Source organism: Spermophilus citellus (assembly GCF_964194105.1).
Source record: "Spermophilus citellus genome assembly, chromosome: 13".
Lineage (NCBI taxonomy): Eukaryota > Metazoa > Chordata > Mammalia > Rodentia > Sciuridae > Spermophilus > Spermophilus citellus.
Genome location: NC_138193.1, coordinates 71511042 through 71799399, shown reverse-complemented (window position 1 = coordinate 71799399; position 288358 = coordinate 71511042). Strand labels below are relative to the sequence as shown.

The 288358-nt window shown below is 37.8% G+C and overlaps 2 protein-coding genes, 1 long non-coding RNA gene and 3 pseudogenes across 8 annotated transcripts; 4 read left to right on the top strand and 2 right to left on the bottom strand.

Annotated features, from left to right (window-relative positions):
• Positions 1 to 3660: 3660 nt before the first annotated feature.
• On the top strand, positions 3661 to 5178 carry LOC308632799 (sperm motility kinase 2B-like; the record flags this gene model as incomplete). Its single annotated transcript, XM_081265155.1, has 1 exon — positions 3661 to 5178. One exon carries the CDS (start codon positions 3661 to 3663, stop codon positions 5176 to 5178), a length of 1518 nt encoding a protein of 505 aa, XP_081121281.1.
• A 52645-nt stretch (positions 5179 to 57823) lies between these two features.
• Positions 57824 to 59167, top strand: LOC308632798 (small ribosomal subunit protein eS6-like; annotated as a pseudogene). The gene is made up of 3 exons: positions 57824 to 57828; positions 58227 to 58671; positions 58939 to 59167. The product of its transcript is annotated as a small ribosomal subunit protein eS6-like (transcript).
• Positions 59168 to 67580: 8413 nt separating this feature from the next.
• Positions 67581 to 98605, bottom strand: LOC308633005. 3 transcript variants are annotated; one of them, XR_014018677.1, is made up of 5 exons: positions 98474 to 98605; positions 97713 to 97787; positions 72938 to 73096; positions 69354 to 69554; positions 67581 to 68988 (listed from the first exon to the last, which is right to left on the bottom strand). It is a non-coding gene; the product is annotated as an uncharacterized lncRNA (long non-coding RNA). The 3 variants fall into 3 exon arrangements; XR_014018676.1 differs by having other exon boundaries at positions 67581 to 69554; XR_014018678.1 differs by lacking the exons at positions 97713 to 97787; positions 98474 to 98605 and adding an exon at positions 73311 to 73932 and having other exon boundaries at positions 67581 to 69554.
• LOC308632415 (cell division cycle 7-related protein kinase-like) lies at positions 84715 to 89093 on the bottom strand (annotated as a pseudogene). The gene is made up of 2 exons: positions 89044 to 89093; positions 84715 to 85574 (listed from the first exon to the last, which is right to left on the bottom strand). The product of its transcript is annotated as a cell division cycle 7-related protein kinase-like (transcript).
• A 38-nt stretch (positions 98606 to 98643) lies between the features above and the next one.
• Positions 98644 to 261053, top strand: ACYP2 (acylphosphatase 2). Its single transcript, XM_081265426.1, has 4 exons — positions 98644 to 98933; positions 114096 to 114112; positions 115850 to 115959; positions 260419 to 261053. The coding sequence occupies exons 1-4, from the start codon at positions 98792 to 98794 to the stop codon at positions 260531 to 260533; spliced, it is 384 nt and encodes a 127-aa protein (XP_081121552.1). The 5' UTR covers positions 98644 to 98791; the 3' UTR covers positions 260534 to 261053.
• LOC308632562 (cAMP-regulated phosphoprotein 19-like) lies at positions 101336 to 101720 on the top strand (annotated as a pseudogene). Its single transcript has one exon. The product of its transcript is annotated as a cAMP-regulated phosphoprotein 19-like (transcript).
• Positions 261054 to 288358: the final 27305 nt, after the last annotated feature.

The window sequence follows — 288358 nt, the reverse complement described above, 5'->3', positions numbered from 1 at the left end:
GGCAAGGGCAGGCTGGGGAGGGCAGACCTTTGGGTTTTGTGGTCGTCCTCTCTCTTCACCTCTATGGTGAAGATGAGGGTAGAGGCGGGATCATGGTTATCTCCCCTTCTTAAGCTAAGCTAAATTGAGTCTGCTGAAGTCACGTTTTTTTTTTTTCTGATGACCTCAAAGTACTTAATACTATTCAGCTGACTCCTCCATCTTCCAGCCTGCCCCAAATTTTTGACAGGAAATCTTGTGTGGCTTTTAGAGAAGTGGAAAATTTTGTCTTCTCTTTTTCTCTTGTGCTTTTATTCTTTCTAGATTCATAAATCCTTTTCTAAAGGGCTACTCCATTGGAGCTTCTAGAGAGCTTTCTTTTGGGTCCTAAATCCCAAATGAAGCACAGTTTCATTGTGAGAAAAACACAGAAGTTGAAAAACTAACAAATCATAAACTAGGTGCAGTGGCACACACCTTTAATTACAGTGATTCAAGAGTCTGAAGCAGGACTATTACAAGTTCCAGACCACTTCAACAACTTAGCAAGGCCCTAAGCAATGTAGAGAGATCCTTTCTATGAAAAAACATAAAAAGGGCTGTGGGTGTAGCTCAGTGGTAAAGTAGACCTGAGTTCAACCTCGAGTACCATAAAAAATAAAATAAGGTAAGATAAAATGAAATCAAATAAGAAGAGCTAGAGATGAGCTCAATGGTAGAACTCCCCTGGGATCAATGCCTAGTACTGAAAAAAAAATCCAATCCAATAACAATGACAACAACAACAACAATAACAATAACAGGGCTGGGGATGTGGCTCAAGCGGTAGCGCGCTCGCCTGGCATGCGTGCGGCCCGGGTTCGATCCTCAGCACCACATACAAACAACCATGTTGTGTCCGCCGAGAACTAAAAAAATAAATAAATATTAAAAATTCTCTCTCTCTCTCTCTCTACTCTCTCTTTAAAAAAAAATACAGGAAGGGCCTGGAGTCTCAATGTCTCCTTTAGGCACATATCTGCAATAATTAAACTCTCTTCCAAGTAGATCCCACCCCCTAAAGGTTCCACTACCTCCCATAGCTCCATGGACTGAAAACCAAACTTTTACACACAAACCTTTGAGTAATATTCCAGATCCAAATCATAGCCTGTAGTTATTTGCAGTCTATATATGTTATTAACCTAATATAATAAAGAATAACCTAGCTCTTGTAGATAAAGGGTTTGCTCTAACTCCTTCAATGGTCAAGGCAAACATTCATGGTTTAGAAGAAAATAACTAGTGATGTGAGTAGGGAGAGTGGCTATGCCGAGGAATTTAAAAATTTTTTTTTTAGTACCAGGGCTTGAACTCAGGGGTGCTCGACTACTGAGCCACATCCACACCCCTATTTTGTATTTTATTTAGAGACAGGGTCTCACTGAGTTGCTCAGCATCTCACCATTGCTGAGGTTGGCTTTGAACTCACGATCCTCCTGCCTCAGACTCTTGAGTTGCTGGGATTACAGGCATATTCCATCAAGCCTGGTTGGTGAAGAACTTTTTAGCCAACCTGAAAACAAGTGCTTTATCATCTCCACACCTCCCCTCCATGCTTTTCCGTTCTCCTGTTTGGGTGGATTTTATTTAAAATTCAGGTGCAGGAAATTTAGGTCTTTGAAGAAATAGTTTCCACATCCTTCGAGTAAGTTTAGACAGTTTCCACTTTTTTGATTTTAAAGTGAAAGAAAAGTAAGTGCCTCATTAAGTTGCCAAGGATGGATCTGAATTGGCAATCCTCCTGCCTCAGCGTCCTGAGCCTCTGGGATTATAGGCGTGTGCCACAGTGTCCAAGTGTATGGCAGTGTTTTAATGAGCTTTTCCATCACTGTGGCCTTGATACCTGATAAGAACAACTTAGAGGAGGAAATATTTACCTGGGGATCACAGGTTCAGAAGACTCAGACCACAGATGGCCAACTCAATTGCTCTGGGCCTAAAGTGAGGCAGCCAATCATGGGGGAAGGGCCCAGCAGAGGAAAACTGCTCACCTAAGGGCAGCAAAGAGGTAGAGGCAGAGGCAGAGGCAGAGACAGAAACAGGGTGGAGCAAGGGTCAAAAAACGGTCAGGTGGGGCATGACCCCAGTGACCCACCTCCTCCAGCCAGGCACCCCCTACTACAGTAATCCAACGGTCCATCCATTGGATGTAGGATGGGCTGATAAGGTTACAGTTTTCCCAATCCCACCATTTCTCTTCTGAATAACCCTACATTAGTACGGGAGCCTGTGAGAAGGACACCTCACATAGGAACCACAATAGGCTGCTGTAATCTCACCTTGGACACCAGGGCAGGAGGATCACACATTGAAGCCCAACCTGAGCAACTTAACAAGGCACTCTCTTACAAACACACGGACACACACACACACACACACACACACACACACACACACCCCAAAAATCAACAACAACAAAAGAGAAATTTGGGGGGGCTATGGAAATACTTAAGTTGTAAAGCACTTTCCTGACATACCCAAGGCCCTGGATTCAATGGTCAGAATGTCCAAAGAACACAAAACACAAACCAAAACAAAAAGCAGGGTTTGAGAGAATGTGGTCAACACTTCTGCCCCTCCCATCATGGAAGGATATAGCAACAAGACACTTTGACCTTGGACTTGCCAGTCTCCCGAACAGTGGGAAGTGGATTTCTATTGTTAATAAATTACCCAGTCTAAGGGGTTTTAATTAACAGTAGCAGATAGGGACCCAGGTGTGTTGGAACCCCTCCATTTCTTCCCCTAGTGGGAAGGACACTTTTGCTGGTTCTAGGATTGTTTACTTCCGTATTTGACCCCTCATCACTTTGAACATATCAACCCACTGCCTTTTGCATTCCCTAAGGTTTCTAGCAGGAAATCTGATGAGAACCTTGTTGGGAAATGATGATGAACTCTCCCTCCCTCTTAACCCCTTGGGTATTAATGCCCAGCTCTAGAGCATCTTAGGGAGCAGAGCGTTGTTATAGCCTCCCGATGTGAGTGAAGTGCTACCATCCCTTGGGCTCAATCACTGTGGGTTGGAAGAAAGGGGAATGGAATACTTTTGAGTGTACATACGATGAGGTCTTTAAAAGTTGAAAGTTAGTATGGATTTTCAGACTCCAAATGAAAAGACCATTGAAGTATCCTACCAGTTTTCATCTCTAAATAACAATAAATATCAGTCTGCATGACCCACAGAAACAAAAAGCCTCTGGGATCCTTTCTTCTTCTTTTCAAAGTCAAAAAGGTCCTGGAGGCCCCAAATTGAGATGACTCCTAGGGGCTATGCCCAAGCATGGCTGGGTCATTTCTTGCTCTGACATCACAAGGAGCCCCTGTGAGGTAATCTCAAACTCCTGCTATATAAGAGAGTGGCTGTGGGTGGGTTTTTGTCCATAAGTACAGGAAGCTCTTGGTGGTGACCTGTCGGACTCCCAGATAGCTAGTGCGTTTGGTGGTTGGTGGTTGGTATTTGGTATTTGTGGTGGTTTGCTGTTGGTTTTTTTATTTGGGATTTTTGTTTGTTTGGTATTTTGCTGTTTGGTTGTTGGTTTTGGTATTTTTCTTTTTCTTTTCTTTTTTTTTTTTTTTTTTTTTTTTTTTTTTTTTTTTTTTTTTAGCTAGCATCCCTAGTTGGTGTTCCGGTTTAGGATGCATAGAGAGAGTAGTGAGAATAGTGTAGTGGCTCAGGAGCCCAGCTCCTGCTACGAGAGGGCCTTCACGGACCATTATTGTGTCCTGAAGGATATTGGGGAGGGCAGCTTCGGGCAGGTGGTACTAGCCCGCCATCGCCTGACTGGGTTAGAAGTGGCAGTGAAAGTCTTGCCCAAGACAGAGGAGAATGAACCAGTGCTATATGAGCGGAATTGGTTGATGGCCCTGGAACACCCACATGTAATCCAGCTCTTCCAGGTCATCGAGACCGTCCAAAATATGTACCTCATCATGGAGCACGCAAGTGGGGGACAGCTGCGACGTTACATCCCGCATGCCGGTGGCATACCAGAGGACAAGGTTCGCAGAGTGTTCAGGGAGATGGTGCATGTCGTGCATTACTGCCATGAGAAAGGGGTTGCACACCTGGACCTGAAGCCTGAGAACTTCGTAGTGGATGACAAGGGTCACATGAAGCTTATCGACTTTGGTCTGAGCATGAGCTTCACACCTGGGCAGAAGCTGACTGGGTTCAGGGGCACTCTCCTGTACAGTGCTCCTGAAATGGTTCAGGGTAAGGGATTCGAGGGACCCCCTGCTGACGTCTGGAGCTTGGGTGTGGCGTTGTATTTTATGCTTTCAGGGACAAGGCCATTTAAGAGGAGCACTACTGAGGGGCTGAAGAAGCGAATCTTGGAGGTAAGCTACAGCATTCCCCCGCACTTTTCCGAGGAAGCCAGCGACCTCATCCAGCAAATCCTAACGCTGGACCCCAAACAAAGGCCCACTCTAGAGCAGATTATGAGGCACCCATGGCTGACCCAGGATGAGCACTCCTCACCCAGTCGTCCCAGCCAGCCACTCCCCAAGCGGCCTGACCCAGACATTCTGACCATCATGCTTGACATGGGTTACAACCCTTATAAAGTCTGGTTGTCCCTGGCAAATCGCCAATTCGATGAGGCCATGGGTACTTACCTTATCCTCCAGCATCAGAAAAGTCAGAAGCCAGACTGCGTGCTTGAGGCGAAGCCTGTGCGTCCTCGTGGTCGCCATCAGACGGCTGGGTCTTCCCCAGGCCCCCCTGCGGATCCTCCCCTGGTCCGCCCCAACAAATGCAATAGTGAGCCCGCTCTGGCCTTGCCCTGTGAGCAGCAGCCTGAGGAGGCCAAGCTATCAAGGCAGAAGCCTGCATGTGCCAGCGCACCTGTCCTTCCTCTCCACATGAAGACACCCCTTTCCAGCCGACCCCCCCAGGAGAAACCTGCGACCCAATGGCGTGTGTACCTTCGGCCCAAACCTCCTAGGGTAGCAGAAGGTGACAGCTCAGCCTTCGCAGGGCAAGCCCATCAGAGAAACAGGGGCTGGAGGGGCGTCACTAGGAGGATTGTCAACTCCCTTCAAAAATTGTGCTGCTGCATGCCGTGCTTCCGCCAAAGCGAGGCTCCAGTGAACTCAGGCCACAGACGCCCTAGGTTCCGCAACAGAGTGGCTCAAGCAGATATGCCCGGGTGAGACAGACCAATGGACAGCCAGAGGCCCAGAGCTCTGAGCATCCCAACGTCATGCCACCGGCCTTGGTCAGGAAACGGACTTCGACAGCTTCAGAAGTGAGGTGTGCCCACTGGCTCAGGCTTCTCCATGCGGATTCCAGCCAGGAGCTCATCCAGATCTCCTCTACCCCCACCTGCCAGTGACATCAGAGACTTTCTCCTCAGACATGGCCCCCTGCCCTGCCCTTCTCAGACAGCAGAGATGGTTCTTAATAAATTTCTGTTTCTCAAATTGTATATTGATGTTCCGATGATTTATTTAAAAGGAAAAACAGGTTTAAAAATAGCAGGAGGGAGAAAAAAAGTGGGGAGGACTCAGGGGAAGGACAGGAGCTCAGCAGCCATCCTTTCCAAGGCCTGGACTTGAGGTGCCTTCCTTTCTTGTTCAGTAGAGACTCGAATAGACTCCTGCCTAGTGCACAATGGGGGGACTCTTTGCAGGAGGGTGATTGCAGGAGGGTGGGTGGCAGCTGTTGGAGAATGACCCAAGACTCCAGAGTGGCCTGTGGTAGGTCTGTGGTAGGTCTGTACATTTCTGTTTGCAGTGAGAGATGTGTCAATGGGCAGGGGTGGGACTGCCAGCAGCAGAGGCTGGGAACTTTTGCCATGCAGTCTCTATAGCCCAAATGAGGGCATGGAGTGTGAGCACATGGTTTAACATCTTCAGTCCCCAAATCCCGTCTCAGGGTTACTAATCCAAGTGCACCCATGTGGAATTGCGGGTTACTAATCCAAGTGCACCCATGTGGAATTGCTCTTCTTTTTGGGTTCTAGGGACCCTGACTTGTGGGACCCTCAGGTCAGTCGGTCAGTCAGTATGGGAGGATGCTTGCACCTTTAAGCCCTGGCATCTCTGTAGGGCTGGGACTGGCAATTTTTTCCTGCCCTTCCTCTTAGTGGGCATAAATGGATAACTTGCCAAAAAAGAAAAAGAAAAAAAAATGTATGTCTCATTTGTCATTTTCTAGGAGGGCCTCTACAGTTAGTACTTACATAAGAGCACAGTAAATACCCCTAAGGGCAATCCCCTTCCCAGTTTGAGGCAGGGGCACACTGTGTGCAGCCAGGAAAGGAAAGATTTATAATCCAACTTTGCCCATAGGACTACCTTGTCTAATAGATTCTGGGGGGAAGAAGATTCTGGGGGGAAGAAGATTCTGGGGGGCAGAAGATTCTGGGGGGCAGCAGAGGTGTAATGAGGAGAATGGAGGAGCGTGCCCAAGGAGCAAGCACAAGGCCATCTGGACAACTCCAGGTTCACAGAGTGACAGCCATAGCAGATGTGCAGGAAGTCTGAAGGAGCTAAGGGAGGCAGTGTAGAGGAGGGATACCTTTGGTGTACCTTGTGTGCCTTTGTCTAGGGATTCCTGGGCTCTCTTCCTGGGCAGGGCTGGGACTTGTCTGATAGGTAGTCTCCATGTTTCTCCTATAAGCAGAAACTGGCCTCCTCACTGTGTACATGGTAACACTCCTTGACTGAGAGGTGTGAGAAAGAAGGGCTGTTTTACTTACTACATGAGTTACATGAAGGCTGAGCCCCTTCATGCTGAGCCCCTTATGTCAAGTAGCCCAAAACCATGGGGCTCTATTCCCCAAATGCCTGTTCCCCCTGAGTTCTCCTTTAATTCACCACTTCCTAATGCCTGTGCCAGCTGGTCACAAGTGCAGCCAAGAGAGGATGGGTGTTTGGGTCACTGCATGTCCACAAGTCAGAGGATGCGTAGGGGTGCAGAAACCCAGAAGTGACAACTGGGTTTCTGCATCCTGAATAAAAGTAATAGAAGTAATGTGCTCAGTGAGAGCAAGACCGTGGCCCTGGGAGCCACTGTGCATAGGTCACCCAGGAGGCCCATTGTAAGTGAACCTGAAGACTTATCAACAGAGTTTGCTCAAAGCCAAAAATGGAGAGAAGAAAGTTTTGTTTGTTTTGTTATGTGACCTATGAGATGGTCTAGCATTAATGTCATCAGAGATCCAAAATGGGAGGGTGGAGTATGTATGGCACAGAAAATAAGTATGGCTCAATTTTCCAAATGTGGTGAAAGACATAATCTACAAACTAAAACAGCTTAGCAAACCTCAGCAGGAGAAACTCAGTGAAACCCATACCCAGGCTCATGGAGACCCCTTACAAACTATGGATGAAGGAAAACACTTGGAGTCAACCAGAAGAAAGCGATAGCTTATTAAATGACTGTGGAATTTTTATCAGAAATTATGCAAGACAGAAGGCAGTAAAAAGAATATTTTTGAAGTGCCTAAAGGAAAAACATAGTAGCAATCAAGATTTGACATTTAGAAAAGATTCTTCAGGAAAATAAAATATAATTCATAGAAAAGCTAGATGACTAGGAAAAGGTGATGTGACAGACATATGATTGTATGAGTTGATGGAGAATAAATACAGGACCAAATTCAACACCTAATGATAAAATATCTCAGGTAAATAGGACCAGGGAGTGTTATGGATTAAATTATATCCCTGGAAGACAGGTGTAGGTTCAAAAAAAAAAAAAAGGTTTGATTCCCCCCCTCCACAAATGGCATTATGATGGAGTGATTACCTAAGATGAGGTCCTTGGAGGCTATATTGAGCTCATGGTTTGGTCTGGCTTGCTTCCTTATGAGAGCAGGGCAAGTGTTGATTCGGTGTGATTTATGTTGTTCTATGACTATCTTCTCTCTCTCCAGTTGATGTTTGTGGTGAAACATTTTAATTCTTCTACCTCTCACTTTGGGTATGTTCCCATGGTGGGGCTGGAGGGGGGGCCATTTAACAGGAGAAAAGGCAACTTCACTAGGGTAGAGAATTCTGCCGCTGTGCCTCTCCTCACCCCCTCAGCTGCTGATGTCACAATGTTGCGTGTGTAGGCATTGAGTGTTTAGAATACAGGTTTTCTGTTACATGTATATCTTACATCTTGTAGAAAAGAGAAGTGGTTTTATAACTGCCATGAATTTGCTTTACCAGAGGTCTCTCAGCCTTCTTGGAGATCTGAGTTCCTAACTTGGTATCCTTCAGGTCAATCTGAAGGACTTCCCTCACACAGGGCACATCTAGTGGAGACCAACTCTCTGGGCTCTTGCCTATTAGGTGCTGTGGTTGGATTGCATATGTCTCTCCAAAGTTCCTGTTGGTGCTTCAGCCTCAACATAAGGTCATTGAGAGGTGAGCCTTGAGGATGTGGTTAGGCCATGAGTCTCCTACCCCAGGGATGGGATGTGTACCTTAAGAGTGCTTCTCCTGTGCGCACAAGGACCTGGTTCTCTTCCCAGTACCACCCCTCCCCACCCGCCCCACAGACACATATTTTGCAAAGTTGGTTGCGGTGGCATATGGCAGTCTTTTTGTTTGGTTTGATTTGGTCCTGGGGATTGAACCCAGGGGAGCTTAACCACTGAACCACATCTAGAAACAGGTCCATGGGCTAAGTCAGTATTTTGCTTAGCTGAAACCATAATGAAATATAAAAATTTATAAAGATAAAAGTAAAATTTACCCATCAGCTAAGAACCTTTGTATGGAACTGGCAGAGACTATAACCTAAAGCATGTCACAGGTAACTTGAGTAGAGGCAATGCTGCCATGATTTCAGAAGATAGGGAGGGGGCTCTTTTTTTCTGGAAGTCTGGAAGTTACTTATGCTGGTGCAGTAAGCATTTCCATAGATGCGATGCTTTTCCAGAGTGGAGTCCTTTGTATCTCCCCCCACTCACATGTGCTCTTTGTGCATAAAAAGAAGTGACAGTATATATATATGAAAAAAAATAGTGAATGGAAGATCACAGAAATGGAAAAGATAGACCCAGAAATCCATCTTCTTTCCTGACTGTGCTGTAAAGACTGGAATTAATGTTATCTTGCCTTTCTAACTTGTCCTTTCACTGAGTCATTCTCTCTGGTAGTCACTTTGGGTTTTAGGAACTTCAGGTCTGATGGATAAACATTTTGTGACAAGAGTAGAAATTACCCCCCAGGCAGGAACCAGTTTTTTATGCCCAACAAGGCCCTGCCTGACCATCCTGAGGTAATGACCAATCAGACCACAATTTTTTAAATTGGCAAATGTATATTTATATTCTACTACATGTCTATACCTAGGCTAGGCATTGTATTTATCTGTATCTACATACAGATTCTAAAGTTTTATATTACTGTATGCTATAACAGGGAATAAGGTAAAACAGAAACTGATAAAACTATCGTGGACTTCTCACTTTGATACCACAGGTGAATTAATTGACTGATCTGCAAGTAAAAATTAAAAATTAAGATATTTCCAAAATTTGCAAGGACACCAAATCAATGGAGATCAAGCCATAGAAGACACAAATGTTCTTTTAATACTGGTGTAAAGGGGCTGGGATTGGGGCTCGGCGGTAGAGCGCTCACCTAGCATGCGTAGGGCCCTGGGTTCGATCCTCAGCACCACATAAAAATAAATGAATGGAATAAAGGTATTGTGTCCAACTACAACTAAAAAAAATAAATATTTTTAAAAAATACTGGTGTAATTTTTTGAGTTCTTTGTATATTCTGGATATTAGGGCTCTATCTGAAGTGTGAGGAGTAAAAATTTGTTCCCAGGATGTAGGTTCCTTGTTTACCTCTCTTATTGTTTCTCTTGCTGAGAAAAAACTTTTTAGTTTAAGTAAGTCCCATTTGTTTATTCTTGTATATAACTCTTGGGCTATGGGCGTCCTATTAAGGAATTTGGAGCCCGACCCCACAATATGTAGATCGGAGCCAACTTTTTCTTCTATCAGGCGCAGAGTCTCTAATTCAATATCTAGCTCCTTGATCCATTTTGAATTAACTTTTGTGCATGGCGAGAGAAAGGGGTTCAGCTTCATCTTGTTGCATATGGATTTCCAGTTTTCCCAGCACCATTTGTTGAAGATGCTATCCTTTCTCCATTGCATGCTTTTAGCGCCTTTATCAAATATAAGAAAGTTGTAATTTTGTAGATTGGTCTCTGTGTCCTCTATTCTGTACCATTGGTCCACCTGCCTGTTTTGGTACCAGTACCATGCTGTTTTTGTTACTATTGCTCTATAATATAGTTTGAAATCTGGTATCACTATACTGCCTGATTCACACTTCCTGCTTAGAATTGCTTTTGCTATTCTGGGTCTTTTGTTTTTCCATATGAATTTCATGATAGCTTTGTCTGTTTCTACAAGAAATGCCGTTGGGATTTTGATTGGCATTGCATTGAACCTGTAGAGAACTTTGGGTAATATTGCCATTTTGATGATGTTGGTTCTGCCTATCCATGAACAGGGTACATTTTTCCATCTTCTAAGATCTTCTTCTATCTCTCTCTTTAGGGTTCTGTAGTTTTCATTGTATAAATCTTTCACCTCTTTTGTTAGGTTGATTCCCAAGTATTTTATTTTATTTTTTTGAGGATATTGTGAATGGGGTGGTTTTCCTCATTTCCATTTCAGAAGTTTTGTTGCTGATATACAGGAATGCCTTTGATTTATGCGTGTTGATTTTATATCCTGCCACTTTGCTGAATTCATTTATTAGTTCTAGTAGTTTCTTTGTAGACCCTTTTGGGTTTTCTAGGTATAGGATCATGTCGTCCGCAAATAGTGATATTTTAAGTTCTTCTTTTCCTATTTTTATGCCTTTAATTTCTTTTGTCTAATTGCTCTGGCTAGTATTTCAAGGACTAAATTAAATAGAAGTGGTGAGAGAGGGCATCCCTGTCTTGTTCCAGATTTTAGTGGGAATGCCTTCAGTTTTTCTCCATTTAGAATGATGCTAGCCTGAGGCTTAGCATATATAGCTTTTACAATGTTGAGGTAAGTTCCTGTTATCCCAAGTTTTTCTAGTGTTTTGAACATAAAAGGATGCTGTACTTTGTCGAATGCTTTTTCTGCATCTATCGAGACAATCATATGGTTCTTATCTTTAAGTCTATTGATGTGGTGAATAATATTTATTGATTTCCGTATATTGAACCAACCTTGCATCCCAGGGATGAATCCTACTTGATCATGGTGCACTATTTTTTTGATATGCTTTTGTATTCGATTCGCCAGGATTTTATTGAGGATTTTTGCATCTATGTTCATTAGAGATATTGGTCTGTAGTTTTCTTTCTTTGAAGTGTCTTTGTCTGGTTTTGGGATCAAGGTGATGTTGGCCTCATAAAATGAATTTGGAAGAGCTCCTTCTTTTTCTATTTCTTGAAATAGCTTGAAAAGTATTGGTATTAATTCTTCTTTGAAGGTTTTGTAAAACTCTGCTGTATACCCATCCGGTCCAGGGCTTTTCTTGGTTGGTAGTCTTTTAAAGGACCTGAACAGACACTTCTCAGAGGAGGACATACAATCAATCAATAAGTATATGAAAAAATGCTCACCATCTCTAGCAGTCAGAGAAATGCAAATCAAAACCACCCTAAGATACCATCTCACTCCAGTAAGATTGGCAGCCATTATGAAGTCAAGTAACAATAAGTGCTGACGAGGATGTGGGGAAAAAGGTACACTTGTACATTGCTGGTGGGACTGCAAATTGGTGCGGCCAATATGGAAAGCAGTATGGAGATTCCTAGGAAAGCTGGGAATGGAACCACCATTTGACCCAGCTATCGCCCTTCTCGGTCTATTCCCGAGGACCTTAAAAGAGCATACTATAGGGATACTGCCACATCAATGATCATAGCAGCACAATTCACAATAGCTAGACTTTGGAATCAACCTAGATGCCCTTCAATAGATGAATGGATTAAAAAACTGTGGCATTTATACACAATGGAGTATTACGCAGCACTAAAAATGACAAAATCATGGATTTTGCAGGGAAATGGATGGCATTAGAGCAGATAATGCTAAGTGAAGCTAGCCAATCCTTAAAAAACAAATGCCAAATGTCTTCTTTGATATAAAGAGAGCAACTAAGATCAGAACACAGAAGAAGAGCATGAGGAAAAGACTAACATTAAACAGAGATGAGTGGGGTGGGAGAAAGGGAGAGAGAAGGGAAACTGTATGGAAATGGAAGGAGACCCTCATTGTTACACAAAATTACATATAAGAGTTTGTGAGGGGAAAAGGGGAAAAAAAACAAGGGAGAGAATTAAACAACAGCAGATGCGGTAAAGAGGGAAAATGAGAGGGAAGGGGAGGGGGGATAGTAGGGGATAGGAAAGGTAGCAAAATACAACAGTCATTAATATGGTATTATGTAAAAATGTGGATGTGTAACCGATGTGATTCTGCAACTTGTATTTGGGGTAAAAAATGGGAGTTCATAACCCACTTGAATCAAATGTATGGAAGATGATATGTCATGAGCTTTGGAATGTTTTGAACAACCAATTTAAAAAAATACTGGTGTAAATTATTAATAATGGCAGAAGGATATATAATGAAAACTTTGATAACAAATTAAATTAACCCTCAAGAGAACTTAGTATAATGGATTATAGCATTGGATTATATTTCCTCTCTGAGAAGTAGCAATGTGCACATTTTTAGCACATTCAGCTTTTCAGCTGAATGTGCTAAAAATGTAAGTGGGCAGTTTCTGTGGAGATGACAATAAAACAATCTGAGAGTAAATCCCCATCAATGCAACCTAAGAGCATTGGTAAAAGGAAACAGTTTAATGGATTCTGAAAACTAACCTAAAAACTATAAGAAGCACTGTAGAGAAAAGTTACTGAGTCCTAACACTGATGGGCTGTCATAACAAAGTACCAGCAGACAGATGGCTCAAGCAACTGAAACACTTCTGGAGGTAAGAAGTCCAAGATCCAGTGATCACAGGGGTGGCTCCTTCTGAGACTTGTGAGGGAAGATCTGTCCCATTGTCCTCTCTCCTAGCTTCTGGTTTTCCTGGCAATCTCTGGCATCCCTTGGCTTTTACACCTATCACCTAATCTCACATGACAGTCTCCTTCTTTACCCAAATTTCCCATTTCCTAAGAACACTTAACACAAAGGCAGAGGGACTCACCCCATACTTCTTAATTAAGGCTTCAATGCTCCTTCAACAATCCAAACTAACTTGGATTCTGAGGTACTGGAGGTGAGGACCTGAACACATGAATTTCTGAGAGATACAGTTCAACCCATAACAGGGAGATGGGAGACTAGATCCAGAGAACCAGACAGCATGGATAGGTGAACAGACTAGGAGAGACTCATGTGATCTTGGCCCATCTTCACATCACTCTAAGAAAATCACAGGCCTCCTCCATCCAGCAGTCTGATAAAGAATCTGTAGCTATAGCGGTTTCAGAGGTTCAGTCTAAGGTGGGCCGACAACACAGCTCTGGGGCTGAAACGAGGCAAAACATCATGGCAGAAGGATATAGCTGAGGAAAGCAACTCAGGACATGGCAACCATGAAGCAGAGAGCTCAGACCACAACTTGACCAAGGCTACTTAATTATGTATACTCTAGCTCTCTGCTTTTGTTCTTTCCTCTATTTAAGCTAGAAGCTCATATCAATATCCTTGAAGTCATTAGTTCCTTGGTATTATTAGTAGGAATATATTGAATATTAAATTCCTTTCTTACTTTATCAGTACTTTTGCCATTGGGTTTTCTTGCAGGGAAAGTGGTCAGACCTGGTTTGTTGGGATTCCCCGGAGTTGTGCCCCCTGATCTAAAACTCTGGCAAACCCCCTACCTCCACATCAGTGTAAAAATGTAGCTTATTCCTAACATCATCTCTCTCTTCTTCTTCTTTCTTCCTTCTCTTCTTTACTCTGTTCTGCCATCTCTGACTAATGTAGCCTCAAACTTTCATGTTTAGACTTTTCAAAGTGAGATGCCCTCTCTGTGTTCTCCCAAATTCCAGGGACCACAAATCTAGCTCTCTAAGTGATTCTCTTGAAAAGCCCCTCCTTTGGGGGTGGGGGTGAAGAAGTCCTTTCTGCAGTCTCATGACATGTGAAAAGGGAGACAGAACACAGCCATGCTGCTTTCAGACCTCACCACCCGCTTTTTCAACCTCAGTGAATTTGTTGCCAACTCACACTGTCCAGTTGTGGTGGATAGCTTAAGGCCAAAAGAATTGATTTCTATGTTTTCATGTGCTCAGAAAATCACCTGTCTTGAGGGCATGGCAAGTACTTGACATATATTCTACAAATAATGGCAGCCTCAGCAGAACCTGAGGGTCTCTCCCACCAGTCATCCTAGCAGCAGATCTGTTGGCCAGTTTGACTTCCAGGCCCAACTTTCTCTCCCTTTATTTCACTCACAATCCCTGAAAAACTATATATAAGATTCTCTGTCCAAGTAAAACATGACTAAAGCAGAGATGGACTTTTGACTGTAGTGACCAACCCCCAAACTGGTCCAATCTGATTCTCTGCTAAGAATCTGAACTGAGACTCAGGTGATAATAAGGTGGTGGTGGGTGATTGAACTGAAAGTCATTCAGAGTCAGAACTCAGAGTCCTTTTGAGTGAACTGATGAGTCAGCAAGAGAAGGAAGCAGAAAGACACAAAAGCATGTAGCAAGAGAAAGATGAATATGGCAGTACTGGTGAATTTCCAACATACGTTACTCTAACATACATTTTGCATTTGTTGCTGTAAGATTTGCCTGTGTCTGTTTTTATAAGCTTTTTAAATTTTATTCAGCTAATTTTTATATCCTTTTAAAATTTTATTCAGCTATTTATTTATTTAATTTATTAAACTAATTGAATGAGAAATGTCTGTTCCTTGTTATCGAATAAACAAACTAGAATAAGAGATTTGGAGAAAAAAAATTTTTTTCTATGATGCTCTTCCTCTTCCTATTTCAGCTTTATACCTTAGTGGATATCTTGAAGTTAGATGATACTCTAATCTCTGACTATTCAAAGTGTGGCCTGGGGAGGAGCAGTATGGACATCATTTGGATCTTGTTAGAAATGCAGAATATCTCTCATTTTGGGGGGGTGGAAGTGGTACAGGGGATTGAAATCAGGGGCACTCAACCACTCACCCACATCCCCGGCCCTATTTTGTATTTTATTTAGAGACAGGGTCTTACTGAGTTGCTTGGTGCCTCGCCATTGCTGAGGCTGACTTTGAACTCACAATCTTCTGCCTTAGCCTCTTAAGGCGCGGGGAGACCCACAGAATCAGAATCTTCATTTTAATAAGATCCCCAGGTGAATTCACATGCATATGACAGATTGAGAAGCCTGACTATAATTTACTCTACACATTTAGTCAAATCAGTCTTCCTAAAACACTGCTTTCATCATGACACTAGAGTTTTGAATGATTCTTCATAGCTCTCAGAATGTCAAACTCTTTCGCCTGGGGTTTATGACTGCAGTAAGATGGACCTCCTCTATCTGGGCTCTGTGGCACCTATGATTCCAGTGACTCCGGAGGCTGAGGCAGGAGGATCACAAGTTCAAGTTCAGCCTTAGAAACTTAATATGACCCTCCACAACTTAGGGAGACCCTGCCTCAAAATAAAAAAAAAAAAATAAAAGGGGCTAGGGATGTAGTTCAATGGTAAAGCACCCCTGGATTCAATCCCTAGTATTGAGAAAAAAAACAAAAAAACAGTTGGACCTATTTTAATTTTCCAATATTTTCTATGTGAATGTTCTATTGCATGTAAATTGGTGTGATTAATTATTCTTTAAATATGCTTAGCATTTCCTGGACCATTCCTCATGATGTTTGACCCCCTGGAATTTTCATTCCTCCCTAAATGTCCATACTTCAAAGACCAACTCAGTTTCCACATCTGTTTGGAGGCTTCTGCTCCCCATCTTAGCTCATAATGCTGTTTCATTCTCTGAACAGCATAGCTGACCCGATGTCAGTAAAATGAAAAAAAAAAGAAAATGTCATTGCTCTTCACTAATGAATGCCTATTACAATAAAGTGAACATACTACTTTTAAAAAATGCATTGGTGGAGTCCTTATTTTTTTATTTTTATTTTCTTTATTATAAAGAGTCTTGTTAATTTATAAGGCTCTGACCCAGCAGAAGTTAGAGCCAAACAGGAAGAAACTAGAAGTAATGTTTGTTCCTATTTAGATTTTTTTTATCACCTCTGTGGGTGTAGTCATTTCAGTGAGATTTTATTACTCATCGTTATCCAAGGACATATTCTAAGTGAATCTTCTTTAGACACGAAGTTTCTAATCTCTGTCCTAGTCCATTTGTGCTGTTACAACAAAACACTACAGACTGGGTAATTTAAAAATAATAGAAATTTATTTCTTATAGTTCCTGAGACTGAGGAATCCAAGATCAAGACATTGGCACTGAGTTTCTGGTGAGGCCCTTGCTACACCCTTACAAGATAACAAGGGCAAAAAGAAAAACACCAAAAGGAATAAGCATTGTGTGCTCATGTAGAGAAGAGCAGAAGAAAATGAACCCACTTCTTCAAGCTTTTCTTCAAGATCGTGAATCCCCTTGTCACTTAATCACTTCCTCTCAATACCATCATATTAGTTATTTATTATTGCATTTTGACATATGATTTTTTTTTTTTGATACTGGGGATTAAACCCAGGGACACTCTACCGCTGAGCTCTTTTCATTTTCCTTTTTGTTTTTGGAGACAGTCTTGGTAAATTGCCCAGAGTGGGCTCAAACTTGCAATCCTCCTGCTTCAGTCTCCTGAGAAACTGGGATTACAGGCAATTTTTTGTTTTGTTTTATTTATTTATTTATTTATTTATTTATTTTTGTGGCACTGGGGATTGAACCCAGGGTCCTGTGTATGCTAAGCTAGGAGATACATCCTCCTGCCTCTGTTTCTCCCAAATAGTTGGAATTACAGATGCACTACTTCAAAATATGACTTTGGTGGGGAAGTATTAAGAACACAGCAATCTCTTAGAACATATTTCTAAGATATTGCATGAATGGATACATAGATATAATTTAGGCATCTGTATTTCTTCTTATGAAAACAGTAACTGTCCCTGTTCCCAACCTCCATTATCAGTGCTTGAGTTTTTGCTGAGGGAGGGAGAATAGGTACCTTAAATGCTATGCTAAGTCTATGCATGGATGTGATAGCTGGGGGTCACAGGAGGAACAGTAGTTATGAGTGAATATGTGATTCCATTTGTAAACCCACCTTCACTCTCCTTTCATTTAGATCTGAGCTGGTGGAACTTGGGAAGGTGATAGGCCTTTGGGACCCAAATTTCCAAGTATGATTCTTTCTCTACTGCAATAGGTCTTGCCTATTCCAGAAGTTTGCATATCTGTGTGAGCATCCGTGTCACCTGGAAGGCTGTCCACCTCCCTCACCTCCACAGAGTTTCTGAGTCAGGAGGTCTGGGATGGAGCCCAGGAATTTATATTTCCATCAGGTTTCCAGGTGCTGCTGGTTCAGGGGCCACATTGGAGAGCCACTGGTACAGTGGGGAGGAAAACATCAAAAGAAGAAAGGAAAAACAAAAACCAAAAAACCCCAAACCAACCCATAAGTACAAAATGTTAGTCCAGGTCCCTTTTTAATCTCTTTTCAGGATGCGAAAATTGTAATCACTAATTCAAATGTATATTACAAAATGTACAGAGAAAAGTTACAGTTTCTAAAAAGTGTCATTTGTTTGGTTGTTATTCTTTATATTATTAAACCAAAACTCTACACTGATGATTCTCAGGAGGTTTATGGAGCCTTTATAGATGAGAGCCAGGAAGACGTCCACATTCTGGGACAAGTTCCTCAACCACCACCAGCAGAGATACATAGCAGTTGGAAATGTGTCTGTTGGACCTGACACCCAAGAATTTTATAATGAAAATTTGAGGAAGGAAAACATAAATCATTTCATTGACCCTATGTTGGCTATGGATAAGAGTAAATGAGGTGGGAAAAGTTTGGGGACAGGAGGATAGTCCAAAAAGAAAAATCCTTATTGTTTTTGGATTGGTTGGAGTTAATAGTCTGGAAAGTTTATTCGGAATCCTATGCAGGGGAACCTGGTGGTCTACAGCCTGGAGTTGTGAGTCAAGGTTTCAACATACATTGAAGAACATGGTACTGTCTTTTGTTGGTTTTGGCTCCTATCTGTTCCCTTATCTCTCCTCACTCCATCCTCCAGACTTTGCAATTAAATTTAAGACATCTCAGAATTTTTCTTTGATCAATATCAAGCTTTTTAAAAACCAAAATCTATTATCTTTTTCTTGTAAAACATCTGTTAATGGTGGGAGGAGGGAAAAATCTGTTAATGTCAGGAGCTTGGGGTGTATCTCAGTGGTAGAGCACTTGGTCTAGTATGTGGAAGGCCCTGGGTTTGGTCCACCTCACCATAAAACAAGCAAGCAAGCAAGCAAACACACAAACAAAATCTGGTAATACCAAGGAAATATGCTTTATTTCATTTGACAATTAAATTAATAAACAATAATAGAGGTACTATACAGATTGTTTTTATCTTGTGTTCTCTTTGATGTTTTGGATAAATTAAATTTTTTACTTACAAATTTTGGTCCCATTATCATTTGAGATTGAATTTATTATGCATGCTGTTTCATGTTTGTGGGTGTTCCCCTTCTTTATTGCAAAGATTATCTATAACACTACCAACTGAGCTGACCTCAGATTACTTTCTAAAGAATACAGTCTAGGACAGTACTTTAGGAGCAGTGGGAGAATGCTCTCTGCTATATAATTTTTTTTTAAAAAGAGAGAGAGAGAGAGAGAGAGAGAGAGAGAGAGAGAGAGAGAGAGAGAATATCTTAATATTTTATTTATTTTTTTTAGTTTTTGGCAGACACAACATCTTTGTTTGTATGTGGTGCTGAGGATCGAACCCGGGCCGCACGCATGCCAGGCGAGCGCGCTACTGCTTGAGCTACATCCCCAGCCCTGCTATATAAATTTTTAATGTTTTTGTGGTGCTGAGCACAGAACTCAGGGCTTCAGGAATGCTCCACAAGCACTCTCCCACTGAGCCATACCCCCAAACCCTGTGCTTTTAATTTTAATGATGCATCTTAAAAATCAGAATACAGTTGGCTGCTGACTGAATGATAAGACAATAATTGTGTTGTAATTGCTTCCCTTCTGGGAGAAGAAGTATCAGTACAACACTTTCTTTAAAAAACAAAACAAAACAAAAACAAAAACCTGCTGTTCTCAATACCACCCCACTCCACTTTTTTGGGCAGAGCTGGGAATGGAACCCAGGACCTTGTGTGTGTGTACTAGGCAAGTACAAAAACAATGCCCCTCCCCCTATTGATGAAGTTTGAACCCAAGGGTACTTACAATAACGCTATATCCACAGCCCTTTATTTATTTAGTACCAGGGATTGAACCCAGGGGGACTTAACCACTGAGCAACACCCCCCAGCCTTTTAAAAAATATTTTATTAGAGACAGGGTCTAGCTAAATTGCTGAGGCTGGGTGTGAACTTGTTATCCTCCTACCTCAGGCTACCAAATTGCTGGGATTATAAGCATGAGCATGCGCCATGGCGCCTGGCTCAGCCCTGTATTTTTATTTTGAGATAGGGTCTCACTCAATTGCCCAGACTGGGCTCAAAGTCTTCATCTTACTGCCTCAGCTTTCTGAAACACTACAGGCATGCACCACCAGCACCACGTGCAGCTTAAATCTGCTTTAAAAGTAGTATTATTTTAAAATTTTTAATGGACCATTATTTTATTCATTTATTTAAATACAGTGCTGAGAATTGAACTTAGTGCCTCACACATGCTAGGCTCTACCCCTGAGCCACAACCCCAGCCCAAAAAGCATTATTTTTGCTGGTGGTGGTGGTACACATGTGCAATCTCAGTGTCTTAGGAGGCTGAAGCAGGAGTATCTTAAATTTGAGGCTAGCCCAGGCAACTTTAGTAAGACCCTGTTTCAAAACAAAAAATAAAAAGAGCTGCTGATACAACTCAATGCTTGCCTAGCATGTGCATGATGCTTCGTTCAGTCTCCAGCACTGAAAAGAAAAAATAAATTTCTTGCTTAAAAAAAAAAAGCCAAGAATTATGTAACCCAATAGTTGTTTATTTAAATTATTCTGTCATTACCTAAATCAGGGGTCAGCAAGTGTGTTCCACAGACTGCTTTTATAAATAAAATTATTTGCAATATAGCTAAGAGCATTCATTTGATTATTTTCTCTGGCTGTTTTCATGCTACAACAGCAGAGCTGATTAGTTGTGACAGAATAAATATGACCCACAAATCCTGAAAATATTTACCATCTGAACCTTTACAAGAAGTTTGCCAACTCCTGACCTAAAATAGTTTTGGAATATTATTTTGAAATAGTTTTTTTTTTTAAGTTTTAGAAACATGGATTTTTTTAAAATAACATTTTATGTTGGCAAATTTTAATTTGTGAAGGTAGATTTGATTTTTTCAAGAAGGTCAACAGCCATTTGAGTTAAAGAATGGTAAATAAATTGGGTAGTAATAAGTTCTGATTTCATTTTGCCCCAAATAAAATATGGATGTATTTGAACACAGCCACACTGATTTTATTAGGGGGTTTGTAAACAGGCTCTGAAGCCCCAAAGTGGTATTCCCAGAAATGTCTGAGCAATGGTAGCACTGTTGGAATAAACATAATTAACTGCCTACTCTGCATTCTTTTAAAATTGGTCCTGAATAAAAATGTCTACATGATTCCAAAACAACTGGACAAATAAGATGAGCACTGGAGTCACAGAGTATAAAAAAAGTTGTTTGACGGAGCCTTTTCTTTTACAACTGGGTTGTACTGGTGTCAAACACATAATCCTAAATTTAGTTGAACCACCTGAGTGACTTTTAATAAACAGTGAGAACAGACTGTTCCATGAAGACAGTCACATTTTCAGGGCTCAGGCAACATAAATACTTTTGCCAGCCTTACACCACTCAGCAAAGTAAATAAAATTAAAAAAATGACCTCTAGAGAAATTCCTATCATCTTAACCATGGTATTACTGAGCTTGCTTTCTCCCATAATTTTTCTGGGTCTGACAATGTTGAAACTTACAGGGCAGTTTCAAGAATAACAGAAGAACTTACACTGTTCATCCTGACTCACCACTTTTGAACATCTTGTCACATTTACTCCTCCTTCCTCCCTTTTTTCTTTTGCTGAATCATTCCAGAATATGTTTGCATACATCATGACATCTTACCCTTGACAGTGTTCAGGACATGCTAACCCAAAATATGGTGCCTTATCAGCTTCATATTTCAAACTGAAGGAATTGAAGAAATGGAAGGTGCAGGAAGGACTCTCCCCTGAGGCAAGTCATAAGGCCCTCCAGTGAGAGATGCTCTCCCTATACCTAGAGGAAAGGGGCATCCTTACCTTTGAAGATGGAGGGAGACCCTCAAAGAGCAGCCTTGCTAAATTTTCCCCAGTTTACTACTCTCAGTTTATATGCCTTTCATCCTGTTGCATTTTCTCACAACTTTTTGCTTTTTTTTTTTTTTTTTTGGTACCGAGGACTAAACCCAGGGGTACTTAACCACTGAGACACATACTCAGTCTTTTTTAATTTTACCTTTATTTTATTTATTTATTTTTACATGGTGCTGAGGATCAAACTCAGTGCCTTATGTGTGTGAGGCAACCACTCTACCACTGACCTAAAACCTCAACCCTTATTTTTTATTTTGTGACAGGTTCTCACTGAATTGCTGAGGCTGGCTTTGAATATGTGATTCTCCTGCCTCAGCCTCCAGAGTTGCTGGGATTATTGGTGTGCACCACCACACCCGGCAACTTTTCTGCTCTTCATCAGACTTAAGACAGTATAAAAACACTCAGGTGTATCTGTTCTCCAGCTCTCTTTTCCTTACAAAATCTCCTGTGTCATGTAAAACTTTAAGTAAATTTGTATGTGGGACTGGGATTGTGGCTCAGTGGTAGAGTGCTCATCTACCAGGTATGAGGCACTGGGTTTGATCCTTAGCACCACATAAATGTAAAATAAAGATATTGTGTCAACCTAAAACTAAAAAAATAAATATTTTAAAAATAAATAAATAACTTTGTATACTTTTCTCTTATTACTCTGTCTTTTGGTACATTGATGCAGCTTGAACCAAAAAAATGTAGAAGAAAAATACATTTTTTCATCCTCTTGTAATAGTGGTCCACTTTATACTTTGAATATAGCCCTTGATGTCCTGCCACTGAAACTTTTTTAGATGGACACAATATCTTTATTTTTATGTGGTGCTGAGGATCAAACCCAGTGCCTCATGCATGCCAAGTGAGTACCATACCACTGAGCCACAACCTCAGCCCTTAAAACTTACTTTTAAAACAGAGATGTTTCTTTCTCTTCCTCTCTCCCTAATTCTCCCTAATCTCTCCCCTTCCCTAATCTCAGGGGAAACAAGATTACCTTTCTTGAGAAGGATCACAAATTTGAAGTCAGCCTCAGCAACTTAGCAAGACCCTGTCTCAAAAGATTACCTTTCTTCCCCATTTTAGGCAAGTTATCTGTCCTTGAGCACTCACCCACTATAAGAAAGAAGTAATTGAGACTTAGGGATGGCACCAGAAGATCTCAGAAATGACTATCTTCAAAATTAACAAGTGAATTACAACTCTAACAGAGAAACTTGTGATTGAGTAGAATCACAGCCTCTGGGACAGGAGTCCCCTGTGTTCATTTTCTGCTAGCAAAGCAATAAAACTTTTTTCCCTTTTTCTCAAAAACCATGTCTTCATTACTGGATTGGCACTGGGGACAAGGACCAAGCTTTCAGCAGAACTCTGTACTCCTCAATATTTCAGCATGTATAACCTAAGTTTCATTGATTTCCAAGTGATTGTATTTTGTTGTTATTTTTGTTGTTGATGATTTTATTTTACATTTTATGAACATATGTATATGAACATATATATGTGTGTGTGTGTATATATGTATATATATATATATATATATATATATATATATATATATTTAAATTTTTTTAGTTGTAGATGGACACAATACCTTTATTTTATTTTATTTTTATTATTTTTAAATACCTTGCTAGATTATGGGGAAAGTGTATGTTTAACTTTATAAAAGTTGCCACACTATTTTTAGAGCAACTGTATCATTTTGCATTTCCATAATCAGTGTTTGAGAACTCTATGTCCATACTTTATTTTGCATTTTAACCATTCTGATTGTCTGTAGTTGTATTGTATTGTGATTTGATTTGCATTTGTCTTATGACTAAAGATTTTGTGTCAAAAGATGTTGCATATACTTTCATGGGTTTAATGCGTTTATACATTGTATTTATACATCATTTTTTTTTTTTTTTTGGTGCAATATGTGTTCAAATGTTTTGCCCATTTTTTTTTTTTAGGTACTGAGGATACAACCCAGGAATGCTCTACTACCAGGGCACATCCCAGTCCCCATTTTTAAATTTTTTTTTAAATTTTGAAACTGGTTCTTATCAAATTGCCCAGGGATCCTCTTGCCTCAGCCTCCAGAGTCACTGGGATTACAGATATGTGTAGTCCATCTACCCCATTTTTGAGAATGGTTTGGGGCTGGGGATATGACTCAGTGGTAGAGTGCTTGTCTAGCATGTGTAAGGCCCTGGGTTTGATCTCCAGTACTGGAACACACACACACACACACACACACACACACACACACACACAGAACAGTTTTACAGAAACATTGAACATGGTACAGAGAGTTCCCATGTGTACTTCACCTAGTTTCCATTATTAACATTCAAGTTGATGGGACTTAAGACATGATGCTCAAATTATGGCATGTTGGAAATTGAGAAAACAGTGAAGCAGGACGATCACTCTGACCTTTCTCCCTTGAAGTAGGCCATGGAAACTAGAACTGCTTCACCATTTTTCTCCCCTGAAGTAGGCCATAAAAAAAAAATAAATAAAAATAAAAACAAACAAAAATAGTAAGTTCACTCTGACCTTTTTGCTTACTTCTTCCCTGAAAGCTCTCATGTGACAGGTGTCCTTCCTTGTGCCTGGCTGAAGTGAAGAAATGTCTCAAGGGCATACCAAGAAGAAACTGAACAAACAGGCCTTGCTAAATTCCAGCCAGTTTGTTGCCATTAGCTCACATCCTTTGTCTTCCAATCAGACTTCCCCATGACTCTACATAAAAACAGACCTTTTTCCTTGGTCTTTGGATCTTCATTTCTGGAGCCTCCCATGTCTTCTAAAACTTTCACTTAATACATTTGTTTTGCTTTTCTTTTGTTAATCTTTTGTTACAGGGGTCTCAGCCCTGAACCTTTGACTTCCCTTGACTATGACCGTTTCTCAACTTTCTTTGTTTTTGATGACCTTGACAGTCTTTTGAAAAGTATTCATAGGGTATTCAGAGGAATGTCCCTCAATTGGGATTTGTCTCCAGGTAGTGTTAGAATTGAATTGAACTGGGGCTGGGGCTTTGGGTCAGTGGTATAGTGCTTGCCTCACAAGTGTGAGGCACTGGTTTTGATCCTCAGCACCATGTAAAAATAAATAAAGATATTGTGTCTATCTAAAATTTAAAAAATTGGGCTGGGGATGTAGCTCAAGAGGTAGCGCGCTCCTCTGGCATGCGTGCGGCCCGGTTCGATCCTCAGCACCACATACCAACAAAGATGTGTCTGCCGATAACTAAAAAAATAAATAAATATAAAAAAAAAAGAAATTTAAAAAATGAAAAAAAGAAGGATTGAATTTAATTGAAATAGACACTCAACTGGAATCTACTGCAGGATTGATTGGTTGTGGGTGGGGAGAAATGCCCTCGTACTTCTTGGTGATGGAGGTCACAGAAGTCTACTGTGTTGAGTGAGAATATAGGAAAATGTGTTTTTGGTTTTTTTTTTCCCCTACAACCATTAAATTCTCTATGAACTTCCTTTTAGGATATTAAGGTAGGGAGATGAAAATTATTTCGTACATAAAAGTTTTGCCTAACGGATGGAGAACTGTTACTGCAGATTGAGAGTTGACTGTGGAATCTTTAGGAGTTGTTTCTTGGTCCTTGGGTGCAATCGTCCATGATAAGACAGTAATCTCAGTGCAGACACAGAATATACAGTAAACCAGAGACAGTGTTTAGGGCAGGTTTACAACAAAACTGAAGGGAAAAGGAGAAAGTGAGATTCACCCCAGAGTCGGGTAGGCAGCTGGGCTAGGGGTCAAAATGAACTAAAATGATGAAGCCTTTTCCTTTTGTTAGGAAAGGGGGTGGAGCTTGCAGTGGCAGGAAAACCTGGAGTAGCAGGTAGCCATACCTCTTTGGGCCTGATGTTTTGCGTAGTTGTTCTTGTCTGTTTGGGGGAAGTCATATGCCCGCACGGTTTCAAATTGAGGGCATGCACCTACCTACGTAATCGGGTAATTATGCCTTTCCTGGCCTATTGCCACCAGCAGAAGGTCATATAATGGTTAGTTGATCCTTAAAGAAGCTTGTAGGTGTATGCATGACCTTGGGAACATGATGTAGGTCCATAAATCTAAGGGAGAGAGTCCTGGATTTCTTTCTGGAATGTGGAAAAAGGCTGGTACCTCTGGATCAATTTCCATCCAGGGTCTCTTTTCTAGTGGCTCCTCTCTCTCTCTTCTTTTTCTTCTCCCATTCCTGTTCATCTCTAGCTAAATAAATAGTTCATCTCTGCTAAAAAAAAAAAAAACCCACTGGTATAGACCATGCTGAAGGTAATGGGGAATCCCTGAAAGGATATATTTATTTTAATTTTTATTGGAACTGGGAATTGAACCCAGGGTGCTTTACCACTGAGCTACATATCTAGCCCTTTTTATTTTTTGAGACAGACCCTTCCTTTGTTGCTGATGCTGACCTTGAACTTGCCATCCTCCTGCTTCTGCCTCCCCAGTCACTGGGATCATCGGCATGGCCCCTGCACCCAGCTCACAGTTATCTTTCAAGTGGTGGTATTGGATTCATACTCAGCCATCTACATGACCACTTTTTTTTTTTTCAGTGTTAGGTATTGAACATGCTTGCACATGTTAGGCAAGTACCCTACCACTTACCCCCCCAGCCCTACATATCACATGTGATCCCATTTGTGATGAATTTCAGACAATTCTAAGATTGGAATGGCTGTCATAATCTGTCACTACTCAAGAGAATGAAATTTTTCTGTTGGCAATAGTCTCAGCTCAATGACAGATGTTTCCCCTTCATAATTGGTTATCATCTATTTTATATCATGAAGAAATACTTTCTAAGGACTTAGGAATAAGGAAATAGATTGCCTTCTGAGGATAAACTGGAGGATCAGAACAGAAAAACAAAATTTCCTGGAAATTTTTTTCTTGACTCTTAGGTCAGTTAAATTATAAATAATTTTTGTGTGTGGGGGTGGAGTTATTGGGGGTTGACCCCAGGGGTACTTTACCACTGAGCTATAATCCCAGATCTTTTTTTATTATTATTTTTTTGAGATAGGGTGTCATTAAATTGCTGAGGTTGACCTTGGAATTTGCAATCTTCCTGCCTCAGCCTCCCAAATTACTGGGATTATAGGCATGCACCACCATGCCTGGCTAAATTATCAATAACTTGATTGAAAATATATTAATTTTATATATATATATAACTGGTCAGTCTTTAATTCCTGGATAAAGAAACATATGGAGGCAGGGGCTATAGCTCAGTGGCAGAGCACTTGCCTAGCATGTGTGAGGCACTGGGTTTGATCCTCAACACCACATAATAAAATAAAGGCATTCTGTCCAGCTACAACTACAAAAAAATTAAAAAAGAAAAGAAAAGAAAAGAAAAGAAAAGAAACATATGGGCAAAACTAGCAGTACCTATTTAAACTGTGTGCCAAGTTCTGGTCTATGGATGTGAGAAAACAAGGTGTGTTCACTTCTAATAAGTGTCCTTATAAGGAAAGGGCATGTTTTCCTTCACCTCTTTCTTCTTCCTGATGGTTAGAAATGTACTTTTTTGGTTTTGTTTTGTTTTTGCACCAGGGATTGAAAGCAGAGCAGCTCAGCTTAACCACTGAGCTATATTCCCAACCCCTTTTAGTTTTGATTTTGAGACAGAGTCTCAACAGGTTGTTTAGGACGTCTCTGTTGCTAAGGTTAGCCTTGAATTTGCGATCCTCCTGCCTCAGCCTCTAAAGCCACTGGGATTACAGGCATGTATCACTATGCTCGGCCCTAGAAATGTACATTCTGCCTGAAGATTAAGCAACTATCTTGAACTATGAGGTTAAAACCATGTGTTGAGAATGAGAAAGCAACAAGGTGGAGGGGCCTGGGCACCTGGGAAGGACTGGAACTGCCACATCAGTCTTGAATTTTCTAATTTTATTTTTTGGTGCTACTGAGGATTGAACCCAGGACTTTGCACTTGTTAGGCAAGTGCTCTATCTCTGAGCTATATCTCCAGCCCAATCCTGGACTGTTTAATCTGGAAATTATTTTTATAAGAGATTATAATTTGTTCAAACAAGATCTTACCATCTTTAAGCTACTGATATTTAGGAATTTCCATTACTTACAGTTTAATATACTCCTAACAGATGTTTCAGGCTCTATTAATTAACTCTTGTTTCTGTAACGGATTACCATAAATTTAGTGATTTAAAATAACACGAGTTTATTTTCTTATTGTTCTGGGGGTCAGGAGACCTAAATGGATCCCACCCGGCTAAAATCAAGGTGTTGGCAATGCTGTTTTCTTCTGGAAGTTTCAGAGGAGGTTAGATTCCTTGCCTTTTTTAGCTTCTAGAGGCTGCACCAACTATCTGGGCTCACAGAGCCTCAGGGCATCACTCTGATCTCTTCTGTCTTCAAATCTCCCTCTACTGCCTTTGTTTGACTTTCTTGCCTCTCTCTTATAAGGACTTCAGAGGCTGAAGCACAAAGATCATGAGTTTAAACCCAGCCTCAGCAATTTAGCAAGGCCCTAAGCAATTCAGTGAGACCCTGTCTCTAATAAAATATAAGAAAAGGCTGGGGATGTGGCTCAGTGGCTAAGCACCCCTGGATTCAATCCCTGGTTCCCCTCTCCCCCCAAAAGAAAACAAAAACCAAAAAACAAAATACAGATGATTGTAATTCTTTAGGCCTAACTTGATGACCTAGGATAATCTTCCCATCTCAAGATTCCTAATAAAATCACATTTGAGAAATCCCTTTTGTCCCATAAAGCAACAAATTTACAGGATCTGGGGATGGGGACACGGACATCATTGAGGGCCTTATTCTGCTTACCATAGAGTCTTTTAGTCCATTTCTATATATTTGATTACTTACCTTCTCTTTTATTACTGAGCAACATTCTGATTCTGATTTGACAGCATATTTGGGTTATCTATACAGAGAAAATGCCCAGTGCATTCAGACTTTGAAGTTTCTATCCCCACAGCAGAGATTTCTCATAGCAAATTAGTGAAATGCCTTTCTAATTATGAATTGGTCTCCCTTTGCCTTGACTTCAAGGAGAAAATGCACTCACTATGCAAATGAGAGCATTCTGGTCTATGTGAGAATTTAATTTCTCATTGTAAATGAATGAAGTTGTATCTGGACATCTACCTATGTCTCCCATATCAGCCTCCTGAATAGGGGGGACTACAGACATGTGTCACTATGCCCAGCTCAGAAAGCTTTATTATTTACTTTGGTACTGGGTTTAAACCCAGAGGGACTCAACCACAGAGCTATATACCCTTTCCTTCTTATTTTTCACTTTGAGACAAAGTCTTGCTAAGTCACTTAGGTCTCCAATAAATTGCTGAAGCTGACCTTGAACTTGTGATCCTCCTGCCTCAGCCTCCAAATTTCTGGGATTACAGGTGTGTGCCGCTGCACTTGGCTCAGAAAGCTTTTTAAACAAATATACTTTTAAGCTAAATGGTTATCAATGATCATGCCAGAAGATTAGAAATATCAAAAAGTTTAAGAAACTTGAAAAGTCTTTCAAGAATATTAAGGTGACTTTGAGCTATGTGTTTTTTTCACCATATGCTTCAAGCGAATTGGGATAAACTTTCCCCAGGGTGTAAAAATCCCCAAAACTTTTTCTCCTACACAGTGAAATGATTATAATTTAATATTCAGTGTTACCAACACCTTTCCTTACACAATAAAGAAATTAAAGAATAAAATAGGAAAAACAAGCTGGATTTCTTGGCACAACTCCAGATCATCACTTCCTGGAAGGTGGGAGGACAGATTTATTCTTACCTCTGAGCCTCCTGATTCAAACATTTATTCCTGTCCTCAGCCTGGAATGCCCTTCTTCTTGGCCTACTAACCACTTTGACAGTCTTCAAGATTCACATTAAATATCAGCTACTTTGAGGAGTCTTATTTTACCCTAAAGGGAAATTGACCCTTCCCATCTTTGCTACCACTGTACACTCAGTACTTTTTTTTGCAGATAATGTCTTGCTTTCTATTCTATGTGAGCTTCTTGAGGTCAAGGATTAAAAAAAAAGATCATAAATCTATATAATTTAAATATGTATACATCTATAGGGCTTTTTAAAAAAACTTAATATAGCACTTCCTAAGCACCAGGTGTTATCCTAAGCACTACATAAATATTCAGTCATTTAATCCTCAGAATAGTTCTGTGATATATATTATTACTCTCATTTTATAGATGAGGAAGCTAAAGTACAGAATGTTAAGTAACTTGGTTCGCCTCTATTTCACCGACACTGAAACTGATGCTTCACCTGAAATAGGCATTCTTTTATTCAAATAATATTTATGGAATGCTTTATATATGTAGATACTCTTCCAGGTGCTGGGGTGAACAACAAAAACAGCTGACAATAGCCGGGACTGTTCCACACATGTGTAATCCCAGTGACATGGGAGGCTGGGGCAGGATGATTGCAAGTTCAAGGCTAGCCTCAACAAATTTAGTAAGAACCTAAGCAATGTCTGTCTCAGAATGAATGAACGAATGCATGAATGAATAAACAAACAAACAAACAAATAAATAAATAAATGGACTAGGAATGTAGTTCTGTGATAAAACACCCCTCTATTCTATCTCTAGTATCAAAAACAAAAAGGAAAAAAAAAGCAAACACTCCTACTCTTGTTGAGCTCATATTCTGGGGGAATGAGAGAAGAGAGGTAAGTAGAATAAATATATGTTTTAATAAGTGGAAATACATTTTACAAGAAAAAATAAAGCAAGAAAGGGGGAAGGAAGTTCTCAGGAGTTGCATTTTAAATGAGTAACAGAAGGTAATAGTTGGGGGAAGAATTGAATGAGTCCTGGCTGGGGAAAGAATATCCTAGGAACAGCTAGCACAAAGGTCCTGAGGAGCCTGGAATGGTCAAGGAACAGCCAAGTGTGGGAGAGTGGTGTTGGAATGGAAGCTGTAAGGCGAAAGAGGGAATGTGGTTGGGAGGGAGTGGGCGGTGAGCAGAGCATCCAGAGTTGACCTGTTACTAAAGATGTCATTGGGGGTGGGGGTGGGGGGATGGGCTTTTGAACAGAAGAGTAACCCTGTCTGATTTTTCTTACCAGTATCATTGCGTTAAGTAGAATCTGAACAAAGATGGAAGCTGGGAAACCATCTTTGAAGAAAGCTCCTGCAACAAAGTAGGTGAGAAACAGCAGCAGTAGTTGTAGTGGACATGATGAGAGGTGGTCAGATTCTGGGCGTACATTAAAGGCTGAGCTGACAGATTTGCTGACATAGCAGATGTGGATGAGAGGAAGACACACATGGAGAGTGACTTCAAGGTTTTTATCTTTGTAAATGGAGAAGAGTAGAAAAGGTCCAGGATTTGGTGGTAGGGCAGTGGTAAGAGGAGTTCAGGAGTTCAGTTTGGGGCTTGGAAGCTTTGAGATGTCTATTAGTCATCCAAGTGGAAATAGGAAGGAGGGAGTTGCAACTCGAGTTCAGGGAAGAAATACAGGCTGGACACAGTTAGCACATACTAAATATCAGTAAAGGCCATGAGACTCGGTCGGATCACCAAATGAGTCAGTGAAGACAGAAAAGAGAAGAGGTCCGAGGACTGAATCTTGGGACATTCCAACTTTGGGAGGTCAGAGAAATAATGAGGACCCAATAAAGAGGACCAAGGACCTACGAAAAGAAACCTAAGAGGGGTTAGATCAGGCAAGTGGACTTCTAACAGCTAAATGGAAAAGAGGTTAAGTGATTCAGGAAAGAGTGATCATACTCTGCTAACTGATCTAGTAAGATGAAGACTGAGACTTGGATATGGTAACGGTGAAGGCAAGGTGGCCTTGATAAGAGCACTTTAATGGAAGTGGATTAGGTATGTACAACACCTGACTTTATTAGGTTTAGGAGAGAATGAGAAGAGAGATAATGGAGACAGTAAAAGTAGATCCATCATAAACTGATCCAGTGGAAAGGGATGAATGGAATTTGCCAGCCATAGTAAGGGCCTACCTGAGGTTTATGCTCATAAATTTATAGTGGAATCTTGGAGTACAATTTGGCTCTTCACTGGTATAGGCCTGGGCTATAGGGAATGTTGCCTTCTTCTCTCTCTTTTTTAAACTGGTGATTGAACCCAGGAGCATTTACCACTGAGCTACATCCATAGTCTTTTTTATTTTATTTTGAGACAGTGTCTTGCTTTGCTAAGTTGTTCAGGGCCTTTAAGAATGTTGTCTTTGTGAACTCTAGATACGGCAAAGGGGTGGGAGGGAAAGAGAGGGGACATGGGGGTAAAAAAGGTGGTGGAACAAGATGGACATCATTACTCTAAGTACATGTATGAAGACACGAATGGGGTGACTGTACTTTGTATACAACCAGAGATATGAAAAATTGTTCTCTATATGTGTAATATGAATTGTAATGTATCCTGCTGTCATATATAACAAATAAAACAAATAAAATAAAAAATTAAAAAAGAATGTTGTCTTTGGAGACTAGGGATATAGCTCAGTTGATAGAGTGCTTGCCTCACAAGGCCCTGGGTTCGATGCCCAGCACAAAAAAAAGAAAAAGAAAAAGAAAAGGAATGTTGTCTTTAAGGGGCATTGTTTAATCAGGGAATATCTCAAATTGTCAGAGAGACAAGGTAGCTGAAGGCACATGCAAAATAATATAAATGAATTTAAACTGGTTATAGAGTCAAATGAATGCATACAAGAATGTATGAATGCTTTCTTTCCTCACATAGAATGCATTTTTCTCTTCCATCCATTAATCCAAACCCACATCATTGTCATCGTCATTGTTTTTATTATTATTATTATTATTATTATTATTATTATTATTTTACAGTGCTAGGGATTGAATCCAGGCCCCAATGCATGTTAAGCAAGCACTCTACTGCTTGAACTATATCCCTAGCTCCCAATTTATTCTTAATGGCCAACATAAGAACCTGTGCTTGGTGTTAAGCTAGTAAACAGTGTTGGATGAGAATAATTTCAGAGGGTCAAATGTTAGGTTGCAAATCATAACATAATAGAGGGATTTTGCTGTTTAAGTTTTCCCTTGGATTTTTCAGAATTCTTCCATTTAAATGTCAACACATCTGGCAGTGAAACAGACTGACCTCTGATCAATGCTGGCCGGTGACCCACCAAAGTTTCCATGAACATACAACCTTTTACTCTTCCTTTTCTATTTGGCCATGCTCAGTATCTTTTTTAGTGTCTGGTAAAAGATATTTGATAGATCCTTACTAGGAGTGTGTGTCAAGAGGTATGATGGTAAAGGGACTCTTTTCCCTTTGCATCTCTGTTTGGCTTTCGCAGGCAGAAACAAAGGCAGATATGACTACCTGTCTTTGGCCAGGGGAAAAATATTTACAATACAACGTCTAAGTTAGCTGGTCTAAGTTGGCGGCAAGAGAAAACCAAGAGACAATGTGGAAGGCCAGTCCTTCTTAGGAACCTACCCACATTGGCACACCCATCATTTCCACCTCCCTAAAATTTAAATATAGCACAAAATAAATGCTTTTGTCTACCTCACTCTACATAACCATCAGTCCATGCATAGCATGGCCACTCCCTGAACAAAGCCTCGCCATTTCATGTGGTCAGGGACCTCAGTGAATATGGGGTGCATGTATATGCGTGTGCTTTTTTAAAAATAGTGGCCTAAAAACAGATGTACACAAATAGAAAATACATATTTGTTGAGTTCAGGCTTGCCAAGACCTGAAGCTGTTACCCTGGGAGGATAGCAAATATATCTTGTTTTATTACCTGGAAATTGTTTTTTTGGTGGGGGGTAATGGGGAATTAAACCCAGGAGTACTTAACCACTGAGCCACACTCCCAGGCCTTTTAATATTTTATTTGGAGACAGGCTCTCACTAAGTCACTTACATCCTTGCTAAGTTGTTGAGGCTGGCTTTAAAATTGCCATCCTCCTGCTGCAGCCTCTTGAGTTGCTGGGATTAGAGGTATGTGCCACCACGCCCAATTACCTGGAAATCTTGAACAAGGGAGAACCAAAGGGAATCCAACAGGACAGTCACTCTTTTTCAGACTAGTACTTTACAACAGTTTCCACTTTCTAGATGTTGTTTGGTAATCGTGGGTACATTTTTGGTTATCACATGATTGAGGGTATGCTGACTGGCAATTGTTGGCTGGAGCTAGGATTGACAGATGTGAACAGTTCAATAGAACAATAACAAAAAAATCTGTCTTGCCTGACTTTCAAATGCCCTGCAGGGCATTGATGTGGGTGAAAAATCTATTTATAATTATTTCAACACAGACCCTCACTCTAATTTTCTTTTTTTTCCTCACAGTTTTTATTGGTACATTTTAATGGTACGTACTGATGGGATTTGGTGTTACATATTCATACATGTACATAAATACAATATAACAACATAATTTAGCCAATATCACCTAATTTTCTATCTCCTTCATATTATGCTTAGGCGTTATGTTAATTAAAAACTTTCCTATGTGTAAGTAGACTATATTACATATAAATTTCATTTCAGGATGGTGAAGGGGATAATGGGTCTGATACAATTGAGAACTCCCGTTCTAGATACTTAGATGCATCTAGACATCTTTTCCATGGCAGATTCATAGTTTGTCTATAATTTCATCCAACTTTATCCATAAGAGGTAGGGAGGCATCAATTCTATCAGTCTACATTTAAATCCTGAAGTGTGAAGAGTCTCAGTTTGGGGCTGGCTGTAATTCTTCCTCCTTATCCCATAGTAGGAGGGAACTAAAAATAGGGACCACCAAAATTTTTTTTTCTTCTTTTTTATGGGAAAGGGAATCACAGTAAAAATCTGTGTGACAATGGGAAATAGGAAGCTCCAACTGGGGAAAAGAGAAAGGGAAAGGAGAGTCCAGTCTGGGCATCGATTTAGCTGGAAAGTCCCTCCTAGGACAGAGATCTGTTTTCTAGACTTCTACCTCCAAATTCCCCCAACCACAGATGTACACACAGAGCCAATTACTTTCTCTAGAAATGTAAACTGTTTGTCACAGTTACTCTATACACACCACAAACAGACTCCTTTTGTTCTCAGGCTATGTGTTGGATAGTAAAATGTTTGTCCTAGAACGTGCCATCCACTAAGGTTTGGACTTTCCACAAATGAAAGTGCCAAGTGAAAGGTTTGGAAAGATCTTCAAAAGAAGATCCAGAGAAGCAAAGGGTTCATTGATCAGGACCCCACAATTACAAGAATCTGAGCCCTCTGCCATCATTATGGTGAAGCAGCTGCAAATAGTCACAGCAAGAAAGAAGATGGTATAACATGCTATGTTATATACTCAAAGCTATAGTGAAAAAAGGCTGAACTTTATGTTTTGTTGTTGTTTGGTTTACTTGGTATTGTTTTTAAGAAGGAGAGGACTAATTAAAAGGGAAGTCTTGATTTTCAAAACTCACATAAAATTGTGGGATACATTTTACTGTTGAATATAACATTAAGTTATAATGTTTAATATGGCAAGTCGAAAGATTGGCTGAAAGAGATGTGTGTCTCTAGGCAGGACCTCTGTCTCTCATGGATCTACACAGGATCTCTTACGGTGGAGTTGTGGCTTGGACAAAATATTTGCTGAATTGGATTGAAGCATGGGATGAGGACAGGATGAAGGGAAGCAATCTGTTTAAGAGCAAGGCCAACTTCGTGCTTCTACCACCTGTGCAATAGCATGGTGCTTAGGAAGGCCTTCCATCCCTGTTTTAATGCCTCACTGTTGCTGTCTTTGAATTATTAAATTTTTTCTTTTTTGCAGTTCTGGGGATTAAACTCTGAATCTCTTGCATACTAGGTAAGTACTGTACCACTGAGCTATATCCTGGGTCCCAAAATTGTTAGTAACTTTGAACAAAGGGCCCTACATCTTAATCTTGCCCTTTAAATTATCTAACTACTCCTGGTCAAGAGAGTGAATATTGAGTCTGAGAAGACCATGTTCCAATCTAAGCTTCACCATTAGCTAGGATCTTGGGCAATTTATTTAACCTCTCTCTATCTATAAAATATGAACCATAATAGGACTATTGTCAAGACTAAAAGAAACTATACAGTTTTTCACTCGATATTATTAGTGTTATTATTAATGACAAAAATTTAGATGACATTGCAAAGGCATCAAGCAGTACTAAAGTAGAACTATTTTCTAAATTCATTTTTGTGAGCACATTTCTGATCTGGATGTGTAGATTGACGTCACCATCCTTTGGCCTCAGGATAATTTTCCTAATTGCAGGCTTCACTGACACATTTTGTGCCAGAATCGAAGGAGAGTAGGTGTTATTTCAAATCTGTGAATCATCACCACACACTCATGCCACAGCATATTTCTTATAGATTTAAAAAAGTTGAACTGTAACCAGGATAATGGAGTCATTATTTTAGAATGTAAAAATATGCCCATATAAAGGCAACTTGCTATTAAAAATACTTAGTTCTGCTGTGTGGGCTGATCAAGTCATTTAATTCTCCATACAGTTATTGAGTACAATATTCCCAACCAAAGAAGGTACAAATCAAAAAAATAATCAGACCCATTTTGCTAGAACTACATACTAATTATCACCTTGCCATGAATAAATTGAATGTATTGCATTAGAATATGGTTGGGCTAAGTTAGGAATGAATGTGGAGGTAAGGCCAAGTAGAATCATTTTCTTCCATTTTAACTGAACACTCCTTATTAGCTCCTTGCTTATTACTATAATTAAAAGTAGTCTTTGGCAGTACTTGTCCTTTTAAAAATTATTTTTGAAGTTGAGAGCAAATTTTTAAAAGTAAAATGGATTTTTAAAAAAAGATTTTAACACAGTATATTAAATATGTCATGACCATTCTCCTTAGTGGAAATGCCTTGGCTAACACACTGTGATAAGAAACTAACTTAAAGAGTTGAGTCATAGTTCTGGAAGAAAGCTTTTTAGTGCTTAAGAAGACACAACTGCCCCTATGATGTGGAATGTGAGGTCAAGGCTGGTTCCATGATTGCATGAGATCAAGTTGATTTTTTGTCTTTTGAAACATTTTAACTGATGAGCTGGGGATGTAGCTTAGTGGTAAGAGTACCTATCTATAATGCATGAAACCCCGGGTTTGATCTCAAGCACTATAAACAAACAAAAATGACAATAACAAAAATAAAAACCACTTTAATTTTGAGTTTCACTCTATCACTTAAGTTGTTAGAAATAATGATCAAGGAAGTGTTATGATTTTTTTCTAGTTCTGTATCATGCTTAAACTTTTTTATTATGGTAAAAACCTACATAACACAAAATTTACACTTCCAACTTTCTTTCTTTGATACTGGGGATGGATCCTAGGGCCTCGTGTGTGCTAGTCAAGCACGCTATCACTGAACTGTATCCCCAGCTCTTATTATTATTTTTAAGTTTTGAGGCAATGTCTCACTAAGTTGCCCAAGCTAGCCACAAAATTTGCAATCCTCCTGCCTCAGCCTTTAGAGTAACTGGGATTATAGGTGTGCACTGTTACATCAGCTCCCCCAACCATTTTTTAAGTGTCTAGTTGAGTGGCATTAAACACATTCACGTATCTTACAATTTTAAAAGAGGCTTTCAGTACCTACATCTGCAGAGTTGTTGCCAAATGTTTGTAAATAATTGTTTACAAATTATTTACAAATTTCTAAAGAAAGACAAAATAACTAATCTGAGAAGTTTTCAGAGGATTTGACCTCTCATTGTATTTTTGTATTTGTCCTCCTAATAATCAAGTGAAATATATAGACTGATGTAGAGTTAAGAAAACTGAGCTAAATAAATTAGGGAGATTTATCCAAGAAATTACCAGTCATAACATGCAAACTAAATGGACACAACACTTTAATTAATATTAATTAATTAATTAATTAAATTATATGTGATGCTAAGGATTGAACCCAGTGCTTTACACATGCTAGGCAAGCACTCTACCACTGAGCTACAACCTCATCCCTAGAAGTTATATTTTAATTATCATTGCTTCAGAATAAGAAAGAACTCGCCATGTAATAACTAGTTTTTTTAAAGAGAAAATTTCTTTCTTTCTTTCCTAAACCATGTGTCAAAAATAACAAAATTAAGTCTTGTTTATACAAATTCCATTATCTACAATAATAATACTATAATAATAAAACAACTTACCTTTCTATAGCATTCTGTTACTGACAAAGCATTTTGACATATATTGTCCAATTTCATCCCATAAAAATCGTGGTGAGGTAGACAGGAAAAGTGTTATGTTTCTATTTTTCCAATGAAAAACTAGCTGGTGGGTGCTATTGAGACCCTGTTTCCAAATAAAAATAAAAAGGATTTGGGGCGTAGCTCAGTAGTAGAACTCCCCTGGTTCCAATCTTCAGCAGTGAAAATCGAAACAAAACAAAACAAATGGAAAAATAGAGGCTGAGAGAAATTAACTGACTTTCCTAAGGTCATGTAGTTAGGATGTGGGGGGCAGTTAAGTTTGAACCCAATTCTGTCTGGCTCCGACAAGAGATCTAATTTGGCAGAGAGAACTCCTAAGTGCCCACTTATGAGTCCAATTCTGAAGTCAGGCAGTGAGTGTGGGCACAAACCAAAATTAAGCATTTATTCTATAATATGTGTTGTGATAAATACACTCCTTATAGTGGAGACATAGTAGTGCCTCATAGACATAATGTAGATATTATTTCTCTTATTCTATAGACATAAAAAGTGAAGTTCAGAGATGTTAGGAAAATTATCTAAATTCAGATTCCTCTCATTCCAAATGCATGCTTTGTCTGGATTAATGTAATTGACATCAACAGAGATAACCATCTAGGAAAGTTCTTCATGGAGCAGGAAAAAAGAACTGGCCTTCTTCTAACAGCTTGAATGTAAAGCCCTGCCTTGAAAAAGATTAATGATTAGAACCTGGCAAGCCACTGGTGGAGCTAATCAGGCTGCCACCCAGGCTAGGCACCCTAAGCTTATCTGTTGATCTGATAGGCAACAAAGAAGCTTTACCATTCATGGCCTAGTGACATAAGTAATGCTTCTGACATCTTTGCCTATTGTCAAGGACACAGTTCAAATAAAATCATATGTTCTTTCCACACATCTGTCAATATCAACAGACCAATTTAGATTTTTCCTATCCTTTGGCAAGGGCACATTCTCATTGAATTTTTAAAAAATTACTCTTTCCAAATTTTTTAAATTGGTGCATTATAGTTGTACATAATGGTGGGATTTGTTGTATATGTTTGTACATGCACACAATATAACAATATTATTTGGCCAATATCATCCCCAGTATTTCCCCTTTCCCTCCCCACCTGCCTCCCACTGGTTGCTCATTGAATTTAAAAGAAGTATAGGGGAAGGAGGTGTAGCTCAACGGTAGAGCATTTTCCTAGCATGTGCAAGGTCCTGGGTTCAATCCCTAGCAGCACGAAAAAATAAAACTTATCTAAATAAATAAGCACAACTGCCTGCATTACTTCTATTTCTTTTTAAAAAAAATTTTTGCTGAGAAAGTACTCTTGGAATTTAGACAGTCAAGTGAGTGTTAAATGGAACTTCATTGTACTCTTCAAATTATGTCCTTCTTGTGTTTATGGTGATATTTATTTTCAATGATGACACAGTCTGAATTTTCTAGGATAGATGTGATTTTAAGTTAATTCTTATTTTCCCTGTAAAAAATGTTTCTGTTTATCTTTGTACAGAAAATTGTAAACATTTTTGAAAATATTTTTTAGTTATAGATAGATGCAATAGCTTTATTTTGTTTATTTATTTTTATGTGGTGAGAATCAAACCCAGTGCCTCACATGTATGAGGCAAGTGCTCTGCCACTGAGCCACAACCCCAGCCCAATTGTAAACATCTTGTATTGTGCCTGAAGGCATATTAGTCGCCAGCTGTTATTTGTCCTTTAATAGCTTTCTAATATGTTAGCTATTGATTCCTGTCTGAAAAATGCAAAGGAGCAGTATATAATAAATAATTGCCTTCCTTGAACTGAAAAATTAATTTCACTTGTAAAATTAAAAGAAAATTATAGATATCATTTAAATTATAAAGTTAGTCTGTTTCCCCTTACCCCAAGTATTTGGGTTGGCAGGAAAGGGACATGAATTTTGACTTGAACCATAAATTAAACTGGCTAGATAGATTGATTTCATGAGCCAATTTTGAAACCCGATCCTTCAGAGTGCCTGGTGATGAATTTTTATTCATATAATAAGTGAATATTGAGCCTATACTCATTAATTTATTTCTAAGTTAATGTTTACTGTCACAAAGTTACTAACAGACTGTTCTGTTTACCAAAAAATAATTTTTCTTTTTTTTGGGTACCTTAGATTGAACCCAGGGTACTTTACCACTGAGTCACATCCCCAGTCCTTTTTATTTTTAATTTTGAGACAGTCTTGTTGAGTTGCTTTAGAGCCTTGCTGAGTTGCTGAGGCTGGCTTTGAACTTGAGATCCTTTTGCCTCAAACTCCGGAGTGGCTGGGATTATAGGCATGCAAAAAATACATTTTATTAGATACATTATAAATGTGTTTACTCCAGATTAATAAGATTTGAATTTATAAGATTTATTGTAATACATATTTGTTAATGATTTATACAATATTGTTTTGTTGCTTATAGAATATTGTGTATCTGGTAATTTATCGAGTGAAATGTGGATATTACTCAAATGGGGAATCAAAGCAAGGAAGTCTCTAGATGACGTAATGAGGTCATGATGTTATTGGGGATTGAGTGAACCAGGCTAAGAAGAGCAGAGTGAGGGGGGCTTTTGATTTAGTTGTCAAATGCCAAACAGATATAGTATAGTAAATGTGGGGAATAAATGAACATTTAAAAAACAAATATTTTAAAATCCTATTTCATCTTTGGGATATACACTTATACACACAGGAAATAGGAGAGAATATTTATATTTATGTCTAGATTTATTCTCACAGTTTTTTTTTTTGACGTTGTAATTTTTTTGGGGGGCGGTACTGGGGATTGAACTCAGGAGCACTCTCCCTCTGAGCTACATTCCATTCTCTCTCTCTCTCTCTCTCTCTCTCTCTCTCTCTCTCTCTCTCTCTCTGTTTTTGAGGCTGGTCTTATTAAGTTGTTAAGGCTGGCCTCAAACTTGTGATCCTCCTGTCTCAGCCTCCTGAGTATTAACAGGCATGTGCCATCATGCTTTGCTACTTTTTTAAAAAATCCAAATTGTACAAAGTTATATACAATATTAAATAGCACTACAAAGCTAATTGTGTATGTGTATGTGTGTATATCCCATATATATATATATATATATATATATATATATATATATATATATATAATTTTTTAAAGCAGTAGATCCTCTCACTTCTGGACTCTTCTTTCCTCAGGCTTTTAAATCCTTGGCAGTTTTTCCTATAGAAAATGCCTATCAATGAACTGCTATTCCTTCATTTACAAAGTTTAGACATTATTCGTTAATTTCTTATACATGGGCTAGAGATGTGGCTCAAGTGGTAGCACGCTCGTCTGGCATGCGTGCGGCCCGGGTTCGATCCTCAGCACCACATACAAAGATGTTGTGTCTGCTGAAAACTAAAAAATAAATATTAAAAAAAAATTTCTTATACATGCATACTCTGTCCCCCATTATCTTAATATAACTTTAATCTAATTTCTAGTTAATTCAATATTTAATATTTACATTATTATGTAAGTCTTGGTCATTGATAAGTCAACTAGTAGACTTTGACTACTGATCCATTGTAAAGCCTTTTGTTTTCTTTAGAAATAAGAATTGCCTAGTTTTCTATCTTAATAAGTTTTATATCAATTTAATTGAATGTTTCATTAGATTTAATGAATTACCAAAACTACATTTAACATTTCAGATAATCCGTTTATGGCCTCTGTCCTCCTGCTCCTTTCTGGACTCATTGCTCCCTAGATTGTCATTCCAGGACTAATGTCTAAAGCCACTTTTATGTGTGACATTTCCAGTTTCCATGTTTTCTTCTTTTTGGTTAGACCACTCATTGTGCCGAGATTCATTTTTCAAAAGTGTATCAGTCAGCTTTTCATCACTATAGCAAAATACCTGAGGCAACTAACTTATAAAGAGAAAGGTTTGGGGCTGGGAATGTGGCTCAGGCGGTAGCGCGCTCGTCTGGCATGCATGTGGCCTGGGTTCGATCCTCAGCACCACATACAAACAAAGATGTTGTGTCCACCGATAACTAAAAAATAAATATTATTAAAAAAAAAAGAGAAAGGTTTATTTACCTCATAGTTTTGGAGGTTCAAGGACATGGCTTCTGCATTGACTTGGTTGGTTCTCTGGTACATTTCATCATGATAGATAATGCTTCTAAATCCTCAGCCTTTCTGGATGCCTGCAGGGTAAATTGGCCACTTTTTCTTGATATCCAGCTCTACAGTTGCTTAGATTTTAGTTCCTTTTGCTTAGCAATGTCATTTGCCTTTCCTTGATTTGTTTCCTGGCTTGAAATTTGGTTTTTCTATTTATTTATTTATTTTTTTAGAGAGAGAGTGAGAGAGGAGAGAGAGAGAGAGAATTTTTAATATTTATTTTTTAGTTCTCAGTGGACACAACATCTTTGTTGGTATGTGGTGCTGAGGATCGAACTCAGGCCGCACGCATGCCAGGCGAGAGCGCTACCGCTTGAGCCACATCCCCAGCCCTTATTTTTTTATTATTATTTTTTTGTTTGTTTCTCATGTGCCCTTATGGTTTATGTCATTTTTTTTGGTGGAATTTCAGAAAAAAAAAAAGAGGAGACAAATTCATTTAATTAATCAGCCATATTAAAATGAAAGTTCCTTATTGGTCTCTCTTTCTGTGTGTGTGTGTGTGTGTGTGTGTGTGTGTGTGTGTGTGTGTTAGTTACTGGGAATTTAATCCCAGAGGCACTTTACTGCCAAACTTTATCCCCAGCTCATTTTCAAAAAAATTTATTTTGAGACATAGTCTGGCTAAGTTGCCAGACTGGTTTCTAACTTGGGATCCTACTGTCTCTTGGTGTCCAGAGTCACTGGGATTACAGATGTGCCACCAACGCACTGGGTCCATTCCCCTTTTTGTTTTAGGTTTTGGCAACCCGACTCACAGATATGGAGATGTCTTTTGTGTCTCAGAAATATAAATTCATAAAAACATGTTGTTTTTTGACTGACCAGTATTGTTTTTCTCCTTCCCCTGATAAAAACACTTACCTCATTACTTTGGGCAAACTGCCCTCTCCCCAGTCTGTGTGGTTTTGGTAGGGCTGCCAATTACAGGGCCTGAGCCCTCTTACGAAGAAACCAGCTGGTGGTCTAAGCTGAAGATAGGTTTGCTGTCATGGGGGTGACAAGAGAGGCAAATGGAGACCAAGGTGCTGATGGTGCTGAGTGTTCTTATCAGTGAACCCCAGAGGGACAACCTATGATCATGCCAGCCTGGGTTCTTTGTTGGATAATAGAAATCAACTCTGATTCGTTTCACTGGGAAAGGAACTTATTGGAAGTCTATTGGGTAGTTCATAAAAATAGTGAGAAGATTTTAGAATTAGGCTCAGAAAATAGCCTGTTACCAAGTATTAACATCCTGCCTTTGTAGTAACAAATGACCACAAATGGGGCTTAAAACAATACAATATTTTCTCATAGCTCCTGGCTCTGCCAGAAGTGTAAAATTAAAATCTCTTAAAGTTTCTTCCTTCTGAAGGCTTTAAGGGAGAATCAATTTCCTTGTTTTTTTTTTTTTAAACTTCTAGAAGTTCCTGTTTTGTTTGTATCTGGAATGTCCCCAGATATGTTGAAGATTTGGTCCCCAGCATATCGAGAGGTGTGGAAGCTTCAGGAGGTGGGGCCCAGTGCAAGGAAGCTAGGTACTGGGGGCATGTCCTTGAAGAGGATATTGGGATTCCAGCCTCCACACACTCCTCAAGAGGATGTCCTGCCTCATCACAGGCTCAAATGCAACAGACCCAAGCAATCATGGGTTGAAACTCTGAAACCAGGAGCCAAAATAAATATTTCCTCCGTTAAGTTGATTCTCTAGGGTATTTTGTCCCAGTGATAGAAAACTAACACACTGCCCTTGTATCCCTCCGACCTCTTGCTTCCATGGTCATCTCTCTCTCTGATCTCTGTCTCCCTTTCAAAAAGACTCTTATACTTTAGGCCCATCCCGATAATCACAGACAATCTCCCCATCTCAAGAGCATTAATTTAATCACATTTTCAAAGTCCATTTTACCAGTTAAGGTAGTACATTCACAGGTTTCAGGGATTAGGACGAAACAGTTTGGGGAGCCATTATTCAGCCTACCACACTGAGAAAGGCTGAGCAGTCACGAATGTTGCTGGACTGCAGCATGACAGTCATAACCCCCTTGCGCTAACCAGATTGAATTTGCACAGAGGATGCTGTCTTTTAAGACCTACAGCTATTCGGATTCCTTCCTCTTTAAAGGGGCATTGATTATTAGTTTGTCATCCAATACCTATTTTCTTTTCTTTTTTTCGTAATAGAATTTTCAACTGGTCCCTCAGTCAAACAGCATAAACACTGCACTCTTCAGCCTTCCTGCAGGTAGGCATGGCCATGTGAGTAAGTTTGGGCCAACGAGATATAAATGGAATGTCTTGTGACAGATTCTGAGAAATTTCCTTAGAATAGATAGCACTGTTGGCTTTTCCTATCTGTGGGCTCCATATCTGAATTCAACCAACTATGGATAAAAAATGTTAGGGGGCACTGGGGATATAGCTCAATAGGTAGAGTGCTTGCCTCGAATGCACAAGGCCTTAGGTTCAATCCCCAGCACCACACACACAAAAAAAGTTAGGGGGCTGGGCGCTTGCCTAGCACATGTGAGGCACTGGGTTTGATCCTCAGCATCACATTAAAAGATAATGATAATAAAAAAATAAAGATATTTAATTTTTTTTTAATGTTAGGGAAAAATTGTTTCTGTACTGAACATGCAGACTTTTTACTTGTCTTTCTCCCTAACTATTACAATATTTGTGTGTGTGTGTGGTTTTATAAAACACCTATTTAAACAGCATTTACATTGAATTAGGTACTATAAGTAATCTGGTTTTTTTTTTTTTTTTTTTCAGTGTTGGAGTTTGAACCCAGGGCCTTACATGTGCTAGGCAAGTGCTCAACAATTGAGCTACACCTTCAGCCACACTATAAGTGATTTAAAATATACAGGAGAATGCGAATAGTTTACACACAAATATTACAGTATTTTATGTAAGGGACTTCAGCATCTACAGATTTTGGATTCTGAGGTCCTGGAACCCACGTTCTACAGGTAGCAAATGTGCACCCTTTTTCTTGTCCTTCATCCATTCTTGTATCCTGCTGCCATCCTGGACCCTGACGACTAGAGTCACACTGTAAGGATGGTGGTTCTGTGAGCAAAATGAGCCTCAGTTTCTGAGGACTTCCTGGAGGAGCACTGCTATGCCAACACTGAACTTCTTATCCCCAGGCTCAGTGTGTGTGAGAGAGAATTAAAATTCTATCTTGTTTAAGCCACTGTTATTTTAGGTTTCCTATTATGTTTACTGGAACTTAATCCTAAGTCATACACTAGGCTTGCTTGTTCAGCTGTTCCTTCAGCGGGGTGAGCTGCTCCAGTATCCTTCCATAAACTTTTTTTTTCTTTTTTTTTTTTTTTTTTAAGTTAGAAGGATTTTGTTTCTGGGGCTGCTGCAAAGAATTGTACCAAACAAAAGAAGGTTTAGAGTGTCAATATCACAGTGATACTATCATAGTCAGAAAACTGATTACTGAATCCTCCAGCCCAGGCACTCTCAGCAGAGGAGACATTATATTCCCTTGTGACATTTTGGAAACTTGAAGATCCATTTTGGTTTGTTAAAATGATTGAGGGATACTTCTGGCATTTAGTGAAAAGAGGTCAGAGATGCTTGCTATTCCACAATGTGTAAGACAAACCTACATAGCAAAAAATTGTTTTGTTAATTGAATACAACTTTATTCTTTTTCTTTCTTTTCTATCATTTTTTCCCCCTGCCCACCTCTGTTACTGGAGATTGAATCCAAGGCCTTGTACATGTTAGGCAAGCACTTTACCACTGAGATACATCCCCAACCCTGCTTTTAAAAAGTTTTTTTGAGACAGGATGTTGCTAAGTTTTCACTGCTGGCCTCAAACTTGAGATTCTGCTGTCCCAGACTCCCAAGTAGCTGGAATTATAGGCATTCACCATTGTGACCAGCCAAATTAGACTTTTTAATGTCTTATAGGACTTTCGTGTAGGTATAATACTTATTTATTTTTACCAGAGCCTAAAAACAACTCTTTTTTTTTTTTTTAAATAAGGCTTTGGGGTATTTTTACATATGTTTAAGATCACTATTGTGGGGCTGGTGTTGTGGCTCAGCAGTAGAGCACTCACCTGGTGTATGTAAGGCCCTGGGTTCGATTCTCAGCACCACATAAAAATAAATAAATAAAAATAAAGGCACTGTGTACAACTAAAAAAAACATGTGTGTGTGTATGTATGTATGTATGTATGTATATATATATATATTTAAGATCACTATTGTGTAGGTCAAAGGAGACATTACAAATATATTATAAAATGGTGGTATTTACTGGCCTGACAGAGTCCTAGCCAGTAAATTTAAGTCTAATCTACAAGGCTAACAAGAGTAACATTTGAGGATGCTGAGTCTTTCCCATAGATTTCATAAGTTTTTTGGACCTGGGTTAGAGATTATCCTTGAAGGACTCCCTTGATAGAGCTTAGAGCCTTCTCTAAATGTCTCTTATTAGCCTTGTCACTACCTTGTCTCTGATATCCCAAAGAATGGATTAGACCTGTCTTCAGCCTGTGAATTATTTTGTAACTGACTTCACACATCAGTCATCTATGTTCAGCTTCCATTTTTTTCCCACGGTGACATTGGAAATCAGTATTTTTAAATGCTGATACCAGATAAACCTATCTAGAAAAAAAAATAAGTCTGGTTCCACTTTTACTTCCTGTACAGGATATCATTAGCATATTTTCCATATGAACAGGGACTGTCATGTACCATATGTTATTCACCATATGGCATTGTGCCTGTTTCAAGGCATATCTTAATATAGCACAAAAGCAAAAAACTTTAAATTGAAATGTTTATTGTGCACTGTGGCTTAGACTTTCTGGTCATCATAAAGCCCAAGTTAACTTTCTACATTTTCTACAGAATGAGCTCTAAACAGAGCAACTAAAAAAGTTAACTGAGAGGAGCATGGGCACATGCCTGCAATCCCAGAGACTCAGGATGCTGAGGCAGAGGGATTGTGAGTTCAAAGCTAATCTCAGTAAATCAGTGAGACCCTGTCTCTAAATAAAATATTAAAAAGGGCTGGGGATGTGGCTCAGTGGTAAAGCACCCCTGGATTCAATCCCTGGTACAAAACAAAACAAAACCTGAGGATGTTACTCAGTGATGGAGCAAGAAAAAAATGGGGCAAAATAAAAGTAAAATTTTTGGAATTTTAGCTCAATATAGTCAGGGTCTAAGAAATTTCTAATTGAAAGTCCCTTCATAGGATGGATAAAGAAGAAAGATCTGGCTCACAAGGAAGCAGGAGAATATTTTCCCCTATTCTAGTTACTAAAAGTCCAAGAATTAAATTCTATTTTTTAACTTACCAAACATGGCAGCCATTATTATAACTTATTTCTTTATTTTAACAGACAGATCTTACTGTATTGCCCAGTCTGTCCTCAAACTCAACAATTCTTCCTGCCTCAGTCTCCCTTAGGTAGTCCTACAGATATGTATATAAGAATTAGCCTGTTTAAAGCCCCATACTGGGGCTGGGGACGTGGCTCAAGCTGTAGCGCGCTCGCCTGGCATGCGTGCGGTCCGGGTTCAATCCTCAGCACCACATACCAACAAAGATGTTGTGTCCGCCGAGAACTAAAAAATAAATATTAAAAAAATAAATAAATAAAGCCCCATACTGCTGATAGCTTCATTAGCTCAATAAATATTGATGGAGACCCTTCTATGTATCAGTTATTATGCTGGTTCCTGAAGAAACAGTGATAATGTCACCATAAGGGGTTTAAGAAGGGCACTGTGGGCCTTCCACGCTCTTGACACATTGCAGAAAAGAACTTAAGGACACATCGGGTATTAGCAAAGAGAAAGAGCTTTATTAAAAAGTGAAAAGTAAAGGTACACATTGTCAGCTGAATTCATGCTACCTCAAGAGTGGCAAAATTCTTTTGGAGACTCTGGTTCTTCTTTTTAAAGTAAAATTTGTGAAAGATTGGCACAGAAAAGTATGTGGGAATGATGTCAGCCTGGTGAATTCTTTGATCATGATCACAAGACATTCATGGTGGTCTGACCATCTTCCAGGACCTTCAGGTTGACATTGCCTCTTCTATTTAGATAATATTTGGGATGTGCCCATATGATAGGTTTCTTAAAATACATCTCCCTTTGCTTTATCTAGTAACTTTAAGATTTGTAGATTTCAGCTGGGTGTGGTGGCTCAGGCCTGTAATCCCAGCTACTCAGGAGCTGAGGCAGGAAGATTTCAAGTTCAAGGCCAGCCTGGGCAATTTAGCCAGACCTCATCTCAAAAAGGGATGACGGTTCAATGGAACATTACTCAGCATTAAAAGAGAATAAAATCATGGCATTTGCAGGTAAATGGATGAAATTGGAGAATATAATGCTAAGTGAAGCAAGCCAATCCCCCCAAACCAAAGGCCAAATGTTTTCTTTGATATGAGAATGCTGACTCATAATGGTGATGGGGGGGCATGGGAGGAATTGAGGAACTTTAGATAGGGCAAAGGGGAGAGAGCGGAAAGGATGGGACAAGGGGGTAGGAATGATGGTGGAATGAGACATCATTATCCTAAGTACAGAATGAGACATCATTATCCTAAGTACATGTATGAAGACACAAATGGTGTGGAAATACTTTATACACAATCAGTGACTTGAAAAATTGTGCTCTATATGTGTAATATGAAATGAACTTCACTCTGCCATCATGTAAACAAATTAGAATAAATAATTTACTGAAAAAAAATGGGGATGAGGGTTAGGGTTTGGTTATGGTTAGGCATTTGCAGGTGAATATATGGAGCTGGAGAATATCATGCTAAGCAAAATAAGCCAAACCCCAAAAACCAGTGCCAAATGTTTTCTCTGAAAAGTGGATGTTGATTCATAATGGGAGTGGGGGTAGGAAAGAATGAAGGAATTTTGGATTGTGCAGAGAGAAGTGAGAGGAGGGGAGAGGCTTTGGGGATGGGGAGGATGGTGGAATGAGATGGACATTATTACCCTATATACATGTTGATTACACTGCCAGTGTGACTCTGCACCATGTACAGCCAGAGCAATGAGAAGTCCATTTCTGTACAATGTGTCAAAATGCATTCTACTGTCATGTATAACTAATTAGAATAAATTTAAAAAAATTAAAAAGGGATGAGTATCTAGTTCAGTGGTACTAGGTTCAATCTCTGATACTACTAAAAAAAGAAAATTGGAACTGGATGTGGTGGTGCAGGCCTATAATCTCTGCAGCTCAGGCGGCTGAGGCAGGAGAATTGCAAATTGAAAGCCAGCCTTAGCAACTTAGTGAGGCCCTAAGCAACTTAGCAAGACCCTGTGTCCAAATAAAACACAAAAAAAGGGCTGTGGATGTGGGTCAGTGGTTAAGAGCCCCTGGTTTCAATCCCTGGTAGAAAGAAAGAAAGAGAGAGAGAGGAGGGGGGGGGAAGGAAGGAAGGAAGGAAGGAAGGAAGGAAGGAAGGAAGGAAGGAAGGAAGGAAGGAAGGAAGGGGGGAGGGAGGAAGGAAAAAAAAAGAAATTTTGGAGTGACAGGCCTGAAAGGAAAAAAGCAAGTTTGGGAGTAAGTCTGATCAGAGATTTATAGCTGGAGTCTCTTTTTACTTCCACCTGTCTCCTTTCTTCCTATCTTTATTCCTCCTATCCTAACTCAGTAAGAAAAGACAGATGCCATCCCTTACCTCAGGGAATTGACAATCTAGTAGGGAAGATAGACAATAATACTTTTTATAGCACTTATGATCATAAAGTTACAAGTAGAATAAAATCTTTTTAAGGAAATGAACCTAAAACAAAGGACACCAACCACATTGGATGTTTTCCATTAGCCCTTCCAGATCCACCCTCCATCTTTCTCAATCCTGATCTATCCCTCTGGCCTCAGGCTGGGTTTGACCAATAAGAGGCACCAACAGGAGATGGAAGGCTACTCTCCTCCTCCCTGCCAGGCTTAGCTTGACTTCTTTGCTAAAGACAACAGTTGTTCTTTCTGGGTTCCAGGAACCACCATCTCCTTACTCCTTTAGGTGAGAGGTTGATAAAGACTTCCTGCTGCGGTTTGTTCATGATGCTTTAACACAGTTGGCTGGCTTTCTTTAACGATGTCCAGGCCTTAGTAAATGGCTACTTAATTGAGCCCATCCATGGATATGACATCTTTTCCAGACAGTACCTGACAATGACCTAGACCATAGAAAGGTATGGCTGCTGGTGATGAAAGGAGCATTCTAGGCAGAGAAAAGTGTTGCTGGGGTGTAGAGAGGAAGGAGCTGATGCTGGAAGGGAAAACAGGGTCAAATCATAATTCATTGCATGTAATGGATGATTATTTTTTCTTCCTCTCTCTCTCTCTCTCTGTGTGTGTGTGTGTGTGTGTGTGTGTGTGTGTGTGTGTGTGTGCTCAGTACTTAAAACACCTTCTTGTGTTTGGGGAACTCCCCATTCTGTGAGTTTTGGTGGGAGGCCAGCTAGCCTCTTATTATAGCAGCTCAGCACCCAGGTGGTGAGCCATGGCCACATGACCTAGCCACAGCCAATCAGGTGCACACACATGCAGCCTTTGGATCAGGAGCCAGAAGCACAACAGTAAGAAATTCTCTTTTGGTCTTGGCAGGTGTGGCAGTGGCTCTATCAGTGTTTTCCAGGGTGTTGGCAGCACAGGCTGTGGTATCCATTTCCCCAGCTTGGCCATAGTCTCCCTGATGGCGATATCCTTTTATAACTTCCTTTCTTATCTGAATGGGTCAGAGACCATTTCTTTCTTGTGGCAGTATCTTTTAAATACATTTCTTTGTTTTTTAAAATAGCTAAAGTCAATTTCTGTTGTTGGTAACTAAGAACCCTGAAAACTAGGTACACTGTGGTGACTATGAACACCATGATTCATAGTCAATGCTATGTGTTTTGACTTTAGTCATAAGAATGAAAGGAAACCATTGAAGGCTTTTAAGCAGCAGGAATGGAGTGGTGACAAGACCATGTCTGCATTCTGAAAGATCTCTCAGACTGTATGGAGGAGGGTCTAGATTAAATGTAGGGTAGATGATATTAGCTTTTACAAGGAGTTGTAGTGGAGTCAGAGAGAGAAGTGCCTGGATTTAAGGGTTATTTAGTAAGCAAAATAGCTATTATTGGACGTGGAGGAAGTTAAATAGAGGTACCAAAGTTAGTCCATGATGTTCTGCTTACTGAACGGGTGTTGACTACTTAAAGCTCAACTACTCTGTTTAAATTCTCAATTGCTGCCAAGGACTTCATGACTGATCAAAATGATTTATCCACTTGTCTATGCTTTTTTATACATGCATAAACCTGCTACAGTTGTGTACCAAGTTACATATAAATTTTTTTTTGGATCCAGACTTTGAATTCAGACCATTTTTCAGTGCTTGGCTATCACTGATGAGGAGAGAAGAAACTGAGTCACACTGTGAAATAGTATTCAGTGCTCAGGATTCATCAGCAGTGCTGGATTCAACACATCTTGGGCTGGTGTGAGTAGGAGGAAAACCAGTTTAGAGAAGCCAGAATTGGGCTGCCATCTGTCATGCATGGGATTTGCTCCTTACACATAACTGGGGAATAAAACATTTAATAGGCTGCAGCTGAAAATGCAGCATCTCCATTCATGAGAAAACTCTAAATTTTGTTTTCTGTTTAAGGAAGTTATTTAAATGTCCTCTGACCTGTGTTTATGCATCCTCAGTTGAATGAATAATTGTCTAAAGTCCATGATCATCAACACTTACACCAGAACCTAAGACCAGAAAATTGTAAAACTAGTATTAGCTGCTTACTGGACTCACAGCCTCTTCAATGTGAGGTAAGCCATATTTAATATCTCTTCTAAACCTGACTTATTTACAACTCTCCCCAACCAAAGTCGTAAAATTGCCCTTTATTCTGCACTTATTTTGTACCAATTACTCTGATAACCTCTAATATATATCTATGTACATAGCATACATCACTCACACATCATATATTTAGTTAACTATCACTGTAATTATATGAAAATTGTATTGCTGAGCCCATTGTACACATAAGGGAATTGATGTCCACATTTAGAAATCTGAATTTGAACCCAGATATGTTTTACAAGGCCTATGTCAAACTAATGTTTCACAAAGTCATCTGATCTATCATTTGTTCTTCTCCTTTATTCTGTGTTCTCTCAACTGGTATTAACCCAGGATGTGTTATATATTATAATATGTTTAAATTGAAGACATACCTGTCTAATAGAGATAAAAACAGAGACAGGGCTGGGATTGTGGCTCAGCAGTAGAGCGCTCACCTAGCACAGGTGGGACCTGGGTTCGATCCTCAGCACCACATAAAAATAAAGGCATTGTGTTGTGTCCATCTACACCTAAAAAAAAAATAAATATTTTTTAAAAACTTAAAAAAGAGAGAGACAAATAAATGAATAAATGGAGTATCAGTTAAAGAAAGAAGTTAAATAACTTAAAATTTAAGTGACTAAAATAAGTCATCAGGGTCTCTAATCAATCCAGAAAAATTAACCAAACTCTCTTCAATGGATTCCTCCATTTGACTCTTATATTAAGAATTTGTGCCAGGTCTGGTGACACACGCCTATAATCCCAGCAGCTCAGGAGGCTGAGGCAGGAGTATTACAAGTTCAATGCCAGCCTCAGCAATTTAGCAAGGTCCTAAGTAACTTAGTGAGACCCTGTTTCAAAATAAAAAATAAAAAGGGATGGGGATGTGGCTCAGTAGTTAAGCACCCCTGGATTCAATCCCTGGTACCAAAAAAATAAATAAATAAATAAATAAAAAATAAAAAGAAAAGAAAAAGAAAAAAAAAAGGAATTAGGGTAGAAACTTCTTGAAATATCAGATTAGCTCCATCATAATATCACAATACAGGGAAATGCTGGACCTGGAATAAAAGATAGGATTTCTTTTTTTTAAATTTTTTTAATATTTATTTTTCAGTTTTTGGTGGACACAACATCGTTGATTTTGTATGTGGTGCTGAGGATCGAACCCGGGCCGCACGCATGCCAGGCGAGCGCGCTACCGCTTGAGCCACATCCCCAGCCCCTAAAAGATAGGATTTCAATCTGAGCTTTAAATTCTAGTTTTTCTACCAGTTGTGTGAACTTGAGCAAATCATTTAACATCTCAGAAGTTCTGTCTCCACAAATGGTAACATCACATAACATTTATATGGATTAAATGAATAACATTTACAGAAATTATTTAAAACCCATGAAGCATTATGCAAATGCAGATATTGCTAACTTACTGGAGATCCTAAAGGTGAGATTTCTGGAACTCAAGTGTAGGGTAAATAATATATCTATGCTCCTGTTTTGGTTTGGATCTGGAATGTTACCCAAAAGCTCATGTGTTGAAGTCTTGATCCCCAATGCAGCAATGTGGTGAGGTGCACACTTGTAATCCCAGCAAATCGGGAGGCTGAGACAGGAGGATCACAAGTTCAATGCCAGCCTTAGCAATTTAGCAAGGCCCTCAAGCAACTTAGCAAGACCCTATCTCAAAATAAAAAGTAAAAAGGGCTGGGGAAACAGCTCAGTGGGAGAACACCCGTGTGTACAATCCCCAGTTAAAAAAAAAGTTCTCTAATGTTAGAGAATCAGAAATAAAATCAGGATTTATTCCTACCGTGCACTGTGTACTTCCCACTTTAGAATGCCTTTGCTGAACACCATTTATGGAAAAAAAATGTAACCTAAGCATCTGTGGCTAAATTTAGCAGATAATGTTGAATGATGAGACTAGAAGAATATATTTAGAGAAAAAAACCTACTTAATATGAGTTGTTATCTGCTAGGGGAAAAAATTGGGTTTCAGGTATTCCTAGAACTCCATCTAACATATTACTCATCACAAAGGGAAAAGTCTGCAGTAACTGTACCTAAAATTCTTTTGTAAACATCTCAACTTTGGATTTATATCTGAAAGCGATTCATTTTTTTTTTAAATGCAAGATGTCCAGTACTACTGATATGTCCATACAACAGAGTTACAAAAGCTCAACAGATAGTTATCAGTTCAGACACTCCTTCAAGTTAACATTTAAATTGTTTGCCTTTTCTGTCTAAAGGCTCTAAGCAAAAATTGATTTATTATGTTTTTGATTATCTTAAACATAAAATTGGTTTAACTCAATTTGTGTAACCCATAGAATTTAAGCAAAACATTGAAGGAAGGAGAGTGGGCACACATTGTTTAGGGTGACATTTTATCTACATGTGGTAGAGAAGTCCAGTTAAATATGTCACTGATAAGCCATCTTAGTTTATTCTTACACTAAAACTGATATTTCTGTTTTTATTCCTTTTTCTTTTCTTTTTTGGAGAAGGGGAGGACTGGGGACTGAACCCAGGTTTGTTCTGTCACTGAACAACATTCTAGCCTTTTTTCTATCTTTTATTTTGAGATAGGGTGCTAAGGCTGGCCTCAAACTTGCAACCCTCCTTTCTCAGCCTCCTGAGTTACTAAGATTACAGATGTGTGCCACTACACCTAGCTCTTTATATCTTTACTAAGCATTTTCACTTTCATGCTACTCTACTACTGAGCTACACCCTTCAGTCCCAAGAAGGGTGGGCTGAGCCTGATTTTTTTTTTTAATTTAGAGATGGGATCTTGCTTTAATACCTAGTTTGTCCTTGAACTCCTGGGCCCAAGAAATCCTCCTACCTAGCTTTTCAAGTAGCTGGGATTATAGGCACCCACCACTGCATCTGGCTTTATAATGTCAATTCTTATTGAGTCAGTAATATTATTTATTTTATGTTATATATAAATAGGTGAACTTTTGTCTGTTTGTTCATTATTGTGATTGTATCCATCTGGGAAATGTAGGGGTTACTAAGATACAGTCCCTACTCCAGAGTCACATGAAGTTTCAGAAATCAGAAATTAGCTAAATTCTGATTTGGGATTCTACTGAGCTACATTTGCCATTGTCTGTCTTTAGAATCCCTGATACTAAATGGTTAGCATCAAAACATGCCCAATGACAGAAATCAGAGAGGTGAAGTTTTCATATAACTAAACCAGGAGATAATGTGATTCAGTTTTGTCCTTTGTGGGGATAGTTTACCTGTCTTTCCTACTCCTACCTAACCTTCCCAGGTACTTAAATAAACATCTCTCATTGTCCAACCAAAGTGAAATATGAGATGAATGGAAATAGTCACATATTGCTGCCATATTTACAATATGATGGGAGTGACCAGCTGATAAAAATGCTACTGGGTGAGTTTTTTGAATCTAGCTAGTCAACTAGCATAATTGTAATTAGCAAGTTATGTGTTTGAACACATTAGTTCCTAACATACTGTGCTGGGAACAATTAGTCTAGAATACTTCTATGAGATAAGTTAAGACTTAAAATGTTATAATTCTGAAGAAAAAAATACATTTGGAATCTGCAACAGTCTAGGCATAATTGACAATTTTTTTATACCTTTATTTTACTTATTTTTTTATGTGGTGCCGAGGATGAAACCCAGGGCCTCTCACGTGCTAGGTAAGCACTCTACTGCTGAGCCACAACCCCAGTCCTTGACAAAATGTTTTAAAATGATGATTCTGAAATCCTAATTGGGGTTAAACCATTGCAGTGATTTAAATTGAAGCTGAACATTGGTTAAGTTGTTTCATAAGAATGGATTTTACTCTGAACCAGAGTGCAATATCTGCTGTTCCTCCATATTTTATACTGGAAACAGTATAAAATATGGAGGAACAGCAGATATTGAGACTCTTTACCCACTTACTTAACTCTTTGAGTATCCTTACTCCAACATGATTTAACATATACTGTTTTAAAACTGATGAATTCTCCAAGTTCCAGAGAAACACTTTTTAGTAAGCCTAGAGATATATGGAAAGAGATATAAATAAATAAATATAGTTATTTTATAAACTGCACTTTAAGAGATATCTAAATTAAAATAAAATATAATTCAGATTAATTTAAAAAGTTATTCTTGGGCTGGGGTTGTGGCTCAGGGACAGAGCACTTGTCTAGGACAGTTGAGGCCCTGGTTTGATCCTCAGAACCACATAAAAACAAATAAATAAAGGTAAAAAAAAAGAACGATTAAAAATAATTATTCTTGTTGGGTGCAGTGTGGCACACCTGTAATCCCAGAGACTTGGGAGGCTGAGGTGGGAAGATTGCAAGTTCAAAGCCAGCCTCATCAACCTAGCAAGGCCCTAAGCAACTTAGCTAGATCCTGTTTCAAGATAAAAAATAGAAGGGCTGGGGATGTGACTCAATGGTTATGTGTCCCTAAGTTCAATCCCCAGCAACCCCCCACCTCCAAGTTATTCTTTATTTGACAAATTCAACACCCTTTCATGATAATAATATGCCCAACCTAATGAAAGGCATCTATAAAAAGCCCACAGATAACATCAAATTTAATGGTGAAAGACTGAAAGTTCTCCCCCTAAGATTAGGAACAAGACAGGGATGTCTGCTTTCATCCCTTTAGCTCAACATTGTACTAGTGGTTCAAGTTCTAGGCAGAAAAAGAAATGAGGCATCTAGTTGGAAAGAAAGAAGTAAAATGATCTCTTTTAAAAGTGGCATAATCTTGTATGTAGAAAATTCAAAAGAATCTACAAAAACTCTTAGAGCTAATAAACAAGTTCATCTAGTGACTATGGGGGAAGACGGAAATGAAAGTTGTCATAGAAATACATGACAGGATAAAAAAATAAAATACACCAAGAATTGAGAACAAAAATCAAAATAAACAAAAAAACAAAAACTAACCCCCCCAAGAATAAAAAATAAACAAGTTTAGCAAGGTTGCAGCATACTAAATCAATATTCAAAAATATATTGTATTTCTGAACACTGGCAGTCCAAAATTGATGTTAAAAAAACAATTCCATACTCAATAGAATCAAAAGGAATAAAATACTTAGGAATGAACTTGACAAAGAAAGTGCAACCTTATGCTCCAAAAACATTGTTGAAAGCGATAAAAAAAAAAAGCATAAACAAATGGAAGAACATCTATGTTCATGGATCGGAAGAAATATTGCTAAAATGGCAAATTTATTTGCAGACTCTGTGTAATCCCTATAAAAATCCCAGCTGTCCTTATAAAAAAATTGGAAATTAAAGCTGATCCTAAAATTCATATGAATATAAAAGGGACTCAAACAATCCCTTCTTTTTGTTTTTATTCTGTTTTTATTTTATGTGGTGCTGGGGATTGAACTCAAGACCTCACACATGCCCAATCTTGAGAAAGAACCAAACTTAAAGACTTTAAAGACTCATACTTCCTGACTTTAAGATTCATTATAGAGCCACACTGATCAACACAGCAAGGTACTGGCAAAAGTCCATACATATAAATCAATACAATAGAATGAAAACACAAAAGTAATTTCTTAATTTATGGTTATTTGATTTTTTTGGGGTGGTTAGGGACCAGAGATTGAACTCAGGGGCACTCGACGACTGAGTCACATCCCCCGCCTGCTTAGTTGATTTTTTTTTACAAGGTTTCCAAGATGTGGAAACAGTTGTTCAAACAAATAGTGTTGGGACAAGTAGATATCTATTCACAAGAGAATGAAATTGAACTTTTACCTCATACCATATTAAAAATTAATTTATAATGAATCAGAGACCTAGCAGAGTGAAAAGGTCAAAACTTTTAGGAAAAAACAGATGTATGTTAATTGTGACCTTGGAATAGGCAATAGTTTCTTAGGCATGACACCAACAGCACAAGCAACCAAAGAAAAAGAAAACAAATTAGATGTCATCAAAATTAAGAACTTTTGGCTTCTTTTCAGTTCACCTTGTGGGCAGTCATCTGCATCAAGATGACGTGAAGGCCAGTCACAGAGACCCCCCCAGGTATGATGGTTGCCATGCTCCTCTCTATGGTCTCTGGAATAAAAAGTCCTCTTTGTGGAACAGAAAGAAATATGATTCCTCTAAACAGTGTATTGAAAATTAATTTTATTTATAAATGAGAAGACTGAGAATGAGGATACTGATTCAGAAATCCCACAGCTTGTAATAAAAGAGGAAATGGCTCAACACCACTGTCTCCTGTGATGTGAAATCCACTGTGAAGGGAAACAGTGCAGTGAAAGGAAGTTCTTCATGTCAGGACAGATCTCATTGCATCATGTTTATTTATTTTTCTGGATATTTTTATAGCCCTTAATAGAAATATTAAAATAGAAAAAAAAATGATGAAGGTAAATATCACCTTCCCAGCCAGAAACTCAAAGTGGATGATGAAAGCAAACTTGCTACTTTCTATGAGAAGTATATGATCACAGAAGTTGCTGCTGATGCTCTGGGTGAGAATGGAAGGGCTATGTGGTCCTATTCAGTGCAGGAACAATAAACAAGGTTTCCCGAGGCAGGGTGTCTTCACCCACAGTTATGTTGGCCTGCTACTGAAGAAAGGGCATTCCTGTTATAGACCAAGGAGAACTGGAGAGAGAAGGCTCAGATCCGTTTGGGTTTGCATGTGGATGCCAATTTGAGTGTTCTCAACTTGTTTATTTGTTTAAAAAAGGAGAATATTCCTGGGCTTAAGGAATATTCTGCCTTATTGTCTGGGATCCATTACAGCTAGCAGAATCCACAAATTTTCACTCTCCAAAGATGATGTCTGTCAATATGTTGTTAGAAAACCTTTAAACAGTCAGTCATGGTGGTATATGCACACCTATAATCCCAGCAACTCAGGAGGCTGCGGCAGGAGGATCACAAGTTTGAGGCCAGCCTCAGCAACTTAGCAAGGCTACAAGCAACTTAGTGAGACCCTGTTTCAAAATAAAAAAGGGCTGGGGATGTTGCTCAGTGGTTAAGCACTCCTGAGTTCAAGCCCAGTACCAACCCCCTCCAAAACCAACCAACCAACCAAACAAACAAACAAAAAAGCCCAGTACAGAAACAAAAATAAAAAACCTTAAATAAGAAAGAAACCCCAAACCAAAGCACTGAAGATCCCATGTCTTGTTATTCCATGTCCTGCAGCACAAACGCTGGCATGTTGCTCTGAAGAAACAGCTACTAAGAAAAATAAGGAAGAGGTTGCACAATATGCTAAACTTTTGGCCAAGAAAATGAAAAAAGCCAAAGAAAAATGCCAGGGATGGATTGTCAAGAGATGCAGGCTGTCCTCTTTTAGAACTGCTACTTCTTAGGCCAGTCAAAAATAGGAATTTTTAAGAGGAGCAAATAAATAAGAGCAGACCTCCTCCCCAAAAATAAATATACGAAAACTTCTGTCTTTCAAAGGCCATCATCAAGAAAATGAAGAAAACCCATAGAATGGAAGGACATTTTGGCAAAACATATCTGATAAAGACAGTGTATCTAGAATATGACAACTCAGTAATAAAGACAATCCAATTAAAAAATAGCAAAAGGCCTTAATAGATGTGTTTTCCAAAGAAGATTTACAAATGACCAGTAAGCACATGAAAAGATGTTTGCCGGGCAGGTGGCACACACCTGTAATTCCAGTGGCTAGGTACACTGGGGCAGGAGGATTGCGAGTTCAAAGCCAGCCTCAGCAAAAGGAATGCGCTAAGCAAGTCAGTGACCCTGTTCCTAAATAAAATACAAAATAGGGCTGGGAATGTGCACCAGTGGTGAAGTGCCTCTGGGTTCACTCCCTAGTATCGAAAAAACAAAAAAAGATGTTTGATGTCATTAGTCATCAGAAGAATGATAATTAAAACTACAAAGAGGTAACATTTCACACTCACTGAAATGATTATGATAACAATGATGTACAATAAGTTTTGGTGGGGATGTGGAGAAAATGGAACCCTCATATACTTTTGGTGGAAATATAAAATGATGTTGCTCTCCTGGAAATGGCATTTCCTCAAGAGGTTAAACAGGGAGGTGCTGTATGACTCAGCAATTTCATTCTTGGGCATATACCCTGAAGAAATGAAGACATATGTCCCCACAAAATTCATATATGAATGTTCACAGCAGCATAATAAAAAGTTATTGTATACTAAGACATCAGTAACATGGTTGTTTATCATCAAGTATTTGTGTATATAAAGTAAAAACCATACTTTTGTATGAACTGCAACATGGGAAGTTTGTTTATACAGCATCATCACAAACACAGGAGTAATGCATTATGCTGCAAAGTTATGATGGCTACAATGTCATTAGGAAATAGGAATTTTTCAGTTCCATTCAGGGCCAGCAGGCTGAATACCCAGGGATGGGTTAATACCATAGATGAAGTCTGAAGGTGGTCTGCTATTGAATTCACTCTTGCTCAGGAGAGTTTAGACTTATGGTTGTATCCAGTCCTTAGCTGGTTAGATGACGTCCACCCACGTTATGAAGGGCAATCTACTTTACTTAAAACCCACTGATTTAAATCTTAATATTATCCAAAATACAGAAATATCCAGAATAATGTTTGTTCATATATATGAACTCTGTGGCCTAGCCAAACTGACACAGAGTTAGTCATGACAGTAGCCTATTCTTTTTAATCTCTCATTTTTCCAAGTGATTGGACGACTTTAAGAAGTAGCATTGTTAATTTGCCTAAAAAGCAGTCTTAAGTACAGCTTGCTATTCACAGTGAAACTTCAATGGACACTGTGTGCCTGACAAGCTAATCTGGCTATTAATAGAGTTAGTAATGGGCGTGATAAAAATAATTCCCAATAATTAAGTGACATAATACCTACCTCTAAAAGTTTTCCTTTTCATAAACTTTTTATATAACTAAAGATTTAAAAATGTTACTCATGTTGACATTTCTCCTTTTATTAACATTTATATGTTGTGAGTTCTTTGTAGCAGACATGGTGAATTTTGCATTTTAAAAAGTGTTATGTTCCCATCTGGAAAAACAGACATTTAAACACAAGTTAAATTCTTTCTCTTTGCACAAAGATTGCTTAGTTATTTATGTGTAAAATTGTTAATCTGGTGGGGATTTACATGGATGTAAGGCAAGCACTCTGGACGAAGGCATACCAGGATGGCAACAGTGGGGACATGGTCCTAGAATGGGGAAAATGGTGGAGGAAGTCCTAAAGGGACTCTGTTTCCTCATTATTTAAAAAATTTTTTACAGAGAATATATGCATGTATTACTTGTGTAATTAGCAGTTATACATAATATATCTGGTCTGATTTCCTTATTTTGCAGATTGCAGAGTGGTGGCTTAGAGAAGTTAAAAGGCTCATATTTTATATTTTAGTTAGTGGTAGAGAGGATGAGAAGCCAGGTGTCCTGTTGCTCAGTCTCATACCATTAGTACCCAGGCAGTAATGTATCAAAAAGATCAAAAAATGCTTCAAATATATATATATATATTGGTCAGTCATGGTGGTGCATACCTGTAATCCCAGTGGCCTGGGAGGGAGGCTAAGGCAGGAGGATGGAGAGTTTAAAGCAAGCTTCAGAAAAAACAAGGCCCTAAGCAACTCAGTGACACCCTGTCTCTAAATAAAATATGAAATAAGGCTAGGGATGTGGCTCAGTGATTGAGTGCATATATATATAGAGAGAGGGTTGTAGGGGGGGGGGAGGGAGGATAGAAAATATTAACCAGCATGAAAGTTTTGTTTATTTTTATATATAGGAACTCATTTGGAAGATTTCAGTTGAATTTTCCAGACCAGCTGGGTCAGGGGATGGGGAAGACTGTGATGTCTTAGAGAAGGGACTTTGCACTGTGGGCCTGGAGATGGATCATGAAGGGAGAAAGAAGGCACAGCAGCCCATTGCCTAGGCCTGGAATAGAGGTAGTGGACAGATCAGGATCCCTCTGGAGTCGTCCAGTACAGTTCCTTGCAATGTGAGGGCGATAACACCTACAAGTTGTGTATACTGAGTCCCAAAAGTTGTCTTAGTAATTCACCTCTGTGAGCATGAAGATTAAACTATTTCTATAAACTATTTCTACTTAACTCTAAACCAGAACCTGAGTTTTCAGGGTCTTCTGCACGGTATTATTTGAAAATAAACATCTAGAAGTACTCAGTTTTATCAAACCTACACATACACATGTATAAACTAGATTTTCAACAATGTATTTTTCTTTGTGCACAAAGTAAATACAACCTATGTTCAATTTGAATTACTTTCTTTTTTTTTTCAGGATATCATAATTGTTCCCAAATTTAAAACAACAATATTTTGATTGTTTTACTATCTGCCTGACACATCTCCCTGGTACTTTTTTTCCTGCTTGCTGGGATACAGTTTCTTTGATGTCTTCTTCATAAAACAATAATTTTATATTAGCACTACAGAGATTTTGTAATCTTAGTACCAATGTTTTCTCTTCCATGTGGTCCAAATTTGTTTTTTGTTTTTGGTACTGGGGATTGAACCCAGGGGCGCTTTACCTCTGAGCTATATCCTCAGTCCTTTTTTTTTTTTTTTTTTTTTTTAAATTCTGAAGCAAGATCTTGCTGAACTGCTGAGCCTGGCCTTGAACTTGTGGTCCTCCTGCCTTGAGCCTTTTGCGCTGGTAGGATTATAGGCCTGTGCCACCATGCCTGAACAAATTTGTTTTGATTTGATAAAAGCTTAAAAGTGTCTTTCAGTTTTACAGCATTTTACTATATTGCCATGCAAATTGTATAGGTTTGTCAAATTTGAGAAAACCTCTAATGCATTTCATATGTAGCTCATAAAATTTTAGAACATTTCAGATTTTCTTGAAATGATAATCTTAAATACACTTTGAGTTAATCACATATAGTTACAAGTTGTCCTCAATGCCCTCTGTGAATTTCATGTTTTCCTTATTGGTATTATATTGGGGGACTACATACATGTGACTTCTCAGTTGTTTTGTAGGACTACTATAATTTATGCTCTGTAAATACTGGAATTTTGATAAATTCTATTTCAAATTATCCCTATCAAAAAAGAAAAAGAGTATGATGTATTTATAATTGTCAATATTGCATTTTCAAGCATATCACTGGCAGGAGAAAATTTCCATTTTTGACTAAGTATCTGCTTATGATTTTATAGATCTGTTGATGTTAACAGATGGGTGGGTCCCTGTTCTAAGTCAGCTCACTTGATTCCACGCACCCATTTGTGGTTAAATGGTGGGTTGACTGGTCACTGGATGATCTGGGATGGCCTACCCCACTGTCATGACTCTTGGTTGTTTGGCTATCAGCTGAGGCAACAGGGATGCTTAGGCCAAATGTCCTTCATCTTCCAGGAAGCTCTCTTGGGCTTCCTCATGGGGCAGTCACCAGTCCCGAGGCCTAATTCCCAAGCACTTTTCAAGTTTCTGCTTATTCATCTATAGCTTCATTTAAGGCTTCACAAGAGCCCTAAAAATAAACTCTGCTCTGCCCCTGCCTGAAGCTGCTTTCCCTGAATCCTTCCCTGATCCAACAGGTACATTATAGTAATTAGGTGCAAGGTTATGACATTAAAGGATCTCTAATGATGGAGCTGGATTTTAAAACATAAGTCAATTTTCATTATTCCTTTTAAAGGTAAGAATACATAATTTGTACACATTTTTTAATAGTAAAAGTCCTTTTTAATTAAAATAGGATGACTTTCTCCCAGTGATCAAGTTTTAAGCTTAATGTTCTGTATTCTTGTGGCTTTCATGTCTTTAAACTTGTTTTCCATAGTTTGCAACCTAAATCTCCACCAAATTTTCTGGTACTGACAAACTTGTAGTGATTGAGTTATGGGTTGATGTTCATGGTCTTGTAGGCAAAACCCAAGTTCATAGGTAGGACTGAGAAGTAATCATTATCTTCTCAGAGAAAACACAGAGAGAACCTAAAGACTTACATGTTGTGTTGTCATGGTAACAGCTACCCATGTCTTCCCAGTAAGAGGATCTATTCCTGAGGTCAACACAAATGCTAGCCTGCAACCACGAGCCAGGGGTCAGCTTGTGAATGATATCTTTCTTGGGGGCTAATTAATAAATCTGAGACAGAGACCATGGCAATGGCATCGTCTCTGTGAAGTTGACACATTATCTTCATTTCCCATTCTAGTTGGAGTTCTAGGAGCAGCACACCTCTTTAAAGCTTTGTTCAATTACATTTTATCTGTGAGCAGCAAAGATTTAATTCCCACAGCTGGCTCAGAATGTTTGACTGGAACAAGTCCCAGTAGGTTGTTATTTTCAAAAGAAATCCATCTTGAGTTTACAGAGAACAGCCATTATTGGAGTGGTCAGCAAGTAAACAGTGACAGGAAAGAACAGTGAATCCAGGAGGATTAAAAAAGTCAAACAGATCATGGAGAACAACTCTCTACACAAACATGTTAGGAGGCTGGCCAGCCATCCAAAAACTCACATAATGTTCTAAGAGTCCTGTTGATAAATGTAGTTTCCACACCCCTCCACCTCTATCCACACAGGCACAATCTAGACAGAATGTTCTCTCATACTCTCCCAGATCCCAGAGCATAAACACCTTTAAAACCAAAACCAACTTCTATATTCTAGGTGAAAGGTGAGCCGATGAGTAAGGTTCCCTTATTCCCCAAAATACAAGAATAATTTATATAATAATTTATATGCCAGCATCTTTCAGTGCCTGGAAAATATATATATATATATCTTATAAGGTCCATATTTCCAAGGAATAAATGCAAATCTTGGTATTTGGTTTATCTCTTACTATTAATAATGCAGATTTGATTTTTCTCTTGTGGGATTGTTGAAAGTACAAGTAACAATCATACCATTTAGGCAAGAAGTCTTATTACTCTCAACCATTTAACTGTATTACTTATTAGGAAAGGAATATTATAAGAGTTAGCAAAAACTGGTCCCCGTTTATGGTGGGCTTTGTCATACACTCAGTAACTTGTCTTGCACTGCCCTCTTCCTGCCATCCAGGTCCAGCCAGAGCAAGAAAGGACTATGGAGGCTGGTGCTTAGGGATTCCATCATTGAGAAAATTAAACATAGACTATAGTAGATAATCCTATTTATGTCAGTTTTCTTAACTGTAATAATGAATTCAGAAGTTTCTCGAGAAAACTAGAAATGACCTGGAATAATGCAAAATATAGTTAAGAAAGTTCATGATATCATTGGACTAACCCCTTGCAGCATAGAACTAGTTCATATTAATCTTTACTTCCCAGTATTTAGCTCAATTACTAGAATGCAGAGCTCATAAACTACTCTATAAATAAACCTTGAGTAACAATTAACTAGTTAAATCAGTAGACCGATTTAACAATTTACATTTAATGTTGATGTTTTTGTTATTGAGTTTATTACTATTTTCCCAGAAACTCTACTAATGTTCTCAAAAAGCAACTCCTTTTCTGAGTGTTGGTGGTGCATGTCTGTAATTCCACCTACTGGGGAGGCTGAGGCAGGAGGATCTAAGTTCAATGCCAGCTTGGGCAGTTTAATGAAATCCTGCCTCAAAATAAAATAAAAAGGGTTGGGAATCCAGTTCAGTCGTAGAACACCCTGGGTTTAATCCCCAGTACCACAGAGTGGTGGGGTAATGGCAATACCCACAAGGGTCTAAGGAGTGTTATTATGTGTACTCTGGAAAATTTCAAAGAACTCAAAGAAATATTTATTGAATAAAAAAAGAAGGCTCTGAATATTACCTTGGTACATTTGTAATAGGACTATGCAGGAGGATGGGGGAAAGAATGTGTTATTTTGGTGTGGGAAACACGGGAAGAATGGTAAATCCTCATTTTCCATAGTAGTAGAAAGTCAATATTTAATTTCTAAAGTGGAAAAAATAAAATTGACAAATAAGGTTAGGGACGTAGCTCAGTGGTAGAGTGCTTGTCCAGAGTGCATGAAACCCTGGGTTCAATTACCAGCCCCCGCCCCCCATGTACACAAAGCACGTTTCTTTTTTCTAATATTTATTTTTTAGTTGTAGTTGACACAATATCTTCATTTTATTTTATTTTATGTGGTGCTAAGGATTGAACCCAGGGCCTTGCATGTGCTAGGCGAGCATTCTACCACTGAGCCACAATCCCAGGCCCAAAGCACGTTTCTTAAAATTGCAGAATAACCATAATATATTTAGACCCATGGAGGTAAATAACAGAAGAGTTAAGAAAAGAGGAAAAAGGATTTTGTTTTATTTTTTAAAGGCCTCTGAGAGTCCTTATCTCTTTTCTCTTTCAGTTTAGTAGCAAATGTCACACATTTCATCCTATTATTTATTAATTTATTTTGGTGGTACTGGGGATTGAAACAAGGGTCTTGCACATACTAGGCAATGGCTCTGCCACTGAGCTTCATCCCTAACTTTCTCTCTTGATTTTAAGTGACCCTAATTAATACACTTCCAAGGCTAGATCTCATACCCTCTACTTCTAAGTCTCAGAGCCATTAGTGGGGGGAGTGTGGGTAAGACTAGGAAAGGGGAGAATTTTTACTAGTCCACGTTAGAAAGAATAGTCCTGGACAAGGATACCACCTGTGGGACAGGAGAATGAGGGTGACTTTAAACGTTATCTAGATGTCAGAACTGACAGAACCTTCAGTTCTCTCTAGTGAGGGAGTTGAGGGACCCAAATATAAAGCAGGGTTCCCAGAAGAGTTGCTGGATGGATGAAGGACAAAGAGCAGGTTTATGGATGAAGACATAGTCAGTTTAGTTTTGAAGATGTTGAACTTGCAGTGTCAAGTGACAATGGAACAGAGCTGTCCTACAGGTACTTGCAAGTGTGTGGAAGGCAAAAGAGGGAAGACCAGAAAAGGAGCCACATCCTACCATGAATAATAGACCCCATACCAGGAGAAGAAAAGGTTACTGTTTCACATGGGGCCAAGAAGGACCTGGTTTGGTACCCAGCTGATGCATAGGGGCATCTCTTTCTTCCCTGCCCCATTTTGATAGTAAGTGAACAATGTAACTAACCTACTATGAGAAGGCCTTGATGATCAGGGGCTGCAATTCCTCAGAGGTGAATATCAGCACCCCCTCCGCACCCCCTACACCAATTAAAGCACTTCTACTAGCAGAGGAACTAGATAAGGTGAGGGGAATCCAAAATTGGTGGTAGTAGAGGTGAGAAATGGTGAGTCTCAGGGGTATATTTGAGAACAGCTGCAGAGGCAAGGTCTGTAATTTAGTCACCCGGCATTCTTTCAAGGTCCTCCAAAGTGCCAAAAAGAAACCCACATCCCAGAGATGTGGGAGTGGACTATGGTAGATGCTATAATGTTTTGCTCGGATCCCTACTTCAGGGTTATATTAGTTAGCTTTTTTTGTTGCTGTAACCAAAAGACGGAACAAGAACAATTAGAGGAGGAAAAGTTTATTTGGGGGCTCACAGTTCAGAGGTCTCAGTTCATATGTGGCTGACTCCATTCCTCGGGGTTTGAGATGAGGCAAAACATCATGGCAGAACATGGAAGCAGAGAGAGCTAAACTCAACTCACAAAATATAAACCCCAAACGCATGCCCCCAGAGACCTACCTCCTCCAGTCACATCCTACCTGCCTACAGTTACTGCCAAGTTAATCTCTCTTTTTTTTTTTTAGAGAGAGTGAGAGAGGAGAGAGGGAGAGAGAGAGAGAGAGAGAGAGAGAGAGAGAGAGAGAGAGAGAGAGAGAGAGAGAGAGAGAATTTTTAATATTTATTTTTTAGCTCTCAGCGGACACAACATCTTTGTTGGTATGTGGTGCTGAGGATCGAACCCGGGCCGCATGCATGCCAGGCGAGCGCGCTACCGCTTGAGCCACATCCCCAGCCCCCCAAGTTAATCTTTATTAGGGGATTAATGTACTAATTAGGCTCAGGTCTCATAACCCAATCATCTCACCTCTAAACTTTCTTCATTGTCTCACACACAAGCTTTTTGGAGGACACCTCATATTGAAACCATAACAAGGGCCAAGACACTTATTTTTCAGTTGCCAGAAATACTGGCTACTGACAATTTACCTCTGAGATCTTCTAGAATTGTTCTCAAAGAGAGGTGCCTTGCTGAAGTTTATGTCCCCCAACTGCATCTAACGACTGGTCAAATGTGGGGTGCAAGAGCTTGGCCTACGCATCCCGATTCAGGACTGCTCTGAAGGGCCCTCTCCACTCTGAAGCTCCCATGAAGATTCTATTTCAACTGCACAGCAGGTCAGCTCCTCCTGCAGCCCAGTCCTGCCACCATCACTGCTCCAGAGTTGTCCCCGGAAACCTCCAGCACACAAATCTCTGCCTCAGACTTAATGAGGAGCCTACCCTAGGGCTTTCAGGCAATGCAAATGAATTCAGTCCTTCCCTTCACAGTCTGTAGATGAAATCTGTAGGTGATAAGATCAGAATATAAAGGTGTAAGTATATTATCTAGAGCTACACAGACAACCATTGGAACTAAAAATGATGATGGATACATACTGTCCCTGTGAAATGTGTTTGGACATTGTTTAGGTGGGAGACTTTCTTTTCCTCCTCAGATTTTCTGAACTACCTGATTAACTAGGTGTAGCTTTTTTAGTGCTTTGACTAAATCTAATTTTTACATTGAAAAAGACTCTTGGAAACAATTAACTATGGAAAGGTAGTAGAGTTAGAAAAGCAGTAATGTTTTTTCATTTCTTAATTAATTTTTTAAAAAATTTAATAGATTTTTCCACAAGAATTTGAATTATGGTAACTATTGGCAGGTGATCAGTAGGTAATTGGGGTTGTGCTCTTGGGGACTGTATATTGTCTCTTGCTTCTCCTCTCTCTGCTTTTTGGCTGGCATGAGCAGAGACACTTTCCTCCACCACACTCTTCCGCCATGTTGTTCTGCCTCACCCCAGGCCCAAAGCAATGGAGGTGGCCAACCAAGGACAGAAATCTGAAGCCATGAGCCAAAATAAACCTTTCTTCCTCTAAGTTGTTGTTGTCAGGTAGTCTGGTCACAGTGATGGAAAGCTGACTAACACAGGAGTCAACAATAAAAGTAATAATGTGGAGTAATAATAGTAATATAGTACTAGTAATATTACTCTCTGCTTCCATGCTGGACATGGTGGCACATGCCTGTAATAAAAGTAATAAAGTAATAATCAGAGGATGTGATTTCAAATTCAGATGCTGTCTCTGGGTCTGGGTGTAGGTCATTTACTTTTTCAGAGTTTTAGTTTTCTGTCAAGTGGGAATAATAATGATTTTAAATAAAAATGACTTGGATTATGTAGGGTATAAATTAAAAAAAAAAAGAAAGTGAAAATGCTTGATAAAGGTATAAAGAGCTTTATTAAGCTGGGTGCCATGGCTGTGACTAATGCCTGTAATTTCAGTTACTTGAAAAATTTGAGGATAGCCGGGGCAACTAAGCAGGACCCTGTCTGAAAATAAAAAGTTAAAAGAACTGGGATATAACTAACATATTATATTATACTTACTATGTCAGTGGCTGGTTGTCTCTTTCCCCTAACTGGAATGTGAACCCCAGGAGAATAGTGGTTTTGATCTGTCTGTTCTTGTTCCAAGAGTCTTAACAGTGCCTCACACATTGCAGGGAGTCAAGAAATATTTACTGAAGGAAATAAAATAATCTTGCTGGTACCACTGTTCCCAAATCCCATTCCACTCCTCAGAGGCCCCTGCTTTGAAAAACAAAAACAATAAAACACAAGTGTTTTATTTTGGAAAAATTTAAACTCTGTATAAAAGCAGAGAGAATGGCATTGTGTACCCCATGAAACCCACCATCCAGCTTCCACAGTTAACATGTTACCACAATTAACATGTTTTCTCTGCTTCCCTCTATTTCAGGGGGAGGATGAGTTAGTGCTATACTATTTTACAACAAGTCCCAGCATATTATTTTATCTAGAAATATTTTATGACATGTCTAACTACAAAAGATATTATAAAATCTAACCACTGTGTCATTATTAGATCCCAGAAAATTAACAGTTTAACATCATCTTATATCCAGTTCATAATAAAATTTTTCTGATTGTCAAAAATTTGTTCAAATAAAGGATCCCGAGTGATGTATCCATGTTGAATTTGATTGTTTTGTCTCCTAAATGTCATTTGTTCTCTCATTTTCTCCCATGCCATTGATTTGTTAGAGAAATGAGGTCAATTGTCCTACGAAATGTCCTATACTATGGATTTGACGGATTACTTTCTCATTGTGTTCTTTAATTTGTTCTCCAGAGGCAATTTCTTTTAACAGTGTCTACTTTTAGTTCTTTTTGTGATTACCTTGACATCTCCAAATGTGTTTCATTTTGATTTAGATGTCAGATAGATGCAAATTTAGCTTGCATGTCCCGCCTCCCTCCTCCCAGTGAGATTTTGCCATAATTTTGCTCCTCCACTGGTCAGAGTATCTCTTTTTTCTTTTCTTTCCCTTTCATTCCTTCCTTCTTTCTTTTCTTTTTGGCAGTGCTAAGGATGGAACCCATGGCGTTATACATGCTAGGCAAGAGCTGTACTGCTGAGGTATAGCTACAGCACAAGAGCATCTCTTGTTGAGGATATTTATTCTTGGGTGGTCTCCTCCATTGCCACCTCCTCTTCTTCCTTCTTATTTATTTATTTTTGGTACTAGGGATTGAACCCAGGGATGCTTAACCACTGAGCCACATTCCCAGCCCTTTTAATATTTTATTTAGAGGCAGAGTCTTGCTAGATTGCTTAGGACCTTGCTAAGTTGTTGAGGCTGACTTTAAACTTGCGATCCTCCTACTTTACCCTTCCAAGCTTCTGGAATAGGTATATGACACTGTGCCTGGCTACCTTCTTATTTTTAAAAATTGACAAAAATTATTTATGTTTATGGTGTACGAAATGATGTTTTGAAAAATGTATGCATTGTAGAAAGTCTAAAACAAGTTAATGAACATATATATTACTACACAATTATCTTTCTTTCTTTTTTCTTTTCTCTCTCTTCCCTCCCTCCCTCCCTTATTCCCTTCCTTTTTTTCTTCCTGTAGAGTACATACTTAGAATCTACTCTCTTAGTAATTTCCCCAGTATATGGTACATTTTTATTAACTATAATCACCATATTGTACAATTTTTTTGGTGTGTGGAGGGGTACTGGGAGTTGAACCCAGGGCTTCTTGCATGCTCAAATACTCTGCCACTGAGCTGCATCTCTCATTTTAAAATGTTTATTTTGAAACAGGGTCTTACTAAATTGCCAGGCTGGTCTTGAATTTACAAACCTCCTTCCTCAGCCTCCCAAGAAACTGATATTACAGGCATGTGCCACCATGCTCAGCATGTACAATATATTTCTTGAATTTATTCCTGTGTCTAACTGAAATTTTGTATTCTTTAATCAACATTCTTCCAATACCCACCTCCAGCCCCTGGTAATCACTATTGTAGCCTCTGCTTTTACAGGTTCAATTTTTTTTAGATTCTACTTATGGGAGAACATGCACTCTTGTCTCAACAAGAGATGCTCTTGTGCTATGTCTGGCTTATTTCACTTAACATAATGTTTTCCAGGTTTACCCGTGTTGTCAAAATGATAAAATTTCATCCTTTTTAAAGGCCGAATAACATTTAATTGAGTATATGTACCATCTTTTTTTTAACTCATTTCTCCATAGATGGACACTTAAGTTAATTCCATATTCTAGCTATAATGAATAAAGCAGCAGTAAAAATGAGAATATAGATAGTTCTTTGACCTACTGATTTCATTTCCTTAGGACATTTGCCTGGTAGTGGGATTGCTAGATCATATAGTAGTTTGCAATGACAATTATTTTATTTTATGTTTTTTTGGGGGTAGGGGGTACTGGAGATTAAACCCAGAGGCACACTTACCACTGAGCCACATTCCCAGTCCTTTTTATTTTTTACTTTGAGATAGGGTCTTGCTAAGTTGCTTAGGCCCTCCCTAAGTTGCTGATCTCCAACTTGTGATCTTCCTGTCTCAGCCTCTCAAGTCACACCTGGTGGCAATTATTTTATTTACATCTTTGCATTCTTGCTCATTTATTTTTCTTTTAGAAGAGACTTATAACTTAAGAATTGTAGGTAAAACATGTGAAGTCTCTCTTTCAACTTTATTTCTTAGAACAGTTTTAGCTTAATAGAAAAATTGAGTAGAAAGTACAGAGTTCTTGTATACACCCTTCTTCCAGCTAATAGTTTCCCCTATTATTAACATCTTGCATTAGCATGATATGTTTGTGGTTACAACAGATGATTGATACACTACTAACTAGTGTTTATGTTAAGGGTTATTCTTAATTTTTTTTTATTGTTGGTCGTTCAAAACATTACATAGTTCTTAATATATCATATTTCACAGTTTGATTCAAGTGGGTTATGAACTCCCATTTTTACCCCGTATACAGATTGCTGTATCACATCAGTTACACTTCCATTAATTTACATATTGCCATTCTAGTGACTGATGTATTCTGCTGTCTATCCTATTCTCTACTATCCCCCTTCCCCTCCCCTCCCCTCCCCTCCCCTTTTCTCTCTCTACCCCCTCTACTGTAAATCATTTCTTCCACTTGTATTATTTTTCTCTTAAGGGGTTATTCTTTGTATTATACAATTCTTTGAGTTTTGACTAATGTTAAGTGTCATGTATTCACCATAAGTATCATGCAGAATACTTCCAATGTCCTAAAAATTCCCTGTGCTCCATCTATTCAACTCCCATAACATGTGTAATTTTTAAGGCTTTTGAGGCCTATAGCCAAATTAATTTACAAAATGTTCCAAATACCAGCAGGGTGTGGGAGTCTATATTTTAGCATATCATCAACACAGGGATTATCATTTTTATTTTTAATTTGAGGGAAATTGACATCTCATATGTATTAGAATAATATCAATAGGATATCAAATGTCCAGACTTTACACAACAAGTAAATGACATTGATTACAATGACTGAGACTTTTTAGCAACTGGCATAAGCCAAAAAAAAAAAAAAAAAAAAAAAGCCAGGGGGCGGGTGGTGGGATTTATTGCCTCATGCATCTGGATGCTGACCTCAGGGTGATTTGATTCAAGAACTCAACTGACATCAGAGAATGTGCTGTATGTCCCTTATTTTTTTCTATTGCAGACAGGCTGTTTTATTTTTACCCCCTAAGGAGGGAGATACGGTTGTAGATAACTCTAGGCCTGTATCATTTCAGCCAAGGAGGTCTAGAAAAAAGAGAAATCTTTGCTGTTGATTTAATCCTACATTCATCAGAGCTCATTTTAATACCACTCTAGAAACACAAATTAAGTTTGTTTAAGAAAAAAAAAAGTGAGTATATTGGCTCTTGCAATCACACAACTAACAAGTTTATGGGGGGCAGTCCTTCTTTCAGGAATAGCTAGGTCTAGGGGCACAAACAGTGCCATAAGTACTTGCTTTTATCTTTTGTGCTGCCCTCCTCTTGATTGGCTTCGCTCTCAGGCAAGCTTTCTCTGCCTGTTGGCAGATGGTTCCTGGCAGCTCCAGGCTTAAATGACTCAGCAGCAGTCAGTCTCATGAGTCTCAAAGGGAGTGTCTCAATTCTGACAGCTTCAGCAAAAGTTCTGAGGAAAACTTTGGTTGGCCTGTCTTCCTGTTTATCCCTGAAATACCCCTTGCACCAGAGGGATGAAATAATCTGATTAGTTTAGACTGGATTGTGTGTTACCCAGGCACAGAGGTGGGAATTAGCCCTACCAAAATCACAAGGACTAACAGGGAGAAAGACAGTAAAAAACGAAAAAGGAGAGTGGATATTGTGGCAACAGAAAGAATAGATAACTATTACAAATATCTATTCTTGTAATGCCAGTATCAGCCCTCCCACAACCACATGTTTGGAGTGTGGGAGAAAGATCTTTCCTAGCAAATTAAGAGAAGGAATAATGCATAGATAAAAAAACAAAACAAAAACAAAAAACAACAAATGTCTACTAAATCATTGTTTTAATTTGCATTCACTTATAAAAATTAATTCATATATTTCTTGTCCAATGTATTTGTTCTTTGATAAGTTACCTATCTATTTGGCATTAGGGCAGTTTTTTTTGTTTTGTTTTAGTTTTTGTTTTTGAGAGAGAGAGAGAGAGAGAGAGAGAGAGAGAGAATTTTAATATTTATTTTTTAGCTTTCGGCGGACACAACATCTTTGTTTGTATGTGGTGCTGAGGATCGAACCAGGGCCGCACCCACTCCAGGCGAGTGCGCTACCGCTTGAGCCACATCCCCAGCCCAGGGCAGTTCTTTTATTTAAATTATTCACAAAGTTCCTATGATCTTTATCATTTTCAATGATACATACAGGGAATATTTTTTCCAGTGTGTAAAGTCTTTTTTTGTCTTTTGTTTTTGGTACTAGGGATTTAACCCAGGGGAGCTTTACAGTTGAGCTACATCCCCAGGCTTTTTAATTTTTTAAATTTTGAGACAGGGTTGCTGAGATTGGCCTCAAACTTGCAAACTCAAACTCAAACTCAGCCTGTGAGTTTCTGGGCATACAGGTGAGCACCATCAAGCCCAGTCATCAATTGTTTCTTAACTTTTTAATGTATCTTTTTACACAATAATACCGTTTAAAATTGCACACAGATCCATGCAATCTTTATGCTTTTATCATCCCATTATAACAAGAAATAGTTTTATGTCTTGTTTACTCTGATTTAAATTCTGAGATCCAAATTCCTCATCTGTAAAATGGGCCATAACTTTTTCCCTATTTTTATTACATGTTTATGACTATCAAACAAGATCAATTTATTTCTAAGTATAGGAGTCAAGTTAGTGGGTAGGAAATATTAGAGTACTGCTCTGAGCACATGCTGTCAGAAAATATTTAATGGTGTTTCATAGAGAATACCATGAATGATCCACTTGCAGCTTGAAGTTACTCTTAATGCCAAATAGAGCAGAATAAACCCCTTCTCTCTTGCCCTAGCCAAGCAGGCTATGCAGCTGGCAAAGGAGATTCCTGAGGCTAACAGAACACAGAGGCCAGTCAGAGTCTGCCAGAGAGGACAAACCAAAGCCTGCCCCAGGTTGAACAAGAAAGCAGAAAGTCAGTATTTTTTTTTTTGAGTGTAATATTGGTGCTAAAAACTTAACACTATAACTTTGAAAAAAAATGAAAATAAACAAATGAACTTGGAGCAGTTCCAGAGTTACAGATTAAGAACTTCCTGTGTGTGGAATTAGAATTCTGACACAAGATGTATCCTCACACAATCTGGGTATGATACATGGATGAAGATCATTATCCTTGGAGAACAGAATCAAGATAGAATGAGAAAAGAAACAATTTCTTTGTTTAAATGGCCAAGGGATTCATAAATTCCTTCATGAAGAAAAACTGGAAATTGGCATAAGACCTCTCCACCCCCACTATGTACCATTGGTATTTTGTCACATATCTTTCGTGTGTGTGTGTGTGTGTGTGTGTGTGTGTGTGTGTGGTCCTGGGGATTGTGCATACTAGACAAGCACTCTACCACTGAACTACACCCTCAGCCCTGCATACATCTATTTTTAAACACACACACACCCCACAAAAGAATGAGCTTGGCCATGTCCACAAGTCTTTTTGTCACCTTCACAAAGAACTTTTATAGGTTTTGTACAATTCAACTATCACCTTGCATCATTTTTTTGACAAATTATCTAGTTTATTTATGGAAAAAAATTGGGATGGGTATTCAGATATTTTTTGAATACTGTTTTGTTGAAAACTATTCAGAGTTTTTTTTTAACTACTTAGTTATTTTGCAGGTATGGAAGTGATTTAACTTAGCCATGAAAGTGGAGAGAGGGACATTTTATAAATGGGATATAGTAGTGTGGGAGCTGGAATCTCCATTTTATACATTTTATCCTTTTTTCTTCTTTCCCAATAGTTTGGCATAGTTAAATTTATAATAATGCTTCTCCCACTCCTGGTTATATTTAATTGGCAAACTTGACACATTTCTCCTTGCCCAAACCTGTATAACTTTGTATCTAAGTGTTGATTTCCCTCAAAAAACAGACTTTGCAGGCAACCCTATGGGGTTCCCTCTGGCCCTGTGGGAGCTCTGTCTCTTTTTTCCTCATTTGACTAAATCCTGTTCTTCTGGGGATTGAACTCAGGGGCACTCAACACTGATCCACATCCCCAGACCTATTTTGTATTTTATTTAGAGACAGGGTCTCACTGAGTTGCTTAGTGCCTCACCCAGGCTGAGGCTGGCTTTGGACTTGAGATCCTCCCATCTCAGCCTCCCGTGCTGCTGGGATTACAGGCGTGCACCACCACACCCAGTTTATGCTCCACCACACCCAGTTTATGCTCACCCTTTGGAAAAAAAAAAAAGCAGACTTTGCATAAAAATAGTTCATTTAAGAGATACAGCTTACACTGCTAGGGAAATAGGGAAGTAATAAAGAGAAAAAAATTCATCCCCTAGAGAATGTACTTCTAAGCCAGCTACCACACGCAGTTTCCATGGGACAACTCTGGGAAACAGTGCCAAACATACATCTCAAAATTGTCTTACCTTTGGGGCTAGGATGGGGCTAGGATGTAGCTTGGTGGCAGAGCACTTGCATACATGTACAGGCCCTAGGTTCAAACCCTAGCATCACAAAATAATAATAATAATAATAATAATAATAATTGTCCTATCTTGGTCTTTATATATCATCTTTTGGGAATCATTATTTGAAACACTGTTGGTCTTTGTGAGCTGAGGGAGTCTGGTTTTTCACAGTTCTGGGATAAAGAGCTTTAAAGCATAGAACTTGAGGTTCAGATTTTGAGAAGTAGTCTAAGCTTGGAAGAAATAGAAGAGCATTACTAGAAAAAAAACCCCACAACTGAACAGATTGATTTTGATACCAATGCATAATTTTCAGTCCCAAATGAATAGTTGGTAATCTCACAATGCTTTTCTCATAAACTCGTACCTACCCTTTAAAAACTCCATGTCTGATGACTACAATGTCTATATTACACGTATGTCTATTTCTATTGTCTGTTTTTCTCTTGATTTTTTTTTGTGTTTTGATCCCATGCACACACAAAAAAATGATCACATCTAGCATGACTCATCTTACTTTTAATTCCAGAATAAAACATTTAAAGGATATATATCCTCTATAAGGATTTAATTTTCTTGTCAACACAGTAGCATCATTCATCTTAATGCTATTAGGAACTGAGATCATTCTAGGCTTTTTTAGGCTTTGTGAGAGTTGATTTATCTCTAGTTTGCCCTCATTTCTAGATTGTTTTCAGGAATATCAATAGGAAGTGTAGGAGCATATCAATGTCTCTCTTCCTTGGTAGGTCATGAACTATAATTTTTTCCTACCCAATACCATGAAACTACCCAAAGTTTATCTTTTTAGTTTCTTAGAAGATGATACAGCTTGGTTTCTTGCTTTTTTACCATTGCACTGTTTAAGATTTTTAAAAATAAAAGCCTAACTTTATTAAACATACAAATTCAAGAAAGACTACTGAATAAAACAGCAGATCAAAAGCAATGGCATATATATAATGGTACACACATACAGACACACACATACTACATTTACTAAATAGATCAATAGATATACCAACTCATTAAAGTTTAAAATAACAAAGCAAATATTTGTCCCTAAGCTGTTTCTATAATTTGTGACTATGAAATGGAAACTTCTCATCATATCTATCCATCAAAACTTATTTCTGATAGGAAATTTGACACACTGTCATTGATATATATAATTTTGGAATGTAAAACATATATAAACCTATATTTTAGGTCCTTTTCTGTGTGGGGAGCCATTCTGACACGTGATTGGGTGACTCCCGTTAAGGGCCTGAGGCACTTTGGCTCTGTTGAAGCTTTCCTGACCCTTTCCTGATGAGAGAGCCCATCCGTGTGGGGGTGTGCCTGACCACTGACCCCAGGGACCCAATCACTGACCCTGACCTTGGAGTGCAGCCCCCCCTCAACCTTCATTGGATGGAATTCTCCCCTGAATCTCTTGTTCCCCAAATAAAAGGCTACTCCCTGGCGTGTTCGCTCTCTCTCTCTCTCCTGCTAGCCCAGAGTAATCCTCGCTGCCCTGCTGGGCGGCTAGAGGTGGGAACCAGAGAGGTGAGCCATCTCGGACCTAGCAATATAAATAAGGTAACTGGTCTGTGTGTTTTATTTTGATCTCTTCTAACTAACTTTATGCCTAGAACCTCATTAATGAAACCACTGCGCAGGTCGCGTGGTAGAATTGACGCCCAACGTGGGGCATTCTAGATTAGTTAGATTGAGTGGGAGCGCGCTATAAAGATAAGGAAAAAAATAAAGATAAAGGAAGATAAGGAATAAAAATAAAGATAAAGGAAGAGGTGACAGTTGGGTCACAAAAGTACCTGGAGATATTGAAGGAAAGAGACGTTAAATTACTTAAAATGGGAAATTCTACTTCTACGGATAAGGAAATGTATCTGACTATTTTAGACAGTATAATTAATCAGAAAGGAAAACAGATAAAGAAAACTCAGTTATTACAATTCTTAAAGATTGTAGGTGAATATTGTCCTTGGTTTTGTGACCAAGAGTCTCCAAATTTACTTACTTGGGAGAAATTAGGAAGAAAGTTACAGAGAGTCTGTCTTTCTACTGAAATACCTGGAGTATAGAAAATATACAGAAAACTTGGACAGCCCTAGAATTTTGTCTTTTTGAATATATGGGCCAAAGTTCATGGCCCCCTGAAGACCTTTTAAAAGGCATTCAAAGAGCTGTTAAGTCTATTCAAATGGAAAATCAGCCTGAGGCTAAGTTAATTCCCTTTCCCTTGAGCCGTTTAAAGACAAAGGCACTAAGAGCCAAGACAAAGGTTAAAATTGTGCAGGCTAGCCCGCAGGCAGATTGTACAGTTTGCATCATTAACGTCACTTATTTTTCCAAAGATTGTACGTTCTCATCCAATAGAGGAAGCTTTATCGGTGTTCACGGATGGTTCCAACTCTGGTAAGGCAGGTTTCTTCAGCCGTGTTCACACAGAGGTAATACAAACTTCTTATACTTCTGCCCAAAGGGCAGAGCTTCAAGCTCTGATTTGTGCCTTAGATTATTTTTCAAATGAGCCTATTAATATCTATTCTGACAGCTTATATGCAGTCGGAGTTACCAAAAATATTGAAACCTCAGTTATTGGGTATACTTCATCACAGGAGTTATTTGAATTATTTCATAATTTACAAAAGACAGTGCTAATGCGAAAGTACCCATGTTTCATAGGACATATCCGTGCCCATACTAACCTTCCTGGACCTCTAGTTTCAGGTAATGACAAAATTGATAAATTAGTAGCCTTTTGTCAACAGATGTCTTCATATGACTGTGCCCTAGCTTACCATTCCTTACATCATCAAAATGCTTCTAGCTTACGTAAAAAATTTAACATTACCAGAGAACAAGCTCGTCAGATTGTAAGCCAATGCCCTAAGTGTGTTATTCACACTCCATCTCTGCCATCAGGGGTAAATCCCCGTGGATTAAAACCAAATCAAATATGGCAAATGGATGTAACTCATATTCCTCAATTTGGTAAGCAATGTTATGTGCATGTCATAGTGGACACTTATTCTAGATTTATTTTTGCCACAGCACGTACTAAGGAAAATACTCAACATGTAATTTCTCATTGCTTAGGAGCTTTTTCCGTTTTAGGGTGTCCTATGCAGATTAAAACAGATAATGCTCCAGCTTATGTAAGCTCTTCTTTTCAACAGTTTTGCCGAGAGTTTAAAATTAATCATAAAACAGGAATTCCTTATAACCCCCAAGGTCAAGCCATTGTGGAACGAGCTCATTTATCTATTAAACTTCAATTACAAAAATTAAAAAGGGGGAATAAGATTGTGACTCCCCAAAATAGCCTTAATCATGCCTTATTTGTTTTAAATTTTTTAAACTGTGACACAGAAGGTCACACTGCTGCTGAGAGGCAAATGTCTCCCTCAGTAACAGGCCCCTTAGGCAGAGTTCTGTGGATAGATTTACAGACTGGTCAGTGGAAGGGTCCAGACCCGGTAATAATGTGGGGAAAGGGTCATGCTTGTATCTTTCCAGAAGGCTCTTTCCGTCCTATTTGGGTGCCTGAACGTGCTATCAGACATGAAGGAGATAGAACCCAGATTCAAGCGACTGAGGATCGACCTGGAGGAGCCACTACCCAGAAGGAGGAGATATCGGAAAAAGATGAAGAAAAACCAGATTGAACCAGCCGAAAACCTGATTTCGTGGAAAGATATGAAGAAGCTAACAACCCAGGCTTCCCAAATACTTCGACGCCTAGGAAAGAACAGCACCCCAGTCTTGATGGTAGCGACAGTAATTGCCCTACTGGGCTGTCAGGTAAAAGGGAATCAAGTAGACACTTATTGGACATATTTCCCAGATCCACCCCTGGTACACCCAGCTGTGTGGACTGGAGAATCTATTCCAGTATTTACTAATGACTCATTCATGATGGGAGGATTTACAGATACTCATATTACTCCCAATCATGTGACTAGATTTAATTATTCTGGCTACAGTGCCCAATTACCTTTGTGTTGGTCACATGATAAACATGCTGGCTGTCTAAAAGTATCATTCGAAGAAAAGACAGCGGTTGGTAGACATAGACTGACAAATAATTCTATTTATGGGGACTTAAAACCTAATACTAGATCAGTAATTAAGATGGGACTTTCCCATAACAAGCCAGTCATTTCTGCAAAACCTCCACCGATACCCCACTGTCCAAATAGTTCTACAATTGAAATTGGCACCTTTCCTAAATGGATGGATTGTGTAAATACCTTTCCTGTACAACATAAGGTGTCTAAAGCTAGTGGGTATATTTTAGACTGGTCTCCAAAAATTGATAAGAGACAATTACGAAGAAATTCTGCTATGACACCTGCAGGATTTGTTAGTAATATTTTGACTTATAGTGAAGGAGGTATTCAAAAAGATATTTGGCATTTAATTGCTGCCTCAGAATATTTACATTTTACAGATAAACCTTTACCAAAATTTGTCGGCAAGAACTGTAAAGAGGGATCTTGCTATGGCTTAAGAGCCTGTGTCCAATCTCCTTATGTTTTAATTATTGGAAATGTAAAAGTTAAATGGATAGATGACAGATATATTGTTACTTGTAATAAGTGCAACCTAACTAATTGTATTTCTAGGTATAATAGAGGAAAAGGAGTGCTGATACTTCATCAGCCCTCTTTTGTTTTATTACCTGCTAATATTTCAGAGCCATGGTATGCTGATGCTGGTTTACAAGTCTTGCAGCAAATTCATGCCCAGCTAACAAGACCTAAACGTGCTATTGGAGTCATAATTGTTGGTGTCTTAGCACTGGTCTCTTTTATTGCCTCAACTGTCTCTGCATCTCTGACATTGTCTCAGAATATTCAGCATGCAAAATTTCTTAATAATTTAGCTCAAAATACTTCCAAGGCTCTACGTAATCAAGTAAATATTGATGAAAGGATTGAGACTAAATTAAACGCCTTAGAGGCGACTGTTATAAACATAGGTAATGAACTTTCAGCCTTAAAATTTAAGGAAAGGCTTAAATGCCATGCTAATTATAAGTATGTATGTGTTACAGCTGCCAAGTACAATGCTTCTCTCTGGGATTGGGAGAAGGTTAAAAACCATTTATTAGGTATTTGGCAAAATAGTAATAATAGCTTGGATATTCTGGAACTTCATCACCATATCCAAGACATTCAAAATAATAGAGCTGATTTTTCAGATCCTTCTTCTTTGGCTAACCAAATATTGAAGGAGTTAAATGGATTCAACCCTGGAAATATTCTTAAACACTCGGCTTGGTACATTATTGGATTATTCTCTTTGCTGTTAATTCTCTTTTGTATTGTAACCATAGGATGGCGATTCTTCCAATCAAGAATCCAGGAACTCCAGACAGTGAACCGCTGCCTCATTGTTAAGAAAAGAAAGGGGGAATATGTGGGGAGCCATTCTGACACGTGATTGGGTGACTCCCGTTAAGGGCCTGAGGCGCTTTGGCTCTGTCGAAGCTTTTCCGACCCTTTCCTGATGAGAGAGCCCATCCGTGTGGGGGTGTGCCTGACCACTGACCCCGGGGACCCAATCACTGACCCTGACCTTGGAGTGCAGCCCCCCCTCAACCTTCATTGGATGGAATTCTCCCCTGAATCTCTTGTTCCCCAAATAAAAGGCTACTCCCTGGCGTGTTCGCTCTCTCTCTCTCTCCTGCTAGCCCTGAGTAATCCTCGCTGCCCTGCTGGGCGGCTAGAGGTGGGAACCAGAGAGGTGAGCCGTCTCGGACCTAGCAATATAAATAAGGTAACTGGTCTGTGTGTTTTATTTCGATCTCTTCTAACTAACTTTATGCCTAGAACCTCATTAATGAAACCACTGCGCAGGTCGCGTGGTAGATTTCTGTTTTTCCTACTTTATTATCTCTTTTCCCAACCCACCTAAGACTCTAGTAGTCAGTCAAATCTGGACAACTCTAGGTAGAGAAAAAAATCTCCAGTTAATAGTCTCAATTCTGTATTTACTCTTCCTTTTGACAACTACCTAATAATACCTAAGGTGTTATAAAACAAAACAAAACAAAACATACACACTCAAAAGAGACAAGGAAAAGCATTTTGGCTGTCAATATTCATGTTAGTCCTAAAAGTTTCCCTTTCCCAACCAGTGTGTGCATTATAACTTTTAAGTTTCTGACTATAAATACATAAACATTTACTAAAGCACCCAGAAACCTTATGGTAATCACCATATAATTTCCAAAGTGAATATGTTAGGTGGAGGCAGAGAAGGAAGAAAAATCAAGAAAATATGACAACTTACACAAAAATGTGTCCATGAAATACTTTTAAAAAATGCATAATTAAATTAAATCTTAAATGATATTTTGCTCCATGACCAACATTTCCTCATTGTTTTAGTGTTCATAAAAGGCATAATGTATACCTATAGGAAAGGAAATTATCTTCTTTATGTATAAATTTTTAACAGCACCAGTGTCAGGTTGAAATTTCCAAAAGGATACATAGTTCATGCTTTCAGGAATCAGGGAACTAAGTCTTTTGACTCATTTAATTCCTATCACATCCATTAATTTTAAGATTTTGACCTTGAACCCATGTGCTTTGCTAAAACTGCTTCTTTTTCTTTATGTGGCAGTGAAAAGTAATTAGAGAAACTAAAGCTTTGATACAACTTGGGTGGGTTTAAATGCAAAGATCATGTTGTTAGTCCAAACAACTCTTCCAGGCATTTTAGGTAATCTTAATCTATATTTTAAAATCAACCACTAGATCAGATAATATTTAAAAAAAATTTTCATCCTGCTCTGGTCTGTAAACAAGAACTCATGACTATTAGAAAAACTATTTTTCCCACTTCGAAGTACACAATACTAACATTAATGAAGAACTACCATTGCAAGCTCATATCTTTAAAAAATGGATGCAACAAGCTTCTTGTTTGTTATTCTTTTTTTTCCACATTTTTATTAGTGTCTTTTTTTTTTTTAAAGAGAGCGAGAGGAGAGAGAGAATTTTAATATTTATTTTTCAGTTTTTGGCAGACACAACATCGTTGATTTTGTATGTGGTGCTGAGGATTGAACCCGGGCCGCACGCATGCTAGGCGAGTGTGCTACCGCTTGAGCCACATCCCCAGCCCCAGTTTATTAGTGTCTTATAGTTGTACATAATGATGGAATTTGTTGTTACATGTTACATATTTATACTTCCACACAATATAAGAATATAATGTGGCCAATATCTTCTCTCTTATTCTGTTTTTTTGTTTTTTTTTTTTGTACCTGGGATTGAACTCAAGGGCACTTAAACACTGAGCCACATCCCTAGCCCTTTTTTATATTTTATTTAGAGACAGGGTATCACTGAGTTGCTTAGGGCCTCGCTAAGTTGTTGAGGCTGATTTGAACCCAGGATTCTCCTGCCTCAGTCTCTGGGATTATAGATTGTGCCACTGTGCCCTGCTTCTCTTATTTTTGAAGATGGATTTAAATCTAGAAATTTATTAAGCAGGTTGTAAGCTCATTAGCTATCTAATCCCAGTCTTCTAAATCAGTATACTTATCAAAATGACTTCATTACTGTCCCCTTTATATAATGAATTCCCTGGGTGATGTGCCTGAGCATTTGTATGATAGAAGAAGCTTTCTGGTCAGTCTTCTCTAAAAAGTCTGAGTCATAAGTACATCCTTGTATATGACTTGTTATTTTGGGAGTGTTATAATCTAGACCCCTGAGTCTTTCATAGTTTCCTCAAGTCTTGTGCTGAGACTTCTTTGCTACATAATATTGATTTGTCAAAAGTTTTGGTAGCCTGGGTGATTTCACTGGATCCCCAAATTGTCATAATTTGAGCCAAAGCAGTTAAATCATCACTTACTTTAAAAAATGGATATAAATCTGTATATGGGGTAAAAATGGGAGTTCATAACCCACTTGAATCAAATGTATGAAATATGATATGTCAAGAGCTATGTAATGGGGCTCAGTGGTAGAGCCATCGCCTCGCATTTGTGAGACCCTGGGTTAGATCCTCGGCACCACATAAACATAAATAAGTGAAATAAAGGTATTGTGTCCCTCTACAACTAAAAAAAAAAAAAAAGAAGAAGAAGAGCTGTGTAATGTTTTGAACAACTAATAATAATTTAAAAAATGGGTATCATCCACTAACCAAAGAAAGTAATGTGACATCTATAGACCACAATCAATTACAGTATTCTGGATGCTTTATCGTACCTCTGGTGCTCTGAATCCTGGTATACCTGTCCTAGGCCAACCTGCTGACCCCTTGAAAGGCAAATACTGCAAACTTTATCCATTGGATAGCAATCACAGGTTAGGTTATCTGGGCAAGAACTGGTAGTTTTGTTTATCACACCACTATTCATAACTTTTTTGGGTAGTAATAGCCTTCTTTTTGTTGTTAACTTTCTCAATATTACATTCACAGTCTTTGCTTTATAAATTTTACTGCAGGGCTCTCATGTGAAGTAGAGTTATATATATTGAAATTTCTTTTTCCAAAAACAGAGTTCTGGACAGAAAGACTTTACAGATCCTTCCTTTCCATCCTTTCCTTGTTTAATCTGAATTTGTACATCTGTGGTTTTTTTGACAGATTTTTTTTTTTTTTGCGGGGGGGACTACTGATTCAATTTTCTTAGGTGCTGGGCCATTCTTTGAAATCCTATTTGCTGTGATTACATAAGATCTGTTTTGTGAACCATTCTCCCGCTGAGTTTTAGACTGGACAAATTTGAGAAGCTCTTTTTGTATCATGAATTCTTAGGGCTAAATCAAAGTCTATTAAAGCGTATTATTTCAAGCACTTATTATATAAAAAATTGCTGGACTTAACATCATGGTGAATAATACTAAACTGATGGATATATTTCAAAGCTTTGAACAGATTAAACATATATTCCCATCCTTCTTAAAAGAACGAGATTTCAAAATGTTCAAAAAGAACTCATGCTCCAGATATGGCACAGCAACAACCACATGATCATTTTTTCTAAAGCACTATTTAACTCCCATGAAATTGTCTTCCCCCAGCCACAGTTAGACACTGCAGTTCAGCTTCAATTCTTTTTTTAAATACTAATTTGTTATATATGATAGCAGAATGTATAACAGTTCATATTACACACACAAAGCACAATTTTTCATATTTCTGGTTGTATACAAAGTATGTTCATGCCTTTTGTGTCTTCATATATGTACTTAGGGTAATGATGCCCATCTCTTAGCTTCAAATCTTATAGGATGACTTGTTGGAATTAAGTTTGTTTTAGAGCAATTTTCTCTTCAGATCCTACTTGTAACCGTGCTTTGGCCAAATAAGCAGAGCTGATAGTGTCTTCTCCAATTTTGTTCTTAATTTAAAACACATTTGCAGGCTGTGGTACAGCTTTATACAGCTTCTCAACATCTTTTTGAACAGTTTCAAATGAAACTGTTGGCCAGCTCCCATGCTTTGGGCCTGAGGTGAGGCAGAACATCCTGGTGGAAGTGCATGGCAGGGGTAATCTGCTTAGCTCATGGTAGTTTGAAGAAGAGAGAGCACAGTTGAAGATTTTGTAAACGTCCTAAAGGCAAAAGCCACATCAACTGTAGGGCTCACTTCTCAAGTCCTGGCTGTGTGTGTTTTCTAGTATTCCAAGTTTTTTTCCCCCTTAACTGTAGGGGATACTTGGGGGCTCTCTATCATCATGTATGCTAGAAATTAGCAGGTTTTTTGGATTTTATTTTTTTCCTTGAAGGATCAGGCAAGATCCTTAGCTGAGACTAAAGGACAATTCAGGAGGCAAGAGAGTTGAGGTGACATAAGTAGTGAAATACAGAGGAAGCAAGAGAAGACTTCTGCTTCAGGTTAGCTAGTATCAAACCAACCACCAGTTGAGAACAACTAGCAAAATTGGGTAAGAAAAAAAATAAAATTCCAGATGTTTGAAGTCATTGGAAATGGATCAAAGTAGCCAGAACTTTGTGTGCTGAGACCTGAGAGAAGGGAAATGTCCAGCTCAGCTGCTGGACAGTTTATGTTAACTTTTTCCCCCTGGCTCAGGAAATGTTCTGACTTGAAGCATAGAACAGTAGAGCCTGATCAGTCTTCACTGAGTGCCCACTGTATTCAGGACAGAAACCAGACTCTTTATAGTGGCCTACAAAGCTTGGCATGTAAAGGTTTCTCCTTGCCTGGATTTATAGCACATTTATGCCATCTACCCTCATTTTGTGTGTGTGTGTGGGGGGTACTCAGGATTGAATTCAAGGGATTGAAGTCAGGGACATTTGACCACTGAGCCACATTCCCAGCGCTATTTAGAGACAGGGTCTTGCTGAGTTGCTTAGCACCTTGCCATTGTTGAGGCTGGCTTTGAACTTGTGATCCTCCTGTGTCAACCTCCAGAGCCACAAGGATTACAGGCGTGCACCACCACGCCTTGCACCTTCCCTCATTTTTATAATGCTTCAGTCACAGTGGCCTTCTTTCAACTCCTTCTACTTGAAAAACTCAGGCGTTCTCTATGTTATTCCCTCTGCCTGGGTCGAGTTTCCCACCTTTTCTCTTGTCTTATTTCTATCCATCTTTCAGAGACCACCTTCCCAGAGACTTTCTTGACAATATCTTCATGCCCTAATGCAGCCCTAGTTTTAAAACTGGACACCACCTTCTCCCTAGCAGCTACATACACATGTAGGTCACTCTGCAAATATTTATTGAGTGAATGAAAGAATACTCTCAGTTGGTGTGGCAGACTGGAAAGGACTTTTGGCCAGGTGTGGTAGCACATGCCTGTAATTCCAGCCTCTTTGTAGGCTGAGGCAGGAGGTTTGGGAGTTCAAAGCCAGCCTCAGCAAGTTAGCGAGGCTCAAGCAACTCAGGGAGACCCTGTTTCTAAATAAAATACAAAAAGAGCTGGGGATGTGGCTCAGTGGTTAAGTGCCCCTCAGTTCAATCCTTGATACCAAAAAAAAAAAAAAAAAAAAAAAACAGAACAACAACAACAAAAACAGCCAAACAAACAAAAAACTTAGAATTTTATCACAAAAAAGAAAGAAAGAAAGAAATCAGGTTCTAGATAAGGTTCTGTGCCTGGGTGTCCAAGATCTTGGACAATCCTTCAAATGTCCTCAGACTATTTCTTTGTGTCTAAAATAGAGATAGTACCTACTGTACAGTCTACAGTGTTTCTGTAAAAATCAAATGGTAGATGGTCTATTATAAGTGTCTTAACAATTATAAAATGCTTCTACAAGCCTAAGTTTGTGCACTATTCACTGACTGAAAAGGAAATTGTGTATAATCCAACAGCAAAATATGTTTTTAAATGCTGCATTATCAACACTGTGCTACATTCATCTTAATTACCAATGTTTTTTTTTTTTTTCCAGAAAAGTAAGGGAAAGGTAAGTAATTCTATATGACATCTTTCCATATTGCAAAAACTATTGTTCTGGTCAGGTCTTTAAGCCACAGCAGAAAAAAAAAAACTGACTAAAACAGTAGATAAGTGTACTTGGAGCATAATGCCTAGCATATGATCAGAGTTCAAATACCACTTACTGAATGAATTTCCCTAAGTTTGCTTTTCCTATAACATCCATATCTAATAGTCAGTCATGGTCAAAATTCTCTCATGTTTAAGTCTTCTATTGAGTAAGGAGCCCTCACAGCAATTAAACTTGGGGTTGGCGTGCATGAAGGTATTTTGAAGATGTGGCACTGAAATGAGAGACAATTTAGGAGGCACTAACATTCCTGAAAGAATTAACTATTCACACGACCTGCTTTGCCTTGGATAGTTGGTAGGTGGCAGCAACAGACCAGAAATTATGGTTCGTTTAAATCATCAGAGCACTGGAATTATTTCATTAATTTTTAACAAAATAAAACAGCATAACTGCAAGTAGATAATAAAAATAAATAAGCAAGATATAACTAATGTGCAGAATATAGATTACTTAAGCTTTTGTCTTATAGACTTTCAACAACAACTTATTTTTCAAAAGCTCCAGGCTAAATTTCATTACCATTTTTAGTATTTCTCCTGTTTATAAGTATTGAAAATTTTAATGCTCCTTTATTGACAGGGGGTGTGTGTGGGTGGCATATTTGAACTTTTGTTCTGCCTTATTTTGATCTACTCCAATTGTGAACATTTTGCCCCTATGCATTGCATTGGTCAAGGTTTAGTTATTGTATATTCATTTAGATAGTTTAAACGGAAAGGGATTTAACATTGGATATAAATGGCTTATGGAATTGTTGGCAGGACTAAGGAGAGAGATTCTGAGATCATTTACTCTCAACCTTAGCTTCATATCACAAGAATCTGGGCTGCTTTTTTTTGGGGGGGGAGGGTCCCGGGGTTTAAACTCAGGGGCACTCGACCACTGAGCCACATCCCCAGCCCTATTTTGTATTTTATTTAGAGACAAGGTCTCTCTAAGTTGCTTTGCACCTTGCTATTGCTGAGGCTGACTTTGAACTAGCAATCCTCCTGTCTCAGCTTCCTGAGTCGCTGGGATTACAGGTGTGCACCACCATACCTGGCTGGGCTGCTTTTTAAGACACCAATTCTAGAGTCCAGTGAAGGCATACTGAATCAAAACCTTTGGACACATGTATGAATATTATTGATAAGCTCCCCTCATGATTAGAATGTGCAGCCAGGGCTGAGAACCCTTTGAGCCTGAGGTTTCAGGATTGACTCTCAATGTAAATTGGGCCATCAAGGAAGATTCTGATATCTCTGTAATCAGAAAACATGTGCTTGATTTGGAAGCTGCTGCACCAGCTGCTGCTGCATTCAAAACTGCCTTGTGGCTGAGGATGTAGTTTAGTGGTAGAGTTCTTGCTTAGCATGTGCAAGGCCTAGAGTTTGATCCCAAGCAAAACACACACACACACACACACACACACACACACACACACACACTCACACACACACACAGAGAGAGAGAGAGAGAGAGAGAGAGAGAGAGAGAGAGAGAGAGAATAAATAAATAATAAAAGACTGCATTCCCTGAAATCATTGAAAACTGCAACCTTCTGGAAACTGTCATATCCAGAAAGTTGCCACTCCATAACTTGCTACTTGCTGTAATATCAGCTAGTAAAATAGAAGTCCTGCATCATGCCTCTTGGTGCTCTGGAAGCCACAGAAAAACTAGATTCTTCCACTACTACACTTATCAGAACCACCATGCCCTCCCTCACTCATGCCCTCCCTCAACATCTATCATGTTAATTTTGCTGGTGGAAACTATCACGTGGGATCTTAATTGTAAGAATAGAGGTTGTAGCTTTAAACTTTTCAGCCCTAGGGAAATGAATGGCAAACTAGAAAGAGATTGGAATGGATGCGTGCACCAATCCACTGCTATACCGAGGACTTCAAGAAGTAGGTGAGTTATCCTAGAAGATTTTTTCTTCTCTTTTCACATTTTTTTTTAAAAAATTGGTGCACTATAGTTGTACATAATGATGGGATTTTGTTACATATTTATATATGCCATAACATAATCATATAATTTGGCCATTATCACTCCCAATACTTCTTCACTCCTCCCACCCCCTGGCCCTTTTCTCTAATAATCTTCCTTTGATTTTCATGAGATCCTTGTCCCCTGACCTTTCTTTTCCTTTTTCCTCTTTAGCTTCCACATGGATAAAACATTCAACCCTTGGCCTTCTGAATTTGGCTTATTTCATTTAACATAATGGTCTCAAGTTCCAACCATTTCCTGAAAATGACACAATTTCATTTTTCTTTATGGCTGAATAAAATTCCATTGTGTATGTATACATTTCCTTTATCCTTCATCTGTTGATGGACACCTAGGCTGGTTCCTTAGTTTGGCTATTGTGAATTGCACTGCTATTAGCATGAATATACATGTATCACTATAGTATGATAACTTTAATTCTTTAGGATAAATACCAATGAGTGGTATAGATGGATCATATGGTGTTTTCATGCCTACTCTTTTGAGGAACCTACACTCTGATTTCCATAATAGTTGTGTGATTATGATCCCAACAGTGTAAAAAGCATTTATTATTTTTTGTATTCTTGACTGCTATTCTGACTGGTATAAGATGAAATCTCACTGTAGTTTTGATTTCCATTTCCTTAATTGCTAATGGTTTTGAATATTTTACCATATATTTGTTGGCCATTTGTATTTCTTCTTTTGAGAAGTGTCTGCTTAATTCATTTGCCCGTTTACTAATTGGGTTATTTGAGTTTTGGTGTAAAGTTTTTTGAGTTCTTTATATATTCTGAATATTAATCCTCTGTCAGATGAGTAGCTAGAAAAGATTTTCTCCCATTCTGTGGGTTCTCTTTTCACATTCTTAATTGTTTCCTTTGCTGTGCAAACACTTTTTTAAATTTGATGTCATCCTATTTATTAACTCTTAGACATTATTTCCTAAGCTTTAGGGGTCCTACTGAGAAAGTTGTTGCATGTGCCTATATGTTACGAGTATTGGCCCTATGTTTTCTTCTAGGAGCTGCATAGTTTCTGGTCTAATTCCTAGATCTTTGATCCAATTTGAGTTGATGTTATGCAAGGGTAAGGGAAAAAGGTCTAGTTTCATTCTTCTATATATGCATAATCAGTTTTTCCAGTACCATTTGTTAAAGGGGCTGTCTTTTCTCCTGTGTATGTTTTTGGCACCTTTGTCAAGGATCAGATGACTGTAAATGAGTGGGTTTGTCTCTGTTTATTCAAATCTGTACCATTGGTCTATGTCTGTTTTTATGCCAGTACCATGTAGTTTTTGTTATGATGGCCTTGTAGTAATTTTTTTTTCTCTGCAGTAATTTGAAGTCATGTATTATGATGCCTTCAACATTGTTCTTTTGGCTTAGGATATTGCTTTGGCTATTCTGGGTCTCTATTCTTCCAAATGAATTTTAGGATTTTTGTTTTTTTTCTAGTTATGTGAAGAATGTCATTGGTATTTTGATGGAGATTACATTTGAATCTGTATATTGCTTTTGGTAGTATGGCCACTTTAACAATATTAGTTCTGCCTATCCATGAACATGGGAGGTCTTCTTTAATGTTCTATAGTTTTCACTAGATTGGAGGACCCTCAATGTTACATTAGCCCAGACCTGAAGGTAAAGCTGATTTACATCTTGTAGGGAGTGTGTGTGTGTGTTTAATGTGAGAAAGTATGTCCTTCTCCAGACAAAAGCTCCTTTCATAGGAACAGCAAATCTGAGACTGGCTGAAGTCCATGAATGGGGGTTATTAGAAAAAGAAGTGTTACCTACTTGTTTGAGTTGTCATTTAAAGGTGTGGCCCTTCCCTGTCTTTGTGCTATAGCTCAGAGTCTGGCTTTCCTGTTTGTTGCTACCTTGATATGTCCAAGCATTGTTATCTGTAGTTAGTCTTAACTTTACCCTTCCCATAATACCTACAGATGCATATTTCATGTTTTCTAAACCACCCAGTGCTAATCATAATCATATTTTCCACAGTTTCCTCACTTCCAGATATGTGCTTAAGTGTTTTATATTATTTCTTCTTCTGGAAATGTTTCTGTAACACATTCTCTTCATTAATGGAAATATTAGCAAATTTGATTATCTGCTTGTGTTTCTTTGTCAGTTAAGATTTGCTTTTCTGCTTTGAAAGTCAACTATTTGATCTGTCCTTGCCTGAGCATGACTTAGCAGTTGATTAAAAATTTAAATTATGTGTCCATAATTCTGAAACAGTGATTCTGATAATGAATTACAGTGAGAAATTATTTTGAAATGCTAATATAAAAATAAATAACTGGATATTAAAAAGTACTTTTTAAAAGCAAACTTTTAATTTTAGAAATTTTAGATTTATAAAATTGTGAAGATAGCACAGAGCTTCCATGTACCCCTCAGTCTTCCCAACTATTCACATATTATTATAATAAATGGTACATTTGTGCCACTATTACTAATACATAGTACATTTTTCACTATTAATGAACCAATATTGATATCTTTTAAAACTAATTAATTTTATTAGTGCATGGTAAGTATAGTGGGATTCATTATATTGGATATGCAATATATGCTATATTTGGATATGCACAAAACTTGATGTCTAATTATTAACTAAAGTCCATACTTTATGTTCAGATTTCCTCAGTTTTTACCTTAAGTTCTTTTTCTATTCCCAAACATCATTTTCCTAGGCACCTTTTAGACGTTTCTCAGGATTTGTTTTGATGACTTTTACAGTTTTGAGGATTACCAGTCAGGTCTATTTTGTAGAATGAAAATGAATTTTTTTATAATTTTAAAATTTATTTTCAAATTTTACAAAAATTTCAAATATATGCAAAATTACAGAATACTAAAATGAACCTATATACATGACCCAGCCTCAATAATCACCAATTTGCTAAGTTTATTCTAATAAATTATCCTAATTCCTATTCTTGAGAATTTAAAAGCAAGTCCCAAATATTATATCATAGCACCTTCATGTATTTCAGTACACCTTTAAGAGACAAGGGCTTAAAAAATATGCACACAATGCCATTGTCACATGTAAAAAGTTAATGAGGATTCTATTAATATTTAATAGCATGGGTTTTAAAAAAAGTCCTTTTCTGTTAATATACTCAGATCAGGATCCAAACAAGGTTTATTTATTAAAGTCTGTTGATTTGAATAGGGGCTTTTTGTCTCACTTTTAGCCTAGAACAGACACTGAAAAAATGCCCTGTGTTATGCAAAAGGGGCATTTCAATGGGTTTTAATCTCTTAGACTAACACTCATCTTAGGTTGTAGAGGATTGCTTTGGGAAAAGTCACTGATAAGCTGTGGCATTTTCCTTTTACAGTTAAAGAGAAGTAGGGTATTTTCTTTTCACCCCCAGCTCAGTGAGAAGGGACTTTAAGTGAACCTCTGAGAGCTTGGCATTTATTCCTTGGAGCTAGAAGGGACTGGTAGTTGAGCCTTACCTAAGTAAAGTCAAGAAGAAAGGCTGGCACCTACCAAGCAGAGCAAAGAGAGGCAGTGGAATTCAGAGCACTCTATGACTTCTATTAATGGTACAGCAGAGATAGGAGTTCCAGCAATTAGATGTGTTTGGAGGGAGAGATCTGTTCTTATGGTCAGTTTAAAGTGGATCCCGCCCAGATGGCCTTCTTGTTGGGGGTTAGTCTCAGCAGAAAGAATCTGGAGGTGTCATTTAATACAAAGCTGGGATGGAACAAGTACAGAGTAAAGGGATTCTCTATCAAGGGAACAGCAACCAGGAATTTCTAGTGGGGTAAAGACATACTTTCCTTCAAAAAAGGATTCTGCAAAAGAATTAATCAACCTTCAATATTTGCCAATCCCAGAGAGCCCATATGATATACCCATTTCTTCTAATTCTCAGCTACCTAGGGGAAAACTGAGGCAAGGGAAGGATCAACCATGCCTTCTCCCTCACTTAGCCTAAGCAGTACTGGGCTGGGAGAGGGAAGAAGCTTTAATATTTCATGTCCTCTTGAGTTGTAAAAATTAAAGTGGATTGTGATAAAGAAAAATTGGTCCAAACTTGAGATACTTGGGAAGGAAACATGCCTTCCTGATAAAATGATTAAGCAATTTTCTGATAAATTGTAATAAGATGTAAGCTATTTCTGAGAAATAGCTACTAAGTCAGCTAAACACATTAAGAGTTTGGTGGCTAATGATTTTGAATCCAGTTTAGTAATAATTATTTAACCACATCTTTAGCTTATGAAGTATTCCTTCTATAAGGGAATCATTGAATTAGCTTATTTAGGTCTTTTCCCTTGTGGAAGTTAACAATTTGTATCCTTTTGAGAACTGCTCTTTCCACATGATCACAAAAATATATCAGGAATAGAAATGTTGATGGATGAAGTAATTTTGGTTGTCTTTGAAATCAATTATATCCCAATTTCAACTTTCTGAGAAATCACTGCAGGAATCACTCTCAACTGACCCTTTGTGGTGATAAATTAGAAATTTACAGGTTGCACCTCCTCAATTTAAATGTCACTTGGACCCAGAGACTGTTGCCTGTCCTTCCTTACTTCACAGGTTCTAGTGCCTTGTCATTTTTTCTATCTACATTGTATAGGTAGGATTTTCCTTTTATATGCATTCCTTAAATATTATCCTACAACATAAACAATTTGTCTTAAAATGTTCAAGGAAGAGACTTACATGATGTAAGGGTTTAATTTTGACCAATAGTAATAACAGAGCCGAGTTATTCCAAAATTGTTGCTATAGATAACTAGGATGAAATTTGGTAAGAACTTGCAGAGGTAACTGAGCAGGAGAGAGAAAGATCTGGGAATAGCAGGAGTATTCCATATAAAGTGGATCCAAGAGCAAAGGCTTTTTAAAATAAATCTCTCTTTTTGGATTGTAGAATAATTCAGTGTTTTGACTATGTTATATATAATCTAATATATATATTTGACAATGTTATATATATTATATATAATATATATTTGACAATGTTATATATAATCTAATCATGTATTATATCTGAAGAGCCTGTGTATATATGCATAGAAAACCAACTAAGTGAGGGTTCCTGTACTTGGGAACTTGTGCTTGCTCTTGCGGATATATCACTTTCTGGTTAAAGCTTATGGTGGTGACTGTGGCCTCTGGGCTAGGATGAATGGTGCTCCTGGTGAAAGCAGGGGAGCTGAGACTGAGACATGGCCAGTACAGTGGTAGCAGTTGGACTGACCATTGCTGCTGCAGGATTTGCAGAGTGTTATTTTACAAGCCATGAAACATATGGAGCCTCAAGTAAAATACAAATTACAGAGTCTACCAAAATCTGCCGTTAGTGGTAGCTATTATGGAGGGGGGTTTGAAATCAAAATGACAAAACAGGAAGCAACATTAATACTGTTTAAGCCATATAGTCAATAAAGGAAAATAAGAGATGCTTGACAAATTATGTTTTTAAATTGCCCAAAGGAGGATCTCCTTCTATAGTAGCCCAAAACAGTGAAGCTAAAGATTACTAGAAAGAAAGTCAAGCCAAAAAAAATGAAGTAAATGTATGATGAATTTTAAGCTCATATTAAAATTACCAGACCTTTTTTTTTTTTTTTTTATAAAATGCCTCTGAGCTCAAAAAAAAAAAAAAAAAAAAAAAAGGCAGAGCCTGGGGATGTAGCTTAGTGATTGAGACTTTGTCTATTGTTCATTCCCAGCACCATACAAATAAATAAATAAATGGCAAATAATCATACATGGTGTTGACAGTAGTATATCTAAATTGGTACAGCCCTTTGAAAAGTGATTTGGCAATACATGTCAAGAACAATACATGCCTATATTCTGATATATTTTAAGTTAAAAGTATTTTAACTTCTAATATTAAAATATGGGAAGGAAGCTGTTGAGGACCATAGCCGAATCGGGATGGCGTATGGCATTTTGCCAAAAGGAGTGGTTAAGAGATGATGCCATCGAGCCATTAAGATGATGATAATTAAGTTATAATTGCTGTGACTGGATGATGCTGGATTGAAACAGGTTGTATATTGAGTTGTATATGGACCCTGCAATAGGGTGGCTCCGGGAATAGGGCCGCTCCTGCTGCCTCCAATCGCCTGCTACTTTGGAGTTCCTGTTGAGTTCTCATGGGGGGGGGGTTCCCATTGAGAGGTGGAGGGTGAGAGAGTTCCCCGAAAGCGTGTGTGGAATGCGGGTGAGAGTTCAGGCAATAAAGTAGTTGCTGTTTGAATCTACAAGTGCCTCGTGGCGGCTCGGTTATTTTGTGCCCAGCCAGACTGCGGCATTAGCTACATGCAAGAATAGTTCCTTCACATATTTTTTATAGTAGTGAAAAATGAAAAGTAGCCTGAATGTGTAATCACAGGACTAGTAGGTAAATTTATGATCATAACTCACTTAACATCCATTGGAAAGACTACAATATAGAAAAGAATAAAAATTGAATTCATGCTGTAACTACTAAAAAAACACACAAACACACACGTATATAGAGAGAATATACAAAAATGATAACAGTTGTGCTAGGATGATTATGGAAGATTTTTTCCCTTTTATTTAAAAAATTTTTCTGTTGTTTAAAAATTAGTTTAAATATTAGAAACATTTACTTAAAATTTCTAAAGTCTTACCATTTTATTGGCAATCTATGCTGAAATGGTACATAAAATTTCCATTTGCTAATGTTCTGCTGTTGGCAGACACAGTAAATTTTTTAGCTAAGCAAATGTCAATTGTTGCTATAGCACTTCTTAAGTTAAAAATAAAGCTACATAATAATTGGCAGGGGCAATCTTAGGTAAATGTGGAAAAAAAGTCAAGGACTGATTAAGGAAACCATCAACTTCCCCAGTCAGTGACTTGGAACACTTAGCATTAGTGGAGGGAAGAAACACTGAATAATTAGGATGAAATCTGGTAAGAACTTGCAAAGGCAACTGAACACAATAGGTTAGTGGGGGGAAGAAACACTGAATAATTAGGATGAAATCTGGTAAGAACTTGCAAAGGCAACTGAACAAGATAGGGTAAGAGTCTAGAGTAGCAGGTGTATTCCAGATAAAGTAGATCCAAGAGAAAAGGTCATTTTTTTTTTTTGTTTTGTTTAACCTCTCTGTTCAGATTGCAGAATAACTGTCTTGATTACATCACATATAGGATTTTGGTAAGCACTTAATAAGGGCTTAGTTGAGGTGGAAGACCTTAGTTTTTATTCTGACAGCAGTGAAGGGTGAGAAGAATTACTTAATACTTATATTGACTCCATACTCTGTATGAAATGAACAAAGAGATGAGAGGAAGAGATAATTGTGAGGTATCCTGCAAGGAAGACCTTCATTATATAAAATCAATCAGAAAGCACTCCAGAATAAATTTTAAAACATGATCTAACCACATTCTAACAAAGTTTTAGATAATTTTTGGTATTCTCTGACAGAATTGGCACATGACATTGAATCAGGTTGCAGTGAATTTTTTAATTATGAGGCCAGATGCAAAAAAAAAATTATATATATATATATATATATATATATATATATATGCGCAAGGGTGTTGAAGCCAACAAATAAATTGAATATGCAAATTCTTACATGTAATAGGATTTGGAATCTAGAAGGCATATTATCAAAAACTGTATCTAGTTTCTTTGGAGTTGATGGGTTGTTACAAATTAGAGTTTATGGACTGGGAGTGGTGGCCCATACCTGTAGTTCCAGCACTCAGGAGGCTAAGGCAGGAGGATCACTTGAGCCCAGGAATCCAGAAGTTCAAGGCCAAGTCTGGGCAAGGGATGTACCATATCCAAAGGGGAGAGAGAGGCGCGGGGAGGGGGAGGGAGAGAGACACACACACACTAACTTAGATCACCAGGAAATATATAAACTGCCTTAACTTTCTAGGTAATTGAGATATTGCTGAACAATAATCAAGACCTTAACCCCCCCCCAAAAAAAAAAAAAACCTATATAACAGAACAACAAACAAGAGGACATTTTCAAAAGTTCAGACTTAAAAAAAAAGGTTCTTGTTTCAGAAAATATCAGTCTACTTAGGATAAGGGATACAGGTCCAAAGCCTAACTCAGTGGAAGAGGTGAAAAGGTTACAGACCTCATCTTATGAGTTGGCTTGAAATTGCCAGATAGTTTGGCAGTCACCAGAACATTTCGTAATCAATTTATGTACCAAATACCCTTAACCATTGCCCCAGCAAGCCCTTAGTTTCAAAAGCAAATCTTGGTGGAAGAGAGTGAAGGGAGGTTGGAAAGGGAAAGACAACGGTCAAAGGGTGCAATGCTTGTTACTGTGAATACTGTAGATCTATTGTCTAATATGGTGACTATGGTTAAGAATAATGTATACTTGAAAATTCAGATCTTAAAAGTTCTCTACGTAAAAAAGAGGTGATGACTGTTAATTAGCTTGATCTAATCTGCTCACAAAGCATGCTCATAGCAAAGCCTCACCTTATATATACACTTTTTGGTTAATAAAGTTGGGGGGAGCGAAGCAACCCCATTTTGAGCCCAGCAACCGGCTTTAATTCACGAACACTGAACATCAAGCACCATGGCGAATTAAATCCCAGGGAGCATACAGGGGCGCTCATTCTTGGGAGCGCGGGCTCCTCTGGGCGGGGGGGAGCAAGAAGAGGCCACGGACGCCCCGCGTCCCCGTCTGCCCTCACTCCCGGGCCGGCGGTCTCATTTACAGCGTTTGACGCGTGACCCCAGCGCGCTTGCGACTCGGGCCGGGAACAGGCGCGGAGGGCACCCAGCGGTCCCATGTGCTTCCTCCCTCTCGCGGCCGCCGCAGTCGCCGCGCCCCGAATCCCGCTCCGGCTCCTCGGCAGAGGGCTCGCCGCCGCCATGTCTACCAGCGAGCCACTCAAATCCGTGGACTACGAGGTGTTCGGGAGAGTACAGGGTAGGGGCCCCGCTACAATGAAAGAATGAAAGGTGTTTTGGGAGGAGGGGGAGAAAGCTGCGAGAAGCCCTTTCGATCTTAAGGACGCCCTTTGTCGCGGGGGCTGGAACTTCCGCTCGGCCATGACACAGCAGCAGCGAGTGGAAAGGAAGTGAAGCGCGCATGCGCTGGAGGGCTGGGACGGGCACAGGGTGGGTTAAAGGAGCCCACAAAGGAGCGAGGGTGGAGCGAGGGACGACTGGGGACTTAGAAGGGGGCGACTGAGCCGGAGAAATGGGGAGGAAAGGAAGAGAATGACTTTGAATTAATGGTGTCTTTATTTGTCACTGAAACTAATTGGGCTTGACTTGAGTTTTAGAAAGGACACCTAAATGATATTTGAGGGCTCGCTTTATCAGGTTATTAGTACCCCTCCAAGCTGATAGTAGCTCTTCAGTTTATTATCTGATTTTTGTTTCATCATGAGTTTAATAGCTGCGAAGGATGTGATATCTGGCTTATTGTAAGTGTTGATATTTGTAAATTAAAACGTTAAATCACTGAAATTTACCCAATGGACGATAAATACTGTGGTGATTTACTATCCACCATCATTCATTTAAATTCATTCATTTAAAATAAAGTTATTTAACACTGGGACATGATACATTATTCCTTTTCTTTTTTTGAACTTGATTTCTATATCACTTCCCCCACAGAATTTTATTCCATTGTTATGCTTGAGAGTTTCTTATTACTTATTACACTTTCTGCTTTGTGTATGTGTGCATATATACCCATAGTATGTACAAATGGAATATTTTTCCTAATTTCCTTTGACAATAAGTCTCCAAAATATTAATTTTTATTTTCTGGAGTGTGTTATTATTGCAATTATTATTACAACATAATTGGTGAAAATAATATAAATATATTAAAAACATGATAACCTTTAGTTATTAAAAGTTAAATTGTATTAGAAATTTCTATTTTTCCTTCTTTCTCTCTTTCTTTCTTTTGGTTCTGGGGATGGAATCCAGGGGAACTTTACTATTGAGCTACATGCTACATTCTGAACCTTTTTTTTCCCTCTGATAATATGTTTTTTGAAAAAAAAAATTTATTTGTTCTTACTAGTTATACTTGATTATACTTGACAGTAGAATGTATTTTGACTACATATATGGAGTATAACTTCTCATTCTCCTGGCTTCTGAACCCTTTATTTTTTATTTTGAGACAAAGACAAATTTGCTAAGTAGCTTAGGGCCCCGCTAAATTGCTGAGGCTGGCCTGGAACTGGTGATCCTCCTGCCTTAGCATCCTGAATGCTGGGATTACAGATGTATGTCAGAAATTTATTTCTTAAAGAGAGAACTGGGGTGTTTATGGGACCTTGATTAAAGGAAAGACTGAATTATCCTTTTATTTGGTACTTCATAGATTTTTACACTTTAGGACAAAGTATCAGAGTAAGGTTAAAAATGGGTGAAAGTATATCTTTTGTAAAGAGCCTTTCTTTGTAAGGTTGATCGTGGAAAGGGAGGTAGGAAGGGAGAACCAGGGCCAATAGATCTCAGGGCAATTTTAGGAATGAATACATATGAAAGTTGAAGATCTGAAAAATGGTTCCTTTAAAATATCCATGGGTTTGTACCCTTAGGAAGTCTTGGAGTACCCCAGGAGTATGGGTACCCTGGTTTGAAAACTGCCACAATAAATCACTGAAGCCTATTATATAAAATATGAAAATGGTGACAAAGATCATCTGAGAAGTTTAGTTCACTTGACAGAGATGACAGTGATTAGGGTGTGTGTGTGTAAAAGAGTGTGTGCGTGAATTGCATGTGGGAAATTTGCTGAGCATCTCACTGTTCCTAATCCTCGTGACAATTTTGTGAGATTCGGGTCTTCTTTATATTTTAACAAGGAGAAAACAGGTACAGAGAGGTTCAGTAACTTGGATAAGCCCTTAGATCAATGGAATTTGATACCAAGATTATCTCTCTTTGAAATTTGCAGTTTTATTTTACAGTGACATTTTCTGTTAATACAACATATATTTCAAATGATTTTAACTACCTTGCTGCATTTTTGTGCAGATAATGCTTACATGGGATATGAAGGTCAATTTGAGGCAAGCAAACATATGAAGACAGGAAATGTACTACATAAAAAATAGTAGAGTTTAAAAAGTCAGATTTGGGCTAGGGTTGTGGCTCAGTGGTACAGCGCTCACCTAACATGCATAAGGCACTGGGTTCGATCCTCAGCACCACATACAAATAAAATAAAGATATTGTGTCCACCTAAAACTAAAAAATAAATATTTAAATTAAAAAACTCAGGTTTAGGGAAGCTGGAGGAGCAGGGCTAGGCAGAGAGAGCATTGTGTCCATGAAGTCCCTGGCCTTCAGAAGGAAATGGAAGATAAAGTGACTAATTTAGAGAAAGCTGAAGAAGCAAAATTAAAAAAAGTATTCTCACCCGGGACAAAAGCCTCGAGGTTCAGATGTTTAAGGAAATGATTGCAGAAAGGGCAAATATATTTTGATTCTGGGGATTACAACATGCAAAAACAATGATGAACAACAAGCAACTTCCTAACACAGCCCTGGATAACAAAGAGGTCACTGGTGGCTACGTTCCCACGCCACAGGACCTTCCTGAATGGAAACCATCCCTTGTTGCTGGCAAGCTGGCTGACTGATTTAAAAAAAGCTGCCTTGCACGAATTTTTCTAATTCCCTTAATTTCTCCTTATTTTGCCATTTATTCACTTTTTGTTTCCTTTCATTCACTAAGTCATTTGAGAGTGACAACTTTGCAGGTAGTAATAGCATGTGCTGCTATTGTAAGGGAATATATATGTGCAGAGTTTTTTTTTTTTTTTTTTTTTTTTTTGTGGTGGGGGCGACTGGGGATTGAATTCTGGGGCACTCAACCACTGAGCCACATCCCTATCCCTATTTTTGTATTTTATTTAGAGACAGGGTCTCATTGAGTTGCTTACCACCTTGTTTTTGCTGAGGCAGGCTTTGAACTGATCTCCTGCCTCAGGCCTTAGATTACAAGCATGTGCCACCACACCCAGCTATGTGTTTTTATTAGTTTAACAGTGCACTGATGAAAAGGACGAGTTAGAGAAACATAAGTTATCTACTTGAAAATATTTGTATATATTAACTAATTCTAGTATAGGACTGGTTCCAACAAGTAACAATCAAATTTTACTATTTCAATGTTTTGGTCTTCCTTGCTTCATCTTAATTATCGCTTTGTATTATACTCTTATTTAATATAACTTCTGATGTATTTTTTTTCTGTATTTTCCTTTTGAATTTCGTAGAACAGAAGTTTAAGACCACAAGTTGCAAGATGATCACATGATTCAAACACAAATAGATAGGGCTCCGAAAGATTTGTCTAACTGTGCTTGCACTTGAATGGCTTTAAACCTGTTTCTGCTTTAACAATAGAATTTTACTTGGGCAATATTTGCCCATTCTGGTATAACTTACATGACTTCAGTGCTTAACAGCTGCAGTTGAAGCTAGCATTCTTATTTGTTCTGCAGTGTTGAAGACCTTTCATTGTTGAAGATGTGAATGAAGTATGCATGTGCATTGACTGTTGAGTTCACATTTGTGCCATTTTTGTAAATATAGTAGTTTTGCACAACCTTTCCAAAGGGGGGGGGAAAGAAAATCAGGTTTAGGATGATAACTTCTACAATTTGTAGTATGTTAAATGGAAGAGAGTACATGGACACTATTGTTTTATCAAGGTAGAATATATGGTACAAATTCACAGCAACATATTTGCACCCATATATACCCACATTCTTTGACAGCTTAGGATGGGCCAAATTCTATACTCAGTATTTTACATGCATTTTCCATTTAATTTTCCTTCTTTTGACCTCAATCATTTCCTTGTCTAACAGAGAAATTGAGGCATAGAGAGGTAACTTTCCCAGGTAACACAGATTTAAGTTGTGGAGCTGGGATTTGAACCTTGACAGACTATACTAGAACCCATGTTCTTCACGACTATTTCCTGTTGATTTTCTCCTCAATACCCTTTCCATCCTTACTGCCTTCTTCCTGATCTGTGCACTGAACACATGGATTGAAGCAGGACATGTGGATCTGATCATTTGTATCATTCCAGATGCCCCTCAGGATGTTTGGACTGTCATTTTGACTGTAGGGAAGTTTGACCTGGTCAGTAAGCACAGCACACCCAGAAACACTGCAGCCTCCCCTTTTCTCTTTCTCACTTGCTGGCATTCTCTGTCATTGTTTCCATATATAGTTCTTTGTTTCTTAAAATTGCTTACAATTTTTCTTGTGATTGCATAAGAAATAAACAAATATAAACCATTGGCCTTTTATTCAAGTCATGATTATGAAGAAGTGATTGTGTCTATAAATCATCAAAAATGAAATTTTTGTTTTAATAATATAAAACATAATGAAGGGCTGGGGCTGTAGCTTAGTGGCAGATTTCTTGCCTAGCATGTGTGAGGCACTGGGTTCAATCCTTAGCACCACATAAAAGTAAACTAAGGTATTCTGTCCATTTACAACAATAAATAAATAAATAGATAAACAAACATAATAAATATAAACAATGAAAAGAACATTATAAAATTAACTTTTAGTTTAAAACCATAGGATAATAAAATCTTGGTGAAAATTGGTTTGATGGAAATAATGACTATGAAAGTGAATTCACAGCTGGGGATATAGCTCAGTTGGTAGAGTGCTTGCCTCCCATGCACAAGGCCCCAGGTTCAATCCCCAGCACCACAAAAAAAAAAAAAAAAGAAAGAAAGAAAGTGAATTCACAGTGGAAGAAGGTATACTTGGGAACATTTAATATGGACAAAATATGGTTGACAAATTGTCATTAAAATATTTACATGGAGGGCTGGAGTTGAAGCTCAGTGGTAGAGTGCTTGCTTAGCATGTGTGAGGCACTGGGTTCAATCCTCAACGCCACATTAAAAAAAAATAATAATAACAGGAGCATGTCCATCTACAACTAAAAATATATTTTAAAAAATATTTACATGGAAAGCATTCCCAGTGAAAATAGATTAAATGACATGAAAATTCAATGAAATGGAAAATGATTTAACTTTTTTATATGGAAAAGTGACCACTGAGTTAAATTGGCTTACTGGAGTTCAACACAGAAAGTATTTCACAACTAAAACAATGTGTGTTGATATATTTCTATTTGGAATGTTTGAATTTAAAATACCCTTGGTGACAGAATATTCTAGAGGGCAAACACACTGCACTCTCCCTTTCAAATACACAGCCCTTATTTTCAAATGTATTGAATTTCAATATGTAGTTTATAAGATGGCTGTTTAAAATTCAGGAAAACACATTTACACATTACAAATTACAAATAGTTAGCTTCTTAGGCTTATCCTCAAAGTCTGCATATAAATCATTTTGACTACTGCTGCTTTCCATTGCTTCTTCCTTTACTTTTTTAAAAATAAACTTTTTGTTTAGAAAAATTGAGAAGATAGTATGGAGACAACATAACTGGTATGAGGCAATATTGATACATCATTATTTTTTTGGTTTGGGGGGGGGGGGACCAGGGGCGCTTAATCTCTGAGCCATATCCCCAGCCCTTTTTTGTATTTTATTTAGAGACAGGGTCTCCCTGAGTTGCTTAGGGCCTCACTAAATTGCTGAGGCTGGCTTTGAACTCAAGATCTACCTGCCTCAGCCTCCAGAGTAACTGGGATTATAGCCATGTGCCACCACACCTAGCTTGATACATTATTTTTAAGGCAAGTCCATACTTGATTTGGATTTTCTTAATTTATGTAATGTCCTTTTTCTGTTCCAGGATCCCATCTAGGATACCCTGTTACATTTAATTGTCTCGCCTCCCTAGACTCTTCTAGGCTATGATATTTTCAGACTTGTCTTTTTTTTTTTTTTTTTAATTTCTGGGGATTGAACCCAGAGGAGCTTTACCTCTGAGCTACGGCCCCCAGTCTTTTTTTTTTTTTAATACAAGTTCTCACTAAGTTGGTGAGGCTGGCCCTGAATTTGCAATCCTCCTGAGTTGCTGGGATTACAGTATATGCCACAGAGCCTAGCACTTAACCTTGTTTTTGATGACCTTAGCAGTTTAAAGAGTACTTTGAAGTCAAGTACTTTGTAGATTGCTCTCCAATTAGAATTGGTCTGGTATTTTGACATGCTAAGACTTGGGTTTATGGGTTATTGGGAAGAAGACCATTATCATCACACCATGTCAAGGGTACATAACAACTTACAGCTGTTATGTTGACTTTGATCACCTGGCTGAGATAGCATTTGTCAGGTTTCTCCACTGTCCAGCTATTTTCTCCCCTTCCTTTTCCATTCTCTACTTTCTCTTTCTTTTCCTTCCTTCCTTTTTTTCTTAGTACTAAAGATTCAGCCCAACCTTACTACTGAGTAATGTTCCCAGCTTTTTATTTTTTGAGACAGGGTCTTGCTAAATTGCTGAGACTGGCCCTGAACTTGCAATTCTCCTGCCTCAGCCTCCTGAGTAGCTGGGATTATGACATACACCATGATGCCTGGCTCTATCTCATTTTTTTTTTTTTAATGTGAACATAAAGGTAATTTATTGTAAGACTGCAGAAAGTTATGTCTTATTTAACATTTATTGAAAGTATTAAGTACATACCTCTGGCTAATGGATAAAGGAGAGCAAAGGAGTTTTTTTTTTTTTTTTTTTTTTTTTTTTTTTTTTTTTTTTTTTGGTAAAATCTCCATATTCTTGAGAAGCTCTTCCCCAAGACCCCCACCAACTTCTGTTGCATTGGGAGCTTTGGGAACAGGGAACAGGGTTAGTGGAATAGGGGACTGAACCTATGTTCTTAAAGTATTTGTAGCTATGGCCTGGCTTATCATATTTCTCTGGATGTGTAGTTATATTCACATCTAGAATAATGCAGTCTGAAAATTTGAAAGGGAAATTGATTTAACTGTCTACAGATACTTTGATGCTTTACCAGCTCTCAGGTCAATATTAATGACACTCCAAGAATAGCATTGTGGCAATCTGTTGGTTGACATGTGCCTTAGAAATTCAAGTTTGTTTTTGATACTATTAATTCAGTTTTAGAATGCAAGTAGCTTATTGAAGTCCTGATATAAATAGAAATTTTATTAAAGAGCTTAAAATACAAACTGCAATGAGTAATTAAATGGATTCAGCACATAATTTGAATGTACATATTTTTCTTTATGTGCACAGGAAAATAGAAAAGCTGTTTTTTTAGAGGTTGAAAATTTAAGTACATTAAAGTCAAAAAACATATGCCTGGTTGACTCCAATTCTCTCTTGGCTTCTTTGTTCCTACAGCATTTTATTAATAGTTCCATTGTACTTCTTGGTTTTACTTCTCTTCCACCCATTCTGTTTTCTGCTGCAGTTATTTGTGTACATGGCTATGTCTCTCACTAGACAAAAAGGGTACGATTTTGAAGGTCAAGCTGGTGGCTTGTTTTTATATCTCCTAGAGGGCTGTGCCTCTAGTGGAGACTTCAAAAGTGTCTTGAATTAAATTGAAGTGCTTGGGGACAGTTAGCTCTTAGAGAAAACAGTAGCATGATGGCTCTTTCAATTATTGCAAAGATGTCATCGTGTGTGGCTCTAGGGAACAGACCCTAGACCATGAGGAAAGGTCAAATGAGGCAGAATTTTATTACATGTGAGGAAAGATTTTAAACAATTATGGATGTTTAAAAATCATTAAGGGGGCTGGGGATGTGGCTCAAGTGGTAGCGCGCTCTCCTGGCATGCGTGCGGCCCGGGTTCAATCCTCAGCACCACATACCAACAAAGATGTTGTGTCCGCCGAGAACTAAAAAATAAATATTAAAAAAAAATTCTCTCTCTCTCTCTCTCTCTTCTCTCACTCTCTCTTAAAAAAAAAAGTAAAAAAAAGTAAAAATCATTAAGGGCTGCTTTGTAGCAGCTAGATCACTTCCTGAATTCAAAATTGAGTCAGAGCCCAGGATGGAGGGGTACATTGCAATATGAAAATCTGATTTTACATGAAAGGCTGCTGACATTTAAAATTCATCATATGGTTTCTTTAAATATCAACGCTTCTTTGTAGATTTAAAGTGTATTTGCTTTGCAAATATTCATGTCAGGTTTCCCACTGATCCGTCCTTCCACAAAGTGAGGAACAGTTGCTGCTGACTGAGTCTTGACTGAGCAACATACTGTGCTTGAGTCTTTTATGACTGAAAGGGCTAATATCTGTCCCAGTTTCCAGAGCTGTGTGTCATATCAGCTTCCCTTCTCTTTAGCAAGCGAGGTGGAAGCAGCGCGGGAGGCCCTGAAAACTCACAGAAGCATCTTTTTCAGCAGAGGCCTTGACCTAAGAGTGTCTGTTTCAGCTTGCTCTGATAAACTGCAGAAAATATGTCTCCATGTCCACCTTTTCTTTCTATGTAGATGTCTCTGGATTGCACAGTATGCATCAAACTAGGGGTCAGGACTTTCAGAAAGATTCTGGAAAATTCCAAGCGTGCTATGGTGCTTTGAATGGTTGATTCCCACATGATTTGCTGCTTTGCAAAGTTAATGGTCTGGAGTCTTAAAACCCCTTAACACACATTCCTTGTTAAGAATTTAAAATAAGGGGTATTGTTTAAGGGGCCCAGTAAATAGCACCCATCTTCATTATGTGAGTTATTGACAGGGAAGACAAAAAGTAAAGCAGACTTTGGAGGGTGTGGCCTATATCTGCAGGTAAGTGAACTTTATAATAACCTGTACTGCAGAATTAAATACACCCAACTGGGCATAGGCAGGGCTACTCTAGGACAGAAAAAAGTATGATCCCTGTGGATACTTTGCTCCCAGCAGGAGGAAGAAGAGGAAGCATGCTTCTCCTGCTAAATTTACCCAATGGATGAGTCACTACATGTCCCTGGGAATGAATCAGGGGCAGGGAAGAAGGTGGGCCAGAAATGTCACACTAATCGATAATCCTCCTCCTGGAAGGAACTAATGCTAGGGAGCAAAAGGCTTTTTCTACAGAAATAAATCTTAAAGTGTGGGAAAATTCGGTTCTGTTTAAAGTACTTCAAGATGATCTGCACTGTGGAGTTTTTTGTTTTATTTTGATTTGTTTTTTGGTGTGGAACAGTAGTAAAAATAAGGGAGATTTTGTGGTGAGCAAAATTGAATAATGATCCTGTTCTACAGATAGAGAGAGGAATGACTACATCACAATCCTGTTTTCTGCTGCGTGTATGTGATTTTAAAAAAATTGAAATATGGTTCATATAACACTAAATACAAAGCACGTTTTGATATATTCACAGTACTTCACAACTATTACCACTATCTATTTCCAGAGCAGATCTATCACCCCCAAAAGAATACCTCCTCCTCTTTTTTTTTTTTTTTTTTTTTGAGGTACTGGAGATTGAACCCAGGGGAATTCTGCCACTGAGCTACATCCCTAACCCTTTTTATTTTTTATTTTGAGACAGGGTCTTTCAAAGTTGCCCAGGCTCTGCCTTGAACTTGGATCCTCCTCCCTCAGTCACTCATCCCCACAGTACTTGGGATTAGTTGTGTACCCCTAGGCTTGTTCTCTCCAGTCTCTTGAATTCTCCATTCCCCACCCCTACTCACTTCTTCCTCCATCTTCTGACACTTACAATCTTTTAGGAAGTTAGGGCCAGAGCCTTTCCCTCATGGTTTCAAGGTGGCTGCCATAACTCTAATCATTATATTCACATCACAGTCAGCAAAGAGAGGCAAATGAAATACCCCTGGCTGGGTCAGTCCCTGCAGAAGAGCTTTTCTGAAAGCCTCAGGCAGTGACTTGGCTTACCTCTCACAAGGCCACCCCTGCCATAAGGATGACTAGGAAACATAGAAGGTCACTTTGCTGCCTCCAGGTAAAACAGAATTCTTTTAGGAAGAAGGGAAAATAATCTGTATGTGCCATAGGCATTTATATATTAAGTAATGTTAAAACATAGTTATTACATTTGGTATTCTTTCTCAAGTAGTGACCCCAAAGAACATATTACAGAAAGACTGTGATCTCCAGGGTTTCAACCTGAAAACATTAAATCTATAACCAAGGCAACCGAAATCTCTATTAAATACATGTTGAATCTTTCATATATGATTTATCTCAGTCTTTTTTTTTCCATCTGTCACTGCCTAAAATAATAACATTTTGTATTCCAGTCAGTATAGTTATGTGCATATTTGCAATGTTAATAATGAATTATTATGGGTTAGTTAAATATGTCACTTAAATCCTGCAGTTCTACCATTTTAAGATATCTTTTTCTTTTTTTTGTACAGGCGATTGTACTTGGGCACTTAACCACTGAGCCATATCCTCAGCCCTTTTTGTATTTTATTTAGAGACTGGCTTTGAACTTAAGATCCTTCTGCCTCAGCCTCCTGAGCCACTGGGATTACAGGCGTGTGCCACTATACCCTGCCATTTTAAGATTTTTAAAGTAACTACATATGTGTGTATCCTTACCATTCATAGTTACAAACACTTTAAAATTTAAAACTTCAAAAACTTAAATCAAATTAGCATACACACATGAATTTATAACATATAAAACAGTATAAGAGGATTGATGATGAAAACCACATCCTGCTCTAGTTTCCCACCCCAAATCCTGAAGGTTCTTTAAGACAACCAACTTAAGCATTTCTCTTTTTTTAGTTATCATGGTTATATCTGTTATATATATATATGCACTGTGTATAAGCCTAATGTTATGTACATGCCTAATGTCAACTGAGGCACTATCGAGTAACTTCTTGCTATCTTTTATAGTTGTGTGTGCATATATGCATAAATATATATATATATAATATAATATTCAATCACTATGTATTATGACTTATGTAGAGTTCTACTTGTAAAATTGAGATTCTTTCCAGAACTTTAATGCAGTATATTTAGCATCACCATTTTAAAAACAGATTTAAATTCTAGTCATTATGGTTATATGTATATTTGTGATATTAATAATGAATTATTATGGGGTACCTAAGTATGACACTTAAATATTCATCAGCTAGTTTTATTTATTTATTCAACAACTGTGAACTTAGCTTTTGTCTAGGTGCTAGGTGAACAAGACAGGAAAAATCCTGCCCTCATGGAACTTAATAGTTTATTTTGAAGACAGGAATTTGAAAATACATAAATAAATACATATTAATATCATATGGTAATCGATAGTATGCATGTGTGTATGTGTGTGCAGGAAACGGGAGCATTGCTGTTTTAGACAAATTAGTCAGGAAATATTTCTCTAAGGAGGTGACATTTGTGTGGAGAGGAGTAATGAGAAGGAACCAGTCATTAAGACCCAGACAAGGAGCATCTCAGGCAGAAGGAATAATTAGTGCAGAGGTCATGAGGGAGGAATGTGCTTAGCTTGTGCTAGGAGTCCCCAGGAGCAGTCTGAGTGGAATAAAGAGAGAGGGAGTGCTAGAGATAAAGGTAGAGGCATTAGGAAGGGGCCTAGTGACTCTGGTAATCGAATACATTTCATTTTGAATATCATGGGGAAACCACTGGAGAATTTTAAGCAGGGGATGGAAGTTATTTGATTTTACATAAGAAAAAAAAATGGGCATATATACACAATGGAATCATACTCAGCCTGTTTGCTTTTCTACCTCTCCTATTTGACTAGATTAAGTTCCTAGATGCAGGAACTATGTTTTATATACCCATCTCATTACTTGCATTTAGAATTAGATAATTACTATGATTTTTGTCAAGTGAATAATCATTGTCTAACTGTATGCTTATTAAATATATTTGAGTTGCCTGAATCCTAGCTTATGTCTGTGTAAAAAAAAATTCTGTCAATAGACTGATTTAGGTAATTTCCTTAATCTGACAATACATAATTTGTAGAATATCTGTGTTTGATACCTGTGATAAAAATTCTTACAACCCCTTCACAAAAAGTGAATGTCCTTTGTTTTTCTTTCACCAGTGAATAGATGGTGGAAGGGTGTTTGGGATTCATATGCTGAAAGGTCGTTCCTCTTCGCTGTGTTGTGTGTTGTCATCTTCCCTCTCTGGGCAGCTCCAGTATTTCTAGCAATAGGTTGTAAGGATGGAAGGAGCAATCTAAGAGACAGGCTGCCTAGGCAGCTACAACTCCAGGTCCAAGTAGGGTGCTGGAGAGGGGGTTTTGCCTTTTCATCATCTATTGTTTCTTTCATGTAGTGTTGCTGACTTGTAAAACAGGTGAGGCAAAACTAGTATGCATGTACATGACTTATCATCAACACAACTCGGACCAGAGTCAGTAGGAGATTTATCCCATGTGCAGTACCCTATAAGATTTTGGTTTTCATTTTTGTGATGCTGTCCTTGTCCTGGAAAACAAACCCTTTCCAGATCTCTTCTATATCTCCTGTAAGTTGGGGCCACTTACTGGTTCTAAATTTCAGTGTGCATAAAAATCATTTGGAAATTATGTTAAAACCATATTTCTGGATATTACCTACAAAGTTCTGTTTCTGTAGGTCTGAGAAGGAGTCCTAGATTTGATTTTCTATAACAACTCTCAGGTGTTGCTATTTGAATACACAGAGCTTTTACTGCTGAGGAATGGGGAGAGGAACATGATCCAAACTGTCAATCTACTTATTGGTCAGCATCTTACTGTGTTTCAGAACCCCTCACTCATATAGTGGAAATATTTCAGACTATTGCCTGTAGAATTTCCCTCCGGTTGTGTCTTTCTTTTTTATATGGTCTGGGTTGACATGAAGTTTCTTGAATTTTCTGCTGATTCCTTTTATATCATCTATTAGCTAATGTCTTTCCTTCCATCTATACAGCAGATTGCCTTTCTGATTCTCCTTCCGATCAATACTTCCCACTTATCCTTCCTCCAAGTTTTACATGTGTCTTTAAAAATATTTTTATAGCCCTATAAAAATTCCATTTGTGATACTCTCCTGTCTTTATTGCTTGGCTGCTCTATTTTCTTCATATTCATTTGGCACTACAATATACTACCATCAGGAAAAGTTGTTATAAATCTGCTTACAAAACTATAGAAATATCTAAACTACTAGTCTTCTATATGCTCCTAACCAGGCTCAATTGCTGTGTGTAGAAGCAATATCTTTTGGCCTCTTTGGAGACCAGCTTTTCTATCCCCTGTGACTTCATAATGTTTTTTTTTCTTAATTTTTTTTCAACCAAGGTATAATTTACATTCAGTGACACTCACCCTCTTTGCTGTACATTCAATGAGTTTTAACCGATGCATACAGTAATGTAACAACCACCATAGTTGAGATAAGGAACAGTTCCATCCCCCCAAAAGTTCCCTCATGCTTCCTTGTAGCACTGTCCCCCCATGCCTAGGTGTTGGCAACCACTAATTTGTTTTCTGTTTCAGAATGTGGGATTACACATTATGTGTGAGTCTAGCTTCCTTTGCTTAGCACAATGCATTTGATTCAACATGTAATTCATAAAATTGTTGCTTGTATCCATAGGTGTTTCTTTTTGATTCCTGAGTAGTCCATTGTGTGGATCTTCCATAGTTGTTTATATGTTCTAAAAATATTTTTAATTGCTATGCTGTCTTCTATCCTCTAAATTTAAACTCCTTTTTTTTTCAATTTGGAAAAAGATTTCCAAATTTCTCATGTGCTCTAGGTGGGAATAAAAACTAAATAGTACTCAACAAGCTCTGTATTTCTGCACCTGCCATATTCCTGATGCTTCTTAAACCCATTTTGACCAATTCTCAGGTAGGATCTCAACTGTGGGGCAAATCTATTCCTGAGAAGCCAGTTCTATGCATCCTTTTGGATTGAATGTCTTCCAAGTTGCAATTTGCAAGAATGACCTGAGCTCTGTTGTTTAGGATCATTGCTGCAATTCCCAGGAGAGATGTAAGAAGGACTTCCCTTTCTCCTACCAGGTCTCAAATTATAAACAAACATCCTTGGTAATTTGGAACCAGCTTGCTTCTTGTTTTACCCCTGTATTAGGGCCCTGTTCTCCTTGTATGAATGTTTGGTTCCAAACAACCTAGTATAGGAAATCCCATAGCTTACTTGACTTGTGTCTAAGATGGCACTCACACAGTTTTGTAGGATGGATAATGGAAGTATAAGATACTATGGTAATTATCAATATGGAACAGCCCCATCTAACACAGTTTATATGGAGAAAACATAACCAGCACCAGCAACTTTACCTAACCTATATGATTTGAAATATGAACATAATGTAATCTACACTGTAAAGATTCCAAGGCTTATTTCCATTTTAGTTAATTTAATTAGTACTGAAGCTTCTGAAGCCCAGTCATGGTCAGGAATATAATTTCTTGATATTTGCTTCATTGGTTCTAGTTACTAACAGAAATAAAATGAAAATATAAATGTTTATTTAAACTTGAATTTAGTTATTGTATTTAAAGAAAAAAATTCTAAAACCTAAGGATGGGTAAATTTTAAGCTAAGTATCCTCAACTGTCCTTATAATAAGCATTTTGTTCTATTTAGCATTTTACAACAGATTCAGAACGTAGTTCAGAATTTCATTATATTTTGGTCTTAAAGAGTGTTACTATATTATATTTCTCCAAAAACTTCCCTTTCTCTTTTTATTTAAAAATATATATACATATATACCTATATATCTATATACCTACACTATATATATATATATATATATATATGTGTGTGTGTGTGTGTGTGTGTGTGTGTGTGTGTGTGTGTATGTATGTGTGTGTGTGTGTGTGTGTGTATATATTTGGTATTGGGAATTGAACCTAGGGTGTTTTACTACTGAGCTACATCCCCAGCCCCTTTTATTTTCTATTTTAAGTCATGGTCTCACTAAGTTACTCAGACTCTCCTGGAACTTGTGATCCTCCTGTCTCCCTAGTTGTTGAAATTACAAGCATTGGCCACGGTGTTTGGCTAAAGAGAATACTTTTGAACAATGCCCTTTGAATACATTCAGATATTGAATGTTTTATTTATCTTTTACTTACCCTCTAATAAATAGATGAACATTAAGTTAGGAAATATAGTTTTTTCTTAAAAGGTAGACATGCTGACATTTCTTTTTATCTTTCTTTTATACAGGTGTTTGCTTCAGAATGGTAAGTCAATACACTTTATTATTTTTTCACTTGCTTCCTGTTATTTTTAATCAGAGACAGTGCAATTTTCTGCATAGTGCTAGCCTACTCCTTATTTACTGCCCTTGACAGCAAAAGAAGATGTATATGAATTTCTTTGAAATTACTGTTTTATTAAAGCTGTCCTTTAAAAATAGTCAGAAACATTACAGCCTTCTTATTTATTAGTTAATATTTTCTATGAATTTCAAAAGAACCTCTCTTGGTTGATTTGAATTAAACATTTTGATCAGATATATTGAGTACAAAGTAGGGGCTCTTTCACGTGTTCTGGATAGAAAAATGCTCCAGGCAAGAGAGCATATCTAGCACTGCAATATGAAAAATGCTAGTGTGGAATATGAAAGCAGTTCCCAGGTTTTCAGCAATTTTATTTCCTTTTCTCTTTTTAAATTTTTATTTGTTAAAATACTCTTTTCCTAAAAGTTAACTGTGGCTTGTATTTTCACCTACTGTTGCTGCTGGGAGTCACTTGATTAGGTCTCTGGTCCCCAACCCCTGAGAGTTAGTTTTAACACTTTCCTAACAGTAAAGCCTCTATATATTTTGACAGCTCCATCCTCCACAACTCAGATTGTCTCAATTTTCATAATTATCTTGAATTATATTCTGAGCCAATTCCTATATCCATCTGAGCAAAAATTGGTAGAAAATAGTAAAAAGTAAAATAAAAATAATTAAAAATTAATAAAATGATTTTGGCTTGTGTTGCTTCATCTTGCTGAGTCTGTGGAGTATAGATTGCCTAGCCTCCAAGCAGGTGAAGAGCATAGTTTTGAAAACTTCAGGTTGACTGGATCCACAAGAATTTTTAGAATAATGTGGTTAAAATAATTCAAAATCAAAATGTTTCTTTTTTTTCATTTTTAGTAGAATAACTGAATTTGAAACTGGGAAAAGAATTTAAAGAAACTATTAAGAATCACGGGGGGGGGGTGGGGGGGCTAGGGTTGTGGCTGAGTGGTAGAGCACTTCTCTAGCACGTGTGAGGCACTGGGTTCGATTCTCAGCACCGCATACAAATAAATAAAACTAAAGGTCCATTCACAACTCTATATATATGAATCATAGGAAAGAGAAATTTATCTATAAACAATGATAACATTTCTGTGGTAAATCCAGAGCCATCAAAACCCATCAGAATCTTTTAATCTATGATAATTCTGCAGTCCAACTTGTGTAGGCTAGTGTTCTTGATAGTTTAATTTTCTTGTTAAAATTATTTTCCCTCATTTTTGTAGGAAATTTCGAAGTGTTTTAGTTTTTGTTCCTGCCCTTGAATGCCTAATGTTGATCACAACAGGATGTTTCTTGTCAGTGATTGAGAATCTTGGATTGATGACAATGCATCAGATTGACGATGCAATTTTAGTGTCCACAGGCCTGCGGGCAATGTGGCTGAATTTTATAGATCCCAAAACACATCACAGAAACTGGTTCTGAAATAATTTCCACCATTAGTTTCTATTTTTGCAATGTGTTGTTCTGAAAGAGGAATTTAATAGAAGATACCATTTAAGTGAAGGTTCTTGCTGTTAAATGGAGGTGTGACTGGTTCAGCTCTGCCAGTGTTGGCATAGACTATATTTTAGAATAAAAATATTATCAGGTTAACATTTTGAATATTGGAATAAAATATGTTATGAATTCAGACTTTTCATGATTGACTTCATCTCTTTTGTTTTCTCCTGAAACCAGTACACAGAAGGTGAAGCTAAGAAAATAGGAGTGGTTGGCTGGGTGAAGAATACCAGCAAAGGCACCGTGACAGGCCAAGTACAAGGTCCTGAAGACAAGGTCAATTCCATGTGAGTAATAAGACTAATAACATGTGTGTGAATTTCACTGGACAATAAGAATAGTACTGATGGGCCAGATTTAGTTTGTAGATTGTAAACAAACTCAGATTTCTAGGTGGGCTAGCAAAGAAATTCAGAGGTAGGGTGAAATTTCTTGTTTAGGAATTTCCCTGGGGCAGGCCTCAGGAGAGGCAAATGCCTGACTCCCCATTCTGTATGAATTTGTTCTGGTGAGTCTCCCCTGTTGTCCAGGGCCCACATATTTCTCATTTGAAGTTTTGGGATAGAAGCATATAGCCTTGGAATGGTGGTTAAAGTAATCTTCAAGGCAAAAAGATCACCATCTCCTTTTAATGTAAGTGCTTTATATATCTACTTGCAACTTTATTTTTACTGTCAATGAGAGTGTGTTCAGGTTACCATCATATGAATCCTTGCAGTCAGTGGAGACAAGATTCAGTAATATGGGGAATAGTGTCCTGTGGACACAATGTAATTTTCAAAGGCTTTGTCTCTTCAGCTTCATCATTTCTAATGTTCTTTGTAATCTTTTGTTTTTTAAATAAAAAATAGCTATCATTTTTTTCAGCATTTACATATTGGGGAATATGCTAAGCACTTTATATAAAATATCTCATTTAATCTTTACAGCAGATCCTATGAGGTAGACAGTATTACCTACTTTATTTTATTTTATTGGTTATGAATTGTCTCTGTTTTCATTACTTAATATATTCAGTTTTCAAAAGCATTACTTTTTGGCTTATTATACATTGAAGTAATATAAGGCAGAGAGTTATAAAGGCAGTGATAGTACTGGTCCCACAAGCAGTGGAATTGAAGGGGCAATTGAAGAACTTAATTGATTTAAGCTCTGATTGGTGGGTTTCCATGCCAGTTGTTCCTTGTGTAAACCTCTCTCCACATTTGATTTTCTTCTGGTAACTTAAACATACTCTATGTCGTGCAGCATGTGTTTACTGGGCCTGTATTTTGGACCAAATTTCTAGTTGGACATTTTTATGATGTCAAGAGAATTGACATTTTTATGCTATTATATCTTCCCATATAAGAATATGAATGTCTTTCCATTTGGTTAGATTTTAAAATTATCCTTTAATATGATTTTCTTCATATAAATTTTGTACTTTTCTACATAAGTTTACTCCTTTGTATTTTACTGATAGCTTCATTATGGAATATTTTTTCCTAATTCTATTTCTAGGTGTTTGTGCTTGAATATGGAAAGTCCAATGACTTTTTTGTGTATTTATTTTACATCATAGTGTTACTTTATCAACTATTATTATCCATTCTACTAGTTTTTAAAAATTATATTTCATTGTGTTTTCTTTTTTTTTTTTTTTTTTTTTTTTTTTTTTTTTTTAGAGAGAGGGGGACAGAGAGAGAGAGAGAGAGAGAGAATTTTAATATTTTATTTATTTTTTCTTAGTTCTTGGCAGACACAACATCTTTGTTTGTATGTGGTGCTGAGGATCGAACCCGGGCCGCACGCACGCCAGGCGAGCGCGCTACCGCTTGAGCCACATCCCCAGCCCTCATTGTGTTTTCTAAATATATATAATTAGGCAATTTGTAAAAAATAATGTATTTTTTTTCTCAGTGTTTATTTCATTTGTAGTACTGGCATAACAATGTTGATTAATAATAGTAATAGCAGGTATCTTTGTCTGTTTTTTATTTTATTTGAAATAGTTTTACTGTTTCACCAAGTGGAAAGATGTTTGCTGTTGGTTTTTCATAAACACACTTTATCACATTGAATTTCACTTGTATTCCTGGAATTAAGCTCTGGTTGATTCCAGTGTGTTATTATTTTTTCTTAATTTTCAGTTGTAGATGGACACAATACCTTTGTTTTATTTATTTATGTGGTGCTAAGGATTGAACCCAGTGCCTCACACATATGAGGCAAGTGATATACCACTAAACTACAATCCCAACCCCCAGTGCATTATTTTTTTGAGTTATTACCTAATATTGCTTGGCCAATATTTTCTTTACAACTTGTGCATCTATATTTATAAATGAGACTATAGTTTTCTTTTTGGTACTCTATCAAGTTTTAATGTTAAAATTTTGGCTTCATAAAACATGTTAGGAAGTTTTCCATCTTTTCATTTATTCTGGGATAATTCAAATATTGTTGGAATAATTGTTCTTAGTTAGATTAGCTGAAAGAAATTATGAAATCATGTGGTCCTAATACCATCTCAATGTAGACCTTCAAACACATTTCTAACTTAGTCTGTGGTGATTAGTGTTTTTGGGTTTTCCACTGGTGGTGCTTAGATTCTTTTATATTTTGCTAAGAAATTACCCAAATTTTTCTAGGTTTTCAAATTTGTTGCCATAGATTTTTTTATAATTTTTGCACTTATGTATTTATTGAAGTGCTAGATATTGAACCCAGGACCTTAGACATGGCATACCTGGTGTTGTTTTATAGTTCACTGTTTTTTTTTCACGACTAGGGATTGAACCCAGGGCTGCTCTACTACTGTGCTATATCCCCCAGCCCTTTATATTTATTATTTTGGACAGGTTCTTGTTGTTATTCAGGCTGGCCTGAACTTGAGATCCTCCTGCCTTAGCCTCTGAGTTTCTGGAATTTCAGGTGTGCATCACTGTATGGGGGAATTAACATTTTTTAATTAGTAGAAGGAGTATGCTCTAAAGTAACAATAAAACTATTGTATAATAAATACATATGAGTACCAGTTATTTATCATCAAGTATTATGTGCTGTACATAATTGTGTATATACTAGACTTTTATACAAGTGGCAGTACAGAAGATTTATTTACATCAGCATCACCACAAATATGTTATGCATTGGGCTACGAAGTTATTATGGCATGATGTCACTAGGTGATAGGACTCTCCAGGTCCATTGTAATCTTCTGGGACCACCGTCATATGTATGTTCTGTTGTTGACTGAACATCATTATGCAGCACATGACTGTAATGTTTGCTTTTATTTTGTTTAATCCTTTTCAGTTCAATTGCTCCCTGCCATTTCATCTTTCTTTTTTATACTTCCTACAAGTTTTATGTTATTCTCTGTATTTTTGTCCTTTTTGGATTGTTTTAACACAACGTGAACGTTTCTCTTTTTAATGGCAGAACTTGGTCTCTTCACCTAATATAATTGATTTGTGTGCCACATTAGTTTCTTTATGTTCATTGTACCAGTGGTTTGTAACAACTGACTTCATTATTCAGAAGCACTTTACAATTTTTATTTTTAGTTTGAATCAATACATTTATGTGTTCTTTGAAGTTTTTGTAGTGAACTAGAACACATAATAAATATGTGTGAGGTATGAACCCACAGGTTGATGAATTAGATTAAAGCAAAGTTCTTTCCCTTGCCGTAGCACCTTGGATCAACTAGGTCATAGGCATGAGTCTACTTTTGGATTCTCTATCCTGTTTCACTGGTCTGTTTTTCTATCCTTATATTAATACCACACAATATTAATTATTGTATTTTTATTATAAGTCTTGACAACTGGTAAACAAGTTATTCTAATTTATTCTTTTTCAAGATTGCCTTGGCTATTCTAGTACTTTGCATTGTAAGTTTTATAATATAGTTGTCAAGGTCCACAATCTGTTGGAATTTTGCTGGAATTGCATTGAGTATATAGATAAATTTGGGAAGAATTTATGTACCAAATGTAAGAAGCCTCTTCTTTATTTTGTTCTTCTTCAGTTCTTTAAATAGTATGATATAATTTTCTGCATAAAGGCCTCGCATATCTCCCTGCTTGTATCTGATAGTTTTCATGTATTATAAATACTATCTATTTAAGCATTTTATTTTTTCTTTATTGCTAATGTATAAAATACAGTTGAATTATTCATATTGCCTTATTTCCAGCAACTTTACTAAATTCACTTATTGCTGCTAATAATTTGTATATAGATTATTTTGAATTTTCTATGTAGCTGATCTTACGTATCATCTGAGAATAGGAGAACTTTATTTCTCCTTTTTCCAATCCTTTTACCTTTTATTTCTTTTTCTCATCATGCTGCTGGTTAGGTCTTCAAGTGCAATATTGAGTAAGAGGAGTAGTGATAATAGACATCTGTGCCTTATATTCCTGATCTCAAACTTTCAACAGTGATGTCAACAACTAAACTATTATATAGCATATTTTACTGTCAAATAGAAAATATTTACTACTAAATTGGTATTTACTATTTACAGGTAAGTAATAGTCTTATTATAACTGTACTTTACTTTAAAAAACTGCCAGTTACAAAGAGAACTGAGAGAGCAAGGACTTCAGGGTATTTACAAAAGTGTGCGTATAATTACGAATCTTGGAATCTAGATTGGACAAGAAAATAATAAACTGGAATAGAATTGATGGGCAGAGAAAAGTGGTTCTTTCATTGGGTTTTTCAGGAATTGCAACAACTTGGATAAACTCTTTCTAGTGTAGTCTAGAATCAGTGGAGTCAATTTAGAAAGGATGGGGTAGAGTGGGGATGTGAAATTGTCTCTGTCTCCTTCCCCACTTTTGTATACATGAGTTCTTTAACTGATCCTTGTTTTTTTCTGTGTTCATTAGTTCTATAACTGGATTTTTTTAAATATTTTTTTTAGTTGTTGATGGACTTTATTGTTTTTATTTTTATGTGGTGCTGAAGATTGAACCCAGTGCCTCATGGATGCTAGGCACGCTACCACTGAGCCACAACCCAGCCCCTATAACTGGATTTTATATGACTATTGCTAAGTGGAGATTCCTCCTGCTGTTTGAAAAAATTGAAATGTTATACATTTTTGTGTTTTCATGCTTTTCTCCTAATACAATTTTTTATTAAGAGATGTTTAGCATCTACACAAGTTGAGTGAACAGGACTGTGAAACCTTTGTGCTAGTTACCCAGTTTCAATAACAGTTAACTTTCTGACATTCTTGTTTCATATATCCCTCCAACTTTTCTTTTTTTTTATTGGTTGTTCAAAACATTACATAGTTCTTGATATATCATATTTCACACTTTGATTCAAGTGGGTTATGAACTCCCATTTTTACCCCGTATACAGATTGCAGAGTCACATCAGTTACACTTCCACTGATTTACATATTGACATACTCATGTCTGTTGTATTTTGCTGCCTTTCCTATCCTCTACTATCCCCCTCCCCTACCCTCCCCTCCCCTCTTCTCTCTCTACCCCCTCTACTGTAATTCATTTCTCCCCCTTGTATTCTTTTTCCCTTTCCCCTCACTTCCTCTTGTATGTAATTTTGTATAACCCTAAGGGTCTCCTTCCATTTCCAAGCAATTTCCCTTCTCTCTCCCTGTCCCTCCCACCTCTCATCCCTGTTTAATGTTAGTCATCTTCTCATGCTCTTCTTCCCTACTCTGTTCTTAGTTACTCTCCTTATATCAAAGAAGACATTTGGCATTTGTTTTTTAGGGATTGGCTAGCTTCACTTAGCATAATCTGCTCTAATGCCATCCATTTCCCTCCAAATTCTATAATTTTGTCATTTTTTAATGCAGAGTAATACTCCATTGTGTATAAATGCCACATTTTTTTTTTATCCATTCATCTATTGAAGGGCATCTAGGTTGCTTCCACAGTCTTGCTATTGTGAATTGTACTGCTATGAACATCGATGTAGCAGTGTCCGTGTAGCATGCTCTTTTTAGGTCTTTAGGGAATAGACCCAGAAGGGGAATAGCTGGATCAAATGGTGGTTTCATTCCCAGCTTTCCAAGAAATCTCCATACTGCTTTCCAAATTGGTTGCACCAATTTGCAGTCCCACCAACAATGTACAAGTGTACCCTTTTCCCCACATCCTCGCCAGCACTTGTTGTTGTTTGACTTCCTAATGGCTGCCAATCTACTGGAGTGAGATGATATCTTAGGGTGGTTTTGATTTGCATTTCTCTGACTGCTAGAGATGGTGAGCATTTTTTCATGTACTTGTTGATTGATTGAATGTCCTCCTCTGAGAAGTGTCTGTTTAGGTCCTTGGCCCATTTGTTGATTGGGTTATTTGTTATCTTATTGTCTAATTTTTTGAGTTCTTTATATACTCTGGATATTAGGTCTCTATCTGAAGTGTGAGGAGTAAAGATTTGTTCCCATGATGTAGGCTCCCTATTTACCTCTCTTATTGTTTCTTTTGCTGAGAAAAAACTTTTTAGTTTGAGCAAGTCCCATTTGTTGATTCTTGTTATTAATTCTTGTGCTATGGGTGTTCTATTGAGGAATTTGGAGCCCGGCCCCACAGTGTGTAGGTCGTAGCCAACTTTTTCTTCTATCAGATGCCTTGTCTCTGGTTTGATATCAAGCTCCTTAATCCATTTTGAGTTAACTTTTGTGCATGGCGAGAGAAAGGGATTCAGTTTCATTTTGTTGCATATGGATTTCCAGTTTTCCCAGCACCATTTGTTGAAGATGCTATCCTTCCTCCATTGCATGCTTTTAGCCCCTTTATCAAATATAAGAAAGTTGTAGTTTTGTGGGTTGGTTTCTGTGTCCTCTATTCTGTACCATTGGTCCACTCGCCTGTTTTGGTACCAATACCATGCTGTTTTGTCTCCAACTTTTCTTTTGTTTTTGTTATCTTTAGAGCATTTTAAAGCAAATTTCCACCATCATTTAATGACCTGTAAATCCAGGTAACTGATATGGAATTACCAATATTTGACAATGAAACCTACAAAACCTGTAAAACAGCAATTTCATGCTGTTCCATCTAATATTTTACTATGTTTCTTAAACTGAAATTCTATGTACCTGTCTATATATATTTTAAGCCCCACAACAAATTTACCTTCAAGCATCAAAGTGCATCACATAACCTGTCAATCATGCGATTCCCCCTAGGCCTGTCTCCTCCCAGTGTGGGTCTAGATATGCCGCACAGCTGCCACTCTGGAGCTTCCCTTTGCCCTTTTTCTGTGGGGCAGGCGCCTGTTTCCTTGATCTTGTGTTTACATCTTTCTTGGTTTATTCTCTTATTTTTCAGAAACATGATTTTCCATAAGAGAAAGGAATTCTTTCAAGGAAAGTGCATGAAAGAAAATTTGCATCATTTACCTTCCTGCTTGACTGATTTGAGTCATAAAAAATTCTATGGTAAAAATAATCTGCTCAGAATTTTGGAGGCATAGTACCAAAAATTCTAGTGTTGATGTTAAAAGAGGTTTGATGTTACTCGAATGCAAAGGATTGTGTGTTACAACTGTTTATTCCTCTCAGAAAACTCATTAGATGCTCAGTTTATCCCTCTTTTTCTGCATTTTTTATAATCACCTGATTTTGTACATATTTTAATTTAACTTTAAATACTGGTGTCTTGGAGGAGGAGAGTGATGTATGTGTGTGTGTGTGTATGTGTACACACATATAGTAGTTTATATGTTATATTAGTATTTAATATATATTAACATACATTTAATATATATTAAAATATATTTTTAAACTTGACACATAATACTTGTACATATTTATGGGATAGAGTATGATATTTCAATACATATACAATGTATAATGGTCAGATCAGGATTGGTATATTCATGATGTAAACATTTCTTGTTCATCTGTAACGAGAACATCCAAAATCCTCTCTATTAGCTACTTTGAAATATACAGCTAATTTTTGTCACCATAGTTATTGTATTGTGTTATAGAACATTAGAAGTTTATTTCTCCTATCCATGTAATTCCTAGGCTCTGGTAACCACTATTCTTTTCTCTACTTTTGTGAGATGAACATTTTCACTTCCACATAAAAGTGAGATACTGTGGTGTTTTGTACCTGACTTATTTCACTTAACATACCATCTTCCACTTCCATCCATGTTGCAGTAGATGACAGAACTTCATTCTTTTTATGGCTAAATAGTATTCCATGCTGTATATGTACTACATTTTCTTGATCCATTCATTACCTGATGGACGTTTAGTTGTTCCATTTCTTGTTTATTGTGAGGAGTGCTGCAATGATTATGGGGGTGCAGATGTCTCTTTGACATAATTGATCTTCTTTCCTTTGGATATACACCCAGTAGTAGACTTGCTGGATGATGTGGTAGTTCCAATGCTAGTTTAGTTTTGTTTTGTTTTGTTTTTTGAGGAAACTCCATGCTGTTTTTCATAATGGTTGTCCTAATTGACATTCTTACCAAGAGGGTCTGAGACTTCCCCTTTCTCTGAGAGACTGTTTGTTCTTTGACCTCCACTTCCCCCGCTTCTCGAGTCTCTTTTTCAGAACTTCTATGTGGACCTGATCCTCTGATTTTCAACATTTTTGTACCTTGTTTCTTAACATCATTCTCTGGGAAGTTGCCTTAACTTTGTCTTTCAACCTTTCTATTATTTTTGTTTATTTCTGTAACTGTATATTAGCCAGCTCCATTTCATAGCATATCATTCTCTTTTTTTTCAAATATCTTTGAGGATATTACTTGTGTTTTTCTTTTTGAAATTTTCTTCTGCTTTTTGCATTATTTATGTGTCCTCTAGGCTCATTTTCTTTTCTCTCTCCTCTCCTTGCATTTTTAAAAATGTTTTGCTTTTTTTAAAAAGTGTTTTCTTTTTTATGTCATATTGCAGACTTTCCTTAAATCATATTGTCAGTAATTTAGTCACAAATAAAAACAGACAGCCAGGAATAAATAGAAGTTGAAGGAAACCTTCCAACATGTAATTGTAGACTTGTGAACTTGAGGAACAGTAGGGAGCGGGTCTTTGTTGGGGTCCTCCAGATGTCAAATCTGAAGGTGCTATCCTCTGCAGTTCCTGGTATCTCTAAATCCCGAGTCTTCTGGGCTTCCATGGGGTGAGCTGATTTGCTTCTAATTATTTTTCCAGGCCTTTAGGCTGAAGCATTCTTTGTTTTACTGCTTTCCATCTGCTTTTCTTCATATAAATATTTGTCAAAATCTTGTTAAGTTTATAGTTTTGTATCAGGAATGTTTTCAGCTGCAAATTAACAGAAAGTTGGACTTAAAATAGTTAAAACAAATAAGAATTCATTTTTTTTTTCAGTCAAGAAATCTGGAGGTACTTGGTTACTGGCCTTGGTTCAGTAGCTTAGTGATCTCAGGACCAACATCTTGGTGATTATCTTGGCCTTTCCTTATTGGTCAAAAAGGGGAAAGTGCAGCTGCATATAATACTCACAAGTAAGTCAAGAAGAAGGACAGAAGGAAAGGGTAAGGTTTGTGCTGCATTCCCTGGCCCACCCCAAAACAGACATCTATTTGTGCTTCATTGCTTTGCGCAGCATCATATGGTTACTCCTTGCTATGTGACAGGGAGACTGGGAAACTGGTTGGCATATTGATACACTGAACAAGATTGATGTTCTTCTGGCCAGGAAGAAGGGAAGGGAAAGGGTACCGAGTGCTCAATAAACAATGTCTGCTGTATCTTTCATATTTTGATGCTGTAATTTTCATGGGATTTCAGATAAAAGAAGATAAATGTGCCATTTTGTAATTGCACTGTGAAAATTAAAAGAGAAAATGCGTGTAAAGCACTTAGGATGGTACCTGGCATATAGTAACCATTCTCACCACTATAAGACACATGGTGCTCCACTTTGTGCTTGTTTAGTGGCTGTTGGACTATTTGGGTAGAAATGCCACAAGGCTCCTAGCTATGTCCTTGCAGAAAAATTGGGCTAGAGCAATAAATTTGGTTGCCATGATTATGAGGATAGATTTGAGGCCACACACGTGAATGGGATTATCCAGGGAGGGCCTGTGTAATGACAAGCAGGAAGAAGACACTGGAGAATGTAAATTAAGTTTAGCCAACATTGTGAGATGTGATGTCATTACAAATAAACATATTTAGGTTTTAAAGAATAAATTTATTTCTGTGGTACAACATACTATTTAAGGAATTGAGTTATCAGAAAATTGAACTACATAAGAGATATTACAGAAATAGTTATAAGATCAGGCAAAATGTGGCACATTTTAAAATATATATCCTTATTTTCTTCTAGTTATTAAAAAAAGAAAACCTTAAAAAATGCCATGATGCTGAAGTACAGAAAGTAGAGTTAAAATGTCTTTAAAAATATGAATTTGGTTTGTTCCCAGATTTTAGAAATGTGGAATACCACAGGGACTGTTACTTAGAGACAGCCTGGCTGTGATTATAGCAGCCCCGTTCTGTCTTACTAACAAGCCAGAAGCGTCCAAGGACTCACTGCAGATGTGTGTGTGTTTGTTTTCCTCTTTTGTGTTTTATTTTCTCAGAAAGAATAACTGATAACTTTCTTTTGCAAATTGCACTATATGATTCCAATTGTAGAGGTGAGTTCTGTCAACATTTTTTGATGCATAGGAACTATTTCAAATCTATTGTTCTTTTAAACCTACTTTTTTGGGGGGCAAGATTAAACATGTTTTCTATTTCTTAGTAATCATTTTAAATTAATGTATAGAATTATGACACTGGGCATAAGCCTTTAAATCCTCACATAATATATTTTTCTTAAAGACCGCATGGTAATTTTGCACAGCAAAAACCAATTGTATTTGGAGACAGTGAGCCAAATTCTAAAATTAAAATTACATCTTGATTGCTACAGATTTTTAAAACCATATGTCATGTATCTGTCTCCTGTACTTCAAAGGATTGTTAAGGACTGGAGTATGTATACAAGGAGATGATCAAATGGTTCCATGTCTGGAAAACCATTCATAATAGAAGGAATGCTTGAAAGCATGGGGGATATTTGGCTGGGGAAAAAAATACTTCAGGGAATCACTATAGTTTACATCAAGTATTTGAAGGGCTGATACATGAAAATTGATAGATGTTCTACAACCCAGAAGGCAGGGATTGTGGTTGTAGTAATGGGTGCATTTGCTTGTTTCTGCTAGCCCTGATAAAAGAAAAAATTTTTTTTCTATAGACCATCTAATGTACTTAATGGTGGAATTTATCATTAACTCGAAGCAGTCTAGATCAGGGATTGGCAACACACAGCATGTTGGCCAGAGCTGGCCTACTGCTTGTTCTATAGATAAAGTTTTACTGAAGCACAGCCACTCCCATTTATTTATGTTTTTCCTGTGGTTGCTTTTGTGGTTCAACAACCAAGTTGAGTTGTGGTAACAGAGACTAAATGGCCACAAAGCCTAAAGCATTTACTATCTGACCCTTCACAGAAATGTTTGCTGGCTTCTGTGTAGGTATCTAACAAGTTAAGGGTGTTGTAAAAGTCTGACTCGTTGAATGGTGTGTTAGACTGGGTGACCTCCCAGGTCCAGTCCCCCAAAGATTCTGTGGTTCTATAGAGCTGACCATGTGCAGTGTTCCCAGTTCAAGAGTTAGAATAGACCTGTTCACCCGTGGAGTTGTTTTTACCTTTTCCAGAGATATGTGGCATTTGTATAAAACATGAAATTTGAACCAGATTCTGCTTTGTGAAATGACATTGTTTTGAATGTTGTAGCTGTTATTGCAGTTGATTGGAATGAAGCAGTAGATTTATGAACAACTGGGGGGGAGTCAGATTCAAAATTATTTAATTTTTAAAACAGTACTAGGGATTGAACCCAAGACCTCACACATGCTAGGCCAGTGCTCTACCACTGAGCTATATCCCCAGCCCTTTTTAAATTTTACTTTGAGACAGTCTCACTAAGTTGCTGAGGCTGGTCAACTTGCAATCCTCCTTTCTCAGTTTCCCTAGCAGCTGGGATCACAAGTGTGTGCCATTATGCCTGGTAGTTATTTAATGTTTTTAAAATAGTTTTTCTCTGGAAGATCATTAATGGTATGAATTTCTATGTAATGAGAATTACTACTGTTTCCTAGATTTTTCATCCAATAAACTCAAGCATTTTGCTAATATCTTTATGCACTATTCACCAAGATCCTTTTCACACAAATAGATGGGGCTATTAAGAGGGTTCCATTGGATGTTATGTGGTTTTATAGAAGACTTGGATATTTTTCAGGGAAAAAATTCATTGAGTAGCTGTAATTTTGGAAAATATGTTGTGTAATCTATCTGATACATATTAATAGGATACTAGAAACTATCTTGGTAAGGTGGGAGTTCTAACACCACGTTTTAGACCTCAAATACCATCATTTATTTTTCCTTTGTAATATTACAGATTTATATTAACAAGACTTAAATGTGTGAATTGTGCTTTAAAATACACATTTTATATATGTGAATTTATTAAGGTAACCATATTTAATGAAAAAAATGCATAACAGGACTAATTACTTTTTACTTTTTGCAGTGCTGGGGATCAACCTAGGGCTTGACACATGCTAGGCAAGCACTGTACCACTGAGCTATATCCCCAGCACTAGCATTAATTTCTCTAAAAAAAAAAAATCAATAAGCTTTAGTTTTTAGGGCAGTTTTGGGTTTACAGAAAAATTGAGGGGCAAATACAGTGTTTTCCCATGTATCTCCTTAAATCCCTCAACACCCCAGATTCCCTGTTATTAACAACTTGCCTTAGTGCAGCACATTTGTGCAAATTGATGAGCCAATATTAATATGTGATCATTGGTTAAAATCCATAGTTTACATTAAGGTTCTTTTTTTTTTTTTTTTTTTTTTTGGTACTGGGGATTAAACCCAGGGACGTTTAATCACTGGGCCACATCCCCAGCCCTTTTTTGTATTTTATTTAGAGACAGGGTCTCACTGAATTGCTAAGCCTCGCCAGGTTGCGGAGGCTGGCTTTGAACTGGAAATCCTCCTGCTTCAGCCTCCTGAGCTGCTGGGATTACAGGTATGTGCCACTGCACCAGCTATCCTATTTTTTAAATACCTTAGTCCTATACATTTTTCCTTGTGTATAAACATACACACACACACACACACACACACACACACACACATACATTAAGAATGCACATAATCTGGGCTGGGACTGGGGCCCAGTGCTAGCGCACTTGCCTGGCATGTGTGAAGCACTGGGTTCGATTCTCAGCACTGCATATAAATAAATAAAATAAATGTCTCTCAACAACTAAATTCTTTTTTTTAAATCTTAAAAAAAGAATACATATAATACTATTGTAAAAAGGATCCAACTATCACTTGTAAACATGGGGTCAGGCCATACATATTGTTCTGCAACTTAAAAAAAATTAATTCCACAATATGGTATACTGTGGTTATTTTTTCATGGCAGTAAATGTTCTTTTAAGTCACCACAGAATATTCTGCTTTATGGATAAATCATGGATTATTTATTATTCATCTGTTACTAGAATTCAGGTTTTTGCATTTTTTTTTGCTATTATGAATAATAGCAAAAAATAGTTATAGAGAGTGTCCTTATACACAGATATATGCATATCTTTTTCATTTATTTAGCCAATATTATTTAGTACCTATTATGTGTACCAGGCACTGTTCCAGAAAGTGAGATTCAGCAGTGACCAAGAGATAAGGTTAAGTTTCTTGTTGGGAGGCCTAGACTAGATGTTTTCAGATAAAGATAAGTGCCAGGAAGGAAATGAATAGTGATGGTTTTCCTTCTTTTGGGGGGATGGTCAAGAAAGGGCTTTTCCATGGAGGTGACCTCTGAGGTGAGAGCTGCATAGAGAAAAGGAGGCTGCCCTAGCAGAGCCCTGGTGGAGCATTCTGGGCAGAGGGATCAAACAGCTGTGTGCATGGGCAGGTGGTGGGGCCCCATGCCCTGTGCAGGGAGTAAGGATGCAGTATGTGTAGAGGACCTGAAAACAACAGGAAAATCAACAACAAAATGTTCTGCTTTTATTACTATGTGCCGATAATTCTAGCCAATAAAATACTGCTTCCTAATGCCTTCTCTTACATGCCACTGACATTTAGTGTGTGTCTTTTTCCAAATTTTTGAAGTATTAATTCTTGGATATGGGTTAAAGGCTGTGTACAATTTAGATTTAAACTTGGGATTAGAAATTGGGAATTAAAAAAAATGAATACTGAGTAAACTAAGGCCACATGACTGAAGAAATTTTGTCATGTATTCTTATAAATAAAATATTGCATTGATTTAGGTGTTTAAATGAATTAAACCAGTTATCAAAATTAAAAAAAATATAAATTAAATAAAATAACCCATAAACCTGTTTGAAAATAAATATGGATAATATTTTGATGCATTATGTAACTTTCTGCTTCTTTCTGGGAGATAAGGATCAGATAACTAAAGGCTTGGTTTGATATTCTCCCAGAGTCATGTTGCGATTTTTAAAAAACCACTCCTGATTAGACCTTCATTGGTAACAGGTGCTTTTTGCTAGGCTCCTGAAGTCACACTCCCTGTGATTTCAAAAGTTTCTCAAAATCAGGGACTTACAAAACTGAAAGTCGTCAGACTTCTTTAATCCAGTAAGGGTCTGTGGGAAGAGGATCTCTTCTTTCATGTGAAGATGGCACACCTGGGTGGTGGTGGGTCTCAACTTCAGAACTGGACCTCAGAAAGTCATGAATCGGCCCCTTTTTGGATCATGACTTACTAGGAAGCCATTCATTTTGTTATAATATTTTTTATTTAGCAGATTTTGTGGCTTTTCCATGATTCTATTCCAGGTGTTGGGGTGGGATCTAGCTGTGGTCAAAAAAGGTCAATTTAGCATAGGCTGTGAATTACAAGGGTGGAATTTGGGGTGAAGCTGGGGGAGCACATTTGAAAAAATGCTCCTCTCACCTTGAGAGCAGGTCAGGCCAGGCCTCTTCTTCCAACTTTTTCTGCCTCTCTTCCTCTAACTGGGTTTTTGTGCTCCCTCTTCCTCCCTTAAGATTTTTGCAAAGCTTTTTCTCCTTTCCTGGAATGGATGCTTCATTCCTATCTCCCAGCCTTGTTGATTGTTCCCCCTGCACCCTAGTGTAGCCTCTCCCTGCAAGTTCTGCTTCTTCACTTAGCACAGCAATTATGGAAGAATTACTTGCCCACTATCCTCCAGCTCCACCCTAGGAGAATGTTTTCAATAGCTCCATAAGTAACAGGAAACCTGATAAACAGCTGGCTCCGACAGATGGGGGTTTATTCACTCAAACATAACACTAGAAGTCAGTGGTCTTGGAATTTATTCAGCTCATCATCAGCATCAGGACCTGTGTCTGTAGGAATCTGCCCTTTCCATGATGGCTGTAAAATGGTTGCTCTGGCTGGAAGCATCACACCCTCATTCAAGGCTGATGGAAGGTGGTTCTGGGTCAGTTCCTTCTTATCTGGAACACACACTCTTTCCCAGTACACATCCAGCTGGGGCATGCTTCCATGTGGGTGCCATGGGCCTTTCCCAGTTATGATTATTAGCATTTCTAACCACTGGTAAGGAAAGGAGAAGAGGGGAGTGGTATAAAGATGATGTTGGGTTCCCCATTCAACAATATCTACCACGCCTCTCAAGACTCAAAGCTCCTTAAAGGCAGGGATTGCCGTGTTCTTTCTTGAGTTCCCAATACCTAGCATAGTACCTGCCACACGGAATGAGTGGTGACAAGTATGTTAGAAAGAGAAGGCAGAGGTACAAGGACAGAATGTGAGATACAAGGGCACTGAGCTGTGACATTAGGGACAAGTGCCAGGAACATAGGTGGAAAACATGAGCTACTGGAAATTGAGGCTGGAAAGGTAGATTGGTGTCACACTGTGAAACCTCACATGCCATGTTAATTTGTGCTTTCTTATGTCAGTAATGAGGAGTCATTGAAAAGCTTCAGGCCAGAGAGTGATGCAATGAGACCTGTGAGTTAGGATATTGACGCGTTGATAACTGGGCTCAGAACAAGAGGAAGAGAGATTGGGTTCAGGAGACTGGTCAACCATATTATATTGTAGTTTGATAAAGGAGAATAAGAATGACTTGGGGGAATTTGGCAAATGTAAATTTGTAATCATCTAGAGTAATGATTCTCTAAATGTGACCCCAGATCAGTAGCATCAGCTTTACCTGGCTTTAACTTGGGAATTCTTAGGCTCCACTTGAACCTATTGACTCTGCAGTTTTGGGGGTAGGGTCTAGCAATTTGTCTTTTAACGAACCCTCCAGGTGACCAATTTACACTAAAGCTTGAAGACCACTGAATTAGACCATGGATGCTTAACTATGGAAGAGAGCTTAGAGACAGACTTCCAATATAGCGTACCCAGTTTGCTTATTATGGATCCCTTGAGAGCTTTTACAAGGCCATTAACTTGCCACTGTCCTCTACTCCCACCCTCAACAGAACAACCAAATCAGAATCTCTGGGACTGAGGCATCAGTTTGTAGCCAATGCTCCCAGGTGGTGCCTGTGTGCAGCCAGGTCTCAGAACTACTTGTCTTATCTAAGCCCCATTGATATGAAAACTCAAGGTTAGAAGAGGAGTTGCTCAAGGTCATTACAGCAAGTTCAAGTAAGAACTGTGTCTCTTGAATCAATTTTAAGTTGTCTTTCTATGATGCTTTACACACTATCCCAACAATTTTATAATTTGCCTTAAGATAATCATTCACTGTGACAAATATAACTGCCAGATTTTTAGAAGAAAAATAGTTTATAGATAGCATCATTAAAAATTCATTTCTCCTTTATGTTAATAGGATTTGACACTCTAGAAAGTTATCTTATTTTTGTAAAAATTGTGAAAATACATATTTTGAACATTAAGGGAAAGAATATAGATGAGATATGAATAAATGGTGCTTTTTGTGTTAAGTAATAAGAACTCTTTTTTCAAACTCTAGGTGGAGCTCTTTGGTTTTTATACATATTGTTTTATTTAGAATTTTGAGAGTCTTTGTTTTTTAAAAAAGAGCTATTTGGAATTTTTTTTTTTAAACTTAAACATTTATAATAAATATATCCAACATTCCTCAGCTCACTTTTTCTATTTGTTTCAGAGCCATATAGTTAAAAACTTATTTTCATTTCATTTCTGGGACAAATCCAAATCTAAGTCTCAAGAGAGTTGTTTTCCAATCACGTTAAATTTCTGTTGTTATCTCATAGTATGTAATGAACTGGACATGTTTCCCATGTTTATTGTTTCTGATAAACCTCAATATTTAAATAGAATTCCTATAAGATGGGTCTCCCTTTATAAACGATGCCAGTAGAGAAAATCCCTGTGGATAATACAGCTGTTGCTATAGTAATTCCTTCAGCTATTTTTACCCTTCGTGTACAAAGGAGTTTTAACGGCTATCTTCTTGTCACATGAATGAAACATTTTCAGCCACTTCCTTTTCCCGACCCCCTTTACTAGTTCTCTCTCCTCTCTTTTATTGGGAGTACACTGGAGCAAAACTCCCAAAATATGAGGTATGTTATTTTTAGATGGTTCAAGCTAGTGATGTGTTTCCTGGACCAGCAGTATCACCATTGGCATTACCTGGAAGTTGATTAGAAATTAGGGTTCCTGTGCCCCACCCCAGATCTACTGAATCAGAACCCCTAGGGTTAGGGCCCAGCAATGTGTTCAACCACTGGCATAGGCTGGGTTTTTTTTGTTTTTTGTTTTTTTTTTAGAGAGAGAGTGAGAGAGGAGGAGAGAGAGAGAGAGAGAGAGAGAGAGAGAGAGAGAGAGAGAGAGAGAGAGAATTTAATATTTATTTTTTAGTTCTCGGCGGACACAACATCTTTGTTGGTATGTGGTGCTGAGGATCGAACCCGGGTCGCACGCACGCCAGGTGAGCGCGCTACCGCTTGAGCCACATCCCCAGCCCCATAGGCTGTTTTGAAAGCATAAAACTATTCCTTCTGTGCAGTCAGTTGTGCCCTGCCCCCACCGGGCTCTGTGTTTTTCAGAAAACCTAGCAATTTTGTTAAAAGGGCAAGATTCTCATTCAATAAGTTGGAGATGGAGCCCTGGTATCCTGTATTTTCTAACAAGTGGTCAAGAAGTATGGAGTTGGCTTGTCCATGGACCATGTTTTGCATAGTGAGAATAGTGACCAGCCAAATAGCACATGGTAAAACTTATACCCATGCTCACACAGAAGAGTTATCTACAATTTGTGAGCATATACTTTCATTTAGAATGCCTAAAGTCAGTGAGTTTTCCTTTTCAATCATAGTATAAAAACACAAGTTATGGAATATAATGCTTTCTAGTTTAAAGTGACAAATCTTATAAAATGCTGTAATAAATTATTGTTTGCCAGGATCTATGTCTGGGACTCTGTTATAATTAGCAGTAGGCAAACCTGAGGGATTGCATTTAAAAAAAAAATGAGGATCCAAATCATTCATAGCGTTATGAAGCTCGAGAGAAAATCCTGAAGTCTGTGAGGAGACTTCACATTGTTCAAACAAAGAGAAATGGTTTGTAAATGTTTGGAATCATTCATTGTTTTTTCATTATTTATTGAGCACCTGCCACATGAAACATTGTTCTAGGCACTTTAGGAAACAATGATAACAAAAAAGGATAAAGTCCTTTATCTTGAGGAGAGTACAGTCTACTTTAGAAAATAAAACATATGCCAGTGAAAGTTAATTATCAATATAGGGAATATTAAAGAAGTGCGGTAGAACCTCACACTCAGACTAGCTAATGATACAGGAGGCTGAAAATATGGAGTCTGGCTTGGGCTTCAGGAAGTGGGCAAAATTTGGATCTTCAGAAGAGAAGGAAGACAGGAACAGGAAGCATGTTCCAAGAAAGAGAAGATAGTTTGGGCTAAGGTATGGCTTCCATCCTGAACCACAGGAACTGCACACAAGAACTGGGTGTTGGAGGATACTTCATGCATACCCAGCAACTCAGAAAGCTGAGGCAGGAGGATCACAAGTTCAATGACTCCTAGGCATCTTGGTGAGACCTTGTCTAAAAATTAAAAAAATAAAAATAAAATGAAATGGGGTGGTAATGTAGCTCGGAGGTAAAGTGCCATGGGTTCAATCCCCAGTGGGGTGTGAGGGGAAAAGAAAAACAATCAACAACAACAATAACAAAAACCAGCTCAATTTCTTGTCTGGGGGAGATTATAAAAATGAACCAGAGCCAGATTAGTGAGGATTTAACTGCTAGGCTTATGAGTTTTGACTTAGTTCTTTGTGTACTTCAAAGTACTTAAATAGTGCTTTGCACTGGGGGAAGGCTGGCCCAATCATTATGATGATTCAGGAAGAATTGTTAATGAAATGCGGAAAGATGAGGTGGAATGACAGAATGGAGGCAGACACGGTTGTTAAGCCACTGTATTGGATGTGAAGGGATGAATGAAGAAAATATGAGAGACAGGAAAAGGGACAATATAAATAGGTTAAAGAGACGTCAAGGAAAATTAGTCCAGGTTGGGGATGTGGTTCAATAGTAGAGCATGTACTTAGCATGTGTGAAGCCCCAGGTTTGATTCCTAGGAAAAATTTTAAAAAAAAAGAATAATTAGTTTATATGAATGACAGCCATAGGTATTTGGGATCATATGTCGGTCTTCTGAGGTACCTCTTGTAATCAGCCTAACTTTCCAGTTGTCTTGGAGATACTGTATAGACTAGGTGGCCTAAGTATAATTGCTTTCTAATGATTTGAAGCTTTATATGTTATTTCACTTATATTTACCTTTTTGATTTTGTGTCTTCCTTTAGGGTCTGCCTTATTTCCTACAATCATGACTTTAGAGACAGGGTCTCACTGAGTTGCTTAGTGCCTTGCTTTTGCTGAGGCTGGCTTTGAACTCACAATCCTCCTGCGTCAGCCTCCTCAATGGCTGGGATTATAGGTGTGCGCCTCCATGCCTGGCATGAGTATGTTTTGAATACTGACAGTCACAAATTCCCAAGACACCCTCACCATAAACGCACTTTAGAAACAATAAAAATTCTTTAGGGCTTTGAGCAGAAGGAAACTACATAAAAAGGCGATGCCAAGTGTCACCATGCCCCATCCATAGTAAGATGATTGCCTCAGGCTGGACGGTAGCAGGAAAGCACTCTGAACTAGTCTTCCTGTGAGTCTCCCTCCCTACCCCTACCCCTAGGGAAAGCCAGTGCACCTTGGGCTGCATATGTAGGAATCTTCTGGAAAGAAATCCAAGTAAATCTTTATCAGCAATTACTGGTTATTTTGCAGATTCTCTCTATAAAAGTCCTTGGAGTTCACGAGGATACTGAGTTAGAGCCATCCAGCATGACTGTTGTAGAAAACATAACGCCTTACTACACCAAAACATACTCATGTGACAGTTTGAAGTTCCAATTTAGATAATCATCCAGGGATAGTAAAGCCTCACCCAGTGGTGTCTCCCTGGTATTGTTCTTACCTGAATGCAGCCTTAATTATTGACATCTTGCTGTCTATCTGGTCAGTCAGCCAAGGAGACCAAAGTGTGGGTGTTCCACTTGGCCATGGTGGTGCCATGAAAAGTCTCTTCTACAGCATGAGCTGATACATTTATTTATTAAGCTGACAGATGCAGTTCGTAGGCTGGGAAGGCAGCAGCCCCCCTCAGTAAGGGACCCTACTTTTGTTTTTGGTTTTAATGCTTCAGACAATTCCATTTGATCCAACTATCACAAAAGCTAGATGGGAATCCTTAGCACCCTTCCTCATTACTGTATCTGTTGGCCTGTGACCTTTGGCCTCCGGCTCTCAGTGAACATGGAAGTACCCACATTTATCACCGCTGGCTTCCTCACCAATCCCTGCTGCATTTTGTTTGTCAAAACATTTTTGGGTGTTGATTTATTTATCTGACACATTCCTTATTCCTTCCAGCTCATCAACTAGGAAAATTGGCAAACGTCATTTCTATATCATTGTAAAATAATTCCAACACTGAACAGGACAGGACCCACTAGCATACCCTGGAAACTTCATCCTCTTAAACACATATAGACAGGTTTATAAAGATGCAATGACACAAATCTTTTGGACAATACATTATTACAAATACATAGAAAAATGTGGGAATAGCAAGATGAACATCTACATCTAGATTTCACAGTTGTAGTATTTTTCTACATTTATCTCACAAATATAGACACTGATATTTTTCTCTGTTTTGAATAAAACAGTTGTAAAAAACATTTGGAAAAAGGGTCTGTTGGAGATATTTGAACATGGCTGAGTATTAAAGACCATAGGACTTAGTGTTAAGTTTGCTAGGTATGATAGTAATTATTATATGGAAAAAATATCTCATTTTTTACAGCTATCTACTAAAGTTTTTGGGTGAAATGTGATATCCATAATTTTATTTAAAATATTTCAGAGTGTCATAAAGATCAATCCAAAGTAAAGGTAGTTGGGTAGCACATATCTGAAGGGAGTCAGATGTAGTGGCCAAATGATCTTTTTGTCAGTCTATACTGATGCAATTTTTGAGTCTGGAATATTTTGAGAAGTCCTAAATAGCAAACTACCTGCTAAAAACTACTACATAATGTTGGGCTGGGGATGTGGCTCAAGCGGTAGCGCGCTCGCCTGGCATGCATGCGACCCGGGTTCGATCCTCAGCACCACATACCAACAAGGATGTTGTGTCCCCCGAGAACTAAAAAATAAATATTGAAAATTTTCTCTCTCTCACTCTCTCTTTAAAAAAAAAAAAACTACTACATAATGTATAAAAGGGAAATCTTCATCCTGTTCTTGAGCTCCATGCCACCCAGAGCTTCCCTCCATCTCAGTTCCCTACCTCAAGTGTTATTATAATTTATAATGAAAAAGTTGTTTCTATATTTGGAGGTAGACTTCTGGAAAATGTTTTAATAAAATGTCTACTTTGCTTATTGGCTCCTTCAAAACATCTCCCAGATAAAATCACCCTGTCTGGCTGCAGGTGTAGCTCAGTGGTTGAGTTCTTGCCTAGCATGTGTAAGGCCCTGGATTTAGTTCCCAGCACTGCCCCCCCCCCCCAACACCACTGTTTCAAATCTGCTACATAAGAGTAGCCAATAAAGGAAAAGAGCACCATGAATGTTGAATTAGGAGCCATAAAAAGTAGCTAGATATCACCAAGGGAAGTGTTATTAATATAATTTTAGATACATTACTAAGATACTATTTAGACAGGTATAGTAGAGTGAATTATTGTTATATATCTGCTGAGTTATTTAAAAAAATGCAAATGATGGTAAACCTTGAATTAAACCAAGAAACTCACTGAATTTAATAAAAAGGAAGAGCTGTGAAAATGAATATAAAGTATCTCTTGGGAAAATGTAAAATGGATGATAAAACACTAGTATTGTAGGGGATGTATTATATGGAGAGCGGACTCATTGTAGTGTGGCTGTGTTAGAAATAAAATTTAAAGTGCTGCCCTTTTCTAGATAGCTGAGGATGGGAAAAGCAAGATTGTCAGAGCGTGCTTTCACTTAAGTGGCATATAAAAATGGGCAACCAAAATGAAGCACTACTGAGATGAATTAAAACTTTGGTTTTGGCACCAGTTTCCATTCCTTTAAACTCAAAATTTGTGAAGTTTTTCTGCCAAAAGAATGAATTAGAAATATTTCAGACACATTTTTCTACCTAAACTTTTTTCTTTTTTTTCTTTTTCTTTTTTTTTTTTTTAGAAAAAGGAAAAGGAAGTTTTATTGCTTTGCTAGCAAAGGAAAAATATAGGGAACTCCTGTCCCAGAGGCTATGAGCAGGAACAGGGGGTGGCTTTTAAAGAGGTGACATATGTAGCAAAGGTTATATTCTACGTGTTTTCTCTTGGAGTTGTAATTCACTTGTTAATTTGGGAGACAGCCATTTCTGAGATCTTTTGGTACCATCCCCAAAGTCTGGATTACTTTGTTCCTATGGTGGGTGTGTACTCAGGGACAGATAAATATGCCTAACATGGGGAAGAAACATAATCCTATATTTCCTGAGATTAGGGACGGGAGAGATTCAGGAGGAGCAGGGAGATTCTACCCCAGGCAAACTCACCCATCTCTAAACTCTGGCAGTTGGCTTTCAACAAGTTTACCAACCATCTTGCGTGGAAGTGGTTCCTTGGAGAGCCAGGCCTGTCCAAGAAAGCTGAAGCAGGGGCTGCTCTTGAGTCCCATCTGGGTGCCAAATTTGTTGCTTTCTATCTAAACATTTAGATAGTACTTTTATATTTTTATAAATTATAATCATCCCATACCCCACCTCAACCCAAGAAAGTTATTTAGCAGAGGTTAAATTTTTTTTTGACAACTCCAGCTATGATTTTACCAGCCACTCATCTAGGACCAATGGACATGTGTAGTCCCATCTTTGTGCTAATAACGAGTGGCCACTGCATTCTTGAGCTCTTGTGTTCCCATGTGTAATTCTTGGTTAGATCTGTGTGGTTTTTATCTGTTTCTGTTACATTTGAAGCATACCCATGAGAGCCATGCCCCACCCCTCCTTGAATTCAACTTCTAAGCTATGAGCATTGCTGAAACAAATGCACATATACTCACATTTACTTGGCTACCTCTTCAGAATACTTAATAAACAATCCTCAACCTGTAGGAATTTAAGATTAGCTCTGACCTACCAGTTCTATCCATGTTACTCTAGTCAGCATTTAAACAGCACACAGGAAAGGTCACAAAAATTTTTCAAATTTTTTGCTAAAGAAAAATGTTGCCTTCTATTTCTATAAATTAATTTTATTTTTTATTAAAATAAAACATGGCTATGTTTAAAAAGTTAAATAGTGCTAAAAATATCAAGCAACAACAAAATATCAACCACCCCTCTCCACTTGTCTCATAACTGGTAGCTCTTAAATCACTGCCTTTTTAGGTATATTATTTTATTTTGGTACCAAGGATTGAACTCAGGGGTACTAGACCACTGAGCCATATCCCCAGCCTTATTTTGTATTTTATTTAGACACTGAGTTGCTTAGCACCTCGCTTTTGCTGAGGTTGGCTTTGAACTCATGATCCTCCTGCCTTAGCCTCGCAAGCTGCTGGGATTACAGGCATGCGCCACCACACCCAACAAACTTTTTAGATATTTTCTAATGACTTCTTATCATATAGATGAAGATGTAAGTCTCCTATGTTATTTATACTACTCTTTCTTTTCCTCATTTCCCAGCTATGATTATAGATGACATTTGTATAAATTTTTTTGTACTGGGGATAGAACTCAGGGGCACTCTACCACTGAGCTGCATCCCCGGCCCTTTTTAGTTTTTGAGACATGGCCTGGCTAAGTTGCCAATGTTGGCTTGGAGCATGTGATCCTCCTGCCTAAGGTTCCCGAGTTGCTGGGATCATAGACAAGCACCACCTTGCTTGGCTCTCCTATTCCTTTAAAGCCTGAAAAGAGGTGTAGCTGCTGATTGTCCTAAAATGATGGGGAGGAAGAATCTGCCTCCATTCATTTCTGCTTTTAGAATTTGGTAATACTTAATGATATTTAGTTGCTAATTCTAGGCAATAGGAAACTTTATGCCTGTTACAAAGGTGCTTATTAAACAGTGTTTATCCTAGAATAAACACAATCTCTTTGGTGGTTGGAAGCATGTTCATATCTCCAGCTGGACTGTGAAGTCTTGGGGCAGGGATTGTGACATGGTTTCATAAAGAATAGGGAGAAGGAAAGGTTAGGATTTGGACAGGAAGGAGGATTTCTTTTTCCCCATTAACCTTTATTCCATCTCTATGTGATAACAATGATCTTAATTGTATATTTTCAGAAATACTGACATATAGCTATAGTTTTGAGTCATTACTTTTTTGTTTCTTAAAAGAAAAGTAATTGGTTCTCTATGTGTTCTGTTTGGTGTGTTTATTGAAGGTGACTGACTGCAAGACAGAAACGCTGTATTTGTTCTGAAAGGTGGTAAGAGTGGAATAGTTAGGAGATGACTTTGGATTCAGAAAAACCTGGGTTCATATATTCTCTGCTATTTAGAGCTACATGATCATAAAAATTTTGCTTAATCAGAGTAAATTTGTGCTGGTAGGTTTGATAGAAACATTAAAGGAGGAAACAAACATGTAAAACAACTAGCTCAATTCTCAGTTCGTAGAAGCCAAGCTAAATGCTTTACAAGAACAGAGCTTGCTTATGACTCTGTATCCACCAGCATGTAACCATGCTTTGCTGTAATACCTAGTATAGGCACACTTACGCATTTCTCAAGTCTTTATCTGTCAATAGCAATTTACTTTTTAATCTTTAGTCATCCTATTTAAAACTGTAAAAAACTAATGGAGCCTCTAATCTGTGGATATTGATCTTTATTTATCTTAGTTTAAATTTTTTTTGTAGGGCTGGGGATGTGGCTCAAGTGGTAGCGCGCTCGCCTGGCATGCGTGCGGCCCGGGTTCGATCCTCAGCACCACATACAAACAAAGATGTTGTGTCCACCGATAACTAAAAAATAAAAAAAAAAAATATAAAAAAAAAATAAAAAAAAAATAAAAATAAAATTTTTTTTTGTAGTTGTAGATGGATAGAATGCCTTTATTTTATTTGTATATGGTGCTAAGGATCAAACCCAGTGCCTCCCACATGCTAGGCAAGCACTCTGCCACTGAGCTACAGCCCCAGCCCTAGATATTGATTTTTAGTAAACTTAAAAATAGATAATCACATTTACACAAAGAGTACTTTAAATAAGAGTTAATACTATACTGACAATGAGCTTGGGATTTATTGAGGGTGGAGACATCAGGGTGCTCATAAATGCTTTCCATGTAAATCAGATTTTTTATCTTTTTTAAAGCAGCAGCTATATATTTTTAACAAGTATAATTATACAAAAAGCTGCGAAGCATTTTTTTTTTTTTTAGTACCAAGGATTGAACCCAGGGGCACTTAACCACTCCTTATATCCCTATCCCTTTTTAATTTTTGTTTTGAGACAGGACGTCCTAAATTGTTTAGAGCCTCATTTAATTGCTGAGGCTGGCCTTGAACTTGAGATCCTCCTGCCTCAGCCTACCAAATTGCTGGGATCACAGGCTCATGCCCAAGGATCTGTTTTATACTCTTGGTCTCTTGACTTCATCATTTTAAGTTCTGGAAATTCTGGAATGGAGCATTTGCAGTCAAAGGTCGGGGGAGGGTCTATTCAATGCCCTGCAGACCCTTCTGCAAATCTCAGTAATTCTTCCTTGCTTGACACAGCTGCCTCCTTGCACAGCTGTGAGAAGCAGCCTCCTCCATCAATCACAAAGGGAAACCACCAGGGTTCACCTCAGTCATTTACTGGAGCAGCTGGTTCTGTGAGAGGCTAGCCAGATGATTTGGAGACCTGTGCACTTGAGACTCCTTGCACTTCCTCCAGTGTGTATGCCTAACAGGGAAAATGCCTTCTGAGTAGATGCCCTGAGTCCTGCGCCAGTGAGAGGCTCTAAGTGGAAGTCTCTACCACAGTCAGCCTCATATTACCTCTCTTTGTATATAACCTGTTGGTGGGGAATGGTGGGAGTACTTGAGGCTGAGCATGAGGCTTGTGGGTTGATTGCATATTCCAAAGGTTCACTCAGGCCCTTCACGTTTGGTCTGACAAGCCCCCAATACAAACCCTTTCAATCTCATGATCATGAAAGGGCTTTACGAATAATGAAGTGCATGGGCTGGGTTTGCAGTCACACATTTCCTCTTAGTGCTGAATACATTGAATGAAATATGGCAATGTTATTTAAAAAAAAAAGTTAGCTGTTACTTATCTACCGAGAATTTTAATTCCTGATAACCAAATATTTACCCCCTTTATTAAGCAAATTTAGCCTACTAAAGAATAGTTATATCCACAAATTTATTATTTATTTCTATTCTGCCACCTATCTGGGTGTCAAAAATCACAGGGTGGCATTGGTTGCCAAGTATCTTATTGACCTACTTAAGAGCAACATGGCATTTTCTCTGTTCATGAAGGTCAATTTTCACTAGCATTATAAACCAAATTAACTGAAAGGACTTAATTTCTTTTCAAATAAGTGCTTTTTCTTTTTTTTCACCCTGTAAATTAGTGACTTTAAAAATTTTGAACTGGAAATTTTAATAATAGAGTAAGGAGATCTAAGCTGCTTTGGAAGTTGTACTTGTCAATTCTATTTTTGGTTTCTTAGGAAATGAGTTAAAAACAGCTTTTAAGTCCTTGATACATTTCTAATTACATTTCTCTTCCTTCTTTTGAAAGGCTTGTTTTTCTTTAAAAAGGGGTGGGGTTCTTTGTCTCTAGTAATTGGAATATTGGTTTTAAAAATTCATGTTCCCTTCAACCATGGTCATTAAAAATCTATATATAAATGCTTGCAAAGGGCTAACACAAAAGTCAGTGCATTAGGCAGAACTTTTAAAATTGAGGTTGTTTAGTGTGATCATGAGCTTTTTTGTTAACATATTAGCAACTAAATTCATGGCCTGAGTTGAATTTCCTTCTCCCCAAATCATCAACCACGCTGACAATTCTTTCACAGTGTAACCCCTGACAGGGAATGGGTACAGAGACAAACTTGGCCTCACACCTGGAGGAGGGGCTGTGTTCAGTTGAGTGGAAGGAGAAGAGGAGGTAGGGAAATTAAACTTCAGCAATCTCTTGCTGCCTGGGCCCTACAGTGTGTAGCTCATGGACCTTGAGTGTTACAAGGTATACATGTTACCTAACTGATTTCCATTCAGTTACATCTTTTCTCAGATGCTTTAGAGATGAAAAGTAGAAGGAAATTGGAATTTTTCAGATTAGTTGCTGCCTTTTCTGGGGAGTGTGAACCAAGGGAAATATCTCAGTCCCTCAGCCTGTTTTTCCTTTTGATGCTTTTACATTGACCAAGTGGTTACTTATTTATTTATTTAGGGTACCAGGGATTGAACTCAGGGGCACTCGACCACTAAGCCACATCCCCAGCCCCATTTTGTATTTTATTTTAGAGACAGGGTCTCACTGAGTTGCTTAGCATTTCCCTTTTGCTGAGGCTGACTTTGAACTCACGATCCTCCTGTGTCAGCCTCGGGATTATTACAGGTGTGCACCACTGTGTCCGGCAGACCAAGTGGTAATGAATGACTCTTCAGTTGCTGTTTCCAAGCTCCAGAAAGATTCTTATTGTGCCTAGCAAACTGTAGGGACATGGGGAAAGTGCTCCCCATGACTGTCTTTTTGTGCCACTAACACTCCAAGTGTAGGGAGTTCTTGGGGACTTTACCTGGAACATTCTTACCCATCTTCACATGACTGTCTCCTTCTTGTCCCATATCACTTCCCTAAGAGAGGACCTTGCTGGTGTTACTCCCTGCCACTTCACTTTTATTTTCACCATAGTAATTGTTGTCATTAAATATTTTTGTATTTATTTGTTTATTGTTTATTTCCTCCCAGAATCTAAGCTCTGTAAGAATTGGGCCTATACCCTGACTTGCTTAAGGTTGATCCCCATCATCAAGAGAAAGATTAAACCTTTTTCTTTAAGGGGCCAGATGCCAAAGAGTTTCTGTTGCAATAACTCGACTCTGTCCTTGTCGTCTCAGTGCAGCCACAGGCAGTATGTAAACCCATGAATCAAGCTGTGTTCCTTTCTTTGTGGATTCTAACATCTGAATTTCCTATAATCTTCAGGTCATGAATTTTGTTCTTTTGATTTTTGTCTAACCATTTAAATATGTAAAAACTGTTCTTAGCTCACAGGGTATGCAAAAAGAGGTGGCAAGCTAGATTTGCTGACCCCTGAGGAAGAACATTGGCTAGCACTTATTGCAATTATTGTTATAATGAATAAATTGATCAAAAAGGGAAAGGAAGGAATTTTCACATGAAGAAATTAATACATTTAATCCTGAAAGTAGAGTGAGAGAATATTCCTCTAAATTAATCCTAAATAAATAGAATGTTCTGGAAAGATAAGAATCATATCCTCTCTTTTGATATTCTCTATCAAAGAGTATGTGTGGCAAATTGATCCTAAGCTGAGTCAGATATGCATAACTTTTAGATTCTTTTGTGAATAATAATAGCTGTCAATGGAATTTGTGGTGGCATGGTTAGCTGCTCTCTCACAAAATAGCTACCAGATAATAATAAAAGCAGGATTCAGGCAAAATTCAGGCACAAAGACAGGGTATTCATTAATCAAACATTGATTATCAAGTGACCCAAAGCAATTCATTCAGAATTTCTGAAAATCCAGTGAGGTCCCAGTACTGTGTTCTTGTATGTGCTTTGAGTCATTGTTATAGTCTACTTGTGCTGCTGTAACAAAATATCTGAGACAGAGAAATTTATGAAGGATAGAAATTTGTTTTCTCACAGTTCTGGATGTTGGAAGGTCAAGATCTAGAGGCTGGCCTAGCAAATTCTGTTGTTTCATGAGGCTTGCTCTCTGCTTCCAAGATGACTCCTTGTTGCTGTGTCTTCTGGAGAAGGGGAACACTGTATCCTCACATATGAGAAAGTGGACGGGCAAGAGCAAGTTTCTTCTATAAGACTTAATCCCACTAATGGGGGAGAAGTCCTTATGGTCTAATTGCCTTTTAAAGGCCCCACCTCTTAATGCCATCACATTAGCTATTAGGTTTCAACACCTGAATTTTGGAGGAGATACATGATACATGCTATGAATTGAATGCATACAAAATACATTGAAAGCAGACATGACATTCTAGAGGCAGGATCCTGTAGTCAGAACTCCTGTGAAACCAAGAGCTGGCTATGGGAATAATTAGAGACTAAAATCTCTGATGTTGTATCTAATGGTGCTGCATAAGCATCATTGGATTCTCATGTAATGTTCATGCAAGGACTGGGGAGTGTTTAAATCATTTGAGCCAATCTACATATCTCAAAGACCTTTAATTCCACCAACAATAATTTGTTTTGAACATTTGTCATGCCAATTAAAAAGTCACTAATTGACCAATTAAAACCCACTTTTGACAAGGAAGTATGCTAATTAGCAATGAATTATTGATCTGGGTGGCAGAAAGATTTGTTGCTGCTCTTTTTGAATGTGGCTAAAAAAATATAACGTTAGCTGACCCCTCTGGATGATGTTTCTTGATAGAAAGTTACCTGACAATCCCTGATCATACTGATTAAACTGAAGTATTAATGGACATCATAATAATGGCCTATGATCTGACTTCATTTCTTATACTCTTCTCTGGACATCAACCTTTGGTCATTTACATCTACATTCCAGTGGGAATCACAAGGGAAGAGAATGATTTGTTCTAAGTCTACCAGGAATGTGAAGATTACCAAAAAAGAACAACTCTAATCCCTCCTTTTTAATATACATTTACTGATTATCAAATGCATATGTGGAAGACACTGCCAGTTCCCCAGTTTCCAGCTGTTTCCTCCTTTCTTTACTAATAGAAGCCCTGAATTTAAATTGTACACATTGCTCCTATGTCCTGAATGTTTGTGTCCCTTCTAAATTCATGTGCTGAAGTCTAATCCCTAATGTGATGGTCTTCAGAGGTGGGGCCTGTGGGAAGGGATTAGGTCATGAGGACAAACCCATTATGGATTTAGTGCCCTTATGGTTCAGGAGGTACCTTTTACCATTCTGCCATGTGAGGACACAGAGAAGGCACCATTTATGAGAAACAGGCCCCTGCTAGACTCTGAATCAACTGACACCTTGATCTTAGAATTCCTAACCTCCAGAACTATGAGCAATACATTTCTGTTGTTTATAAACCACCAGTCTCAAGTATTTTGTTATATTAGCCTCAATTGACTAAGACATCCCTCTAGCATAAAAACTATATTTTTTCAGTGTCTTTGAAATTTGCACGGCTACATAAATAATTCTGGCCAATGGAACATGAATGAGTGAATTAATGGGTATACTATTTGGACTGTGCCTTTGAAAGCAAAGGGCATGCTCTCTACCATTGTTTTCCCTACTTCCTGCTGAAATTTGGATATGAAGACAAGATTTGCAACCGCCATCTTGAGCCAATAGATGGAAGTTGTACATTGAGGGTGGCAGAAGAACCAGATGTAAATGGCCAAATCCCTAATAGTAGGTGAGCTATCACGCTGGGGGTAGACTGCTAGTTTGAACTTTTGCAGGACAGAGAAATAAACTCCAATTTATTTAAGCCATCATTTAAGTCTCTCTGTTACAACATCTTAATTGCTCCGTATCCTAATATAATATTTGTTCTACAACATTTGGAACAGAGAAGTATAAATAAAGAAACAAAAGCTGGAAAAGACTTTTCCACAATTCTGTCTCCCAGAGTCAACCATTGTTAACTGCCATCCTAGTGGATATTGTGGTGTGTCCCCCAGACACTCCTTCAGAATGACACGCTCAGTCCCCCAGTGCCAGCAGTGTTGGCTGATAATGGCTCTATCTAGGCATTACTTTTGGTCTCATGGAGGAAGCCTGCATCCAATAACCCATTGTTGAGGGGGTACAAAGCCCCACCTCCTTGCTTCCATTGGTAGAACTCTGAAAGGCTATCCCAACTCTAGATCCCCAAGCTTGAATGGTATTTAAGGCCTCTGTTGCAACCACATTACACTTTACCCTCTCCCTCTGGCAACCCTGCTTCTCTCTCCACCCACCACACTGTTCCCAAGGGCATTCCATAACAAGTCTCCCGTATTGAAATCTCTGGCTCTGAGATGAGCCATGAGACTTGACCTATGTCCTATGTATATTAACAAATTATATTATAGTACATCACTGTGTTTTTCACTGAATGTTGTACTGGGTATTCTCCAGGTGTCCCTACAGATCCACACTCCACCCATCTCTACCCAGCTCGGTTGGGGTGGCTCACCTCTGTGAACTACATCAGTGAGTTTCCTTGCCCTCTGTCTACAGGTTGGATGCCACCTATAGAAGGGACTGACAGGAGATCGTAGAAAGACTGAGGTGTTTGTTTCCCATCATGTTTGCCAGGCCGTGGGTTGAAAGAGGTATCTTTCTTCTAAGTCCACAGCTCCTGCCATGAGCCCGTTGTACAGCCAGGCGTGCTGTGTTTTGCTCAGGGAATTGTTTCCTCCCTCCGCTTTCAGGCCTAGGAGTGACTCCCCAGTGTGACTAGCCCTGGGATGCTTCACCGTCTCTCCTTGTTTTCCTTTATCCAATTGCCTGTACCTTTGCAAACAGTCTCTCTTCTCAATCACCTTGTGTGAATGTGCCATCTATGTCCTGACAGAACCATGACAGATGAACTGAAAACATTTCCCTACTTCCCAAGAATTCTTTGAAAACATGATTTTCATTGGCCACATACAATTCTGTCATGTAGACTTAACCAGTATTTCTAGAGCTAATTCCCCATTATTGAAGTGTATATAAAATTTTACACTGATTTTTATCATAACATATCAAAACATTTATTATGCCATTAAAAACTACCAATAAACACATTTTTAAAATGACTGTTGTATTATGAGTAAACCATGTACCTTGAATTGTTTATTTAATAGCGACAAGAGATTTGCTCTATTTCATCGGATTTCTTTTGTGTAGTGTTTACAATGACTAAGGAAATATGTTTTCAAGATAGTTGGATGGCTGCACTCGGGAGCTTCTGCAGAATAAAGCAAGGTTGTGCCCAAAGCCCACCACTTTAAGGTCTGAAGTTCTAGGCTCTTAAAACAATGGAACTAACTGGTATAAACACACTTTCACTTGAATCCAAGGTCTTTTTTATTTTCTGGGTGAGGCTGTGTTTGGATGCTGCATAACGTACTTGGTGACCCTTTCATATTTCTGTGTGCTTGTAATTCTAGGAAAAATACAAAGCATTTATTAGAGAGGATTTAAGAGAGAATATAGTTTGATCACCATGCAGCTTACGTAAGAATAGCACCATAATCAAAAACACATGAGAATTGTAGGTTTTTGAGGAAAGAGAATTGAGGATGGAAATAGCTCCCTTATTCAATGACCCTTGGTAAGGTCTTATATTTGTTTGGCTGCTGTAATAAAGTGCTATGGGCTGGGTGGCTGTAAACAACAGAAATGTAATTCTCACAATTCTGGAGGCTGGGAAGCCCAAAATCAAGGTGCTAGTAGATGCATAGTCTGGTGAAACCTGCTTCTTCTCTTTTTATGGACAGCTGTCTTCTTGCTGTGTCTTCCCGTTAAAAGAGGAAATGAAGCTCTCCAGGGCTTATTTTCAAAGGGCACCGATCCCATTCACTAGTGCTCTACCATCTTTTCTTAACACCTCCAAATATCCCACCTACAAATACTTCACATTGGGGATTGGGTTTCAACATATGAATTTTGGGGGGACACAAACAGATAAGTACAGATCTCCTTTCTTAGATTAATCTCCTTCTAGTATTAGAGGAAGGACTTGAGTCAATTTGTTCATCCATTCAATAACTATTTATTGAGAACTACCACGTTCAAAGCACCAGGATATGGCTATTAAAAATAACTGGAAAAATCACCTCATAGCACTTATCTGTCAGAGGACTCACATAATTAACAAGTAAACAAACAAGATAATTATGAATTGTGTCAAGTCCTAGAAGGAAATAAATGGTATCATGAAAGAGAATATATGGGGCAGAGACTTCAGATGGCATGGTCAGGGATAAATATTCATTTTATTGGGGCTGGGGTTGGTAACATGTTTGAGGGTAGGAGATAACTAGTAGTTCAGCTTCATGACTTTGTGGAAGTTTCTTTTTTTCTTTGGTATTGGGGATTGAACTGAGGGGCACTTGACCACTGAGGCACATCCCCAGCCTTTTTTTGTATTTTTATTTAGAGACAGGTTCTCACTGAGTTGCTTAGTGCCTCTCTGTTACTGAGGCTGGCTTTGAATTCGTGATCCTCCTGACTTAGCCTCCCAAAACACTGGGATTACAGGTGTGTGCCACCATACCCAGCCTTGTGCAAGTTTCTTAACCTTTCTGAATATAGTGACAGGTTGAAAATAATATAATAAAAACATTAAGAACATAATAATCTATATTACTTACAATAGTTGTGGAATTCAGTCAGAGAAAACCCTAACATTTTAAGCATTACTTTATTGATAGGTTCTAAATAATATTAATTTCCTGTTAATGTCTTTTAAAATCATATATGATCTGAATTTGATAAAACTCATTCTCCATTCACCTAATTTCAGGAAACTGTTCTGTCTGTACATCTTTGAATCAATTTAATTCATTAAGTATTTATTGAGCACTTACCATGTGCCTTTCTCTGGTGCTATAACAGTGAATAAAATAGATACTGTCTCTGCCTTGCCAGAGTTTCCTTATTGATCTTATTTAGCTGTGACACTCAAAGCCATTTTTTACCACTGTTCCTCCTAACGGCAGTATTGACTTTTCACCCCACTGGAATGCACATTTTGTGTTGAACGTTTTTAAAATTGTGAAATAAAATAAACACGCAAAAAGCATTTAAAACATAGGTCATGAATCTTAAAATCTGATGGACCCTCTCTTATAAAACCTTAAGTGCTAATTTATGTGCTTCCCATAAACTTCTATAATTCCTCCCTAAAAGTAACAAGGGAAACAAAAGAAAAAATAGAAGTTAAAATTTCTGACCATTTGTTGCCAAGACAGTCTCATTTCTAGATTGTTTCAGACTGGAAGGAGCAGAGCAGGGTTTTTTGTTTGTTTGTACCAGGGATTGAACTCAGGGATGCTTAACCATTAAGCCACATCCCCAGTCCTTTTTATATTATATTTTGAGACAGGGTCTCGCTGAGTTGCTTAGGGCCTTGCTAGGTTGCTGAGGCTGGCTTTGAACTTGTAATCTTCCTGCCTCAGCCTCCCGAGCTGCTGGGATTACAGGATGTGCCATATATGCCTGGCAAAGCAGGGATTTAATCATGCAAAGACACAACTTGAAGTGACTAAATTTAGAACAGTTGGTTTAACAAGGTGTAAGTCACCCCTCCCCCTGGCTTATTGTTTTTTTTAGTGGTAGTGCCCATGTTGGTGTGGACTCAGCTTCTCCAAAACTTGCCTGGGGAGATCTGGCTACCTAGCTCTGGAAAGACCTCATGTGGAAAATAATAAGGAATATCAGTATTAAGCCAATATGAAGCCACAATATTTAATAATGCACTGCTAAAGGCAAATCCAACTCAGGCTAGGAATAAAATGAGTATCTGCCATCACCACCATTGTTTGGAGAGTTCAAGACAGTACAATAAAAAAGCCAAGGAAGGAATAAACATTATAAGGTAGGAGAAAGGATTATCCCTCTTGGCATTTTATATCATTGACTAATTAGGAGTCCCCTCTCTACCCCCACACAAAATATCAACAGAAAAACAAGTAGGACTAATAGGAGTTCAACAAATAAGATAAATTTGCACAATTCAGTAGCTGATTTGTGTTCCAATGAGATGGATTTGACTTTACTGGCCACTGTACTAACTCCCAGATACAGGAGTAGATATGATATGGTGTTCATGTGGTCATGACCCCAGAGTCCCTGGGTGCCGTGATGAGCTGATGACCATGTACTCTAGGCAGAATGAATAAGAAACACGAGGATAATGAAGCCTGCTTCCTACAAGAGTTGCTGGACTGGGATATGATTGGATGGTCAACAGCCACCTTACACTGACATCTCTTGTTCTGTAGATCAGCCATGAATAAAGCCACATATAACCCCAGACCTGGTACATGCCTAACAACTATAGAGTCTGGTTGAGTTCATAAATGGAGGCCCACTAACCTTATATTTAAATATTGACTTTTTTTAAAAAAAATTAACTTTTAAGTTAAGCTATTAAATAGGCTATTAGATAGGCTATTAAATGAAATATGTCCTATACCCCTGCCTTGATAAATAACCCTTCCATGGCAACAAAGCTGAAAATGCAGAAAGCTGTGGTTTCTATGACTGTAAGTTAGTAACATATATGGTTTTGTAAAAATATTTTTTAGTTTCTTTAGGTGGACACAATATCTTTATTTTTATATGGTAGTGAGGATCAAACCCAGTGCCTCATGCATGCCAGGCAAGCGCGCTACCACTTGAGCCACATCCCCAGCCCAATATATATGTTTTAGTCAGTGTTTTTGCTTCTGTGACTAAAAGACCTGAGAAAAACAATTTTGAAGGAGGAAAAGTTTATTTGAGGTCTCATGGTTTCAGAGGTCACAGTCCATAGACAGCTGGCTCCATTCTTTGGAGCTCAAGGTGAGGCAGGACATCATGGTGGAAGAGTGTGGTAGAGGGAAATGGCTCACATGGTGATCAGAAAACAGAGCTCCTTTCAACAAGGACAAAATATATATCCCAAAAGCATACTGTCAGGGACCCCCTCTTCCAGTGTAACCTACTTGCTTATAGTTACCACCCAGTTAATCCCTATCAGGAGATTAATTCACTGATTGGGTTAAGGCTCTCATACTCTAATCATTGCACCTCTAAACCTTCTTGCATTGTCTCACACATGATCTTTTGGGGGATAACACATATCTAAACCATAACAATATAACATGATTAATTTTAATAACTATGCATGTTGGTGTGTTCTGATGACTTGTCAGAATTTTGGAATGAGTGGTATTATAAAATAATGTGTGAATCATAATTTATAAAATTTATTTTCCTTTCATTTTGGCAAAATGACTAATTTTATTATTATAATCAATATATTTACTTAATTTTGTTGTGTTCACAGTAATGACATAAAATATTAAAAATCTAATTCTATTAAAATTGAATGCAATTTGAATACATTTTTATAAAAATATAAATTGCAGAAATTTGATAGATGTTTATCCTTGAAAATATTTGAAATAATCTATTACTATTCAAAGACATTACAAATTATGGTTAAGGAATAGCAAAAATCTAAATAAAATTATTTAAATAAACTTGAACATTTAAAATTTCATCCTTTGAAAATTTAATTTTGTAGTTTAGTCTTATTATAGTGAAATAATAAGTTTATATGAATAGTTTTATATGAAAATATATATATAGTTTTATATGAACTGTTATATGAAAATAAAACTGTTCTTAATTTTCATGCTAAATGATCCTCGTTAAACCATGTAAAGATTTGTTATTACATTTTGAGCATACTATATTTACAAATTTAAAAGTAATGAGTTATTTCTCTAGAACCACAAATTGGGAACCACAGAGAAACAAGATGATAGATGCTCAACACTTCTAGAAAGATATCTCCTTATGCGAGGACCTACTGCATTCACTCTTAGTGGAAAGACTTGGTAAAGTGATTGATTTGTCATTTCTTTCTCCAAAGCATTTCTACCACTTAGACCCTTCCGGTAGTTGGAAGCGAGATCTGTCTCCAAGGTCACAGGAGTATAACATTTTCTTTTGGGAACACTGTGTAATTGGTTTTTGTCAATTCTACAAAAAGTAGGACATCAATAATTGGAAAAGAAAAGTTAACTGCACACTTTTATCAAGTTAAAGCTTTTGCTTGATCCTGTTTTTTCAAATATGAGGCATGCTATTGCAATTGTGAATGTGCTTACCAATTTTTTCTTTTATCAGGAAGTCCAAATTATTATGATACTAAATGAGCAGACTGTGTATTATATCTATTGAGGAGCAAGTACCAGCATCTTCATAGACTGTTATTAGCATTTAATTTTGTTCTTTTTTTCAGTTTAGTTTATTTGGAAAATCTGCTAACTTTTCTTTTTCTGTTGCTTTGCAATTTGTAATTAATTTCCTTGTAAATGTAATGTTTGATAAGCCTAATTAGATATGAAAACTGTTTAGATTAGGAATGAATCATCTTTTTTTTTTTGTAAACCTTTGTAACTTATAAAAATGCTACCCAATAAATGATCTGCTGTGATTGTGATATTACTAAAAGTGTGTATATTCAGAGTTGGCATCATTAGTGAAAACTTGTGAGCTGTTTTAGGCTGTTTTATTTTCTGATAATGAATATTCAAGTGGAAATAGAAATAGGGTGAGAACCATGTCAGGTGCCTTGGCATGTTTTGGGGGCTACCTCAATCTAGGTCTGAATAGGGACTCCCCAAATGAAGAGGCTGAACTGTTTAACTCTTTTCTTTTTAGTATAAATTTTAGTGACAGTGTTTTAACTTCACAGAACATGGTGTGCATCTGCCTACAAGTTGGTTTTTCTCTTCTGTTAGCCTTATTAGTTCCTTTAACTAAAGATGCTGCTTTTGTAAGGGAGGCTGAGTGTTAAGAGTCCCGTAGTACACAGTACAGCACCAGCCACAGACCAATTTATTCAGGTTCAGACCAATCCACAGATCTCAGGTTCTTAGACTTCTTTGTTTGCCATAATTAACTGAGAGATTATATTTTATATATCTCCTTTGACATACAGTCATCTTTTATGACTGTGGTTTGTAAATATAAGCAAGTGTTAGAAATAGATTTAACTTAATGTCACAGAAAACCAAAGTAATTACTAACTGAACCCACCGAGGTTTGTTTTGCTCTTGAGAAGTCTGGAGATAGGCAGTTCATGGATTGTATGACAGTCTGTACTCACAGGGATCCAAGACTCTGTTCTCCAGCTCACCTTACAGTTGCAATATGGCTGTTGTGGCTTGCTATTTATCCTACCTTTAATATTTTTCCTTTTTTCAAAATGAACCATGGAGATATGATTTATATGGCTCCATTCTGGCATTCAGTATGAACAGACATTCAGCCAAAACTGAATTTTCTTCTTCTGGTGTGATTTTTAAAAAATTTTTTAAAGGTTTAATGAATTACATTAAATAAATATTTATGAAGCTCCTATCATAATCAGGATATTGTTCTACACAGGGTTTCTCAACCTTGGTACTGTTGACATTTAAGGTTGGATAATATGTGTCATCAGGCTTATTCTGAGCAATGTAGGATGTTTATAAAGCAACATCTCTCTTTTTTTTTCTTTTCTTTCCTCCTCCTCCTCCTCCTCCTCCTCCTCCTCCTCCTCCTCCTCCTCCTCTTCTTCTTCTTTTTCTTCTTCTTCTTACTGGGGATTGAACCCAGGGGTGCTTTGCCACTGAGCCACAACTCCAGCTGTTTTTTTTTTTTTAATTTTTTATTTTGAGATAGGGTCTTGCTAAATTGTTGAGGTTGGCCTCTAACTTGTAATGTTCCTGCTTTAGCATGCTGAGTTGCTGGGATTACAGGTGTGTGTGTGCCACCACACCCAGCTTAGCAACATCTCTTACTTCCACCAGTGTGGTCACGAAAATTATCTCCACACATCGCCACATGTTTCCAGGGGAACAAAATTGTTCCTAGTTGAGAGCCACTATGCTAGACCATAGCCTGATATTCATTGGAATTGTCTGTTGTTTTCTGGTAAAAGTATACCAACATAGTTTAACTAAGTGTCAACTGGACCTTGGGGTTATTAACAAAGTAGCATTGGTTGAATTTTTACAGTTTGCTGGACACCATAGTGAGAACTTACATCTGACAGATGAGGAAAGTGAGGCTTGGGAATGGGCAGTTTGGGTGGTGATCCCGGGAAGCAGAATGAGGGAGGAGAATGAAACAGGAAGGAAGAAAAGCCAACATAGTTGATATTGAACTAGGAGCTGGGTACCACAGAGGCCCCAGGGCTACTGTCTCTGAGGAACCATGAAAAATACATCTCAGTATGATTTCCCTCCCGCACTTGCTAGGTCAGGAAGAAGCTGGGGAACTTATCCATGGACTCCCAGTCCCCATTAGATACCCGCAAGGGCATTGGCTTCCCCCCTGCCATTTATTGATAAAAGTGGTGAGCCATATACAGATTCAATTTTTGAAGAGCTTGTAGTCTTGGGAACCAATTAATTAATCAAGAGATAATAAATTATTATCTGATAGCAGTGACAGTTCTGAGAAGGTAAGGCAAAGGCTGTAGACAGAGGGGCTTAGGACACCCCCTGCTTTAGATGAGGTGGTCATGGAAGGCCTTCCTACATGGTTATCTGTGAGCTGAGACCCAAATGGAAAGAAGGAGCCAGCAGAACAAAGATCTGGGGTAAAATAATTCTAGGCAGAGGGTTTAGCTGAGCAAAGACCCTGGGTCAGGAACACATTTCTTTAGGAACCATTAGAAGGCCGTAGAGTGGAGGGTTGTGAGAAAGAGGAGGTCCAGGTAGGGGTTTGGATGGGAAGGTTCAGGCCTGGGGCCAGAAGTTCACATTTTGTTCTGGGTTCTGTTGTCTGTTCATTGAAGGGTTTTAAGCAGGGTTCACAGGATCTACTGAGGATTTAAAAAGAGCACTGTGGCTGCCTTAGAGAAAGGAGGTGGGTTGGGAGACAGTTAGGAAGGAGCCTGTCCTACCGGTTCTGTCAGGGCCAGCGACATCATGTGTGGGGCTCAGTGCAGATGGAAATGGAGGACCTCTGTTCAAAAGGCAGGGGTTGGGGGAGAGTGCCATTAAAGATACTAAAATAGAAAGCTTTTCCTTTTCGTCCTTTCATCTTGTCACAATCTTCCTATCAACTTGTCATTGTTTGTTTTAATTTGCTGTCTAATGCCATTTTAAGAAAAGATAATTAAAGTTTAAAATTATCAGTGTGACTTTTACAATTCATCTGTATAGTATACAATCCCAAATTTAAATGCAAATATGAGAACATTTAATTTTTTTAAGTACACTTTTCCTCCTGTCTTCAAGCTATACTTCACCATGGTATGTCAAGAAGCTGTCTCTCCCCGGCCCCCACTCCTGACCCCCCATTACAACTGCCTGACATTTTTTGTGGTCCTTTGATCTGAAAACTCAATTTTTTCCCTTCACTTCAGAGTTTGCTGTTTGATCATTGCCTCTACTGTGTTCTTTTTCTGGAAATCCTGGCATTTGCATATTGGATATGTCCTCCACACCTCTTATATTTTCACCAGTGCTTTATATTTCTTTGTAATTCTTGTTTTGTGATATGATAGTTTATTTCCTTCATCTCTCAGTTTACTTGTTTGGTTTACAATGCTAACCACTTATTTCACTTCCTCTGTTGAAACTTAAGCTACAGATTTTGGTTTCTTTTAAGCACCTCTACCTTCCCCCATGAGTTTTTGTAGCTATTCTTTGTATGCATTCCCTTAAACATTTTAATTTTTGTTTGTTCTTTTGTCCCATTGTGTATATATGCCACATTTTTTAATCCATCATCTATTGAAGGGCATCTAGGTTGGTTCCACAGTTTATTGTGAATTGTGCTGCTATAAACATGGTTGTGGCTGTGTCCCTGTAGTATGCTGTCTTTAAGTCCTTTGGGTATAGACCAAGGAGAGGGAGAGCTGGGTTAAACGGTGGCCCCGTTTCCAGTTTTCAAAGGAATCTCCATACTGCTTTCCATATTGGCTGCACCAGTTTGCAGTCCCACCAGCAATGTATGAATGTGCCTTTCCCCTCCCAACACTTATTGTTGTTTGTCTTCATAATAGCTGCCATTCTGATTGGAGTGAGATGAAATCTTACAGTAGTTTTGATTTGCATTTCTCTAATTGCTAGTGATGATGAACTTTTTTAAATATATTTGTTTGTTGATTGTGTATCATCTTCTGAGAAGTGTCTCTTCAGGTCCTTGGCCCATGTATTTATTGGGTTATTTGTTTTTTCAGTACTTAGCTTTTTGAGTTCTTTATATACCCTAGATATTAGTGCTCTATCTGATGTGTGAAGGGTAAAAATTTGATCCCAGGATGTAAGCTCTCTGTTCACCTCACAGATTGTTTCTTTTGCTGAGAAGAAACTTTTTAGTTTGAGCCCATCCCATTTATTGATTCTTGGTTTTAATTCTTGTGCTATAGGAGTCTAATTAAGGAAGTTGGGGTCTAATCCCACATGATGAAGATTAGGGCCTACTTTTTCTTCTATTAGATGCAGAGTCTCTGGTTTAATTCCTAGGTCCTTGATCCATTTTGAGTTAAGTTTTGTGCATGGTGAGAGATAAGGGTTTAATTTCATTTTGTTGCATATGGATTTCCGGTTTTCCCAGCACCATTTGTTGAAGATGCTCTTTTCTCCAGTGCATGTTTTTGGCAACTTTGTCTAATATAAGATAATTATAATTTTGTGGGTTAGTCTCTGTGTCCTCTCTTCTGTACCATTGGTCTACCAGTCTTTTTGATGCCAATACCATGCTGTTTTTGTTACTATTTCCCTATAGTATAGTTTAAGGTCTGGTATAATGATGCCACCTGCTTCACTCTTCCTGCTAAGGATTGCTTTAGCTATTCTGGGTCTCTTCTTTTTCTAGATGAATTTCATGATTGCTTTTTATATTTCTAGGAGGAATGTCTTTGGGATTTTGATTAGAACTGCATTAAATCTGTATAGTGCTTTTGGTAGTATGGTCATTTTGGTAATATTAATTCTGCCTATCCAAGAGCAAGGTAGATCTTTCCAACTTCTAAGGTTTTCTTTGATTTCTCTCTTTAGGGTTCTGTAGTTTTCATTGTATAGATCTTTCACCTCTTTCATTAAGTTGATTCCCAGGTATCTTTTTTTTTTTTTTGAGGTTATTGTGAATGGGGTAGTTTTCCTCATTTCCTTCTCAGAGGATTTGTCACTGATATACAGAAATGCCTTTGATTTGTGGGTGTTGATTTTATATCCTGCTACTTTGCTGAATTTATTTATTAGTTCTAGAAGTTTTCTGGTGGAGTTTTTTGGGTCTTCTAGGTATAGAATCATATCGTCAGCAAATAGTGCTAAATTAATTTCTTCTTTTCCTATACATATCCCTTTAATTTCTGTCTAATTGCTCTGGCCAGTGTTTCAAGAACTATATTGAATAAAAATGGTGAAAGAGGGCATCCCTGTTTTGTTCCAGTTTTTAGAAGGAATGCCTTCAATTTTTCTCCATTTAGAATGATGTTGGCCTGAGGCTTATTGTTGGTAGCCTTTACAATGTTGAGATATATTCCTTTTGTCCCTAGTTTTTCTAATGTTTTGAACATAAAGGGGTGCTGTATTTTGTCAAATGCTTTTTCTGCATCTATTAGATGATCATATGATTCTTATCTTTAAGTCTATCTATTATGTGATGAATTACATTTATTGATTTCCATATGTTGAACCAACCTTGCATCCCTGGGATAAATCCCACTTGATCATGGTCCACGATCTTTTTGATATGTTTTTGTATTTAATTTGCCAGAATTTTATTGAGAATTTTTGCATCTATGTTCATTAGAGATATTGGTCTAAAGTTTTCTTTCTTTGATGTGTCTTTGCCTGGTTTTGGAATCAGGGTGATATTGGCCTCATAGAATGAGTTTGGAAGTGCTCCCTCTTTTTCTATTTCCTGAAATAAATTGGAGAGTATTGGAATTATTTCTTCTTTAAAGGTCTTATAGAACTCAGCCGTGTACCCATCCAGTTCTGGGCTTTTCTTGGTTAGTAGACTTTTGATGTCGTCTTCTATTTCATCACTTGAAATTGATTTTGTTTAAATTGTGTATATCATTCTGATTCAATTTGGGCAAATTATATGACTCTAGAAATTTGTCTATGCCATTGATTTTTTTCTATTTTATTGGAGTACAAGTTTTCAAAATAATTTCTAATTATATTCTGTGTTTTATAGTGTCTGTCATGATATTTCCTTTTTTATCACATATGTTAGTAATTTGAGTTTTCTCTCTCCTTTTCTTTGTTAGCATGGCTAAGGGTCTATCAATTTTATTTATTTTTTCCAAGAATCAACTTTTTGTTCTGTCAATTTTTTCAATTGTTTCTTTTGTTTCAATTTTATTGATTTCAGCTCTGATTTTAATTATTTCCTGTCTTCTACTGCTTTTGATGTAGATTTGTTCTTCTTTTTTCTAGGGCTTTGAGGGGTAATGTTAAGTCATTTATTTGTTGACTTTTTCTTCTTTTAAGGAATGAATTCCATGCAATGAACTTTCCTCTTAGAACTGCCTTCATAGTGTCCCAGAGATTTCAATGTGTTGTATCTGTGTTTTCATTCACCTCTAAAATTTTTTAAATCTCCTCTTTGATGTCTTCTGCAACCCATTGTTCATTCAGTAGCATATTATTTAGTTTCCAGGTGATGGAGTAGCTTTTATTTCTTATTTTATCATTGATTTCTAATTTCATTCCATTATGTTCTGATGGAATGCAGGGTAGTATCTCTACTTTTTTATATTTGCTAAGAGTTACTTTGTGGTATAATATATGATCTAATTTAGGGAAGAATCCATGTGCTGCTGAGAAGAAAGGTTTATTCTCTAGTTGAAGGATGAAATATTCTACATATGTCAGTTAAGTCTAAGTTATTGATTTTATTATTGAGTTCTATAGATTCTTTGTTCAGCTTTTGTTTGGAAGATCCATCTAGTGATGAAAGAGGTATGTTAAAGTCACCCAAAATTATTGTGTTGTGATCTATTTGACTTTTGAACCTGAGTTGTTTGATGAACATAGATGCTCCATTGTTTGAGGCATTTATAATTGTTAAGTCTTGTTGGTGTATGGTTCCCTTGAGTAGTATGTAGTGTCCTTCTTTATCCCCTTTGACTTTAGCTTAAAGTCTACTTGATTTGATATGAGGATGGAAACCCGTGTAGCAAATGATATTTCTATTACACTCAATTCAAATCTAATGAATTTCAAAAGGCACTTTGAAAACAAGCCGGTCACTGTAGTGCATGCCTGTAATCCTAGCAGCTTGGGAGACTGAGGCAGGAGGATCACAAGCTCAAAGTCAGCCTCAGTAACTTAGTGAAGCCCTAAGCAACTCAGTGAGACCCTGTCTCTTAATAAAATAAAATTTAAAAAAGGGCTGGGTATGTGGCTTAGTGGTTGACCACTGAGTTCAATCTCCAGTACCTCTCCACCCCCCCCAAAAGGAAACAAATAATTTGTCCTCCATGCTTTGACAGACTTTAAGATTCAGTTTTCACAAGTGATAGACTTTATTTATACCCAGGGACTATTACCATTTTATAAACTCTACATGGCATTGGTGTGTCTTTTTGTTTCCCTGGAGCCCGTGTGTCAACCAATTTCATTTTAGTTCCATCTAATCCTCTTTGTGGTGGTTTCAATTATTGTAGCACAAATAAAATTCACTTGCTCCAATAATTTAAAAATGCAGACTGAATGTTCCCCTGTAGGGGGTGCAATCTGTTTTAAACTCTTAATATATGTAATGAAACCTATCAATCATATAGGGAACATACATAGGTTCTATCCATATTGTTTCACATAGGTTCTTTAAGTGGTTTGAAAATTGGTAAAATTTGACAGCCATTTTTTTTCTGAAGTTATAAAATTTTTACAGTGTTAGGATAAATGCAATAAGTTTAATTTTTGTTGTGATCTTAGACATTGTATTAATCAGTTCTCTTTTAAAATATTTTTAAAATTTTAATTTTTTCCACTTTTATTGGCACATTATAATTATACATGATAGTGGGTTTTATTATTACATATTTGTACATGCACACAACTTAACAAATATAATTTGGTCAATATCATTCTTAATCAGGATTCTCCAGGGAAGCAGAACCAATAGTAGCATGTGTGTGTATGCATGTGTATGAGTGTATATACATACATATTTTATGCATACTCACTCACACATGTGTGTATCAAGAGAGATTTTAATTGTTTGTGTGATTGTGGGGATTGGCAAATTGAAAGTCAAAGAGCAGGTTGGCAACCTAGAATGTCAGATAAAATTTTGTTACTTTCTTGAGTCTAAAGGCAAAAAACTCAGGTGAAATTTCTGTGTTGCCATCCAGAGGCAGAATTCCTTCTTCTCTCAAAAGCTTCAGTCTTTGCCCCTATGGTCTTCGATTGATTGGCTGATTCCTTACTATTATGAAGACTGTTTACTTTTCTTCATACCAACTGATTATAAATGTTAATCACATCTAAAAAATGCCTTTATAGAAATATATAGACTACAGTAAGACCAAACAGTTGAGTGTCAAGTCTAACCAAATTGACATATAAAATTTATCATTACTTGCATATATTTTGTCAGTGTAGTCATGAATCAAATGAAAGCTAATGGTAGCTAGGTTTCGGTTAACTTGAACTCAGTGATTTCTACAACTCCTCAGTAATAAAGATGCCAAGTTATATCTTAGTACTCCAAAGTCGAGTGAATGGAACATAAACCATGAACCATAATTTTTATGGGTTGGATTTTTTTCATAACATTTTTAATTGATTTTTGGTAATGGTATTGTTCTAGTTTGTTCTTTGAAACTTAGCTTTCAGGTTCAATATTGGGCAATTTCAAATGCATACTTAGAATAGTGGCTGAAATGCAGACAAGAGAGACTAATCAGCTGGCTCTTCTGTGTACTTTCTGCAATCTTAAAATTGTTACAACACAGAATGTTCTAGGACCTCACACAGATCCGTAAAGGGTATCTCTGGTTATGGTCCTCATGTGGTTTGTGCATGCCTCCAGCTCAAGGAAATGTTAAGCTTGCTTTTCCTCTGACCCACACAATCCAGTTGGGAATCTTCTAGTTACTCACCCGTTAATTTTTTTTTCTTTTGTCTCAAAAACTTGGTTCTCCTATAGTTCAATTAATCTTTTTAGTTGTTTTTCTTTCTATAATCCTAATGGGGGTTTCTCTTTCCCTTTCTCTTTCTTTTTCTCTCTGGTTTGTTCAGTTCCGATCCTGATGTTAATAACATATTATCATGCATTTCTTTTTTTCACTTTACGACTTCAGCTATATATTTCTTTTCTAGGGTTATTATAGTATGCTGAAGCAAACTTCCTTCAAATGGTAAATGGAAGTTTATTATGTGTGTTTCTTTTCATCGTCGGGAGTTTGATCTCTCCATGACTTTCCATTAACATGGCATCATGTGACCCCCATGGTTGGGAAGGAAATTAGTTTTTGTTCAGAATAGCAGGATACAACAGAAATGATTTTCTTAATTTCTTAACTCTTTGCTGCAGGAGCACAAATTGAAATAGTGGCTTAGTGATTGACTTAACTCATTAGACAGCCTGCTGATAAGAAATTGTGTTTAGACTTTGGAAGAAAGGGGAGTGGTTTTTTTTTTTTTTTTCAGGGCTCAGCATAGATCCCAGTTACAGAGAAAAGTAAGAAGGAAAATTCTTATTTACATGTAATATTGAGCAACATTCTATGTCTCAAATCAAATTTCGTGGGATTAGTCATTTGTCAAATTATGTCCTCACACCCTATTCTGGAATTGTGTGTGTGTCTATGTGCAGTTTTGTTCACTGGGGTAATTCCTCATATATATATATTTTTTTAAAATTTTACTGTTTCTCTTTTATTAAAGAAAAGTAATGAGAAATGATAAAAATGCTTTTTTTTTTTGCCCTTACCTTTTTTTTTTTTTTTTTGGCATGCTCAGCTTTTTCAAACTGTTTATTTTTGCAGATGTATTTCATCAGTTCTTAAGAATGAAGCTTGGAATGTTTGCTGGCTTTTAGGTTAGTACCACCCAGAAACTGAAAAAAAAAAGTGTTTTCTTAAAATATGATATTGGGACGGGGAGGAAGTACGGAATGTTTTCATTTTTTTGAACTATTAGATTTTAAAAAAACATTTGCCATGCATTTTTTAATATTTAAGTATTTTAAGCAAAGTAACACTGCTTTTTTTTCAATGTGGTGCTTATTTCAATTTCATATTGGCCCTTTGACTCTTGTTTTGGGTTGGTATATCCATTGTTTTATAGTTAATGATTTTTATGGAAAGGGAACAAAAAATTCCTCATTTTATTTTCCCTAGAAAATTTGAATATACTATTCATACCATCCTGGAACTATTTGTTATCATTCAGAGTTTCCTCTAAAGGTTTAGCCTTCAAGGATATAGATTCTTAACAATAGATTGTGTACATTTCTTATAGAGTATTTTTATACAGTTAAAATAATATTAAGATATTGTTCCAATGCCTTTTCTTTGAACTGAACTAGAATAACATGAGTTGAGAAAATGACCTGGCAAGGTTCATTCCTTCGTTTGACAAACATTTATATTAAGCCTCCCAGTGGTGACAGGCATTGACGCCATTCTGTCTCTTCAGAAACAGTTTAGTTTGAGACGAAAATGAAAGCAAGTACATTTGAGTATAATGCTTCAAAAAGGATCCTTTTTTCTGATGGTGTCCTTCCACTCTGGCCATCTCCACCCTGTACCTGCTACTTTGGTCTGTGAATCTGGCGAGTAAAGCAAGGACACAGAGAAACTTACTGTGAAATCAAGAAATACAGTTTAAGCCAACAGAGAACCATGGTTCTGTGCTCCATTTCTCTTAAATCCTTGATAAAACTAATGCAGGCAACATAGCAGGGCTTCCTGAGTTAGGGAATGTATCACATGCTCTTGAAGAAAAATAAAATTCCTATGGAATTCTAGTGTTGACTGAAGTTATTTTTAATTTTAATTTACTTACACTGCTTATTATGTTACTTCATATGCACAAACATCAAACTACATATAATTTTATGATTAGATATGTTAATCTAAACAACATAAAACTAAAGCAAATTTTCAAATTAAATATAAATAAAACTACAAAGCCATCACAATTCAAATGAACAGCACTGTAATTCAGCTCAATCCACATTGATTTACTAGCATGGGTACTTGGCTAAAAGAGTTGTTGATTTGCAGGGGTTATAGTAGAAAGATGTCCATTCTAAGTCTTGTTCTTTGGATCATCTGTTTCTGTTTTTGAGTTTTGATAATATTTATCCAACAAATGCCCACTCGCATGTTATTCAAGACAATATTAATGCCTTTAAGTCTCTGATTGGAAGTTAGGTTAATTAGGCCTCATCTTTAACCAAATTCCACTGGAGTACTCCCGGAATAGCACATTAAAGAGGTATTCCACCGTAACTCTCTAAAGCATCACCACTTGAAGGGAAAGCCAGCCTAATCAACAGCTTTGTTAAACAGGTGTCATTAAACAAACACAGTTGCTGCTAGGATCAGGAATAGAAAATTCTTTTTTGTGTGCTTTTTTGCTTATTTCCAATACATTGTAGAACTCAGGTAGACAAAGATGACACTGGTTCTTCCACTTTCTGCTTATTTGGACTTTGGGGCTTTTTAATCATACACCTTTTCATGATGTCAATTGACATAAACTCAATGGTATATACAAACTTCTGCACAAAAATATCATGGGGTCCATCCAAAGATGTAAACTAACTTTAAAGTTTTTATATTATCACAAATATTAAAACAAAAGTAATTTTAAAAAATATCATTAAGAATTTGAAGAGCTTTTTTTTTTTTTGGTACCGGGGATTGAACTCAGGGGCACTCAACCACTGAGCCACATCCTCAGCCCTTTTTTGTATCTTATTTAGAGACAGGGTCTCACTGAGTTGCTTAGCGCCTTGGCATTGCTGCAGCTGGCTTTGAACTCATGACCCTCCTGTCTCAGCGTGCCGAGATGCTGGGATTACAGGCATTGTGCTACTGCGCAGGGCTTGAAAAGCTTTATAACTGATTTATAAACCTTAGTTTGAGAAATGCTGCCATAGACTAAAAACCCAACGTAGAAACCCAACAGTTTCCTGATGGTGAAAAAAAGACTCAGTCTCCAAATCCAAATTTCTGTCTCTCTAAATAATCTTGTAGACAGTTTTACAATTCTAAATTCTATTAAAGTATAAGAACTATAAAGATATTAGCTCTGCTATGAGCCTGACATATGAAATACATATAATTTTGATATGTCCTTGGCTTTAGGAGAGAAACTTTAATGCAGTGCTGTAAATTTTTGATTTATTGATCTGATCTGCTCATCACTCTGATCTAACCTACTTAGCTTGGCTGAAAGAATAATTGAGAAGCTCAATTCAGATTTGGTGTCTTTTCTATCCTGGTTATGGTCAGTATTGTTAGTTTTATGTTTGAGTATATAATTTCTATTTTATTTTACTTTGAGAGTTATGTTGTTCAAATTTTCATGTATTACTGATTACATGTTATTGGAACACAAAGAATAGCAATGGACTCACCAAAGTTTTCCTGATTGATCTGTGTTTAAAATACCTCGATGTATTGCATTACTGTCCCTGCTTTATTATGCAACTTTAAGATTCATTATTTCTATCCTAATTGACAATCAGTATAGGACACAATCAGTGCTTGAAAATTCAAATAGAGCAAACCTATACTTTTCGTGATGTCAGGAACTCTGCTTTTTTTTCTCTTCCCCCAGTTTATTTCTAGCAGAATAAATTATTAGGGGCAGAATTTCAATCAGATCAGGAGTATAATGTGTTTGCATTAGATCAGAGATGATTGCAATTTCCAGCTATTGCTTGCTGCAGTGTTTTGCACATAAAAAGTGTTTATTGTAGCTAAATAAAAGAATAAACAGATGAAGAATGAATGAATATAGGTTACTTATAGTATAATGGTATTAGTTTTTGTTTTGTTTTTTACAGAGGCAAATTTGGATTGTTTCCCATTTGAAGCTGGAGACTTTGTTCTATAGATCTCATTGCCTCAGGTTTTATTTACTTTTGGAGATGCAAAAAAATCTTTTGGAAAATTTGTTTTTCCTTTGCCTAATGTACTAATGATGAGCGTGATCTTTGGATAACCAGTGTGCCTGTTACATTGCAGGAAACAGTCATCATAGATCACATATCAAATTGTGTATGGATTTGTACTTTGTTTTGCTTTTCAATTTTAGTTGAGGTTTACTTGTCATCCTAGGACCTGAGACTTTCCTTTGTCCTGCACAACAGACTGAGATTTCCCTATACTTTACTGGGGCTGGAAGAACCATGAAATGATCATTTGTAGTGGTCTGTCTTGCAATCTTCCCTATCTGTTCCCCAGCTCTCAGCATCAAAATAGGGGTGATAGCACTAAAGAATAAAAGCAAATGACTTTATTTCTGAATTTTCACACGTAGCTTATTCCATGTGACCCAGGCAGCAAGGATGTGAAACAGAGGAGCTACTGTGAACTCCCCATTAGTCAATTCTGCATTGGGTCAGCAAATTTCTTTTTACAAAGTAGTTGTGTAATCTGCAGCTGCACAGTAGCCAAACACATTTTGGTAGGTTTATTTTATTTTGACAAAAAGAATATATTCCTGTACAAAATTATTCTAAAAGTTTATGCAGAGAAGAAAATTTCAATTGTCTATAATCATAAATAAAAAGAAAAATGCCATTATAATACCATCTCTAGATTGCTGCTAATCATGTTTTGGCATATATTCATTCACACTTTTAATTGAACAATGTTATGTAAATATTTAAGTAGGAATATAATGTCTTAGAAAACTGGAAGCACCCCATAATACTTAGGTATACATTTTATGTGTGAAAATAATTATTTTAGTTATACATATGGTTGGGGTTCATTTTGACATAATTAGACAATATAATGGAATATAATTTGCTCTAACTCAGTCTCCAGTACTTCTCCTTTCCTTCCTCCTCCCTCTCTCTGTTCCCTGACATCTGCTGTGCTGATTTCTCACTTATAGGTTTTTTTTTTTAATTAATGCTTTGTGAATATACATGAGGGCGAAATCTACTGTGGTGGATTCATATATGTCCATAGGAAACTTAGGTCTTATGCATTACACAGATCTTCCCTTTTCCTGTCCCTCATCCTTCCCTGTCATCCCCTTTCCCTACTCTACTGATCCCCCTTCTATTTTCATGGAATTTCCCTTCATCCCTTTTCTTTTTCTTTTTTCTTTCTCTTCTTCTCCCCTTATTTTGGTCTAGCTTCTTCATATCAGAGAATATATTCAATCTTTGACTTCCTGGGTCTGGCTTATTTCACTTAGCATGATGGTCTTCAGTTCCTTCCATTTACCAGCAAAGGCCCTAATTTCATTCTTCTTTATTGCTGAGTAATACTCCATTGTGTATATCTACAGTATTTTCTTTATCTATTTATCTATTGACGGGCACCTATAATGGTTCCAGGGCTTGGCTATTGTGAAATGTGCTGTTATATATCTTGATGTGGCTATATCCCTATAGTATGCTAATTTTAGATCTTTTGGACGTATACCAAGGACTGGGATAGCTGGGTCAGATGGTGATTCCATTCCTAATTTTTTGAGGAATTTCCATACTGCTTTCCAGAGTGGTTGCATTGATTTGCAGTCTTACCAACTATGTATATATATATATATATATATACACACACACACCTTTCCCCCACATCCTCATCAGCATTTATTATTATTTGTATTCTTGGTAATTGCCATTCTGACTGGAGTGAGATGAAATCTCAATGTAGTTTTTATTTGCATTTTCCTGATTTCTAGGGATGTTGAACATTTTTTCATTTATTTATTGGCCGTTTGTATTTCTTCTTTTGAGAAATATCTGTTTAGTTCTTTTACCCATTTACTAATTGGATTATTTGTTGTGTGTGTGTTAAGTTTTTTGAGTTCTTTGCATATTCTGGATATTGATCCCCTGAGGAGCAGGTGGCAGAGATCTTCTCCCATTCTATAGGGTCCTCTTTGATACCATCCCACTTAGTCTCATTTTTATTTCTTGCACGTTAAGAGTTTTGTTAAGAAAGTTGGTGCCTGTGCCAATATGTTGGAGTGTTGAGCCTACATTTTCTTCTAGCAGTTACAGAGTTTGTGGTGTAATTCCTAGGTCTTTGATCCACTTTGAGTTGACTTTGGTGCATTGTGAGAGATAGAGATAAAATTTTATTCTTCTATATGTGGATATCCAGTTTCCCCAGCACCATTTGTTAAAAAGACTGTCCTTTTTCTCAGTATATATGTTTTGGCACCTTTGTCGAATATCAGATGCCTGTATCTATGTGGATTTGTCTTTGTGTCTTCTATTTCTATTGGTCTTCATGTCTGTTTTGGTGCCAATACTGTGCTGTTTTTGTTACTATAGCTCTGTAGCATAATTTGAGGTCTGGTATTGTGAAGTCTCCAGCATTGCTCTTTTTGCTCAGGATTGCTTTGCTATTTTGTGTCTCTTATTCTTCTAATGAATTTTAGAACTGTTTTTTTTTTTCTAGGTTTTCTTTTCTTTCTTTTTTTTTTTTTTTTTTTGTACTGGGGATTGAACCTAGGGATGCTTAACACCTGACCCATATACCCAGCCCTTTTTAATAGTTTATTTAGAGACAAGATCTTGCTTAGTTGCTTAGGGCCTTGCTAAGTTGCTGAAGCTGAATTTGAACTCTTGATCCTCCTGCCTCAGCCTCCTGAGCTTCTGGGATTACAGGCATGCACCACTGGGCCTGGCTTGTTTTTTTCTAGTCCTGTGAAGAATGTCACTGGTATTTCAATGGGGATTGCATTAATTCTGTATAACACTTTTGGTGGTGTGGCCATTTGACATTGTTAATTCTGCCTATTCAAGAACATGGGAGGTTTTTCTATCTTCTAAAGTCTTCAGTTTCTTTCTTCAGTGTTTTAATAGTTTTTATTGTAGACGTATTTCACCTTCTTTGTTAGATTGATTCCAAAGTATTTTTTTTTAGGTTATTGGGATTGGGATAGTTTTCCTGATCATTTTTAGCAAATTTGTTATTGGAGTATAAGAAAATAATTGATTTATGTATTTTGATCTTGTATTCTGCTACTTCACTAAATTTGCTTATCAGCTCTAAAAGTCTTCTGGTAGAGTTTTGGGTCTTTTAAATATAAGATCATGTCATCAGCAAACAGATAATTTGACTTCTTCTTTTCCTATTTACATCCCTTTTATTTCTTTCTCTTACTTGATGACTCTGGCTAGAGTTTCAAGTTTCAAGGATTATGTTGAATAGGAGTGGTGAGAGTGGACATCTTTGCCTTGTTCTTGTTTTTAGAGGAAACACTTTGTTTTTCTCCATTCAGTATGATGTTGGCCTTGGGTTTGTTTTATGTACTCTTTACAACGTTGAGGTAAGTTCCTTTTATCCCTGATTTCTTTAGTGTTTTAAATATGAATGGGTGCTGGCAAATGCTTTTTCTGCATCTATTGAGATAACCATGTGATTCTTGTCCTTAATTCTATGTGATGAATTCCATCTGTTGATTTGCATGTGTTAAACCAACCTTGCATCCCTAGGATGAAACCCACTTGATCATGCAGTATCTTCTTAATGTGTTTTTAATTCAATTTGCCAATATTTTATTAAGAAGTTTTGCATTTATTTTCATCAAGGATATTGACCTGAATTTTTTTTTCCTTGATATGGCTTTGTCTGATTTTGGTATCAGGGTGATACTGGCTTCACAGAGTGAATTTGGAAACGTTCTCTTTGTTTCTCTTTCTTGGAATAATTTGACAAGGATTGGCATTAGCTCTTCTTTAAAGGTCTGTTGGAATTCACCTGAGAATCTGTCTGGTCCTGGGCTGGGGATGTGGCTCAAGCAGTAGCGCGCTTGCCTGGCATGTGTGCGGCCCGGGTTCGATCCTCAGCACCACATAAAAATAAAATAAAGATGTTGTGTCCGCCGAGAACTAAAAAGAATAAATAAATAAATATTAAAAATTCTCTCTCTCTCTCTCTCCTCTCTCACTCTCTCTTTAAAAAAAAAAAGAATCTGTCTGGTCCTCACTTTTCTTTGTTAGAAAACATTTAATATCTTTTTCACTTTCATTACTTGATAATAATCTGTTTAAGTTTTCTATATCCTCATGGTTCAATTTGGATAGGTCATATGTCAATATCTTATAGATTTTCCAGTTTATTGGAGTATAAATTTTCAAAATAGTTTCTAATAATCTTCTGGATTTCAGTAGTATCTCCCGTAATATTTCCTTTTTCCTTTTTAATTTTTTTATTTGGGTTTTCTCTCTTTCTTTGATTAGTTTGGCTAAGGGTTTATCAATCTTGTTTATCCTCTCAAAGAATGAACTCTTTGTTTTATTGATCCTTTGTATTGTTCTTTTATGCTAAAATTCATTAAGCTTAGCTCTGATTTTGATTATTTCTGTCTTTTATGGATTTTGGTGTTAGTTTGTTCTTTTTCTAGGGCCTAGTGGTATAATGTTGGATTATTTATTTGATATCTTTCCATTTTATGTAAGAACCCAGTACTATAAACTTTCCTGTTAGAACTCTGTCCCAGAGATTTTGATATGTTATATCACTATTCTTATTGGTTTCTAGGATTTTTAAAAAATTTTCTCCTGATTTCTTCTGCTATCCATTTATCATTCAAAAGAGTATTATTTAATCTCCAGGTGTTAGAGTGGTTTCTGTTTTTTATCTTGTCATTGATTTCTAATTTCATTCCATTATGATCTGCTGGTGTGTTGCATGTATAGACATATGTTCAGTAAATTCTTATTAAATAAATTACAATTCAACTTGCATTAATAATTTTGCATATTTTTCTTCAGTTGATAACTTTTGGAGAGCGCAGATCATATGTATTGCTTTTGTATCTTCTGTGTATAAGAATAGAACATGGAACAGTTGGTGATTAAAATTTTTATTCCGGGCTGGGCTTGTAGCTCTGTGGTAGAGCGCTTGCCTCCATGGTGGAGCCCCTGTGTTCAATCCTCAGCACCACATAAAAATAAATAAGTAAAATAGAGGTATTGTGTCCATCTACAACGAAAAAACAATTTTAAAAATTTCATGAAAATAATATTAAGATGTATCATTTAGGATAACATTTTGCTGTATATAAAATGGAAATCCAATCCAGGTATCTTAACCAAACAGGAGGCTCTTTGTTTTTTTCTCATTCCCATATCAAAACAAGTAGAAGGTAGGGGCTGGTACAGTGGTATTATGTTATCATCAGTGTCCTAAGGTTTCTTTCTTTCCTGTGCTTAACATGTAATTTTTGTCCTTGAGATCATATACCACCATCAGGCACCACATTTACATTTCTGTCCCTCTTTATTACCAAAACAGTAGCTTTTCTGGAGGTCTCTACAGATAAACTTACGTTCATATCTCTATAAAGAAGTTTAGAAGATGACTATTTTTAACTGGGCGCTTTCCATCCAAGCAAAATTGGGATTTTTTTCCTTAGGAAAGAGAGAAATTGAATTTTGGATAGGCAACCTGGAATGTGTATCTCAGATATGGAATTTATACTTAAAGTCATTGGGGTCTGCAAGCAGATGATAAGACACATGAAAAGTTCAATGATTCAAGACAATTATGTGAAAAATTCCATATGCAGAGACAGAAAATAAATGTTATCATATTAACACCCAAGCATAATCTTTTTTAATTAAAATGATTTCTCTATGCTTAAAAGCTTTATAAAAAATGATTGAAAACAGACATGTGTTCTTTTGGCTAAGTGTGTGTTTATTGTTTTTTTCTCAACCTAAAATTTTAAATTTATTAAAAATGCTTAGACTTCAAGCACTTATGTTGACAATGTTTTATTTTCCTTTAAAAATCAATCTTGGTATATTTTGTAGTTCCTTTTAATTAAGTGAGGTGTGTAAGAGCTTTCCCCAATATACTTATGAATTTTTTCAATGACACATGTGTATTCAACTACAAGACTCATAAAATAATAATGATTTGTTGTCTTCTATTTTTTAATAATGTCATCAATGATTTTTGATGGTTTGACAGCAGTTTGAATAAAGAGACAGACTGAAAACACATAAAACATGTTTGAAATTGTTTCCTATATAATTATAAATGAACTTCTGAAGCTTGACTTCCTTCATTTCATAAGTGATTGGAACATTAGAAATTTTCATTTCAGAGTATCAGAATTAGTACTTCATCTCCCTAACATCTCCTCCTTAATTACCACAAGATTTTTCTTTGCAGAGACTCATTTTTATGAATTTAATTCCCTGTTAAAATAGAAGAGATACATATAGTTTATTGTAATTACTGCCAACTAGTTAAAATTTGAGTATCCATTTTTAGATACTTTTGGATTATTGTTCAGCCCCATTCCACTGAGAGCTACTTTTCATGAATGAAATGTTCGTGTGTATAACCTGAAGTCTGAAATATGCTTGCATTGTTTGGCTTGGGTTTTGTACACTGGTACTTTGTAATGAGAAGAGCTTCTGCTGGGTGGCTGCTGTCCCATTAGCTTGGGTCCCAGAATGAACACAGGTGGAGCAAACCTGATCCCAGCCTGCAGCCTGAAGCAGAGCCCCTCATTCAGTCCAGCCTAGATCAGCCAAACTATAGTCAACACACAGACCAGTGAACATGAGAATACATGTTTGTTATGGAAGTCACTGGATTTGGGAAGCTTTGTTGTTATTATTATTATGACTGCATTAGTTAGCTATTGTCTGAACCACATCCCCAGCCCTATTTTCTATTATTTAGAGACAGGGTTTCACTGAGTTGCTTAGTGCCTCACTTTTGCTGAGGCTGGCTTTGAACTCGATCCTCCTGCTGCAGCCTCCCAAACCGCTGGGATAACAGGGTTTGGGCCAGCATGCCTGGCACAGTCATTATGATTCTTAAAAACACATGAATATAGATTCTTTAAGAAAAAGCATAGTTTATATGGCTAACCTATCAGCATTTTGTTAAATTAATTGAAAAGTAATAGCACATAACATTAATTGAGAAGTGTCTCTTGGCTAATTGCCATTACAAATTTCATTGAGTAAAATGCCTGAAATGAGGAATATGTTTTTTTAAGTATTTTTAAAAAATCTATCTGTAAGTGCAAGTAATCACAAAATAAAACAACATAGGAGCCATGGCTGATATTTTTTAAGAACCTGGTCACACATGTGCTTGGCATTTGACAGACATTTATTAAGTACTTTCTATATGCCAGGTGTTGCAAGGTAGATATTATCCCATTATTGTTGAATGAAGAAGCTGAGGCTCAGAAAAGTTAAGTGCCTAGCTCAAGCCTCACTGCTAGGAAAGAGCAGGGTTAAGATTTGACCCAAGATATGTCTGACTTCAAAGATCATGCCATTATTATAATTGTTATCTTCATGCTTGGAAGGGTAGAACTAGGAGAAAAGTAGAACTTACAAACTGATTTATCCTAACATTTGTTGTGCTATCTCTAATCATTTGCTGTGTACCCCAGATGTCATCAGGAATTTCCTCCACATTTAGAAAAAAATGCATATATTTAGTTTGGACTCCAATCCATTATTACTATTATTATTATTATTTTGGATTTGTTTTTGATACAAGAGATTGAGCTGGGGGCAATTAACCACTGAGCCACATCCCCAGACCTTTTAAAATTTTATTTAGAGGCGGTCTCCCTGAGTTGTTTAGGGCCCAAGTTGCTGAGACTGGCTTTGAACTCACAATCCCTCTGCCTCAGCCTCCCAAGACGCTGGGATTACAGATGTGTACCACTGCACCTGGATCCCAATCCATTTTTTAGCCTGAAGCTCTTTCCACAATTTCTACCAACTCCCAAGCCTTTTCCTCTTCCAATCAAGGTCACCTTGAATTGCTATGCCAGTACAAATGTAAAGCTCCACCTTTTCTGGTTTCTATCGGGCACACCTCCACAAAGCACTTTATGAGTTTTTTTCAGGTTTTGCTTACAAAACACAAGATCAGGACTGGAGAAGTAGCTCAGTGGTAAAGCACTTGCCTAGTGTGCATGAGGCCCTGAGTTCAATCCCCAGCATTGCAAAACAAAACAAAACACCCCCAAAATCTTCCACCAATCTCCCCTTTCACGTTTGCACCCTGACTGCAATAACCTGCCTTCCCTCAAATTTTTCTCCCTCTATTTGGCAGAGTAGCTTTCTCCTTCGTTTGAATGTTTGATAGCCCAAACGCAGACTTTGGGAGTAACATCTCTGCCCACAGCTGGAGCATCAGTCCTTCCCCATCTTTATCTCATTAAAAGCAAAAATAGTGAGATTCTTTTGGGAAACAGTACAAGTTGGAATTAGTCCCATCAGTCTGACAACCCCCATTTAGCTCAATTTTGAGGTTTTTTTTTTTTCAATTTTGATTTTTCAAATTTAATTTCATTGACTTCTCAACATTGACTATTTTGATCAGCTAACCTTAAATGGTGAGAACTGAAAGTATCTAATATAAGAAAAAGCTACTCTTTTCTTCTTAAATTAGAAATAAGACACTTGACTTTACATAAGAAAAAGCCTATCTTTAGAATTTACTTGCTTCCCACCTCTTTCCAAAAATGTGATTTACAAAAATTACAGAGTAAATCTGGATGCAAGCTTTTTCTGTAGTTTTTTCTAGACCACTTTTCCTGTTAGCTCTTCAGAGTGAATTTCAGCAGTTTTGAGAACTTTGTTTATCAGCCTAGAATTTAGATACTGGTATCAATTTAAATAGTCTGAAGCACTGAATTCTGCAATGCTATGTTAGAAATGGTTGAAGAAGTACTCTTTGCTTTTAGATAAGCCCAAATCCAGTCTTGTCTTGCATGGTTTGCCACCAAAAATTTTAATTCCTGTTAGAATTGTTTTATTGTGAAAAAGTCAAATATCAATTGACTAAAGGAACTTCAATTGTCTCTCCTTTCTAATATAATTTTAATTAGTTTTTCTTTAATTTAAGGAAGCAATTTTCCTAGTAATTTGGCAAGCATTAATTTCTTACCAAAGATACTGCCTTAATGTTTTTTCGAGGAATCCATGTTTTCTTCTATTTCATGATTATAGCAGCACTGTTTTATAAAAATTTAACAAATATTATTTATTAAGCAAATCATTGCATTGGGGTAGAGGCAAACATACTAGCAATAATAAAAGAGAGAGTGAAAAATCAGGTAGATCCTGAATAGGAGATACATTTGGAAGTGGAGTGTTTCAAGATTCCACACCGGAGCATGTCCAGACCCAATGCTAAGATTGTACAGAAAGCATTTTATCTTTGTGTGAAACTTGGTCACATTCTTTAATCATACTGAACCTCTCATTCCTTATCTGTTAATGAGTAGTATGTCTGCCTTACCTCTTTAAGAGGTGTTGTAAGGACCAGATGAAAACAGAATACGAGAAGGTACTTTGTCCTGCACAGTACCTACAGACATTAGTAATTGGGGGCAAAAGGAGGCAGGATGGAGGAGAGGAGGGTTGCTCTCATATTCATTCCTACAGTGTGGCTGGAAGTGGGTAGTCCTCACATCCTACCTGGTTTAACGATGGCTGGGCAGGGGCTATCAACCTAGGGCAGGGCAATGATAGGGCCCTTAAACTGGCCCTAGTGAATGCCAATTCCAGTCACGTCAGGTGATATTGGAGTGTCTGAATGTGCTGAGCACCATGTTAGGTCTAGAGATACACACAGGCAACATACAGAACTTGCCTCCAGACAGTTCTCAGGGTGGCGATGGACAGCAGGGCTGGCAGTGCACTCCTGTGCCTCATCAACAGGAGTGAGCTGGCATTTGACAGGACAGGCTGGGCAGGGTGTGGTTGGAGCAGAAAAGAAGCTAGTCTTGTGTATTTTTCCATCATTAAATAGAGTGATTTAAAAATAATCCACTATAGTCTTAGCTACTTAAGACACATAGAAAAGAAAAATAATGAGTGTTTTAAAATGTTCATTAACAAAATTCTGTAATAACACTTTTAAAAAATAAAATAAACAGACGAGGAATGACAGGATCAGCATCATCTTCTTTATAGTTTTGCTATGTAAAGAAAAATTATTTATATGATATTTTTAGGTTTTAAGGACATTATTGTCACAATGAGGTTCTAGTCTATTGTTTGTTTGTGGTCTAGTGGTATGATATTAACTTTGGGGTATTATTTTAAAACTTCATCTTTTTCTTTAAAAGTTAACTTGCTTGTGATCTTTGATAGATCATAAAGGAAATCAGTGGATAATATATTCTTCATACTAATGAGAGAATTAACAAAACGTTTAAAAAATATATTTATTTATTTTAGTTGTGGATGGACACAATACCTTTACTTTATTTATTTTTTTTCCTTTTTTTTATTGGATGTTCACAACATTACAAAGCTCTTGACAAATCATATTTCATACATTAGAATCAAGTGGGTTATGAACTCCCATTTTTACCCCAAATACAGATTGCAGAATCACATCGGTTACACATCACATTTTTACATACTGCCATATTAGTGACTGTTGTATTCTGCTACCTTTCCTATCCTCTACTATCCCCCCTCCCCTCCCCTCCCATCTTCTCTCTCTACCCCATCTACTGTAATTCATTTCCCTCCATGTTTGTTATCCCATTCCCCTCATAACCTCTTATATGTAATTTTGTATAACAATGAGGGTCTCCCTCCATTTCCATGTGATTTCCCTTTTTTTCTCCCTTTCCCTCCCACCTCATGTCTCTGTTTAATGTTAATCTTTTCTTCCTGCTCTTCCTCCCTGTTCTGTTCTTAGTTGCTCTCATTATATCAAAGAAGACATTTGGTATTTGTTTTTTAGGGACTGGCTAGCTTCACTAAGCATAATCTGCTCTAGTGCCATCCATTTCCCTGCAAATTCCGTGATTTTGTCATTTTTTAGTGCTGCGTAATACTCCATGGTGTATAAATGCCACATTTTTTTATCCATTCATCTATTGAAGGGCATCTGGGTTGATTCCACAGTCTAGCAATTGTGAATTGTGCTGCTATGAACATCGATGTGGCAGTATCCCTGTAGTGTGCTCTTTTAAGGTTTTCAGGAAATAGTCCGAGAAGGGCAATCGCTGGGTCAAATGGTGGTTCCATTCCCAGCTTTCCCAGGAATCTCCATACTGGTTTCCAAATTGGCCACACCCGTTTGCAGTCCCACCAGCAGTGTACAAGAGTACCCTTTTACCCACATCCTCGCCAGCAGTCGTTGTTGTTTGACTTCATCATGGCTGCCAATCTTACTGGGGTGAGGTGGTATCTTAGGGTGGTTTTGATTTGCATTTCCTTGACTGCTAGAGATGGTGAGCATTTTTCATGTACTTGTTGATTGATTGTATGTCCTCCTCTGTGAAGTGTTTGTTCATGTCCTTGGCCCATTTGTTGATTGGGTTGTTTGTTTTCTTATTGTCTAATTTTTTGAGTTCTTTGTATACTCTGGATATTAGGGCTCTATCTGAAGTGTGAGGAGTAAAAATTTGTTCCCAGGATGTAGGCTCCCTATTTACCTCTCTTATTGTTTCTCTTGCTGAGAAAAAACTTTTCAGTTTAAGAAAGTCCCATTTGTTGATTCTTGTTATTAACTCTTGTGCTATGGGTGTCCTATTAAGGAATTTTGAGCCCGTCCCCACAATCTGTTCATCGGAGCCAACTTTTTCTTCTATCAGATGGAGAGTCTCTGATTTGATATCTAGCTCCTTTATCCACTTTGAGTTGACTTTTGTGCATGGCGAGAGGAGGGGATTCAGTTTCATTTTGTTGCATATGGATTTCCAGTTTTCCCAACACCATTTGTTGAAGATGCTATCCTTTCTCCATTGCATGTTTTTAGCTCCTTTATCAAATATAAGATAGTTGTAGCTTTGTGGATTAGTCTCTGTGTCCTCTATTCTGTACCATTGGTCCACCCGCCTGTTCTGGTACCAGTACCATGCTGTTTTTATTACTATTGCTCTGTAATATAGTTTGAAATCTGGTATCGCTATACCACCTGATTCACACTTCCTGCTTAGAATTGTTTTTGCTATTCTGGGTCTTTTATTTTTCCATATGAATTTCACGATTGCTTTATCTATTTCTACAAGAAATGCCATTGGGATTTTGATTGGCATTGCATTAAACCTATAGAGAACTTTTGGTAATATCGCCATTTTGATGATGTTAGTTCTGCCTATCCATGAACAAGGTGTATTTTTCCATCTTCTAAGATCCTCTTCTATTTCTTTCTTTAGGGTTCTGTAGTTTTCATTGTATAGGTCTTTCACCTCTTTTGTTAGGTTGATTCCCAAGTATTTTATTTTTTTTGAGGATATTGTGAAAGGAGTGTTTTTCCTCATTTCCGTTTCAGAAGTTTTGTTGCTGATATACAGAAATGCCTTTGATTTATGCGTGTTGATTTTATATCCTGCCACTTTGCTGAATTCATTTATTAGTTCAAGTAGTTTTTTTGTAGACCCTTTTGGGTCTTCTAGGTATAGAATCATGTCATCTGCAAATAGTGATAATTTAAGTTCTTCTTTTCCTATTTTTATGCCTTTAATTTCTTTCGTCTGTATAATTGTTCTGGCCAGTGTTTCGAGAACTATATTGAATAGAAGTGGTGATAGGGGGCATCCCTGTCTTGTTCCAGATTTTAGAGGGAATGCCTTCAATTTTTCTCCATTCAGAATGATGCTAGCCTGAGGCTTAGCATAGATAGCTTTTACAATGTCGAGGTAAGTTTCTGTTATCCCTAGTTTTTCTAATGTTTTGAACATAAAGGGATGCTGTACTTTGTCAAATGCTTTCTCTGCGTCTATCGAGATGATCATATGGTTCTTATCTTTAAGTCTATTGATGTGGTGAATAACATTTATTGATTTCCGTATATTGAACCATCCTTGCATCCCAGGGATGAATCCTACTTGATCATGGTGCACAATTTTTTTGATGTGCCTTTGTATCCGATTCGCCAGAATTTTATTGAGGATTTTTGCATCTAGGTTCATTAGAGATATTGGTCTGTAGTTTTCTTTCTTTGAGGTGTCTTTGTCTGGTTTCGGAATGAGGGTGATGTTGGCCTCATAGAATGAATTTGGAAGAGCTCCCTCTTCTTCTATTTCCTGAAATAACTTGAAAAGTATTGGTATTAATTCTTCTTTAAAGGTTTTGTAGAACTCTGCTGTATACCCATCCAGTCCTGGGCTTTTCTTGGTTGGTAGTCTTTTGATTGCTTCTTCTATTTCATCTATTGATATTGGTCTGTTTAAGTTGTGAGTTTCCTCCTGACTCAGTCTGGGCAAATCATATGACTTAAGGAATTTATCGATGTCTTCACTATCTTCTATTTTATTGGAATATAGGTTTTCAAAATAATTTCTAATTGTTTTCTGTATTTCTGAAGCGTCTGTTGTAATATTGCCTTTTTCATCCCGTATGTTAGTAATTTGAGTTCTCTCTCTTCTTCTCTTCGTTAGTGTGGCTAGGGGTCTGTCGATCTTATTTATGTTTTCAAAGAACCAACTTTTTGTTTTGTTAATTTTTTCAATAGTTTCTTTTGTTTCAATTTCATTGATTTCTGCTCTGATTTTAATTAATTCTTGCCTTCTGCTACATTTGCTATTGTTTTGCTCTTCCTTTTCTAGGGCTTTGAGATGAAGTGTGAGCTCATTTATTTGTTGGTTTTTCCTTTTTTTGAGGAATGACCTCCAGGCGATGAATTTCCCTCTTAAAACTGCTTTCATTGTGTCCCATAGATTCCGATATGTTGTGTCTGTATTTTCATTTATCTCTAAGAATTTTTTGATTTCCTCCTTTAAGTCTTCTGTAACCCATTGATCATTCAGTAATATATTGTTCATTTTCCATGTGATGTAGGATTTTTCCTTCCTTCTTTTATCATTGATTTCCAGTTTCATTCCATTATGATCTGATAAAGTGCATGGTATTATCTCAACCCCTTTATATTTACTGAGGGTTGCCCTATGGCATAATATATGATCTATTTTTGAGAAGGTTCCATGTGCGGCTGAGAAAAAAAGTATATCTACTTGATGATGGTTGATATATTCTATATATGTCAGTTAAGTCTAGGTTATTGATTGTGGTATTGAGTTCTATAGTTTCTTTATTCAACTTTTGTTTGGAGGATCTGTCCAATGGTGAGAGAGGTGTGTTGAAGTCACCCATGATTATTGTGTTGTGGTCTATTTGATTCTTGAACTTGAGGAGAGTTTGTTTTATGAACGTCGCAGCGCCATTATTTGGTGCATAAATATTGATAATTGTTATGTCTTGTTGGTGAATGGTTCCTTTTAACAGTGTATAATGTCCTTCCTTATCCCTTTTGATTAACTTAGTCTTGAAGTCGATTTTATTCGATATGAGAATGGCCACCCCTGCTTGCTTACGAGGACCGTGTGCGTGGTATATTTTTTCCCAACCTTTTACCTTGAGCCTGTGTATGTCTTTTCCAATCAGATGTGTCTCCTGGAGGCAGCATATTGTTGGATTTGTTTTTTTAATCCATGTTACCAGCCTATGTCGCTTTATTGGAGAGTTTAAGCCATTAACGTTTAGAGTTACTATTGATATATGGTTTGTACTTCCTGCCATGTTTGATTATTTATCTCTTTTTTTTTTTCCTAATTTAGTTTGTTTCTCCATGATTAGCTTCCCCCCCGTCCTCTGTCTTTACCGAGGCACTTCCCGCTGATGGTTTTGGTTATTGTTTTCCATTTCTTCCTTGTGTAGAGTTTTGCTCAAGACGCTTTGCAATGCTGGTTTTCTGGCTACAAATTCTTTAAGCTTTTGTTTATCATGAAAGATTTTTATTTCGTTGTCGTATCTGAAGCTTAATTTTGCTGGATACAGAATTCTTGGTTGGCCTCCATTGTCTTTCAGTGTTTGAAATACGTTGTTCCAGGATCTTCTCACTTTCAGCGTCTGTGATGAAAAATCCATTGTCAACCTTATTGGTTTACCCCTAAATGTAATCTGCCTCTTTTCTCTTGTAGCTTTTAATATTTTCTCTTTGTTCTGTATATTGGATAGCTTCATAACAATGTGTCTTGGCATTGGTCTACTGTGATTTTGTGTGCTCGGTGTCCTGTATGCATCTACAATTTGTATATCTGTTTCCTTTTTTATTTCTGGAAAGTTTTCTGTAATTATTTCCTTCAGCAAGTTACTCATTCCCTTGGCATGAATCTCTGTGCCTTCCTCTATCCCGATGACTCGTAAGTTTGGTTTTTTTAAGTTATCCCAAATCTCTTGGATGTTTTTCTCGTGATTTTTTACCAGTCTATCTGAGTTGGCTAGACTCTTTTCAAGATGATATATTTTGTCTTCATTATCTGACGTTCTGGCTTCTACTTGCTCCACTCTGTTAGTGATACTCTCGATTGAGTTTTTAATTTGGTTTATCGTTTCCTTCATTTCTAGAATTATTGTTTGATTTTTTTTATAATCTCTATCTCCTGATAAAGATGCTTAACTTCTTCTTTTATCTGTTTATGTAATTCATTTTCAATGTGATCTTTAAGCTTCCTTTCCATCTGTCTAAGGTGTTCCTTGAGTTCTTTATATGGCCATTTTTCTGATGACTCCAGGTCCTCCTGAATATTTAGGCTGTCTTTCATTGTTTGTACTCCTTTTCTTCCTTGCTTTTTTATGCTCATGATACTTCTTGTTCTGTTTGACTGCTGAGTTACTGTTACTCTTATAAATTTATTTGATGCCTAGGAGGAGAGTTATTAGAAGGGAAGGGAAGAAGTGACCAAAGAGAGTGAGTGTAGGCAGGTGGAATTCAAGAGAGGGGGAATAAGAAAATTGAAAAGAAATGAAAAGACAAAAGAAAAAAAAGTGAAAAGAAAGAAAGAAAAAACGAAAAAATAAAAATTTAAAACAGACCAAAAAAATGATAATGATAATAAAAAAATGGAAATTGAAGTTTAAAAAATAATAGTAATAATAATAGAATAAAAAGAATTAAAAAATTGAAACCATTAATAAGAAAGTTAAAGAACAACAACAACATCAACTACAAAAAGTGAGAATAAAAAAAAATTTAAAAAAATACTAATAATAATCATTAAAAAAAAATAATAATAATAATAAATGCAGTCATAGAGCTCGATTAACTTCTCTTCCAGTAGGTGGAGCTATGCCCACTGGGCCAGGCTTTCTTCTTGATAGGTAGGAACCAATCACTGTGCCTCAGCTCTTCTTCCCAGACTGTGCGGGGTCTCCAGTCTTGAGTGCCTAGGTCCTTCTCTTGTGGTTCCTCAATCCAGGCCCCACTCACCTGTGACGCTTACCACATTACTGGCTACATGCCGGGTCTGCTGCTCCTGGGAGCCCTGTTTTCATGGATGCCTGGGCACACCCTTTCTGTTTGCCTCCCTCGGACCCTAAGTTTGTAGGGCTTGGGGCTGAGGACCCCCAGCAAATTTGTTTGCCCTCAGGTAGCAATTCCCCTGGTAGCTGGTGCAAGGGACCTCTGTTGTCAGCCCTGGTGGGAGCGATAGCCAGGGGTTCTGTGCCGCTAGTCCCACGTCACTCCTGATTCCCTGGGTCTGGCTATGGTACTCAGTTGGCTTTTACCTCTGTGAGATCAGGTGGGCCGACTAGTTATTTCAGCGGGATCATTAGTGCTGAGTCACGAGAAGCAGGCGATCCGGGGCTTAAATGCAGCAGATTCGTGCTCAGTGTGTGTTTTCTGAGGGGCCCAAAGTGTACGCCCTAGCTCCACGTCAGCTCAGCATTGCCTAGTGATCCTGAGCAAATAGGCTTTAGATAATTTACAGCTCTCTATGCCCGCGCAGTTGAAGAGGTCAGAGACTTGATCTCTCCGCGCCTGCCGCCATGTTAGACCTCCTCAATGATATTCATGTTACCCTTACAGTTTCCTGGCATAAGCAAGATCTTGGGGTTATACAAACTGCTGCTTCTGTTTCCAGTCCAGTTTTCTAGAACTGAAACCCTGCTGCCGTCGCCTCCACCTCTGTGCCACGCTCTTGGGCGCCACGCTTGTCCGCGACCTTAGCAGCGCCTCCACGGCCTCCGCTGCTCCTCGGCCCGGTGCCTAGCACCCAGGGCCCAAGCGGCTGCTGCCGCGCCTCTCCAGCCCCCTCCTCTGGAGCACGGGTCCCCTCGCAGGGGGATGCCGAACGACCCCAGAGCAGGCTCTGCCTCAAGGTGCAGCAGGGAACAGGCGACCGAGGCGCTTGAGGCCGTGGTCCAGCCTTCGGAGGACAGGGCTCGGCACGCAGCCCAGTTCCAGCCTCTAGATGTGGCAGCTGGACCGTGTAGACAGAGCCATCAAGACAGCATGCAGAAAGCAAATGGCGGCTCCCGCGGAGTGGATTTTCGGCCCCGAAACCAAAGCCCCGCCAACAATTCCAATCCACTAACTCTCCCTGTATAGACAATATTCAAAAAAAAAAAAAGGGGGGGGGTTGTACTGAGCTTTCTTTGCCTCAGGTACTTACAATCCACTGCTGATTACCCATTCAGCTTCTCTGCCGGGAGCAAAGTGAAAGAGGAAGCAGATGGGCACAAAGCGCCCGCGGCTCTGAGCAGGAAAGCGTCCGGGAGCCAAGCGTCTCTTTTTCAATCTCTTTGTTTTTTCTGCTGCTTGGCTGGGTGGTCCACTACAGATTAATGGTGAAAGGAGCTCTAACAAGCTGCGCGAAGTCTCGATTAAAGCCGCTGCTCTGAGCACCAGGCTCAGCACTTCAGCAACCCCCGTACGCAGCGGCCATCTTTCTCTACTTTATTTATTTTTATGTGGTGCTGAGGATCGAATCCAGGGTCTCGCACATGCTAGGTGAGCATTCTACCCTTGAGCCACAACCCCATCCCGACAAAACTTTTTTATTTTTTTTTTAATTTTGAGACAGGGTCTCACTAAGTTGCTCAGGCTGACTTTGAACTTGTGATCCTCCTGCCTCAGCCTCCCAAATCCCAGGGATTACAGAGGTGCATCACCGTGGCCTGCTCCTTGATTGACAAAATTACTCCCAATTGGTGGTAGTCATTGTTGGCTCTGGAATGCCTTAAGGATTTTTTCCTACTTACTTCTTTCTTACACAAATAATAAAATACACTTTCACTTGCCAAGTATACAACGACAGGGAGGGAATGAGGGGAGACATTTGAAAAGGTGCCAAGTAATGTAAGCTGCTAACGTAGGATTAAGAACTCATTGCAGAAAATCAGGGGTGGTGGGCTAATCCAGTGGCAGTTCAGATCTCCTGCAACATCTAACTAATACTGTCATGGAGTTGCTACTTTGGTACCTACTTTAAGTTAAATATTTAGAGAAAACATGGACAAGTTTGTGAGAAAAAGAAGTCTTGTGTAAACGTCCTGGGCTTAATTGTTTGTCTTTTCTACAGAGATCCTGGAGTAACACCTGTGTGGCCCAAGTCCTCATCGTGTTACTATAAATTCACAGGATGGACTGAATGCTTTGTAAGGTGGTAGCCAGCCCCACATTTAAGATTAAACACAAACACACACACACACACACACACACACACACACACACACACACCTGAGTGGTAAACACTCATTCTACTGGACTCATCTTTCAAACATGTTGAGTACTGGGAATTTTTGTGTGTACTGTGAAGTCAAGTTTCCTCAGACAGAAAATCTGTTGTTATCCCTGACCTTAAGCAGGCCTGAAAGGGCAGAGTCAGGAAGGACAAAGAATTTACAGTACAGAACTTTCCATAATGTGTTGATGTCAGGAAAAGAGTTGAGCTGTTTCTGATAAGAAAGAAGTGTTAATTTTAAACAGCTGTGACAGTACTCTCTGTGATTTACTCCTTCGAAGTAACAGCAGGGTAATTGATAGGCTGTGGATCACAAGATGAGTTTGAGTAATCAATCCCTGAGTGAAATCAAAGAGAGGAGAAGCAAATACTGGAAGAAGTGACAGAGGTCGGCCCTGGGAATGGAACACAGAGTCTTTTATGATTTGGTGTTCCTGCACCAGGGTTAGATCTGGCAGGGGCTGCTGCCTTCCTTCAAGCCCTCACCTGCCACTCCCTTACAGTGAATCAACACTTACCAGGAATTGTGAGAGCACAGGATCAAAATTACTTCTCAATTTGAGTTTGAGAAATGTTATTGACAATCATATCACATTCCCAGAACCCCACCTAACTCTTAGTAGGCCCATCCCTTTTGAAGCTTAAAGAAACATGATGACTTTTCCTAACCTGATTTAGAATTTTTGTCGATGCATTGGGCTGGTATAATGAAAAACTGCCCAAATCTGTGGAATTGGGTGAGAATTTGTTGTTTGTTTGAAGGTGAATATATTCTAAAGATCCATCTGCAAATAAAAATGTGAGTTGAATTTGGAAGTAGACTGCTTCAGTGTTCCAAATTGGACCATTAGTGTTAGGATGTTCACAGTTTCAAAACTAGCCTTAACAACTGTGTGTTTAAAGTATCTTTTCTCAAGAATGAATAACAAGTGTTTGTTTTTCCAAAGGCAGTTTAGCTAAGCATTAGGTGTTTAGGAACCAGATTCTTGCTCAACTGAATTTGGAGTAAATCACTTTCTCTATTTCTCCTTTTTTTCCCACTCAGGAAATGCACACTAGTTCTGGCCCTGTTGATTCTGAAAGTGTCACACATGAAATTCTCTTTGTTAATAAAGCCTTAAAATATCAGAAATAAGTAGTGATATTTTAAGGCTTTATCAATCCAAGGTATTGTTACATGTATGAATAGTGGTACAAATATTGTATAAGAACAGAATCATGTAAATGAATGCTATTATCATTTTATCATTATTTATTCTTATTTAATGAATTTATTTTATAACTATTTCATTAAGTATTTTGTACTACGCCATGAGATGCAAATGTCCATACATGTCTTTCTTTAGATTCTACTTCTTGGGTCACAGTTAACAATCCAGAGTCAAGCCAGGCACGGTGGTGCATGCCTGTAATCCCAGCAACTCGGGAGGCTGAGACAGGAGGACTGTGAGTTTAAAGCCAGTCTCAGCAATTTAGCGAGGCCCTAAGCAACTCAGTGAGTCCCTGTCTCTAAATAAAATATTAAAAAGGGCTGGGGATGTGGCTCAGTGGTTAAGTGACCCAGGGTTCAATTCCCAAGGGGCACTTAAAAAATAAAATAAAATAAAATAAAAAATCCAGAGTTGAAGATCTAAGTGACCTTGTAGGAATGGACCAAGCCAGTTCTCAAAGCTCCTTCTCTATTTTGGCTTGATTTTGCATAACTTTCAAATCATCTGCTCTGAAAGCTAAACCCCAGCTGTTCTTCCAGATAAGCCATGATGACAGAGTAGTTATAAAAGTAGCATCTCATAAATAGAGAGAAGTATGAACAGGTTCAGGCTGAATGAATGATAGTCCTCTTTCTGTTTAAAAGGAAAAGAAAATAGCTGCAAGCAAATAATTTTCAATCCTCTTATTACTTTCTTTGTTTGGGAAAGCGATCACATTTACTGTAAACTCATTAGGAAAAAAGAATTGACATCCAAGGATAAAAGCAGATCAGAAAAGAATAGACATATGGGATCAGGTGATCTTCAGCATTGTGCATAGGTCTAATGATAGTAATGTAACCTATAATTCTATAGATGGATAATTGGGAACTATAAAAATAGCAACAGCTAACATTTATTGAGTTCTCATTATCTGTTAGATATAGTAGTGTGTTTTATCTATGTATTATTCACATGTGAGCAGTGAATGTCTTTGTCCTCATTTTGGAGATGAAGAAATCAAGGTATATGAGAAACTTATTTGAGTTCTTATATAGCTATGCTAGCTCTCAGACAGGGAAACTGATTGTAAAAATCACTCTCAACCAGTATGCTGTACTTCCTCCCATTAATCTGAAAAGGAGATTCTTAATTTGCAAGTAGGTTAACAACAGAGATGGTATGGCAGTGGTGTAGAGCTGGTGGAATTTAACCCTGAGTTAAAGTTCTAAATTGTTTGGGAAGTGGTCCAAATACCAAAGTAATTAAAAAAAAAAAAAAGAAGGAAGGAAGGGAAGAAAGATCTATCTAGTCCATTTCAACAGGCATTGAGTAGTCAATATTGTGGGAGTCTCCCATGAAGTGTTAGGGGCCCCTAATAAGGCAATAGAGACTTCATAGTTAAAAACCCAGTCAGTGGAAGTTGAAGTATAAGGCAAGGAAACCTGTCATAGTGGACTGGGATAAAATCAGAGCTAACTCAGATGACCATTAATTCAGGGCAGGGGCAGGAAGATCTTTACAAGGGATTTCTTATGTTATCTTCCCTGCTGAAGGCTGAAGTTGAGAGTCATATGCATAGCTGAAAGTCAGAGTTAATTTAATAGATTCTGCTCAGACAGAGAAGCAAGGGCACCGAGCCAGGTAGGCCATTACAGATTGGCCCAACTGGGTTAGAGTTCCAGGCAAGAGGCTAATTTTACTAACATTATTTCTCTACTGTGACAGCTCCTGCTTCTGTGGGACATGGCATCATGTAGCACTGACATTAGATAGCCAAAAATTGGAATAGGGAGATGAATTTTCATACCATAGTTACAAAATTTAATAGCACCCTTTCATGTGTATTTTATGGTCCAATCTAAGTTGTTATTCTCTTTAAAAATAATATGCTATATAATAATTAATTATAGAGTTCTATAAGCAATTTGGGAGAATATTAGGAAGAATAATTAAATATGAATTGTTACGTAATTATTCATATCATTTATTTTGTCATGACTTTGGTAAAATGCATATGATTTGGGGAGCTCTTATTTTGTATTTTAAAATAAGCATTCAAGATAGCAGCACTCCAGAAGAGTCATTTAAGTAACTTTATTTTGCTAGTCCCATCTTTTATTCTGTGGAAAAAAAAAAAAAAAACAGTTGTGTCTTCTTTCATGCAGTGTTTATCCAATTGCCTCCATATTTTATAACAGCTTCAAAGACAGTATAATTATTTGTTCATGGTTTCCTGGCTCTAATTGTTAAAAGTCTCCCAAACTTTGCTTTAAGAAACCAGTTTAATCTGGTGAGATGGTGCACACCTGCATTCCCAGCTACTCAGGAGGCTGAGGCAGGAAGATCCTAAGTTCAAGGCCAACCTGAGCTACTTAGTGAGATCCTGTATCAAAATAGAAAATATAAAGGGCTGGGGATGTAACAGTGGTAGAGCAATTGCCTAGCATATGCAAGCCTCTGGGTTTAACCTCCAGTATCTTTAAAAAAGAAAGAAAGAAAGAAAAGAACCTGGTTTAGTGTTATTTGTGCTAATAAACTATTTTCCAGATAACTGACATCAGGCAGGGTTGTTTCTATCAAAAATATTTTTGTTGTTTAATCTGTGCATTAGTCATGTGCTTCCACTCTTTGCCATTATGAAATGGGTCTAAAATGTGCAAAAGGAAAAAATGCTAAGATATAGAATGCATCTAAGAAATTCAGCATCTTTCTGTTACATAAATTATCTAAATTGATACAGTTTGTGTGCATCTTTGAATCTCTGGTTTAGAAGCAGAGAATGCACATGGGTTTAGCTCCCAACCTATGATAAAAGCAGGCATCCCCATTTAATGAGCTAAAACTTCAGCTAAATCAGTTCACCTTTCCGAATTTGCTTTCAGAGTTTGTCAGTTTGAAATAATACCTTATGAAGAAACAAATGTATGTAAAGTTGCAAACGTAGGTTTTCAATGGGAGCCGTTATCGCTCATTGGCATCTAAAGTGTAAGACTATTTCACTCCAGAGAGCTGCATCATTTTAAATGATAAGAGAATGCTTTTGATGTAGGAGTCTGTTTCCTGTCTCCCCAGCACTCCACCACAGCCTGCTGCTGCTCCATTAGCTGTTGCTATCTGCAGTTAGTGCTGAGAGCTTGGGGTGCTTCCAGTTGTAGGAAGTGATTTATGTACATTATTTCATTTAAAAACAGCAGTCCTTTCAGGAAATTATAGAGTTTTTTTTTCCTTTTTTGCTTTCCACCACGACTTTAAACTATTTACCTTTTCTTTTAGACCATATAGTCTTTTGACTTCTGTATCTTACTCTATTCACTGCTTTGTACTAATTACAACTATGTTAATTATGTGACTTTGGGAAGCAAAGACTTATTTTGTCTCAAAATATAAAGAGATTTTTTTAAACAATCACTGAATAATTCCTCATTAGGCTCTCTTTTTATTTCTACTCCTCCTCTGTGGTTCCCCTTTTGTATCGTAAATGACAGCAACAGTTCGTGAAATGACATCCTTACTACACTCACTCTATGTAACAGTGGAGAGTTTCTGTTCTTCTAGATAAAATCTTTTGGCTGGACCTTTGATTGGATGGGCTTTTATGTCTTGTGCTGCCTCTGACAAGCTTACTGTGACCAGGGGGCTGAAATGCATTGACTGGCTTATCCCTGCTTTTCCCTGAATCAATCACTGGGCAAGAGGAATTGGCTTAGTTCAGACCTACACCTGAGGTCGTGGTCAGTGTCACCTAAATGACCCTAATCATAAAGAAGCAGGAAGTGAAACGGGTGCAGGAAAGGCTTTCTTCTTCCCAGTCTCAAAAGGAAAGCATACACCTTTTCACTTTTATTTATGAAATTTTGCTGTCAGGCTTAAAAATATATACATTATTTTTCAGTTTCAGGAAACCATCTTCACATTTAGCAAAGAGTTCCTTTTTTTTTAATAGTGGATGCAAGTTGATTTTATCAAAATTTTTTCCTAATTCTGTTGAGATGATTCTTTATTTTTAATGTAATAAATCACACCGATTCTTAAAACAACTTTAAGCATAAAGTCATACAATAAATTGCACATGTTTTAAGTATACAGTTTGATAGCTTTTGGTATATGCACAGACCTTAACCCTCATTGCAATCAAAATAATAGCCTGTTTATCACTGCCCTCCAAAGATTTGCTCAGCTCTCCAGTCCCTTCCCTCCCACCCCCTCTACACCAACCCCCAGGCAATGCTTTACTTCCTGTCACTACCTATTAGTTGTATTACTGGTTGAAGTTTTGAATGGTAAATTAAACAACCCAATTTAATCATTATGTATTAGCTCTCTTTTTTGCATATTTCTGTATTCATCTAACATTACATGTCTATGTATATAAGTGAGATTGGGCTGTGATTTTTCTTTCTACTGATGTCCTTGTCCTGCTTTGGTACCAAGGTTATGCTGGCCTTATACAATGAGCTGGTGGAGTGTCCTATTCTCTTTTCCATTCTGTGAGATAGGTGTGATTTTTTTCCCTTTAAAAATTTGGTTTGAATTAACTACTGCACCTAGAATTTTCTTTGTGGAAACTTTTAAATTATTGATTCAATTTTCAAACCGATAGGGGACTGTTCACATTTTATTTCCTGTGCTGTCAGTTTTTATAAAATGTATGCTTTCTTGAATTTTTTGTAGAAGTATGATCCAGTAATGTGCATAATATTAAACATACATCTTGATTTTTTTCAAGTGTACAACTTATTAACATAAAGTTGTTCATAATATTGTCTTTTCTTTTTTTAATACTAATTTTAGTTGTAGTTGGACACAATACCTTTATTTTATTGATTTACATGTGGTGCTGAGGATCAAACCCAGTGCTAGCTAGGTGAGTGCTCTATCATTGAGACACAACCCCAGCCCCTGTTCATAATATTTTCTTATAATTATTGCTTATTATTGTTTTAATGTCTATGAGCTCTATAGTGATGTTCCCTCTTTTATTCCTGATATGGGTTATTTAATCTTATTTTCTGTATTTCTTCCTTTTTCTTTTTCTGGTGGTACTGAGCTACATTCTTAGCCTTTTTTTTTTTTTCCCTAGCCCTTTTTGTTTTTGAAGATAGATCTCACTATGTTGCTTAGGGACTCGCTAAATTGCTGAGGCTGGCCTCTTTCTTCCATATCTTAAGTTACTAGGATTACAGGTGCGTACCACTGAGCCCATCTCTTCCTTAGAAGATGGAAAAATATACCCTGTTCATGGATAGGCAGAACTAACATCATCAAAATGGTGATATTACCAAAAACTCTCTATAGATTTAATGCAATGCCAATCAAAATCCCAACGGCATTTCTTGTAGAAATAGATAAAGCAATCATGAAATTCATATGGAAAAATAAAAGACCCAGAATAGCAAAAACAATGCTAAGCAGGAAGTGTGAATCAGGTGGTATAGCGATACCAGATTTCAAACTGTATTACAGAGCAATAGTAACAAAAACAGCACGGTACTGTCAAAACAGGCGGGTGGACCAATGGTACAGAATAGAGGACACAGAAACCAATCCACAAAACTACAACTATCTTATATTTGATAAAGGAACTAAAAGCATGCAATGGAGGAAGGATAGCATCTTCAACAAATGGTGTTGGGAAAACTGGAAATCCATATGCAACAAAATGAAACTGAATCCCCTCCTCTCGCCATGCACAAAAGTTAACTCAAAGTGGATCAAGGAGCTAGATATCAAATCAGAGACTCTGCGTCTGATAGAAGAAAAAGTTGGCTCTGATCTACATATTATGGGGTCTGGCTCAAAATTCCTTAATAGGACACCCATAGCACAAGAGTTAATAACAAGAATCAACAAATGGGACTTACTTAAACTGAAAAGTTTTTTCTCAGCAAGAGAAACAATAAGAGAGGTAAATAGGGAGCCTAATCATGGGAACAAATTTTTACTCCTCACACTTCAGATAGAGCCCTAATATCCAGAGTATACAAAGAACTCAAAAAAAAAATTAGACAATAAGACAACAAATGACCCAATCAACAAATGGGCCAAGGACCTGAACAGACACTTCTCAGAGGAGGATATACAATCAATCAACAAGTACATGAAAAAATGCTCACCATCTCTAGCAGTCAGAGAAATGCAAATAAAAACCACCCTAAGATACCATCTCACTCCAGTAAGATTGGCAGCCATTATGAAGTCAAACAACAACAAGTGCTGGCGAGGATGTGGGGAAAAGGGTACTCTTGTACATTGCTGGTGGGACTGCAAACGGGTGCAGCCAATTTGGAAAGCAGTTTGGAGATTCCTGGGAAAGCTGGGAATGGAACCACCATTCGACCCAGCTATTGCCCTTCTCGGACTATTCCCTGAAGACCTTAAAAGAGCGTACTACAGGGATACTGCCACATCGATGTTCATAGCAGCACAATTCACAATTGCTAGACTGTGGAACCAACCCAGATGCCCTTCAATAGATGAATGGATAAAAAAAATGTGGCATTTATACACCATGGAGTATTACGCAGCTCTAAAAAATGACAAAATCATGGAATTTGCAGGGAAATGGATGGCACTAGAGCAGATTATGCTTAGTGAAGCTAGCCAATCCCTAAAAAACAAATACCAAATGTCTTCTTTGATATAATGAGAGCAACTAAGAACAGAACAGGGAGGAAGAGCAGGAAGAAAAGATTAACATTAAACAGAGACATGAGGTGGGACGGAAAGGGAGAGAAAAGGGAAATTGCATGGAAATGGAAGGAGACCATTTTGTAATTTTGTTATACAAAATTACATATAAGAGGTTGTGAGGGGAATGGGAAAATAAACAAGGAGAGAAATGAATTACAGTAGATGGGGTAGAGAGAGAAGATGGGAGGGGAGGGGAGGGAGGATAGTAGAGGATAGGAAAGGTAGCAGAATACAACAGTTACTAATAGGGCATTATGTAAAAATGTGGATGTGTAACCGATGTGATTCTGCAATCTGTATTTGGGGTAAAAATGGGAGTTCATAACCCACTTGAATCTAATGTATGAAATATGATATGTCGGGCTGGGGATGTGGCTCAAGCGGTAGCGCGCTCGCCTGGCATGCGTGCGGCCTGGGTTCAATCCTCAGCACCACATACCAACAAAGATGTTGTGTCCGCCGAGAACTAAAAAATAAATATTAAAAATTCTCTCTCTCTCACTCTCTCCCCTCTCTCACTCTCTCTTTAAAAAAAAAAGAAATATGATATGTCAAGATCTTTGTAATGTTTGAACAACCAATAAAAAAAGGAAAAAAAATAAACTTGTCATTTCAAAGAGCCAACATTTATCTTTGTTACTTTTCTCTATTGCATGTGTATTTTCTATTTTACTTTCTTTCATTTGTTTAAGTTGTTCTCTTTTTAACTTTTTGTTTAACTCAATGCTTTATTTTATCATATTTTTTATTAACATTTATTGTAGATATTAATGGGGTTCATTGTGATATTTCAACACATATATACTGCAGGCAATGTTCAAATCAGGGAAATGAACATTCTCTCTCCTTACCATTTCTTTATAGAGTTTCCAGCTCCTTTCTTCTTAGACTTCATAAAATATATATAATAGGATATTATGATTTATGGTCATTCCTCTATGCTGCAGAACACCAGAACTTACTCCTTCTCTCTGTTTTGGTATGCATGATACATTCTCCCTTTACCCACCCTCTCCTCACCTTCCCAACCTCTGGTACTCACCATTCTATATTCAGGTGGACTAAATTTTTAGTTTCCACATATAGGACAGAAAATGCAGTATTTACCTTTCTGTGTCTGGCTTATTTAACTTAATATATTGTCCTCCAGTTCCATCCAAATGGATGCAAATGACAGAATTTCATTCTTCCTGGCTGAATAATATTTCATTTTGTATATACCACATTTTCTTTATCCATTCAACACCTTTTATCTGTTTTTCTTTTCTGATTTATATATATATATATATATATATATATATATATATATATATATATATATATACCATACATCATTTTCCTCTTATGATGAGTTTAAGATATCTAATTAATTTTTATTAATACTTAGTTGAAAGTCTGTTTCAATTTCCATTGTGACTTTTTTATTTGACCCAGAAGTTATTACTTAAAAGTATATTTCTTAATTTACAAGAATTACAAGTTTTCTAGTTATATTTTTGTCACTGATCTCTAGTATCTTTGCAGTCAAATAATTAATTTTGTAAGAACTCAAATTTTGGGAATTTGTGGCAATTTACTTTCACATATAGTTGATTTTTTGAAAACATAATGATCCATGCATATTTGAAAGCAATGTATACATTATGCAGTTTTGGGATAGTGCTGTATGTGTGACTATTAGGTCCAACGTGTAAATTGTATTGTCCAAATCCTATGTTATCTTTACAAATTATTTGGTCTGATGTACCTGAGAAAGGTATGTTCACATTTCTTACTATGATTTTTTCCCCTATATTGTTTTGTCAATACTGTTTAATGTGTAATTGTGGGTGACATTATTAGGTAAATAACATGTAGAATTATTATTTGATACTATAGACCTTAGACTTTGATAAATTTTTAAATATACCTCTTTTTAGTAATGATCTTTTTCCTTACAGTCCCCTTTGTCTGATATAAATTGAGCTTTTAAGCTATTGTTACATATTTGAATCTTATGTATACTCAACCTCTACTAACATATTATTATAGCCTTTGCTATATTCTGTTAAAATTCATTTAAATTCATCCACATTTACCTTTTCATTTTTCTATTTTCCTTCCTGCATCTGGGAGCTGAATATACTCTTTAATAGTCTCTTTAGAGTAGATGGTTGATGAAAAATTCTCTACACAAAAAACATCTTTTCTTCATCCATCATTGAAGAGTAATTCCATCAGCAAAGAATTTTAGGTTCACACCTATATTTTTCAGCACTTTGAAGATACTTCATTTTCTTCTGATTTCTCTTAATTCTTTTGAGAAATCAGCTGTCAGTCTAATATTTGCCCCTTTGAAGTTGATCAGCCCCCCACCAGGTTTCCTTTAGTATTTTCTCTTTAACTTGGATTTTCAGAATTTTTTTTCTGAAAGGTGTGCTTTTCTCTTTCTTGCTTTAGGTGCAGAGATCTACTTGAACCTGTAGCTTTTGCCAGTTTTTAGAAAGCTTCAGCCATTATCTTCTTAAATATTGCATCTTTCTCCTCCTCTCTTCTCACCATCCTCTGGCTTTCTGGACAGGCATGGATGGACTCCTGGAGCCTGTTTGACCCCATTCCCTGCCACACTTTGTCTTGCTATTCAGTTGTCTCTAAATACTTTGCTGTTTTTCTAACAAGTCAAGCATGCTTCTGCCTCCAGGTTTTGGGAAATCCTGCTTCCCTAGCCTGGAAGGCTGGTTTCAAGGTATGTCCAGACTTACTCTCTTACATGCTCAGCCCAAATGTGTCCTTATCACAGAGGCTGTCCTTGGTCACTTTTTCAAAAGCATCACCTAGACCCCTCCCTTCCACATCATTCTCTCACTCTTTACCTGGTTTCATGCTTCTTCACAGCCCTTGTTACAATTTTGACACATTATATATTTCATGTTTATTTGCTTATTCTTTATTTCTCTCCATGAGAATATAAACTCCATGAGAGAAGAGACTTTTCTATTTTTATTTTTTCTCACAACTGCATCTCAACCCCTAATATAGGGCCTGGAGCAGAGTAGTCACTCAGTAAGTATATGTGGGAGGATGAATAAATAAAAGACTATTAAATAATAAATACTATTAAATAATAATAAATAAAGATAGAGATCTCTATTGATGAAGAACCAAACAAGAAGTAAACTAAACAAGACTTTTAATTCTTATTATCTATATTTTTTCTGTATGTAAAATTATTATGGATCACATTTTTAGCCATCAGTATTACCCAGAAGAACAAAATTAAACCTTAGTATGTTTGGAAATATTGCTTTGATTAGTTTAACTGGCATTTCGTTTTGCTTAGGCTTGTGCTTCACAAGTTTTTAAGGACATCTTAGTTTTTAAAATTAAACCTACCAGCTGGGCATGGTGATACACACCTGTAATCCCAGTGGCTCAGGAGGCTGAGGCAGGAAACTCACAGGGTTGAAGCCAGTCTCAGCAACTTAGTGAGACTGTAAACAACCTAGTGAGGCCCTGTCTCAAAATAAAAAATAAAAGGGCTGGGGATGTGGCTCAGTGGTTAAGGGCCTTTGGGTTCAATCCCTGGTACCAAAGTAAAAAAACAAACAAACAACAACAACAACAACAACAACAACAACAAAAACCAATAACCTCTACCAAATTAATGCATGATTTTCCAGCAAATTAATGAATAAATAGACTCAAGAATCCTTCAGTGTTTTCTATAATGTGAAATTGTTGTGATTGCACATCAAATTTATTAAATTATTTTGGCAAAATATTTTGAGTGCTTTTAAGTCCAAAGGCTAAAACTGGCCAGCACCTGGTACTATCTGACCTATTTCATTTGTGGCTTGTTGTGCTATCTGCTGTGTAGATATTTAGGGATTCATATGACTGCATCATTTTTATGGGCAAGAAAACCTAACTCTGATCTTCTAAATGTTTCTTGTAAGTTTGTTTCCCTATATAAATCATAAATCCACCTATAATGCCTAGACCTATACGCAATACGCAGTCATCCTGCCTACTCAGAGGGAATCTATAGTGTGGATCAAAGCTGTTTGACTGAAGAGTCTTGACTGCTAATAAGGTTTTTTTACCTCACTGCAGTCCACAGTATTTTGCCAGATTGCCTGAGGTCAGCATGCCTTCCTGATGTTCATGGGCTGTGCTGCTTTTCCAGGAATGTCTCAAAGGGATCCTACTTGAAAGAAAAGATGCCACACTGTGATGTTTTGCTGCTTATAAAGAGAACAAGAATGGCCTCTGTCTTGTTCTTTCAGCCAGCTTCAAATAAACCTATCCTGTTTAAAAACAGAAATGGAACTGATGAAGTCATCAACCCAGAGTCTCCCCCCACCGCCCATGTACTTTTTAGTCAGAAGGAATCTGAAGATACAAAGAAATGCTTCCTCAAAAGGTCAAGGAGGAAAAAATACCCACCACCCCATTGCTCCTCCCATTCTCTACCCGTGAAATAGGATTGTTAGTATCCAATATGAGCTAGAGTGTCTGATTCTGCGCCATATGTCCTTGTTAGAAACACTGAGCTCATAATGACTAAAACCCTCCAGGGGGTTGTCAAAGCCACCAAGGTTATAAAGGGCACAGCATTATCACAGCTGAACTAAAATTTAATATGATTTTTACTTTACCACCCGTGGAGACCTAAGCAGGCGGTATGACAGACATACTCTAAATAGCCAAACATGGTGTTTTTATGGCGGAATAGAAAAGAAAAAACTGATGAATGTTTCTGAAATATCATGCATTTACGTGAATTTATTCATTTCTTTATTTTAAAAATTATTTTCTTATGAGAAATTGTTATTTAAAAACAATCCCTGAATTTAAAGTATTTATGACAAAAAGTTGTACATACACTCACCAGTTAAAAATTAACTGGTCATCCCCAGAAGGAATGGTGAATCAAGTGGTTCAGAGACTTAGAACTCTGTCATCAGGGGTGGGAATTCCTTCTCAGAGCAAAGTTAGAGGTGTTCCTCCCCATGTGACCTGGTAGGTGTTGGAGAAGGATCTGGGGCTACCATATTGGAGGTGAGAGTAGGAATGCAAATGCCCATAGGGTCAGTGGCTTGGGAGGGAGGGAGCCACCATGATCTTAGTGTTGCATTTTTAGAAACTAATTTTAGGTCACAAACACCAAAGAAGAGAATGAAGAATACATGAATACATTCTCGTGGCAAGCAGAGAATCTAATAAGAAAATTGGCTTTTCCCAAAAAGTAGCACTTCAGACTTTTTTCACTTGGAAAACTCTCTCTTCTTCTCCATTCTAAAGATGTTCCTTTTCCTAACAACTTGGAAAGGTCTCTTCAGACCTCCTGACCACACTTAAAGACATCTGTACTCTCTCCATCCTCCATCTAGTTTTCCCATATTTATTGGTCCTCAGAACACATCCCTTGCCTCATCATACTTAAGACAAGTTAAAACTTCTAAAATGAGGCTTCTAATACAAAGGGTGCCATTTAGATGAGCAGTTCTGTGGTGAGATGAGCAACCCTCCTGCAGAGAGGATGAGGAAAATAGCAACTTAAGAGTCAGAAACTTGCGGCTAGACAAGGGTTTCTTTTGCCTAAGAGTAGGACCTTGACTACCTTTCCTAGTTTACTGGCTTAAGCTTTAAAATAAGATCCCTTTCACCTTTGACATGTGATCTATGTAGGACTTTATTTTACTTTAGCAATTTTAGGAAGATCTTTAGGCTGAGGGGATGAATCTCTGTTTTCATTCAGGCATAGAGGTTTTGTACCATTTAATTTTTCTTGTCAAAGTCTTCACTTTTAATTTGAAAGTCTTTATTTGTGGGTTTTTTTTCCTTCTTCTTCTCCTTCCTCCTTTGGCTAGCTAGAGTGCAGGTGCCATTCAGATGGTCCAAAGAGATCTTCTTTGCAACCTTAGAGTAAGGCATGCTAAAGTAGAGCCACCCTGCCCCTCTCAAAAGCTTATGAATAACAAGTCATGAAAAATGTTTTTAATTAAGTCCATTATAAGTTGAATTAATATCTAATTCAGGCATAACTTGGGAAACTGTAATATATGCCAGCTGACCCTTATCCAAATTTCCATGGAAATAGCAATCTTACAACACAGTATGTTCTTGGACTGTTCCAAAATTATCAGTCGCTTTAAGTGAGATTGACCTTCAAAAGGAAACCTTTTACTAACAAAATGTATTGAAGTATGTATTCAGGTGCTCAGGAAATAGGCTTAAGATGAAAACCATTTGCTCAAAAAGATTCAAAGTTGGGCATGTTGAGATGTGCCTATGATCCCAGCTACTCAGGAAGCTGAGGCAGAAGAATCATGAGTTTGAGGCCAGCATTTATAATAAGACCCTGGTATGGAGGGGGAAAAAAAAAAAAGTTCAAGACATAATGCTTTTGGGCTTTTCTGTAAGACTTCTTTGAAACTTTTGATTTTTTGTTGTTTCCATTTGAAGTCAAACAGTGGAAGGGTTTTCAGAAAAAAAAAAAAGTTTTGTTTTTTCCTGTAAGAGGTAAAGATTCATCTATGTTAGGAGAAGTGAAATAGTCTTATTCTTTGAATGATCAAATAAAGTTCTAGTTCAAGGGATAAGCCATATTTCAATAAGACCAGATTTATTCATCAAATGTATTGCTGTTAAGAGTATGAAAACATTTCAGATGAAATAATAGCATATGGGAGAAATTAGCCATGTATTTATAAAAACGCCTAATAAAAGTGCAGACGCCATGACTATATGGTGTGCTTGGCGAAAGTAAGGGCAGGCTTGCTGTATTCATAACAGTTGAGCTAATCTGTTCAAACCCATGCATACCCCTGCAGAAATGACTCTAGCAGCTAGGCATCAACCTGCAGCAGCTACAGTTTTACTTTCTACACAATGTCAAACAAGACAGAAATAACCAGGCTTCATAAATAGAATATCCTTTTAGAACTCAGTAATCCTAAAGTGACTTGCCCATCACTGATGTCTGTCCTGTGAGATCAAAGGTTTGTCTTACTCATTTGGTCCTCTTTGTGGTTGCTGGTTTTCTTTGTTAATACGGAAAATGAGAATTTATTTGACAGGATGAACATATCCTATGTGTTAGGTCAAATGTGCATATTTAATCTGAAGTTAGCACCTTTCCTTGTGAAGTCCCTGGATCATTAATCTGCATCCCTTTGGTATTCATCCTTTTTCACCATTTTAAGAATTTGCTTAATATGAATTTATGTATTAAAGTGATTAAAGTGCTCTGTAGTAGAGAGATTAGCCCCTTGTCTATAATATGACTATATTTTCCCCCAGTTTGTCATTTTTATCTTTTTAATGGATTTTTTTGCTTTGTAGATTTAAAATTTTTTTTCACATCATTTTATTTATGAAACTTTTTCTTTCCAGATTTTAAATAGAAAGGCTTCCCCATGCTAAGATAATAAGAAGATAGCTTCCCTTGTTTTCTTCTAGTATTTTTATTATTTCATGTTTAATTTAAAGCCTTGCTCATTTGGGTTTTTCTGGTGTAAGGCATAAAGCATGAATACAATTACTTTTTTAAATGCCTCTCCAGTTTTTTCAAGACAATTTTTGGAGTTGTCCATCATTTCCTAACTGACTTGAGATAACATGTTTATCATATACAATTTCTATATGCCTTGGGTTCTATGTCTAGACTCCCTATTCTGTTCCATTGATTCATGTGTCTGTTCTTATGTCAGGACAATGCTTTTAATTATTATAACTTTATATTACTTTAATAAGTGCCAGAAATAGTCTCACATTCTTCTTATTAATTTGTGTTGGTTTTCTTGAAATTCTTTTTTTTTCTGATATGTACTTTAAACTTTACTTGTCAAATTTTTCTCCCTCCCCCCCTTTTTACCTTTTTATAATTATAATAAATTTGTAAATTAGGTTAGAAGTAACTGACATGATTCAGTTTTGAGGTTGAGTCTTTCTAAGAACTTAATATCTTTCCTTTTGTACAAGTCTGAGTGTTTGAGGAATGCTTAAAACTTTATTCATAAATCTGATACATTTATAAGTTGTTTTCTTAGATATTTCATCTTTACTCTTGCTATTCTATACAGTCTTCCCCTGTTTTAGCTTCTAACTCACTGTGTTTTTATGTCTGACATCTATGTAGTAATTCTATATCCTGCTACCCCCTTACTAAATTTTCATGTAGTACCTTTTCAATTGAATATCTTAGATTTTCCAAATCAGCCACAAAGTGTAAATGTTTTATTTCCTTCCCTAAATTTTTATACTGCTAAATAGGTTTTTATACTTCTTGATTGTATTGTATAATATCCAGTATAGTTAAGTAATGGTGGCAATAAGTGAGCATCCTTTGTTACTGATTTGGTGGATATTTTCTGGTAAGGTCCCAGTAAACATAATGTTCAGAAAAGCCCCAGTATATTTGCGACCTCCCTACCATGCTATAATCAAAGCTCTAAAATATTAATGAAGAAACTAGGACCCTCTAGTTCACTTTCGTCCCATCATAATTAATAAATTCCAAACACAGGGAGGTTGCAATTACTGCCCAAATTCCCAAAATTAAATTAGAAGACAAACTGGAACATTGTCTGTTAGGTCTCACACCAATTTTCTTTTGGGTATATGAGACTAACATTGAAAATTTCTTTATGACTATTTTTCTCTTCTATTTTTCTGTCTCCTTGAGCTTTTCCCATTTTATCCTTCTCTTTCCATCACATTTCCGGGACCTCACATGTGCTGCTTGGCAGTGCATGCTTCCTCTAGCCTGCCATTGCTGAGGAGCCACGTTTATCAAAGATTTCTAGACAGTGACATAATCTCTCCCCCACCCAAGAAGACCTCTTTGCTGTTTGCTCTTCCTGGATAAAGTGCATTGTCTTCTAAATGTTGCTGGTTCATCTGGCTTTAAAGTAGAAGGCTCAACTGAGCCACTGAACACTTCAAAATATGCTCCAGCTTTGATGGTTTCTTTTGCAAGATGATTTTAATCAACAGAACATGTGTCATTAATGCCATTGTATTTTACATTCATTTGTGAGTGGTATCCAGATCGTGAAAGAAGTTAATTATGTTATAATATTTAAATTAAAAACACAAATGATTACATATTACTTTGATTCTGCATTCATCCTGTGTTGTAAGATTCATTAATATCAAAATTAGTAAATGTTTTATATGCTAAGAAAAATTGTATACAGATGGGGAAAATATAAGCCAAATATTATTTTGATTAATAATTTTCTACTGTAAAACAAAAGATAACATGTCTGTCCATATGTAATTATCAGACTCTGGAATCAGAGAGACTTAGGTTTGAATTTGGACTTTGCAAGGGTTTGCCTAAATGACTGTTTAGTAACAAGTAACATAATATCAACTGAGTCTTTTTTAAAGTTTTTTAAAATTTATATATGACAGTGGAATGCATTGCAATTCTTATTACACATATAGAGCACAATTTTTCGTATCTCTGGTTGTATACAAAGTATATTCACACCAATTCGTGTCTTCATACATGTACTTTGGATAATAATGATCATTACGATTCCACCACCATTTCTAACCCCATGCTTCCTTCCTTCCCCTCCCACCCCTCTGCCCTATTTCGAGTCGTCTATTCCTCCCATGCTCCTGCTCTCTATCCTGCTATGAATCACCCTCCTTATATCAAAGAAAACATTCTATTAAAGCCTATTACTAAGAGCTCTACTAAAGCCTGTTGTTTTCCTTTAACTTATAGTTAATTTAGAGTTCTAAGAGTAAATGTGGCATCTTGGCTTAATTTGGGTCTGCGATTGCAAAATAACTCGTTTATCCACATAGCCTCCTTTCTGAGAGGTAGAACTAACATTTGCAAGGATTTGATAGAAATCTCTGTTCTAGTTCTTCTTTTTTAGGAATTATTTGGGAAAATATGTCAATTAACATTTACCTAAATCCTCAAGGCTAAAAGTATGTTCTTAATTTTTTTATTAGGTTTTCATTAGCCAATTAATGATTATTGACTATATGATAAGTGGAATATAAAATGTTTATTGACCATATAATAAGTGGGATATAAAAGACTAACATATCTCTTTTGCACTTTTAGAGCTAAGAGACTTGGGCAACTTTTAGTTATATACTTAGTTTGAGAGTAAATGTTTTGTGCTGGTCACAATACTGCACCCAAGGGGTACTTAAATAAAATGATAGCTCCCTACCTACTCAGAAGAAGCTTATAGTCTAGTTTGGTGTCTAAAATGGAACTTAAGCCATCTTGACACCCCTAATCCTCAGGTGGAGGAAATGTCTCTTTTATGTGTGGTCCTACTGCATTCTGTGTGAGTGCTTATTTTAGCATTTCTCACATCAGTTATGCCTGGGAGACTGTTGGTGGTCTGAAGATAGGAATCAAGTCTTACGAAGGTAACTAAAACAACATCTTGGTCCTGAAAGTACTTGAAATTGAATGAAATTGAAATGACAAAAATACAAACTACTAGCATATGTAAATAATTGAGTTTTACTATAAGTTTACTTGGAACAAATGCTACAAAGCATATCCTACAAGAGGTTGGTGGTTTTGGAGAAGGTTATTTAGAGGAGATGGACTTCAAGAAGAATTTAGAAGGAATGGTAGGATTTCCATAGGTAAGGAAGAGGGCAAGAGAATTCAGGGTGAAGGAATGTCATGAGCAAAGGCACAGAGGCAGAACAGTATGTGTGAATGTACTCTGGTGAGAATGTTAGGCAGGGCTTGGTTGTAGCAGCTGGCATTGCTGCCTTGATAAGGACATTTGAACAGAAGATACCTGATCACTTTGATAATAGTGCAAATGATGGGAAAAGAGAGGAAATTCAGGAAGGGCAGTCTGGAGATTTCCAGTAATGTAGATAAAAGATATTAAGGTAAAAGTAGATATGGAAAGAAAGGGAGAGATTCTGGAAATACTGTTTAAATGGACATGTCAGGGAACATCTGGAGTAAGGGTCAGAGATTCTAATTTAAGAATCCTTATCTCAGAGTTGATGGCAGAAGCTCTGGCTGTGGCAACGCCAATTGGGAACAATACAGAGAAAAAAAGCCAGAGGAGGCAATCGAAACATGTAAAAAAAACTTATATTTAAAAATTTTTTTAGTTGTGAATGGACCTTTATTTTTATTTATTTGTATGTGGTACTGAGAATTGAACCCAGTGCCTCACACATGCTAGGCAAGTGATCTACCACTGAGCCACATCCCCAACCCCCAAAAAAACTTATATTTAAGGGTAGGTAAAAGTTCAGATTTAGAAGAAATTGTGTTTCAGACCTTTTATTGAAAAGATGACTAAAACTGTGTCCTTGGGATTAAGTAGTTTGTTCAAGTGAAAATTTTGTCATTGGGAATTAGGTGAAAAAGCCATCCATATGGATGCCATTTAAAATTAAAATATGTGACATGAATTGGTAGAAGGAATTATAAAAAAAAGAAAGAAAAGGAAAGAAAAGTCAAGAAAACAAAACAAAAAAACAACAAAAATACTCTATTGCATTTTCAACACTGAATTATCCTTATTATCTCCCAGGCAACTTGCTATATACAAAACTGGGAAATATTTTGTTCAAATAAGCCAAACCAAATGATTTCATTGCAGTTCTACACAAGATTTTTTTTTAATAGGTGAAAGGGGCTACTAGGGAGTGAACCCAGAGGCACCCCATCTAGTCATATCCCCAGCCCTTTTTATTTTTTATTTTGGGACAAGGTCTCACTAAGTTGCTTAAGTCCTCACTAAGTTGCTGAGGCTGGTCTTGAACTTGTGATCCTCTTTCCTCAGTCTCCCAAATTGCTGGTATTACAGGTATGCACCATCATCCCTGGGTTATACAGATTTGTTGCTATTAATGCTGTAGTCTTCTCTGAATGTGTCAAAGATGCAGTTTGAAATGTTTTTAACTCTTATCAAGTAAAATATTTGTACCTCAAAGAGGGAAGCCTGAAAACAGCAAACATAAACTTTAAAATAGAGACCATCTTAAAAAATAAGTATATGTTAGAGCCAGTCTTTAGGGTGGCATTATCTTTGCTAAACAAGAGAACTAAGTAATATGTGGATTTTATTATTTACTTCATTGGAAGAACTGAGCTTTGAAAATGAAGCATCACAAGCCATTATTAGTGAACTGTTTACAACTAAATGAGCAAAGCACTGTAAATACTAAAAATTGATGATCCATGCCTAGAAAATTGAGCATTTTCATTCTTAGGAAATGGAATTTGGCCATTTGAATGTGGCACAGCAAATGATCCTATTAGCATTTTCATCCATGGATTCTTGGCCTACCCGAAGAGATCTGAAACACAATTTTAAGTAGACTATTTTCTAGCACAGAGGTTCAACAAAAATAATTGGGTTCTTTTGGTTTTCTTTTGACCTTTTTTTTTTTGCTTACTTTGCTTATTAAAGTATAATATACATACAGAAAAATGTTTACCAAATGTATAACTCAATGAAGTTTCACAAATTGAAATATATTCGCCCATATATCCAGCACCTCAATAAAGACACAAAACATTACCAGCCCTTTAGACTCCACTATCCCCATATATTACCTTCCAGTCAATAGTTACTTACACCCCAGAGTAAACATTGGGAGACAGGTCTCCATGTGTCTCCCATGTTTTTGCCAATCTTGTAAACAGAGGCACTGACTGACAGTGTTCAGAATCTTTTCAAAGATATCTGTGAACAGCTTAGAAGATAGTGTCTTCCTCAGAGCAAAAAGCAGCCTTGCTTATAAGCTCAAAAAGTAGATTGTCTCTCTTACAAAGGAAAAAGTGACAGGTTTATTTACTATTCAGAATAATAAAGGTAATGTCTGTCTTCAAAACAAACATTCATGTTCCCTAGGCTCAGGATTCCTTTCCTATAATATAATTCTGTATGTGCACCAGTATCACCTGGCTTTCTTCGTGTTCCCTCATGGGAATTAGAGCTCAGGAAGTTGGTGTAAATACTGATACAATACTGAGTTACAAGGTCTTTTCATCTGATCTAGCATCCATTAACTAAGAAGCTTAACTTGTTGGCTTACGTGTAGGGTAGTTTGAGACCCTTCATTGTTCTTGGTAGTAGTCACTATTCTGACTTCTACTACCATGTTGGTTTCATCTGTTCCTAAACTTCATATATAAATGGAATTATGTAGCATGTACTTTCATGTTTATCTTCTGAGATCCAACATCATATTTGTTAGATTTATTAATATTATTTCATTTAAGCATGATTATTTCTCATATCCTTCCATTGTGTGAATATTTAAAAACTTATTTTGCTAGCATGCACAAAGCCCTGAGTTTGATCCTTTATCCTGAAAAAAAAAAAAAGCAAGGAAAAAACTTTTTTTCTACTATTTATGAACATTGGGGCAGTTCCCAGTGTCTGGTATTACAATTGTGCTAATTCTGTTAATAAAAACTTTTATCCATGTCTTTGGGTGAATATATGTATTCATTTCTGTTGAGTATTTTCCCAGAGCTAGATTAGAGGGTGTGCATAGATATTGCCAAACAATTTTCTAAAGTATTTGCACTAGACTACTCTCTCCCTAACAGAAAACGAGTCTTCTGGCTTCTCTGTGTACTTTGTATCCCAGCTTATTTTCTATCCTTTTTTTTCCCTTAAGAGTAGAATGTTTGCTCTTCTACCATCTCCCACAAGTGCTACAGGTTGGGACCAAGCCTTAATACATGGGCTAGGGTATCTAAGATTCAAACCACAGCAATTTTACAATTAAAAAGAAGGGAAAAGGTTCTAGAAGATGGCGGCAAAGGGAGTGCAGCACCCCAGTGCGCTGCGCCACTGTGCGGGAGAAACACGAGGTGAAACGGCTGAAGGCTACCTTGGTGGGAATCCCCAGTGAAATTGAGGTGCTCCAGAATCTAGAGGACAGATTTCCAGCGCGCGGGATTCGGCTGCAGGGGCTTGGTCGCGGGCGATTTCTCCGCACGGAGGGAAGCAGTACCTGGTCGGCGGACCGCCCCGTGGATGGAGTCTGGGACGCGCCCGAGTTAATTAGCCGCGAGGTACCAGAGCGGGATTACAGCGAAGCGGATTCTGGAGGCTCCTGCCAGTGGCGCACTGGCCGCGCTGAGTGCTGAGTTCCAGCTTTGAAACAGAGGAGAGAACCGGTCCAGTTCGATTCCCGACACCGGTCGGAACACGGAGGAGGACAGCAACCGCCATCATGGAGAGATGATGCAATCATCCCTGTTTTCTACTGATCTCAGCTCATTCAACTACGGAACAGGTGATTCCAGGCTGGTATTTGCCTGCGTCGCGCAGACAGATCGCTCAGGCTCGGGACTGGAGAACCTGAGGAGAATACTCTTCGGGGCTCACCCCTGGCAAGGCGGGCGCCGGACTTTGAGCGGCCAGATTCTAGTTCCCCGGGTTGCTTTGGCCCAGGGCGGGAGATCCTTCGGGGACTCCGGGCGGAGGCCAGTTACAAGTGGATTGTGCGCTGAGGGGCGGCGTGGCTCTAACTCCCGGAACAGTTTTGGCCCGGGGCTAGGGAACCCGCGGCGACTGTGTCTTTGACCCTGCCCCTGTCTGAGCGTACACTGAGCTGGGAGAGGTTGGAGCTGCCAGGCTCGGGCTCCCGGGGCTGCTTGGGCCTGAGGCTGGGGTACCTCTGTGGAGCCTGCTCCTAGCAGAGTGTGGCAGGGATCGGAGAGGCTGAGTTCTGGCTCTCGTAGCTGCTTGAGCCCAGGGCCGCGGAGCCTGCGGGGACCGCGAGCTGAGGCCAGCCACAAGTGAAACTTGCGACGAGGGGCAGCGGGACTCTGTCTCCTGGAACAGTTTTGGCCCGGAGCTGGGGAGCCCGCGGGAAGTGCGTCTTAGGCTCTGCTCCCAGCAGAGCGTGCACCGAGCAGGGAGAGTCTGGTGCGGCCAGGCTTGGGCACCGAGCAGGGAGAGTCTGGTGCGGCCAGGCTTGGGCTCCCGGGGCTGCTTTGGCCTGGGATTGGGGAACCCGCGGCGGTTGCTCTGAGGAGCCTGCTCCTAGCAGAACGTGGCGGGGATCGGAGAGACCGGCTCCTGGCTCCCGAAGCGGCTCTGGCTCAGGGTTGGGGATCCTACAGGGACTGCTTCTTGGTCCGGGTCCTGCTGGGTGCTGCAGGGGCCTGGGGGGCAGAGTGGAGCTGCCTCCTGCGCCCAGAGCAGGCTAAGGGTCCCGCCGGTGTGGTATCGCGACACCCCAACTGCAGCTGGGGCCGAGGAGAGTAGCCGCCCACGCCTGGAACAGGACCAGCGATCCGACAGCAGGGTAGCCAAGTCAACCCACTTGGAGTGGAGGCCGTGAAGAGCTGCCGTCTGATCCTGCAAGGTAGGCAGTCCTGCGTCCCACTGGCAGGACAGGCTCGGCAGCCTGCCAGTGTGGTGGACGAGTAGCATCGAGGCAGTCACGTCACACTGGTTGGAGTGGGGGTTGAACAGAGCCGCCGCCAGCGTCCGGAAGGAGCCCAGAGACCCGTTGGAGAGGCAGTTAGGTATCTCCACTGGGAGTGGGGGTTGAGCAGAACTGCCGCCCAGGCCCGCAGGGTGGGCAGATCTGAGACCCACCGGCGTAACAGGCTTGGAGGCCGACCAGCGTGGTAGACACGTCACATCAATTGGAGTAGGGGTGGAGAAGAGCTGCCGCCCACATCCGGATCAGGACCAATGATCCAAGGACGTGGTAGGAACGTCACCGCAATTGGAGTGGGGGCAGAGTAGAGCAGCCACCCATGCCCGCAGGGCGGGCAGACCTACGACCAACCAGCGTAGTGGATAGATCACCCTGATTAGAGGAGGATCACAGCCACTACCCGCCCTACAAGAGAGATATCCCAACTATACAAGAGCAACATAAATAAACCGGGGGAAAAATTTCAAAAACACAACAGTTTCACCAAGCAGAAAGAAACGCAAGCAACATGAAAAGACAAGGAAAGAAAGGACCACAAGCAATGCAGGTCAACTCAACTCTAGAAGAGGTAATAGCTGCAACAGATGGAATGTCAGATAAAGAGTTCAGGATATACATGCTTCAGATGATCTGGACTCTCAAGGAAGACATGAGACAGCAAAATCAGACAATGAAAGATCACATTGACAAGGAACTACAGAAACAAATCCAGGAAGTAAAAGATCAAGTTCACAGGGAGTTAGAAGTAATAAAAAACAAACAAATAGAAATCCTAGAAATGCAGGAAGCAATAAACCAACTTAAAACCTCAATTGACAATACTACCAGCAGAATAGATCACTTAGAAGATAGAACATCAGACAATGAAGACAAAGTATTTCAACTTGAGAAGAACATAGACAGTTCAGCAAGACTGCTAAGAAACCATGAGCAGAACATTCAAGAAATATGGGATAACATTAAAAGACCAAACTTAAGAGTCATTGGGATACAGGAGGGCACAGAGCTCCAAACCAGAGGAATGAACAATCTATTCAATGAAATAATACGAAAAACTTCCCAGACTTGAAGAATGAAACAGAATCCCATATCCTAGAAGCCTACAGGACGCCAAAAGTGCAAAATCATAAGAGATCCACACCTAGACACATTATAATGAAGATGCCCAACATACAGAATAAGGAGAGAATTTTAAAAGCTACAAGAGAAAGAAAGCAGATTACATTTAGGGGCAAACCAATCAGGATAACAGCTGATCTCTCAACACAGACTCTGAAAGCTAGAAGATCCTGGAATAACATTTTTCAAACACTGAAAGAAAATGGGCTCCAACCAAGAATCGTGTATCCGGCGAAATTAAGCTTCAGGATGGAAGATGAAATTAAAACCTTTCACGATAAACAAAAGTTAAAAGAATTCGCAGCTAGAAAACCATCTCTTCAAAAAATCCTTGGCAAAACATTACAGGAAGAGGAAACTGAAAATAACATTGAAAACCATCAGTGGGAGGTAGGACAGTAAAGGGGGGAAAGTAATCAAAGAGGAAAACTAATCAGGTTTAGTAACATAAATAAACAAATATGACTGGAGGAACAAACCAAATCTCAATAATAACCCTAAATGTTAATGGCTTAAACTCACCAATTAAGAGACACAGGCTAGTCGAATAGATCACAAAACAAGATCCAACAATATGTTGCCTACAGGAGACGCATTTGATAGGAAAAGATATACATAGACTGAAGGTGAAAGGCTGGGAAAAATCATTCCACTCATATGGACTGCGGAAACAAGCAGGAGTGTCCATACTCATATCAAACAAAATAGATTTCAAGCCAAAATTAATCAAAAAGGATAAAGAGGGACACTGCATACTGCTCAAGGGAACCATACACCAACAAGACATAACAATCATAAATATATATGCCCCAAACAATGGTGCAGCTACGTTCATCAAGCAAACTCTTCTCAAGTACAAGAGTCTAATAGACCACCATACAATAATCATGGGAGACTACAACACACCTCTCTCACCACTGGACAGATCTTCCAAACAAAAGTTAAATAAGGAAACTATAGAACTCAACAACACAATTAACAACCTAGACTTAATTGACATATATAGAATATACCACCCAACATCAAGTAGTTACACTTTTTTCTCAGCAGCACATGGATCCTTCACAAAAATAGATCATATATTATGTCACAGGGCAACTCTTAGACAATATAAAGGAGTAGAAATAATACCATGCATCTTATCTGATCATAATGGAATGAAACTGAAAATCAACGATAAAAGAAGGAAGGAAAAATCATGCATCACTTGGAGAATGAACAATAGGTTACTGAATGATCAATGGGTCATAGAAGACATTAAGGAGGAAATTAAAAACTTCTTAGAGTTAAATGAAATCACAGACACAACATATCAGAATCTATGGGACACATTGAAAGCAGTTTTAAGAGGAAAATTCATTGCTTGGAGCGCATTCCTTAAAAAAAGAAAAAACCAACAAATAAACGATCTCATATATAATCTCAAAATCCTAGAAAAAGAAGAGCAAAATAACAGCAAAAGAAGTAGAAGGCAAGAAATAATTAAAATCAGAGCTGAAATTAATGAAATCGAAACAAAAGAAACAATTGAAAAAATTGACAAAACCAAAAGTTGGTTCTTTGAAAAAATAAATAAAATCGACAGACCCTTAGCCATGCTAACGAAGAGAAGAAGAGAGAGAACCCAAATTACTAGCATACGGGATGAAAAAGGCAATATCACAACAGACACTTCAGAAATACAGAAGATAATCAGAAATTACTTTGAATCCTTATACTCCAATAAAATAGAAGATAGTGAAGGCATCGATAAATTTCTTAAGTCATATGATCTGCCCAGATTGAGTCAGGAAGATATAGACAGCCTAAACAGACCAATAACAATAGAGGAAATAGAAGAAACCATCAAAAGACTACCAACTAAGAAAAGCCCAGGACCGGACGGGTATACAGCAGAGTTTTACAAAACCTTTAAAGAGGAACTAACACCAATACTTTTCAAGCTATTTCAGGAAATAGAAAAAGAGGGAGAACTTCCAAAGACATTCTACGAGGCCAACATCACCCTGATACCTAAACCAGACAGAGACACTTCAAAGAAAGAAAACTACAGACCAATATCTCTAATGAACCTAGATGCAAAAATCCTCAATAAAATCCTGGCGAATCGGATTCAAAATCGTATCAAAAAAATTATACACCATGATCAAGTAGGATTCATCCCTGGGATGCAAGGCTGGTTCAATATACGGAAATCAATAAACGTTATTCACCACATCAATAGACTTAAAAATAAGAACCATATGATCATCTCGATAGATGCAGAAAAAGCATTCGACAAAGTACAGCATCCCTTTATGTTCAAAACTCTAGAAAAATTAGGGATAACAGGATCATACCTCAACATTGTTAAAGCAATCTATGATAAGCCACAGGCCAGCATCATTCTGAATGGAGAAAAATTGAAGGCATTCCCTCTAAGATCTGGTACAAGACAGGGATGCCCTCTCTCACCACTTCTGTTCAACATAGTCCTCGAAACACTGGCCAGAGCAATTAGACAGACGAAAGAAATTAAAGGCATAAAAATAGGAAAAGAAGAACTTAAATTATCACTATTTGCAGACGATATGATTCTATACCTAACAGACCCAAAAGGGTCTACAAAGAAACTATTAGAGTTAATAAATGAATTCAGCAAAGTGGCGGGATATAAAATCAACACGCATAAATCAAATGCATTCCTGTATATCAGCGACAAATCCTCTGAAACAGAAATGAGGACAACTACTCCATTCATAATATCCCCCCAAAAAATAAAATACCTGGGAATCAACCTAACAAAAGAGGTTAAAGACCTATACAATGAAAACTACAGAACCCTAAAAAGAGACATAGAAGAAGACCTCAGAAGATGGAAAAATATACCCTGTTCATGGATAGGCAGAACTAACATCATCAAAATGGCGATATTACCAAAAGTTCTCTATAAGTTCAATGCTATCCCAATCAAAATCCCAACAGCATTTCTTGTAGAAATAGATAAAACAATCAGGAAATTCATATGGAATAATAAAAGACCCAGAATAGCAAAAACAATGCTAAGCAGGAAATGTGAATCAGGCGGTATAGCGATACCAGACTTCAAAGTATACTACAGAGCAATAGTAACAAAAACAGCATGGTACTGGTACCAAAACAGGCGAGTGGACCAGTGGTACAGAATAGAAGACACAGTAACCAATCCGCAAAACTACAACTATCTTATATTTGATAAAGGGGCTAAAAGCATGCAATGGAGGAAGGATAGCATCTTCAACAAATGGTGCTGGGAAAACTGGAAATCCACTTGCATCAAAATGAAACTGAATCCCTTTCTCTCGCCATGCACAAAAGTTAACTCAAAATGGATCAAGGAGCTCGATATTAAATCAGAGACACGGCGTCTGATAGAAGAAAAAGTCGGCTATGATCTACATACTGTGGGGTCAGGCTCCAAATTCCTCAATAGGACACCCATAGCGCAAGAGTTAACAACCAGAATCAACAAATGGGACTTACTCAAACTAAAAAGTTTTCTCTCAACAAAAGAAACAATAAGAGAGATAAACAGGGAGCCTACATCCTGGGAACAAATCTTTACCCCACACACTTCAGATAGAGCCCTAATATCCAGAGTATACAAAGAACTCAAAAAATTAGATAATAAGATAACAAATAACCCAATCAACAAATGGGCCAAGGACCTGAACAGACACTTCTCAGAGGAGGACATACAATCAATCAACAAGTACATGAAAAAATGCTCAACATCGCTAGCAGTCAGAGAAATGCAAATCAAAACCACCCTAAGATACCATCTCACTCCAGTAAGATTGGCAGCCATTAAGAAGTCCAACAACAACAAGTGCTGGCGTGGATGTGGGGAAATGGGTACACTTGTTCATTGTTGGTGGGACTGCAAAATGGTGCAGCCAATTTGGAAAGCAGTATGGAGATTTCTTGGAAAGCTGGGAATGGAACCACCATTTGACCCAGCTATTCCCCTTCTCGGTCTATTCCCTAAAGACCTAACAAGAGCATGCTACAGGGACACTGCTACATCGATGTTCATAGCAGCACAATTCACGATAGCAAGATTGTGGAACCAACCTAGAAGCCCTTCAATAGATGAATGGATTAAAAAATGTGGTATTTATACACAATGGAGTATTACTCTGCATTAAGAAATGACAAAATCATAGAATTTGGAGGGAAATGGATGGCATTAGAGCAGATTATGCTAAGTGAAGCTAGCCAATCCTTAAAAAACAAATGCCAAATGTCTTCTTTGATATAAGGGGAGTAACCAAGGACAGGGTAGAGACGAAGAGCTGGAGAAGAAGATTAACATTAAACAGGGATGATAGGCGGGAGGGAAAGTGAGAGTTAAGGGAAATTGCATGGAATTGGAAGGTGAGCCTCAGGGTTATACACAATTACATATAAGAGGAAAGGAGGAGTAGGAGAAAAATTATATAAGTGGAAGAAACGATTTATAGTAGAGGGGATGGAGAGAGAGAAGGGGAGGGGAGGGAAGGGGAGGGGAGGGGGGACAGTGGAGAATGGGATAGACAGCAGAATACATCAGTCACTAGAAAGGCAATTTGTAAATCAATGGAAATGTAACTGATGTGACACAGCAATCTGTATACGGGGTAAAAATGGGAGTTCATAACCCACTTGAATCAATCTGTGAAATATGGTATATTAAGAACTATGTAATGTTTTGAACAACCAACAATAAAATAATTTTTAAAAAAAGAGTAGAATGTTTTTATTTTATTATCAAGCATATAAAGAAAGGCAAATATGGAAATATTACAAGCATTTATGCTGTTTAGGAAAGAGACACATCAATTACTGTGCTGTTATCAGGACAAAAAATCAAATAAGACACTCAATTAGAGCCACAAACTTTTTGTAGGTTATTTTTCCACAAAGACAATAATTTCCAGTTTTCTGGTTCTGACAAGACCAAGTTATTCAAATTAAATTTTGGGGGGATACAGTTTCAACAGAAACCAAAACAAGATGAAAATTGTTATGAATATTCACATAATTCCTTATATTGTACAGAAAAGATATTCTTCCAACTATTCCTAATTACAAGCAAAATAAATTGGTATAGCTCAACCTTCCCAATAAGCAGAATAGAGAAACAGGAGTTTACTAAGCATAGTAAAATTAAGGGGCATAGTATTAATCTTCTACATAATTTAAGGCCACAGAAAAACACCCAAAGACAATTGTGTTTCTTTAAAGAATGCCTCTCTTGCTAACATATTTAACACTCCAATCACCTTCAGTTTTTCTATCCCAATCCTGAGAGAAATATTTCTCCTCCCATTACCACTAACAGAGTAAATACCTCTTCCTCACAGGCTCTCATTCAAACTAGTCTTATTTTTAGTCCCAGTTTTCCCCTGGCTAATTAATTTCTGCTTTACCTCTGACCTTTTTGTTCAGTTTTCTCTGCTTAGAACACCCACTAGTCTCTTTAGCCTTACAAACCTCTCTGAACTTGAAATCACCTTTTATTCTCTCTAGATCTGTATCTTTTTTAACCTTCTAAGCATTACTGAATCTGGGAAGAAAGCAGAGTAGGCAGTAGGGCCTCTGGCAGTCGATTTTACAGGACAACCTCTCAGCCTCTGGAAATGATAGAGCTAAGTTACACTATAAAGCCTACTTTTGCCAGTGTTTTTGAACCACCACTTTTTCAAAAAAGAGACATGAGAAAAAGAGGTTAAAGATAAGTGTGTATGTACCCTGGCACATCTGGCACCTAATCATTTTCAGACTAAGGAAGAGGGACAAATAAAGATAACCTAAATTTGTATGAATTCACTGGTTGGAGATGAGAAAATCTGGAACTTGACCAAGACACCATTAACTGCCTTTGACATGAAAATAGGGTTCTAAATTGTCACCCCAGCCACTTGTCTAACAGTAGGGTTTCTGGATGATGAAGGTGGTTGGTGGTAGTCGTAAAGAATTGGAGAGATCTTTTGGAAAAGGAATGGAAAAGTCTTTTGTATTCTGGCAGAAAATCTTGGCCCATCACCAGTTCTAGAAATTCTTGTTTACCAGAAAGCAGAAAGCAGAGCTGAGAACAATCTGGAATTTATTTATTCAGTAGCCCAAAGGGGTAAGGATAGCCAGCAGCAGGCAGCAATAGGTGATCAGAGAAACAGGAAGAACAGTGAAGTCACATAAATCACACAGACCACTGTTTTTCTCACTGGACTTAATGCCCAGTAATTGTCCACAGGCCATGAGCCTATGCTGCCAAATCCAGAGAAGAGTGCATAGAGTAGGCTCCTACACATAGCTAGAAATCCAGATGGTAATATAGAGAACAGAAACCCTGCAAACAAGTAGAGTCCAAACAGTGCAATCTATAGCATCATCTGCTTGGTTAAAAAAGGTGTGAACCATATATGGCCAGACATCATGTGATGTTAATGCAAAATAGCATGAAGAACATGTGCAAATTCAGCAGCACAGCTAAGAAGTTGTCAATCTTGAGGCTGAGAGAAAACAAAGTTTTCTGTGGCTGTGGCTCAGTGGTAGAACCCTTGCCTAAAAAAACTAAACAAACAAAATGAAGGTATTGTGTCCATCTACAGCTAAAAAACATTTAAAAAATGGTATAGAAAGGTCAGCATACACATACACACATACACAAAAGTAAAAGGCACATCAATAATCATAGGTCCAGCAGGAGGTGGTGGTACAGGATCTTGTGGGGAGTAATCCCAAGTGCAAAGATTCCAGATTAGAACCCAAAGGACCTGGGTATCTCTACTGGCTTCCTTGTCTGGTGACTTCTGATTCTCTATGCAACAGGTAGTATTCTAGGGAATCTGGCCAGAAGTTCTCTTTGATCATCTCAGAAGTTCTGTCGCACTCTGGATGACTGTGGTCTGAAAACCAGGTGAAGAAGTTGATGAGGACATCTGGGTTCCCAACCTATGGTTCATGGCCCTTGAGCCATATGATCAGAGCACAATGAGATACACTTGGCCAGAGGATTCAACCTCATACTCTTTGATAATCAGTTTGTTTCTGAAGAAGGGATTTCTTTGAAAGAACTTGAACTTGCAACTTGTCCTATGGTATCTGAGCTCCTTCACCTCCAGATTGGTCATATAGGTTAACATCTCTTCATCTTGGGTCCTAATCACTGGATACAGCTGCGGTGGTTCTGAAGAGTGGTGTTCTGAATGATGTAGTTTCTCAGCTCCAGGTCTTATGGACGCATCCACCCAAGCTTGAGCTCCAGCTGCTGGAAGGCTTAGTTAGCTTGAGCATTGGCAGTGTCCAGTTCCAGCCCGATGGCCTCCAGAGGGTTCATACTGGGCTCCACATTCAGGAGACGGGACCCTGCCTCCTCTTTCACCTCCTTTATTCCTCCATTTTCCTCCTGCATTTGCGTTTCTTGACTTGCAGTTTTCTCAATCTGCTTCTCATACCCTGTTACTAAGGGAGCACACTTTTTAGTCTTCACGTCTTTGGACCTGGCCATCATTTCAGAGGCTGCCCTCTCTGTGCCATAAGTTTCTAGGGCCTTCTTCCCACTTGGGCTAAGTGTCTCTTGACCATGAAAGTTAGGCTTCCATCAGTTGCAACAGAGGTAGAGGCTGTTTCCAGGCTCTCGGTGGGTGACCGTGCCACTTCCTGCCCCATTGTGGTGACTCCATGACCATGACCCCCATAGATTAGGATCTAAGGAGTATTGCCACTGCCTGCAGTGTCCCAGATGCGCCCTCCCTCCCGTTTGGAAGTCCCAGTGGTGTGAATATGTTGGCCTCCAATCTGCTGTCACCCATCTCTGCCACTACTAGGTGTCTCACTGTCCTCATAGGGTCCCTGACACTGAGGTGGGTGAAGCCCACATCGGGAGTGGCACAGCTGTGGACTTGGAGGAGTGGGGTCTTCTTGATCCCATCCAGGGTGCTCATGTTGATAGCAGCCAGACCCCAGGCCAGTAAGGGTTCCTTCCAGATGAAGCATTCCTGAAACCCACCAACCCACTGACAGTTGCACGCCCCACCGCTCAGTCTCAGGACACCCACTCCATAGTCTTGCAACTGTGTCTCTTAAGTCTCTCTCTTAAGTCGCCTCCAGGACCATCTGTGTTTATTTTAGCCTTTCTATGGGTAATGGTGTCACCTGGTTTTAATTTGCATTTACCTGATGTTTGTTGAATTGAAAACGTTTCTTATGTTTTCTGGTTGGTTGGATAACTTCTTTTGGGCAATGCCTGTGTCTTCTCCCCATATTTCTATTGGATATTCTGTTTCACATTATTTGTAAGAATCCTTTGTATAGGTTTGATAGCCCCTTTTCAGCCATGTGTATTGCAGATATTCCCATTTTGTGGGTTGTTTTTTTCACTATCTTAATGGTACTTTTTGAAGAGTAAACATTTTTAACCCTAATATGTTCCAATTTATCATTTCCCTCTTTAAGTTAGTACTTTCTTTGCCCTATTTAAGAATTCTAACCTCTCCAAGATCTTTCACATGTCTGCCATCCATCTGGAACTGATCTTTGTAAATGGTGTGATAAGGATCATAATTTTCCCCCATAGGAATATGTAATTGACTTAGCACTGTTTATTGAAAAGACAATGCTTTACATATGCATAGGTTTTTAAATCTGTCCATCAGATGTGGTATATATCATTAGCCAGAATCAGCGATACGCCTTTGCCTAACTCCAAGGTGGGGTGGCGGGCAGGGATGTTAATAATTCTCCCCTGAGCCTGTAAGAAGAAGGAAACTGAGAATTTTGGTGAGCACTGTAAAAGACCAACAGAGTTTGGCTGAAGAGAGAAAGGTAATGGTAATTGGAGAAATTTATGAAACAATCAAAGATTGATAATAGAAGGAACAAGAGAAAACAAATAAGCAAGTTTTGGAATGAAAACTACAGTCACAATAGTGCTTTAAAGAAATTTAAGAAAACATGCCATTGTGTTTTCAAACTTACATGAAATATATGACTTCATAGACATTTATAACTCACGAACACTGACTGAAGTGCAATAGAAAAACTGAATAGACCTAGAGACTGTAAATAAATTGAATCAGAAGTGTGGGGGGAAAGTCTACAGAAATAGCATGAGGTTAAAATGATTCTGAGAAATATTACCAACCCTTCAAGGAGCACATAAAGTCTTTTTAAATTTTAAACTGCTCTACCAATATTTATTGTATATCTACTGTGTGCCTGGCACTCCTAGCCCCTTCATGTATGTCAATGAACAGAACAAAGAATTTTTCCCTTTTAAGAGTTTACATTTTAGCAGGGGAGAAATATAATAAACAAAATAGCAGGTAAGCAATATAACATGTTAGAAAATTTAAATATTACAGAAAAAACACAATAGAATAAGGAAATTGAGAGTTCTTGGAATAGGGAGTGAAGAGCAGATTGTAGTATTTAATTAGATGGTCAGAGGAAGTCTCATTAAAAAGATGAGATTTTAGCAGAAATCCAAGAAGTTGAGGAAGTGAGCTAAGTGGAAGTCTGGAGAAAAGCATTCAGGAAGAAAGAAGAGCTAAGCAGAGACCCTAAGATAGGAACATGCCTAGGGTGTTCCAGGAACAAGGCAGCCACTGTGCTGGGGTGAGTAAATGATGAAGGCTAACATCAAGGAGGGGGGTGGATACTGTTGCAAGAAATTTGGGTTTATTCTTAGTGAAATGGTAAACCACTGCAGGACTTTGAGCAGAGAACTCAAAACCTGACTTATGTTTTGCATGGATCACTCTCATTCCTGAGTGAAAATTAGTGTGGAAGCAGAGGTAGATTTAAGGACACCTGTGAGAAGGCTATTGTAGTAATACAGGTAAAAGATGTTCCTCAGACTGCGTGATGGCAATGGAGGTGAATGGTCTGTATAGTATGGTGATACAGTCAGAATGGTTTCATGATGAATTGAATTGGGGTCTACAAGAAGGAGAGAAATCAAAGATGATTCTCAAGATTTTCGACCTGAGCAACTGGTAGGATAGGGTTGCTAAAAACAGAGATGTGGAAGGTGGTGATGGAACAGATCTTTGCAGGAGAATCCCTTGCTTTTGGACATATTAAATTTGAGGTGTTGTTAGGCAACAGAATTGAATACCAAGTGGGCATTATGAGTTGGAGCTCAGGAGAGGTATAGGATGAGGATACACACTTTGGGATAATCAGCATACATGCTGTTTGAAGCCAGGGGGATGGAGGAGGTTACCAAGGGTGTGAGTGTGGATAAACAGAGGCCTGTATCCTCTCAATTTACAAGGTCAGGAAGAAGAAACACCAGCAAAAGAGACTTAAGAGAATCCATGAAGGTGGGAGGAAAGCCCAGAGTGTGCTGTGAGCTGGAATCTAAATGTGGAAAGGAAGGTGTTTAACTGTGTCATGTAGTGCTGATAGGTCAGAAAGGATGAAGTCTGAGACTTGACCATCAGATTTTACAACAAAAGAATTACTGGTGACTGATGGAGAGCACTTGCAGTGGCATGGTAGGAGTTGGAATAGCAGTTTTGTTTTAAAATGGAATCTCGCCATGTTGCCTACATTGGTCTCAAACTTGTGAACCCAAGTGGTCCTCCTACCTCAACCTCCCAAGGAGCTTAGACTCCTGATTTGTGGAATAGGTTTTAAAGGGAATGGAAGGAAAGAAATTTGAGACTGTAGATATCAATAATTCTTGCAAGGAATTTGCTCCAAACAAAAACAAAGAAATGGAGTGATGACAAGAACTCTCTCAGTGCAGTGTTCAGGTTAACAGCTCAACTCTAATGGATTTAAAAGAAAATGAAAGAAGGAGAACGTATACATAATTCTTTTAAGAGATTTTGCTTCAAAGAAATGGGATGATAGCTGGTGGGGAAACTTGAGTCAAAGAAAAAATTTTTTAAATGAAAGACAAAGAAGTATGTGTATATGCTGATGTGAGTACTCTAGTAGGGAGCAAAAAGTAATGTTGTAGGAGATACAAAGCAGGATTATTGGAGGGATATTCTTGAATAGATAAGAGGAGACAAAATCTAGGGCCTAAGTGGAGGAGGAGGAGTCATCGTTAGATAGAAACATGGCACGTTTACTTCTGGAATCAGCAGGAAGGCAAAGTGTGAGGGTGTGTATGCTAGTAGGTGGGTGGGAGTGATAGTGAGATCTGTGAAATTCTCTTCTGATTGCTTCAGTGTTCTCAGTAAAGGAGAAAGCAAGACTGTCAGTGAGCATGAGGATAGAGCAAGAAGCAGTAGAAGAGGAGAGAGAAGAAAGTATGAAATTCTAGAGATTACAAGAATGGCTGGACTGAGGTATGACCATCAGACCACATTAAGGTCATGATTTGAAATTAGGCCCATCAGTTTGGTTGTGAATTTCCTTTTAGCCACATTCCACTTATAGTGTGAGGAGAACAGAAATGTGTTTAGTCAGAGCAAAGCAAGAAGGGCAAGAGCATAATTACAATCATTGATCTTAGCATTTAAGCAGAGGACATACAGGATGAAGGTCTTTAAAAGATAGTCTGGTCAATGGATTGGAAGACCCAGGTATTGAAGAGTTGTTGAGATCAAATATCAGGGAGAGTAGACTGTAAGGATGAAAGGGGTAGTGACCTAAGAGAAGACTGCAGGGGGTTAATCAGAATCCTACTCCTCCATCTACATTGAGCTCTAATGAGGAAAATTGAGGACAAGGTCATTACAGACAGAGGAGGAGGTCAATGCACCAAGAGGCCTGGGTGGGAAGAATCTGTTGTGTATATTGAAATCACTGAAAGAGAAGAGAGAAGTAAGAATGAGCCAGGAGCTAAAACCTGTGATAAATGGGGGGATGATAGGGGTGAAGCTACAAGGCAACTGTTGATCTAATTCATTGGTAGAGATTTGATTCATTGGTAGAGATTTGAACCGGGTCTGTATGCCAGAGTCAAGGTTGAGTGCCAAGACCCTTGGATAAAATCAGAATAGTGGGAAGGCAGACACTTGGAGAACTTCTTATTTCTTAACATTACAGATCCTGTGATAGAATATTTTCTCTTCATCAAAGTGCCTAGAAGAAGGCTACACACATATAAGGTTATTAAAAGTAGGGAACCTTTATGCTTTTAAAATTGTAAAGTGAGTAGTGATAATATTCTTTGAGTGTTAAATCATTTGGAAAGTGTTTCCATTCTGCACGTGTCCTAGGGTATGGACTAGAAACTGTTGAAAAGAGTAAGATACAGTTTCAACACTGGGGACTGAAACATCCTGATTCTGTTATTTTTTAAGGGAAGAATAAAGAAAACTAATATAAAATCTCTGAAGTACGTGGCCCACTAGAGAAGAAAAATGAGCAAGGGTGGGGAAGGAAGGCTTCTTGGGAAGAGTGTGGTTTAGCTACGCATCTGCACATCATGAAATACTGAAATGTTTAAAATCTCTGGGAAACAGAAAAAGCGTGACTTTTTAAAAAGATAAACTCTCTGTAAGATGAATGAAGAGAGTCTGTGAATTGTATAGTCTTGTTTTCTTTCGGCTCCTCAAATATTGTTACTCAGTTCTTGTTTTGAAAGGGATCTTTCACACTTGACTTAACTTCTTTAAACAAACTTGTTTGTACAGAATTATTGTTCTTTGGGCTAGGCCACCCAGTTTAGAAAGCTGAGGACCTCAAAACAATATGGCCCTTTCTTAAGACTCAAAAGAATGTTGGTAGACAAGAGTGGCAAAAGTACACTTGGTTAATTTCCTCTGTTTCCCATAGAATATCCATTAAACTGTGTAAAGGGAATGGTCAAAAAGAGGTTTGAAGTGATTAACCAAGTAGCTTTGTCCATTGCCTCTTAGAAAGACCATATAAATAAAGATAAGAGGGAAGAAAATATTTGAGTTGCTAGGATGTGGGTAATGATTTACCCTAGGAAAGTTAGTAATTATGATTTAATAATTTTCTACTTATTAGTACTCATAGACAATAAATATAAGTAACTGTGCTTGGTGAAACTGTAAGAAGCTACAGGTCGGTGTAAAGTCCTGGCTTGACAGACTGGTTCCAGGGTCATAGAGCCTAATGGCAGGGTAACCCAAATAAGCCAGGGGTAGGAGAACATTATCCCTATAATATATGACTTATGACTGGACCTGTGTCCTGGCTAGTGGGAGGGTCCCCACATGGGATGCAATACAGTAGCAGAATGACACAGCCACTGTTGTGTGTTTATGTTACACAGTACAAACGCCTGTATTTATACTAGCTTTTAAAATACAAAAAGGAAAGTAAGTATAAATTTAGATGATGAGTTGTTTTAAAGAAGATATATGATCCTGGTTCAGATAGGGGGCAGAGAAGCTATAAAAGACACTTTTGGAACACTGGAGGAAATTTGAATATGGACTGTATATTATATTTCTTATAGAATTATATGAATACTAAGGGGGAGAAAAAGACGGTGAGGGAGAGAGATTGAAAAGGATGGAAGAAAGGAAATAAATATAGTAAATGTTAATTGGTGATATATAAATGTGTGTGTGTGTATAAATAGACACACACGTATAGACACACACATATATATTTAATCTTACTATTTCCTGTTCCTATGTATGTATGAAAATTTGTATAATCAAAACTGGGATTGAAAGAAAAGCATGTTCTTCTTTTGACAATGGTTGGATGAGGCAGATGAAAAGGCATAGCAAGGAGAAGGGGAAGAATACAGTGACCTGCTGTGTCTTCCGGCAAATGCTTAACCTACTTGAGCCTAAGTTTTCATCTTTTTTTACATCACATATCATTACACAAAGGGTAATGTGAGAATTGAATCAATAAAATGTATCATAGGGATAATGTTAGCTGGATATATTTTTTTCCTTGGATGGATGCCTCTCAGAAAAACAAAAAGGATGAAGTAGTGACTTAACCAACTCAAAGTGTGGTCCATGGACTACCATCTTTGGCCTGCCTCTCAGGCCTCACCCAACACTTCCTGAATTACCTCTCCATGAAAGCTAAAGAAGCAGAGGTGGAGAGAAGAATCAATGAAGTAGGGAGCATCCTCCTTCCTTCTAGCCCTAGAAGACTATGTGAACAGATTAATTTAGAGGTGAGACATGTGTCTTCTGACCTCTGTTCTCTGAGTCAGAGTCCATAGAAGGAACCCAAAAAGGATTGAAAGAAAGCCAAGTACACAGACTTTTGCCCCATTTCTCACAGGAGAGGCACACCATGAACTATGCTTCCATACATCAGAGGTGGCAGAGCAGTGAGAGAGCAACGGTGCGGTCTGATAAATGAAGAGAGAACTAGAGTTGGTGCTCTGAGCTGACCTCGATTCTCACAGAGATCAAGGAACATAGAAGTCCCAACCATAACTGAGTGGCTGGCTAGGAAGCTGATTAGAGAAGGAGATCCTAGAGTTATAAAGCATTTCCAGGCTGTTAATGAATGAGAGTCATAACCAGAACTTGGGAATTTCCCTGAGGGGGGAAGAATCAGTGGGGAAGAACCTCCTCCTCTTTTAGCCTCAAGGCCAGCAAGGTACCCAGGATCTAGACAAAGAGCCTTGGCATGGAGCCCCAAGAAGCCAAGAACCATACAAGTCTTTTCTTTCCCACAGTCACAAGACTACAAAACTATTCTCTTTCCATGAAACCAGACACCATCATGGAGAGGAGCAGGAGAACATGGGGGGAGAACTAAAATTCTGACCAAGAATAGATCCTTAAAGAGATGGTTTACTGAATCAGAATGAATTTTTTTTGATGAAAGGTAAATCACTTTATTTATGCTTTGCAGAATATAGTTCTTTTTTCAACTACTGTTTTTTATTCTAATTTGTTATATATGACAGTAGAATACATTTCAATTCATATTACACATATAGAGCACAAATTTTCATGTCTTTGGTTGTACACAAAGTAGAATCACACCATTCGTGTCTTCATACGTGTACTTAGGGTAATGATGTCCATCTCATTCCACCATCTTTCCTACCCTTCATCCCACCTCCCTTCTCCTTCATCCCCTTTGCCCTATCTAAAGTTCTTCCATTCCTCCAACGCTCCCCCCACCCCATCCCCATTATGGATCATCATCCTCATGTCAGAGAAAATATTTGGCATTTGTGTTTTTGGGATTGGCTTACATAATATTCTACAACTCCATCCAGTTACCTGCAAATGCCATGATTTTATTCTCTTTTAATGATGAGTAATATTCCACTGCATAAATATACCATAGTTTCTTTATCCATTCATCTACTGAAGGGCATCTAGGTTGGTTCCACAATTTTGCTATTGTGAATTGTGCTGCTATAAACATTGATGTGGCTGCGTCCCTGTAGTATGCTGTTTTTAAGTCCTTTGGGTATAAACCAAGGAGTGGGCTGGCTGGGTCAAATAGTGGTTTCATTGCAAGTTTTCCAAGGAATCTCCTTACTGCTTTCCATATTGGCTGCACCAACTTGCAGTCCCACCAGCAATGTATGAGTGTGCCTTTTCCCCCACATCCTCACCAACACATATTGTTGTTTTTATTCTTAATAGTTACCGTTCTGACTGGTGTGAGATGAAATCTTAGAGTAGTTTTGATTTGCATTTCTCTGATTGCTAGAGGTGTTGAACATTTTTTCATATATTTGTTGATTGATTGTATATCATCTTCTGCAAAGTGTCTGTTCAGTTCCTTGGCCAATTTATTGATTGGATTACTTGGTTTTTTGCCATTAAAATTTTTAAATTCTTTATATATCCTGGAGATTAGTGCTTTATCTGTTGTGCGTGTGATAAAAATTTGCTCCCACAGAATGATTTTTTTGCAGAAGGCAATGTAAAAAAACACAGATAAAAAACTTGTAGAAAATACAAGGAGAGAAACTCAATAGTGAAAGATGACTTTATATCTCTTAGTGCATGATAGAATATAAAAAATAAAGTAAGAATACTGAACACCTAAAAGATGTTAATAAGGTTGATCTTTATATGTACCAATGAACTATAAGAAATTGTAGTGATTAAGACTGGTGAGTTCAGAGCCAGACTGTAGGGCCCAAATTCCAAATTAAATGATCTTGGACCATTAAATGATCTTACTTATTTGCTTGTTTTCTTATCTGTAAAATAGGCATAATAATAGTGCCCATAAATGGAACTAATTTTACCAGGAGGTACCATTAATAATAGTACCACACAGAATTGTTGTAAAGCGCAGAATTATTGTAAAGAACAAAGTTTTTACATGTAGAAAGAATTTTTATGTATAAAATATTTAAGGAATGTCAACACTCATTATTTGTGCTATGTGAGACTTGACATCCTGGAAATAGAGAATACCTCTACTTATGTGCCCATTGGACATTTGCAAAAATTGAGGCTACATAAAAATCCTCAATATATTGAAAAAATTAGAAACAATTTGGGCAATGTTTTCTGACAATGGTTGTATAACAGCAGATATAAATAAAGAACTCTCTTAAATCAACCCTGGATCAAAAAGGAAATTAAAAGGGTTGGGGATATGGCTCAGTGGTACAGCTCTTGCCTAACATTCACAAAGCCCTGGGTTCAATCCTGGGTTCAAAAAAAAGAAAAAGAAAAAAGATACAAGTAAACAAGATGTGCCAATACACTCTAGTCATTTACCACAACCATGTAAGGTTTATTCTAACAATTTCACATTTGGGCATATGACATCCTCACCACAACCCCTATAAACTAAGTACTATCATTAGTCCTGTTTAACAGAAAAAGGAAAAAAATAACCCTGCAGAAGTATTAAGTAATGTGCCCATGAACAAATAGTAAATGACAAAGCCAAGAAGTGAATCCAGGCAATCTGACCCTAATGTTCTTTTTTTGAACTCCACAGGATGTTCTCTGAGCCTTTCTCAGTTTAAGTTTTTTTTTTCCATCCATAAAATAGAGTTAATATTCTTTTATCTTTGTTGGATGCAACAAATAAGAGATGGAACTGCGTAGAGGGAGACCTTGATGCTGTCTTTATCTCTGTATTGTTGACTTGTTATAATGAACATGGATTATTCATGCATTTTTTTTTAAGCAAGAAAAGGGTGTGGTTTGTTTTAAGTTGCAGAAGAGTACTTGCCACCTAGGCTCCTAATAGAGTCATTATTACTATGTCTGAAAGCTAAGTCAGAATTTCCATTTGACTTAATAGAAATTCGTGAGCTCCCAAAGCCTGGGTATGAAGAAGAGAAATAAGGGCGATAGCTGGAGGAGAATTTGATAAGAAGCTTTTACCTTCAAATGAGAAAGCTTTGTACATCTAAAGGTGTGGGAACCAGAAGGGAGATGGAACTGGTGCAGTAGTGAGTTGGGAATTATGACTAATGGAGCAAGGTGTCAAGGAATTGAGGGTTGGGAGGGAGGTACCTCCCTGGGTGAATTAAGTTTTGGGGGGAAAGTCATTAGTGACTAATTACTGGTAGATGAGCCCCATTGTATAAGCTGTACGCACACTGGGCCTCCCTGAGGTAACAAAAATATCAAGATCATTTTGGAAAAATAGGAAAGGGATTAAAGGAACTCTATGGCTTTATTTATCTACCTGTTTCTGGGGATGTGAGAATGAGTTTTCTGAAGAGGAGCCAACAGTTTGTTTTTCCATTTGTGGGCTACAGTGGTAAAAGGATTGTAGGCAAAAGAACATCTTTTTCAAGCAGCTTCCCCTGGTGTAGGTCAGAAGGGCAACAAGAGGAGTCTCATTTCAGAGTCTAAAATGGGTTTGAAATACTGTGCTATTTGGGAATTGGGGCCTGCTCATTCTAAGCACATCTGTCAGTAGCTGTTAAAATTCAAATAAATTCAAATAAAGTCCAAGAAATGCTCATATTACACTTATTGATTTCAAGTTTAAAAAACATATATTCATAAAACCTGTACCCCATTGCTGTCACTGCCTAGGACTCAGTATGGAAAACCTTGATTTTCTGCCAGCCATGATTACTTTGAAACTGAGCCACAGTTTTTAATTCCTTTAAAAATGCTCCTTTCTCCTTACCTGAACTTTTCAACTGAGACTTATTTTCATTTTCAAAAGTTTAAATATGGGGCTGGAGATGTGGCTCAAGCGGTAGCGCGCTCGCCTGGCATGCGTGTGGCCTGGGTTCAATCCTCAGCACCACATACCAACAAAGATGTTGTGTCCGCCGAGAACTAAAAAATAAATATTAAAATTGCTTATTAAAAAAAAAGTTTAAATATGAACTATACTAAATACTCAGATATTTAGGGTTTGATCATTCTACTACCTTTAGTAGTTAAGATGAGGTTATTGGACTGTTAAAAATCATAAATCCAGGATTGAATAAATGTGTTTTCCTCTTCATCTTCATTCCAATATTAGTAAATAAAAATTTTCATTAGGTGCTGTGATTAGGAAACTTGGTTGGTTTGTTTATATACAGTCCCGTTCCATAAAGGATCTTCGATATCTTCAGAAAGTCTAACACAAAATAGCAAAATAAGGGAATTTGCCCCTTTTTTAATTAAGGAGGAAAGCAGTGACACTGACATCTCAAGAAAGGACTCCATAAACCAAGGTGTGACAATAATTGCACATTCTTGGTATGGTTGCCTTCTCCAACATCTTTGGGAACCGTAAGCGCTCTGTAAGGTCCTGGCATGGTGAAAGATCTCAACTCTAAGAAACCTAATAATTTACCAGTTGACTCTAATATTACTGATATCTTTTAACTTGTTGCTTTCATATATGTGTTGAAGAAAATAGGCATTCAAGTCTGTAACGTTCAGCAACTAGTATAGCTGTCCATTAGTCAACTATTCTATGTCAACAGTGATTTTCATTTTTGTCTTTTTCTGTGTGCACGATAAGTGAAATTATTTTGTTGGACTCTCCTCCACCATTAAATAGTTTCTTCCAGTTTTCATAATTATAATTTAATGACTGTCTAATAGTCTGTCGAATTGATATGACTCAGACTGGAAAGTTTGTCTCCAGTTTGTTACTATTATAAATATCTTTCCAAGAACTTATTTATACATGTATTTTACTTGAATTTCTTCTTATGTGCATAGTATATTTATATCCTTTGATCATTTATCTCTTGAGGTTTTAATATTTTTGGATATTTGAGTAAATTCTTTATTTGCTGTATATATTATCTTATTAAAGGTGGTTCCCAGTTGTGTTTCTCTTTTGTAATTTAGTTTTTTATATTATAATAATTTTTCTTGATGTTTTTGAGCTATTTGTTTTTTTTTCCTTTGTGATTTACATTGTTACCATTAACTATGTAAAAGTATCCGTCCCTGTAAAGACTGCACAAATATTTGATTTTTTTCCTCCTAACTTTGCTAAGAATTAAAGGAAATATTTTAACTCGTTAATCCTCTAGGGTTTTCTTCTGGTATATAATATAAGTGTTGGTCTGAAACATTTCTTTTTTTGTCTTATATTTAGATGTTAACCAGTCAATTATGTTAATTATCAAGGTATAATAGGCAATTATTAAGTAATTATTATTTTTCCTAATTTTATGATATAGTATACATTAAATTTCTTTCTATATGTCCCACACTGCTTTTATACATACACACACACACACATACACACAAATGCACACACTTTTTTTTGTGTGGTGCTAGAGATTGAACCCAAGACCTTATATATACTATACATCTGCAGCCCTGCTTTAATCATTTTATTGTTGTTAATTTATTAATTTAATTACTCTACTTTATGTCTTAGGATATCCTAGGGACTAGATTAGCATTATAACTCCTGGGCTCTTTGTTAGTAAGGACTTTTAATTTTACCTAGTGAAAACTGTTTTTCTGTATAATAATATGGAATATATGCCAATTTGTCCATCTTATTTTATATATTCCAATATAGTTTTTTATATATGGCACATATAGTTTTTTATAATTTTCTTTATAAATGTATGCACACACATCCCACCCTTCCTTTTTGTTCTATTCTAAATGAAATTTCTTCCTTTTTATTGCTTTATTTAATTGCTGGTTACCTTCATGAAGAAAGTTCCTAATTATGTTAAATTAATTATAAACTCATTTTAAGTTCATTATAAACTTTGATAAACTCATATAGGCTAATGAATTTAAACAGATTTCTAGATATAATACTTTCTGAAAATAATCAGTCTTTTATTTCGTCTTTTCAATTTACCATTCTATTGGCACAAAGTGAATGCTCAGTAAATGGCAGTTGCTATTTAGAAAGAGCATTAGGTTGTAGAGTCAGGAGACTTGCATCTCACTTTCAGTTCCTCAACTGAGAAAGCCATCTATGGAGCACCCTTCCCTTGCTTTATGAGTCTGGTACCATGCTGGACTCTTCATATAAGCCATCTGCTCAAGGTTTCAGATGAGCCTACAAAGTATACAGCTATACCTCGTTCTATTGTACTTGCAGGTATTGTTTTTCTTTCTTTCTTTTTTCTTTTTTTTTTCTTTTTTTTTTTTTTTTTTTTTACAAATTGAAGGCTGCTTGAAGCAACCCTTTATCAAGCAAGTCTATCAGCATGAACTCATTTCATAGCTCTGTACCACATTTTGGTAATTCTCACAATAGTCTAATTTTTTTATTATTTTTGTATCTGTTATAGTGATCTGTGATCAGTGATTTTTTTTTTGTACCAGGTCTTGAACTCAGGGGCATTCAACCACTGAGCTATATCCCCAGCCCTATTTTGTATTTTATTAGAGACAGGGTCTCACTGAGTTCCTTAACGCCTCACCGTTACTGAGGCTGGCTTTGAACTTTCGATCCTCCTGCCTCAGCCTCCCAAGCCACTAGGATTACAGGCATGAACCACAGCACCAGGCAGATCAGTGATCTTTGATGTTACCATTTTACTATAATTATTAAATATCAGATTTGAGGAAATCAAAGCTTAACAAATACAGGCCACCTGTGCTAGGCCTGAAGGATCAGTTAAGAAACAGAATACTAAAATGTCTAACTAGGTTGGCCTGTGAATGAAAGGCTGTGGATCTGTGGGTCTGTGGCTCTGGGCTTCCAGGACCTATTAGGCTTATTACTCTCTAAGGAGCTTCGTTAACCTTAAACTTTGGTGGAGGGTCTACTAAGAACTAGGGAAATCAGCTCAAATATATTCTCCTTTTGTGTCTGTTTCTCACTTGCTGCTTCTGGTCATAGTGAATCCAAGGGAAACAGTCCTTAAGGTAGTCTCTGTTCTCATTTCATTGCCTTCTAACAAGGATCAGTTCTTTGAAGTCTCAACAGATTTAAATATTTTTGTCCAAGGTCATATAAGTAGTGGAGGAAGTGGCTTGCTCAGCAACCAGTGGTCTTTCCATTCTACTAGTGATGTCTATGGTAGCAAGGTGACTTGGCCAGGTCATGTCACCTCTGTATTTTTCAGCTTGTCATCACTGACCAAAACACCTGACAAGAATAACTTGGAGTAAGAAAAGTTTATTTTGGGCTCATAGTTTCGGAGGTCCCAGTTCACAGCTAGCTGCCTCTAAGGCAGATATATGATGATAGAAGGGCATGCAGAGGAAAACTTCTCAGCTCATGGTAGCTGGGAAGCCAAAAGAGAGGAGAGGAGTCAGGGACAAGATATAGTCCCCAAGGGCATGTACCCAGTGACCTACTTCCTCTACCTGTCTACAGCTGCCACCCAATAATCCATTTAAATCACTAAACCATTGAATGGATTAATCCACTAATATGGTTATGATTCTTCTAATCTAATCTTTTCCTCTCTGAGCATTTCTATATTGCCTAACTAGTGGGGAACATTCTAGATACAAACCATAAAAACCTAAGTTGTAATTTCCTCATCAGAAGATAATAAACAAGATGATCCAATTTTGACAGGCTGATTCTGTTGTTAAATATGCATTATAAACATCTTTTCTTGAAGATTGTAAGTTCTCACAGACAGAGGCTATACTTTCCACATCCTCGAGTTGCTCATATTGCTCTGCATTTAACAAATGCTCAATAAATATTTGTTACATAATGAATCAACCCATCCAAGAAAATGCTAATCTTTATGCTCTTCTCACAGCAAGATTTTCTTTTTTTATGTCAAATAATTGAAAGCTACTTTTAATTTTAATTTTTATTGTTAGTTTATGGACTGTATTGTAAAGAGCACTTAAATACAACTGTAGACTTACATAAATAAAAACTCCAATCGCACTTTGACTTGAAAATAAGCAATCATGTATCATTATGATTCACTAATTTGAGGAGTGCATATGTGTGTTTATGTGTGTGTGTGAAAGTGTAAACAAGATTGAAGATATCCATGATATTGAGTTATAGAGCCTGTTTATAAAAATACCTTTGATTTTTTTTTTTTTTTTTTTTTTTTTTTTTACAGGGAGATTTTCAATGCTAGGACACAAGCTCCTGTGTGGTCTCCTAAAATCTTATCATTTCACTTTTCAACCATAGAATCTTTTTTTAAAAATGCATTTGTCATGAGTCTTTCACAAGAAGATTCTTAGCACAGAGTCAGCTTGTATTCATCCCTCTGAAAACAAAGAATTGGGGTCAGGAAAGCAGGATTCTTGGAAGGACCAATGTGGACCCTGATAGGGAGACTCTTCTCTAACAACGCTGTTTGGGTTATTTTTGACTTTGTTCTGCTGTTGGAGCAACAATATGACAACACTGTGTCTATTCAAATTTAATGAATTAAAGCCTGCTCAAACCTTTTTTTTTTTTTAGTTTAGTCAAACCCAATTTTTAATAAATGAACAACTATGGTGTAACATCTCTGTTTGGGCATGCAATAGGGAACTTATGTTCTGATGTTCTTAGCCTTGATTTAAACATACAATGTTTGAAATGCACTCTTAGAAAACCCAGTTCAATACTAGTGCATTATTTAGTAGAGTGTTGTTTTTATGCCAAAAGAAATCCAAATGACAATATACAGCCCCTAGGAGGCATAGAATTTTGTAATTACTGTTTTTAAATTTTTAAGTCTCATCAGAGTTGTTAGCTAACATTTCTAAACCTTTATGCCTGAATAATTCTGAGCAGATATCTGACCTCTGTTTCATCCCCAGCCAAAGTCGGGTGGGAGGGAAGATCTATACAACCAATAGTTATAGCAGTTATTTTTGGAATTAAAAGCAGGAATTTGCAGCATGCACAAGTGTCTGGTTTTGTCTCTTGAGCTTCACAAAGACTAGCATCATATTGAGACTATTATATATTATTCTTTGAAACTAAAATAAAAATCTGGAGAAATTAAATATTTCTTATTGAAAATCACTTAGCCTTAGGATACCAACATTTTTTACTGAGTTTCTATATAAATGGATGCATAGTCGGGCAGCAATAGGGAATCAAGCTATTTCTTATGAGCTATGGTATATGCAGGAAGAAAAACATTACATAAGCCAGGAACAGCTTCTCCAACACAGACACAAAGGAGAATGATGTAATCGCAACTGCAGGTTTGTGCTTCCACATTAATGGTGCTTTAAATATCATTTAGCCAAACTGAAATATTCAATTCAACCTGAAGAGTTACAAAGAAATGACTTTACTTTCAAAAATTTGTTTACCACATTCTAATAAGGTTAAGCACTCTTGCCAAGAACAGGAAAACATCATGTTAATTGAATTTGAGTAATAACATTCATAATGTGGATCATTTTCAATGCTATCTAAAATAACTGCCAAAGAAGGTACAGGGCTCAGCTATATTAAAAAAAAATGCTATGGCAACCTGAACTGAGATGGTCCTGAATCCTGTAGAACACATTTTAAGTTTCCTAATATTATTTTAAGGTTTTGTATAAGGAAGGATGATATGAAAGAAGAAAAAAGAACCTCCTTACCTAAATTACCTTGGTCTTTTTTTTTTATTGGTTGTTCACAACATTACAAAGCTCTTGACATATCATATTTCATACATTAGATTGAAGTGGGTTATGAACCCCCAATTTTACCCCAAATGCAGATTGCAGAATCACGTCGGTTACACATCCACAATTTTACATAATGCCCTATTAGTAATTGTTGTATTCTGCTACCTTTCCTATCCCCTACTATCCCCCCTCCACTCCCCTCCCATCTTCTCTCTCTACCCCATCTACTGTAATTCATTTCTCTCCTTGTTTATTTTCCCATTCCCCTCACAACCTCTTATATGTAATTTTGTATAGCAATGAGGGTCTCCCTTCATTTCCATGCAATTTCCCTTTTCTCTCCCTTTCCCTCCCATCTCATGTCTCTGTTTAATGTTAATCTTTTCTTCCTGCTCTTCCTCCCTGCTCTGTTCATAGTTGCTCTCATTATATCAAAGAAGACATTTGGTATTTGTTTTTTAGGGATTGGCTAGCTTCACTAAGCATAATCTGCTCTAGTGCCATCCATTTCCCTGCAAATTCCATGATTTTGTCACTTTTTATTGCTGCATAGTACTCCATTGTGTATAGATGCCACATTTTTTTTATCCATTCATCTGTTGAAGGGCATCTGGGTTGGTTTCACAGTCTAGCTATTGTGAATTGTGCTGCTATGAACATCGATGTGGCAGTATCCCTGTAGCATGCTCTTTTAAGGTCTTCAGGGAATAGTCCGAGAAGGGCAATAGCAGGGTCAAATGGTGGTTCCATTCCCATCTTTCCCAGGAATCTCCAAACTGCTTTGCAAATTGAAGTGTGAGGAGTAAAAACCTTGGTCTTTTTTTAGTTTTTTTTTTTTTTTTTTTGTGTGTGTGTGTGTGTGTGTGTGTGTGGTACTGGGGTTGAACCCAGGGCCTTGTGCATGTGAGGCAAGCACTCTACCAACTGAGCTATATCTCCAGCCCCCTAAATTACCTTAGTCTTAATAAATTATCTAAAAATTTCATTTTCACCTTTGAGTGAATGATTCAGCTCTATATGGTAATTATAACGAGGCTGTTCTTCTGTATTTACTCATGTTGGATTTTATGTAAACCTAAACTTGTATGAATTTGGTTATATTCTCTAAAAGAGCAGACTAATGTTGAACCTAAATCCAAATATATTTACCAGTAAAAACTCACTGTTTGGCTTCCATATCTGTCCTGTCTCTCACTATCTATGAGGATTGGCTGTTGGACTGTTTTACAGAGGTTAAACATCTCATATATATGTTTAAAACAGTTTTTAGTTTTGAAAGGAGAATGTGATGCTTGGTTATTTCTAGCTTCTAGAGTTAGGTCAGGAGAGAAAATACTTTTTAAATCTTTTTTCTAAAATCATGGAATAATTTAGAAATGAAGAAATCTGTGCTGTTTCAGCACCCCCAGGGATGTACTTCCTGAGAATCACAGGAAAGAAACACAGCTATCAGTGTGTGTATGGGTTTTGTAACTAATAGTCCCTTTTCTAAGGAATACTAAGCACAGACAAATGATTAAGCAGATTCATAGAATCTAACATATTAAGTGAAATCCATTCAGGCAAATTTGGAATATTAGCAAATATTATTTTATAATGAACATCCAAGCCTTGCTTGATTTGCCCAATAGAATATTTGATAAAGGCAAATAAGTTCCATTTTAACACAATATCTTATTAGTTAATAGTCAAACAATAAAATGCAACAGTAAGCATATCCTTAAGTATATGTATTATAGTAGTTCACAAAGAAATTGCTATGGGTTTAGGTTACATTTATACATCTTTTCTGGGAAAAAAAATGAAGTTGAAACTTCAATAGTGTATAATTCTCTTTTCTATCCTCATTTGGAGAAATTCCTTTAAAAAAGACATAATCCCAGCTGCTCAGGAGGCTGAGGCAGGAGGATTGCGAGTTCAAAGCCAGTCTTAGCAAAAGCAAGGCACTAAGCAACTCAATGAGACTCTGTCTCTAAATAAAATACAAAATAGGGCTGGGGATGTGACTCAGTGGTCGAATGCCCCTGAGTTCAATCCCCAGTATCCCAAGCCCCCCCCCCCAAATATGTACTCTCTGTCTTTAATCATCACCCCCTCTAACTTATCCTCTATGGGTACTTTGAATTTTCACTCAAAAACACAATTGTGTTCACATCCTTGCTCATTGAAGTAAGGACCTCTCTCCTGTACTCACATAATACTTCATACATTTCTTCATCATTGCATTGGTCATGCTGAATTATAATCATTTGCTTTTCCCACTAGACTATGAGCTCATAGGAGATAGGCACCCTGTCCTGTCTTTGTAGCCTAGATGCCTAGCACAGAGTACAGAATAGTTATTTAGTAAGTATTCGTTAAATAGTTTGTATTTGCCACCTCATCTTCTGTGGCTATGTTAGGATAAACTTCAAGTCTCCTGAAAGAAGATGCCAGTTGTGGTTTGTAATTTTGATTATTCCTAAGAACCTACCTCACTCCACTGAGTCTCAACACTAAGAGGTGTCTGGAGCCAAACACTGATAGCCAAACACAAATTTCAATTTCACTGTACTTGCTAAGAGTTGTCCCAAGCCTTGTCTTCCTGGAAAATAGATAAGAGCCTGATGTAAGCCAGAGGTAATAAGGATAGAGAAGAAGAAAGAGAAATGAAAATGTATTAAAATCAAGAGGACATCATGACTGATTGTTCAGGGCTGAGAGTCAATGACTGCCCAAATTCTCTCATTTCAGAATGCAGGAGAAGAGCACTCTGGTAAGGGAGGTGAGGGTGAGCAGGAGGTGAGGAAGTGACTGGAGATAGTTATGGTACATTTAGTGAGAAATCTCGGTAGAATATTCAGATATATGTATCTGGAACTTTTAGGCTAAGTTTGGGTTTAAATGAAATCATTCAGAGAATAAATAGAGATTAAGAGAAAGCAGATTAAGCTTAGAGATCATCAAAAGGATTGAACAAAATAAAAGGAACTCCCACTAAAAAGAATTGCCCTGAGACAAAGAATCCAGTTACAATTAAGCTTGTCATGGTAGCTCAGAAGTAAAGACTCAACTTCCTTTTCCTTCAGTGGAATATATTCTCATGCTTTGGATGCTAGATAACTTCTTATCTGTTTAATCCAGTCCATCAAAGTAAGTACCATGTATAAAATAATTCAATGGTGCCACCACATTGCCGTGTGCAGTTGGATTGTCATGGATATTATGGGGGAGACAGACTTCTGAATGAACAGGCTGAGAGGTGGACATGTCTAGCCTGCATGATGCCCAGAACAGGCAAGGATGGGCTCATGTTGGGGGCCAGGCAAAACTGAGTTGGGTAAGACTCCCCATCTTCTTGGAACTAGAATAGCAAACACATTTTGTGACAGGAATCATCAGAGCTAGTATAATGAAACCCTTGTGCTTAATTTTTTAATGATGTGTAAGTTAATTCTAGACTGAGGTATTATGAAGTAAAATTTAAAAGTCAAAATCAAAATCTTATTATTGAAAATGAGAGTGCTGCAACTCCTGGTGAGAGAACCAGGGAGGAGATTTTGATTGTAGGACTGTTTTCTAAGGAGTTAAATATAGATTGTAGCAACATAAAACCTATATGATTATGGAAAATGCTTTACCAAGTCCCACTTTTTTCCCATTACACGAATTCAATTAAATCTGCTCGAATAAGAAAGAATTATAAAAAATAGTAATTATACCCTACCAGCTAATTATTTTCCTCTTTAGGATGAATGAGTGATAACAGAGGCAAGCAACACAATTAGCAAATTTCCTTACTGTTTGTTTTCATTCACATGTTTATTTATTTGTCCTATGTCCTTCCACAAAGCAGCTGAAGTGATATTATTATTCATTTTTAGTGGTTTTATTCATAATTTATTACCCATGAGACCCCAGTTCTCTTGGAAACAAAATGTGTGTTAACTTGTGGATTTTTGCCTTTAAAAATTTGAGGCTTAAATATCAAATTAAACTCTCTTATGAAAGAGCAACCACAGAAAAATGGAAGTTTCTCCAAATCCTTCAAAAAATGCAATCCTAAATCCCAAGACACTCTTGTGTCTATTGGGGTTAGTGATTGGGGACTTTAAATAAAGTAAAAAGAACAGGAAATGACCAATAATTTCTATCCTCAGGGATGATGGGAAACCAACATTTTCAGACAATTCCCAGCCTCTCTCGAAGGCTTCCTTTGTGTCCTCACCCTGCTCTACCCTTTATTTGGCTTTGCCGTGAGCTCTTAGGGTTAAATTTCAAGATCCTGGAGTAAGTACATTTCTGCCTGTTTTGATCTTTGTTCAGGTCACATGTTTTCCCCCTAACTATTCCTGTGAATGTTTATGAAAAAGCACTAAATAAATACTTGCTTATTAACTGAACAAAAACATTTGACCTGCTTTTAAGTGATTAACCCACTACAATGAGCCACTTGCTCCTCTTGAAATCACCTGAAGTAAATATTCAGTGAATAAGAACACCAGTCTGGTGTTTTGATCACTTAGAAAGTTTGTTTTTTAAAAAAAAATGTTAAAGTAGAGCAGTGTGACTTATAATTTAATGATTATTCTCTGGATGGGTACATGTGGTGTGACTATGTATATGTTTGCATATGCACCCGAAAGGTATGAAAGGATGCACTCCAGGGAGTGGCAGCATCTGAGTGGAGATGGGAAGGTCCCCTTTCCCATTTTCTGCTTCCTATACTTATATCCTATTTGAATTTTTACAATGATCAGGCATTGCTATTTTAATTAATAATTTATGAACTGCAAAAGTGATTATTTCTAACATTCCAAATTTAAGATAACATGGTGAAATAATGGCAGCACCATTGACTCGAAATTTTTTAAAAATATTTTTCACAGTAATATTTTCAATTTATTGATAAATTTGGGGCTCTTCTACTAACTGAATGATTAAAAACAAAAAAGTAAAACTTCTCCAAATTATTATTACATAAAATGATTACTACATTAGTTTCGTGTATGTTGGCTCGGGGTTCTGATTATAGACTTCCAGTTTAGTTCTATGACTGTGACCAGGATTATAACCTTTTAATATTATTACTGATGATCTATACAAATCAGTCAGTCAATCAACTAGTAATTCATTGAACCCCTTGCCCTTGTCAGCCCCGGGGCTGGGCACTGAGGTTAGAGGTGGGTAAATGTAAGTCTCTCTCAGTAACGCGAGCTAACATTTATTCCGTGCTTTCCATGCCCCTAGCACTGTGTTTAATTATTTATATATTAACATATATTAACTCCTTTTACCTTCAAACATTTCTGTAATGTAGAAACATTATTGGGCTGGGGATGTGGCTCAAGCGGTAGCGCGCTCGCCTGGCATGCATGCGGCCCGGGTTCGATCCTCAGCACCACATACCAACAAAGATGTTGTGTCCGCCGAGAACTGAAAAATAAATATTAAAAATTCTCTCTCTCTCTCTCTCCCCTCTCTCACTCTCTCTTTAAAAAAATGTTAAAAAAAAGAAACATTATTTTTTTATTTATTTTTTATTGGTTGTTCACAACATTACAAAGCTCTTGACATATCATATTTCATACATTAGATTGAAGTGGGTTATGAACCCCCAATTTTACCCCAAATGCAGATTGCAGAATCACGTCGGTTACACATCCACAATTTTACATAATGCCCTATTAGTAATTGTTGTATTCTGCTACCTTTCCTATCCCCTACTATCCCCCCTCCACTCCCCTCCCATCTTCTCTCTCTACCCCATCTACTGTAATTCATTTCTCTCCTTGTTTATTTTCCCATTCCCCTCACAACCTCTTACATGTAATTTTGTATAGCAATGAGGGTCTCCCTTCATTTCCATGCAATTTCCCTTTTCTCTCCCTTTCCCTCCCATCTCATGTCTCTGTTTAATGTTACTCTTTTCTTCCTACTCTTCCTCCCTGCTCTGTTCATAGTTGCTCTCATTATATCAAAGAAGACATTTGGTATTTGTTTTTTAGGGATTGGCTAGCTTCACTAAGCATAATCTGCTCTAGTGCCATCCATTTCCCTGCAAATTCTATGATTTTGTCATTTCTTATTGCTGCATAGTACTCCATTGTGTATAGATGCCACATTTTTTTTTATCCATTCATCTGTTGAAGGGCATCTGGGTTGGTTTCACAGTCTAGCTATTGTGAATTGTGCTGCTATGAACATCGATGTGGCAGTATCCCTGTAGCATGCTCTTTTAAGGTCTTCAGGGAATAGTCCGAGAAGGGCAATAGCAGGGTCAAATGGTGGTTCCATTCCCATCTTTCCCAGGAATCTCCAAACTGCTTTGCAAATTGGCCGCACCAATTTGCAGTCCCACCAGCAATGTACAAGTGCACCCTTTTCTCCACATCCTCGCCAGCACTTGTTGTTGTTTGACTTCATAGTGGCTGCCAATCTTACTGGAGTGAGATGGTATCTTAGGGTGGTTTTGATTTGCATTTCTCTGACTGCTAGAGATGGTGAGCATTTTTTCATGTACTTGTTGATTGATTGTATGTCCTCCTCTGAGAAGTGTCTGTTCAGGTCCTTGGCCCATTTGTTGATTGGGTTATTTGTTATCTTATTGTCTAATTTTTTTAGTTCTTTGTATACTCTGGATATTAGGGCTCTATCTGAAGTGTAAGGAGTAAAAATTTGTTCCCAGGATGTAGGCTCCCTATTTACCTCTCTTATTGTTTCTCTTGCTGAGAAAAAACTTTTCAGTTTAAGTAAGTCCCATTTGTTGATTCTTGTTATTAACTCTTGTGCTATGGGTGTCCTATTAAGGAATTTGGAGCCCGACCCCACAATATGTAGATCAGAGCCAACTTTTTCTTCTATCAGACGCAGAGTCTCTGATTTGATATCAAGCTCCTTGATCCATTTTGAGTTAACTTTTGTGCATGGCGAGAGAAAGGGATTCAGTTTCATTTTGTTGCATATGGATTTCCAGTTTTCCCAACACCATTTGTTGAAGATGCTATCCTTCCTCCATTGCATGCTTTTAGCCCCTTTATCAAATATAAGATAGTTGTAACTTTGTGGATTAGTCTCTGTGTCCTCTATTCTATACCATTGGTCCACCTGCCTGTTTTGGTACCAGTACCATGCTGTTTTTGTCACTATTGCTCTGTAATATAGTTGGAAATCTGGTATCGCTATACTGCCTGATTCACACTTCCTGCTTGGAATTGCTTTTGCTATTCTGGGTCTTTTATTTTTCCATATGAATTTCATGATTGCTTTATCTATTTCTACAAGAAATGCTGTTGGGATTTTGATTGGCATTGCATTAAACCTATAGAGAACAAAAAAAGAAACATTATTAACCTCATTTTACAAATGAAGACACTGAGACACATAGATTACATAACACCTAAGGCTGCACACGTAGGAACTAGGGTGGCAGCCATTTGAATTCCAGAAGTCTAGCTCTGACTCAATAGTCCATCTCCTTAAACCATGACCTCAGAGTACCTTCCAGATCATAAGGTAGGTATAATCTAGTAGGAGGAGTTTTACAAGTACATATTTAAGCATATTTTAACAATTGGAACAACTTGCATTTCCAATGATGGGAAATTAAGTATCAAAGATAAGGTCTACTCATATAATGCAAGCCCTGAGAGGCATTTAAAATGATATAGATGTTGTTCTGTTAACATAAAAACAAATAATCTTCATATTATATGTGGAAGATATTGTAACAGTATTTATAATATGATTTGAACATTTAAAAAATAACTTTATAATTAAAGGTCAAAGCTGGACTTATAGAAAGTATCCATATACTTGTGGGTCAAAGGCGGCTACATGAGTGATTCAGGTCAGAATATTGGGAAGCAGTTCACTGATCATTGCACTTTCTCCGACTGAGCTTGGTAGGACTTCACCCATCTCCTCAACAGAGCCCCAGGTAGCCACCACCAATCAGTCCCAGGTGATTCTTGAGATGAACTCTCTTGGTTTTTTGAGTATTCACTACCCTCCGTGTATTCACCTCATATTCTTAGTCTCTCTTATATCTAATCTGATTTTCTTGTCCAAACTCCGTGTGTCTCTGTGTCCCTTTTTTCTATATACTCTTTGACACTGCTCCCTCTGGAGGGGACCAATGCTATTTCCTCACATGGTGGAAGGGGCAGAAGAGATGGAAGGAACAGACTCACTCTACTTGTACACTGGATCCTGATTTGCTACTGCTATTATTGCTGTCTTCCATATCATCACCTTTTCCTTTTTTATTAGCTCATTCCCCTAAGCATACAAATATGCTCAATATCTATAATTGTTTTTATAAGGTTTTCTATAGACCCACATTCTCCTCTAGCTATTGCTCTCACAACACACCTCTTTGGTAGAGCTGTCTATATCGACTCTTTCTGCTTCCTCACCCTCCTATTTTGCCCTCTCCAGCTCTTTTATCACGTGAGAATCCCATCCATGAAGGTTCTGTTTAATCATCTCCTAAAAGTCCCACCTCTTACTATTGTCACTGTGTTAGCTTTTTCATTGCTGTGACCAAAACACCTGGCAAAAAGTTTACTTGGGGCTCATGGTTTTGGAGGTCTCAGTCCATACCACTCCATTGCTCTGGGCCCAAGTAGAGGCAGCGCGTTGTGGAGGAAGAGCCCAGGAGAGGAAAGCTGCTCAATTCCTGGTGGGGTCAAGAAGCAAAGAGAGAGAGGGAGGGGAAAGTGTGACAGGAAGATGCACCCTTCCAGGGCATGTCCCCAGTGACCCACCTGCCCATAGTTACCACCCAATCAATTCATTCAAAGTAGGATGGCTGATTAGGTCACAGCTCTTACAATCCAATCTTTTTACCTCTGAATATCCCAGCTGTATAGCCTCGTTAACTTGTCTGAGGTAATTAAAATGAAAAGCAGTGGGTGGTGCCACTTTTAAAAAGGTGATCCATATTTACCGTTTCTGCTATGCTTCCTAAGAAGAAGGTACTATCATTATATAACCTCTATGCCTGATTTCACTTAGACTAGAGAAAGAGCAATCTGATGTAATTCCATTTCATTAGTGCATTTCCTCGATAGGAAAATTCTTGTATAAATGGTTGAGATATAAATGTACATACACACACACACACACCAAACACAGTGCCCATTATAAATAAATACATGGCAACTCCAGAGGCTGAGGCGGGAGGATCACAAGTTCAAAGCCAGCCTCAGCAACTTAGAGAGGCCCTCAGCAACTTAGGGAGACCCTATCTTGCAGGGTTTCTGTTCTCGAGACTAAAAGGCTCAGGGGTTATTGGGCTGAGCAAAATAACCACACAAGAGACACAAATACCTTTTTCTTTGGGGTAGCTGTGGCGGCTCCTCTGACCTTAAGGGTCCGCAGGAAGAGAGAGAGCGAGAGCACGCGCTGACCCCTTTTTTGAGGAGAAGCTATTCAAATGAGGCAAGGGGTCAGGTTTCAGGGGCTGAGTCTATCTTCATGATGTCCACTGTCAGCAGGTTGACTGACACCTGGGTAGGCCACACCCAAGGGCACAGTAAGAGAAGGGGACACACACAAGGCACTTCCATGGAAGATTCTATCCTAAACAGGGCAAGGGGTTAGATTACAAAGGAACAGGTGAGCATAGCTTCACCCTTGGGGCTGTAGCAAGACACACCCATGCACAAGACACGGACCCTCAAATCCAAGAAGAGTGGGGAAAGCTCTGCCATATTTCTGTCACTGAGCGCCTCAGCACCCAGCCGGGGAGTGTGACTTGACTCAGTCACTTGCAAGGTTGGTCTCCCACACTGTCTCAAAATGAGAAAGAAAAAAAAAAGGCCTGGGGATATTGCTCCGTGGTTAAGCACCCCTGGGCTTAGTCCTCGATACCCCAAATAATAATAATAAATTTTTAAAAATTAAATTAATATATGGTATTCTGTGTTGTACACTGATTTCCTATGAATTTGATGGGCATGGCTTTGTTCCCCAAACTTTGTCATTTTTGAGACTGCTTTTAAGGTCACTTCCCTAGAGAATTTTGATGACTCTGCCACCAATGTATTGATGCCTCATAAGATTCTACCAGAAGCTGCTAACTAGCTTCTTTCCACCTTCCTTCCTTTCTCCCCCGCCCCATAGAAGCTTAACATCTGGATATAGTGTATAGTTAGAAGAGGCTCCCAAATATGGCATGATTCTCAGGTCCAAATAGCCCTTTCTAGACCTGACACATGGAATACCATTTTTCCACAGCAGGACCCACCTTCTAGCTTTAGCTTTGTGGTCATAACTTCTGAGACCCCAGACTTTGAATTCTGTTTAATGCAAAGATGTCACCCTGGTGCATTGGGGTTGGAAGCTAAATTATGATAATCATCTACTATGTAAGTAATTAAAAAGAAAGAGATGGAATATAGTTAAAATTACATTTTGATTCTGTTACTAAGTTTTCTTTGATCATTTTATTAATGATATCAGGGAAATCGAGCACACCTTATAATACAATATTAAAATTAGTAGAATTTTCCCTTGTGGGATATTATTACACATCTCTCAGCCTCTTCCGTTAAATCCTTTTTATCTTCTCTCTTTCCACTTCTAGACCTTCCTTCCTCCACTTTGCTACCTCCCTCTAGATGGGCAACTTGGTTATATGATGATGTCCTTTTATTTGAGATTCACCAAGCTGTTAACAGACTGAAATTGGTGAGCATTTAACTTATCAGTGCTGAAAAATATTGAGAGCATTATAATATAGAAGCCCCAGTCACAGGTGAGCACTTGGGAATGGAAGCCGGACCATGGAATTATTCTATCATGAGCCTCCAGTGAGCTGAGTCACAGACGTGGGATTAAAGTTAAAACACTCTTCTATGGGAAAATGATGATTTAAAAAGAATAATGTGTGTGTGAGTGTGTGTGTGTGTATGTGTGTGTGTGTGTGTGTGTGTGTTAATCCTGGAAGTTACAAAAGATAAGCCATTTTCCTATCTATGAGACATATAAAAAACAGTTTCACTATTTTGATTTTTTTTTTTTGTTAAATATCTAAAGGCATTTTGAAAACTCCCATTTTTCAGGGTGAACAACATGCAACACAATACACTCTGTCATAGATGTTTCCTTTGAAACACAGTCTTCTTTTCATTAAAATTTAAATTTTTATTTTGATTTGCCATGTACCAAATCTCCTGTTCTTCCAGTGATTCTTGTGTCATTGGCTGCCTCTCCATTCTGCCTTTGAACTGTTCTTTTGATTCCAAGTGACTTTCAGGGAGATGCTTCTTGAATTTCTCTTTAGAGCTGTGCATGCAACTCTCTGAGAGGAGGCCTGAGGGCTGGTGGGTACTTGTAGCTCCGGTCCCACCTCTCAGCTAGTTGCTGCAGCTCCAGACTACACTTGCCTGCTGTGAACTCTTGATCCAGGAATTCCTGGATGACAGTGGCAGGGACTGCTGTCTTGTTGATATGTGTTTTTATGACCATAGAACATTGCATGCCTTGCTTTAACAGAAAAGGTCTCTAGGAGAGTTGGTTGTAAAGTAAAACTCCATAAATAAATACCCTCCCAGCCATAGTATTGGCAAGGGGAAAAGAACTTCACAGTTCTTTTATATGTGGCCACCCCACTTTGTTCCCTGCAGCATTTGAAGTGATTTGTAAGAATATGCAAACCTCTAACGAGAGAGTACACATTTAAGAGTGAAAAGGGATGAAAACAAGGGTGGGGACATAAGACAGAGCCAGGAACAAGCTTTAAAAAAATGCTTAAAAAAAAAAAGGACTTCTGCTCTGGGTGGGTCCCATTTTGGCTCTAAACTATCTAATAGTGCTCCATCATCTAGTGGCATCTCCCCAAAAACTCCATTTGCTTATGAATATTTTTGAGGGAGGTAGAAAGGTCAGGATGGGGGGGGGAAATAGGGGCGTCTAGTCAACTCGTTTTTCATTTGGCTTCACGTAGGAGTAAATTTTAACTTATCTGGAATAGAGAACACCCTGGACTCTGTGTCCTTCACATAATCTTCCCCAAATATTGTACTTTGGAGACAAGACACTTGTAAATATTGGAAGTCATTGAATTCAAAACCGAGGCTGGCTTGACCGGCCAAGAACAGAACCTTCAAGATGTATGAAGCTGCTCTGTGTCTCTCCTTCCAGAGTCTGACAGCTCAGAAGAATTATCTATTCTTGCTTTCTCCATTTATTGGCTTCCCCCTCACTCCTGAAACTATTCTAATCAGGTTTCCACCCCCACCATCTCGCTAAAGCTAATCTTGCTAAAGCTAATCTTGCTAAGGTCCTCAAAGAACTTTTCACTTCACATTTTACTTGGACTCCAGCAACATTTGGAAATGGACTCCTTTCTCCCTCTTAAGGGCCCTCTGTGCTCTTAATTTTCCAAACACCACACTTTCAAGGTGATCTCCTTCTTCTCCGATAAATCCTCTTACATACTTCTCTGCCTCTACTTCTTCTTCACTTGACCCTTGCCTTCTAAAGCTGAGAACTCCAGGTCCAAGAAAATTGGACCACCAAAATCATAGACCAAAATTGTACAGCAGCAAAAATCATAGACCAGCAAAAAATCTTTCTAATGCTTCTGAATCCCATAGCATAGAATTTCACACAGGTCTCCTTAACTGAGTAATAGCAGCAGAAGACATGGGTTGCTGACTTGGTCAACTTCTGTTCCAAACTCCTGTCATCTTTTACTTCAGACCCAGGAAAATCAGCAGCTATGATTCCTGACTGTCTTGCAGCCAGAATTTCAAATGTGATTTAAGCTTCATCGGTGAGAGGTAGTCATGTGAAATTTGAAATTGAACCCGAGTTAGGTGAAAAGAGAGGCAGTGGTGCTGAAGCAATCTAGTTAGTGATTGGCGATATTAGTGGATATTCCAAGGCTCTGGAGCCAACAAGTTTGGTGGTGGCTTCCTGTTGCCTGCAGTTCTCTATAGTAGTATGCTCCTAGGTGCAGTGATTTTAGTGTCAGCCTCCTGGTTCCTGGAAGTTGCCCTAATAAGCCCATCAGGAAAAAAAAAAATTACCCAAGGCTTGGAGTTGGATCATAGAGTTTGGGGGTATCTTTTTTTTTTTTTTTTTTTTTTTTTTTTTTATTGGTTGTTCACAACATTACAAAGCTCTTGATTGGGGGTATCTTTTAGGGAAGTTCCAGGTATTGTTTCTTGGAATTTTCAGGAATTTTCTCATTATATAGGAATATGTGCCCTTGATTGATTTCTTGTTATCTGGGATACTTTACAACTCTGTATCATAGAAATTCTTTTGCAGCAAACTATAGAAATGCAAATGATTCTTATCCATAACAAACATTAATTTTTTTCTGATAGATATACAATGAATTTTTGTTCTGAAGAAACAATAACCCCAAACATTATTTTTTTATTGACCTAAAGCTACACTGTCTAATAAAGGAATTGCTAGCCACATGTAGTTATTGAGTACTTGTAGCAAAAGTCTGAACTGATATGTATTGTAAGTATAAAATACATATTGGATTTCAAAGACTCAATATGAAAAAGTATGTGAAATAATTTTGTTGTTGATTGTATCTTGAAATAACATTGTGGATATATTGGATTAAGTAAAATATGTTTAAAAGTTAATTTTACCTATTGTTTTTACTTTTTAAATGTAAGTCCTAGAAAGTTTTAAATTATGCATGAGACTTGCATTATAGCTCTCCTGAATAATGCTACCCTATAAAATTTTAACCAGTTTTACATCTATTAGCAAGTTTATTCCAAGATTCCTAATTATATCTAAGTATATATACATACAGAGATCTGTATACACATATGCACAAATGTATGCACACAAGTGTGGTGTGTGTGTGTGTGTGTGTGTGTGTGTGTGTATGTGTGTCTAAATTCTCCTTTGAACTAGACTTAACATCTTACAGGGATCGGAGATATAGCTCAGTAGTAGAACACTTGCATAGCAAGCACAAGGCCTTGGGTTTGATCCCCAGCATCACAATAAATAAATAAACAAATAAATAGATTTTAAAACCTCAGTTTTCCTTATTAATTAAATTATTGAATAATATCTTTGATACATGTCATTTTATATTTGCATAAGAATGGCTATTTTAACATTTTATACTTTTAGCAAAGTTGTTCAAACAGGCCCAATCTAAGTCTGTTCTTCTAACCTTCCTAGGGATATTTAAGGACTTAATTTCCTTTATTAAATTCCATTCTAAAATAGCTAAGGTGATTTTCACTACCTGCACCCTGGCTGATACAATAACTAAAATTGTAGCTAAAAAGTGTTTACTCCTTTCTAGATGTTGTGTTAATCACTTTATAAGATTATCTCATCTTATCCTTAAGCCAACTCTTTGAGATAGGCAATATACACTCCGTTTTACAGACAGGCACTGAGAATTTTAAAAACTTGCTCAATATGACCAATTAAAAAGTGGTAGCTGAATTCATAATCAAGCATAATGATTCCAGAATTCTACTACTAATAAGTTGTACCAACATTCCTGATTAAATCTAAGTATATATATATATATATATATATATATATATATATATATATACACACACACACACACACACACACACACACACAGGTATGTATACACATGCACACATATTTACACACATGTATGTATATATACACACACATTCTACTAGCACCTATTTTCTTTCCACTAAATAAAAGAGAAATGGGAGCATATATCTCATTTTATGGACCTGGAAGCTGTGGTGTGTCAAGGGAACTAGAGGTTAAAGTCATGAACCCCCTTGTTCTACCTTCTTTGCTCCCAGGCCGTTCCATTCAAACTGATTCTCAGAATCCTGGAGCCTGGGTAATTCTTCCAGGCTCTCACCCAACTGAGGAGGTTGAATGGCGTCTCATTTCCCACCACCAAGAAGCACCTCTGCCTAGACCAAGAGGGCTTGCCAATGGAATTGCACCGGAAGTGTGTGACTCTGAGGGTCAGAGTTTTATGTTTGGCAAAGGCAGAGAACAATTACAGATTTAATAATGGTTATTAAGGGCCCATTGTGTGACAGATTACATTAGGTCACAAGCAATAGTCTGACCATAATGGCAATTATCAAGAAATACAAGTGACAATAAATTTTGGAGAGGATGTTGGGGAAAAGGTACACTCATACATTGCTGGTGGGATTGCAAGTTGGTGCAAACACTCTGGAAAACAGTGGAGATTCATCAGAAAACTTGGAATGAAACCACCACTTAACCCAGCTATCCCACTCCTCAGTATATACCCAAAGAATTTAAAATCCTCAGACTATAGTGACGTGGTCATATCAATGTTTATAACAGCTAATTTCACAATAGCTAAGCTATGGAACCATTCTAAGTGCCTTTCAACAGATGAATGGATAAAGAAAATGTAGTGTATATACACAATGGACTATTACTCAGCCATAAAGAAGAATGAAATTGTGATATTTGCTGGTAAACTGGAGACTATCATGCTAAGTGAGATAAGCCAATCCCAAAAAACCAAAGGTTGAATGTTCTCTCTGATATGCAGATGCTAACACACAATAAGGGTGATGAGGGAGGGAGCAACAGAAGTTCATTGTATTAGAGAAAGGGGGATGAAAAGAAAGGAAGGGGAATGGGAATAGGAAAGACAGTAGAATGAATTGAACATAACTTTCCTATGTTCATATATTAATACACAAGCAGTGTAACTCCACATCATGTTCGACCATAAGAATGGGATCCTATTTAGAATGTTATACTCCATGTATGTAATTTCCTCAGATTCATCTAACTCTGTCTCATCTTCACGCTGTGAGCAGCCCCTGTTAGTTTATCATCTTGCCAGAAACCATGAGTGGCAATGAGTGGAGACTTTGAGAACAGCCTCTTAATAACTATGACCTTGTAAATATGTCAAAATACATTCTACTGTCACATATATCTAAAAAGAACACATTATTTTTAAAAAGAAATGGTCTGACCACTTCCTATGACCTACAAATTTTCCCTTTAATCCTTTCAATAGCTCAGTGGGATCAGCAATACTACCCTCTTTTTAAAGATGAGGAATCTGGTCTCAGGTTAATTATGGATGTCCTGGAGTTCCCGGATAATCACTGATCCCTTCACTCATCATGGGCTACATGTCTGACAAATATTTTAGACATTGTATCAAAATACCATTGAAACACTTGTTTTGATAAAAGTCTCCCGTATTATTTGTCCATATGTAACTGAATAAAGAAACTTGTTTAAGAAAGGAAAATAGCACAATGTTACATACTGTCTTTCCATTATTAATGCTAGTTTAAAAGCTGGTAATGGACAGGCAACTCAATATTTTCCAACATGCACCAAATTGGCTTTTAATTCATTAGCTGTCTTATCCTCTGTCTGCTTTCTTACTATGGTCTAGGTTTTATACTGGTGCTACAGAGAGATCTGAAAGGATTATGATGCCCCACTTTAGTCCCAGGAAATAGAACTGCTATGAATTATTGATAGTGTTGGCTTTCTAGTTCTTTAGTTTCACCTCTTTGTTTCAGACAAGGATATTGGTTAAATGGATTTTTTTATATCACCCCAGGAGCTTTACTACATTCTTCAGGAAATATTGACTTGAATTATAGAAAAGACAGTCCTATGTTTATTTCTATTTCTATATTTGATAAATTCCCCATACATTCGACTCTCCCACATCCTTGCTCAATGGTAGGTTAATAGGACAGTTTTCAATCTGAGCTTCTCAGGGCCCATGGAACTCCTCAAAGGTGCTTGGATTGTAGCTGGAAGAGAAAGAAATCTGTGCTAGAAGGGGTGTCTGCATGGACGCACACATACACACACACATGCACATACACACAAATATTCCCTGGCTTCAGAGAATATCACTTACCCCGCTATAAACATTAAGCTTTTGTGCAAGATTGTGTTGTAAGGGGAAAAAAAAAAAAGATTCTTTTTAGAAAGCTTGAAAATCCTGGATTAATATAATACATGCAATAGTAAGTATTTGTACATATTTGAGAATATTAGAAAAAAAAAGTCCAAGAATTTTTACCCAATATATCTGAGCATGTCCAACAGTGTGCTGCTGGATTTGACAGAAGATGGTGGCATGTCATGTGACAGGCGTGCAGGATGGACTTGGTCCTCCTGTGCTGTCATAACAATCACTTTAAACACTGAGTGAAGCCAGTTGCCAGGTTTATTTATATCATGAGTAAAATCAAAACCACAAGACATACACTAAAACGGGGGGGGGGGGGGGTAGGGACTGGCAAAAATATATGGACCAATTCCATGAATCAGCTTAGTTCACATGTTTATATTCGGTTCATTTATCAAATCCTAGTTCTCCAGCATCCTCTGAGAGGATGAATATGCATATTACTTCTGTTATTTCATAGGGGACTACCATAAGTAAAATATTTTATTATTCTCTGGAATAAGAGCAACTATTTTTCTTTGAATTTTATTGTTTAATTTCTTTTTATTGGTGCATTATAATTATACACAGTACTGGGATTCAGTGTTATATATTTGTACACACACATAATATAATTTGGTCAGTTTCATTCCCCAGTACCTCCCATTGCCCTTCTCTACTCCTTCCCTGACCCCCTTTCCTCAACTCTACAGTATTCCCTTCTAATTTCATGAGATCATCCCTTTTTTCCCCTTTTCTCTCTTTATCTTCCACAGATGAGAGAAAACATATGATCCTCAAGTTTCTGAATTGGCCTATTCACTCAACACACTACTCTCATGTTCCGTTCATTTTCCTGCAAATGACCTAATTTTATTCTTCTTTCTGGCTGAATAAATCTCCATTGTGTATCTATATCACATTTTCTTTATCCATTCATCTTCTGAGAGACATAATTTGGCTATTGTGAATTATGCTATTATAAACATGGTTAGGCAGACTATAGTATGAGGACTTAAATTCTTTTGGAAAAATATTGGGACTCATAGTTGGGTCATACGGTGATTCCATTCCTTGTCATTTGAGGAACTTCCATACTAATTTCCATAGTGGTTATACTAATTTATAACCCCACCAACAGTGTGTAAGTTTTCCCCCACCCCATGTACATGTCTTCTCCAGCATTTATTAATATTTGTATTCTTGATGACTGCCATTGTAACTGGAGTGAATTAAAATCTCAGTGTGGTTTTGATATGCATTTCCTTAATTTTTAAAGATGTTGAACTTTTTATAATTCTTCTTGTAATTCTTCTTTTGAGATGTGTCTATTGAGATCATTTGCCCATGTATTGGTTGGGTTATTTGGGTTTTAGGCATTAAGTTTTTTAAAGCTCTTTATATATTCTGGGTATTAATCTTTTGTTGGAAGAGTAGCTGGAAAAGATTTTCTCCCATTCATTGGGTTCTCTTTTCATGCCCTTAATTGTTTCCTTTGCTGTGCAGAAGCTTTACAAATTTTTTTTAATTTTTTTTAGTTATCAATGGACGTTTGTTTTGTTTATTTATATGTGGTGCTGAGAATCGAACCCAGTGCCTCACACATGGTAGGCAAGCACTCTACCACAGAGCCACATTCCCAGCCCCATCTTTAAAAATTTGACGTCATCCATTTATTAACTCTTGGCATTATTTTCAGAGCTTTAGGGGTCCTACTGAGAAAGTATATTGATTGCTCCTATGTATTGGAGAGTTGACCCTGTTTTCTTTTAGCACTTGCAAAGTTTTCTGGTCTCATAAGAGTGATTTTTTTTTAACTTGCAGAGAGTGTTTTAAAAGTAAGAGCTTTGTTTTGTGTCAGATAAAATCAAGGAAAGCAGTATGAAGATTCCTTGGAAAACTGGGAATGGAACCACCTAAAAACAGCATACTACAGGGACACAGCCACATCAATGTTTATAGCAGCACAATTCACAATAGCTAAACTGTGGAGCCAACCTAGATGTCCTTCAGTGGATGAGTGGATGAATTGATGAAAAAAATGTGGCATTATACACAATGGAATATTACTCAGCAATAAAAAAGAGTAAGATCATGGCATTTGCAGGGAAATGGATGGCATTAGAGAAGATTATGCTAAGTGAAGTTAGCCAATCCCAAAAAAACAAATGCCGAATGTCTTCTCTGATATAAGGGGGGGTGACTCAAAATGGGGTTGGGAGGGACAGCAAGGGAGGAAGATTACCTCTAGATAGGGAATAGTGGTGGGAGAGAAAGGGAGGAAGAAGGGGAATAGCATGGAAGGTGAAAGGAGACCCTCATCATTCTACAAAATACATGTATGAAGATGTGGAAAAAATGACACTGATAAATTTTTTTTAAAAATCTGGAAAAAAAAAAAACAACAAGCCAGGCATGGTGGTGCCTGTCAGTAATCCCAGCTGAGGCAGGAGGATTGCAAGTTCAAGACCAGCCTTGGCATTTTAGCAAAACTCTCTAACAAAATAAAAAATGAAAAACATGAGGGTTGAGGATGTAGCTTAATGGTAGAGCATCACTGGATTCAATCCTAGTACTCAAAAAAAAAAAAAAAAGAAGAAGAAGAAGAAGATATTGAACTCTCTGTATGTACTGAGATACTCACATGATTTTTCTCTTAATTACAATAATTAATTAAGTAATTTAGTGAAAAAAAAAGATAAACAACCATGCTCAGGATTCCTTTTCGTATGTGGATGATGTGGGGCCCTAGAAATGCCCTTCCACCCATGCATGGAAACTGTAGACCTGAAGAAGTCACACAGGTGACAGAGGATCATTCATTCAGCACGTATTTGTTGACTAGCCCCTCTCACTAGGCATTGTGTTAGATATTAGGGATCTAATAGTGAGGGTTTTTCTTGGGGGGTGGGGTGGGAGTGGAGGTGATGCTGGCATCAAATCCAGGGCTCTCACACACTAGGCAAGTGCTCTTCCCCTGATGGAAGTAAAAGACTCTGGCCCTGCCTTCCTAGAATTTGCCTCCTAATGTGGGGGAGGTGCATAATGAACACAGAAGCAATTGCATAAACAGCAATTTACAGAATGTGATAATTGCCATGATGCTACAACAATGTGGAGGTGGGGTCCTTTTAACATAGAGGCAGTCAAGAAGGGCCCCTGGGAGGGCAGCAACCTAAGTGCATTTTAAAAAGCCACAGCTGGCCTCTCTGCTGCCTGCCAAGACCATACATGTGTGGCATTTACTGTATTTGATAGCTAAATATGTCCCATCTGCCCCACAGAATTAGAATTTGTAGAAACCCTGAGGAGACCAATAGTTGGTGACTGCTTAAATAGGCACACACACACACAAAAACTACACAGTTAATTTATTAAATAAATTGATTTCTCCTTAGGCATTTAACATTAATCAGCAAGCATTGGGTTTTTTTTTTTTAATTTGTAATGCAAAGATAGCCCAAAGGATACTTAAAAGTAATATGTGCAAGATTGTCGTCCTTGCCCATTCCATACAAAATTCTTTTTACAACTGTGTATAATCCTCATTAGACCTATAAGAAATGCATCCATAATGAAATACTTTCTTATATTGTTACTTTATAATTGTTAAAAGACAACATGATTTTGGTAAAGTAATAAAATAGACTTTGCAAAATTTAGTTTCATTTTTAAAATGTCTATGTAAGACCTTTAAGATCTATTACAGTAAAGGGAGAGATACATGGCTACCAAGTAACACGACTTCTGTCAACAGACTTTTCTAATTTAAATTTTTATTCTTTGAATTTTACTAGCTAAACCTTCTTTGAAAAAAAAAAGAGTTGATCAGTGGATTATGTGTCTTAAATAGAATTACCTGCAAGATATATGATCACAAACAGACTCAGATTAATAGCAGAAATGTGAGACTTCAGCCTCTTTCAAGCACCTATAATTCATCCATCCATCCAACCATCCATTCAATATTTATCAACTCTACTAAACTAATAGGTCAAATATGCAGGAGCCAGAGAGGCACATCATGCGTGTGCTTGCCTTATGGCTGGGGTGAGCCCTCTCCATGTTCCTTCTCTCTACGGAGTTCTTGTAGCAATTCCCTGCCAGACAGGTAAGTTGGAAAACATGGCTAAACAGCCTAGTAACATAAAGGAGCAATTTGAAATTATTCAGTTGATGTGATAAAAGTGACTAACAGAATTAACTCAGGAAAAATACATGGGATGGTTCCTAGGTGAAATTATAAGAACCCCCAAGAAAACTATTGTACTACTGATGAAGTTCAGTGAGACAATTGATTATAACAATATAATTACATTTCTTGTATAGTAGTTTAAAAACATAATGACTAAGAAAAGACTTGTTCAAAACAGCAAGAAAAAGAGAACATAACTAAGCAAAATTTTGTCAAGAAATGTACAGGACCTGAATTATGAAAGACCACAAAATTTTAGAAATGAACTTAAAGATGTAAAAAACAAAGAGAAAATTTTTGTTGTTGATGACAAGATTAAATGTTATTAGTATGTCAGTTCTCTCTGAATTACTTTTAGATTTAAAAGAGGACATGAAGGGATTGGATAAAATTGTGCTAAGATTTAGTAGACTATATGAGATAAACAAGGACTTTTAAAAACTGAAGAATAGTGAGGTAGAAATGTAGGAACTGCTGGAAATTTAAGGTTTATTTAAAGCCCTAATAATTAAATAGCTTGGTACTGGCTCAAAGATCAACCAAAGATCAATGGAGCCAAGTAGAATGTCTAGAAAAAGGTCAAGGCATATACACAAATTTAGAATATGAGAAGAGCTGCATTTGAAAAATCTAGGAAAATATAAGTTATTAAGTGAAGATGCTAGGTCAGACATCTCACCATTCAGGATTAAGGCATCTTTTTTATACAATGCAATCACATAATTCCAGATGGACTAAAGATATTATGATAAAATCAAGATGTAATATTTTGAACATGTGCATTTACCTCTGCCTCCCTCAAAACTCTATTTACCAATAAAAAAGATTTTAAGAGGCTTGAACACTTAACAAGGACAAAGAATGGGAGAGAAAGTTACAGCAACAAAACTCTGGGAACTAGAAAGCAGTTGAGGTAGTGCAGACCAGAGTTGTAAGCCTGTAGTGAGGAAAGCTAAGAAATAGCCCAGGTAACATAGAGGAAACCCTCTAAGGCTCAGGACATTGAGCACAAAGTTGGGGCTAAAAGAGGGCTGATTCCAAATCTATTTAATAGCAGCAAAGCAACCCAGGCAGAAATCAGAGTTTCATTCTCCAGAGTGGGTTTTATGGGCATATCTGAGAAAGACATACTGCTGAGAATAGGAAGTCAGTGAAAAGGAGTCACTGAATATTAAGATCTTATATTAGTTAGCATTGTAATGAAATACCTGAGATAATCAATTTATAAAGAGAATTTATAAACTTAATTCATGGTTTTGGATGTTTTACTCTATGATTGATTCACCCAGTTATTTTGGGGCCTGTTGGGAGGCAGCACATTATGGCAGGAGTATGTATTGGATCATTCATTTCATAGTTAGGAAGCAAAAGAGAGGAAGAGACAGGAGTCTCACAATACTTTCAAGGGCACACTCTAAATGACCTAAAGACATCACACTAGGCCCCGCCTCCTAAAAGTTCTACTTCCTCCCATAGTGCCACCCCCAGGCCAAGCTTTAAATGCATGGACCTTTGGGGACAATTAAGATCCAAACTATAGCAGGCCTTAACATTCCCAGATTCCCAGAAAATACATTGCCAGATTTTTATCCTTCAGGCAGGAAATCTGATGTGAATTCCCTCAAGAATCTGACCAGTCAAAGAAAAAATGTTAAGATACCAAACTCAGAGGCTTCCCAGTGAAATGGGTTATTCAGCTCACCCTTGTAAGCCTAGAACCACAACTCAGAAGAAAGCCAAGATAAAGGTCCATTGCAGATTGGGGGTGGAGGAGTCTCATATTCCATCATTCAGTCCAGGAAACATCTAACTGAATTGTTAAATCTACTCTCAGAGGGATTGTCCTTATTGAGAAACCTTTGGCCCAGGCATTGGCCCCTGGCTCCCCTGGTTTTGACCAGCCTTGCAGAACTGAGGCCTAAGGAGACACAAGTCTAACATAAAAGGGCCCTCATTGTTCTTTAGTGTTGCTTTCCTTTCAGTTAACATCTGTTAACTCCCATAGCAATTATTACATCTTTTTCACTTATTTAATCCCTGAACTCTACCTCCACCTCCCTTATTCTCAGTAAATTACCTTGCCTCCTACATTACTGAGAAAATGAATGCTATCTCATATAGATGTTTGTTCATATACAAATTGCCCTTCAAATTTTTCTACCCATTGTCTTCTCTTCTAGATAGAGGAGATTTTTCCTCTTTGTTGTCTCAATATAATGAGTGTAACTATCTCTTGATCCTGTTTCATCCAACTTGTGCTGGACCTTGTCCCACCAATTGTCACTCCCTTGTCTTGCATGCTTAATTCACTCCCTTTGCCCACATATGAGCGTATGTGTAGTGAATACCATGGGCCACTCAGATTCCCCTTCAGGACTGAAAGACTCATTCACCCAGATGCCCTCAGCCAGCAGCCCTCACCAGCAATTGCAGCAACAGAAGACAGTCATCATGCTGTTGGTCACACCTCCTTCTCTGGGCAGCACTCCTCTAATGAGTGGTTCATTTAAGAGATAAAGATCCAGCCCTTGAACCTTTATTTGGGACAATTCTAAAGCTTCAGAGCTTCTCACAAATTGACCAAGGTCTTCATTGAGACTGTATCACTTCCTGGTGACTCCCTCAGCCCAATCCTGTCTCCTTTCCTTACCTCTTACAAATTGTTAAACTCTACAGCCTTCCCTAATTATCTTCCTCTATGCTAATCTCTATCTCAGAGTCTGCATCCCAGGGTCCTTTCCAGTGTGTCTGTGTAATAGGGGCATTTAATAGTTTGTTAGGTGGTACCAAGCTGGGCTTTAAAAAACTGCACAAATTTGTATTTCCATCAACAATGAGAAGTGCCTCTTTTCCCATACCCTGGCTCTGGTAGATACCATCGTACTTTAAAATCTTTACCATTTCAAAGTAACAGATAGTGTCTCATTTTTGCTTTATATGTATTTTTTAAATTGAGAAAGAGTGAGAATATTTTCAAATATATATTGGCTATTTATATTTCTTTCCCTTTCATCTGCCAATGTTCTTTGCCCATTTTATATTGTATGACCATCTTGTAAATTGATTTGTATGTGTGTGTATATCAATTTTTAATTACTCTTTGTATAATAAGAAAATTGTAATACGTTTTCCAGTTTGCTGCTGATTTTGGCTTTGTGGGTTTCTTTTGGTCATTCAACAATTTTGTTTGTCATTAGTTAATGGTATTGATATTTTCCCTATGCTTCTTTGTTTCTGTCATGCGTAAATTGGCATTCCTTGTTCTAGGGCTTGCAAAATTCACTAATATTTTCTTCAGAACTTAGTTCAAATTCCATTGCTCTCACAAAGATGTATTTTAATGCCTTTGACTAATGCCAAACCCTCTAATTCTTCTCTTCCTTTATATAAAGCACATTGCACAACATATTCTGCCTTACATTCTAGTTATTTTTATTTTCCAAACCCATCTATTAGACTGAAACTTATTGAGGGAAGGAATTCCACTTTAAATATTCATGTAAGCCCTTCAGTACCTGGAATAGCCCTTGCATAAAGTGATACATAAATGTTTAGTGAATTGGTTAATTGGTACGGATTGTTTATGTGGTTCTCTTTCCCAATCAGTTCTCATTAATAAGACATATATTTGTGGGATTTTTTTCCCAACTAGTTATTTTCTTTTACTAGATAAACGTAGTTCCTCTATCTCCAGACCTGAGCCATTCTTGTCAAGGGCTGACTGTAAGAGCAGCACATGAAGAGTGAGGTCTCAGGTTATGAGACAGGTAACCAGAATATTCCCAGATGAGTAGGCAAGTCCAGGAATGTGGTCCCTAGTAGCAGGGGTGGTAAGTGTGGAGCCATGATACGAAGTGGTCATCCTCCCCACAGTGTAAATGGAGCTAAACCTCCCAGTGCCACAACTATTCTGTTCCTATGTGTAACACAGATTCCTCCTTGGCCATACAGTTAGCCAGTGAATAAGTTCTTGGTGTTGAGGACCAGATACAGTAGACAGTCAAGTCTCTCATTAATTCAGTACACTGAGTTACCAGCTCAGATGGATTAGTCATTGAAGTTCCCACTAGTCCTAGTCTTAGATTTGCTGCTCCAATTCCTCTCCTCTCACTCTCTCTTGAGCCTACTTAAATATGGCTTTTATTCCACCAAAACTGCTTTTGTCAAGGTCACCAGTGAGCTCCACTTTGCTAAATGTAATGGTTGATTCTGAGTTCTCTTCTCACTTATCTACCAGCAGCATTGGCCTGATTGATTTCTTTTTGCTCCCTGGGGGCTCCATTTGGCTCCCAGGATACTTCACTCCCCCAGTTCTTCTCAGACCTCACTGAATGATGTTCCTCCTCCTGTGCTGGTTTTTCCTCAGTTTCTTGCCTTCTTAACATTAGAGGACCCAAAGTGGGTCATAGGACCTCTTCTCTTTTCTATCTGTATTCATTTTCTTGATGATCCTAGCCATTCTCTTGGTTTCTAATACAAATCTCTTTGCTGACAAATTCTTAATTTCCTCTAACCAGATTCACAGATCCAACTGCCGACTCAATATCTCATTTGGATTTTTAATAGACATCTCAAGTTTAATGTCCCAAAACTGGATTTCTGATCTTCTCCCAGAGTCTGCTCCTCTCACAGTCTCTCCACTGCAGTGAATGACAACTCTCTCCAACTAGTTACTCAAACCAAAAACTCCGGTGTCATCCTTCACGCCTCTCCCTTTCCCACACCCACATCCAATCTGTCAGCAAATCTACTTACTATACCTTCAAAGTACATCAGAATCTGACCACTTCTTACCACCACTGCTTACCCTAAGCAATTATTTCTTATGTTCTTTCTTTCCTCCTCGTTCACCTGAGCAATAGATTGTGACTTTTGTGGAATAGAAGAAATAACACCATAAAGCACTTAACATAGTGCTGAGCAAACAGTTAGTGCTCATTAAATATTAGCTCTCCTTATTATTTCTGCCTTTTGTTTTCTGCAAGCTTTCAAGATTTGACTAGTAAAATTGAAGCCATAAGCTCTTTTTCATAACAACTGAATGTTATTGTTCAACAAATGAAATTTCCATTTTTAAGTTTTCGACTAAATGAGTTAAAGAATGAAATGTGTTACTGTGTTGATGATTTCCAAAGAGAAGAAAAGTCAAAATTAACTTCACCCTAGAACAGTCACAAATAAGAGCCAAAAAAGGATTGAAGAAGCACAATGACAATTTTTATCATTCAAATTCCTCTCTAGCCTAATTAAGAGTAATTTTCAACAGATCAGAAAGCTTTGGCCCAGAATATATTTCTAATCCAAGGTCATAAGAGATTATTGCATAGAAGGATACAGCACTGGCTTCACAGTCTGAAATAATTTGGGGGATAGGAGGAAACTCACAGGATGTTTCTACAACAGCAGCTAGCCTAATAGCCATCACTTTGATAAAACAAACATCCTCCTATTATTAACCCAAAGTACCCACTAAATCTATCATCCGAAGTCATTATTAATAGGTAAAAGGATTCTGGAAAATCCACAACAGTATTGCCTGAGGTGTTAGCAATATATGATAGGTATGAATTATATATAAAACATCTCAGGTGAGTACTCAAACGCATAAATTAAACACATGGATACACTAATAAATTAAGATTAATCCATTGCTCTGAAAAAGCAAAAAAAAAATGTTTTCAGAAGATTTAGCTTGTTCTTTAATGCAGTCACTTTACTAAGATACACAGGAAATACAGTATTTGAATAGGTAAGAAAAATAATCTAATTTAATTTTAATGATTTTGGAAAATCATATTTATTATTTATTTGTTCAGTAATTGTCTCAACATACATACACATACATATGCATACATATACATACACACACAGAGACACACACATATGTACACGTACATGTATATATATATGTATAATGCTAGGTAATGGTGAATTGTTTTATTACTTAACCTCTTTGTAAAAATATTTTGATCTTTTTGTGTATAAGAGCTAGATAATAGTGACTTTAGAGTGTTTTAAGAGAGGGAAAATAATTTTAATATGAAATAATCAAGAATTCATCTTGATAATACATTATTAGCTTTTCTTCATCTATGTTTAATTATATATTATGCTCTGTGGTATTCTTAGAATAATATACAAAATGTAAACAAATTTATATATTACATTATATGCAAAAGTTACTTAGTAAGTGTGAACTCCCATTAATAGCTAATGTGGGATCATTTTAATTGATCCACATATATTTTATATGCTAATTACTGTTGTTTTTGTTTTTGTTTTTTTGTAGGAAGTCCTGGCTGAGCAAAATTGGGAGTCCTAGTTCTCGCATTGACCGCACGGAATTTTCTAATGAGAAAGCCATCTCTAAACTTGAATACTCTAATTTTAGTATTCGCTACTAATGGAAGAGAAATAAAATTGTAATGCTTACTTTGCACGAGATACCATATATTCTTAAGTCCATATTCTAGAACAATAGTACCAGAGTCAGATATAAAAACAGGGACTTTCTGTTCTGAAAGCTGTAGAACTGTAGGTAACTAAAAATGTCTGACGCTGAAATAATTTTGCTCAAGTATGTTTTTAGCAAGCAAAAATATAATATTCTAGTTATAAAATACTTAATAGGAACACTCAATTCAAGCTTGTCTCATGGAATTTTTAATTTCAGTGAACATTAGCATACATGTTATTTAGCTAGACTTAATAGTTAACCATCTAAAATTATTTTTAGGTATTATTGTCTGAGAAAATTCTAATGCCTTCTAAATATAATTTATTAAAGCTGAACAATCTGTTATTGGAGCCTTTAAAAGAACCACTGGTTAAAATAAATGTATGTGATGATCAATATAACCTTAAGATCATATCAATAAAGAATTAATTTTTTAAATTCTGATTAAACATAAACATGTTTCAGTACTTAAGTGGGAGCTACTTATTGTCTTCTTTGAACTACATTTTTCTGTATCCTGAAGAATCAGCCTTGGTGATTGTCGCGTCTACCCGCCGGCAGGAAAGACGACAACAGCAGGATTCTTCTTTAACACACTTTATTGGAAGCTTCCATGAGGTATAGATGAGAGAAAAAAGGGGCCCCGAGCCCGAGAAAACCACCCCTTATATACTTCAGCTGCAGCCCTGCTCGTACACCATTGGACAAAGAGTGCATAGCAACACAGCAGCAGCCAATAGAATGATAGACCCAGCACTTGCACATAATGCAAGAGACACCCAGCTCCAGCTTGTGCAAAGCAACAAGCACTTCTTGAAAACAGTTTGTTCCAGGAGCTGGACAATTGATACATTGTATTCTAGGGAGTGGCTGAAAACAAAGAACTGGGTCTCAGCCCAAGAATTAGGCTCACGCCCACACAAGGCAGCACAGCAAAATGGCTCTCTACAGTTCCCCCCTTTTGTTTTCTAAAAACAATACAGGCAAGAGTAGAGGTGAATTGCCATTACTCATGCTAAGCCTTCAACCAGGAACCTTATCAGACCCAAGCAGGTCAGGACGTTCCCGCATGACCGGTATTGGCTGAATATGAAAACAGACACCACAGATCTTACAAGGCCTTGTGAGCTGGCCTCCTTGACGTGCATAAACTTCAGGGCTGGATCCAAGCCCTGGGGGCCGGGGGGAATCCACTGCCAGCAGTGTTTTCCTTTTGTTTGTTGCACGTCAAAGGGAATCAAGTAGCCCCTGTCTTAGGTCGTTCACTGCCCTTACATTGCTTACCCGTCCTTGGGGAGGCCCCATTCCCCTGTCTTAGGTTGCAGTGCAAGCGTGAAAGTTGCCCGTCTCTGGGTACTACAAGATCAGCTCGTTGTTGCCAAGGCGTTTAATGGTATCTACTCAGCCAGTCATTATTAGGTCTCTGAGGCTGAACTGTGGCTGTATAGAAATACAACGATAAACAAGTTGGCAACACCCTAAAAGAAAGGCACGGGTCCTAAAGCGATAGAAAAGCACTAGTGTGGAAACCCATCTGCGTGCAATGGCAGTAAAGCCGGCAGAGTGCAAGGGCTTTCCAACACTAAGAGAATAGCAAGAAGAGACATGTCGTTCCCAGTGCAATGTCCGTAAACTTGGGGTGCAACGACCATGTCAAAGATTCACTGTTTAATTTGCGCAAGCCAAACTTGAGGTGAGTTGCCATTTTCTAAAGCTGCAAGAGCTTGTGTGAGCATAGCCTTATCATGAGCATTGCGGGCCTTAAGGCGACAGAGAAACCACAAGCAGAGAACCATACCGAAGCAACACATTGCACCAATCTCTGTAAAGTGCTATGCTTCACTTTCAGGCCCTTGGAGCGTAACAGACCATCTAGGGCCGAGAAAAGCGGACTTGAAGGTGCGGCACCCCTGACACAACAACAAGAAAAACACAGAAAACAAAAGACACAGACGACAAAAAGAACACAGAAAACAAAAGTGAAAGCACACATTGCAGCTGCAATAAAATATGAGGCCTACGGGGTCCCGCTCTCGGGGACGAGGGGTCCGCTCACGGACGAGGGGTCCACTCAGGGACGAGGGGTCCACTCACGGGACGAGGGGTCCACTCCGGGACGAGGGGTCCACTCACGGACGATCGGTGCACCACTCCTGTCGACTGAAAGTTCTGATTCTCCCGGGTTTCGGCACCACTTGTCGCGTCTACCCGCCGGCAGGAAAGACGACAACAGCAGGATTCTTCTTTAACACACTTTATTGGAAGCTTCCATGAGGTATAGATGAGAGAAAAAAGGGGCCCCGAGCCCGAGAAAACCACCCCTTATATACTTCAGCTGCAGCCCTGCTCGTACACCATTGGACAAAGAGTGCATAGCAACACAGCAGCAGCCAATAGAATGATAGACCCAGCACTTGCACATAATGCAAGAGACACCCAGCTCCAGCTTGTGCAAAGCAACAAGCACTTCTTGAAAACAGTTTGTTCCAGGAGCTGGACAATTGATACATTGTATTCTAGGGAGTGGCTGAAAACAAAGAACTGGGTCTCAGCCCAAGAATTAGGCTCACGCCCACACAAGGCAGCACAGCAAAATGGCTCTCTACAGGTGATGGCACAGTAAGCGCTCACAATTGCAGCATAGTAATTAGCAAGATTCTTATCTACTGCCCTCAATGGATATCCTAGTAACCAGAAAACGAACTGAAATTCTGAACAAATCATACAATATTATCCCCTAAAGTTGGGCTATCATTTGGGAGGTCTTCAAATGTAAGTGATTATTAACAACAGATTATTTTAACAAGGAAGTTTATTTCTGTATCATAGAATTATAATATTGAAAAAGGAAGACCTATCATGGAAAACACTAAGGAAAATTCAAATGTTGTAGGTATGTAGCAGTGCATAATCTTCAATGATTTCCAATTTTTTAATAACAATGGAATCTTTCATTAAAATAAAAATTGGTGTGGAATTGAATATATAAAAGAAGAAATAGCATAACTGGTGTAATTGAAATGGGGATGAGGGAGCAAACCCTTGGGCCCTGCACATTGGTCTCCCCCTCCTTCTCTCTTTTCTATTTCCCTTGGGAGTGCAGGTTGTAAATTATCATTTTATCTATGAAACAAACGTCCACTACTATACTCTAAGTCATGGAGAAAAAAATTCAGGCCTCTCCCCTCTACCTGCTGCAAGGTAAGAATTAAGAGGTGAACAGTGGGCTGGATTTGTTCACTGCAAAAGTTAACTCCATGGAAAATAATAAAACAGACACCAAATACATATAAGACAATACAACATAGGGAATGGCATTCCAAATATACTTAAAGGGACAGAGAACATTGCTGTTGTTCAGTACATGTGTTGAACATAATGCAGGAGACTCTATTGAGATATTTATCTGAATTTTGCTCTCCTTCTACTTGCTCACTCCAGGTTCCAGAAAGGTAAACAAGTCTTTGTGTTCCCTTACTTCAGAGGTTTTGGTGTCAAATGCTCCTGAAGACAATTTTTCTTCCAAGGTTTTATTTCAAAGAGTGACTTTTGTTGTGTGTTGAGCAGAAAGATAAACATTGGGCCTCTAAGCAAGTAAAAGAGAAGCAGAAATGGTGAGAGCCAAGGGCACAAGGAAATTGTTCAGGACTTTAGAAAAAGAGCAAAGGCTGTACCTTTTCCAAGCCATGGAGAACTGCACCTTTCTTTCTTGCAACACCTCTAGGGGTGGCTAAGCTGAGAAGGGAGCAGCTGTGGCACCCAGAGAAGCAGGATCCCAGGCTTAGGGGCTCTCAGTCCTAGCAAGGTTCTGTCCCCAAAAGTGCGGGAAAGCATTCTACAAACACCACAGTGGCTACAAGGGACCACAGTAATAGTTCCTTGGATAGTAGTTGGCATATAGTGGATATCAGATAGGTCCTTCCCGAATGTTTTCTCTGTATAAGACCCTCTGTGTGGTTTTTCTGAGAGGGTCCAATGCACCAGAGAGAACTAAGATTTCTTTTTTTTTCTTTTTTTTTATTGGTTGTTCACAACATTACAAAGCTCTTGACACATCATATTTCATACATTAGATTCAAGTGGGTTATGAACTCCCATTTTTACCCCAAATACATATTGCAGAATCACGTCGGTTACACATCCACATTTTTACATAATGCCATATTAGTAACTGTTGTATTCTGCTACCTTTCCTATCCTCTACTATCCCCGCTCCCCTCCCCTCCCATCTTCTCTCTCTACCCCATCTACTGTAATTCATTTCTCTCCTTGTTTTTTTTTTTTTCCCATTCCCCTCACAACCTCTTATATGTAATTTTGTATAACAATGAGGGTCTCCTTCCATTTCCATGCAATTTCCCCTTCTCTCCCTTTCCCTCCCACCTCATGTCTCTGTTTAATGTTAATCTTTTCCTCCAGCTCTTCCTCCCTGTTCTGTTCTTAGTTGCTCTCATTATATCAAAGAAGACATTTGGCATTTGTTTTTTCACTTCCCAATTCCAAGTCAGAGGGGGCTTGAAGGCTCGGTTTGATTTTGGGAAAATGAAACAGACATTTTTTCACACTCAAGTTTGGATACAGTCTTATTGTCTACATATAAAAAGGCTAAATTATTTTTTAAAAGAAATATGATCTCAGAATTAACACTGATATATTCACTTTCTATTGTCCTGATGGCCTTTTGTAATTTCCTTCTCAACTTTCTTTATAGAAAAATCATGCTTTGCTGGAACACTCTTGTAACTACACAAAATGAATCACACTAACCAAGAGTATTTAATAATTAATAGATCATTCTATTGCTGGGTGGAAAATATTGTTTAAGATGATTGAAAAAATAGGTGTTGTGAAAGGTAGAAAGCAAGAGAAATAAATATAAAGCAATATAAAAATGTGTTAGGCCAGATGCAGTGGCACACACCTGTAATCTCAGCTGAGGCAGGAGGATCCTGAGTTGAAAGGCAGCCTCAGCAACTGTGAGGCACTAAGCAACTCTGTGAGACCCTGTCTCTAAATTAAAGAAAAAAATATGTTAGGTAGACCAGATAACATAACTTAATAGTAAACTTGGTATTTCAAATTTCATATTGAATTTACATAAGAAATTTTTAATTTACATATTATATTACATATAATTGAAAGGATAAAAGAAATTGAAGTTAAAATGTAAAGGACCAGGTATTGTTAAGTTTCTATGCTACACTCAAAGCCTGAAATTCCTGTAGCTGTTAGGACAATTCCCGGGACTGCCCATTAGATAGTCCCCCCTGACCACTTAGTTGTTTAACAACCTGGACCCTGTGCAGCTAGGCACATAGGCACCTCAGGGCCCAAACCAATCAGTTTGAATGTACCCCCCTCCTTAGGACTGACCTATCACTCCCGCCCGACTTGTTCCCGCCAATGAATGTACTAATCATGTTTGAGAGTTGTTGTTCGATTTTCCCGCGCCTCATGATGATTTTCTCTGATGTATGCAAAGCCCCCGCCCTCCCCAAAAAGTGTACTTAAGCACTGCTTAACCCCTGCTCGGGGCTCTGGGCTGCTCTCCCTTCTTGAGTAAGCACGGAGCCCCAGCATGCTGGATCTGCAATAAACCCCCTTTTGCTGTTGCATGAGTCAGTCTCTTGGTGGTCTCTTCCTCCGACGTTTGCTGGACCCTTACATAATAAAATGTCTTGATAGGCTTATTTTTGTCAGAATTTTTTAAAAAAAAACAAGAAAAAAATTAAGCAAAATATTGATACCAGCTGGGGATATAGTTCAGTTGGTAGAGTGCCTGCCTCACATGCACAATGCCTGCATTCAATCCCCAGCACCACAAGGAGAGAGGAAAAAAAAGATTGATACCCAATTCAGTAACTATCAATGAGGGGTCTCAACATTCCACATACCCGTACACATCACCCCTCAAGAAACTACCAGAATCCCAAGGGGCATGATTTGTAAATGCATATTATTTTTTCATATTTGTATAAAAGTGCCTATCTTTTTTAAAAAGCTAGCTCAAGAAGTGAAGCTCAGTAGAATCTTCTTGGTTAGAGAGTATGTGCAAAAGACAGATTCTTACCCAGCTGGGCACACAGAAGGGACAGAAGTGTGGGAAAGATATGGGATTTTTCTTTGGGGAAGGGTATAGACTTCTAAGCCAGAGAAGAAGCAATCCAAGTTTCATCTGAGACTGGAAATCTCTAAGTACAGGGGAACACCCTATGACTAGAAGAATTCACAGTAGATCTTTGTGTTGCCAAAGGGCAGATAAGACCCAAAGGAAGGGATGAACAGATGGCTGGTGAATATGGGCAACAATATCCATTAGTTTAACTTTGCTGGAAGTGGTTCACCATTTTTATGACTTAAAAAAAAGTTTTTGAAATGGGATCTCAGTATAGTTGCTCAGATTGATCTCAAACTCCTGGACCCAGGTGAACCTCTTGCCTCACCTCCCAATAGCTAGGACCACAGGTGTGTACCACTGCACCTGGCAATGATTAAATATTTTTTCAACTTTGTCTAGTGAAGGAATTTTTCAGAAACATGTATCTTTAAACTCATAGAAAAACAATTCACTTCTAAAAACTAGCTTGTTTTTGGAGATATATTGGTCACAAATATATTTTATATACTCTATATACTCTACATACTCTATAGTCTCTGTTAATATAGATATCAGAGAATGTTCTCTCTCTAGTAACTAATTTCAGGAACTAAAAGCAAGTGGCATGGTATAGAAGACTGCTTGAAGACTCTGGAGACTCACACTCTGGGTCAGCCCACCACTGATTAGCAATGTGCAAAATCAAGAAGTTAGACTAATAAGGAAGGACTTCTTATAAGGTTCCAGTGAGCCAGAGGACTTCAGGGGTTGATGCCAGGAGAGTTACAGAAGGCCAAAGAGAGAGACAGGCAGTTTGATCTTGGCCCAGGTCTGTGATCTTCACTCCAATCATCTGTAAGACATCTTTTAAGAATTCTAGGGCTGGGACATAGCTCAGTGGTAAAGCACTTGCCTAGAATGCATGAGGCCCAGGGTTCTATCCCAGCACCGAAAAAAGAAAAATTCTGCCTCAAAGAAACAAAATCAAAAATAACAACAGGGCTGGGGTTGTGGCTCAGCGCCTAGCACGTGCAAGGCAGTGGGTTCAATCCTCAGCACCACATAAAAATAAATAAATAAAATATAGGTATTGTGTCCAACTACAACTAAAAAAAATAAGTTAAAAAAACAACAAAGACACCAAGTTTAATATATGGGGTGTTCTTTTCTAAATTTCCAAAAATTATAAACTTAAATATATTCTCCATTCTCATGGTTAATTCTTTCAAGCCAGCATGGCAAGTATACTAACCTCAATTCATTTCCATCAAAAATATATAGTGAGAATTACTATTGGAAGTAAGTTCTTATTCTTCATGGTGGCCTCCGTAAAGGTGCATGGTGGCTAATATATTTCTGAAACTGAGGTTCTGTTGTCCTTTGTTTCTATTTTTATCTTACCCAGGTAAAAAATATAAAGGAGAAAATGTAAATATATAATTAGTGATTCATTAACATATACTTTATAAGCAATTTTGGAGATTTTAAACTAATGTTCAAAATCATGTGTAAGGGCTGGGGTTGTGGCTCAGTGGTAGAGCACTCACCTAACACATGTGAAACCCTGGGTTCAATCCTTAGCACCACATAAAAATAAATAAATAAAGATATTGTGCCCAACTATAACTAAAAAATATTTTTAAAAATTAAAAAAATAAGATCATGTTTAAGAGATAATTTTCCTTTTCTTTTTTTCTTTATTTTAAAAATATTTTTAGTTGTTAATTGACCTTTATTTTATTTATTTATATGGTTCATGGTTTTGTATAAAACTGAAGTCTAATTAAAAAATTAATTTAGAATTTAAAAGACTAGTTAATGTATTTTTTTTAATTTCTTTTAATTATTTTTTATTGGTTGTTCACAACATTACAAAGCTCTTGACATATCATATTTCATACATTAGATTGAAGTGGGTTATGAACTCCCAATTTTACCCCAAATGCAGATTGCAGAATCACGTCGGTTACACATCCACAATTTTACATAATGCCCTATTAGTAATTGTTGTATTCTGCTACCTTTCCTATCCCCTACTATCCCCCCTCCCCTCCCATCCCATCTTCTCTCTCTACCCCATCTACTGTAATTCATTTCTCTCCTTGTTTCTTTTCCCATTCCCCTCACAACCTCTTATATGTAATTTTGTATAGCATTGAGGGTCTCCCTTCATTTCCATGCAATTTCCCTTTTCTCTCCCTTTCCCTCCCATCTCATGTCTCTGTTTAATGTTAATCTTTTCTTCCTGCTCTTCCTCCCTGCTCTGTTCATAGTTGCTCTCATTATATCAAAGAAGACATTTGGTATTTGTTTTTTAGGGATTGGCCAGCTTCACTAAGCATAATCTGATCTAGTGCCATCCATTTCCCTGCAAATTCTATGATTTTGTCATTTTTTATTGCTGCATAGTACTCCATTGTGTATAGATGCCACATTTTTTTATCCCTTCATCTATTGAAGGGCATCTGGGTTGGTTCCACAGTCTAGCTATTGTGAATTGTGCTGCTATGAACATCGATGTGGTAGTATCCCTGTAGCATGCTCTTTTAAGGTCTTCGGGGAATGGTCCGAGAAGGGCAATAGCAGGGTCAAATGGTGGTTCCATTCCCATCTTTCCCAGGAATCTCCAAACTGCTTTCCAAATTGGCCGCACCAATTTGCAGTCCCACCAGCAATGTACAAGAGTACACTTTTCTCCACATCCTCGCCAGCACTTGTTGTTGTTTGACTTTATAGTGGCTGCCAATCTTACTGGAGTGAATGGTATCTTAGGGTGATTTTGATTTGCATTTCTCTGACTGCTAGAGATGGTGAGCATTTTTTCATGTACTTGTTGATTGATTGTATGTCCTCCTCTGAGAAGTGTCTGTTCAGGTCCTTGGCCCATATGTTGATTGGGTTATTTGTTTTCTTATTGTCTATATTTTGAGTTCTTTGTATACTCTGGATATTAGGGATCTATCTGAAGTATAAGGAGTAAAAATTTGTTCCCAGGATGTAGGCTCCCTATTTACCTCTCTTATTGTTTCTCTTGCTGAGAAAAAACTTTTTAGTTTAAGTAAGTCCCATTTGTTGATTCTTGTTATTAACTCTTGTGCTATGGGTGTCCTATTAAGGAATTTGGAGCCCGACCCCACAATATGTAGATCGGAGCCAACTTTTTCTTCTATCAGACGCAGAGTCTCTGATTTGATATCAAGCTCCTTGATCCATTTTGAGTTAACTTTTGTGTATGGCGAGAGAAAGGGATTCAGTTTCATTTTGTTGCATATGGATTTCCAGTTTTCCCAACACCATTTGTTGAAGATGCTATCCTCCCTCCCTTGCATGCTTTTAGCCCCTTTATCAAATATAAGATAGTTGTAACTTTGTGGATTAGTCTCTGTGTCCTCTATTCTATACCATTGGTCCACCCGCCTGTTTTGGTACCAGTACCATGCTGTTTTTGTCACTATTGCTCTGTAATATAGTTTGAAATCTGGTATCGCTATACAGCCTGATTCACACTTCCTGCTTAGAATTGCTTTTGCTATTCTGGGTCTTTTATTTTTCCATATGAATTTCATGATTGCTTTATCTATTTCTACAAGAAATGCCGTTGGGATTTTGATTGGCATTGCATTAAACCTATAGAGAACTTTTGGTAATATCGCCATTTTGATGATGTTAGTTCTGCCTATCCATGAACAGGGTATATTTTTCCATTTTCTAAGATCTTCTTCTACTTCTCTCTTTAGGGTTCTGTAGTTTTCATTGTATAAATCTTTCACCTCTTTTGTTAGGTTGATTCCCAAGTATTTTATTTTTTTTTGAGGATATTGTGAATGGAGTAGTTGTCCTCATTTCTGTTTCAGAAGTTTTGTCGCTGATATACAGAAATGCCTTTGATTTATGCGTGTTGATTTTATATCCTGCCACTTTGCTGAATTCATTTATTAGTTCTAGTAGTTTCTTTGTAGACCCTTTTGGGTCTTCTAGGTATAGAATCATGTCATCTGCAAATAGTGATAATTTAAGTTCTTCTTTTCCTATTTTTATGCCTTTAATTTCTTTCGTCTGTCTAATTGCTCTGGCCAGTGTTTTGAGAACTATATTGAACAGAAGTGGTGATAGAGGGCATCCCTGTCTTGTTCCAAATTTTAGAGGGAATGCCTTTAACTTTTGTCCATTCAGAATGATGCTAGCCTGAGGCTTAGCATAGATAGCTTTTACAATGTCAAAGTAAGTTCCTGTTATCCCTAGTTTTTCTAATATTTTGAACATAAAGGGATGCTGTACTTTGTCGAATGCTTTCTCTGCGTCTATCGAGATGATCATATGGTTCTTATTTTTAAGTCTATTGATGTGGTGAATAACATTTATTGATTTCCGTATATTGAACCATCCTTGCATCCCAGGGATGAATCCTACTTGATCATGGTGCACAATTTTTTTGATGTGTTTTTGTATTCGATTCGCCAGAATTTTATTGAGGATTTTTGCATCTAGGTTCATTAGAGATATTGGTCTGTAGTTTTCTTTCTTTGAGGTGTCTTTGTCTGGTTTCGGAATCAGGGTGATGTTGGCCTCATAGAATGAATTTGGAAGAGCTTCCTCTTTTTCTATTTCCTGAAATAACTTGAAAAGTATTGGTATTAATTCTTCTTTAAAGGTTTTGTAGAACTCTACTGTATACCCATCCGGTCCTGGGCTTTTCTTGGTTGGTAGTCTTTTGATGGCTTCTTCAATTTCATCCATTGATATTGGTCTCTTCAAATTGTGTGTATCCTCCTGACTCAGTCTGGGCAAATCATATGACTTAAGAAATTTATCGATGTCTTCACTATCCTCTATTTTATTGGAATATAGGTTTTCAAAATAATTTCTAATTGTCTTCTGTATTTCTGTAGCATCTGTTGTGATATTGCCTTTTTCATCCCGTATGTTAGTAATTTGAGTTCTCTCTCTTCTTCTCTTCGTTAGCATGGCTAAAGGTCTGTCGATCTTTTTTATTTTTTCGAAGAACCAACTTTTAGTTTTGTTAATTTTTTCAATAGTTTCTTTTGTTTCAATTTCATTGATTTCCGCTCCAATTTTAATTATTTCTTGCCTTCTGCTACATTTGCTGTTGTTTTACTCTTCCTTTTCTAGGGCTTTGAGATGAAGTGTGAGCTCATTTATTTGTTGTTTTTTTCTTTTTTTGAGGAATGACCACCAGGCGATGAATTTCCCTCTTAAAACTGCTATCATTGTGTCCCATAGATTCCGATATGTTGTGTCTGTATTTTCATTTATCTCTAAGAATTTTTTGATTTCCTCCTTTATGTCTTCTGTAACCCATTGATCATTCAGTAACATATTGTTCATTTTCCATGTGATGTAGGATTTTTCCTTCCTTCTTTTATCATTGATTTCCAGTTTCATTCCATTATGATCAGATAAAATGCATGGTATTATCTCCACCCCTTTATATTTACTGAGGGTTGCCCTATGGCATAATATATGGTCTATTTTTGAGAAGGATCCATGTGCTGCTGAGAAAAAAGTATATCCATTTGATGATGGTTGATATATTCTATATATGTCAGTTAAGTGTAGGTTATTGATTTTGATATTGAGTTCTATAGTTTCTTTATTCAACTTTTGTTTGGAGGATCTGTCCAATGGTGAGAGAGGTGTGTTGAAGTCACCCATAATTATTGTGTTGTGCTCTATTTGATTCTTGAACTTGAGGAGAATTTGTTTTATGAATGTCGCAGCACCATTATTTGGTGCATAAATATTGATAATTGTTATGTCTTGTTGGTGAATGGTTCCTTTTAACAGCATATAATGTCCTTCTTTATCCCTTTTGATTAATTTAGTCTTGAAGTCGATTTTATTCGATATGAGGATGGCCACCCCTGCTTGCTTACGAGGACCGTGTGTGTGGTATATTTTTTCCCATCCTTTCACCTTCAGCCTGTGTATGTCTTTTCCAATCAGATGTGTCTCCTGGAGGCAGCATATTGTTGGATTTGTTATTTTAATCCATGATACCAGCCTATGTCGCTTTATTGGAGAGTTTAAGCCATTAACATTCAGAGTTACTATTGATATATGTTTTGTACTTCCATCCATGTTTGATTATTTATCCTTTTTTTAAAAAATTTAGTTTGTTTCTCCATGATTATCTTTCCCCTCGCCCTCTGTCTTTACTGAGGCACTTCCCACTGATGGTTTTGGTTATTGTTTTTCATTTCTTCCTCATGTAGTGTTTTGCTCAAAATGCTTTGCAATGCTGGTTTTCTGGCTGCAAATTCTTTTAACTTTTGTTTATCATGAAAGATTTTTATTTCGTTGTCATACCTGAAGCTTAATTTTGCTGGATACAGAATTCTTGGTTGGCATCCATTGTCTTTCAGTGTTTGAAATACATTGTTCCAAGACCTTCTTGCTTTCAGTGTCTGTGATGAAAAATCCGTTGTTAACCTTATTGGTTTACCCCTGAATGTAATCTGTCTCCTTTCTCTTGTAGCTTTTAATATTTTCTCTTTGTTCTGTATATTGGATATCTTCATAACAATGTGTCTTGGCATTGATCTACTGTGATTTTGTGTGCTCGGTGTCCTGTATGCATCTTCAATTTGTATATCTGTTTCCTTTTTTATTTCTGGAACGTTTTCTGTAATTATTTCATTCAGCAGGTTACTCATTCCCTTGGTTTGAATCTCTGTACCTTCTTCTATCCCAATGACTTGTAAGTTTGTTTTTTTTATGTTATCCCATAACTCTTGGATGTTTTTCTCGTGATTTTTTTACCAGCCTTTCTGAGTTGGCTAGACTCTTTTCAAGATGATATATTTTGTCTTCATTATCTGACGTTCTGGCTTCTACTTGCTCCACTCTGTTAGTGATACTCTCAATTGAGTTTTTAATTTGGTTTATCATTTCCTTCATTTCTAGAATTATTGTTTGATTATTTTTTATAATCTCTATCTCCTGATAAAGATGCTTAACTTCTTCTTTGATCTGTTTATGTAATTCATTCTCAATGTGTTCTTTCGCTGCTTGAATTTGCTGTCTTGTATCCTCTTTAATGTTCCATTCCATCTGTCTAAGGTGTTCCTTGAGTTCTTTATATGACCATTTTTCTGATGACTCTAGGTCCTCCTGAATATTTAGGCTGTCTGCATTGTTTGTACTCCTTTTCTTCCTTGCTTTTTGAAGCTGCTCATGTTACTTCTTGTTCTGTTTGACTGATGAGTTACTGTTTACTCCTATAAATTTATTTGATGCTTGGGAGGAAAGGTATTAGAAGGGAAGGGAAGAAGTCACTAAAGAGAATGAGAGTAAGCAGGTAGAATTCAAGGAAGGGGGGATAAGATAATTGAAAAGAAATGAAAGACAAAAGAAGAAAAAATAGGAAATAAAAAAGAAAAAAATTTAAAAAATAATTTAAAAAATTAAAATTAAAATTAGAAGAAAAAAAATTTTAAAAAATTGTAAAAAAAAATTAAAAAAACAACAAGAAAGAAAAATGAAAATGAACGAAAAACCCAAATCCAAAAAAAAAAGAGAAAAGAAAAAAGAAAAAGAAAAAAAAACTAATAAATGCAGTCTTAGAGTTTGATTAACTTCTCTTCCAGTAGGTGGCGCTGTGCCCACCAGGCCAAGTTTCTCCTGTCAATACGCGGGAAGCAATCACTGTGCAGCAGCTTCTCCCAGACTGGGCGAGTCTCCAATCCTGAGTGCCTAGGGCCTCCTCTTGTGTCTAGTCACTTCCCACTTTTCCTCTAGCCAGGCCCCTCTCACGGGTGCCGCTCACCACAATACTGGCTACACGCCAGGTCTGCTGCTCCCGGGTGCCCTGTTTTCATGAACAACTGGGCACACTCTCCCAGTTTGCCATTCCCTCAGACCCTAAGTTTCTAGAGCTTGGGGCTGAGAATCCTCAGCGAATTTTACTTGCCCTCCGATAGCCACTCCCCCGGTAGCTGGTGCAAGAGACCTCAGCTGTCAGCACTGGTGGGAGCGGTAGTTCCGCGCCGCGGGTCCCGCACAACCTCTGATTCCCTCGGTCTGGCTATCACGCTCACGGGAGAGCTGGGAGAGGCCCTTAAGGTTTCCCCGATGTGTGGAGAGGGAAGGCTAGGGAACTACACACCTGTAGCCGCAGGTTTCAATGAAGTTATCTCCTCCGCCGCAGTTTTATGACGTCAGTTCTCTGCCATGGTGGTATCTCTTGCAAATGGCGACAGTTCGTTTCCCTTTGCCGGGTGACCAATGCAACGGGTGGGTCCTTACTGTCTCTCCCAAGCCCCGTTTCAAACCTGTGGCCACTACCTATGAAGGCTCGGTTGGCATTTCCCTCCGTAGGATCAGAAGGGCTGACCAGTTGTTTCAGCCAGATGGATTAGTGCTGAGTCACAGCTGTTTGTCTGCGGGAAGCAGGCGAACGGGAGCTTGAATTCAGCCGATCCGGGCTCAGTGTGTGTTCTGAGAGGCCTAGACTGTTCGCCCCAGATCCACGTCAGCTCAGCATTGCCTAGTGATCCTGAGCAAACAGATTTAGGTTGTTTACGACTCCCTATGCCTGCACAGCTGAAGAGGTCAGAGACTTGATCTCTCCGCGCCCGCCGCCATGTTGGAATCGCCTCCAATGTATTTTTTTTTTTAAGTTTAGGCTTTCAGTTAACACACTAATATAAGTGTGGACCAAATGTAGAGGAAATAAAATAGAAGAGCTAAATTAAACTGATAAAACTCCAATGTTTATTTTACTATAATATCATAAGACATTCACATTTATTTTGAAATGCCAATTACAATGATCTTATTATCAGGTTTTTTTCCTTTTAGATTATTGGGTTTTTCTAAAGCAAATGGGTTATTTTTTCCCTTACTAGAAAACATGACTTATGCTTTCTCCTCTCTTGGAAATATAAATGTACATTTTTTGTTGAATGTCCAAGTACTAGGGATTGAACTCAACCACTGAGCCCTATTTTGTATTGTATTTAGAGACAGGGACTCACTGGTTTAGCATCTCACTTTTGCTGAGGCTGGCTTTGAACTCGAGATCCTCCTTCCTCAACACCTCAACCCTAGCCGCTGGGATTACAGGCATCTGCCACCAAGCCCAGCCAAGGTACTTCTTTATCCTCAAACTACATTTTTCTTTCCTTTTCCATTTGCTGCTGGGCAAGTAGCAGCTGATAAAATCCTCTAATATGGCTTCTCTCCCTCTTTCTCTCTCTCATTTTTTTTTACAAATATTAGAAGACATATAGAGAAATAGAAGATGCAAGAGATTGTTTTGGAAATTGAGTTTCTATTTTAAAACAATTCTAAAAATCAAGGATCATAGTATTTGGCATTTACAAATGTCAAAGCAGAATTTCCACTAAATTTCGTGCAGATTAATCTGGATTAAGAACATGCTTGCAAGGCCCACCCAGGAAATTGGCATAAAGTGAGCAGATACCGTGTACTATTATTTTTGAGATGTAGTATTTACACCAATCAGAAAAAAAATGGAATGGGAATCTTTCTGTGCTCAGGGACAATTTTCTGAGGGAACAATAGAAGAATCAACTTTTCTTTCTCTTCCCTGATCCCAGCTATCACTCTTTCTCCATTGACTAGGATAACTCCCAAGTCACCACACACAAGGAAGAGGTCACAGGCAGTGGCCTAGTGGGTAGTCCCTGTACTTAAAGCTTGGGAGCAGAAGCAAGGAAAGAGCCTCAGTGGTAGAGCATAGCAGAAATTGTTTTGAGAGAAGCCAGCAGCAATAGCGAGACTATAAACACGAGCAAGGCAGTGATTGTTACAAAACAAGGTCAGCGGTCACATACAAGTGAGAGGAAATGACCTGCAGTCCAAGACAGGCACAATGAAGGTCTCCTTACCAGCTGGTGATCTTATGTTTATTTATGAGCAGTAGCTTCATAATTGTTCACTTTACAATTATTTAAGCTCTACAAGAAAAGTTACATATTTTTATATATACTTCATAATTTAAAAAATGTAATGCTCCTAGAAATTTCATGACAAAACACTGGCTTAGGGTAGATCAGCCATTCTCAGGCTTTAGACTTGAGAGAAATATACTTGTCTGTTGGCAAATACCAGTATTTAAACAAACATTCCTTTTTTAAAAAAATGAATATACAGGAAACAAAAACAAGCCTTACAATTCACAGAAAGCACTGCAGCTCAAGGTAAAGCGTGCATTATACTTTAGAACCAAGGAAGTACATACTTCTAAAAATTATTTTTTATAGGAAGAAAATAAACTTTCAGGAAACATCTGCTGATGTCCTTAATAACATACAATGAAAATTGACCTTTGTGGAAGGGAAGCAGGAGGCTTGGCAGAGAACCTGTGCAGATTAAACTACAGCATATAGATTAAGAAAAACTAGCTGAGAGGTAAAGATTACATCTGAAGAGCAGGAACACACACACACACACACACACACACACACACACACACATTTAAAAATATATTTAGTGCAGATTGATCTGAATTAAGAACATGCCTGCAATGCCTAACTAGAAAATTGGCATACTGTGTACTACTATTTTTGAAATGCGGTATCTATATGAACAAACTGTGGGAAACCCAAAAGGGAACAGAATTACAATCCGTTCTGGAATTAGTAACCAAAAAATTGCATTACTGACATAGAACTGTGGCTGCCAAACCCAGCTGTTTATCAGTATTACCTGAGGGATTTTTAAAATATATATATTTTTAGTTGCCAATGGATTTTTCACTTTATTTGTTTATTGATATGTGGTGCTGAGGATCAAACCCAGGGCCTCACACATGCCAGGCAAGTGCTCTGTCGCTGAGCCACAACCTCAGTCCCCCATGAGGGATGTTTTAAATAGACTCCTCATTAGACCCCACCCAAGATCTAATGAATCAGGATCTACCATGGTTTTTGTTTTTAAGCTGCACATTCAAAAAATTTCCAGGGAGGTTTGACAATCAGGAGGCGTAGGAAACACTGATGTAGAGAATAAACTTGAAAGGTTCTCTTCGATGAGAGTTGAAGAGAGAACAAGGAAATGAAAATGAGAAAAAATGGTTCATAGGAAGAAAAGAGAGCATGTGTATAATCCACCAGTACATCAGTAACAGTGATTCATGGGGAAAAGTCAGGATAATTGAAATGGAAGGGAAAATCAGTTACAATAGAAAATTTGAGTTGAAACAGATAGCTATAAAGTAGATGGTATAAATTATACAGCATAGAGGTCTACAAGCAAAACTGACTGGAAAGAGGCCCATACAGAAAGCTTTCTAATAAAGAAATTGTTAAATCATAACACCCTGAAGAACCCAATTGATCCCAGCAACTATTTTGTGTCCCCACCTTCTGGACTGCCACTTCAGGGTTCTCCTCACTTCTCATTCCTCTTCCTGACTCTCACCATAACTCTCTTTCCATTTTCCATCAGAACTTCCAGAGCTCCTACCTTGCCTCTACCTATCCACCTGCATCTGTGCCCAAATGCTTGCTCTAGCTTCCTGCCTATTACCATAGCTGAACTATTTCTGATCCCAGTAAAGGCAATGCCCGGATCCCCCACCCTCAAGGACTCCACTCCCACCCTTCTCCCGCATCACTCCTCTACCATCAATTTTAGTTTCTTTTGAATGAATCTTTCCTTTCAGTCTACAGACATACTATTATTTCTCCCCCACTTAGCCTCACCAGCGTTGGATTCATCTCTCTCCCTTTTACACATAAATTTTCGAAGCAGCCATCTATATTTGCTGTGCCCTCCATGCTTCTTGAACCTGTCTGCATCATGCCATCGCCCCCATCCCCAGTCTACAGCATTCCTCTTACTATGGCTAATGATTACATCTCATTGTTGCTAACTCAACCAGTCAATTTTCGGTCTTTCTCTTATTTAAACACAGAGGCACTTTTTCACTTGGCTTCCTGGATATCACAATTCCTGGATTACTTTGTATTCACATCTATTTGGTCTTCTCTGGTAATTCATTCCTCATCTCTCTAACCTCTGAATATTGGAGGGCTCCAGAGCTCAGGCCCGGGACATCTTTTTTCTCTTTGTTAATAATGTCCAGCCTGCAATTTTAAATATCATGTATATATTGACAACTCCAAAATGTCCATCTCCCACCAGGAGTTATTTTCTCAATCCAGATTCACATAACCAAAAGCCAACTCGACATTTACAATTAAACATCTAATAGGCATCTCAAACTTCAGTGTCCCAAACTATGCCCCTTTGTTCCAAATTTTTTCCTCTTAGACTTCCCCACCTTAACTGATGGCTCTTCTCACCAACTCTTCCACCTCAGTTGGTGGCAGCACCACCTTTTGAGTTGTTTGGTGCAAAAGCTTTGAAGTCATCTTAGACTTTCTCCTGCATTCGTGTCTCCCCTGTTGTCTCTATTTCAAAGGTCCAGAATTTGCTTAAAAATAAAGGGGGGGGGCTGGGGTTGTGGCTCAGTGGTAGAGCACTTGCTTAGCACATGTGAGGCACTGGGTTAGATCCTCAGCACCACATAAAAAAATAAATGAATAAAATAAAAAGAGTAGAAATATTTTTAAAATAAATAAGTGGGGGGCAGTTATGGAGGAGAGCAAGGGGAAGGAGCAAGAGGATAAACAGACAGGAAGCAGATGAAACAAGATTGAATATGAGTACACAGCTGTTAAAGGGAGTACATCAAGGTACAGTAGGCTATTCCCTATTCTTTTATATTTTTAATAGTAAGTTTTGGGGGCACAGTGGCACCCACCTGTAATCCTAGCTAATCTGGAAGTTCAGGCAAGAAGATCACAAGTTCAAAAGCAGCCTGGCAATTTAAGGAGACCCTGTCTCAAAATAAATATATATTTTTTAAAGGGCTGGGGATGTCACTCAGAGGCAGAATGCTCCTGGGATCAATCCCTAATGCCACACAGAATAAAGGGGGAAAAAAAAGTAAAATATATGTGCTTGAATCCAACCACTTCTACTGCTAAGGTGTCAGCCCTGACCCCAGATACTCCCATCATTATATAGCTTCCTGTCAGGACTCTCCGCCTCTGCCTTTGCCCTTCTTCAGTCTGTTCTTTACACTGCATTGAGTGACACTGTTAAAAAAAAAAAGGATTAAATCATGCCATGCCTCCGTTTAAAACCTCCTCATTACCATCTTTCTCACTCTCGGTAAATGCCAAAACCATTGCAAAGGCTGATGAAGCCTCCCTTTTCTCTTAAATCTCACCCCCTGTCTCTGTCCCCCTGTTCAAGCTGCTCCAGTCATATGGAACCCCTCCTTTACCTCGAATATCCCAGGCATGAGCTGCCCCGCCTTTCCACTTTTCTATTGTCTCTCACCTGAGTGTTCTTCTCCTGGATATCCACAGGTATCTCCACTTTCATCTGACCTAGGGATGCATGTCACTTTATCAATGAGCCCTACCCTGATGACTTTAAATTGTCATACACTCACTCACTCCTCAACCCCCCTATCTATTTCTTTTACTTTCTCTCTGGTATTTACCACCATCTAACTAATGGTCACCTACATTTTATTTATTTATTTTATTGCTTTTCACCCCAATACAAGTTGCAGTGGAGCACGAATTTATGTGTGTCCCCTGGTGTCTGTGACACTCAAAACCGTGCATGGCCACAGTGCTCAGCAGTATGTGTGTTGAATTAAATATAAGAAAAGAAACACCATATTCCTCCACGGGCCTGAGCTAAGATGACAGAAGTCAGTTCATATATTCATGATAATAAATAAAAAATGGCTAAAATTCCTCTATAATTCTTCACACAAGCCAAGCATGTAAAGATTACAAGAGACATAAAATAAATAAAGTGACAAAAAGAAAACAAAAACTTCCACTATATCATTGATAACAAACCCCTGACTTAACTTGCTAAGTTCCATGGTAAACAATGGAACATAGAACAAAATATATGGAACCATTGTTTTCAGAAACTGGGCAACAGCCAGTACAGGACTATGATCCCTGAGGGAAAGGGAAGCTAAAGAGCCCTTGGTTGCCCCAGTTTTCTGCCTAGAGGCAATTTCCAGACTGTTGGAGCAGTGAGAACTAATGGTTCCTGGAGGTCCCCCTAAAGGGAAGAGACAGAGAATGGAGTTTAGGGAGGTTAAAGCAGCTGGCAATTGCAGGACAGAGTTCTGGAAAGAAACAAAGTACATAGAAAAAAAAAATTTTCAGATGTGGGCACAGAGATTCCCTCCAGTTTTTCCTGATTACCAAGCCATGCATATGTAGAGCGAAATGTCACAAAGTTGTGCAAAGAATGCCCAGGGAATTGTAAAAAGAAAATCTTAACGGGGCTAAAAGAGGTTCAAGCCAGAGCAGACAGTTCTCACTGATTATTCTAGGTCCACACTAGGAAAGCTTAAAAATAGCACTGGGAGGGATCAACCCCATCAGCAAGTAACTTATTTGCTGGCCAAAACAAAGTACAGCAATCCTTAAAGAAAAAAGAATTTAAATTCTAAAACCTTAAACTTTTAGAACATTGAGTATTAAAATTTGGGGGGGGGGAGAAAAAATGTGTCAACTTAGAATTCTAGATCCAGTGAGATTCAAAAATGAAGGCAAGAAGGAAGAAAAAAAAACCCAGCTTTTTTTAAAAAAAAAAAATCTGAAAAAAATTTATCACTGACGGATCTGAACTACAAGAAATACCAGGGCTGGGGATGTGGCTCAAGCGGTAGCGCGCTCGCCTGGCATGCGTGCGGCCGGGGTTCGATCCTCAGCACCACATACCAGCAAAGATGTTGTGTCCGCCGAGAACTAAAAAATAAAAAATCTCTCTCTCCCCTCTCTCACTCTCTCTTTAAAAAAAAAAAAAAAAGAAAAGAAAAAAGAAATACCAAGTTCTTCCAGCAGAAGGAAAATGATACCAGATGAAAATTCAGATCTATATAAAGGAATAAAGAATGCTAGAAGTGGTAAATATGGGAGTAAATTAATAAGACATTTTTCTCATTAAAGAAAAAATTTAAAGACTGTGCACTACTCACAACAAAAATTACAGCAATATGAACTGCTGGGTCTATATATAGAAACAATGGGTATGACAATAATATGTAAAAACAGGAGGGAGAAACGTCTTCTGTGAAGGTTTAGCATTTTGCATCAAGTAGTATAAAATAATTTGAAGATAGATTTTGACAAGTTAAATTTGCACACTGTAAATTTATCAATCTCTTTAAAAAAATTTTTAGTTGTAGATGGACACTATCCCTTTATTTATTTATTTATTTTTATGCACTGCCAAGGATCCAACCCAAGTGCTCTACCACTGAGTTACAATCCCAGCCTAAATTTAACAATCTTTTAAAAAGCTTTCAAACCTTAAAGAATAAAAGGCAGAATTCTCTGTCCTATATCTTGATTGAGTGGAAAATTACAGAAGTGGTATGTATATCTGTCAAAATTCATTAAATTATAATCATAAAATAGGTGCATTTTATTGTATACAAATTAGACTTCAGTAATGCTGAATTTTTTACAATGTGGACAGGCAGGATTTAAAAAAGACCCAATAAAACTTTTTTTTAATATTTGTTTTAGTTGTAGATGGACACAATAACCGTTATTTTTTTTTATTTTTATGTTGTGCTGAGGATGGAACCCAGTGCCTCACACATGCTAGGCATGCGCTCTACCACTGAGCCACAACCCCAGCCTGCAATAAAACTTTTAAAAACAAAGAAACATAATTGCTTAAGTTACAAATATACACCTTTTATTAAAGATTAGATATGGCTGATAGGGCTGAAGAGAACATTAATGAGCTGCAAGTAAGTTTGAGAAAATTGCTGAAATATGGAAAATTGCTGAAAATTGAAAAAATTGCTGAAAATTGAAAAACTTGCTGAAATATTGAAAGACATTGAAAATATGAAAGACAGTAGAAACACAGTAGATAAAATGCAAAATCTTTAAAATGTCACCACATTCCCAGGAAAAAAAGAGTTGAAGAAAGAAAGCAGTAGTAATCATGGTGATAGTTAACAGATAATTTTGCAAAATTGACCAAAAAAAAAACCCAAACACCAAACTTTACACAGAATGCATAGCATACTCCATGAAGAATAACAGTTTAAAAATTCACACATAAACATGGTGTAAAGTTATCATAAAGCTTAAATAGCAAAGAGAAGATATTTAAAAACAGCCAGAGAGAAAAGATAGAAATCCAAACAGCTATTAGTTTTATAGCTGATTGCTCAACAGCAACAGTGGAAGCCCCCAAAAAGTACAATTATGTCAAGACCTAACAAAGAGTAACTATCAACTAGATCTTTTTAAAATGCTAAAGAAGAAAGAATGAAGACATTTTCAGAAAACTGAATTTAATATACATATATGTGTACATATATAAACACAATTAAGTTTCATATGGATTTATACATATGAAATACGTATACCTCTAACAGCTCTATCAATAGAACTTTCTGTGATGATAAAAAATGTTTTATATTTGGGCTAACATTATCATTAGTTACATGTGGCTTTTAAAATAGCCATTAAACTAAATTTTTAGTTTAATTAAATTTTAATTCATTTAAATTTAAATAGTTACATGTGGTTGGTAGACAGCACATTGGCCAAAACTGTTATAGATTGATGGAAGAAAAATAGAGAAAAATTCATTGAAATTGAGCAGTGGTCTAGCTGATAAAACTTTGCTTTATTTATAATAGTGTTTACCAAATTGTCTACAATAAGCATGTATTCCTTTTATAAAGTCAAAATTATTGATAAAATATATATTTCCTAATATCTAATTTGAAAGAAGTAGTTTATTTCATAGAAAATATTTTTGAATTAAACTCTTGTAATATAGGAAACTGAAATAAGACAATACTTCAAAGTACTTGAAAAACGTTTTACAATGGAAACCTCATTTTAATTTAAGTAAATCAGTTTTATTTTTCATGTAATAAAATCAGTAGTTTATTCCAAAAATAAACAGTAAAGATGCTGTTCTAATATTATGAATAATTCAGAAAAATTCTGTTAGTTACATTTTAAGTCTTTATAAAACGTATTTCCACTAAGGCAAATCTAAATAGTAATATCTTCATGTATTCTGTTATTAAGTATTTTTGGTCAGTGAATCTAAAAATGGAATAAAACTCAAATAATGGGAAAAAAAAGTAGTTTCTCTATACCAATACTTCATACTGCAATGGATTTAGGTAGGATTATTTGTAAGAAATGTAAGAAAAAACATTCCATCTCAGAGATATAATGAATTACTCTGAAAAGGTAAAAATAAGTTAAATGTTGAAACTTTCACTCATTTGTCTGTTGTATATTATAATTTTAAAAGGAAAAGAACTTTATATTTGTGGTTGCAGACAATTTTACAAATATTTTAATAAAGTAAAAAATAAAATAATCTAATGGACATAAATTGAAATGAAAAAAAGGATTAACATCATATTTTTAGAAAACTGGGAGGATATATTATAAATTCCTCCAATTTGTCTATGACCTCCTTATCATCCCTCCCCCATATCAAATTGCTTGAATTAGCAACAGTAAGAATTCTCTTAATGGGCCCCATAAGTGCTTACAATATGTAGTGTGAATAATACATTTGAGACATCAGCATTCTGGTATCTAGGCTGTAGCTTAACTCTGATTTTAGAAAGAATGCCAATCCCATTCATTTTATTGTTTCAACAGCTGTTTGAAAACAGAGTAGGGGAAAAATTAGCTATTTTCAGATGTCAGCAAACCTGGGTAACTCTAAATGTTTAGAGCTGTCAGAACCCGTCGCATCACAGAGGTTTAATTCAGCAGCATGGGAATTCATGGGCGTCACTGCCAGTCAACAGTTCAGACTTTACTAATACAAATTGAATTCTACTTAGTGCATCCGTTAGTACTAAAATATCACTACTAATTAACCATGTGCAAAGACAAATCTTGGGTATATTAGATACTCTTCATATGATTAAATTAGCAAGTTTTGGTTTAAGATATAACAGAATAGATCATTTTAATGCTAATCATGTTTTTTCAAATCATAATGTACATTATTTTTAAAGTGGAGAACTGAGATGCTCTCTATCCCTAAGTAGTCCACAATTTGACAAGAAAGTAAGACATTATTAACATGTCTAAAGTGAAATTCTAAGGTAATAAACAAATGATGTTATGGTAGTATGAACTGTGTAGTATAAATCCTAAAATTAAAGCCCAGTATTATGTGTTACCTTGACATCTGGGCTTCAAATGGCTTAAATACAAATTCTCCTCCCCTCCAACTCTGCTCCCATGATAAAAGTCCCCTAACCAAAGAGATCTCCTTTTTGAGGGACTTAGATGTGCTTCCTCCTTATTACTGAGTAGCAGGTTTCAGTTCCCTGCCAACCTGCAGAATCAAACAAGCTAGTCACATCCTCTGATGGAAACCAGGGTTCAAACCATCTTGATACTACAAAGCCTGTTTTCCACAGCCTCTGGCTATTCATTCGTTGTCAAGGGTAACCCTCATGTGGCCTTGTGTGTAGTATGCTCATCCCCTCTGCTATGAATATGTGACTAATAAAGTGCTGCCAATTTCTTCTTCAGAGTATTGAAAGCCATGTGTTTGGCCAGCCCCATAAACTAGGGCAGGAATCTCTCCCTCATAGATGGAGTGAATGTAGCCTGTTCTAATGAGGGCATCTCTTAATATTATAAGAGTTCCAGTTTTAGAATAAGAAGGGAAAAAAAACTTTTATAGTTTTGTAAAGTAGGTTGGTCTGGATAAAGAATGATATTAGGGACTGGTTGTGCATGTGGCTTTGGTCTTATTTCAGGGGTTCTCTGCTGAAAGAACATATTGAAAAGAAATGATGGCAAATAGCAAACAAAGCTCTGTTTCCTTAGCCAGAGAAAGATCCAGTTCAACAATAGAAAACTCAAGTGAAAGCTAGATCACAGAAACTGAATTAGGATAGGAGGCCAAAGTGAACCTTCTTATTTTCTATACCTTCTCTCTTGAATTCTGTACCCTCTCTTCAAGTAGCTACATACCTGTGAATGAGTGGTCCATTAGCTCTCCCATGCTGCATGCAGGTAGACAGAATTGAGATGGTGAGGCCAGCTGAGACAGGCCCTGCCTACTTTGTCCAATCTCTAAAGAAAGGAAGTTCAAGGAAGGCAAGGTTGTACAGCATCCCTAAGCACCGACTGCTATTAAAACCCAAAGTCTATCAGAGTCCAATTCTGACAAGCTGATTATCAAGATTTTTCTCCAGTGTAATGGAGTGGGTGGTGACAGGGATGCCCCAAAGGGAGTAAAAATTTCCTTCTAACCCATGAGCTAAGGCAAGGATAAGTTCCTTTCCCCAAATCGGATGGAAAGTATTCCAGATAAGTTTAACTAGATCAACAAACAGAGTAAAGTAGAGACAAGAATGGTTCATGGGAAAAGAATGCACTGTTTGGAGAAAAGGATCCAAACTGGGGACCTGTTGGCTTTTCTTAGAGTTCAAAATCCAAAGAAAAATGAGGACTGAACAAGAAAAGTTGCAGTTTGAAAAAAAAAATGATGGGGCTGGGGATGTGGCTCAAGCGGTAGCGCGCTCGCCTGGCATGCGTGCGGCCCGGGTTCGATCCTCAGCACCACATACCAACAGAGATGTTGTGTCCGCTGAGAACTAAAAAATAAATATTAAAAATTCTCTCTCTCTCTCTCTCTCTCTCTCTCTCTCTCTCTCTCTCTCTCTCTCTCTCTCTCTCCCCCTCTCCTCTATCACTCTCTCTTTAAAAAAAAAATGATGAACCCTTTTGCCTAACTCTAAGGTCTCCAGCTATACTGGTGAGACTGTCTCTGGTACCTTTAACTTCCAGAGGAAAAATTCCAGAGAGCAGGGAGATACCAGTGGGTTGGTAGAAAAACAGAAGTTCGACTGCATAAAACTTACTAGATGTTTTTGCCATTCATTTGGCAAGTAGCCACTGAGAATCTGCCAGGTGCAACAGAGCAGAGAGAAGTAATCTCAGCTTGCAAAACAGTTATATTCTGATGATAATGCTGGGGGAGAACAAGTGAATGAGCACCTACTATATGCCAAGCACCATAATGTAGACCATCTTATTTGATCATTACAAAAGCTGAGGAAGTCAGATAGTACAGTTTTCACCATTTTCCAGATAAGGAAATATGGGAAAGACATTGTTTAAGGTCATGTGGCTAAGAAATGGCTCCCGTTCCTGTTCCTGGCTTATAACTACGATGCTATAGTCCTTCAAATACTGAATGAGAAGCAAAGAGGATATTAAAAATAGGAAGCAAAAATTTGGTGCAATTTATATTCAAGTCAGAAAAAAATTGTAATGAATCTAGGTAACAACACGTAAGAACTTTCATAGAGAAGATAAAAATAAAAAGTTTAAAGAGAGTAGAAACCATAAGAAGTAACATAAGTCTCGCATTACCAAATATTAATAGAATTATAGAAAGAAAATGTCTGTTTTATAATTCCATGAAGTATGTCCAAGAAAAATTATATGTCTTCTATATATTTTAAGTAACCTCAAGTATTCATTAGGAAAACAACATACTTAGAATCACTCTATTTCCCTATTATTGAGGCTTTGGGTTGTCATCCAAAATAATCAAACCACAACCAAATTGGAGCAAAAGTCTAAAATTAGTTACTTGGTTCTAACTTCTGTACTACTCAGGCCCATGCTTAGAGAAATAAGATTTTGGAGTAGATCATGTTGTGCATGGGTGGGCTTCTCAAACTAATATTCTTACAGAGATGAAATCTGCTTTAAAGTGAGAATTAACAGCAGGGTCAACAAACAAACAATCTAAAATATAAACAAAAAACAAGTAAGAGTTTTGCAGGGGTGGCTGCCACCAAATTGCATACAGATGGAAACTATATTTTATAAAAAGGGAGTGGCCTTCTCTTATGAAGTGAATCCCAAGAGGGTGAGGTTGGGACACTAGAACAGTCCAGCAATTGGATTTAATAAATACGATGCTTTGCACTTATTAAGCAAGGGCAGTTTAACGAAGCCCTTTTTCACATGACTGCTTCTCTAACCTTGCTGACAGAGGGTAGGTGTTGGCATCCCAGTGTGCAGACAGACTTGCCATGGGTCTCCTGAATGGTAAGCAAAAAAGCCAGCATCAAATCTGCAGTTCCAATGCGGAAATCCTTTGTTCTTTGCAGTGGCCTAGACAACAGTGACCTGCTAGGCTTCCCTGTGGTCCCCTGTGAGGTTGACTAGCCATGACACAGATGAATCAAGGATAGAGATACCTCCCATATCTATGCTCTCTATAGCAAAAAACTGTAGAAATGCCACATTTCTTTTGGATGCTGCTTTACTTCTCTTAAATATTAAAAAAAAATCCTGTAATATTTCTTTTCCTGAATCTTACACCCCATTATTAAAGCCTCAGAGTTTGGCAGAGAACACCATGAAAAGGGAAGCTTAAATCAGGTAAGTAGTTTGCTTCCAGGCTTACTGTAAGAGGATTAAAAACATGGCTAAGTTTCCAAACTCTGGAAAAGCTTATAAATGCTGCAGTAATTAACTATAACTCGAAACACATAATACCATTATAATTACATAAGGGAAAAAGTGTAGGTTAAAAGAATAGTTTAAAATTGATGGCTTGTAAAAGCATTCTTTACCATACTGTTTTGAAGACAGT

Excerpts from the sequence above, each read along its gene's own strand:
- ACYP2 (XM_081265426.1), top strand. The coding sequence starts at position 98,792 with ATGTGCTTCCTCCCTCTCGCGGCCGCCGCAGTCGCCGCGCCCCGAATC. Across the intron at positions 115,960-260,418 it reads GAAGACAAGGTCAATTCCAT|GAAGTCCTGGCTGAGCAAAA; the intron begins GTGAGTAATAAG and ends GTTTTTTTGTAG.